Source organism: Culex quinquefasciatus, chromosome 3 (genome assembly GCF_015732765.1).
Source record: "Culex quinquefasciatus strain JHB chromosome 3, VPISU_Cqui_1.0_pri_paternal, whole genome shotgun sequence".
In the NCBI taxonomy this organism is placed as follows: domain Eukaryota; kingdom Metazoa; phylum Arthropoda; class Insecta; order Diptera; family Culicidae; genus Culex; species Culex quinquefasciatus.
This window is the reverse complement of record NC_051863.1, coordinates 18,612,062-18,900,419: the sequence shown is the minus strand read 5'-3', so window position 1 is coordinate 18,900,419 and position 288,358 is coordinate 18,612,062. Positions and strand designations below refer to the sequence as shown.

The following is a 288,358-nucleotide window of genomic DNA, read 5'->3' as shown; positions in this document are numbered from 1 at the left end:
TTTTCGTTAATTCAATTTCTAGTTATCAATCATTTTATAAAGAAAACTTGTTCATAATTTTACTTCTAAACTTGACATGAAAACCACTAAGTGGGCCGGATGCCATAGTAATTTTAAAAGTAGTTTGGTGACCACTGCAGAAGATTTTTATAGATGTTTGATTTGATTCTATAATTTGATGAAACAAAAAAATGATTCTAAAATTCCCAGCAGTACCTACAATTTACTGAAGCTACAGAATCGATTAGAAAAATATGTTTCAAGGTAACGAATTTTGAATTATGGAAAAATTGTTGTCAAATTCAATGATGTAAAATGGTTATTTGTTATGAATACAACAAAATTTCCAAATTTAAAATTTTCAAGGTCCAATTTTAAAATAAAATTGACTCTAATAGATTTAAAGTTGAACTTTTCAGCATCGATTCGAGTTGAACTTTTACAACATCCTTCTCTCAAATCCATCTCGCATTGGATGCTCTGTTCCGGCTCGTTATTGATCACTATTGCCACTAAAAATGCTCAATATAATCGCATTCCAAATCGATGGACACTGGCTCCATATGCTCGAAACAAAAACGAATTGGGCACAATCCAATGTTCCGGATGTCCACCGGCAATTGAATTGTCCTCTTTTTTTACTTTTCTGTGTGTGACTTTTCTCCATCGAACCCATCCCTGTCCGCGGGCACCGAAATCGATACCGACCAAACTCTCTCTCTCTCTCTCTCTGTGAGGTGTGGGAGGATGACGAGATGAGTCCCGCATGCTTCACCAAATCCGAAAAATCAACATGAAAACCCCAGACAGAAGGATAACACCCGAAACCGATAATGACGAGATTTGCCATGTTTACAGGTCACCGGTTTCGGGCTGAACTTTTGGTGTCCTGGTCTTCAAGCGGGTGGGATCTTTGGATTGAGTTAAGAGAGTTAGGGGATTCTCATATGTACACCCAAAGGAAATATATATCTCAAAATCTGCAACAGTGGATTTGCTGCAGAAAATGTCATATTTTATAACATTTTTTTGCAGCAAGCCCGTAGATCATTTTTGCCCGCGTGTAAAAATTTCAGCGATCTGCAGTTCTCACCAACACATATAAAGCTGGCCCGTCCCCGAGCAACACTCCAAAGAGAAGTATATGTTGGTGCTCTTTCACTCACTTTTCATCAAGCGTCCATGGCGCGGTGGTAGCGTGTCGGATCAATAACCAAGAAGTTGGTGGTTCAATCCTCGTTCTGCTAAGTGTTTTTTTTTGTGAAATACAACCAAAAAACCGTCGGTAATTGTCGGTAACGGGCAAAAATGTCATACTCCTATATCGCAAAAAATGCATGAGGACAGATTTCATGCAGATTCTGATATACTTTCATGCCGCCATGCATCACAATCATGCGACTGCCAGTTGGGTGTAAATATATCATGCTGGGTTATCGAATCGATTGGCAGGCGCTGGATAGGAAAAGCTTTTTTGTGTAATTTTTAAACAAATTCAAAGGTTTGGCACACCCATAAAGTCGCACAAAATCACAGAAAGTTACACAAAATCTCACAAAGTCACACAACGTTAAAGTTCTGTGAAAAAATGGAACCATTATGCAAATAATCCCTTTCCGGCATGGCGCACCAGTGTGTCATTGTCATTGTTTGCCCTTGTATCCCCTGGATGGCTGTCTCCTTCCGGGCGTTTGCAAGTTTTGCGCCTTTTCTCCTCTGGCACAGATGATTGACCCACACCACCCTTCTACTTCTAATTTTTCCCAACGGTTCCATTTTCACCCAAATCAGATGGGATTTCGAGAGTTTGACATGCTGGACCCCCCCACCCCTCCTCCCTCCCTTTTCCGGACTTCAAGATGGATGAAGCGATTACCAACGAGGTTATGGGGAGCACACATACGACTCCCTCTCTCACACATAAAAACCATGAAGGTTCAAGGGGGGAGGGACGTGTAGGTAGGGTGCGATGTAGATCATTGACAAGCTGGCGTGAAATGAGTGTGGCTGTGTGTGTTTGGATACGAGCACAGGAACACCATAAATTTTGATGACCCAGCATTATTGGGCTGTGGCCGTTTTGGCTTGGCTCGGGGCTCGATTCTGGTGTCCCGGGTTAGAATGTGACTTACCGGTCGGACGACGGGATCCTCGTCGATAAAGTGTGGATGTTTGTGCGCGCGAAACGGTGCTGGTAGTAAAATTTCCCATCATTTGCATAATTTTAGCGCTTTAGTTTGGGGAAAAGGTGCCGCCGCAGCGCAGGTGGCGCGTGTTTTTATTGTGATGGTTGATTAGTTTTTCATTCATCGATTGGATGTGCAAACCATGAATTTACACGTAAATTGACGCCAGGGTGATTGGCATAAATAAATTAAATGTATTGACATAAATATATATTAGATTGCTTAACATGTTCTATACTCTTACTGAAAAATGTTCAATATGGCGAAGGTTCCGGCTTCGAGTCTCGTTGTTGATAATTTTTTTTTTTTTGAATAGAGATTTTTTTGGAAAATGAACCCACGAGTAAAATACCCTCGGTAATTTCGGGATTTATCCTCTCCGTCCGTTCACAGTGCCATTTTACTCCCAAACCATGCTCTTTATCCTCTCATATACCGATGCCCAGTTCTGGGTGTACTTAAGTGCCCACAACAATAGACAGGGTAACCAGCCCATTACTTGTACAGGAGCAAGTCTCTACGAAATCGGCCGATTTCGACCATTTTTATTTTTTGTCTTTTTTGATTTGGCTCAAACTTTGTGGGGGCCTTCCCTATGACCAAAGAAGCTATTCTGTGTGATTGGTTTACCCATACAAGTCTCCATACAATTTTGGCTGCTGTCCATACAAAAATGGTACGTAAATATTCAAACAGTTGTAACTTTTGAGAGAATTTTCTGATCAATTTGGTGCCTTCGGCAAAGTTGTGGATATTGTTGAGGACTATTGAGAAAAAAATAGGTACACGGAAAAAAATTTGCCGATTTTTTAATTTACATTTTTTTACAAAAACTCAATTTCCCAAAATACGTATTTTTTTTATTTTCGACATTTTTTGATATGTTTTAGGGGACAAAAACCCGCGACTTTTGAGCCATGGAGAAACATGGTCAAAAAATCTGCCACCGAGTTATGAATTTTTGAAAAATAGTGATTTTTGGAAAAAAATCGAAATTTCATGCAAAAACGAATTTGACGTAATTTTTTAATGCAAAATTGAATTTCCAATCGAAAAGTACATCACACATTTTTTTATAAAAGGCTTTGTTTTCAAGATATAGCCACGCACCGAAAGTTTGATTTTAGCGAAATATTTGCAGTTTTTCGATTTTCAAAAAAAAGTGACCATAAGTGACCATTTCTAAAAAAAAAATTTAAAAGTTCAGAAAATCTACTATAAAATTGTCTAAGAGACATTGAAGATTGGACATCTGGTTGCTGAGAAACAGCGGCTTAAACAAAAAGAAACACGAAAATTTTAGTTCTCTAAGTCTCACCCAAACAGCCCACCATTTTATTATGTCGCTATCTCAGCAACTAATGGTCAAATTTTCAACACATAAAACATTCGCGAAATTTTCCGATCTTTTCGAAAAAAGTATTTTGAAAATTTTTAAATCAAGACTAACATTTTAAAAGGGCCAAACATTGAATATTACGCCCATTTAAAATGTTAGTCTTGATTCACTTATTTTTTAACATCGGTGGCTATATCTTGAAAACAGAACCTTTTATCAAAAAATGTGTAAAGTAATTTTCGATTGGAAATTCAATTTTACATTAAAAAATTACGTCAAATTTGTTTTTGCATGAAATTTCGATTTTTTCCAAAAATCACTATTTTTCAAAAATTTATAACTCGGCGGCAAATTTTTTTTGACCATGTTTCTCTATGGCTCAAAAGTTGCGGGTTTTTGTCCCCTAAAACATATCAAAAAATCTCGAAAATTGAAAAATACGTACTTTGGGAAATTGAGTTTTTGTGAAAAAAAATTAATTAAAAAATCGTCAATTTTTTTCCGTTTGCCTATTTTTTCAATAGTCCTCAACAATACCTACAACTTTGCCGAAGACATACCATTTTTGTATGGACAGCAGCCAAAATTGTATGGAGACTTGTATGGGTGAACCAATGACACAAAATAGCTTCTTTGGTCATGGGTAATTCTCCGCCAACTCACACAGCAGTTGCCCCGACCCCTCTTCGATTTGCGTGAAACTTTGTCCTAAGGGGTAACTTTTGTCCCTGATCACGAATCCGAGGTCCGTTTTTTTGATATCTCGTGACGGAGGGGCGGTACGACCCCTTCCATTTTTGAACATGCGAAAAAAGAGGTGTTTTTCAATAATTTGCAGCCTGAAACGGTGATGAGATAGAAATTTGGTGTCAAAGGGACTTTTATGTAAAATTAGACGCCCGATTTGATGGCGTACTCAGAATTCCGAAAACGTATTTTCATCGAAAAAACACTAAAAAGTTTTAAAATTCTCCCATTTTCCGTTACTCGACTGTAAAAATTTTGGAACATGTCATTTTATGGGAAATTTAATGTACTTTTCGAATCTACATTGTCCCAGAAGGGTCATTTTTCATTTAGAACAAAATTTTTCATTTTAAAATTTCGTGTTTTCTAACTTTGCAGGGTTATTTTTAGAGTGTAACAATGTTCTACAAAGTTGTAGAGCAGACAATTACAAAATTTTAATATATATACATAAGGGTTTTGCTTATAAACATCACAAGTTATCACGATTTTACGAAAAAAAGTTTTAAAAAAGTTGGTCGTCATCGATCATGGCCGTTCATGGTCACCCGCGACAGACACGGACGACGAAACAAAGAGAAACGCAAAAAGTAACTTTTTCAAAACTTTTTTCGTAAAATCGCGATAACTTGTGATGTTTATAAGCAAACCCTTATGTCTATATATCAAATTTTTGTAATTGTCTGCTCTACAACTTTGTAGAACATTGTTACACTCTAAAAATAACCCTGCAAAGTTAGAAAAACACGAAATTTTAAAATGAAAAATTTTGTTCTAAATGAAAAAATGACCCTTCTGGGACAATGTAGATTCGAAAAGTACATTAAATTTCCCATAAAATGACATGTTTCAAAAATTTTTACAGTCGAGTAACGGAAAATGGGAGAATTTTTAAAACTTTTTTAGTGTTTTTTTCGATGAAAAATACGTTTTTTCGGAATTCTGAGTACGCCATCAAATCGGGCGTCTAATTTTACATAAAAGTCCCTTTGACACCAAATTTCTATCTCATCACCGTTTCAGGCTGCAAATTATTGAAAAACACCTCTTTTTTCGCATGTTCAAAAATGGAAGGGGTCGTACCGCCCCTCCGTCACGAGATATCAAAAAACGGACCTCGGATTCGTGATCAGGGACAAAAGTTACCCCTTAGGACAAAGTTTCACGCAAATCGAAGAGGGGTCGGGGCAACTTTTCCCGATTTCGTGTGAGTTGGTAGAGAATTACCCTCATAGGGAAGGCCCCCACAAAGTTTGAGCCAAATAAAAAAATACAAATAAAATCCATTTCCGATTTTGGTAGAAAATTGCTCACAGGTACAAAAAACACTTTTTATACAAAAAAACGCTTTTTTCACTTAACTAGTGCATTTTACCAAAAAAAAAATCTTTTTTCCAAAATATATTTAACATCAAAAATTAAGGTTACTTTAATCGATTTCTTTTTTGACGTTTGGCAACACTGGCAGCATTTCAAAGTCCAGCGAATAGCGCAAGTTATATATTCCAAATAAAGGATTTAATTTGTCTTAAATTCAAGGAAAACAACGACAAAAATATCAGAATACCTAACACCGAATGTTTAACAAAATAATCATAATAATCAACACAAACATTTCAAAAGCGTCAAAATCTTCAAAATTTATTAAGAAAATATTTATTTTAATAACAATTGAAATCAGCTATTCAAATAAAAATCAGCACATAAGAATTGATTTAAAAAAGATCGTCCAAATTCCCGTCCTGGGAAATTGAGTCCCGTAAAAAAATATTTCTCGTTTCCCGGCAATTTTTAAAATTCATTAAAAAATTAAGACAAGGTGTAAATTTTAAAAACTAATCCGCATCATAGTTAAAGGGTTACAAACATGTAGAAAACCACAAAATTTTATATAATAGAAAATTGATTAAATCCACTTAAAAGATGAATTTCAATCACTCCTGAAAGTTTCATGAAGATATTTCATGGTTTGACTGAGTTAGAGACGATTTAAGCTCAGAATTTTGCCATACGCAAAGGAAACTGTAATGACACAACCAAATGTCTTCAAATTTGTTTTGTTAATAGATGAAAATGTATATTTTAATGCCCTGAAAACAGATTTTGAAAAAAGTTTAAGTGTGTGCTCAAACCAACCTCCGACATTTTTGCTGATTTACATGTATGTAACCCCTTAAACAATATATCGAAAAATTTCGTTTATTTAACTGTTCTCAGTGAACACAACCGATCCTCTGAAATTTTCTTCTCAACTATATCCTAATATTAAAATAAAACATTTAATTTAGTTCAAAGAGAGCAAAAATGCCATTTGCGCAAACACATTTTTTTCAACTTTATGTTTTATATGATTTAGGCCATAGCATATATTTTTCAAAGTTTATGTCGCCCAAAAATATCTGGGGGCAAAAATACATTCAAAAAAAACTTCAATGTTTCAAGGGAAACAGACGTGTAGTCAATTGAAAACCATTTGAAATGTCATTTCCGGCGTACCACAAAAAGTTTTTCTCACCAAAAAAAAATCCTCAAAACTTTAATTTTTTGAAAACTAATGATTGCAAAACATCTGGGCAGGTGTGAAATGCACTCTAAAATACTTTTTTTTTATTCCAATGTTAAAACCATGGCTCGCAATGAGCCATTCTCAACGAAATCGGTCGGTAAATAACATTTTATAATGGCTGTATTTCAAGAACTACATCAGCAAAACTTCTGAAACTTGGCCCAGAGATACTTGACAGTCATATGTAGCAAAAAACACCTTTATCTCGAAATGCATATTCTTTAAAGTGCTAAAATTGTATTGATATTATGGATTTTTTTAAATCGGAAATAACATTTAAAAATGGCTGTATCTATAGAAAAACATCAGCAAACCTTCTGAAACTTTGCCCAGAGATACTTGACAGTCATATGAAGCAAAAAACACCTTTATCTCGAAATGCATATTCTTTAAAGTGCTAAAATTGTATTGATTTTATGGATTTTCTTTTAAAAAAATCGGAAATAACATTTTAAAATGGCTGTATCTCGAGAACTACATCAGCAAACCTTCTGAAACTTGGCCCAGAGATAAGTGACAGTCATATGAAGCAAAAAACACCTTTATCTCGAAATGCATATTCTTTAAAGTGCTAAAATTGTATTGATATTATGGATTTTTTTTAAATCGGAAATAACATTTAAAAATGGCTGTATCTATAGAAAAACATCAGCAAACCTTCTGAAACTTTGCCCAGAGATACTTGACAGTCATATGAAGCAAAAAACACCTTTATCTCGAAATGCATATTCTTTAAAGTGCTGAAATTGTATTGATTTTATGGATTTTCTTTTAAAAAAATCGGAAATAACATTTTAAAATAGCTGTATCTCGAGAATTACATCAGCAAACCTTCTGAAATTTGGCCCAGAGATACTTGACAGTCATATGAAGCAAAAAACACCTTTATCTCGAAATGCATATTCTTTAAAGTGCTGAAATTGTATTGATTTTATGGATTTTCTTTAAAAAAAAGTCGGAAATAACATTTCAAAATGGCTGTATCTCGAGAACTACATCAGCAAACCTTCTGAAACTTGGCCCAGAGATACTTGACAGTCATATGAAGCAAAAAACACCTTTATCTCGAAATGTATATTCTTTAAAGTGCTAAAATTGTATTGATATTATGGATTTTTTTTTAAATCGGAAATAACATTTAAAAATGGCTGTATCTATAGAAAAACATCAGCAAACCTTCTGAAACTTTGCCCAGAGATACTTGACAGTCATATGAAGCAAAAAACATCATTATCTCGAAATGCATATTCTTTGAAATGCTAAAATTGTATTGATTGTTTTGGTTTTCTTATTGAAAATTGGATGTAACATCTTAAAAGGGCTGTATCTCGAAAACTACATCAGCGAATGTTTTTATTTTTTGCACAGAGATGCGCTATGGTGTAAGGAATCAAATAAAAAAAAAGTGTAAGGAATCGATAGACCCCAAAATCACGGATTGCATTTTTTTTTTCGTAATAACGGTATTTTGAGCACCGTGCATTTTGCATCATTAGTTTGTCCATAAAATTTTCCATACAAATTTGGCAGCTGTCCATACAAAAACGATGAGTGGAAATTAAAAAATCTCTATCTCTTGAACGAATTTTTTGATCGATTTGGTGTCTTTGGCAAAAATGTAGGTATGGATACGGACTACACTGAAAAAAATGATACACGGTAAATTTTTTTTGATGATTTTTTATTTAACTTTTTGTCACAAAAACATGATTTGCAAAAAAACACTGTTTTACTTTTTTTATATTTTAAAATATTTTCAAAATTTTCAAATCAAGACTAACATTTCAAATGGGCCAAATATTTACTATTACGCAAAGTCCGTAAACATTTTTTTGAAAAATTGAAAAAAACTTTAAAGCTGTTGAAAAAAACTTTTAAGTTGTAGGTTATGATCAGGACTATTCGAAAAAAAGATACTAAGAAATTTTTTATTTGATTTTTGAATAAAACTGTTATTCATTAATTTCCCAAATTTTTATATGTTTTAGGAAGCTACGAGACATCTTTTGAGCCATAGTGTGTGATGGTGCGAAATCTGGGTGAAGAGACATGATTTTTTTTAAATCGTGTATTTTGGAAACTATCAAAAAACCTGGACAAAAAATAGTTATGAATCATTTTTTAAAGGAAAAAATTAAACTTTGTGAAATTTTCTGATCTTTTTATTCAAAAGATCAAGGAGGAAAAACTCATCACTATTTTTAAAATCAAGCATTACTTATAAAAAGGTTGACAAACAGATAATTTTCTATATTTTATAGATTAGACCAAATCAAATTTTAACTGATTCCGGAAATTTTCAATTTGAATTAAAATTTGTTGTGCAAGTGCAACATTTAAATCACTGCATTGATGGAAAACTCCCCAGCCCAACTCCAACGAGCAGAAAAATAACTGCCCAACTTTTTGCCAACGACGTGGAACAACCTGCCCCAATGCAAAAACAAAAGAGAAGAAGGACCTTTGCTGGGAACCCCAACAGTTGCTATTTCTGGGGCTCATTCACCGCAGACTTTTCATTAACGAATGTTTTAAGTATAATTACACGCCAGGGTGGAAACAAATACAACGACGGTGGGTTTCCCCGAAAAAGTTACTCACTTCAAGTGATGGTAGAGGATGTTTGTGTTGGAAATTAACCCCAGCTGACGTTGGTCGTGAGACTGAATTTTGGGAAAGTTGTTTTCCTTCCGGGTTTTCTACCACTGGACTGTCAAGGGTTAATCCTTTTTTACTGCGAACTCGGTTCAAGTACACTCGAATGAATACGAACTTTAATTTAATAAATGTTTCTGTTGAGTGATGTGCAAAAAAACTCATTTGAAAAACATTATTTGAAAAAATACTTAAAAATAAAATAAATAAACAAAACAAATCTCACAAGAATTAAAACACACACATTCCCAACCACCAAAACGCTCACACAAAACCGCGTGCTACACCTAATAAAGGCATCCTTCGCTAATGCTATTGTTTGCTCCACACAGAACGAACGGCTACACGCAAAAGCCGAATCAAAGGATTTCGTTGAATAGGCAAAAGAGTAGCAAAAGATGGTGGCTTTCCGTTTTTTTTTTCTCTCTCTCTCTCTCTCTCTCTCTCTCTCTCTCTCTCTCTCTCTCTCTCTCTCTCTCTTTCTTTTGTTCCCGCCACGTTCACGTGTGTGCGTTCGTGTGTGCAATCCTTTGTTCTCTCTCTCTCTCTGGGAGTTACACAAAAGCGAATACAATTTGCTTTGGGTTTCATTTTTTTCTTCTTCTTGCATTTTTAGAGGAACAAGCACAATCTGGCTCGGCTGCCGAGTTTAAGTCCTTTGACAATGTAAATGTTTGCGAGATTGTTAAATCTTGTAAACGCCACTTTGTTTCTACATAATGGTTGGAGGGGGTGGGGGTGGGAGGGCATTGTTGTCGAGAGAGTATACTTCTTGGGAGATTATTTATTTACTTTTCGGTTTGTGGTAAAGTAAATTAAAACCAGTATTTTGGCAAGATTAAACTTTTCATAATTTGTGAGCTTATTGTTAAAAAAATGTTTCGAGTAGAATGTTGCAAGTATTTTCAGCACCTCAATTTACTTCATTTTTTATGATTAAATATAAGGCCATTATAATTTTTGTTTAAATGTGTGTGTTCTTTAACTACCCATAGGAACAGAAACCAAAATTTAAATGAATCAAATATTTTTTATGACGTTGATAAACTTTCCCAAAAATCGGTATTTTTTAAATTTATTTTTTATGTTTTTTTATTTGCTTTGATTTGAAAGGGCCTTCCCTAAAATCAAAGAAGCCATTTTGCGTCATTCGTTCTTATATAAGATTTTCAGCCTCAATATTGTAAGGACTATTCATTAAAAAAAAACACTTTTTATATTTCACATTTTGACTCTTAAAATTAATTTAAGCATGAAAATTAATTAAGTTTTTTTGAATGGTTAAAAGATTAAAAAAAGAAAACTTATAAGTTTTACTTGAAATGAGGAAAAAATTAGTATTGTTGTCAATTTTTAATTTTGTAAAACAATTTTTGAAACTTTAAAATCGCTTTATGATAGTTCCCTTCATTTTTTTTATCAAAATGGGATTTGAAATAAAACAGATACTTTTTGGAATGTTTGCGAAAAATCGAAAAGGTCATAAAATTTCCATTTCATTTGTCTAAGAAACCATTAAATTGGACCTCTTGTTGTTGAGGTACTGGTACAAATAGAAAAAAAAACAGAAATAAATTAGGTTTTTAAAGTTTTAAAATTTTTTTTTAAATCATAATATTTCAAAATTATGTGTTTTTTTTCAAAACTAGGCCGTTGCAAATATTTTTCGAAGTTTATGCCCACGTTCGACTCTAACCAAAGTCAAGGGAGAGGGTGCTACAAAAATATAAAAAAAAACTGAAATTACGAGTCATGGTTTCAACATTTCAATAAAAAAAAACAAACTGTTATAAAATGCATTATACACCTATCCAGTTGATTTGCAATCATTAGTTTCCAAAATATCTAATTACCAACAAAAAAAATGGGGAAAACGTATTTGCGGTGCTGAACATTGGAATTTCATTTAAAAAAATTCAAATAATTTTTAAAGGGGCCCAAACGTCGATGGTCAGTCGAGTTACTTCCATTAAAATTTTGAAATTCCTTGATAACTTTTTATGACCCCTTATTTTTTGGGCCATTTTTGAAGAGGCCACATAAACTTTGAAAAATATATGCAACGGTCTTAGGATTTTTTCTTGAAAATTGCCAACACTATTTATTTTTCAACCTATGCCTCAAAAGTTGTACCAAAAAATTAGATGAGATTCAGCTAATAAGCGATTATATTTGCTTCTAAAAGGGGGTTTTTACTAATATTTTAATTTTTCAACCAGGGCTGCGGAGTCGGGTCATATTTCAAGCAACTCCGACTCCGGCTTTCTGAGATTAGCCGACTCCAACTCCGACTCCGGCTCCGGCTTCAGATCCAACCGATTCCGACTCCAGCTTTCAAAAAATCTCCAACTCCACATATTTTAAAATATTTCAAAAGCTAGTTTACTATTATTTCGAAAACATTGATGAATAAAATTATTTAAAAACTCTTTAAGTGAAAAAACCGGGAAAAAGTTTCTAGTTTTACAAGTTTTAGACGTCATTGAAACAGAAATAAAAAACGCCAGTTTTACAGGCATTTTCAAAAGAACAGTTTGTTAAGTAAATTTAGATTTATTTACTTAACCTCAAATTTTCATTAAATTGATTAAAAGCTAAAATATTAAATTGTTATTTTTAAATGATCATTAAATGAAAGCTAACCTTAATGATTGATTTAACAAATAAATTCAATTTGCTCACTTTTAAGTTGACATTTATAAGAAGCACAGTGACTGTCATAGTCACCTTGTATTTTTAAAAAACAATTATAAACGAAACTATTTTTTAAAGCTCCATTGAAATTTTTAAGACGTACATGGACATCACGCCAAGGCTGAAGAAGTTTATTTTTACAAATCAATGTATCTAAAAAAATCTTCGTGGTAAGAACGCTTAAGGGGTCCCTTTCAAATATCCGTGACCTAGAAAGTATTTTACCTCGGAATTTTGGATTTATTTAATTTTTATTTTTTTTTATATATATTTAAAGGAGGCGCGCGATACTTCTTGCATCTTCACCTAAAACGAAGCTTTATGAATGGTCATGCGCCTATGAAAATATATGAACAAACCTAGAATTGGATAAAAAACAATTTATCCTGTGGATTTTCTAGGTCACGGATATTTTTTTATCTTGAAATCCTGTCCTATCCTGAAATCTTGAGATTTGTTCAACGATAAATTGCAACAATATCAAAATAGTTTTCCTAAGGATCAACATTCTCAGACACTTTTAATTTTTTGTACAAAGATATAAACAAAATGCGCATGTTGAGTTCCAAGTAATAGATTGTTATAATCATTGAATATTTGTTGGAAGAGTTATCCTGTCAGTAATTTTTTTGTTTTCGACCTCCACAAATTTATATTTTTTTATGAACCTCGAAACTTTTTTCCTGAACATTGATTTACTTAAAACCACCAAGACATTCGTTATCGGGGTATAAGATGACTGTGTGTGTACTTTTTTCAGAAAGAACTTGATTAAATTTGGTCAAATTTGAGTTTAAAGGGTACATAAATATTGGCAAAAGGATGCACAGGTTATCATTTAGTGACCTCTAAAAAAATAAAAATGGCAACGCAGCGCATGCAACTTGAAAAAAAAATCAAAATTTAAGAAGTTTTGTAAGTTAATCTGTTTTATAGCAAATACTCAAAAAGAAAAAAAAACAAAATTTTTGTTGAATTTAAGATATATCCGACTACGACTTAAACTCCGGGTAATCAGAATTTTTCGGCTCCGACTCCGACTCCGACTCCAGCTAATAAAATTGAGCCGACTCCGACTCCAGCTGTTCGAGTTTTTACGACTCCGACTCCGACTCCGACTCCAGGCTTTCCAAAAAGACCCGACTCTACCGACTCCGGCTCCGACTCCGACTCCACAGCCCCCCTTTCAACTAACTTGATTGGTAATAAACAAGCATGCGTCAAACAAAAGTTTGTGAAAAATGAACAGACTTTGAATCAGAAAAAAATGTACTTCAAAAGTATATATAAATTTACTTGTTGTTTTTGAGTAACTGCACTTTTTCACTCAAATAACATCAAAAACTAGCTTACACAAATAGTTTAAATCTATTTTAACGGTAAAAAAATCGATGGAAAGAAGATCAAATACTTTTAGTCTTCCACAATAAATAAAGTGTGATTCAGAAGACCAGTACAAATAACTTCTTCTTTGTAAATTTACCTCGATTTTTGTAGACCAAGAACTACACATAATAAGATGTAAATTTACACACAGTTTGAGGTACGCAAAGTAACATGCCATGATTTTTTGAGCATGTATGAATTCGTCCAAAACATTGTTCTTGAATTATTTTTTCTATTTCCATCCAGAGGTGCAGAATTGAAAATCTAAAAGTTATTGAACTTTTTTTTTCAATTTATGTGGTTAATTGGTCAATTGTCACCTTGTCACCTTTATAATCCGAGGTGGGTCAGTTATAACCGATGTTATTCCGGATTAAAATTTCTTTTTCCCGGGTGACCACATCCAGAAAATAAAATATATAAGGATAGCAAAATTCATTTGAAGTTACCAAAACAGACCTGGGACAATATGTGACCATCCCTGGGTGTTTGGCAATCGGTTCCAGATATGACCACGCCTCGGGACCGCTTCCGGTTAACCATTTTTACAATATTGATGCAAGCTAATGTTTTTTTTTTTTTTTTTTGTAAGGAAATTGTCCACGAAGGGGGGTAAGGTTGGAAATTCCAAAAAAATGTCCACGTGGTTTATGGACGGTCCCTATCGGTGAATATTGAATTAGCTACCCAAAAGTTACCCAAATAGCGGAATGTTTTATAAAAATAACAAGTAAAGGTTCAATAAAGTAACCCAAATGACGGTAAGGACTGATGTGGCCAATTTGGCATAACCCTGGAATATTGGGAACCCGGTTCCGATGGACCATCATTAAACAAATTAGTTTATTGAGATTATATCTTGATCAAAGCCCAGAGTAATCAAACAAAATTACAATAAAGTTTCTTGTTTGTTCTTGTCGGCCAATATGGCGGTGGTGGAGTATTGTAACATATAATCACCCAATCAAATTTGACCAATCTGAAGTCAACGAACTAAAATTTTATCTTAAAAATAAAAAAAATAGAAACTACGAAAAACCTCGGATAGTCAAGACTGGACTTCATTATTAGCTTGATGACATTTGATATTATAATTGATCTATTATTAAAGTTATACTTGATCCACAAAAGAACCCAATCAAAATTCTTTAAACTCGATTATATCGAAAAAAAATAAAGTTCCTAAATTAAACATCCCCTCAAATTAACCCGTCTACGCAAATACTCGTTTCCCCAACAACCTCCGAATGATGACAAACTGCCAAAAGCAGTCAGTGGTCGGGGAGAGCTACTTTTATCTGGCCTTTGCAAGTTCCAACAACTTTGTCCGGACCAGCCACTCAAAGTCAAGCGCTCGAAAACCAGTATTAATCCCTTTGCCTTCCTCTCGTGTAAAGTTTTCCACGCTGGAATTGGCGAAAAAGTTGGATGGAAAAAAAATGTCTTCTTACCTTTTTCGACTCAGTTCGTCTTCTTCTTCTTTTTCTACTTTGGTTGGCTTTTGTCTGTGTCTCCTCCCCCGCAAGCGAATGACACTCCTTAGCTATAATTTTCCATAATATAGTCTGTAATGATGACTTCAGAGCGGGCGGCAGCCCGAATAGGGTCCAAGTCAGTCTACAGCGCCCGTTTCACCCCACCACGTGGCCGGTCTACACCGTCTTCATAAATAAAGAAACTTTTTCGTTATAGCTACGAGCACACTCCGCTTCTGTTATTATCCTTCTGCCCCTTCTTCAAGCATCGGACCGGCGTCGTCGACGCTAACTACGATCCCCGACTTTTCCGGACAGATTTTCCTTGCGACTTGGCCTACTGGGTTTTTCTTCTTTTTTTTTCCTCCACTGACTTCGCACAGCTCAAAGAATCTCTATAAAGACGAAATTGTTATAAATCAACATTATTTTCGCCGGCTTTCCGCGGCCTCTCTGACCCAGAATACGGATTTTTTTTCCTGCGTCACCTCCGTTGGAGGTTTTCCTCTCGGCTTCCGCTTTGCCACATACACTATACTTTATTCACTTCCTCTGTAATTTTGCCTCTTTCGAAAATCATCTACCATAGCACCTCACACATCTACACTCAAATCAAAGCAGGCTCACCTCCTTCTTCAAGGGGTTTCACTTTCGGTACGAATTTCCACCAAGCCTACTACCACCACAAAACCACACACACACACACACTAACTCACAATCGTGGCAAACACTTTTACTTTTTTTCTTCCTTCAGAAAGCAAAATCTTTTTCTTCCTTACTCTCCCTCCCTTCAACCAACAAATTTTCCTCACATCCACACCCCACCCACACAGTTGATTGGTTGGTGTTAGTTGTTTGCCGAGGCGTATGAATTAATAACACCCGCACTTAACAAACTGCCCACCTCCGTGCCGGTTGATGGCCAAAAGATCCTGTGGAGAAAAAGAGAAGGGGGAAAAAAGAGAAAAGATTACTAATTGACCGGCAGAGTGCCTCGGCTTTAATGAGTTTCTTTTGAGAAATATCTAGAAAGGTCAAAGCGCCCATGGGCGCTCCCAGGGAGTTTACAGTCAATAACGGCGCCCGCCTTGTCAACATGTAGGTGCGTAAAAAGGCGCTCACAAGCTTAAAGTCTAATTCGCGACAGAGTTCCCTAACTTGAAGGTTTGGAGAAGGGAAACCGTTCTGGCAACAACGTCCGGTTTCCGGTCGTCACGAGGAAGGGGAGTGAAAATTACGGGGTGCTATTCGATTGCAGCCACCGTAGCGAGCGTATTTTTCCCGTCGCCTATAATTATGCACGGTCTGGAATTAAAATCTCCAGATGAAAGCACTCGGAGATGTGGAAGTGTTGCCAGCAAGCATTCTAGCACTTAATGAAACTTCTGTAGAAGGACTCTTCAAAAGGAGTTGAGGGAGGATGACGAAATGGGGTAAAGATATGGGCGAGTTTAAGTGAAATAAAAGAACCAAACCAGAAAAAACATACTTGCAAGAACATGCATTCGGCGTTATCGGGCCAAATCGAGTTAAGAACGCCATTTTGTGCAACTCGATTTCAATCCTGAGATATTCAACAAAAACCAAAAAAATGGTTGTTGCATGGTTTTCACTCTTCATATACAAAGTTTCAATCTTGTCGTGCTATCTTGACACATCCTGAAAATTGTTGCAAGTGTAACAACTGGTCAAAGGGATTTCAGGTCACTACGCGTTTGGCACACATGCATGCCCGACAATCGTAAACCTTGAAATTATAACTCGTGGTTCCGGCTATCAAACTTTGTGATAATGCACAAAATACGTTACGTGCTATGTTTTTTGTAAAAAAAACTTTTTTAACTATTTTTGCATTTTTTTTTTTTCGATGAAAAATATGTTTTTTGTCATTTTTACTTAAAAGTCCCTTTGTCACCACATTTCTATCTCATCGCCATTTCAGACTGCAAATTATTGAAAAACACGTATTTTTCGAATAGGTACCCAACAATGGAAGGGGTCGTACCGCCCCTCCGTCGCGTGATATCGAAAAAATGGAGCTTGAATTCGTGGTCAGGGGCAAAAGTCACCTTCTAGGACAAAGTTTCACGCCAATCGAAGAGGGGTCGGGCCAACTGCTGTGTGAGTTGGCGGAGGATTACCCATGTCAAAAATTAAGCTTTTTGTGAAACTATCTTATCTTTTCAATAAAAATAATATCAAAATATAAAAATTGATCTTAGATATTAAATCAGAAAAGACCTTTTCAAAATTCATGCTTGATTCATTTGGATGGAAAAATATGTAATAAATGCTCCAATTCATTTTATTTATTTATTTATTTTTTTGCTGTTCCAGAATATATTTTTTTATTAACGGTACACATCGATCAGGCATTTTGCATCGATATATCTGTTGCTCACACTTTATGAATTTTGAAAACTACGGGATGTAATTTTGGGTTCATCCTCAAAAGTACTGTATACAAAATTATTTACTTCAAATTTTGACTATTTTTTACAGCAATTTTGGAATAAGAAGACAACAACTTCCATGGGCGCTGTGTACCCTTAAGGAAAAGAAAACAACAATTCCGGCTCAAAGCTCATAATGTTCAGGTTCCTACTGATAACTCAATCTTCTCCGATATTAAAAAAAAACTTTTAGGAAGTCTCATCTTGAACTCAAATAAGCAATTTTTGTGAATATTGAGCCAGCTGCACTCAATTATAACATTTTAAAATTCTGAACTAAAACAAAATATATACACCCAACTGGCAGTCGCATGATTGTGATGCATGGCGGCATGAAAGTATATCAGAATCTGCATGAAATCTGTCCTCATGCATTTTTTGCGATATAGGGGTATGACATTTTTGCCCGTTACCGACAATTATCGACATTACCGACGGCTGATTGATTGTATTAGAGAAAAAAATCTAAATAGAACGAGGATTGAACCGTCAACTTCTTGGTTATAGGTCCGACACGCTACCACCGCGCCATGGACGTTCGATGAATTGAGAGGGACAGAGCACCAACATAATCTTCTCTCTGGAGTGTTGCTCGGGGACGCGCCAGCATTATATGTGTTGATGAGAGCTGCAGATCGCTGACATGTTTACACGAGGGCAAAAATGAGCTATGAGCTTGCTGCAAAAACTGTTAGAAAATGTAACATTTTCTGCAGCAAATCCACTGTTGCAGATTTTGATATATATTTTTCCTTTGGGTGTAGCTTAGATAAGGTAAGGCGGGTTTTTAAAGCTGTCAAAATAGTTAGCACGAAACCTGGATTTTATATGGAGATTTTCAGTATTTTTTTTTATTTATTTAATTATTTATTTATATTTCATTTTTTTATTATTTCATTTTTTTTACTTATTTCAATTGGAAGTGTTGGCTAACAAATATAAGCTAATGACATCCCGAGCAGACGGAAATAACTTGGAAATAACATTTTTTGATATTTGAAAATACTAAGCCAATAACATTTTATGTTATTTCTAACAAGATTTTTTATTCGACGTTATGATTTTTTTGGTATTGGATTGCTATTGTAATAACAGACTAATAACATTTTGAGTTATTCTTCGAACAAAACTTTGTTATTATTTTTTTGTTATTTTAACAACTAATCCTATCATCCCAATAACAGTTTCAGGTATTCTTCCATAACAAAAAATGTTATTCCAAACTTGTTGTGGCTTTCAACCAATATCAGACCAATAACAAATTTTGTTATGATAACATAAACTGTTATGAAACCCTTTGTTTGTAACCTTTGTTAATTTAACAATATTTGTTATTGAAATGGCATGAATTTTGTTATTACCGTCTGCCCGGGATTGCTCATAACTAAAAACATTTTTTTTTCAGTGTAGTTCAGTGGATGGTAATAACCTGGATAGTAAATTAGCTTGAATCATCAAAAAAACGATTTATTTTGAAAAATGGTCAAAATATTTACGAGACTAAAAATCAAGTCTGCCATATAAAAATTGCCAAAAAAAAAACAACAAAAAACTATTTTTTTCAACATTTTTATTTTTAAACCCGAGTAATTCCATGCAAAATAGGGAATCGGTTGTACCCGACCCTCTCCGATTTCAATGAAACTTTGTAGACATGTTATCCTACGCTTATATAAGCCATTTTTATCTATATGGAGCCAGTTCCACACGATAATGACATTTGAGAAGGGAGTAAGTGTTTTAAATATTTTTGTAATTCGGAATATAAATATTTCTGTATCTCGAAGCCGTTGCATCGTATAAAAAAGTGGTCAAAGACAAACTTGTAGGAAATTTGACGGGCTTTTCGAAAAAATACACTGAACGAAAAAAACACTCAACTTATATGAGATTTTTTGATTTTTAAGTTTAAAAGTCAAATTTGAGGGAGAGCCCACGATTTTTTTTCGTTCAAATTTTTTGTGAAGATAGCGTAAGATGTTACAAAAAGACTCACAAAAAATGCAGGATGGAGCATCTCACTTAAAAAAATACAAAAATCATTTACTGAAACTGTTTTTTTGAAAAGTGCTCTAAACGTCAAACTTTTCAAAAACCAAATACGGGAATCGATTCTCCAGACAATTTTACATAAAAGTCTCCATATTGACTACTGTCCTAAGTCCAATCCTTGTGAAGTTACAGCGGTTTTAAAAATTAAAATGTTGAAAAAATAGGTTTTTTGATGGTTTTTGACAATTTCTATGTGACAGACTTGATTTTTCAGTCTCGTAAATATTATTACCGGAGAGCTCGTCCAATTTCCCATATGTTTGTCTTTGACCATATTTCAATTGGATGTATGGGCTTACAGATATAAGCTAATTTACTATCCAGGTTACTATACTACACTGAAAAAATATGATGTTTTCAGTAGTGAGCAATGTAATTAGCTTATATCTGTAAGCTCATACAACCAATTGAAATGTGGTCAAACACAAACTTATGGGAAATTGGATGAGTTTTTCGGTAAAAATATTTACGAGACTGAAAAATCAAGTCTGTCATATAGAAATTGCCAAAAACTATCAAAAAACCTATTTTTTCAACATTTTTATTTTTTAAACCGCTGTAACTTCACAAGGATTGGGCTTAGGACAGTAGTCAACAATGAGACTTTTATGTAAAATTGTCTGGAGAATTGATTCCCGTATTTGGTTTTTGAAAATTATGACGTTTAGAGCACTTTTCAAAAAAACAGTTTCAGTAAATGATTTTTGTATTTTTTCAGGTGAGATGCGCCATCCTGCATTTTTCGTGAGCCTTTTTGCAACATCTTAGGCTATCTTCACAAAAATTTTGAACGAAAAAAAATCGTGGGCTCCCCCTCAAATTTGACTTTTAAACTTAAAAATCAAAAAATCTCATAAAAGTGGAGTGTTTTTTTCTTTCAGTGTATTTTTTTCGAAAAGCCCGTCAAATTTCCTACAAGTTTGTCTTTGACCACTTTTTGATACGATGCAACGGCTTCGAGATATAGCAATATTTAAATTACGAAATACAAAAATATTGAAAACACTTACGCCCTTCTCAAATGTCATTATCGTGTGGAACTGGCTCCATATACATAAAAATAGCTTATATAAGCGTAGGATAACATGTCTATAAAGTTTCATTGAAATCGGAGAGGGTCGAGAAAAAAGTACCTGAAAAATTCCTGTTTTGAGCTGGAATTGCTCACCCGCTGTAGATTTACAAGGATTCGGCTTAGGGCATTGGTCAATATGGAGACTTTTATGTAAAATTGTCTGAAGAATCGAATCCCGCGTTCGGTTTTGAACATTTTGACACATAGAGCACTTTAAAAAAAAACAGTTTCGGTAAATGATTTTTTTATTTTTTAAGGTCAGTAGTTCCATCCTGCATTTTTCATGAGCCTTTTTGTAACATCTTAGGCTATTTTCACAAAAACTTTGAACGAAAAAAAAAATCGTGGGCTCACCTTCAAATTTTACTTTTAAACTTAAAAATGAAAAAATCGCAAAAAGCAGCGTGTTTTTTTCTTTCAGTGTATTCAGTGTGACGATTGATACGATGCAACAGTTCGAGAAACAACGATATTTAAATTCCGTACAAATTTCATCGGATTTTTTTTCTGTAGGGTTGCCAATCTAATCCGAAAAACGCGTTTAGTAGATTTTTTAAACGTTCGATGAAATTTTCTCGAAAAATTGTCAAATTTTCACTTTTCTGATGATGGTAATATTGCATCTGGGAAGGGGTACTTCTTTTATGGCAGAAAAAATGTGTGTTATGTCACTTTTTCACTCTAAATTGAGGTAAAATTACATCATGAAATATTTGAACTTTCAAATTCAAATTTTCCAAATTTCCACATTTTATTACTGTGCATATAAATTGCGAACTTTGTACTAACTATTTATCAGCAGAAAACCCGCCTTACCTTATATAATGTATGTACATTATATACCAATGATCCTTATCTGAAATATTTTTATCGGACTCCTCGGGAAAGTTAGGTTTGAAACAAAACTTTCACAGCAAAAAATCCGATGGTAAAATCGCATGCAAAAGCATGCACATCACCTTCGTCAAAAGAAACACTTAATGTACATTTTTTTGCAAACACAAAAAAAGTTGCAACCGACGGGATTCAAACCCAGCACCAACGGTAAGGACCGGCGCCTTAGCCCACTTGGCCATCAGACCGATCAGACGCATAAATGAGCTTGACATTTCGGTCAAGTAAGTTTCCCATACTGATGGGCTACATATTTCAGGGTGTAAAATCATATAAAATTGCATAAAATAATGCAATATTTATTTTACAAACAGGCCTTTTACACGCAGCTGGATCACTACTATTTTAGCTGTGTTGTTTTTCGACGCATAGAATTTAATATAAAAAGACGAAGCGTTGTAAAAACAGCTTTCATTAGGAAGAATAATCTGTTGCAAAATATCGATACTGTGGTTCTTCAATTATCTGCAGCGATTCAGATCACTTATCACTTAAAATTAATCACTTAAAATCATTTTTGCCATTCCGTCATAAAACTACTTACTTTTCCTGTCATTCTTGAACGACGAAATAGTCTACTTTTCTGTACCAAAAAATCGGTGAACCTCGTTGGATAAATGTACGACTCGTGCTGAAAAAATCTTCTTTTTGCAACTTGTTGCATAAACTACTATTTCGTAAAGACCATTGCATAACCCTTCTTCACAAATGTTAGCAAAATGCCAACATTTTTATCAATTCTCAGCAAATACACCCAAGTTACGCACAACTTTTCCGAGGAAGTACGACAGCGCTTCCGCGCGAGCGAATAGTTTACTCAACAAAACTTCGACCATGTTCAAACAGCCAGTTTGAAAACACAGCAGTTTAGATATACTTGACAAAGAGTTTAGTTGCTCTCTCAAGTACCCTGGCCCGGTTGGCAGATAAGAAAGCTAGGCAAAATATTTTGCAATCGATTTTTTGTTTTTGCATTCGTCGAGCTTCTTGAAAAGTTTCCCCCAGGAGGACACTTACGTGTGCGCGCGATATTTGCTCGGGTTTGGCAAACAAATGTCCAACTTCCAGATGATGAATGTCCTCCTTCGTCACCAGTCGTCCTCAAGTATTGACCGCCCCACTTGATGCAATCAGATCAATCATTCACCTCCGACGGGTTGTGCTCCGTCCGTCCATTTGTGGCCACACTCCTCTTAATTCAATCAATTCTGACAACGCACTTCTTCGCGTCCCAATTGTGTGGTTCAACTGATTAAGCCTCAGCGCGGATTGCCGGGTTCGACCATTTCCGGAAAAACTCAATTAACATACACTGGACCACAATGTGTGTGTATTTTGTGTTTGGACTTCCCAAAATAAACAGAGCTCGTGATACCCCTTAATCCACTCAAACACCCGAATTAGGCCACACACAGCCGGAACTGCCCGTCTTCACCCAGAAATCCACCGTTCCGCAACGGAATCCATCCAAAGGACACACTTGTACCGATGTCCCTTTTCGATAAAATACACACCGAGGTCAATCCGGAAACCTCTCACAGTAGAACACACACACCAGCGCCGTGCCACTTGTTGTACCTCTTCCCTTCCCTCGCGGAGGGAGTTCACAACGGTCCAACGGTCCTGCCCCCCTGGTTCTTCCCTCAAAACGCGTCCCACGTGTCCCCCGCGCTCGCAACTTCCACCTCTCTCTCTCTCTTGTGGGCCTATCTTACAAACGGTGAACACCTCACATATTCCGCGGGTCGGCCGAGTTCCGGGCTGTGATCCTCGGCGGTCGAACGTTCGGTGGCAACTGAACCCCCTCGGTTGTCCAGAACGAAGAAACGGTCACCACGAACCCGCGCTTGAGACGCGCAAGCGCCTGCCCAAGGTCTTTTTCTGCTCTCTCAATCTAGTCAACCTTGCGTTTTGTCCAAGTCCATGTACAGGCGGGTAGAACTTTCGCGATGGTAGCGAACGAGAGAGAGGGAGTGAGAGAAAGCTTGGGACTTTCTCTCTGGCGCGCGCTGGAGGCGGGAGTTGGGAGAGAGAATGGGCGAATACGAGAGGGAGAGAGTGGGTTTCACTTTCCGGGGTGTTCCCAGCAACAGCTGAGACAGCAGCAGTGGAGACGCGGTTGATTAACAGCTGGAGCGCGCGCGAAACGCGTGTGAAGGATGGTGCGACTCCACTGAAAGGGTGTAGTTTGCAGGGAGAGAAAATAAACGTAAAAATTTAGTGAGCCAAATAAAAATCATTTGCGAAAAAAAGACCCGGAACATGATCCTGGGTATGATCCATTCTCGATTTCATTCGGTACTCAGAGCTCAAACTGCATGAATTTTCTTGAAGATTCCTTTCAGATACAATATTTGAAGAATTTTCTTATAATTTGATGAAATCTAAATTTTCTAGGCTTCCGAAAACGTCAAAAATTAGACAAAAAATGGCCGTATTGTTGGCTAAAACTTCATTAAATTGTTATTTTTTAAACCGAAACTTATTCTGTTAGTCTTCAAATGCTTAAAAACGCAATTTCTGATAGATTTATATGACTGCCAATACGAACTGTACATGATATTTCAGAAAATAATGCTTTATTTATTTTGCACAAAGGCCTTTTACAAGATGTTTTTTTTTTTTTTTTTGCTGATTAGGTCGTTGCAAATATTTTTTGACCAAGGTTTCAAAATTTGGATGAAGATGCTTTAAAGCAACCCGAGGTCCAATCTTCAATGTCTCTTAGACAATTTCATAGAAAATTTTCCGAACTTTTAAAAAAAAATATTTTTAGAGATGGTCACTATTTTAAAAATTGAAAAACTGCAAATATTTCGCTAAAATCAAACTTTCGGTGGCTATATCTCGAAAACAGAGCCCTTTATCAAAAAATCTGTACAGTACTTTTCGATTGGAAATTCAATTTTACATAAAAAAAATACGTCAAATTTATTTTTGCTGAAATTTCGATTTTTTTCCAAAAATCACTATTATTTTCAAAAATTCATAACTCGGCTGCAGATTTTTTGACCATGTTTCTCTATGGCTCAAAAGTTGCGGGTTTTTATCCTCTAAAACATATCAAAAAATCTCGAAAATAAAAAAATACGGATTTTTGAAATTGAGTTTTTGTTAAAAATATGATAAAAAAAATCCGCAATTTTTTATCCGTGTAGTCCTCAACAATACCTACAACTTTGCCGAAGACACCAAATTGATCAGAAAATTCATTCAAAAGTTACAGCTGTTTAAATTATGACGTACCATTTTTGTATGGACAGCAGACAAAATTGTATGGAGGCTTGTATGGGTGAACCAATGACACAAAATAGCTTCTTTGGTCATAGGGAAGGTCCGCACAAAGTTTGAGTCGAATCAAAAATTACAACAAAAAAATGGTCGAAATCAGCCAATTTTGTAGAGAGTTGTTCTCATATAAATTCAAAATGTTTTTAAAGGAGTTCAACGCAGGAAAATGTATTCTAACTGGTTTTCAGTTGATTTAACATTCATTTTGATTATTTAGTTTTTCGAAAAAATATTTTTTTTGCCCCCTAATTTTTCGGGCTATCTTTGAAGGGAGGGGGGCACATAAACTTTGAAAAATATTTGCAAGGGCTTTAGGCCGCCCCCCCCCCCCTTTAAAATCGGTCCAAAAAATCATACATTTTAATGTAATAACAACATTTTTTTAAAATACTCAACATTTGCACAAAATTACGTATTTTCAAAAAATACTCAAGATTTCAGTTTAATGCAATATGGGTATCAAAAAAACGGGGATTTTTCATACATTTGGAATGTAATAACAATATTTTCACAAAACTACGTATTTTCGAAAAGAATACTCAAAATTTAGTTTTTCACAATATGGGTATCAAATGATTGGAATTTTTTCAAACATTTCGAATGTAATTACAACCTTTTTTTAAAGTACTTTTAAAAAATTCACCAAACTATTTTTTTATGACTTTTTGTTCACTCAAAATTTCTGTTCAGTAACAAATGATCGGATTTTTTTCAAACATGTAATAAATTTTGAAACTTTGAAATTTTAAAGTATTTTCAAAAAAGGTTGTTATTACATTCGAAATGTATGAGCAGTTCTCTAGGATTTCGGTCATTCGATTTTTTTTGTATTTTTTAATCCGACTGAAACTTTTTTGGTGCCTTCGGTATGCCCAAAGAAGCCATTTTGCATCATTAGTTTGTCCATATAATTTTCCATACAATTGGCAGCTGTCCATAAAAATGATGTATGAAAATTCAAAATCTGTATCTTTGAAGGAATTTTTGATCGATTTGGTGTCTTCGGCAAAGTTGTAGGTATGGATACGGACTACACTGGAAAAATAATACGGTAAAAAAATTTGGTGATTTTTATTTAACTTTATCACTAAAACTTGATTTACAAAAACACTATTTTTAATTTTTTTATTTGATATGTTTTAGAAGGCATAAAATGCCAACTTTCAGAAATTTCAGGTTGTGCAAAATACGACCGAGTTATGAATTTTTAATCAATACTGATTTTTCAAAAATCGAAATTTTGGTCGTAAAATTTTCAACTTCATTTTCGATGTAAAATCAAATTTGCAATCAAAAGTACTTTACTGAAATTTTGATAAAGTGCACCGTTTTCGTTATAGCCATATTTAAGTGACTTTTTGAAAATAGTCGCAGTTTTCATTTTTAAATTAGTGCACATGTTTGCCCAGTTTTGAAAAATATTTTGAAAAGCTGAGAAAATTCACTATATTTTGCTTATTTGGACTTTGTTGATACGACCTTTAGTTGCTGAGATATTGCAATGCAAAGGTTTAAAAACAGGAAAATTGATGTTTTCTGTTTCACCCAAACAACCCACCATTTTCTATCGTCAATATCTCAGCAACTAATGGTCCAATTTTCAATGTTAATATATGAAACATTTGTGAAATTTTCCGATCTCTTCGAAAAATATTTTGGAATTTTCAAATCAAGACTAACATTTCACAAAGGCCAAACATTCAATATTACGCCCTTTTAAAATGTTTGTCTTGATTTGAAAATTCCAAAAATATTTTTTCGAAAAGATCGGAAAATTTCACAATTGTTTCATATATTAACATTGAAAATCGGACCATTAGTTGCTGAGATATTGACGATAGAAAATGGTGGGTTGTTTGGGTGAAACTTAGAAAACATCAATTTTCCTGTTTTAAAACCTTTGCATTGCAATATCTCAGCAACTAAAGGTCGTATCAACATAGTCCGAATAAGCAAAATATAGAGAATTTTCTCAGCTTTTCAAAAATATTTTTTTCAAAACTGGGCAAACATGTGCACTAATTTAAAAAAATGAAAAACTGCGATTATTTTCAAAAAAGTCACTTAAATATGGCTATAACTTGAAAACGGTGCACTTTATCAAAATTTTAGTAAAGTACTTTTGATTGCAAATTTGATTTTACATCGAAAAATGAAGTTGAAAATTTTTACGACCAAAATTTCGATTTTTGAAAAATCAGTATTGATTAAAAATTCATAACTCGGTCAGTGATTTTTGCACAACCTGGAAATTTCTGAAAAGTTGGCATTTTATGTCTTCTAAAACATATCAAAAATAAAAAATTAAAAATAGTGTTTTTTTGTAAATCAAGTTTTAGTGATAAAAAGTTAAATAAAAAAGTCACCAAATTTTTTTTTACCGTGTATTATTTTTTCAAGTGTAGTCCGTATCCATACCTACAACTTTGCCGAAGACACCAAATCGATCAAAAAATTCCTTCAAAAGATACAGATTTTTGAATTTTCATACATCATTTTTGTATGGACAGCTGCCGAATTTGTATGGAAAATTATATGGACAGACTAATGATGCAAAATGGCTTCTTTGGGCATACCGAAGGCACCAAAAAAGTTTCAGCCGGATTAAAAAATACAAAAATTAAAATTGAAGAAAAAAGACCGATTTCGTAGAGAATTGCTCGTATACAAAAATTCCAATCATTTGATACCCATATTGTGACAAACTGAAACATTGAGTATTTTTTCGAAAATAAGGCCGTTGCAAATATTTTTTGAACTTTATGTCCCTCGACTCTGACCAAAGCCGAGGGGGAGGCGAAAAAATAAAAAAGTATGAAAATTGAAATTACGAGCCGTGGTTTCAACATTTAAATGAAAAAAAGTGTTTTCAAATGCATTATACATCTGTCCAGTTGTTTTGCCATCATTAGTTTCCAAAATATCTAAGTTTTGACAAAAATTTCATTTTTTGAGAAAAATAATTTTTTTTGCGGTGCGGAATTTCATAAAAATGCAAAACATTTTTAAACAAGCCCAATCATGCCCAATATGATTATCAATGCAGAAAAGTGCATTTTAAATTGTTTTCAGTTAATTAGACATAAACTTTGAAAAATATTTGCAACGGCCTAAGTAGGTTTGTGATTTTTCATTTTGCATTTTCAAAAAATGTTGTTATTACATTCGAAATGTATAAAAAAACCAATCGATTGTTATCCATATTGTGAAAAATTAAAATTTTGTGTTTTTAAAAAATACGTAGTTTTGTGAAAAAATAGTATTTTTTTTTTAAATTGTTATAATTTACGAAATGTATGAAAAAAATCTCGATCGTTTGATACCCATATTGTAAAAAATTAAAATTTTGAGTATTTTTTTCAAAAATTCGTAGTTTTGTGATTTTTTCAGTATTTTCCCAAAAATTATTACATTTGAAATGTATGAAAAATCCCGATCATTTGATACCAATATTGCAGTAAGAATAATTTGGAGTATTTTTTCGAGAAACATTGCATTTTCAAAATACAGGAAATATACGTATTTTTGTGAATATTTACATAAGTGCAATCGATTGCTGTCATAATCTTGATTCCAAAAGACTATATGTTTTATGTTAGTATGATTTTTCATACGATTATAGCCAATGTCTCCCATATAGCCAAAATTCCATAAGCTCTTTGCTTCAGTTAAGCACTGGGCCGTGCTTAACCGAGGCAGCTGAACGAATCAAAACCGGGGCAGTGCAACACCAAGCGTGCAAAACCGGGGCTTGACTGTAGTTTGTTTATTCACTGTGATACATCTTTGATATCAGAAAAAATATGTAATTTCACCTCTAAAAATGTTTAATTTTACCACTTTTCTGGTGTAATGCCACTCTTTCAGTCTAAATTGAGGTAAAGAATTTCAAGTTATTTGTGATTATGTTAAAATAGAAAAATCATATCTTAAGAATGAAATAAAATGAAAAGTTATGAAATAAATTACTGTAAACAAATATTTCTGATTTTTTCTTCTAAAACGTTCCCCAGTGAACAAACAAACTGAGTACACGGAAGTTGTTGATTTGATTTGGACATTCAATCCTTCAAGTTTCAGTTTTTGGTCGATTTGGAGTGGAAACAGTCGGAAAGAACAAGATTACTTTAACAATATCGACAATTTTGTACCGAGAGCTTCTTAAGCAATTGCACAGAAAATATTGTCGAAACATGAAACAGAAATTTGTATTTTCAAAAAGAAGCAATGGGTGACTTTTTTTAAATAACAAAACACATTTATCTTACAAATTAGCCTTTTCAAGGCAAAAGTTGTCAAAAAACACTATTATTTTATTTTTATTCATTTGTATTCAACTTTTGTTTTATTTTGAGCTGAAACTACGCTCCCAACAATCAACTTTCATTACATTTATTTAATTTCATGTAAATATAAGATTATTTATTCCAAAGCACGTTTTCTGTATCACATAACAATGAAGCAAAACATAAACCAAACATTTGAAAATGTATGCAATAAACCTGGGAGCAACCCTCGAAAATAAATTACACAGCATCATAAATAACCTTCCTCCTGAACCCCTCCAAACATTCAAATTTAGAATTTCAAATAAACTGGCAAATACAAAATGCAAATTAGTGAAAACATTACAGCCAGTACTACGCTGTATTTTCATCATTTACATGTAAATCGCTGGATTTATAAAGTAAACAACTTTGATAACTGAAAAAAAACATTTACGGACATTTTTTAAAAAGAAACTATTTCTTCAAACTTCAATGCCTCACTCTCAACATTGTGGTCATACCACAAGCAGGCTCCAAATGTGCACCCTCATCATTCATTTTCGCCTACAAAACGAAGCCAATCTGCACAATCAGCTGAACTAGCCGATAGCAACGCGTTCTAAACTTTTCCACGAAAAGCCAAACATAAATGAGGCAAGATTAAGAGTGCACACACAGAACGCAACCGAGTAGGAAGAAGAACTCGAACACGCCTTCACAATGATCGAACTAATCCGACGAGCAAACAACACTCACACACGTATGCACCCTCAACAGCAAAGTGATTGGCGAAGCTACAAGAATGAAATTGTACACCCAAACGGAACAGCTGTGACGAGCAATGTTCTGAGCATTGCTGTCAAAATTAACCTTCCTTCAACCAGTAGGTGTTGACAATCTCAAACAACAACGTTTTAAGAGACTGTGATTGCTTCTTGCTTCTCTATCGATCGCTAGCATTGTTAGCATAGAGGTAGAAGGAGTGGTTTGGAAATCAAAAAGTCGCGGTTCAATTCTCGGTTAAGATCATCTTTTTTTAAAAGTTCAATTCAATTAATTGCAGTACACATGCAATTCACTTAAAACCCTAAACAAATAAATCATCCAAACGGCTTCCCGGGGGCCAACTTTGCTCCATATTGCTTATAGTTTCATAATTTTGAAATTAATTTCCGCCCATTTCCGGTGGATGCCCACCTCTTTAGCAGCCGGAGATCAGGTGCATAAATCATGCCGCAAAACTTTCCGGTAAGCGATAGAGCAAGGCGAGAGAGAGAGAGTGAGATAGAGATAGAGTGAGAGCGGTTGCACAAAACAATTTATGACATTCCGAAGCGGAAGGAGCTTATTGCGTTAGTCTGTCCGTCCTGTTCTGCTCAATGGACTCGTGATGGAAGTAATTTTAAACCAGTAATGTGACAGTTTGTAGCAAACAACAATGTGACCAGTTCCAAGGACCATTGCCATTGAAGCACAAAATAAAACATGTATTTTTATTTTATTTTTCGATGTAATTTTACATCAATCAACAGAACAAGCAAAAAGACAAAAAAGACAAAAAAGACAAAAAAGACAAAAAAGACAAAAAAGACAAAAAAGACAAAAAAGACAAAAAAGACAAAAAAGACAAAAAAGACAAAAAAGACAAAAAAGACAAAAAAGACAAAAAAGACAAAAAAGACAAAAAAGACAAAAAGACAAAAAGACAAAAAGACAAAAAGACAAAAAGACAAAAAGACAAAAAGACAAAAAGACAAAAAGACAAAAAGACAAAAAGACAAAAAGACAAAAAGACAAAAAGACAAAAAGACAAAAAGACAAAAAGACAAAAAGACAAAAAGACAAAAAGACAAAAAGACAAAAAGACAAAAAGACAAAAAGACAAAAAGACAAAAAGACAAAAAGACAAAAAGACAAAAAGACAAAAAGACAAAAAGACAAAAAGACAAAAAGACAAAAAGACAAAAAGACAAAAAGACAAAAAGACAAAAAGACAAAAAGACAAAAAGACAAAAAGACAAAAAGACAAAAAGACAAAAAGACAAAAAGACAAAAAGACAAAAAGACAAAAAGACAAAAAGACAAAAAGACAAAAAGACAAAAAGACAAAAAGACAAAAAGACAAAAAGACAAAAAGACAAAAAGACAAAAAGACAAAAATACAAAAAGACAAAAAGACAAAAAGACAAAAAGACAAAAACAAAAAGACAAAAAGACAAAAAGACAAAAAGACAAAAAGACAAAAAGACAAAAAGACAAAAAGACAAAAAGACAAAAAGACAAAAAGACAAAAAGACAAAAAGACAAAAAGACAAAAAGACAAAAAGACAAAAAGACAAAAAGACAAAAAGACAAAAAGACAAAAAGACAAAAAGACAAAAAGGACAAAAAGACAAAAAGACAAAAAGACAAAAAGACAAAAAGACAAAAAGACAAAAAGACAAAAAGACAAAAAAGACAAAAAAGACAAAAAAGACAAAAAAGACAAAAAAGACAAAAAAGACAAAAAAGACAAAAAAGACAAAAAAGACAAAAAAGACAAAAAAGACAAAAAACAAAATAGACAGGAAAGCAAAAAAAAAAAACAAAACATAAAAAACAGAAACTGAACAGAAATTTAAAAAAAAAACCTCCTAAAAGTTTATACCAAGCTGTTTTCTTCAACAAGAAAATAAAAACACAATTCCCTAACAATTGCACAAAAACTTGCACTTTCCAACATTAAGCAGATTTGCGGTACAGCAACAAAGAGAAAGCATCAACTTTTGAAACTTTTACTGAAAACTTGCGCAGACCAAAAAACACCCACTCCTATCAACAACCAAGGTCGCCCAGGTCCGCCTCAATGTGTCGTTCAAACTTTTCATCCCCTTTCCAGTTCATTCAGCACTAACTTTTTTCTTTTCTATTCACTGGCCACCTCTTGGCGTGCACGCTCCGAGTGGTGTAAAAATAGCACGTTGGAAATGTTATAAAACTGACACTATGCGAATTGCGGAAAACTTTAACGCCCGAGTGACTGGTGTGCCAAGAAAAATAGCGAAATAAACGAGATTGAAAAATGACTTCTCATTGAAGTTTCCACCTGGGGAATGCTACTTATAGTTGGTTCAGCATTGGAATCATGCTGTTGGAAGAAAAGAATGGAATTATTTTTAAGATTTAGTCTTACTTCAATCGGAAATGATTTACCATTCGATTAAGAATAACGATACGTTCGAGAAGGTGTTTAAATTGTGCGCCTTTAACAGCTGTTCCCACCGTCGTTCAAATAGCAATCAAATCAAATTTGTTATCGGGACACACATGTGTCACAGCAATGTGTGCCGCGCTACTGCCATGCCGATGCTCGAAAACAGAAATCGAGTGTGAGTTTTTAACATCAATCAAAACCGATTGGCCACGATTCTGTTACACCCAAAACGGAAATCGAATCGAAAAATCATTAAAAGAATCATTGAATCATTGAATCATTGAATGAGTGAGTGAGTGAGTGAGTGAGTGAGCGAGTGAGTGAGTGATTGTATGATTGAGTGAGTGAGTGATTGAGTGATTGAGTGATTGAGTGATTGAGTGATTGAGTGATTGAGTGATTGAGTGATTGAGCGATTGAGTGATTCAGTGATTCAGTGATTCAGTGATTCAGTGATTCAGTGATTCAGTGATTCAGTGATTCAGTGATTCAGTGATTCAGTGATTCAGTGATTCAGTGATTCAGTGATTCAGTGATTCAGTGATTCAGTGATTCAGTGATTCAGTGATTCAGTGATTCAGTGATTCAGTGATTCAGTGATTCAGTGATTCAGTGATTCAGTGATTCAGTGATTGAGTGATTGAGTGAACGAGTGATTTAGCGGAATTGAGGAATACTCATTGAATAACAACTGATAGAAGTCTCTTATTTGGGTGTGAAAAAGTGAAAAAATATTGTGAAAAATGCGTGAATCATTGATTTCTCAGAAACTCAACAGTTTAGTGCATGAACGTATCCGGAATGACAGCAGTACTTTTAGAGTGCGTTATCTTAAAATTGTTTTTTGAAATAAAAAACGATGGAGAAGAATTTAATTTTGACAATTCTTCGATTTAGATTTGGATTAGCTTAAAAAGATTGAGTTAAATCAAAGTTTTTAAACAAATTATCATTATTGATCGTTCTTTCTTACAATAACACGTAAATTTCCTACCCACTTACCCATGACGTACACGCCGGCATCCCGTGCCAAAATTTCAAGTTAAACACGTATAAAGCGACACTAATTAACGGTGTCTATTCAACCGAAGAGGTGCCAAATCGAACCCCTTAAATCTAGGGTAAGTCCTCCCGAGTTGGACAGCTAAAAAAAAACAGGTGAAATAATTTTCATTCAAATGAAACTTGCACTTAGTCTTTGAAAATATTCATTCGATTCAAACCAATAATAGGTGACATTACCCAGGAATCATCACACACGAGCGAGCATGAAATTGTATCATATCATTAGGTTCTCTCAAGCAAGTGTGGCGCGTAAAGTGATTCAGCCAATATTGAAAAGTTTCTTCTTGTGACAATTTCTTTAAGCTTCCGCTTAAATTTGGTGAAATCAAAACAAAATCACATTTTAATTTATTAAATATCAACCTGAAGCTAACAGTAAAAATCATTGCAAAATTAAAAGAAATCTTACGAGCAAAAAAATCCCTCAACTTTAATCCAATTTCCCGGCTGCAGTCGATTAAACGATGACCAGCGCGCCGCCGCCTCCGCCATTAAAATCGCCGCCATCTTTATTGGCAGTGTCGCCAGTATTGGAGAAATTTTTCCACTCTCACCCAGACTCTTTATGATTCTTTTTTTTTTCTTTCTATTTTTCCCCAGCCCGGTCGTTGGTCGTCCAGATCAATCAACCGTGCCACGCAGTCATTAACATAGATAATTGCAACTGCTGCTGGTGCTGTGATAATCTCTTCTTTTTTTTCATTTCCACGGCAACACGGACTTGACAGTGTTGTTGGTGTCACCCTGGGTGACGTTGTTTGTGAACTGTTTTGAATGAGTACAGCAGTGAGGAGGGAGCAAAAAGTCACTTTGTGTCTTTAGTTCGGCCTTATCATTTTGGGAAATATTTTAACACTTTGATGGACAGATTCTCTGATCGATTTGGTGTCTTCGAAAAAGATTTTTATCATCAAAACTGTTTAGGATAAAAAAGGCCGAAAAAACAATTTATAATTTTACTTACAAGCATAAGCTACAAAAATAGCTACATATTTAAACATTTGAATACATTATTAATTCAACCGCGATTCTCCAGAAATTCTTCGCCGGCGTGCCTTCCAATCAACTGTGATGTAAGAAAGGCTTCATCCATTAAAACGATTTGACATCATATGCCCTAAAATATATTCGTCGGCGTGCCTTCCGATCATCGATGATATAGAAAGGACTTAACCAAACAATACGACTTGCTTGTGTCAACAAAATTTGGACCGTTTTTATTAAAAACTACATAAAGAAAACAAAACAAAAAGAACTTACAGAACAAAAAGAAGTTACTTGTGACAATGAACGGCCATGATCAATGACGACCAACTTTTTCAAAACTTTTTTCCGTAAAATCGCGATAACTGGTGATGTGCATAAGCAAACCCCTTATGTCTATATATCAAAATTTTTGTAATTGTCTGCTCTACAACTTTGTAGAACATTGTTACACTCTAAAAAATAAACCTGCAAAGTTAAAAAAACACGAAATTTTAAAATGATTTTTTTTGTTCTAAATGAAAAAAATAACTCTTCGAGGTCAATAAAGATTCTAAAAGTACATAAAATTTCCCATAAAATGACAGGTTCCAAAAATTTTTACAGTCGAGTAACGGAAAATGGGAGAATTTTTAAAACTTTTTTAGCGTTTTTTTCGATGAAAAATACGTTTTTTTCGGAATTCTGAGTACGCCATCAAATCGGGCGTCTAATTTTACATAAAAGTCCCTTTGACACAAAATTTCTATCTCATCACAGGCTGCAAAATATTGCAAAACACCTCTTTTTTCGCATGTTCAAAAATGGAAGGGGTCGTACCGCCCCACCGTCACGAGATATCAAAAAACGGACCTAGGATTCGTGATCAGGGACAAAAGTTACCCCTTAGGACAAAGTTTCACGCAAATCGAAGAGAGGTTTGGGCAACTGCTGTGTGAGTTGGCGGAGAAATACCCACATGTAGGTAACCCCTTATCTTTTTTTAAAAAAAATGTAAGGAAAAAAACTATTTCTTCATAAAACTTTTTATCACCAAAACATAAATTCCGATACTTTTATTCAAAAATTTTGTAAAGATATACAGGAGCAATTCTCTGAGATTTGGGTCATTCGGTTTTTTTTTGTATTTTTCAATCCGGCTGAAACATTTTTGATGCCTTTGGTTAGTTGGTCCATATAATTTTCCATACAAATTTGGCAGCTGCACAGAAAAAAAAATGTGAATTTACTCGACACGGAAAAAATGAATCACATGTAAACTCATTTGATGAAAACTTGAGATTCGACGTAAACGGTTGAATCACACGTAAAATTATGGTTTAACGTATAATTTGTTGCAAATTTACATCAAATTGCATTTCAATTTAAAAGTTGAATGACGTGCAAAAGTGTTACATCATAAATGATGTAAATTTCGGAAATATTTTTTTGTGTGTGTCCATACAAAAATGATTTATGAAAATTCCAAAATCTGTAACGTTTGAAGGAATTTATTGATCGATTTGGTGTCTTCGGCAAAGTTGTAGGTTTGGATACGGACTAAACAGACAAAAAATGATACACGGCAAAAAAATTGAATTTTTAATTTAACTTTTTGTCACTAAAACTTGATTTGCAAAAAAAAACACCATTTTTATTTTTTTGATTTCTGATATGTTTTAGGGGACATCAAATGACGACATTTCAGAAATTTTCTGAATGTGCAAAACATTTTTGACCGAGTTATGATTTTTTTAATCAATTCTGATTTTTTTCAACAAATCAAAATATGAGTCGAAAACAATATTTTATATTTTTTATAAACAAGACTAACATTTCAAAAGGGCTTAATATTGAATAATTGACCCTTTTAAAATGTTAGCCCTGATTAAAAAAAGAAAATATTGTTTCCGGAAAGATCGGAAAATTTCACGAGTGTTTCATAATTTAACATAAGTCCCGACCGTGTGGATCAATCGGACCGCGCACTGGACTAACAATCCAGAGGTCGCCGGTTCGAATCCCGCGGCGGGCGCTCTAAAATTCTTTGTGTAAATATGGGTATTCGGCGCCGTCGCTCCGTGCCATACTTTCATACACTTAGGAGCCCAGGGCGGCGAAGTCCTTGTAGATTAAAAGGAAGACACTAGTGGTTGGTACTAGCAATGGTGGCCGACAGCTATAAAGTCAACTTCGTTTTTTCATAATTTAACATTGTAAATCGGACCATTAGTTGCTTAGATATCAACATTAGAAAATGGGGGTTTGTTTGGGTGAGACTTGGAAATCATCAATTTTCCTGTTTTTAAACCTTTGCATGGCAATATCTCAGCAACTGAGGGTCGTATCAACAAAGTTCAAAAAAGCAAAATATTGAGAATTTTCTCAGCTTTTCAAAAATATGTTTTCCAAAAGTGGGCAAACATGTGCACTAATTTTAAAAATGAAAACAGCGACTATTTTCAAAAAAAAATTAAAAAACTTGGAAACGGCGCACTTTATCAAAATTTCCCTAAAGTACTTTTTGATTGCAAATTTGATTTTAGATCGAAAAATAAAGATGAAAAATTTTGCGACCGATATTTCGATTTTTTGAAAAAAAACATTATTGATTAAACAATTCATAACTCGGTCAAAGATTTTTTACACATTCTGGAAAATTCTGAAAAGTGGGCCGAGGTCCGTTTTTTTTTTTTTGACGGAGGTGCGGTACGACCCCTTTTATTTTTGAGCATGCGAAAAAGAGGTGTTTTTAAATAATTAACAGCCTGAAACGGTTGATGGCGTACTGAAAATTCCGGAACAAACGTAGTTTTCATCGAAAAAACAATAAAAAAGTATTAAAAACTCTGTAATTTTTCGTTACTCAACTGTACTTTTTTTTAACGTGTCATTTTAAGGGAAATTTCATGTACTTTTCGAATCTACATTAACCCAGAAGGGTCATTTTTTCATTTAGAACAAAAAAAAATATTTCAAAATTTCGCGTTTTTTCTTACTTTGCAGGGTTATTTTTTAGAGTGTATTAATGTTCTACAATGTTGTAAAGCAGAAAATTACAAAAAAATGGGATATAAACTTTTTTTTCGTAAAATCGCGATAACTCGTAATGGTTACAGCAAACCCCTTATGTTTATACATCATTTCTATGTAATTGTCTGCTCTACAACTTTGTTGAACATTGTTACACTCTAAAAAATAACACTGCAATGTTAGAAAAAACACGAAAATTTATAATGAAAATTTATGTTCTACATGAAAAAATTACCCTTCTGGGTCAATGTAGATTCAAAAAGTACATTAAATTTCCCATAAAATTACATGTTTCAAAAATTTTCAAAGTTGAGTAACAGAAAATGGAAGAGTCTTAAAAACTTTTTTGGAGTTTTTTTCGATGAAAATTACGTTTTTTTCGGAATTTTCAGTACGCCATCAAATTGGGCGTACAATTTTACATAAAAGTCTTTTTGACACCAAATTTCTATCTCATCACCGTTTCTAACTGCAAATTATAAAAAAACACCTCTTTTTTCGCATGTTCAAAAATTTAAGGGGTGGTACCGCCCCTCCGTCACGAGATATTAAAAAAATCGGACCTCGAATTCGTGATCAGGGACAAAAGTTACCACTTAGGACAAAGTTTCACGCAAATCGAAGAGGGGTAGGGCAACTTTTCCAGATTTCGTGTGAGTTGGTAGAAAATTACCCAAATTTAATTAAACAAAAATAGCACAAATAAATTTATTCCGCTGAAAAGCAATGTCAAAAAAACAAAAAGTCCAACGCAATAATCCGAGTAGAGCTGACCAAAAAGCATTTTTTTTCGATTGAATTATCGGCAACTATTCGATGAGCTTTTTCTTTGAGCAACTAATTGAATTTTTAAAATAGCACAACCGAGTCTCTCTCGCTTGACAACGGAAAATGCCGAACCCATATAAAAAAGCACACACACTCACATCCTTTCTCACGATCGTGGGGGGAAAAAAGGCACCGGAAAAAATAAAATACGACATTTAATTACACGTAATTAAATACCCCAGCCTGGGTGGGAAGGCTATCACTTTGTGCCAGGATTTTTCATTATCCTGTGTGTGGATGTGTTTTTTTTTTCTGCTGCCCACTTGCCTTTTCCATGCATGTTTTTTTCTCCATTCACTAAAGTTGGAGAAAATCGAGTTTATGCGCTCTGCATCAGAACCCACAAAAACACTTGTTGCGCGAATCGGAAAGAGCAATAATGTAATTAAAATCGCTAAAATGGTTGCCACATTGTTTTAAACCAACAATGGGTAGGCAGATTCCATTTAAATAACGACATTTGTTTCACCAAAATCTAAAAATAAGAATAAAACAAATTGAGTCAAACGTTAAATTTACATCCTGCAATCAGCACCATGTAAATATAGTGCATCCCCTTAGGAAGGTTGCATCCTGCACCAAAACTCATTTCCAAATTCATTCTCAGTATGGCAACCAAAACCCAGGATTGGAATTGGTTGGAGTCGGTCAGGAGCAAACACCTGTCCCGGAATGCAATCCGACACTCTCTAGAGGAGTAGGCAAATTTGCCACTTCCATCTAGTAACTGGCAAAAAACAACCACAAACAATTTAAGGTCCGATCCGGGGGCACCGTGGAAAAAAGTGTAATATTACATGTATTTTGATGTAATTTTACCTCAGTTTGATGTAAAAAGTTTTTTTTTCTTCTTTACAAATTCCTGATGTAATTTTATCATGATTTTTAACTGTTTTTTTTCAGAACCAAACCCCGGATCGATGCGTTTTGTGATTGGGAATTTCGAACTTTCAGATAGAGAGTACAGCGCCTGCCGGATGGTCAAACTCAATTTGATAAAGCTGGCTCTATGGCACTCGAGCAACTCGATGCTGATACGTGCAATCCGTACGAATTTGCTGAACATCGTTAGAACGCACTGTTGGAAATATCTTCACCGAAAAGTTTAAAATCGAAATATATTTTTTCCAGTGTAACAAAAACACCAGAGTAGAGATTGGGTAGAATTGGATTTTCGCAAAACCAAACCCATCTAGAGCAGCTTGAGTTGTATGCCTCTGTGTGTCACTATTTGCTGTTGCTTTTCAGAACAGCACCAGCATACTAAATTTGCATAACAACGCCTACGCAATTGGTTGAACGTTTTGCGGTTGAGGCCGGAATTAGTTGTGACTACAGTGGAAATAGATTAATTGAGCAAATGGTGCAATTTCGTGAGCTTTATTGTGCTGTTATCAAATTCTTCAATATGATTCATTTTTTTTGCAGAATTATTTATGATTTAAAAAAATGACAAAAAAAAATCCTCTGTAAACTGTAAACTGAGCCTCACTTAACTTAACCATGCTAGATACTTTTGCGTAGGACCAATATTAATTGTCGTGCTCGGCAATGCATCGCAACATAATTCTCCTTGCACTAATCTCTGTTTCCCAACAGCGGCATGAAAAACTGAATCAATTTCTCACTCGGTAAACTTACACACAGATTCCCTGAGCTCTTGGTACAAGAAACCGGAGTAGTTTTGTAGAATTTCGTATTTTTTCGAGATTTTTAATTTATTAATTTTTATTTGAATGATACTTTTATCTTATAAAAAAATTTAAAAAAATAGATACACGGAAAAAAAACTCGAATTTTTCAGTTGACTCTATATTGCTAAAAGATGAATTCTCAAACAACGTTTATTTTTGAAAAATTTTGATGTGATTTAGGGGTGTAAAAGGGCATCTTTTGCACTAAAGTTAAGGATGGTGTCAAATCTGGCAATCGAAAATATTGTCAAACAAAATTTAAACAAATATTTGAAACGTAAACATTAGTTTGCATTTGCAAATGACTCTTTTTTGATAAATTGCACCGATTTCAACGGTCATTAGACGTTCTACCGAGATTCCGATCATCTCTCCCATGAGCGCATTCAAATGACTCCCGTCACCACGCAGCAAACACAAGGAAGAGAGCGAGACGAAAAACGAGAGAAAGAGCACGTTTGTCTCGTTCGGGCGGCTGCTTGAGTGGTGCTCATTTTCGTTCGTTTCGTCTTTGTGTTTGCGTTCACCGTTTTCACTGACAGAAAATTCTATCAAATATCGAGCCGTCCCATGCAGTGACAGATCTAGAGGTGGGAAAAACCGCTCTTTTTAAAGAGCCGCTCATTTTCGTTCGCTCTTTAAAAAGAGCCGCTCTTTTGAACGGCTCTTTCGCTCTTTTTCAAAATTTGGATCAAAAGGGTTTTTTCAAGAATCGTGTGATTTTATAAATTATTGCATATTGGACTTTTATAAAATAGGCCGCGTTTTCAAAATATCGAAGTATTGATGAACTTTTTTTTAAGCCGAAATTTTTTTTTGCATTACTGTGCAAGGGAATTTCACAAAAATTCATAATATTTTCGATCGATTCCAAAATGCTTTTTAATTTGTTTTCAGTTGATAAGACTTCTATTTCCATTAAAATTTTGAAGTTTTTTAAAAAAAATTAATTAGCCCCCTGATTGTTCGGACCGATTTTGAAGGGGAGGGGTGACATAAACATTGAAAAATTTTTGTAACGGTCATATTTGATAAAAAAAATAAAGCTGGAAACGAGAAGATGCCCTTGCAAACCATAGGTCTTGGTGGACCCTATATCAAGATTTCTACTCAAAACTAAACATTCGAGAAATTGAATTGCATACAAAATTGAATCTAGGATGCTGGAAAAATTGCTATTAATTTTGAAATTACGTTTATTTCTGCAAGAATTGAACTAATGCTGATATTTTATTTGGAGAAAATGTTTTTGAACTCTTCTCTACATTCTGATTATATAGATAAAGTCTATAATCGCTAAATTTTAATCAGACAAAATGATTATTTTTTTCCAAAATCTCTCAAATATTCAGTAGATTTTTGGTACTATTTGACAAATTATGATATTTGAAATGCTCATATTTGTATTCCGGTATAACTTCAATGTACACTCAGTTGTACAATGAAAAGTTTATTTAATTTTGCTTAGAAAATCATTTACTTTTGGGATTAATTTTTATAAGCATTGGAATTTTTGAATTTACATTTTAAATTCTCAAAAACAAATTTAATACTATTTTTTTTTTGGGAATTAGATAAAATATATTCTTAGCAAAAATCATGCCATATCGAAACGGTTCTTTCAAAAGACTGGAGTTTAAAAAAGAACCGCGTTTCTTTTTTTGTGAGCCACGGTTCGTTCGCTCTTTTCAGTGAACCGGCTCTTTGAGCGGTTCGCTCTTTTTTTGCCCACCTCTAGTTGAGATAAAGCTTTTTAATGTTAAAGCAACATGCTTTTACGAAATTTTCTGTTCTTTTTCATATTTTTTTAGAATTATAAAAATCTAGCCTAACCCTTTCAAAAATTCAAACTTGATTCTAAAATTATTAAAACAAAATATAGAAAACAGTAGAAAATTTCATAAGAGATTAAATTCTTAAGCTTAACCAGTAGATATCCGAGATATCGTCTATTCCACAAACTATAAAATCTATTCCACAAACCAAAGCCGTAAATGATGCAAAACTTCAAGGCATCATTCTAATATATCATCCTGCAAAAATAATTGACATGGTTAAGTCCTACGGGACACCGGAGCCGGTTCCAGTTGGACACCAATCGACATCAGCTCAGTGAACCGTTTCCAGTTGGAACCTGTTCCGGTGCCCGATGGTCTTGACCATGTCATGTATCTATACAGGATGATGTATTAGGATGATGCCTTGAAGTTTTGCATCATTTTCGGCTTTGTTTTGTGGAATAGATTTTGTTATATTGACCAAAAACCCAAATAGAAGGCCGAGGTACCCCAACGGAATCCGGAATATGTCCGTTAAAAGTGGACCATACACAGCAAATAAAGTAGTAATCCAGCTGCGTGTAAAAGGCCTGGGTGTAAAATAAATTTTGCATTATTCTATGAAATTCTGTGTAATATTACACCATGAAATATGTAGCCCATCAGTATGGGAAACCTACTTTATCGAAATGTCAAGCTCACATATACGTTTATCCTTTCCATTTTTTATCGGTCTGATGGCCGAGCGGGCTAATGCGCCAGTCCTTACTGTAGGTGCTTGGTTTGAGTCCCGTCTGTTGCAACTTTTTTTTGTGTTTACAAAAATTGTACATGCAGCGTGTAATATTAAGTGTCTTTTTTGACGAAGGTGATGTGCATGCTTTTGCATGCGATTTTACCATCGATTTTTTTGCTGTGTATTTGTCCCTCATCTGACAGTTTAAAATATAGATAAATCTGGATCTTTTGCAATAAGAAGCATCCAAATTGGTCAATTCTACCAAAAGTTATAAAATTTTTAAGACAAAAATAGGGGTCAAATGACTACCCGTGTGTTTGAGTGTTAGTAGGTTTTCCCATGAAAATTATCATACAAAATTGAAATGCTTTGCGGAAAGCCAAATTTTGAGGGGTTGTTTTGGGGCCTAATTATGATCAGAAAATAGCTATTGGATTTTTTTTTACATTTCTTGAAATTTTCCACACAAACGTCAAGCGCAACTAGTACGTCCATCCCGGGAATTCCCGGAACGAAAATCCCGGGATTTTTCCAAAACCGGGAATTTTCGATTCCCGGGATTTTTTATAATTTGTCCCGAGAATTCCCGAAATTGAAAAAAAATCAAATTTTGGGCCGGAAATATATTAAAATTTGTATTTGGCATATATCAGCAATAATTTGGCTTATTAGTGAAAATTGTTAAATTTGAGTTTACAGATTCACAAAATTCCTAGTGCTTTAAATATTTTTTATTTAAATATCTCTCTATATTTTTAAAAGACTGGTTATTACATTTATGAATATAAATAATTTTAAAAATTGGAAAAAAATATTTAAACTATTCAGACTTAAGTCCCGGTTTTCCCTAGTTGACCAAAGCAGAATAAAAAACAAAATGTATAAATTTTTAATATGTTTTTAAGTTATTACAAAAAAATTATTAAATCCACTTGAAAGATGATCACTCCTGAAAGTTTCATGAAGATATTTCATTATTAAACAGAGTAAGAGACGATTTAAGCACAAAATTTTGCCATGCGTTAAGCAAACTGTCAAACTTTGTGAACATTTTTTTTTTCTAGAGATAGGATGGACCAAATTGGCTGAAATTGGGGAGAAGACTCACAAGACCTCCCGTGTGTATGACTTTGCCCGATTTTTGAATTTTTCATTTTTGAAAAATGCAAGAATCAAAAGCCTTCTACTGCCCCTGTTCGCATAAATGTCCCATATGCATTTTCATCGTTTTTGAGTTATTTATGCAGTTTTGTTCAAAATCGTGTGCTCTTCCGAAAGAGCCTATAACATCCAGTACTTTGTTCTAGAAATCCGGAGGAAATCCAGTTTTTTCGCGAAAATTTAACACGTAGCCTTATATGTGGGACAAACTTCAAATGCGTTTTTCTCAGCTTGCTGTTTTTGCATATGGGACATTTATGCGAACATGGGCAGTCTAGCTTTTATATGAAAAACATAACAATATTTTTATCTTATTTAAAAATTAAATATTTTTAATATCGGCCTTCGTCAGGCACACGGAACCAGTTAAACGAGTGTTCACCAAAATTATGAGCCGATTTGGTCAAAGCAGTGTTGAGAAATCGTGGCACCTATTTTTTTTTAACTGCCAACTTCAAATTGTTTTATCTCGGCAATGGTACAACCAAAAGTTTTCAAATTTATTTTGTTGATAGATGAAAATAAATATTTTAATATCTTGAATTTTGATTTAAAATTGATTTAAAAAAGTTTAAATATGTTCTCGTACCAAACTCTGACATTTATGCCGATTTATATTTATTTAACCCCTTAAGCTATTTAAAAACTGTTGTCTAAGTTCAGATTGAAGTGTAGATTATCACCAATTAATATAATCAATAAATAAATAAAATGAAAATATAAATTTTATGACTGTTTATGGATCCTGGGAATTCCCGGGATTTCAAAAATATTTTTACCGTTTCCCGGGAAATTCAAAACCCGGGAAAATTGTACGCCCTAAGCGCAACCCACTCACCTGTAGATTCAGAACTGTATTGCTGTTTGAACATTCGTGTTCAAACTCAATCCAATTCAACGAATCATCTTTGCGGTTAACTTCACGCAGTAGGCCTGGCCGTTTTAACGTTTGTGATGTTTCAATGCAATCTATTTCAAGGGTTTTAGATTAGATTAGATTAGAAACGTCAAGCGCAAACCACCCCCAAAGGTATGTTTGGTCGAATTTTTTGTTGAATATTTACTGTTTGGCAAAGAGTATTATATTTTTTCAACTTTAATTCATGTGAGAAAAAAATTATAAAAACAATATTTTTTAATGAGAGTATAACAATATTAAATAGGTTTGAGAATACACAACCTCTTACATGATATACGTTCTTTTCAGAACAATTGATCATCAATTAAGTGAGTAAATCTAATTTTTCAGCTCGGGTGTCATTTGCAACCATTTGTTTCATTTCTAACGCCCAAGAAATGTTAATCCTCTGCCACTTAATCATCCCACACGGTCGGGGCGGCAAGTGTTTACCTAATCGCTCGTGTCCACTTGTTTCATCAGGGACCACTATTGTTGTCAATACAAGTGGGTGCGATTAGTCAGTTAAGTGCGTCACCATCCATTGCAACGGGTGGAGCTAATTTACTTTCTCATTTTTTTCTCAAACAACCCCCCTCGCTGGGAAAACCTGTTCAAACTCTGTACTCTGTATTCTGAGCTGTGTGAGGATATTTGTAATAAGATACAATGTATTCACAATGAAATTTGCAAAATGGTTAAAAACATTTTTTTCTCAATCATCTCTCCCGAGACAATTAACAAAAGTAATTTTTCAAAAATTGGCACTTTCTTGGCTCCCAAAGGTAAATAAAATAACTTTCCACAAAGTAGAAATCTGCTGAAGGGTTGCAACTGTCGAGGAAAATTTTGTCAGCCAGAGTTCACGTTTAGATTATTTCTGGACCATGGCGCGGGATTGTTTACTTTGGATCGGACGCAAGTCCCGGGTTTGCCGCCTTTAATCTCCACCAAGGTGGCGGTGGCCACCGCAGAAAAGACGGTTCCGCGCGAGGGTCGTAAATCGCGCGCTCGCGGAAATCGCCCAGAGCATGGCCAAAGGTGTGTTCGTGCATCGTGAGTTTTGTTTATTTTGGTGCAACCCCTAATGGGTACGGTTTGTGACGTGCGAAAGGTTGACACGATTTGGACCGTTAAATTCAGCGGGGAGGATTATTTTCTGCGATTTAATTCAATTGACAGAGATTTAACTCGATTGCGCACCTAAATCGTCGTGATCGTGATATCTTGTCGCACGTGCATTTTTGTAATAAATTGATTCTAGGACGCCATTTTGTGCAGCTTTTAATGCCTCCCGGGCAGACGGTAATAACAAAATTAATAATATTTCAATAACAAATCCTGTTAAAATAACAAAAAATGTTATTAATTTATCCTGAAGTTCAACTTCAAGAAGAAAAAATAATAACAGTTTCTGATAAAATAAAAAAATTTGGTATTGAAGCGATATTATATTGAAAATGTTTAATAACACGTTAATAAGAGGAAATGTTCCCGGGCAGACGGTAATAACAAAATTCATTCCATTTCAATAACAAATTCTGTTAAAATAACAGAAAGTCTTATGGAATCTTCCTGAAAAATCCATTTTTGCATAAGGGTTTAATAACAGTTTATGTTATCATAACAAAATTTGTTTTTGGTCTGATATTGGTTGAAAGCCAAAACAACTTTGGAATAACATTTTTTGTTATGGAGGAATATCGCCAACTGTTATTGGGATGATCTGATTAGTTGTTAAAATAACAAAAACTAATAACAAAGATTTGTTCAAAGAATAACTAAAAATGTTTTTAGTCTGTTATAACAATAACAATCCAATAACAAAAAAATCATAACGACGAATAACAAATCTAGTTATAAATAACATAACATGTTATTGGCCTAGTATTTTCAAATACCAAAAAATGTTATTCCCACGTTATTTCCGTCTGCTCGGGTTATACATTTCAAAAACTCTCCTAATAACAAAATTTGTTATTCGTTCGGTATACTGACTTAGAAATAAAATTACCATAAATCGCACAAATGGAAAAGTTTCTAAGTGTCCATAACACAATCTGTTATTATTTTTTCTTTTGTTAACTATGTTTAGATCTTTGGGATAATTTTGTCTGATTTCGTCGGGGTCATTATTTTGGCCTTGAAATGGGTTCCTTAAGCTAAAATTATTCTAAAAAGTTGAAATTTTGAAAGTTGATTTTTTTAATTATTTGATAGGGGGTATATCAAGGACTTTGTTTAAAATGGTTAGAACTATGGGATAATTTTGACCAATTTCGTCAGGGTCATTATTTTGGCCATGAAATGCGGTCCTTAAGCTAAAATTATTCTGAAAAGTTGAAATTTTGAAAGTTGATTTTTTTTAATTATTTGATATACCCCCTAAGGGACTTTGCTGAAATTGGCTAGAACTATGGGATAATTTTGAACAATTTCGTCAGGGTCATTATTTTGGCCATGAAATGGGGTCCTTAAGCTAAAATTATTCTAAAAAGTTGAAATTTTTAAAGTTGATTTTTTTAATTATTTGATATACCCCTTAAGGGACTTTGCTAAAATTGGCTAGAACTATGAAATAATTTTGACCAATTTCATCGGGGTCATTTATTTCACCATGAAATGGGGTTTCAAGCTTAAAGTTATCCGATAAAATTAACTTTTGAGAGTTCATTTTTTTTTTTAATTTTGTTATATTCCCTAACGGAATTGATTTATTTATTGAGAATTTTTGAAGTGTGAATAACAAAAACTGTTATTATTTTCACAGAGCCAGGAAGTCGGAGTTGACGTTGAAGTTCGAGCTGGAGTGAGACCTCGGAGACTGCATCGGATTCAGCAAATTTTCAGCAACTTTTACTTGGAGTCGGAATCTGTGAAGTCGGGTATTTTTGGAGAGCTGAAGTCGTCGTTGGCGTCATATCCTGCATCCAGAGTCGGAGTTGTCTTCAAAGTATGGATTCAAGGTCGCTTGGAGGTACCCGACTCTGCAGCCCTGACTAGTACAGAGGAGTTATGGCAACTGCAGGTTTATTTGCAAATTACAAATAAACCAAAACAATAACTTTTTTTGTTATGGAGACATACCAGTTCAATAACATTTTTTGTTATTATGCTGCTCCAGCTCTCCACACAAAATAACAAATCTTGTTATTCCTTCATGATTCCTTCTGTGTTATTGGTTTGTTATTGCAATAACAACATAATAACAGTTTAAGTTATTCTTCGAACAAATCTTTGTTATTAATTTTTGTTATTTTAACAACTAATCCGATCATCCCAATAACATATATCGATCTTCTCACAATATCAAAAATTGACCTTCCCGAGTTATTTCCGTCTGCTCGGGCTCACTTTTCGACCTCCAAAGATCCGTAAAACTCGATTTCAATCGATTCACTCTTCATATGAAATGCAGTTCCGATCAGACTGTGCTATCTTATGAGCGTGAGTGTGAGTGTGAGTGTGAGTGTGAGTGTGAGTGTGAGTGTGAGTGTGAGTGTGAGTGTGAGTGTGAGTGTGAGTGTGAGTGTGAGTGTGAGTGTGAGTGTGAGTGTGAGTGTGAGTGTGAGCGTGAGTGTGAGTGTGAGTGTGAGTGTGAGTGTGAGTGTGAGTGTGAGTGTGAGTGTGAGTGTGAGTGTGAGTGTTCAATCTAATACAGGCCGGCAGTGAAATTATCGAAAAGTATAATTTAAATCAGACATAAATTTCCCTCAAATAAATTGATGAAACATTAAATCTACAACCATTTCTTTCCAAAGCACTTGCCAAGTGTCTGCAAACCTTGGTGTTGGAAAATACCGGTTCTTTTTTCCCGGCCGCGCCCGGGTGCATTCCAGAGGAAATTTCTTGCGACGACGACGATCGCTTGGAGGATGTCATCTGTAGCCGCACCACATTAAGCAAACATGATTAACATTTTTCTTGGAGCGTAATGAATACCTTCTTTCTTTCTTTTCTTCACTTTTTTTTCTACCTTGCCTTGGGGTCTCTCTCTCTCTCTCTTTCGTTTTGCAAGCCAACTCGCGAACTGATTAACTGATAGTACGACGGTGCTTGGTGAGTGATTATAAATAGAAAGTCTCTTCTGCCCCTTGGTTGCCAGCTTCAACGTGTTGTTTTTCTCGTTTGCCCTTATAATACCCACTTTGGGTCAGGCTGTGTGTGCTGGCTCCGGGAAAACATTCCTTCTGGTCTGGGGACAAGGTTTGGTGTGCGCGAAGAAACTTCTTTGAGAAGAAAAAAATGTATCGCGCTGATAAAGATGAATCTTATGCTGAAGTTATCAGGATCTCCTGTTTTTAAAATGTTTTAGAAAAGATATTCAAAAAACGATCCATATTAAGAATCTGGCAACACTGTCAATAGCTATGAGTATTTAATAGATTTTTTTTTTTGCATTTATACAGGTAAACAGCAGAAGGTTAAAGGATCAAATCCGACCTGGATTCTCTCCTCAAATTTTAAACTTGATAAAATGCTTGAATTATTCCAATTATTCAAAGTATGATACAATTTATAATTTACCATAATTTCGCTGCCGTCCACACACCTTTCAAAAACTTCATAAATGATTAATATTATTATGAAACTGGCGTGAAATATCTTGACTTAAGTGGACTTTGGTCACGCTCATCACGATCACAACTAAATCATGCGAGATGATAATCATGAGGTTAAATCATCATCATCTCAAACATCACTTCTCCCGGTCCCGGCAGAGTCTTCCAAAGTCGGCCGCTAAATTGTAGCGATAGTGTGCGTGCAAAAATCCAGTCTTTCTGGTCCAAATCACAACACACCGGGAGAGAGAGAGCAAGGTCGACTTGCGAACGAAAGGATGCTGCAACGACAAGAAACACACACACACACTTGTATCGAGCAACCCGGAACGGGTCTTCGGGGCAGATGCAATTCAAGGCGCGTTTGGCTTCGCAAACCGGAGCAACAAGGTCGTTTACACGGCCTTCACACAACACTGGTGACTGGATCACAAGCCAATACTCTTGCAGCATTTGCTCCTCCAACTGATCGTGTGCTGTTTGGTGTGGTGTGTGATCACGGCGAAGGTGATGGAATGTTCCCGACTCTTTAGTACTGTTACATGGAAGCCATGTGACATTGACCGGAATCGAGAACTTTAATTTTAAAAGCTTCTTTTTGTATTACACAGAAAAAAGTTATGGAATGTTAAAAATGTGGTTAGTTGAAATTACCTCTTTCTGAGTTAAGTTATAATTTTTTAAGAATAAAATTACTCAAAAAAGATGTAATATTTAAAAATGTGAACCTGGTGAAAATCCATCATAAACTCACGAAAATTCACCCATTCCTGATGTAATATTACCATTTTTTACTTATGCTACATTCTTGAGAAAATGCAAAAAAATCTGTGTAAAATCACATGCAAAAGCATGCACATCACCTTTGTGAGCAAAAGCATGTAATATTGCATGAGAAAACGTGTACACAAAAATAACATCATTCTGGTGGGAGTCATATTCAGATTACCAAGTCTGCGCCCCAACCATCTGGATATGATTTTCACCAGATTGTTGTTATCTTTTGGGGTATGCAAAATCTATTTTTGTACATGCTTTTGGTGTACACGTTTTCTCATACAATATTACATGCTTTTGCTCACGAAGGTGATGTGCATGCTTTTGCATGCGATTTTACCATCGGATTTTTTGCTGTGTATTGAATTTTAACGTATTTTATCAGTAAAATTATGATTTTTCTACATTTTAAGTTTTTAGATTTTTAATTTAAAAAAATAAAGTTTAATGTAAAAAAATGGAAATTCAACAGAAGCGGATGAAAATTCCATCTTTTTGAACACAAATCGGTCAGTTTTCACAGATGAGCAATTCTCTACCAAAACCGGAAATGGATTTTATTTGTATTTTTTTATTTGGCTCAAACTTTGTGGGGGCCTTCCCTATGACCAAATAAGCTATTTTGCCTCATTGGTTCACCCATACAAGTCTCCATACAATTTTGGCTGCTGTCCACACAAGAATGGTATGTTAATATTCAAACAGCTGTAACTTTTGAGTGAATTTTCTGATCAATTCGGTGTCTTCGGCAAAGTTGTAGGTATTGTTGAGGACTATTGAGAAAAAATAGGTACACGGAAAAAATGCAGATTTTTTTATCAACTTTTTTTTCACAAAAACTCAATTTCCCAAATACGTATTTTTTTTGATTTTCGAGATTTTTTATATGTTTTAGGAGACAAAAAACCGCAACTTTTGAGCCATAGAGAAACATGGTCAAAAAATCTGCCGTCGAGTTATGAATTTTTGAAAAAAATAATGATTCTGGAAAAAAAAATCGGAATTTCATGCAAAAACAAATTTGACGTTATTTTGCCTTCCTCACTGAGGTAAGGCTATAATCCTGCTCTAAAAATGAACTTTTTATTAAAAGCTCAAAGACCCACCTTCATGTATACATATCGACTCAGAATCGAAAACTGAACAAATGTCTGTGTGTGTGTATGTGTGTGTGTATGTGTGTGTGTATGTGTGTGTGTATGTGTGTGTGTATGTGTGTGTGTATGTATGTATGTGACCAAAATTCTCACTGAGTTTTCTCAGCACTGGCTGAACCGATTTTGACCAAACCAGTTGCATTCGACTTGGTTTAGGGTCCCATACATCGCTATTGAATTGTTTGAAGTTTCGATAACTAGTTCAAAAGTTATGTATAAAAATGTGTTTTCAAATATATCCGGATCTCATTTATATGCATGTAAACGATGTTCGGATCCATCATCCTACCCATCGTTGGTTAGGTAATCGAGAGACCTTTCCAACGAGTCCACAACATTGAAGATCTGGCAACCCTGTCTCGAGTTATGACCACTTAAGTGATATTTATGTACTTTTTTGAAGCCGGATCTCACTTAAATGTATGTAAACGATGTCCGGATCCATCATCCGACCCATCGTTGGTTAGGTTATCGAGAGACCTTTCCAACGAATCCACAACATTGAAGATCTGGCAACCCTGTCTCGAGTTATGACCACTTAAGTGATATTTATGTACTTTTTTGAAGCCGGATCTCACTTAAATGTATGTAAACGATGTCCGGATCCATCATCCGACCCATCGTTGGTTAGGTTATCGAGAGACCTTTCCAACGAATCCACAACATTGAAGATCTGGCAACCATGTCTCGAGTTATGACCACTTGAGTTATATTTATATACTTTTTTGAAGCCGGATCTCATTTATACACATGTAAACGATGTCCGGATCCATCATCCGACCCATCGTTGGTTAGGTTATCGAGAGACCTTTCCAACGAGTCCACAACATTGAAGATCTGGCAACCCTGTCTCGAGTTATGACCACTTAAGTGATATTTATGTACTTTTTTGAAGCCGGATCTCACTTAAATGTATGTAAACGATGTCCGGATCCATCATCCGACCCATCGTTGGTTAGGTTATCGAGAGACTTTTCCAACGAATCCACAACATTGAAGATCTGGCAACCATGTCTCGAGTTATGACCACTTGAGTTATATTTATATACTTTTTTGAAGCCGGATCTCATTTATACACATGTAAACGATGTCCGGATCCATCATCCGACCCATCGTTGGTTAGATAATCGAGAGACCTTTCCAACGAGTCCACAACATTGAAGATCTGGCAACCCTGTCTCGAGTTATGACCACTTAAGTGATATTTATGTACTTTTTTGAAGCCGGATCTCACTTAAATGTATGTAAACGATGTCCGGATCCATCATCCGACCCATCGTTGGTTAGGTTATCGAGAGACCTTTCCAACGAGTCCACAACATTGAAGATCTGGCAACCCTGTCTCGAGTTATGACCACTTAAGTGATATTTATGTACTTTTTTGAAGCCGGATCTCACTTAAATGTATGTAAACGATGTCCGGATCCATCATCCGACCCATCGTTGGTTAGGTTATCGAGAGACCTTTCCAAAGAATCCACAACATTGAAGATCTGGCAACCCTGTCTCGAGTTATGACCACTTGAGTTATATTTATATACTTTTTTGAAGCCGGATCTCATTTATACACATGTAAACGATGTCCGGATCCATCATCCGACCCATCGTTGGTTAGTTAATCGAGAGACCTTTCCAACGAGTCCACAACATTGAAGATCTGGCAACCCTGTCTCGAGTTATGACCACTTAAGTGATATTTATGTACTTTTTTGAAGCCGGATCTCACTTAAATGTATGTAAACAATGTCCGGATCCATCATCCTACCCATTGTTGGTTAGGTTATCGAGAGACCTTTCCAACTAGTCCTCATCATTGAAGAGCTGGCAACCCTGTCTCGAGTTATGACCACTTGAGTTATATTTATATACTTTTTTGAAGCCGGATCTCATTTATACACATGTAAACGATGTCCGGATCCATCATCCGACCCATCGTTGGTTAGTTAATCGAGAGACTTTTCTAACGAGTCCACAACATTGAAGATCTGGCAACCCTGTCTCGAGTTATGACCACCTAAGTGATATTTATGTACTTTTTTGAAACCGGATCCCACTTAAATGTATGTAAACGATGTCCGGATCCATCATCCGACCCATCATTGGTTAGGTAATCGAGAGACCCTTCCAACTAGTCCACATCATTGAAGAGCTGGCAACCCTGTCTCGAGTTATAACCACTTAAGTGATATTTATGTACTTTTTTGAAGCCGGATCTCACTTAAATGTATGTAAACGATGTCTGGATCCATCATCTGACCCATCGTTGGTTAGTTAATCGAGAGACCTTTCCAACGAGTCCACATCATCGAAGATCTGGCAACCCTGTCTCGAGTTATGACCACTTAAGTGATATTTATGTACTTTTTTGAAGCCGGATCTCACTTAAATGTATGTAAACAATGTCCGGATCCATCATCCGACCCATCGTTGGTTAGGTAATCGAAAGACCTTTCCAACGAGTCCACAACATTGAAGATCTGGCAACCCTGTCTCGAGTTATGACCACTTAAGTGATATTTATGTACTTTTTTGTAGCCGGATCTCACTTAAATGTATGTAAACGATGTCCCGATCCATCATCCGACCCATCGTTGGTTAGATAATCGAGAGACCTTTCCAACGAGTCCACAACATTTAAGATCTGGCAACCCTGTCTCCAGTTATGACCACTTCAGTGATAACCTTGTCTCGAGTTATGACCACTTAAGTGATATTTATATACTTTTTTGAAGCCGGATGTCATTTATACGCATGTAAACGATGTCCGGATCCATTATCGAACCACTGTCTCGAGTTATGATCACTTAAGTTATATCTGTGTACTTATTTTTGTGGATCTAAAAAATATCTGAAATATGTGTCCAAACCGCTCATATTATCCATTGTTGGTGAAAAGTGAGGAAGGCATCAACCACATAGGTGGATTAAGTTAGTTTTTTAATGCAAAATTGAATTTGCAATCGAAAACTACTTTACAGATTTTTTGATAAAAAGCTCCGTTTTCAAGATATATAAGATATAAGATAGCCACCGAAAGTTTGATTTAAGCGAAAATTTTAGCGAAATATTTGCAGTTTTTCGATTTAAAAAAAAAGTGACCATAAGTGACCATTTCTAGAAATGTTTTTTTTTTGAAAAGTTCAGAAAATTTGCTATAAAATTATCTAACAGACATTGAAGATTGTACCTCTGGTTGCTGAGATACAGCGGCTTAAAGGAAAAGAAACACGAAAATTGAAATTTTCTAAGTCTCACCAAAACAACTCACCATGTTCTAATGTCGATATATCAGCAACCAATGGTTCGATTTTCAATGTTAATACATGAAACATTCGTGAAATTTTTGGATCTTTTCGAATTTTTTTTTGAAAATTTTAAAATCAAGGCTAACATTTTAAAAGGGCCACACATTGAATATTACGCCCATTTAAAATGTAAGTCTTGATTTAAAAAAAGTTGCGGAAACTCGAAAATCAAAAAATACGTATTTTGAGAAATTGAGTTTTTGTGAAAAAAAAGTTGATAAAAAAATCTGCAATTTTTTTTCCGTGTACCTATTTTTTTCTCAATAGTCCTCAACAATACCTACAACTTTGCCGAAGACACCAAATTGATCAGAAAATTCACTCAAAAGTTACAGCTGTTTGAATATTTACATACCATTTTTGTATGGACAGCAGCCAAAATTGTATGGAGACTTGTATGGGTGAACCAATGACGCAAAATAGCTTATTAGGTCATAGGGAAGGCCCCCACAAAGTTTGAGCCAAATCAAAAAATACAAAAAATAAAAATGGTCGAAATCGGCCGATTTCGTAGAGAGTTGCTCAGATGTAATATTACCATCATTTTTTAACTGTGTTACATTGAAGGTGGTGTGAACCTATCAGCTTTGTAGGAATAATTCGTACCTTTAATTTCACTTTAAGGATCCGGCGCTATTAATTTAGGAAAAAATGACGATTTTTGCAAATTGAATTAGGGTTTTGTCCCGAGACAAATTTTCGAAATGTTTATGCACCAAATTCCAAATTTATCTATCTGACCTGAGTACCTTATGAAAACGATTGTTTTTTTCCAATCGACCTTGTACCTTCGGCAAAATTGTAGGTATTGATGCGATGAATTCTAGAAATAATTAAACGGTCTTAAAACAGAATGATGACCTTTCAGGTGTTAATTTTAACATGAAAAATCAAATAAAAAACCAACTAGAGCTTAATTTCTAAGCGCTAAAAATGTCGTTTTATGAAAATATTACAAAATTTATGATGAATTGATAATTTTAATTTTAATTAAATCATATTTTTCTAGAAAAATAATACAATGCTACTAATAATTGATTGCAATTTCTTCTGAAGGATTTATTAACAATAAATAAATATTATTTTGAATGAAATTACAGGAATTTGAAAGCAAAATAAGCAGTTTTAAGATAATAAGAACAATATTTTTTATTCAGTTAAAATAATAAATATTAAATTGTATAACAATATTGAAAAGATTTTTAAATTTTTGAAATTTGATTGTAGCTTTTGATACGCAATGGGAAAATTGGCATTTAATCAAAAATATATGTTATAATTGAAAAAAAAAAATTAAAGAGGGATAAAAAGGTAAAAACAAAAACCATGGAATACTTAACACAAAATAGTCCAAAGACAAGTAACTAAAACACAACTCTACATTTTTGAAGTTGATGTCAGTAAACGCTTAAGACTTTGTTGATCGGTACAGAGTTATGTGATTTTTTCAGCTATTTAAAAAAAATATATTTTTGTAAACCAGCCTATCATAAAAAAGTCACCTATTTTAGTCATTTTAAAATGTTGGTCAAAAACATTAACTACTTTAACTACAGGGTGTTCTACTAAGTGTGACCCTCTTACATCGAACCCTGCGCGACTCAATCTACCATAATTCACCTTAATTCTTCGGACTCATACTATAGACGACGACACCACCAACTCGCACCAAAGAACCGGCCGAACCGGTCAAATATTCTCACTCTTTGTTATCTTCTTCCGTCTTGCTCTTCCCTCTCTTCAGAATGCAACCCCAACCACTGTCACTCTGACTCTGCAGCTCTTCTCGGCTGCGGTGTGGATGCTGCACCGAATTCTGTAAACAGCGCAATAAATATGCCGTCGATAGATCAATGATCTCGCATTGTGTCACACACTCACGCGCGATCATTCTCGCGCGAGAATGCTCGCTCACTGGTGATCATCGCTCTCTCTCTCTCTCAAATCTCTCACGCAAAGCGAACAAATGCGAGATGCGTTCCCTTCTCTCCTCTCTCTCTCTTCATTCTTATTTATTATTTCTTCTTCTCTTCTCATTCTTCAAATTTCTCTCTCTCTCTCTCTCGCAACCAAACCACCAGACAAGCTACCAATTATTGTTATTATGATTAAGGTATAGAGTGCGAGCGTTTCACCGATAACACTTGTTCTTCTTCTTCTTCTTCGTGCACTTCTTCTCCCTTCTCTCCGTCTCCTCCGTCTTTCTCACCCACCAAACCGGAGTGATAGTAGTCAGTCCCAACACAGCTGGTTGTGGGTTTTAACTTGAATGACTTTCTTCCACACGACGACGAATTCGACCGTTGAACGTCGACTTAAGTCACCTATCACTGATAGCAGCACTACGCACCAACACCACACAATTTGTCGAAGAAAGAAGAGACAGTGCAAGTGTGAAAAATTTCCTGCGGCTTCGAGAGGCGCGAAATTTTTGTTTATTTATTCGCGTTTCTTTTTTACACACAAATTTAATTTTTTGTTCCCCACATACTCGGGGTGCAGTTTGGTTGGTTTGTTATTGTTTTCCGCGGCAAACAAGTGGGAGATTCTCTGGAGTTGCGCGAGTCGACATTTAAAAATAATTTTTAAAAGTTTTCACATCATTAAAAACAACGGTTCAGAGAGTTCTTATCACTCACTCAGTGACGATCGAATCAGCTAAATTGTCGCATCAAAAAGAATCGTGAGTGAATACGATGCAAAACCACTCCAAGTTCTCTCTCATGATTTTTTTAATCTCTCATTTTGGTGAGTCTCTCAATCACTCACCATCCTAACAGAGAGAGAGAGATAGCGGAAAATCAACAGAGAGAAACTCTGACGTGATTGGTGAGCTAGTTAGTGACATTTGAAAACAATAGTTTATCCCTCTCACACCTTATGTAAACTGTCATTTGAGTGAAAGGGATACAATCATGTTTACAAAAGTCATGTGCCGTTTTAAAAAATTAGGCTCTAGTTGACTTATTTGAAATTGAAAATAAAATTACAGCTAATCAATAAAAACGAAACAAAAGTCATTTTTCTAGAGAGAATCGATCGCTGCGTGAGAATCGCGATCGATCTCTCCCCCCCAAAAGATCGGCCGCCAGGGTTCGGCCTGACTGGAGTCAGAATACAGCATGAAACCCAATACAGTCGCCGAGAATAATATGAGCAAACGCTACGCGACGCGATCGCACACGTATCGATTACTGTACCGAACAACCTCGCGGTGTTACGTAACACTTTAGCCGGTGCGACAAAGCGGTGACGTTGGTGAAGCGTTTTAGTTTTAGTGTGAACAGCGGGAAAAGGGTTTTCGGAAAAGTACTGCGAAATGTCATGGGATGATCATTTTTCAACCGCTGGAGAGCTTCATTTGTCAAATATGCCAAAGTGGCGAAGCGAAACTTTTACCGACTGTATGCAATCCGTCAAACGACATTATCGGTATAGGTCATCCCGAGTTGAGATGAGCCTTTCAAGTTTCGCGTTGAATGTGCTGCCGTTGTGCTAGGTTGGCGCAAACTGGCGTTTTCACTCATGTAGGTATCAACATTTTTTTATGGTCATAATTTACAAATCAAAAATCACAAATCACTCATTCACGATTCAATCGCTCACACACAGCGATTCAATACGTCGAGATGTTCTTGGCCTACTCCGTCTCCGTAGACGACAGCCACAAACGAATATGCTCAGAGAGGATCGAAGCAACCGATTCGAGTGAGAGTGAGAGATAGCGGAAGAGAGAGTTTTTTTAAGAGAGAGTTTTTGTAGGTTTTGCGTCGCGTCCGATTTCTGCTCGCAGGTGAGGGGGTCCATGACTCGTTTTTAAATTATTTACTTTTTCTTGAAAGCCTCAGTAAAACCAAAAGTGATCTAAAGGTGATTACGCCAAGCGAGTACACCATCGGCAAGCATTCAAACGTGACACATGGCCAAGGTCGTTTTTGCGTCGCAAAAATCATCTTTAGTCGCTGAGTAGTTTTGGTTCACAGGAATGATTAATGATTTTTTTCTGAAGATTCTATTTGCTCATTACTACATTGTTTGTTGATGCTAATGAAGGTTTTTGAGTTCTCCTCCACGTTGCATTTTATAGATAGGTACTTGTTTAAAAAATACTTATAACATATAAAACATTCAAAATGTAAAAAAAAAACTAATTTTCTTTTCTAGAAATTGCATATTTTGATTTTTTTATTTTCATGAATTTTGAAGTTGATTTTTTTGCAAATTGAAAACATTGTTTCATGAGTATGTTCCTGCAAGTTTTACTTCAGACTTTGTGAATCAACCAGATTACACTCAAAGAACAATGCAAAATTTGGAGAAATAAAATATCCACTGTGATTCGTTGAATCAACTGTGGCCCCGTCTGGCCCCTTAGAACGAGCCGTCAAACAAGATCTATCGCTTTTTTTCAAATTTTATAAAAAAATAAATTTCAAACTAATTGTGGTCGTTTATCATTGCGTGAATTAAAATCCAAAATCAAAATTCGATTTAAGGACCCAATTTTTGGTTCAATTTTAAATGTTGAAAAATAAATCTTTAGTGATTTTTTTACACTCTTCAACACCAATAGATAAAAAATTACAAATATTTCAAAAATGTTAAATAAAAAAATACAGACCGTAAACTTATTTTCTGAATTTTCTGGTTAAAATTTACTCATCAAAAACTAATATTCAGTGTTTCTAAATAAACGTTGTAAGTTGCAGTAAACGAAATATTCGCCCTTCGTGATTGGGTGAAAACAAAAGGGCGCAAACTTGATTTGGGGTTTTGTGATTGATTTTATTGTTAAGTTCTTTTGCTTGTAAAATTACGTACGTACTTCAGATGTTAAAGGGTGTTTTATGAACAGATTTATTCACTTTTCATGAATCCGATGAAAACTCAGTTTGTTTACATCTGAGGGTATCGCCCTTTTGAAAAGTTGTTACTAAGTTGTAGGAAATCTTCTCAGCTTTAAAAAAAATGCAAGAGTGGTTTTTTTCATTTTTTTTTAATTCGCAAAAATGCTTTTTTGCAATTCCGTCGTGAAACTACTCACTTTTCCTGTCATTCTTGAACGACGAAATAGCCTACTTTTCTGTACCAAAAATAACAGAATCGAATAGCAACACTTTTCAAAACAAATGCTGAAAAGTTCTACTTTTCAGCACTGCAATGGATGCTGAAAAGTTGAACTTTTCAGCACTTGTTAGGGAAAGTTATACTTTTCAACATTTTTTTTATTTGAACGATTCATTGACTCAATGCATGGACATTTGTCCTATAATTCTGTCCAAAGGGTGTTTTTCGGAATTGCAAAAAACGTTGTATGGAACTCGTTGCAAAACTTGATTTTTCATCACTCGTCGTATTTATCTAACTCGGTGAACCTCGTTAGATAAATGTACGACTCGTGCTGAAAAAATCCTCTTTTTGCAACTTGTTGCATAAACTACTATTTTATCGAAAATAGCCGTTTTAAAATGTAAAAACTGTGAAATGAGGGATGACTGTACCATATTTAGCAAAATCTTAAATTTTCTGTGTATTATTTGTGAATAGTCCTACAAGTTTGCCGGAGACTCCAAATCGATCAAAAAATTCTTCTGAAGATACAGATTTTCGAATTTTCACAAATCTATTTTGTATAACCAGCCCTCAAAATTGTATGGAGACTTGGGGGTCAACCATAAACCACGTAGACACCTTAACCCTTTAAGGCCTGAATTGTCAAAAAAATATTCTTTTAGATAATCATGGAAAAATGATCCTGAAGACCATACGAAAATTATAGGCTACTTTTTGAAAATTTTGATTTTTGGTTCATTAATGAGCCATTAGGTCTAAAAGGGTTAAGGGGCGAGGGTTTTTCGATTGTCCACGCTTCGTAGAATCTTTTCAAAAGGGCGAAACCAAGGATGTAAACCAACAGTCTGTCTCTCGTGACAGTTCACGTTGAGTAAGAGCGGGATAGGATGCTTGTTTGAATCCAAGGTTTCGCCCTGTTGAAGAAGAAAGGGAGAAGGGGGTCTAAAATTTTCAAAAAAATGTCCACGTGGTTTATGGATGGTCCCCTGAATGAAAAAAAAACTAATTATGCAAAATGGCTCTTTTTGCATATAAAAAGCAAATCAAAAAATGCAAAAAAGTCGAAATGCAAAAATGTAAAGAATTACGTAGCCAATTATTGTTTTCGGCAAAATTAAAAAAGGCACTCATATTTTTTAAAATATATTAAGACACATTAAAACATGTGACTGTCAATTACACTCAACCCCCGGTGGTTGGTCACTTTTTCGTTTGACACTTTTTTAGTTTGTACCCCGTTGGTTGGTCAAAGTCAAACTAAAAAGTGACGAACTGTCACTTTTTACACGGTGCTCACGCACACTATCAAAACAAACGTTTGATAGTGTGTGTAAACTCCGTGTAAAAGGGGTGTCAAACTAAAAAGTGACCCCGTTCGTTTGACAACAGTTGGTGTCAAACCATCGGGGTTTGAGTGTAATAAATTAAAACTTAAAATCTCAACACTCGTTCAGGCCCCCAGAATTGTGCAAACTGTCAGTCACTCGAAGCACGCAAATATGACTCGAATTCGCAAGGCCTGCTTTGATGTGTGTGCTGTTGCTGTTTTAAATACCCACGCAAAATTTCTTCCCACATACGCAACGCGACAACCCAATCTGGATGGCACTGGCCGGCACTGCCATGGCTGGTCGTGTATGTTGAGCGCGCAAAACATTTAAAAACCACTTCGAAGAAAGTTCCACACCATTTGAGAGAAGAGGGGTGACATTTGCAAAGGGCTCAACGTTAAGATGATTTATGATAATGACTTAATTATTGAAAGTGGCGAAATTATTATCGTTTTGAAAATTATATTATAATAACAGTCAACCTTACGTCGTTTTCATTGATTTATTCAGATCTAGGAAGAAAGCAAGCCAAATAAAACAACTCGTTTGCAGCGCGAAACGGCAAAACAAGGCAAAGAGCAATAGTTGAGCTTCGGAGAGCAGAAAAAAAAACGGTCACAGCTCAATAAAAGTTAACGATCGTTCAACGCGCAACCAAATGCTAAACAACGAAACGAACCAACCCCAGAGGGAGGAGAAGAAAACAAATCTGTGCGCACAGAAAAAAAAGAAAAACAATCAAGAGTAGACTAATAAGAAACGGAGCGACATTAAAAGCGCATCTTCGCTGCGAAAATAAGAACAGATTTAGGACAGCACTCTCGGTAAAAAAATATTTAAAAATAAGCTAAAAATCTAAACAAAACCTTCCACCTCCTGTCAAAATATGCGTCATTTAAATTCAGCGTGTACCTGCCTAGCTGGCAACACTGCCCCGGCTCGCGCAGTATGTTATGCATCATGCAACGGAGCGCGCGCGGTTTAATTCGCGAGCCGAGCTGCTGCTCTTCGAAATGTCGAACTAATCGGCGACCCAACGAGTAAGTGAATTCGGAGCGCGTTTTGATCTATATTGGCTCGCGTTGGATTGAGTTGAGTTGGGATGATGGCTATATGACGATGTCGAGGAGTCCAATTTGAAGCATCGAGTGGCGCTTCAAACAGCGGTGCGCGGATCACAGACAAACGGATGTGGACCTTAAAACAAATACACGAATAGCAAGGTAGCATTCTCTGAGAGGATAAATAGTTAAAAGGTATTGTGAATGGATAAAGAAGATAAATTCCAAGATTGTCGAGGTTCATTTTCACAAGATCACTTTCCAAAACAATTCATAAAAGAAAGTGTCGATATCGAGAATCGATCCCAAGACCTCCGACATGTTCGTAACTGTACTTTAACCGTATCGGCCACCACGATTCGATGGACTTGAATCGCCGTGAGCTAATCTTAAAATTTTCGATTAACTTCCTCTAGGCAGATTTGGGACAAAATTAGATCCATTACATTACATAACACTACAGGTCTAAAACTCGGCAGCAGAGCGATCCCCTACTTTTTTGCAACAAAAGTAACTTTTCTCTCAGGCTGAACTTCTGCGATGAGAGGAGTAGAAATAGTTACCTATCTTTTTTGCTGGTTTAGTGACAGCTGTCCATACAAAACTAGTATCTAAATAATTTATAATTTGTATCTTGAGAACTTATAAATAAACAGTTTTCAAAAAAAAAATTAGAGGGTCGTAAAAGACAACTTTTGAGGTGAGGTATCAAGAGCATTAATTTTTTTTAACATCATAGCTTTTGGAATATAAGCAAAACAAAAAGCTGACCCACCTTAAGTTTGGTTTTTTTTTTTGCGAAAATATAGTAATTTTTCGATGTTTACAATAGTGGCCATAGTTGCCTAAGCTTGAACATATTTTTTTCGACATGTTCTGAAAATGTAAAAAAACCTTAAACCTTTCTTTTGTAAGAAAGGCAAACCAAAGAAACATTGGAGACAGGTCCTCTCGTTGCTAAAATGTTGTAAAGTTATAAATTTGCTTCTTTTCAAAGAAACAAAATTTAAAAAGCATTCAAAAATAAATAGATAAAGTAGTAATTAGTAGGATTAGTCGTTTCCAAAAGATGAAAGCTGCCATTCTTTGGAACCATGACCTCAGTGTTTCTAAAGTAAATTTTCAAAACGCATTAAGAGTCATGAGTTGCCTATGCAGATAGGACCTTTTGAATATATAATCAAGATTCAAATTAAAAAAATGCTTTTTTGCAGGTTTTTTTATAACTTGTTAGGTACGTTTTCGATCTGTAAACCAAAAATTAAAAATCGGGTCATTTTAGGAATTTGCTCCAGATTCGCGGGCCGCATGTGAAAATATAATTCAAAATTTCTTAAAGTTGTAGAATTTGAGCAGTTTGAAAGTTCAAATTTGTCCTTTTATTTGATTAAATGTAATAAATTATTATCTTACTAAAAAATAAATCACATAATAAAAAATATACAGTACAAAAAATCATATTCTTTTTTTATGTAAACTAATCAAATTTCATTAGTTTTGTTTTTTACATATTACTAAAGTACTTTTTCAGTTTATGAATATTCCAGTTTTATTTTACCAAGCAAGCATTGAGTGATAACAACTGTTGCTTCTGAAAAAATATTGAAAATATTCTTGTGCGTTCAATTTTTGAACAACAAGATAAATTGGATAACTAAACGAATTTTGAATCAAAAAGTTCTACGCTTCGTAAACAGTTTTTTTCTTTTTATAATTTTTATTTAAGGATAAAATAGAACAATCATTAAATTTAAATAAAATAACATTTTATGATGAAATGAAATTTTCATTTAATTTAGTTTTTGTTCAATCTATATTTATTAGAACTATTATGTCATCCGTCATGTCACAAATCAAAAACATTTCGTATACGGAGATAATTAAAGGAAATAATAGAAAAAATGTCCTCCATCTGATTTAAAGGACCACTCCAGGGGAAAATGTCCAAATCATCCATATCCTAATTTATGTTTACTACACCCAAAGGAAAAATATATCTCAAAATCTGCAACATTGGATTTGCTGCAGAAAATGTCATATTTTATAACATTTTTTGCAACAAGCCCGTAGATCATTTTTGCCCGCGTGTAAAAATTTCAGCGATCTGCAGTTCTCACCAACACATATAAAGCTGGCCCGTCCCCGAGCAACACTCCAAAGAGAAGCATATGTTGGTGCTCTTTCACTCACTTTTCATCAAGCGTCCATGGCGCGGTGGTAGCGTGTCGGATAAATAACCAAGAAGTTGGTGGTTCAATCCTCGTTCTGCTAAGTGTATTTTTTTTTGTGAAATACAACCAAAAAGCCGTCGGTAATGTCGATAATTGTCGGTAACGGGCAAAAATGTCATACTCCAGGGTGGCCACCAGATTTGGATTTTCAATTTCCCGTTTTTTCCCGGTTTTCTCCCGAGGCCAGAAGGAATTTTTCCATATAGTTTTAAATCAAATTACAATGTTTTTTTTTATAGACTAACGTTAGTATCAAAATACTTTTTGAACGCATACATTTGGTTCAATAGTTTTATTTCTCAAGAGAGCTTTCAAATTGAGTACAAAAAGTAAGAATCCGTTTTTAACAGTTTTTAGTCCAAATCCTTAATTTCCATAATGCTTGTGATTTTTTATCTAAATGCTCCGCAATTTTTCTTAACTTAAAATCAATAAAAAAATCGTGTTGTATTAAATTTATGAATAACGTAAATTATTCCTGGAAAGCAGGAAATAGCATTTACAATGTTTAGTATGAGTATGGGTAGAAAAGATTTGCAAAAGAAAACAACATTAATGCAAATACTCTTCAGTTTTCTTTGAAAAAGCTTTAGTAAATTCAAGAAGAATGATTCTTCCAAAGAAACAGTGCCATATGTTTAAACAATCGATTACTTAAAACATTTTTTGTTGATCGATTTAGTATCTTCGGCAAGGATTTAGGTATCGATGAGATGATTTCTAGAAAAAATGTAACTGTTAAAAATCCTCTCCGAGTTGGCCTGTACTCTAGCCTGTACTTCAACCCCTCATCGCGACTCGCAGATCGCGCAAACATAAACATAATTCTCGATACATCCTTTGTTTGAGCCGTGCCAAATTTATTAATAAAAAGAAAAAATAAACATGTTTGGATGTTTTTAAATTTTTGAGTAACATAGAATGGTAAAAAATCAATTGCCGTGCTGCGATTTTCTGAACAACACAACAGTCAAAATTCAGTTAATCTTTTTTTTACGGAATTTTCAGATGAGAATTAAATAAAACCCAACAAAAACTCATTTTTTGTGTTTGAATAAAAGAAAAAGGGACTGTTTGTATTGAAATGACTACTATGCAGTTGAACTCTGAAAATATTGTAATTTTAAAACATCTGAAAAATTTATTTAAAATTTAAATTATAATTTTAAAATAATTTTTAAAATAAAGATATTTTTTCAATGGTTCTGAATTTGAAGATAATTTGATAGGCATTTAACTGTTGAAAGATTCCCAAATAACTATATAAAAATATCTTAAATACCAAATATTGCCGACATTTTTTAAATATATAAAAGTACTCAAATCTGATTTAAAAACACAAGCACAAAGTTTCATCGCAATTTGTCCTTAATAATTTGTTTACCTGAAAAAGCCAAAAATCATCTTATAAAATACTACTGAAAACAGATTTTTGAAATCCCCCAATGTTTTACAGTAAAAATTGTAAACAGTCCGTCTCGATTTTCCGAAGGTTTGAACAATAAAAAACAATTCGTATTTTTTTATTTTCTTACTTTTAACATCGAATTCAAGTTCAGCGACTTAATTTTAATCACTGTTGAGTGGTTGATTGCCTATTAAATTTAAAAATGCATTTTTTCAATATTTAATTTCAGCCATTTTGACCGCCATCTTGGATTTCATAATTCTAAATCGTTTTAAAATAGTTTAGGCTGGTACGAATTTTATTTAAAGTTTTTGTCTCCCCCCTTCAAAATTGACCCGAAAAATCAGGGGGCAAAACATTATTTTCAATAAACTTCAAAATTGTAATGAAAATTTAAGTGGAATCAACTGAAATCAATTTTAGATCCATTCACCTGCGTTCAGAATCATTTTTAGCATGTTTGGGTTGATTTAAAAATCATTTGAATTTTTGAAAATTTTCGATTTTCATTATTTTTTTTCGTTAAAATTTTTGTTTTCGCCAAATTTTACATTATTTGAAAACAACAACTGAACTAGTGTAAAATGCATTTTAAAACACATTCTCCATGCAAATGTTGAAACTGTGGCTTTTTATTTCAATATTTATATTTTTTATTTTTTTCCGAGGCCTTTGGAAAATCGGGTCTGAACTGTATTCTTATTTTTAACGGCGCACACAAGCTAAGCTTTTTGCACCACGATTTTCGGTGCGCAAATTTTAGTATCTTCTAAATTATGGGAACTATCGGTTATTTATTCATTGAATTCAAAGGATTTTGACTCTTTTTACAATGATATTGTTGAAGGGTTGAATCCGTAAGAATGAAAATTTTGGAATAAAAAGACAACAACTTCCTTGGCTGCTGTGCACCCTCAAGTTGATATTGAAATACATAATAAAATAAAAATAAATTGTTTATTGTGCTTATGAAATTCAATACTTATTGAAATAAGACTTCATAAATCATAGCGCCGAGTAAATTTTCTATTGAACCTCGAACTTGATCGGAAAAATTGCAGCTTATCAAACATTTGTTTTTTAAACCGGGTCCGGTGGTTGGTAATCGTAGTTGCTTCTCCCCTCTCGTCAAAGAAATATATCATGAAAAAAAAACCGCAGAAAAAAAGCAACCAAAGCCTAGTAGCTTGAGTCTATTACACAAATTCAAACATTATTTTCCCGAATTCTTCATTTAGAATAACTAGAATAATAATCTAATAGAGAAAAATATACGTTGAAGTCATTTAAGAGGAATTTGTCGAATTTTAACTAAACATAAAATATTTACCCGGTTTGTTAGTCGAATTCCCGAGTTTTTCCCGGTTTTCTCCCGGTGGAATAAATTCCCGGCTTTTTCCCGGTTTTCCCGGTTTTTTCCCGAGGTGGCCACCCTGCATACTCCTATATCGCAAAAAATGCATGAGGACAGATTTCATGCAGATTCTGATATACTTTCATGCCGCCATGCATCACAATCATGCGACTGCCAGTTGGGTGTAGGTATTTGTTAAAAAATTTTGAGTTGTTTTTGGTTGAATTTTATTACATCTGATTTTAAATTGGTTAATAAACGAAATATGCGTATGAAATTCATTTCAATTATTTTAAGCTTTTTTATTATTATTATTATTCGTTTATTTATTCATGTAATATAAGGCACGTGCCTTTCAATTCATGACATTGTGGCGGGACTTCACTTAGTGATGGAGTAAATTTATTTAAATATTTATTTAAAACCAAAACTGGAAATAATACAGTTGGCTGCATCTCTGAGTGGCAATAATATTTTTCAAACGAAAATTTGTCAAAAGAAATAATCTTGCTTTGGTCCGTTTTCGAGAAAATTTAATTATGGGGCTAAGATAATACTAAACATGAATATAATTTATATCTCCTGCCCGATAAAAGAAGAAAACTGGTTATAATATCAAATCTTTCATACGTCTGTTCAGTTTCAGTTGTATGTAGCTCGAACCGCTTATTGGTTGCTTATTTTTGTTTTAATGAAATTATTATTGTTTATATGAGAAAAAATGAGGTTTAAAAAATAATCCATATAAACAGCTTGGCCATGATTTGATGTATTTGATTTTGATTTCAATTGTTTTGGAAAGATCCACACAGAGCCCAACTTGATGTTTAGAGCTATGAAAGATTTTTTTTATTAGCGACATTTCCGGCAAAGTGGTTTCAAATACAAAAAGACTTTTTTGAAAAACAATCATATTCAGAATCTATGGTTGAAAATTAAATAATAGTTTTTTTCGATTTAATTCAATTAAATTCAGTTGTACTAGAAATCGTTTATAAAGAAAACTTGTAAATTTGACATGAAGACCACTAAGTGGGCCGGATGCCATAAAAATTTCAAAACCAGCTCGCGGGCCGCAGTTTGGTGACCGCTGCTCTATATAATTTAAACTGCAAAAATATATCTGGATTTTTTTTGAAAAGGACCAATAAACCAAATTTTCAATTTTTGCTTTTCGGGTGTTTTAATACCCCTGACTTAAGGCGGTTATAAAAACACCCAAAAAGCAAAAACTGAAAATTTGGTTTATTGGACCTTTTCAAAAAAACTCCAGAAATGTTAAACAAACTTTTCTAAATGCAATCCAGACTCGATTATCCGAAGGCCTTTGAAATTTACTTGAATAAAATTTTCATTGGTCCTAATTATTCGAAATATGCATAAGGTTTTCTAGTCGAAAGTTTACTAACATTTAAAGGTCGTTTCCAGTTAACTGCACGTCTTTATCTGCAATTTTGATGTTTTATCGCAAAACACATTTTTTACTACTCTTTTTATTTTGTCAATATTGAAGGTGGAAAGATTTAAACACGCCTTAAACACTTTTAATGAAGTTTCAAGCTTTTACGGTATGTCCAATGAGAATCGATTCACAGAAAGAACTTGGGGCGTAACCAAGAGTTATTTCAGTAAACTTTCTTCAGACTGACTGTGCTTGTGTTCGATGCGATTAGATTATAGATTTAGTTCAAAATGGATCAAAATATTCCAAATGCCTTGTTTTGTTCAATATCTTCACTTCTGTTTGTCTGTGCTGCGAGGGTGAAAATCGTAGATTTTTTTCGGAGTGAAACAGCTGTGCGAAAGCACTTTATAGCATCCTCCATTATGGCAACTGAGACAGTCTGTCAAACTGTTTATAGCGACTACCCTCGTGCATTTGAACTCCTCTACACACAACACTGAACACAAACGTTCGGGCTGTATAGGCGAAGGCAGACTCTTTTTCCCCCGTCGATAACCCCGCGCGCGAGTTGTACACACGCGCGCGCGCCGCCTTGCGCTAATCTCGTTTTGGCAAACTTACCCTCCTACAGCATCCGCTGCCGGCCGACTTTCAGTTCACGACGCACTCCGCAATTCTTCACGATCACTTCTGAACCCGACGGACTCGTTCTGAACACCTTTTTAGCAGGCCATGCGCCGGCCGTAAACAGGTGGATGATGCGTTTGCGCGCAACGCTACGACACTGCCTACTGCGATGCTCTCTGATGACGATCGTGATCGTGTTTTTTTCTTTCGAAACCTTTGCGATACGTCCGTGTGTCACGACGCGACGGCTTGCGATCTTCAGTGCGGCTTCAGCACTTTCGTCACATTCGTTCTTGTTGATTGAATTAATATTAATTTATAAACACATCTCCTCTTCTGTACTTGTTGTTGTTTTGCTTCGTATACCCCTCCTCTGCAACAAGTCTTCACTCTATCTCTCCTCTGCACAACAACGACGGCAAGTCTCGTTTTGGTCGTGCCGCGCTCGTCGCCGCTTCACGTACACACTCCGCTCCGGGTTCTCCAAAAAAGGTCCGGAATCTTCGTCGAACCCCACCGGGTTTCCCTCGACCTGCTACGATCGGAGACAATTTCGTTGCAAGCTTCGTTTATCTAATCAAAATCCAGGCTTCTCCCGCGCGAACAACCGCCACAATGAGAAAGTTCTGCGTTACGACCTTGCCCGAGCTCGTCCTCCTAGTTCTTCCGCACTACCGCAGGCTTGTTCTGATCTCTTTCGGACGACCTCTGTAATACCGACCCGTTCCCGTTGATCGCGAAGCTACCCAAAAGCACACACCACGTCCATTCGCGTCGGCGATTCCACTGCTACTCATCATCTTCCAACTTCCACTTGTCCTGCCTTTAGCCGGCGGCCTACTACGCTTGATTCTCTCTCGCCTTCTCTCTCTCTCTCTCCCCAAACTCAGCTCTTCTCTCAGCAGGCCACGCGAGAGTGTCAGTGGAACCTCTAACCAGTTGTTAGTCAGTCCATGCATGGATAGATCGAAACCGGTTCCCGTCTGCCAGCCAGCCAGCCGACCTGGCCGGCCTCCATCCGACACCCGCCCGTATTCCTGACGTCAAAGCGACTCGAAGCTCACACGCACACTCACATTCCACGTGTGTTGGATGACGGGCCGGACCGGGTTCGGATATTCGATCCTTGGTTGGTTGGTCGTCGGTTTCATGAAGATCTGCACATAGCGCGCGAGCGGTGACCTCCGCTTGAGACGGTCTAGTTCCAGCGGAATAGCTGTGCAAATTGTCCTCCAGGTTTCTGTGTTTTGCGTGAAGACATTCCAGCAGATCGTTTTAGCAAAAGGATACCCAAAAAAATCTGTGGGAATATTTTGTTTTAGAAATTACAAGTTACCAGATCATTAAACTCATCCCATCAAATACGTATTCAACGATACACATAAAGGTATTCAGAACGTGATTTTCACTCAAATTTACCATTTCTCTTAAGGTGAAACGGGACGGCGGTTCGTGGACACTCTCTGATCAACATAAATCAATTTCTATCTTTACATGTATCATCTGCAACAGCCAGATCTTGTTTATGTTACGACGTTTCCCTAAAAGGGGCTTCCAAAAAACCCGAGTCGTTTCAATATGGCGCTCAAGATGGCGCTGACTTTCCGTTTCACCTTAAGCAACACTTATTTAGGTTTTAGATTTTCGGAAATTTCCGCTTGATTCATAAGGTACGTTGCAGAATACAAACCTTTCTAAAGAAAAGCATAATATGTTATTCATTTCGAGAGGTATAACTGATCGATTTTCTTATCAAAATCAGCCTTTCTGTTTATTTTTCCTTTTATTTTGTTTTTTTTTTTTTATTGTTCCCTTTTCACTAATTCGAACGTCAAACGAGTTAAAAAAAAAGAAAAATGCAATAAACCATATATTGTTATTTTATTTTTATTTATTTTTTGCTTTTGTTGGTGTTGAAACTAATTGTTCTTCAGTATCAAGGGGTTTTAGGCTAGCTCAAGTCCTTTTCAGGGCTGAGACCGTTTCCCAAGTAGTCGTAGACCAAAGCTACTGACTACTCATCACTCAGGGTCGGCATTACTACTAGGCAGATTCAAGGGAGACTTTCATCACACAGAAAAAACACGATTTCTATTCCACTTCAGCACTTTATTGGGTGAATGTTTTGTGTGGGTGTGGGTTGTGTAAAGTGTAGGTGGTTTGGGGCACTCTTACCGCGCAGCTCAGCTGGTTCTCGTGCTGGATGGTCGCCGCCGGAGGAGCTCCTTCGCTCACACTCCGCGGCTGGAACTGTCCCGCTCGTGGGGGGGGGGGCTTGTTCTGCTGGCTGACGGTGGCTTGTTGTTCTGCGCTGCGGTTGTCCGGTCTTCGGTGCCGGATGCAGCGATTCTGCGGCCTTCACGGCCGGTACGGTGGTCTCCGGACTTCGTGCCGGGTCGGATGGACGCACAGCAGGCGTTGCTGGCTTCGTCGGGCAGGCTTCTTCCCTCGTTGGCGAATCGGCAGCCCCAGAGTCCACTGATTCGGGCTACCGAGAGGGGACTTTCCTTAACGATTAAGGCCAGCGGCCTGAGAGCTGTCGTCCTTGGCGTTGATGGCGCGGGGAGGCGCCAGACGACGGGGGTGGTCCTACTACGTTTAGACGTGGGAAGCTACCAACATGGGATTCACGCAACCCAGGCCGACCAATCCGAAACGGACTCGCACTCGCGGAACCCCCGGGTTCCGCCGTTGTGGGGGCGCTTGACTACCGCCACTTGGAGCGCGACCAGTCCGCTCGGAAGCCTGAATACAAGAGCCCGATCTTCCCCAGATCGAGCTTTCTTTTTGGTTTTCCCGAGTCCATTTTCCCACCAATTCCCAATGTGTCAACAGCTGCGCTGTCAGGACACCCCACCGGGAAATTGGTGGGCTTCAGCCTCGCATACACTGATAGATTTGCCCCATCCCACTGTTAAGTGTAGTGAGATGGTAATAAAAATACTGAAGTGAAACTTTCCTTCGTCAAGAATTGTGACCAACGGTTACAGTGTTTATGAAACCGCTTTAAGTAAAGTAAATTTTATTTATTGGATCTTTCTGAAATAAGCTGTAGATGTTGTCAAATAATTTATGTGATTTGACTCCTTATAAATAAATAAATAAATAAATAGTAAAGCTTAATGTTGGTTTTTATTTTGTTTTTATCACTTATTTTTTTAAATTTCTTTATTTTGAATTTAAGCAACTCTTATTCTTAATATTTTTTTATTTTTTTGTTCAAAGTAGGCTTACACATACATTTTTAAGAAGTTTTGCATTAAATCTAATTTTATTTCACCTGTTTATTGGTTGTTTGAAATTTGCGTGCATTTTATTTCAATTAAATTAGACTGATACCAATTTTATTAAAAGTTTTTGTCCCTTTGCTCTGGTCAAGATCAAGGGGGGGGGGGTGAGGCGTTGTCTTGATTTTCAAAAATCTAAAGGGAATAAATAAAATTAAGTTCCGTTTGCTTTGATTGTTCAATTTTGTGTTTAGCTTTTTTGCGAGATTTTGAACGTTTATTATTTTTACTGATTATTATGTTGCTTTAATTTCAATTTGATGTTACCTTTAATTATGTTTCTAACTCTTTTATTTCAAAGGATTATATTGAACTCTAACTTTGTCTTTATGTATAAGAAAATACATTTTAATTAAATTTAGCTCTGATTTGGCATAATTTGCCTTTATTTTACTCTTGATTTGATTTTATCTGGTTTTCTAGGACAACTTTTCCTTCATATTGATTTGTTCTTGATTTTCTTTAATATAGTTATTGTTTGACTTTGTAGCATTTTAGTTTGTTTTTAATGCTTTTACTTTAGTTTTTCACATTAGTTTTCAGCAGATAATATGCTTGTTTTGCCTCGTTTTTGCATTAATTTTTCTATGTTAGTGTTTATTTTACCATATTTCTGTTTTTATTTAATAAGGAACTAGTTCTAATTTTAATTTATTTTGCTGTAATTTATTTGTTTTGTTTTTCTCTTCAAAATGTATAATTTTTAACATTAAAAGAATAAATTAGTTTTTAAATTCAAAAATACACATTTTTGCAATTCCGTCGTGAGACTACTTACTTTTCCTGTCATTCTTGAACGACGAAATAGCCTACTTTTCTGTACCAAAAATAACAGAATCGAATAGCAACACTTTTCAAAATAAATGCTGAAAAGTTCTACTTTTTAGCACTCAAATGGGTGCTGAAAAGTTGAACTTTTCAGCACTTGTTTTGAAAAGTGACACTTTAAAAAAAAATGATTTAAACGATTTATTGACAAAATACATGAATATTTGACATAAAATTTTGCTCAATGTGTGTTTTTTGGAATTGCAAAAAATGTTGTATGGAACTCGTTGCAAAACTTGATTTTTTCAGCACTCTTCGTATTTATCCAACTCGGTGAACCTCGTTGGATAAATGTATAACTCGTGCTGAAAAAATCCTCTTTTTGCAACTTGTTGCATAAACTACTATTATTTTGGTTGATTTAAATTCACCATAATTTTATCCTAATTTGTTTTGTCTTGGTTTTACTTACGTAGATTTTATTTCTTTTTTTATTTTGCTTCCATTTTGCTTTTTTTTTATTTTTTTTACTGATGCATTGCCTTTTGATTACAGTCCAGGCTCGATTATCCGAAGGCCTTGGCGAAATTTCTCTTAGGATAATCGAGCTTAAGTATGACCCCTAAACTGCTCTTAGGTGATTTAGAATTTTTGAATCCAAGAATAGCGGTTATGAAATATTGAAAAATTGCTGGCCATACAAAAATGATGCATGAAAATTCAAAAATCTGTATCTTTTGAAGGAAATTTTTGATCGATTTGGTGTCTTCGCCAAAGTTGTAGGTATGGATATGGACTACATTGAAAAAAAAATGATAAACGGTAAAAAAAATTTTGGTGATTTTTAATTTAACTTTTTGTCACTAAAACTTGATTTGCAAAAAAACACTATTTTGATTTTTTGTATTTTTTTGATATGTTTTAGAGGACATCAAATGCCAACTTTTCAGAAATTTCCAGAATGGGCAAAAAACTTTGAGCGAGTTATGAATTTTTGAATCAATACTGATTTTTCCAAAAAATCGAAATATTGGTCGCAAAAATTTTTTAACTTCATTTTTCGATGTAAAATCAAATTTGCAATCAAAAAGTACTCTAGTGAAATTTTGATAAAGTGCACCGTTTTCAAGTTAAATCCATTTTTTTGTGACTTTTTTGAAAATAGTCGTAGTTTTTCGTTTTTTCAAATTAGTGCACTTTTGAAAAAAATATTTTTGAAAAGCTGAGAAAACCTTCTATATTTTGCACTTTTGAACTTTGTTGATACTACCCTTAATTGCTGAGATATTGCCATGCAAAGGTTTAAAAACAGGAAAATTGATGTTTTCTAAGTCCCACCCAAACAACACACCATTTTATAATGTCGATATCTCAGCAACTAATGGTCCGATTTTCAATGTTAAAATATGAAACATTTGTGAAATTTTCCGATCTTTTAAAAAAAATATTTTCAAAATTTTTAAACCAAGACTAACATTTTAAAAGGGCGTAATATTGAATGTTTGGCTTTTATTTGCATACATTTAGATTCGATTTTCATTCAAAAATTACATTAAAATGGCTTAAATTTGTTGGTTTACCTTAATTTTGCAAAATTCTATGTTTTCTGAACTAAATTTTGCTTAGAATATTTTTTTAGTATTTTTTGTTTGCTTTACTGCCCCTGATCGCATAAATGTCCCATATGCATTTTCATCGTTTTTGAGTTATTGATGCAGTTTTGTTCAAAATCGTGAGATCTTTCAGAAAAGCATATAACATCCAATACTTTGTTCTAAAAATCAGGAGAAAATCCAGTTTTTTCGCGAAAACTTAACACGTAGCCTTATGTGTGGGACAAACTTCAAATGCGTTTTTCTCAGCTTGCTGTTTTTGCATATGGGACATTTATGCGAACATGGGCAGTTTATTGATTTATAAATGTTAAAATCTTAAAAATATGGTGTCTTTGGGAAAGTTGTTCTAAATTTAATGAAGGTCCTACATCTGAGAATTTATAAAGGTTGGTTGCTTTTCGCCATTCGTTTTGAAGATTTTTTCCATACAAACTTCAAGCGATAAGAGGGAGGGGTTCCAGTGGTCAGAATGAGCACAAATTTGGAAGTTAACCTGGTGATGGGTAAATCTTTGATTGCAGGGGGTAGCTCCAAGAAAGCTCAGATTTGGACCACTCTAATAAATATGTTTTGCCATTTGTAAGATAGTTTGTCCCTTTACCTCCGATGGTTGGTCACTTTTTCGTTTGACACTTTTTTATTTTATAACCCGTTGGTTGGTCAAATTCAAACTAAAAAGTGACGAACTGTCACTTTTTACACGGCGCTCACGCACACTATCAAAACAAATGTTTGGTAGTGCGTGTGAACTCAATGTAAAAGGGGTATCCAACTAAAACGTGACCCCGTTCGTTTGACAACAGTTGTTGTCAAACCATCGGGGTTTGAGTGTGTTTGCCATGATGTTTTGCTTGATTTTAAATGATGGTTTGTTAATTCGTAAATAATTTAAAACGACAAAATTTAGGTTGAAGATAAATATAGGAATATTATGGAAAATTAAATTAAGACCAAAATGCCTCATCGGTGGTCGGAGTTCCAACCGGTTCTTATCAACGCCATGCCACGAGATTATCTTCCCGCGCGCCACGTCATAATATGGGACTTGTGAATGAAAACACAAACAAACAGTCAGCAATAGAGTCATGCTGCAGCCACTGATATAGCACTGGAAGCAGTGACAAGACCGAATTGAGCCAGCGCGAGATTAGTCAAATGGTAATCCGGCGATTAGCGTTCGATGATTAACGATCAAAGCGAGACACGTGCGCCACCGCTGGAATGTGATCGGTTCAGGAATATCAGGGGGGAAGGCTTCTTTGAATTCGAAATTAGTTTTTTTTAATTTGACGACATTGAAGTTTATCACATCGTGTAGATATTTGCGGTAAGCCCGAATTACCCGCCAATTGAGGTCACGCCAAAAGCAATTGTGGCAAGTTGCATTCTCGAAATCGTCATAAGCTGTGTTATCAGACCATGCGAGTAGATTATTATTATGTGTGTGCAAACCCAACCGCAACGCACTGTGCTGGGCCGGCTGTGGCAGGGTCGTAAAACTACTTCCGATCCAAATAGCAATGATAGACAGAACATATTCAATTCCCATGGAATGAACCACTTCTATAGGTGGGGCAGTTTGCGAATTGTTGGAAAGTTAGTTTGGTTTTATGTCTTTTTTTTCTTCTTCTTTGTTTTCATTTCTCGATTAAATTTTCAGAAGACTTCAAATTGTTTGGGATTTCCTCGTAAAAAATGGCATTGTAATTGACATTGTTTGTGTATACTCAAACCCCGATGGTTTGACACCAACTGTTGCCAAACGAACGGGGTCACTTTTTAGTTTGACACCCCTTTTTACACGGAATTCACACTCTCTTCCAAACGTTTGTTTTGATAGTGTGCGTGAGCGTCGTGTAAAAAGTGACAGTTCGTCACTTTTTAGTTTGACTAACTAAAAAAATGTCTAACAAAAAAGTGACCACTCGTTGGCATTCGGTGCGGCTCAACAAAAGGAAGCAATGTTACTCTAATACAGAGAGGATTCGTTAACTCGGATGGAACTGCATTCAACTTTTAGTGCTCGAAAATCGACAAACATCGAAATGTAAACAATAGTTTGACAACTCAATTTTGAAGGTAAGTTAGAATTTAGCGAGCATTCGAATTAGCGGACATTCCAAGTAACAATATAAGAATTAACTAATCCGCTCTGTACTTGAATGTGCAGATACATTTGATACAGAGTTTTTCTTGTTTTTAATGTTTATTTAATTTTTTAAGTCGATGCAAAGATTTTTCAAAGTTTTTGTCATTTGACTCTTACTCAGTGCTATAATTTTTTTAAGAAATCTAATTTCAAATAAAAAAAAAATCTTCATTTCAACGAGTTAGCAATCAAAAAGTACTTTACAGAAATTATGATAAAGAATCTGCTCCTATCGAGAAATTATGGAAGGAAGGATTTCTGAACACTACTTTAATATGAACGAAAAAATCATTAGCTCGCGGCGGGATTCGATCCCCCGTCCTTTGGGTCAGCAGACAAAAATGCTAACCACCAGACCATTGAGGCTTAGTAAACTAGAAGAATTAAGAATGGTATAAGAATCAAAGAAACTTAATTGGAATCTGTGAACCTGTGAACCTGTGAATGCAAAGTTGAATTCAAGAAAAACTTACTAGTTGCATACTCGTTAGGCGAATATTGAACTTTCAACACGACCAGAATTCACCAAAAAAAAAAGCTTGGTGAACCGAATTGGAAAGCTTTCTTCAAGATGGAATCTAAGAACATACGAAGAATTAAGAGCTATAAATAACTTTGACCGGCCACATCACATCACCATAGAATAATCCTGGCTTCACACCCATCTTACTAACCCCCTCAAATCTCACGTGATACTTTGTCGAAGGCGCAACTGATTTAGCGATATTCATCACTCAAGTATCGGACTAACATTTCCATCAACTTCCTTGTTTCTTACCACTGGTCGTGGCCGGCGCTGTGATTGACTAGCATGATAGGGGCATTTGAAAGTTGCGAAGTGGTGATGATTGGTTCCTTCTCTTTAGCTGGTCAATAACAGAGTAGCAACTACGGGTAGACACCAATGCTATGCTATGCTATGCATTGGAAGTTTGACTCGTTTTAGACTTAACCAATGATTTAAAAAATATTTCAATAGGGGTCAACTTTGGCTTCATTTTTTACTAACATTTTCTATATTTTATAAGAAAATAAGTATGTATTGATTGGGTCCTAAAGCCCTAAGTATTTTTTTTATGTACAACGATTAAAAACACGCTTAAAAACCATTTCTGATCACTTTATGTAATTTTAATGCAAAAAAAAAAGTTGACAAGGCAACATTTTTTCGATGGATCAACTATGGTACCCATGGAAAAAGCTGTCAAGTAGGACCTTTTCTGTCAAAAAGGACCGCGAGGTTAATTTTTCAAAATTGATTTAAAAATCCATTTTTAACTCTTTGTGGTCGTACAAAGGGTCATTGTACTCAGAAAAATATTCTTTATCGCAGTAAACAACAACAAAAAATCAATCTAAGCTTCATTTTAGAACCCAATTATTGTAATATCCCAGACTCTGCCAAACAAGAGAAGTAAAATGTTTGTGGCCAGTCAAATATCATTTCAAATTCCCGACTTGTCCAGAACCTCAAGTAATAACCATTTTTCATTTCAAAAATTACATAAACCATCTGAAAAAAAATAAAAAAAAACAATTCAATTAATTTTACTTCAAAATGGAAGCATTTTACCCATAACAGTCCAGACTCGATTATCCGAAGGCCTTGGCAAAATTTCACTTCGGATAATCAAATCTTCGGATAATCGAATCAAGAAAAAAAAATTTTTTTTTTGTTGTCTTATTTTTGATTGTTGAGCTTAAGAATGAAATGGGCCCGAACTACTCTAAAGTAATTCAGGATTTTTTAATCCATGATGGCGGCCAAAATGGCGGTTTGAAATATTGGAAAAAATGCACAATAGGCAATAAACCATTCCAATTTGAGTGAACTGGGGTCGCAGAACTCGAAATTAACAACAAGTTTTTAACAAGTAAGAAAATAAAAAATTACGAAAAAAAAAGTTTGTTCGTGATTTGATTATCCGAAGTCAAATGCTCGAATGATCGAACTTCGGATAATCGAGTTTGGACTGTATACCCATTTTAAGCCTAATAAGCGGTCGTTTTTGAAATTTACTAAAACCAAGTACACAAAACCAGTAGAGCAACTTTTTGTGAACATTAAATTTGACTTTTTCTTAAATTTATTCTACTCCTTTTACAAGCATTTAATAAAAATCTTAAGTGTACCCAAGTGACATTCAAGCAATTCTCCACGGAATCGGTTTTTTTTTTGGAATTTTAATTTTTGTATTTTTTAATCCGACTGAAACTTTTTTGGTGCCTTCGGTATGCCCAAAAAAGCCATTTTGCATAATTAGATTCTCCAAATAATTTTCCATACAAATTCGGCAGCTGTCCATACAAAAATGATGTATGAAAATTCAAAAATCTGTATCATTTTGAGGAATTTTTTGATCGATTTGGTGTTTTCGGCAAAGTTGTAGGTATGGATATGGATTACACTGGAAAAAAATGATACAGGGTAAAAAAAATTTTGGTTATTTTTTATTTAACTTTTAGTCACTAAAACTTGATTTGCAAAAAAACACTATTTTATTTATTTTTTATTTTTTGATATGTTTAAGAGGACATCAAATGCCAACTTTTCAGAAATTTCCAAGTTGTGCAAAAAATCTTTGACCGAATTATATATTTTTTAATCAATACTGATTTTTTTAAAAAATCGAAATATTGGTCGTAAAAAATTTGCTCATGTTTGCTCACTTTTGAAAAAAATATTTTTGGAAGGCTGAGAAAATTCTTTATATTTTGCTTTTTTGAACTTTGTTGATACGACCCTTAGTTGCTGAGATATTGCCATGCAAAGGTTAAAAAACAGGAAAATTGATGCTTTCTAAGTCTCCCCCAAACAACCCACCATTTTCTAATGTCGATATCTCAGCAACTAATAGTTCGATTTACAATGTTAAAATATGAAACATTCGTGATATTTTCCAATCTTTTCGAAAAAAATACATTTTAAAATTTTAAATCAAGACTAACATTTAAAAAGGGCAAAAAATTCAATATTACGCCCTTTTGAAATGTTTGTCTTGGTTTAAATTATTTTAAAATATTTTTTTCGAAGAGATCGGAAAATTTCTCGAATGTTTCATATTTTAACATTGTAAATCGGACCATTAGTTGCTGAGATATCGGCATTAGAAAATAGTGGGCTGTTAGTCACTAGCGTGCCCAGGTCCTCAAGGAAGGTGGGGCAAAAACATTAGAGTTTTGAAAATTTCGTCGTTTATGGACACCCCCTGCCCAATTTTAGAACAAATTTCCGAGGATGGTGGGGCAACTGCCCCATGTTGCCCCACCCTGGGCACGCTAGTGCTGTTAGTGTAAGACTTAGAAAACATCAATTTTCCTGTTTTTAAACACTTGCATGGCAATATCTCAGCAACTAAGGGTCGTATCAACAAAGTTCAAAAAAGCAAAATATAGAGAATTTTCTCAGCTTTCAATTTTTTTTTAAAGTGGGCAAACATGTGCACTAATTTTAAATTTATCAAAATTTCATTAAAGTACTTCATAAATCATTTTTGTATGGACAGCTGCCAAATTTGTATGGAAAATTATATGGAGAATTTAATGATGCAAAATGGCTTTTTTGGGCATACCGAAGGCACCAAAAAAGTTTCAGTCGAATTAAAAAAAACAAAAAAAATGGAATGACCGAAATCTGAGAGAACTGCTCATTTTTAAACCAACTAGCCACCACCTTGTTTTATTAAGGTTTTATTGTAGCATCTTGATTGCTTAGTAGTTTTATTTGGGCATTCACCGCAACCAATAAGCACGAGCTAATTAAAAGGTTCTAATAGGTGCCAATAAAAGCTAGATGGCTTTCAATAAGGTTTTATGGAAGTTTTAAGAGAGTCTTGAAAACCCAATGGCAATGTCATGCCAAATGGTTTGATCGCATGCCTCTTTAAAACCAAGGGTGTTTCAGCTATCAAGTGTCATTAGGCATGCAAATAGCTTAATTAAAACCACAAGCTCCTGTAAAAGGCTTTTAACGCGACCAATTAGCAGTGCATAAATATGGCGCTTAACTCGTGTTCTGATTGAAATTTAACGAAAACACTGAATTTCTGATTAACCCGGGTTAATATACCGACTGATGTTTTTAAATAAAGTGCATTAAATTTGATCTGTTTGGCCAGTCAATGACATAAATGAGTGTTCTAACTCGAGACGGTTCTGTTGCTGGTAAGTTTATGGCCTAAATATTTTTTTTTTTTTGGTGCTCGATCAACAAACTCTCCAAATGGCGAAGATAGGTGATTGATTTTTAAAGATACAAGAAATTTATAAAAGAGCTTGTGTTTTTTTTTACATTATCATAATATCACTGCTCGGATGGCACGTTGACTGGTTTTGGTTCAGCATATTAAACTTTTTTTTCTACGCTGTGTGCAACAACTGGCAAACTTCCCCCTTTACCACACCAATGTCGAAAGTAATTTGTTTGCACAGATAAGCCGAAGGGAAAAAGAAACAAAAAAACAGCATTGATAATACTCACACGGTTAACCACAACACAATGTCAACCAAAAGCTGGAACGAGGTAAAGTGGGCGGTAAATGAGGCTCTAATACGCTTCCGGAAGCTCAACCACTATGCGGAACTTACTTATACGGAGGAGATAAGTCAATTGGGTGGCGAAGAAATGGTTCGAATATGTTTGGTTGGGTAAGAAAACATGTTGTTATTGTAGCACGGTTCGTTTTTATTTATCTTACATATCTAAAAAAAGGGAAAATAAAATTTTCAATATATATGCAAACATGAGTTCATTGAATATAAATTGTAAATTGAATTAATTTATCGTTCAACTTTTTTTTTCTTTTCGATTTATTCATCGATCAAAACAACTTTAAACTTTTCTCTCCAACCCAGATGTTTCAAAAAATATTTGAATAAAATTTATTATAAACAATTTCCAGTATCCAAATGCAATCAACATCTATTGAAGAAATCCAAAAGGTTACGCTGGCTTCGGTCCTGAAAAGATTCAAAATTTTAAACAAAATTAACATTTCGTAAAAATAACCCCTTAATCAAAAACCCTTACCAATTCCACCAGCTTTTTCCTCGCCCCTCCGGCGCTGTGCTTCGTCGTGCGCGCACTTTTACTCTCCCCGGCAGAGGTCGGAATTGCACTGGCCAGCGAGCTTCCACTTCCATCGCTCGATTCTTCCGGCGATTTTTTGAAGAAGCTGTTCAGCGTCGTTTGGTTCTTCTTGGCCGTGCTGCCCGGCTTTGGGTCGCCACTTTTGGGCTCAACTGGAGCGGGAGGAGATGCGATGGCGGCCATGGCCACAGAGGGGTCACTTTCGGTTGCCGTGGGAACAACGGAAGTCTGCTTGCGCGGACTGTTGGGGCACGTGTTTTCCGAATCGTCCGGCGGGAACAGGGAGATGCGGCTCTTGGATTTGTTGTGCGACGGTGCGGACGCGGGGCAGGCTGAAACGTTGAGGAAATTCGGTTAATTATCATTTTTTTAAATTCTTGTTTTATTGCTCAATTTTATAATTAAATATTAAAATATATTACAATTATTTTTTTAAAAAATGTGTACATATATATTTCAAATTTTTTTTCACTATTTTTAGATTGTTTTTATTTTTTTAGAATTTTAAAAGAAAAGAATATTTTAGATTATTAGAATAAAAAAAGAATTTTTAAGCTTTAACAAAAATCAAAAGACATAAAAACTATTGTTATTTTTGGAATTTTCTCTTTTTTCGAATTTATCGTTTGTTTGTTTTATTAGAATTTTACAAATTAATTTCAAATCCGCTGAAATCACCGTCTCCTAGCGAAACGAAGCAAAGGAATTTTGAAAATAAATTTCATAAATTTTAATAAGAATAAGTAATTTTAGAATTTTTAAAGTTTTTTAAAATTTCAACAATTTTTGAAATTAAAAAAAATCTAGATTTTTTGAATTTCTAAATTTTCAAAAAAAAATGCATGTGTTTTAGAATTTATTCGAATTTTTAAGAATTTGTTGTTTCACTTTAATTTTAAAAAATTTAAGATTTTTCAGAATTTAAACATGTTTTAGAATTTTTACAATTTTAACAATTTTTAGAATTTTTTAAAATTTTAAATTTTAAAAAATGAGAAATTTAAAAAAAATCATTTTTTTTTTAATTTGCAAATCTTCAGAAATTTTCAAGATTTTGTAGAATTTAAGGATTTTTGAGAGTTTTTCGAATTTTTAGAACTTTTCCAATTTTTAGATTTTTTAGAATTTTTAGGATTTTTAGAACTCATACAATTTTTAGAATTTTTCAAAATTTTAGTTTTTTTCAATTTTTTTAGAATTTTTAGATTTTTAGATTTTTTAGAATTTAATTTTTTTAGAATTTTTAAAATTTTTAGAATTTTCAGAATTTTTAGAATTTTCAGAATGTTTAAAATTTTGAGATTTTGAAATTTTTTAGAATTTTGAAAATTTTTAGAATTTTTTTCAATTTTTAGAATTTGAGAATTTTTAAAGTATTTAAAACTTTTAGAATATTTGGAATTTTTGAAATTTTTAGAATCTTTAAAAATTTTAGAATTTTTAGAATTTTTAAAATCATTAGAAATTTTAGAATTTTTAGAGAATTTTTAGAATTTTTAGAAATTTTAGAATTTTTAGATTTTTATAGAACTTTTAGAAATTTGAGAATTTTATAGAAATTTATAGAATTTTTAGAATATTTAGAATTTTTAGAATTTTTAGAATTTTTAGAATTTTTAGAATTTTTAGAATTTTTAGAATTTTTAGAATTTTTAGAATTTTTAGAATTTTTAGAATTTTTAGAATTTTTAGAATTTTTAGAATTTTTAGAATTTTAGAATTTTTAGAATTTTAAATTTTTAGAATTTTAGTTTTAGAATTTTAGAATTTTTAAATTTTAGAATTTTAGAATTTTTAGAATTTTAGAATTTTTAATTTTAGAATTTTAGAATTTTAGAATTTTTAGAATTTTAGAATTTTAGAATTTTTAGAATTTTTAGAATTTTTAGAATTTTTAGAATTTTTAGAATTTTTAGAATTTTTAAAATTTTTAGAATTTTAAATTTTTGGAATTTTTGAATTTTTGAATTTTTAAATTTTTAGAATTTTAGAATTTTTAGAATTTTAGAATTTTAGAATTTTAAATTTTTAAATTTTAATTTTTAGAATTTTAGAATTTTTAGAATTTTTAGAATTTTTAGAATTTTTAGAATTTTAAAATTTTTAAAATTTTAAATTTTAAATTTTTAGAATTTTTAGAATTTTTAGAATTTTTAGAATTTTTAGAATTTTTAGAATTTTTAGAATTTTTAGAATTTTTAGAATTTTTAGAATTTTTAGAATTTTTAGAATTTTTAGAATTTTTAGAATTTTTAGAATTTTTAGAATTTTTAGAATTTTTAGAATTTTTAGAATTTTTAGAATTTTTAGAATTTTTAGAATTTTTAAAATTTTTAGAATTTTTAGAATTTTTAGAATTTTTAGAATTTTTAGAATTTTTAGAATTTTTAGAATTTTTAAAATTTTTAGAATTTTTAAATTTTTTTGGAATTTTTTTGAATTTTTTGAATTTTTTAAATTTTTAGAAATTTTAGATTTTTTAGAATTTTTAGAATTTTTAGAATTTTTAGAATTTTTAGAATTTTTAGACTTTTTAGAATTTTTAGAATTTTTAGAATTTTTAGAATTTTTAGAATTTTTAGAATTTTAAGAATTTTTAGAATTTTTAGAATTTTTAGAATTTTTAGAATTTTTAGAATTTTTAGAATTTTTAGAATTTTTAGAATTTTTAGAATTTTTAGAATTTTTAGAATTTTTAGAATTTTTAGAATTTTAGAATTTTTAGATTTTTAAATTTTAGAATTTTAGAATTTTTAGAATTTTAGAATTTTTAGAATTTTTAGAATTTTTAGATTTTTAAATTTTTAGAATTTTTAGAATTTTTAGAATTTTTAGAATTTTTAGAATTTTTAGAATTTTTAGAATTTTTAGAATTTTTAGAATTTTTAGAATTTTTAGAATTTCTAGAATTTTTAGAATTTTTAGAATTTTTAGAATTTTAGAATTTTTAAATTTTTAGAATTTTAGAATTTTTAGAATTTTTAGAATTTTTAGAATTTTTAGAATTTTAGAATTTTTAGAATTTTAGTTTTTAGAATTTTAGAATTTTAAATTTTTAGAATTTTAGAATTTTAGTATTTTGAATTTTAGAATTTTAGAATTTTAGAATTTTTAGAATTTTAGAATTTTAGAATTTTTAGAATTTTAGAATTTTAGAATTTTTAGAATTTTAGAATTTTAGAATTTTAAATTTTAGAATTTTAGAATTTTAGAATTTTAGAATTTTAGAATTTTTAGAATTTTTAGAATTTTTAGAATTTTTAGAATTTTTAGAATTTTTAGAATTTTTAGAATTTTTAGAATTTTTAGAATTTTTAGAATTTTTAGAATTTTTAGAACTTTTAGAACTTTTATAATTTTTAGAATTTTTAAAATTTTTGAAATTTTTAGAATTTTTAGAATTTTTAAAATTTTTAGAATTTTTAGAATTTTTAGAATTTTTAGAATTTTTAGAATTTTTAGAATTTTTAGAATTTTTAGAATTTTTAAAATTTTCAGAATTTTTAAAAATTTTAGAATTTTTAGAATTTTTAAAATTTTTAAATTTTTTGAATTTTTTGAATTTTTTGAATTTTTTGAATTTTTTGAATTTTTTGAATTTTTTGAATTTTTGAATTTTTGAATTTTAGAATTTTAGAATTTTAGAATTTTAGAATTTTAGAATTTTAGAATTTTAGAATTTTTATAATTTTTAGAATTTTTAGAATTTTTAGAATTTTTGGAATTTTTAGAATTTTTAGAATTTTTAGAATTTTTAAAATTTTTAGAATTTTTAGAATTTTTAGAATTTTTAGAATTTTTAGAATTTTTAGAATTTTTAGAATTTTTGGAATTTTTAGAATTTTTAGAATTTTTAGAATTTTTGGAATTTTTAGAATTTTTAAAATTTTCAGAATTTTTAAAAATTTTAGAATTTTTAGAATTTTTAAAATTTTTAGAATTTTTTGAATTTTTTGAATTTTTTGAATTTTTTGAATTTTTTGAATGGAATACCCGATTCGAGTGGTAGTTTGACAGTTCGCTCCATAAGAAATACATTGCTCACTACCAAACGCGTCGGGTACTCCATTTTTTGAATTTTTTGAATTTTTTGAATTTTTTGAATTTTTTGAATTTTTTGAATTTTTTGAATTTTTTGAATTTTTTGAATTTTTAGAATTTTTAGAATTTTTAGAATTTTTAGATTTTTAAAATTTTTAGAAATTTTAGAATTTTTAGAATTTTTAGAATTTTTAGAATTTTTAGAATTTTTAGAATTTTTAAAATTTTTAGAATTTTTAGAATTTTTAGAATATTTAGAATTTTTAGAATTTTAGAATTTTTAGAATTTTCAGAATTTTCAGAATTTTTAGAATTTTTTGAATTTTTTGAATTTTTAGAATTTTTAGAATTTTTAGAATTTTTAGATTTTTAAAATTTTTAGAAATTTTAGAATTTTTAGAATTTTTAGAATTTTTAGAATTTTTAGAATTTTTAGAATTTTTAAAATTTTTAGAATTTTTAGAATTTTTAGAATTTTTAGAATTTTTAGAATTTTTAGAATTTTAGAATTTTTAGAATTTTCAGAATTTTCAGAATTTTTAGAATTTTTAGAATTTTTAGAATTTTTAGAATTTTTAGAATTTTTAGAATTTTTAGAATTTTTAGAATTTTTAGAATTTTTAACATTTTTAGAATTTTTAGAATTTTTAGAATTTTTAGAATTTTTAGAATTTTTAGAATTTTTAGAATTTTTAGAATTTTTAGAATTTTTAGAATTTTTAGAATTTTTAGAATTTTTAGAACTTTTATAATTTTTAGAATTTTAGAATTTTAAAATTTTGAAATTTTAAATTTTAGAATTTTTAAAATTTTTAGAATTTTTAGAATTTTTAGAATTTTTAGAATTTTTAGAATTTTTAGAATTTTTAGAATTTTTAAAATTTTCAGAATTTTTAAAATTTTAGAATTTTAGAATTTTTAAAATTTTAGAATTTTTGAATTTTTGAATTTTTGAATTTTTGAATTTTTGAATTTTTGAATTTTTGAATTTTTGAATTTTTGAATTTTTGAATTTTAGAATTTTTAGAATTTTAGAATTTTTAGAATTTTAGAATTTTAGAAATTTTAGAATTTTAGAATTTTAGAATTTTAGAATTTTAGAATTTTAGAATTTTAGAATTTTTGGAATTTTAGAATTTTAGAATTTTTGGAATTTTAGAATTTTAGAATTTTAGAATTTTAGAATTTTTAGAATTTTAGAATTTTAGAATTTTTGGAATTTTAGAATTTTAGAATTTTTAAAATTTTTAGAATTTTTTGAATTTTTTGAATTTTTTGAATTTTTTGAATGGAATACCCGATTCGAGTGGTAGTTTGACAGTTCGCTCCATAAGAAATACATTGCTCACTACCAAACGCGTCGGGTACTCCATTTTTTGAATTTTTTGAATTTTTTGAATTTTTAGAATTTTTAGAATTTTTAACATTTTTAGAATTTTTAGAATTTTTAGAATTTTTAGAATTTTTAGAATTTTTAGAATTTTTAGAATTTTTAGAATTTTTAGAATTTTTAGAATTTTTAGAATTTTTAGAATTTTTAGAACTTTTATAATTTTTAGAATTTTTAGAATTTTTAAAATTTTTGAAATTTTTAGAATTTTTAGAATTTTTAAAATTTTTAGAATTTTTAGAATTTTTAGAATTTTTAGAATTTTTAGAATTTTTAGAATTTTTAGAATTTTTAGAATTTTTAAAATTTTCAGAATTTTTAAAAATTTTAGAATTTTAGAATTTTTAAAATTTTAGAATTTTTGAATTTTTGAATTTTTGAATTTTTGAATTTTTGAATTTTTGAATTTTTGAATTTTTGAATTTTTGAATTTTAGAATTTTAGAATTTTAGAATTTTAGAATTTTTAGAATTTTAAAATTTTAGAAATTTTAGAATTTTTAGAATTTTTAAAATTTTTAGAATTTTTAGAATTTTTAGAATTTTTAGAATTTTTAGAATTTTTAGAATTTTTAGAATTTTTAGAATTTTTAGAATTTTTAGAATTTTTAGAATTTTTAGAATTTTTAGAATTTTAAAATTTTAGAATTTTTAAATTTTTAAAAATTTTAGAATTTTAAATTTTTAGAATTTTTAGAATTTTTAGAATTTTAGAATTTTAGAATTTTAGAATTTTAGAATTTTAAATTTTAGAATTTTTAGAATTTTAGAATTTTAGAATTTTAGAATTTTTAGAATTTTAGAATTTTAAAATTTTAGAATTTTAATTTTTAGAATTTTTAGAATTTTTAGAATTTTTAGAATTTTTAGAATTTTTAGAATTTTTAGAATTTTTAGAATTTTTAGATTTTTTAGAATTTTTAGAATTTTTAACATTGAGCAGTTCTCTAGGATTTCGGTCATTCGATTTTTTTTTGTATTTTTTAATCCGACTGAAACTTTTTTGGTGCCTTCGGTATGCCCAAAGAAGCCATTTTGCATCATTAGTTTGTCCATATAATTTTCCATACAAATTCGGCAGCTGTCCATACAAAAATGATGTATGAAAATTCAAAAATCTGTATCTTTTGAAGGAATTTTTTGATCGATTTGGTGTCTTCGGCAAAGTTGTAGGTATGGATACGGACTACACTGGAAAAAAATAATACACGGTAAAAAAAATTTGGTGATTTTTTTATTTAACTTTTTATCACTAAAACTTGATTTACAAAAAAACACTATTTTTAATTTTTTTTATTTTTTGATATGTTTTAGAAGGCATAAAATGCCAACTTTTCAGAAATTTCCAGGTTGTGCAAAAAATCACTGACCGAGTTATGAATTTTTAATCAATACTGATTTTTCAAAAATCGAAATTTTGGTCGTAAAATTTTCAACTTCATTTTTCGATGTAAAATCAAATTTGCAATCAAAAGTACTTTACTGAAATTTTGATAAAGTGCACCGTTTTCAAGTTATAGCCATATTTAAGTGACTTTTTGAAAATAGTCGCAGTTTTTCATTTTTAAATTAGTGCACATGTTTGCCCAGTTTTGAAAAATATTTTTGAAAAGCTGAGAAAATTCTCTATATTTTGCTTATTCGGACTATGTTGATACGACCTTTAGTTGCTGAGATATTGCAATGCAAAGGTTTAAAAACAGGAAAATTGATGTTTTCTAAGTTTCACCCAAACAACCCACCATTTTCTATCGTCAATATCTCAGCAACTAATGGTCCGATTTTCAATGTTAATATATGAAACATTTGTGAAATTTTCCGATCTCTTCGAAAAAATATTTTGGAATTTTCAAATCAAGACTAACATTTCACAAAGGCCAAACATTCAATATTACGCCCTTTTAAAATGTTTGTCTTGATTTGAAAATTCCAAAATATTTTTTTCGAAAAGATCGGAAAATTTCACAATTGTTTCATATATTAACATTGAAAATCGGACCATTAGTTGCTGAGATATTGACGATAGAAAATGGTGGGTTGTTTGGGTGAAACTTAGAAAACATCAATTTTCCTGTTTTTAAACCTTTGCATTGCAATATCTCAGCAACTAAAGGTCGTATCAACAAAGTCCGAATAAGCAAAATATAGAGAATTTTCTCAGCTTTTCAAAATATTTTTTCAAAACTGGGCAAACATGTGCACTATTTTAAAAATGAAAACTGCGACTATTTTCAAAAGTCACTTAAATATGGCTATAACTTGAAAACGGTGCACTTTATCAAAATTTGACTAAAGTACTTTTGATTGCAAATTTGATTTTACATCGAAAATGAAGTTGAAAATTTTACGACCAAAATTTCGATTTTTGAAAAATCAGTATTGATTAAAAAATTCATAACTCGGTCAGTGATTTTTTGCACAACCTGAAAATTTCTGAAAAGTTGGCATTTTATGTCTTCTAAAACATATCAAAAAATAAAAAAAATTAAAAATAGTGTTTTTTTGTAAATCAAGTTTTAGTGATAAAAAGTTAAATAAAAAAATCACCGAATTTTTTTTTAAGGTGTATTATTTTTTCCAGTGTAGTCCGTATCGGGTGTACCCCATTTGGCATAATGGACATTTGGCATAACGGGTTTTCAAGATGGACGTTTGGCATAATGGACGTTTGGCATAATTGGTCCAAGACATCAGGGACGTTTGGCATAATGGACATTTGGCATAATGGACGTTTGGCATAATTCGTTCAAAACCCATCAAGGACGTTTGGCATAATGGACGTTTGGCATAATTTTTGCTAGCTTTTTTTTTGTTCAATAAGTATTTATTTTTTGTAAAGAATAATAATTTATAGGTTTTTTTTCTTTTTTCTAAGCAGATAACTTTACTTTAAAAATGATTTTTGTTTTCAAGAAATCTAGTATCTTTGTCATTTTCTCCCAATAGATGTAATTTTTTTTTCCTTTTTTTCTTAATAAATCTTTAAAATGCAATTTTTCATAAATATAAAATGCATTTTTTTTTCATAAATATATAATATTGAGATTTGTCTTCATTTGAAATATTTTGCAGCTATTTTATGTATTCAATTATTCTTTCTTTTATTTTAAATTCAACCTAACAAAGTGATGTAAGTTTTGCCAGTCTTTGAAATTTAGCAATAAAAAATTTATACTGTTTACCCTTTCCCTCCTTTTTCAAATTCAACCTAAAGAATGTATGTACATTTTGCTCTTATTTAACGAAATGCATTTAAATTTTTAAAGCAATTTGCTCTTCTTTTATTTTAAAGCTCAAATAAGGTAAAATCTCTCAAAAATGTGCAGTTTGTTTTTTTCAAAATTTTGCAATCATTGTTTTTATGCAATTTTTTCTTCTTTAATATTCATCCTTAATAAGGGATGTACATGTTTTCTTTCTTTAAATATTTGACAAATGAGTTTTGAAATTTTCCTTCTTTTATTTTAAATTCAACTTTTAGAAGGAAAATCTCTAAAAACAATACTTTTCGAATATTTGACAATAAACTTCGATTATGAATTTTTATAAAATTTATATTTATTTATATAAAATTCAACTTATGGAAGGAAAAGTAAATTTAAAGATTCACATTTTGACACTCTTTAAATGTTTGACTATCGCAATATTTTTATGTTTTTCACCTACCTCTTTAAAAATAACATTTAATCAGCATTTTTTAGGCAGTTGTCCCTTCTTTAAGATTAGTATTGAATAAATAAAAGAAGGGAAAATTCCATAAACAACTTTATTGCAAAAATTAAACCAACAGAGAAAAAATGTGCAGAAATTATATAAATGTTTAAAGACAACATCTAACGTCATGATTCGAAATCCGGACACTTAGTAGCATATCATTTTTGTTATAGCTGGCAAAAAACCATGTAATAAGTTGGAAATGTAGAAATATCATAAGGATGTAGTATAAAAAGTCATTTTCAAGAAAATTCAAGCAAAATATGTCTTTTCTAACAATTTTTCATCAGAATTTTAAAATTAAAATGACTTGTTGTGCTTCGAATTCCGGACACTGATAAAAGTTGATTCGAAATCCGGACACTTTTGCTTCGAATTCCGGACACTCGATTTTACTTATAAATCGCACAAATTTGGACTGAAATGTTAGTGAATGGCATTCTTTAGGTCTCAAATAAGCTGTTAACATCAAAACAATCGGTAGTTTAGATGAAAATTAACTAGAATTTAAGGAAATCAAAACCATAAATTTCTGCTTTGCCTTCCCGGTGCTTCGAACGCCTATGAAATATTTCAAGTGAAATGTTTCGCATTTTTGGTAAACTTATAATTTTATTGTATTTAATTGTTTTGGCATTAACTACAGCGTTCAAACAAACTTTAAATGAAAGTTGATGTTGGAGTTCATCAAATAACACAGTTTTGACATTCATAATGCGAACGTATATCCAAATAATTGATAAAACAAGATGAAGTGTCCGGGTTTCGAAGCGTCCGGGAATTCGAATCATGACGTTATAAGAGAGTTTCCCTTCTTCAAGTTAAATATAAAAAATGATGGGAAAATTGAATTAAAAAACTTAATTGCAAAATATTTAAAGAAAAGCAACATCGACATCCATTCACCCAAAATACAGGATCGAGAGTATAATTCCATCAAAATTTATAGAGAGCTCAATGCTAAACTCGATAGAATAATGGTACCAACTCATACCTGTAAAACAATTAATTTAATTAATTAATTGAAACAGTAAATCTGCAACAAGAGTCATAAATCGAAATCTGACTAATCTTGTGTCACCAAGCTGCTGTGGCCAAGGCAGTTTAGTCATTGAGTTAGTCTATTATTAGTCTCTGGTTCAGTTCCCATAGAGAACACTTTTTGTTTTGAACGATGAACTTTTTCTTGAAAATGGACTCGAGGGCATAATTCTCTCGGTCATGTAGAACTGTGTTCTCTGTGTCAGTGAATCTTTCCGCTAGTCTCGTGTCGGATGAGTGCTGCCCAGTTCTAGGGTTTCTTTAGATTATATTCGAAAAAGAAGGGAAAAATGTGAATTTATTTAGAAATTTCCTTCTTCAAGTAAAATTTTGATCACAAGAAGGGAAAATTGCATTATAAAAGCTCAATTGTCGAAGATTTGAAGAGGTTTTTCTCATCATGAATTTCATATAAAAGAAGGGAAAATTTCATTTAAAAAATTACTCCTAATTATATTGAAAGGGGAAAAATCTTAAGCTTACAAGAGATATGTTAATTATTTAATAAAAATATCAAAATTTCATTGAAAAGATTTATTGTGAATTATTCAAAATGGAAAGAATTTACTATTGGGAAAAAATATAGAGATACCTAATTTTTTATAGAAAAAAATGTTAATCTCTTAAAGTAATATAAAAAAGGTAAAAAATATACATTTTCATTCGTGAAAATGACAAATAATTAACAAAAAAACAAGCTAGTAATAATCATGTCCATTATGCCAAACATCCATTATGCCAAACGTCCATTATGCCAAACGTCCATTATGCCAAACGTCCATTATGCCAAACGTCCTTGATGGTTTTTGAACGAATTATGCCAAACGTCCATTATGCCAAATGTCCATTATGCCAAACGTCCCTGATGTCTTGGACCAATTATGCCAAACGTCCATTATGCCAAACGTCCATCTTGAAAACCCGTTATGCCAAATGTCCATTATGCCAAATGGGGTACACCCGTCCGTATCCATACCTACAACTTTGCCGAAGACACCAAATCGATCAAAAAATTCCTTCAAAAGATACAGATTTTTGAATTTTCATACATCATTTTTGTATGGACAGCTGCCGAATTTGTATGGAAAATTATATGGACAAACTAATGATGCAAAATGGCTTCTTTGGGCATACCGAAGGCACCAAAAAAGTTTCAGCCGGATTAAAAAATACAAAAATTAAAATTGAAGAAAAAAGACCGATTTCGTAGAGAATTGCTCCATTTTTAGAATTTTTAGAATTTTTAGAATTTTTAGAATTTTTAGAATTTTTAGAATTTTTAGAATTTTTAGAATTTTTAGAATTTTTAGAATTTTTAGAACTTTTATAATTTTTAGAATTTTTAGAATTTTTAAAATTTTTGGAATTTTTAGAATTTTTAGAATTTTTAGAATTTTTAAAATTTTTAGAATTTTTAGAATTTTTAGAATTTTTAGAATTTTTAGAATTTTTAGAATTTTTAGAATTTTTGGAATTTTTAGAATTTTTAGAATTTTTAGAATTTTTGGAATTTTTAGAATTTTTAAAATTTTCAGAATTTTTAAAAATTTTAGAATTTTTAGAATTTTTAAAATTTTTAGAATTTTTTGAATTTTTTGAATTTTTTGAATTTTTTGAATTTTTTGAATTTTTTGAATGGAATACCCGATTCGAGTGGTAGTTTGACAGTTCGCTCCATAAGAAATACATTGCTCACTACCAAACGCGTCGGGTACTCCATTTTTTGAATTTTTTGAATTTTTTGAATTTTTTGAATTTTTTGAATTTTTTTAATTTTTTGAATTTTTTGAATTTTTAGAATTTTTAGAATTTTTAGAATTTTTAGAATTTTTAGATTTTTAAAATTTTTAGAAATTTTAGAATTTTTAGAATTTTTAGAATTTTTAGAATTTTTAGAATTTTTAGAATTTTTAGAATTTTTAGAATTTTTAGAATTTTTAGAATTTTTAGAATTTTTAGAATTTTTAGAATTTTTAGAATTTTAGAATTTTTAGAATTTTCAGAATTTTCAGAATTTTTAGAATTTTTAGAATTTTTAGAATCTTTAGAATTTTTAAAATGTTTAGTTAATTTTAGAACTTTAAGAATTTTTTAAAAATTTTAGAATTTTTAAGAATGTTTAGAATTTTAGGATTTTTTTTTAATTTTTTTTTTGTTTTCTTTTTTTTCTTTTTTTTTTGGCTTTATAAATTTTTTGAACATTTTGAATTTCTTGATTTTTTTAAGATTCTTGAATTTCTTAACTTTTTTTGAATATCTTGAGTTTCTTGATTTTTTTGGAGTGCGCTGACCACGCGGACGCGCTGTCTTGTTTTTGCATGCTCATTTTCATTTCTTTTATGTCGCTGTTTGTGTGCTTGGGTGAGTGGTTGTTATAATTAAATAATGGCATCATTAGTGCGCTGACCACGCGGACGCGCTGTCTTGTTTTTGCATGCTCATTTTCATTTCTTTTATGTCGCTGTTTGTGTGCTTGGGTGAGTGGTTGTTATAATTAAATAATGGCATCATTAGTGCGCTGACCACGCGGACGCGCTGTCTTGTTTTTGCATGCTCATTTTCATTTCTTTTATGTCGCTGTTTGTGTGCTTGGGTGAGTTGTTATAATTAAATAATGGCATCATTAGTGCGCTGACCACGCGGACGCGCTGTCTTGTTTTTGCATGCTCATTTTCATTTCTTTTATGTCGCTGTTTGTGTGCTTGGGTGAGTGGTTATCATAATTAAATAATGGCATCATTAGTGCGCTGACCACGCGGACGCGCTGTCTTGTTTTTGCATGCTCATTTTCATTTCTTTTATGTCGCTGTTTGTGTGCTTGGGTGAGTGGTTATCATAATTAAATAATGGCATCATTAGTGCGCTGACCACGCGGACGCGCTGTCTTGTTTTTGCATGCTCATTTTCATTTTTTATGTCGCTGTTTGTGTGCTTGGGTGAGTGGTTGTTATAATTAAATAATGGCATCATTAGTGCGCTGACCACGCGGACGCGCTGTCTTGTTTTTGCATGCTCATTTTCATTTCTTTTATGTCGCTGTTTGTGTGCTTGGGTGAGTGGTTGTTATAATTAAATAATGGCATCATTAGTGCGCTGACCACGCGGACGCGCTGTCTTGTTTTTGCATGCTCATTTTCATTTCTTTTATGTCGCTGTTTGTGTGCTTGGGTGAGTGGTTATCATAATTAAATAATGGCATCATTAGTGCGCTGACCACGCGGACGCGCTGTCTTGTTTTTGCATGCTTAATTTCATTTCTTTTATGTCGCTGTTTGTGTGCTTGGGTGAGTGGTTGTTATAATTAAATAATGGCATCATTAGTGCGCTGACCACGCGGACGCGCTGTCTTGTTTTTGCATGCTCATTTTCATTTCTTTTATGTCGCTGTTTGTGTGCTTGGGTGAGTGGTTATCATAATTAAATAATGGCATCATTAGTGCGCTGACCACGCGGACGCGCTGTCTTGTTTTTGCATGCTCATTTTCATTTCTTTTATGTCGCTGTTTGTGTGCTTGGGTGAGTGGTTATCATAATTAAATAATGGCATCATTAGTGCGCTGACCACGCGGACGCGCTGTCTTGTTTTTGCATGCTCATTTTCATTTCTTTTATGTCGCTGTTTGTGTGCTTGGGTGAGTGGTTATCATAATTAAATAATGGCATCATTAGTGCGCTGACCACGCGGACGCGCTGTCTTGTTTTTGCATGCTCATTTTCATTTCTTTTATGTCGCTGTTTGTGTGCTTGGGTGAGTGGTTGTTATAATTAAATAATGGCATCATTAGTGCGCTGACCACGCGGACGCGCTGTCTTGTTTTTGCATGCTCATTTTCATTTCTTTTATGTCGCTGTTTGTGTGCTTGGGTGAGTGGTTATCATAATTAAATAATGGCATCATTAGTGCGCTGACCACGCGAACGCGCTGTCTTGTTTTTGCATGCTCATTTTCACTTTTATGTCGCTGTTTGTGTGCTTGGGTGAGTGGTTATCATAATTAAATAATGGCATCATTAGTGCGCTGACCACGCGGACGCGCTGTCTTGTTTTTGCATGCTCATTTTCATTTCTTTTATGTCTTTGTTTGTGTGCATGGGGTGATTGGTTATTATAACTTATTGGACATCATAAGTGCAGTGCTTCAGGGGACGCGCAGTCCTGTTCTTTTCGCGATAATTTTCATCGTAAATGATCGTAAAAATTTATTCCAACTCGCATCGATCGATTTTATGAAGAGTAAAGCGTCATTTATTTACTATTTTTGAAATTTGCTCGCGTTATCTAAATTGTAAAAATATACTGATAAGTCCAGCCCATAGCACTACTGCTCGGCTGGCACGCGTTCGATAAAAAAAAACTTTTTAAATGATCAATGATCTATCTTTCCGCAGCCGGCTGCCTAAGATTTAAAATTTTCAACCGATAAACAAAATGCTCATGGTCACATCACTGCCACTGTGAATCCTGACCTCATACCCATCTACTAACCCCTCAAAACTCATGTGATACTTTGTCGGAGATGCAGTCGATTGGGCGGTCTCTATCACTCAAGTATCGGACTAACATTCCCATCCACTTCCCCGTGACCCTACCACTGGTCGTGGCCGGCGCCGGTATTGATCAGCATGATAGGGGCCTTTGAGAAGTTGCGAAGCGAGGAAAGATAGCACCCACTTATCTTCCACGGCTCGTGGATGTAACTTCTGGAGGTCCTGGTCAATAACGGAGTAGCAACTGCGGGTGGGCACCTATGCTATGCTTATGCTTATCTTGAGTTTCTTGATTTTTTTGATAGTTTCTAGAATTTCTTGAATTTCTTGAATTTCTTGAATTTCTTGAATTTCTTGAATTTCTTGAATTTCTTGAATTTCTTGAATTTCTTGAATTTCTTGAATTTCTTGAATTTCTTGAATTTCTTAAATTTCTTGAATTTCTTGAATTTCTTGAATTTTTTGAATTTCTTGATTTTTTTTTCAATTTCTTGTTTTTCTTGAATTTCTTGTATTTCTTGAATTTCTTGTATTTCTTGAATTTCTTAAATTTCCTGAATTTCTTGAATTTCTGGAATTTCTTAAATTTCTTGAATTTCTTAAATTTTTTAAATTTCTTGAATTTCTCGTTAATTTTTTTATTACTGATTGTCTTTTTGATTTTTATGATTTTTTTTTTGAATTTCTTAAATTTTTAAAATTTCGAGATTTTTTTATTTCTTGAATTTCTTGAATTTCATGAATTCCTAGAAGGTTTTGAATATATCAAATTTATTGATTTTTTTTTATTTCTTTGTCATTCTAATATTTTTGAATTTCTCAAGCTTCCTTGATTTCGTAAATTTGTTGAAATTATTGTTTTTTTTTTTTTGTTTTTTTATCGCTTTAATTTAAAAAAAAAAAAGATTATTATTTTTCAATTTTTTTTTTTTTGAATTTTCAAAATGCTAGAACTTTGTTCATTTATCTTTTTTGAATTTTAGAAGCCATGGATTATTTTTTTTGTTTGAAGAATTCAGCATTTCTTTTTTTAATTCATTGTTTTTTTAATCTAAACTCTAGATTTTTTGGTATTTAAACAAATTTGTAATTTTCCAAATTTTTTGTGTTTCAATTTATGAACCTTTATTATTATTTTTTCATTTTTTGTGTTTTGAATATTTTGGAGTTTTTAAATTATTTTTTTTCTGAATTTTCGATTTTAAAATTTTTACAACTCTTGAAATTGTATTATTCTTTGTTTTTTTAATTATTTTGTAATTTTTTTGGTTTTGTTAAGTTTTTTGAATTTTTTAATTTTTTAACCTTATTTTTTATCTCTGATTTTTTTTTAAACTTCTGGTGACAATTCGAAATTTGCGTCATTAGCTAAAAGAAAATGATTGCCATCTTTCAAAGATTTGTTTGATTTCTGAAATTTTTAAACTACTTTCAAAAGTTTCAAAAAAGCGTTTGAAATAAGGTTTAATTTGTTCAGCATCTCCTGCGAAATTTAGGCCAGCTTTCACCATCAACTCGATCGTTGAATGCTGACTGAGCGCGCCTGTCATGGTCGTCATTGCGAGGCGACCGTCAGTGAACACACACGAAGTTGCAACGAACGAATGCCGAGCTCGACACTCAATCAGGGAATGGTGACTGTCAACGAACGACCGAAAAAGAGGAATGTCAAAGTCAAGTTGATGAAGTGAAGGTAAACGAAGCCAAAAATGTTGCATGTTCTGAACCCTTGGTTGGCAGTTTTTGACATATTTTTAGTTTATTTCGGTTTTCCAAACTATCTGAACATAGAATAAAATCGATTTCCAATTACATCAATGAATTTGATTAATGCGATTTATTGTTTAATAAAAATTTTCTGGTGGATAAAAATAAACTTCCGAAAAATATCCATAACCCAACGCACAAAATCCAACGAACACCCCCAACAAAACAATCCCCCCAAACAACGACTTACCCTTCTTGACGGGCACCCCCTCCGGATCCGACTCGCTGCTTGAAATGATCCGCTTCCGCGAAGCGGAACTCACCGTCTTGGCCCCGCCAATGGCCCCCAACCGCTGCTTGAACTGCTTGGCAAAGCTGCCGCCGGTCTTGCGCGAGGGCGTCCGGGCGTCCTTCTTCGCCGCCCCCTCCACCTGCTGGTTGTCGTCGGTCGTGGTCAGCGTGTCCGTGTCCGAGCGGATGACCTGCCGCAGGAAGCCCAGATCGGCGACCGACTTGCGGCGCTTCTCCTTGTTCATCTTGGCGCGGTAGTTGAAGTCGAACTTGGCGTCTTCGCTGCTTTGGGAAGAGGGGAGGTGGGTTTGGGTCTTTGGGGGTGGTTTGGACAGCTGGCGGATCTGGTCGGCGGTGAGTTTTTCCAGGGCGATGACGACCCGGTCGTTGAGGAGCTTGTCGCGAGCTTCGCGGCGGAGCGGGAGTTTGCGGATGAGGTCGTGCAGGTCGCAGTCCGAGTCGGAGTCGGATGAGAGTGGTCGTTTTTTTGATTTCTTCCGGGCGACGATATCGGAGGAGGAGGAGCAGGACGTTGAGGTGCTGCAGCGTGAGCTGGTGCTGAGTGAGCGAAGTCGTTGGGCGTGACGGCCGCGAGCTCGGGGGCGAATCGTGGAAGAACTCGACGTGCTGCTGCTGATATCGGAGGAGGTTGAGGCCCTGCGACGGGCTGCTTCCGCCCGGCGGGATTCCTCGACCAGGGCGAGAACAGCGGCAGGCGGTTCGTCACCTACGATCGGTCGGCAAAACGTGCAGACGTAATTCTTCGTTGGAACCTCCATGCAAAGGTCATGGCGACAGGTTGACCCGCAAGTCTCGCACAGTCGCAGGTCCCACTTGCCGTTCAAGGTGTCGAAGTCGCGCCCTTTCGGACACTGACAAACCTCGGCGTCGCATTCCGATGGCCGCTCCAGTTGCTCGTCAAACGCGTTCGGTTCCAACTCCCAGGCGGCGTCCTTCTCCGGAATATAGACCCCACGGCGCTGAATCGCTTGCTTGAACTGGTCCGTATTATTGTTGCACAACGGACACTTGAAAAAGTACCCCGCCGACTGGGCAAACTGAGCCACACACCGCCGATGGAACCAGCCATTCTGACAGCACGGAGCCCGGATCGATTCCACCTTGTTCCAGCCGCCCAGCTCCTCGTAGCAGATTCCACACGCATCCTCCTCGCCATGCCGCGCTCCATCGTCAATCTCAACGTGCTTGTCGCACCACGACTGATAAGTGTCCACGTAGTGATTCAAACATCCGGCCTGCCGCCCACAAACCGTATGGAACGTCCGGAAGCACTTCTTGGCGCAGCACGAAATGTTCGCGTACGGTGCTTTGCACACGTAGCACTTCTGCGACTTGATACGCGCCACCTCCGCCCGAATATCCTCCTGCAGAAACCCAAACATCCCCACATCATCCGTCTCCCCATTCTGGACCAGATTCGACGTCAAGAGCTGCAACGAGAAACCCAACAAAAATTAACCCAAATTTCCCTCAGAAATCAACTAGTCAAACTCACCAAGCAGTAATAATGCACCTGGATGCGCCACTTGCCGATAAACTTCCCGTAATAAAGTTCGTCATCCTCCGGACTCTTGCAGATGAAGCAACAGCCGGAACCGGTCCTGGCAGTAGATTTCGACAGACTCATCCTCACCACAAACGCACCCTCTTCTAGCACATCACAATTTTGTAAACTTCACTCGATTGGAACCAGTTTATCGCACACTACGATGGACGGATCTTTGGAATCGAACTCTTTCGTTTTTTACTTCTAGAAACAGCAGAAGCTCGAAAATGCGCGGCGAACCGTCCGTTGGCGGCAAAACTGACGATACGAGCAAATGTGACAGCTCGCAATCAAAACAAGCTCAGGGCAGGGTTGCCATATCGAGGTGGGTTATTTTTGGTGCTTGACAGGTTTGGATGAAGTACTAGATTGGCATAGAAAAACTCGCGGTGTGCACATTCCGATTTTTTTTTTTAATTACAAATATTTTCATGATTCTCAAAAATTAAACTGTTGATTTTTAATTACGACATCCCAACCAAAACTGGTGAGGCTATCTGAAAATTTATTTTTACTTCCGAGCAATTCTCTACGAAATCGGTCTGTTTTCTTAAATTTTAATTTTTGTATTTTTTAATCAGACTGAAACTTTTTTGGTGCCTTCGGTATGTCCAAAGAAGCCATTTTGCATCATTAGTTTGTCAATACAAATTCTATACAAATTGGCAGCTGTCCATACAAAAATGATGTATGAAAATTCAAAAATCTGTATCTTTTGAAGGAATTTTTTGATCGATTTGGTGTCTTCGGCAAAGTTGTAGGTATGGATACGGACTACACTGGAAAAAATTATACACGGTAAAAAAATTTTGGTGATTTTTTTATTTAACTTTTTATCACTAAAACTTGATTTGCGAAAAAACACCATTTTTTATGTTTTAGAGGACATCAAATGCCAACTTTTCAGAAATTTACAGGTTGTGCAAAAAATCATTGAGCGAATTATGAATTTTTGAATCAATACTGATTTTTTCAAAAAATCAAAACATTGGTCGCAAAAATTTTTCAACTTCATTTTTCGATGTAAAATCAATTTGCAATCAAAAAGTACTTAAGTGAAATTTTGATAAATGGAACCGTTTTCAAGTTAAATCCATATTCAGGTGACATTTTTGGAAATAGTCACAGTTTTTCATTTTTTTTAAATTAGTGCACATGTTTGCCCACCTTTGAAAAAAATATTTTTGGAAAGCTGAGAAAATTCTCTATACTTTGCTTCTTCGGATTTTGTTGATACGACCTTTAGTTGCTGAGATATTGCAGTGCAAAGGTTTAAAAACAGGAAAATTGATGTTTTCTATGTCTCACCCAAACAGCCCACCATTTTTCAATGTCGATGTCTCAGCAACTAATGTTTCGATTTTCAATGTTAAAGATAAAATATTTGTGAAATTTTCCGATCTTTTCGAAAACAATATTTACAAAATTTTCAAATCAAGACTAACATTTTAAAAGGGCCAAACATTGGATATTACGAAAAAAAATAGAACTCCAAAAATTCTGTTATTTAATTTCCTTTAATTCAAGATGGCGGAATTCAAGAGTTTAAAAAAAATCAAATCTTTAAATGTATAATTTATGATTTGAATTTTTATTTTTTTTAATGCAAGAATTTCAAATTTATTAATTTTTAGTAGTGAGTTTTTTTTAATTAAAGAATATAAGAAGTTATGAAGTGAAAAATTGTGACACATTGCACGACCATAAAGAGTTAAACTCTTGGATGAATTTCCTTTCTTGACATATAGTCTTTTCCTTGTCAGCTCGTAGGTCTAGTTGACGCTCTACAACCCAACCCCGCCGGACGGACTTCGATTTTAAAAAAAATGCCAAAAATTCATTTTCAACCAATTTTTGATCACTAAAAAGCATTGGAAAGAAGAACTCGTAAAATTAAAAAAATAGGATTGGAAGTTTAACTTGTTTTATGTGACTATGCCAATGTTTTTATTTTAAATGACATTTTTTTAGGGGTCAACTTTGACTGTGTTTTCTATTAACATTTCCTATATTTTGAGTAAAAAGACGTATGCAGTAATTTTTCTAGTGTCCCAGACTATGCCTCTACGCATTTTTTTTTACAATTTAAATGATAATGGTGCCATTTTATAGCAGAAAATGTAAAAACAAGCAAAAAATTGAAAAAGTGACTAAAAAACATGAAAAAATTTGATAGGCAAAATGAAATGAAAGGAGGTAGAATAGGGCAAATACTACAAAAAAAAAACATAAACTAAACAAGATTAAAGCAAATTAAAATACTTAAAATGAAACAAGAAAAACATAAAACAAGAGAAGCGGAGTTTTTCGTAGAACAAAAGTTACTCAAAAATTTGGGCAGTAGAGGGTTAAACTACGGTAAAATGCTGTCTCGTCAATTTAAATTTTTATGTTAAATTAAAAACTAACTTAATCCACCTATGTGGTTGGAGCCTTCCTCACTTATTACCCACAATGGCTGATATGATGGAATTGTAAAAAAAATCATCTATTTTTTAGATCTGGAATAAAAAAGTACATAAATATCAGTTAAGTGGCCATACCTCGAGACAGGGTTGCCAGATCTTCAATGTTTTGAACTCGTTTTTTTTCTGTTTGAGTATTAAGACACGGAATCCTGATTACAAGGACTAATGTATCGTGTTACCCATTTTTACTGTTATTAAGCATTTCCAGATCTATAACACAGTTCCTATTGAGAGGAAAAGTGCTGTTCCATCCAGATGCTGTAAACTCCATTCCTTGTGCCTTGTGCGCTATGTATCGCTAGAACCGCGGTGACAATTTTTTCGTGTCATTTTTCAAGCTCTTCCCAGCAGCTATAGGGGGATGGCGTCGCTATTTTTAGACCACATTTTCCACTTTTTCTCATCGAAACCGACTACTTTATCGACATCATTTTGCTGGGCGAGATAGGACGCCGTCTATTTTAAGACGATGACTCAGCACTTTTCCACTCTTGCACTTAAAAAAACCAGATGGCAGCACGATGTAACGCCACGTCCCTATTATTTGCCGCGCGGGGTCTTGTAAAGACAATTGTCTTATTGCGGCGCTACTCTTGCGGTGTTCCCTTTGCTCTGATCTGGACAATGCGACTGGACTGCAGTGCAATACCGATCGGCTGGGCATTATTTACATGCGAAGACACGAGGAAAGTATTTTGGGAAGAGGCGCAAAGGAATATCCCAAGATCGATCACATGCTTGAAGAGCACGTGAAGCAACCGTTTTATACTCATACGGTTGCTGCTACCTCTGAACTTGAACCTAAGGCTGCCACCCTGAGAAGAACCCGTGACTTTCCGCTTATGAGGCGAAACCCGTAACCATTCGGCCACAGGAGGTTGGCTTTGAACTCGTTGGAAAGGTCTTTTAATAATTTAACCAACGATGGATCGGATGATGGACCCGAACTTAGTTTACATACATTTCGACGGTAACATTTCAAAAGGCATCATGTACATTTTGACCCTTTCTGGGTTATTGCATATTCTGAAAGTACTCCTAATAAGCTACCTCTCCACCAAAAATGAGCAAAAGTTACTTCAGTAAAGTCTGTTTAATCCAGACTGGTGGCAAGCTTGTCAAAAAGTGAACATCGCTTTTGACAGTCCATATAGGGTGAACGCTCCATAAACTGGTTGCACAAAATAGGGTATACAGGCCATTTATGAGTAAATTCGAAAATAAGTTTATTTAATTTTAAGATTTGTAATGTGAAATTGTTATTTATTGTCTAGTTAATTTTTTGTTAAGACCGAGCCATGCGGCAACGCTTCCGACTCGTAAATGGGAGTTCAGAACCCGGTGCGGACCAACATAGCAGGTTATCGTTTCCCTTCTGGATTCGATTTCTAAGTAAAGGAAAAGTAGTTTATCGTCACAAGCTGGACATTATCTTCTTGGAATATTGACATTTAACACTAAAATATGTGTATAAGCTAACATTAAAAAATGTGAACGATTGACTTCGTCCTCAAAAGGCTGGATAATATTTTATTTTTTCTAGTTATTTATTTTTTGACAAAAAATATTCAAAACTATTCATCAAAAACAAAATTTAAAATAATTTTCCAAAAATTTTGTTTTCAATTGCACATTTGCTGGCTCTTTTACCCTATATTTAGCGTCAGAGGGGTAAAGCGACCAAATAGCGGGGTCCACGGTCCAACAAATGTGAGTATCGCGGCCCATACATACAATTTGACAATCTTGCCATCAGGCTGGTTTAATCATGATTTTAAATAAAGTAACATAAACAAAATCTCTGCCATCAGCAGTCCCAGTTTATATAGCCCTGTCAACCTGTCAAATTAAAGACTACATGCATCATGAAAAAAGCGCCATGTACATTCGGCGAAGAAAAACGAATCATAACAAAGCGTCCCCCTCAATGACAGCAGGGTGATATAGACCTTGGTGATTTCAAAAGAAGTTATGTTTGTTTTTCTCAAATAAAATTACGGAAATAATGTTTTATTGAATTTGGATAATCAAGTATCAATAAAAGCAACGTTTTTCATCGTTTGTTATCATTAGAACATCTTATTTTGCTTTTATATAATAGTAGGAATTGAAAATGGATGCACAACATTCAAATGCGTTTTTCTCAAAAAGGATGGTGTGTACATGATGCTTTTTGAAATGTTGGAATCGATTTAAGTGAGATCGGCCATATCTCGAGACAGGGTTGCCAGATCTTCAATGTTTTAGACTCGTTGGAAAGATCTTTTGATCAACGATGGGTTGGATGATGGACCCGGACATAGTTTACATACATTTAGGAGAGATATGAATATATGTGAAAACACATTTTTAAACATAACTTTTGAACTACTTATCGAAACTTCAATCTGTATAAAACTCGATCTATGGGACCCTAAACCAAGTCGAATTCAACAGGTTCGGGTCAAATCGGTTCAGCCAGTGCCGAGAAAAATGAGCTTTTTTTTTGGTCACATACATACATACACACACACATACACACAGACATTTGTTCAGTTTTCGATTCTGAGTCGATATGTATACATGAAGGTGGGTCTACGACGTGTTTATACAAAGTTCATTTTTAGAGCAGTATTATAGCCTTACCTCAGTGAGGAAGGCAAAATGTGTTCAGTTCTAGGCTCAGAAATTGATATAGAGTTATCTACGTGCGCATGTATTGCGTGTTTGTACACGAAGGGTTTTTAGGTTAAAATTTGTACCCGCCAGCAAAAACCAATAGTAAGCTAGTGTTCGTGAGATCGGGCTTAGATAGCTCTAGTGGACTTTAGGACCCTGGGCTGGTCACGAAAAAAAGGAGTAGTTCTAGAGTTTTTTTTAATGGTCCAATAAACCAAAATTTCTGTTTTTGCATTTTGGGTTTCCCTAACAGAAAAAAAACAATTTGAAAAAGCCAAAATTAAAAAAATCAAATTCCGAAAATTGTATTTTAGAAATATATAATTTTTTTGACATTTCTAAATTTTAACATTTCATAATTTTAGAGTTTTAGAATTTCGGAATTAAAGAATCTTAGAAATTATGAAAAGAATTTGGTGGAAATAGTTTATTTGAGAATTGAATATTTTTATTGAAGGAAATAAGTAGTTCTAGAAGTAACATTGGACAACGCTTTACTTGGGATTATTTTTGTCCTTCGGTTGCACGTGGATCATAACCTTGATGGCCCCACCCAGCCCATGCCGCGACGTATTGAACGCTTCCGCCGTCTCTTCAATATTAAAGTGGTGCGTAATGAGACGCTTCACGTTGATCTTGCCGCTGGCCACCAGACTCAACGCTCCCGGATAGCTAAAAAAGTGGTAAGAATTTTGGTTTTTTTTTTTTTTTAGAAGAAATATGAAACTCACTCATTGCAGTAGCGAAAAACGCCCCGAATGTCGACCTCGCGCGAGAGGGCGTTCACCAGCGGCAGCTTGATCTCGGCCGGTCCCATGCCCACCAGTACGGCACAGCCGCCGGAACGCGTGGCCAGCACGGACAGCCTCGAGGTGGCTTCCGCTCCGCTGCAGTCGATGGTTTTGTCCGGCGCGTGACCTCCAAACAGGGCGTGGACCTTCTTGACGACGTCCTGCTCGTCGGCGCCACGTTCAACTACAAGTGTTCCGTCCGCGCCCAGTTCTTTGGCGACATCCAGTCGGTTCTGGAGCAGGTCCGTGACTATGATGCGCCCGGCCCCCATTGAGCGGGCGGTGATGAGCGTGACCAGCCCGATCGGACCGGCCCCGAGGATGAGGACTTCGGAGCCTAGGCCGACGCACGCCCTCCGGCAGGCGTGAACTCCCACGGCCAGCGGTTCCAGCAGGGCACCTTCCTCCATCGTGACGTGGTCGGGCAGTTTGTAGCAAAAGTCGGCCGGATGGGTGTAGTACCGGGTCAGATTGCCGTCGTACGGCGGAGTCGCGCAGAAGATCATCTCCGAGCAGAGGTTGTAGCGGCCACCCTTGCAGTAGTCGCAAACCCGGCAGCCGTACCCGGGTTCGATCGCAACCCGGTCGCCGACACGGACGTTGTGCACTCGGGAACCCACTTTGGCGACGATGCCGGACGCCTCGTGGCCAATTACCATCGGTTTGCGCACCACAAAGTCCCCGATGCGGCCATTTACCAGGTAGTGGACGTCCGAGCCACAGATCCCAACGCTGTCCATCTCCAGCAGGACCTCTGGAAAAGGTTTTGGGTTTATTGGTAGCAGTAAATCAGCTCTAAAACAGCTGTTTTATGACTGATTAGCTGTTGAATGCTGAGTTATGATTTCTTTTAGTGCTGGATGGTTACTGGAGATGTACTTAAAATAATGATCACAATTTTAAAAATTACCATCATCCTTCGGTGTCGGGATCGGTCGTTGTTCCTAAAATCAGAGAAAGAGTCGTAATTTCAATCGGATTTTAATCTTGAAGACCAAACATACCAATCGCAAGTCCTCGATTCCGTAGAGAACCGCCGTTAGATTATCCTTTCCAGACATGGCTACAAATCAAAAAATAGATAGAACTATCAACCAACTATTGCGAAAAATTCCACCAAGATTTCCAGAAAAATTCCAGCGACCCAATATGCCCACAACCGAACCGGTCACTGGCAAAGTCAAAGTGATAATAGAACTCGCTGCCAAGACCAACTTGGCACAACCATCTGATCCGCGGGAGGTGTCGATTTGTGTATTTGTCTTATCTCTCGCGGACCCGTTGTTTTACAACAGAAATATGCAATTCCGCCAGATTACGCCGAACGACGTCCTAGTGCGAGATTTGTTTGGCAACTTTACGACCCCTCCTCCTTCTAATCAGAATGAAGAGTATTATTGTGCAGATAGGTTGTTTTTGTTTGTAATTAGCTCAGTTTACTCGTAGATCAGGATGCAAATTGAAGGCGCAATTGAGTATTCTTGTAACTTCACAAAAACATACCTTCTTCGATCCAATAACAAGCCTAAACTAGTTCTGATGTTTTTCTGACTCCGTAAATGAAACCGGACGGTAGTAACACATACTGTGGTAGTAATCTGGAGTTTAAAACAGCAATATCATCAATAAGCCGGTTTTATTTTGAGAAAACGAAGAGAACAGAGTAGGCAATAGTGTATACGAAACGAGTGGAGACAACCGGCTAGCAAAGTATTTTCGGAAACAGGCCCATTAAATAGGAGCACTGTATGGGAATGATAACAAGCTTAAAAAAAGGAAAAAACTAAAATCAAAACACAAAAAAAAACAACTAAAAACTAAAAACTAAATACTAAAAACTAAAAACTAAAAACTAAAAACTAAAAACTAAAAACTAAAAACTAAAAACTAAAAACTAAAAACTAAAAACTAAAAACTAAATACTAAAAACTAAAAACTAAAAACTAAAAACTAAAAACTAAAAACTAAAAACTAAAAACTAAAAACTAAAAACTAAAAACTAAAAACTAAAAACTAAAAACTAAAAACTAAAAACTAAAAACTAAAAACTAAAAACTAAAAACTAAAAACTAAAAACTAAAAACTAAAACTAAAACTAAAACTAAAAACTAAAACTAAAAACTAAAAACTAAAAACTAAAACTAAAAACTAAAACTAAAAACTAAAAACTAAAAACTAAAAACTAAAAACTAAAAACTAAAAACTAAAAACTAAAAACTAAAAACTAAAAACTAAAAACTAAAAACTAAAAACTAAAACTAAAAACTAAAAACTAAAAACTAAAAACTAAAAACTAAAAACTAAAACTAAAACTAAAAACTAAAAACTAAAAACTAAAACTAAAACTAAAACTAAAACTAAAAACTAAAACTAAAACTAAAAACTAAAAACTAAAAACTAAAACTAAAAACTAAAACTAAAACTAAAAACTAAAAACTAAAACTAAAACTAAAAACTAAAAACTAAAAACTAAAAACTAAAAACTAAAACTAAAAACTAAAAACTAAAAACTAAAAACTAAAACTAAAAACTAAAACTTAAAACTTAAAACTTAAAACTTAAAACTTAAAACTTAAAACTTAAAACTTAAAACTTAAAACTTAAAACTTAAAACTTAAAACTTAAAACTTAAAACTTAAAACTTAAAACTTAAAACTTAAAACTTAAAACTTAAAACTTAAAACTTAAAACTTAAAACTTAAAACTTAAAACTTAAAACTTAAAACTTAAAACTTAAAACTTAAAACTTAAAACTTAAAACTTAAAACTTAAAACTTAAAACTTAAAACTTAAAACTTAAAACTTAAAACTTAAAACTTAAAACTTAAAACTTAAAACTTAAAACTTAAAACTTAAAACTTAAAACTTAAAACTTAAAACTTAAAACTTAAAACTTAAAACTTAAAACTTAAAACTTAAAACTTAAAACTTAAAACTTAAAACTTAAAACTTAAAACTTAAAACTTAAAACTTAAAACTTAAAACATAAAACTTAAAACTTAAAACTTAAAACTTAAAACTTAAAACTTAAAACTTAAAACTTAAAACTTAAAACTTAAAACTTAAAACTTAAAACTTAAAACTTAAAACTTAAAACTTAAAACTTAAAACTTAAAACTTAAAACTTAAAACTTAAAACTTAAAACATAAAACTTAAAACTTAAAACTTAAAACTTAAAACTTAAAACTTAAAACTTAAAACTTAAAACTTAAAACTTAAAACTTAAAACTTAAAACTTAAAACTTAAAACTTAAAACTTAAAACTTAAAACTTAAAACTTAAAACTTAAAACTTAAAACTTAAAACTTAAAACTTAAAACTTAAAACTTAAAACTTAAAACTTAAAACTTTAAACTTTAAACTTTAAACTTTAAACTTTAAACTTTAAACTTAAAACTTAAAACTTAAAACTTAAAACTTAAAACTTAAAACTTAAAACTTAAAACTTAAAACTTAAAACTTAAAACTTAAAACTTAAAACTTAAAACTTAAAACTTAAAACTTAAAACTTAAAACTTAAAACTTAAAACTTAAAACTTAAAACTTAAAACTTAAAACTTAAAACTTAAAACTTAAAACTTAAAACTTAAAACTTAAAACTTAAAACTTAAAACTTAAAACTTAAAACTTAAAACTTAAAACTTAAAACTTAAAACTTAAAACATAAAACTTAAAACTTAAAACTTAAAACTTAAAACTTAAAACTTAAAACTTAAAACTTAAAACTTAAAACTTTAAACTTTAAACTTTAAACTTTAAACTTTAAACTTTAAACTTTAAACTTAAAACTTAAAACTTAAAACTTAAAACTTAAAACTTAAAACTTAAAACTTAAAACTTAAAACTTAAAACTTAAAACTTAAAACTTAAAACTTAAAACTTAAAACTTAAAACTTAAAACTTAAAACTTAAAACTTAAAACTTAAAACTTAAAACTTAAAACTTAAAACTTAAAACTTAAAACTTAAAACTTAAAACTTAAAACTTAAAACTTAAAACTTGAAGACAAAAAAGACACAAAAAGACAATAAAACAAGAAAATAAAACATTAAAACATTAAAACATTAAAACATAAAAACATAAAAACATTAAAACATTAAAACAGTAAAACATTAAAACATTAAAACATTAAAACATTCAAACATTAAAACATTAAAACATTAAAACATTAAAACATTAAAACATTAAAACATTGAAACATTAAAACATTAAAACATTAAAACATTAAAACATTAAAACATTAAAACATTATAACATTAAAACATTAAAAAATTAAAACATTAAAACATTAAAACTTGGAAAATAGAAACTTAAAAAAAATAAAACATAAAAAACATTAAAACTTAAAACGTTTAAGTTTAAGAAATAACATTAAACCAAAAAACAACAAATAAAGACAAACACAGAAAAGAACTTAAAAAAAAAAAAACAAAAAAAAAACACACAAAAGACAAAAAACATTTCAACGAAAGCACAAACACTTGATAAGTATACTCTAGAGACCAAAAAAAAACTAATTTGAAATCAAAACAAAGCTCAAAAGTAAAAAAATAGTGCATGAGAGCAACTCTCTACGAAATCGACCGATTTCGACCATTTTTATTTTTTGTATTTTTTATTTGACCTAAACTTTGTGGGAGCCTTCCCTATGACCAAATAAGCTATTTTGCGTCATTGGTTCACCCATACAAGTCTCCACACAATTTTAGCTGCTGTCCATACAAAAATGGTATGTAAATATTCAAACAGCTGTAACTTTTGAGTGAATTTTCTGATCAATTTGGTGTCTTGAGCAAAGTTGTTGGTATTGTTGAAGACTTTTGAGAAAAAAATAGGTACACGGAAAAAAAATGCAGATTTTTTAATCAACTTTTTTTTCACTAAAACTAAATTTCCCAAAATACGTATTTTTTGATTTTCGAAATTTTTTGATATGTTTTAGGGGACAAAAATCCGCAACTTTTGAGCCATTGAGAATCATGGTCAAAAAAATCTGCCGCCGAGTTATGAATTTTTGAAAAAACAGTGATTTTTGGAAAAAATCGAAGTTTCATGCAAAAACAAGTTAGACATTATTTTTTAATGCAAAATTGAATTTGCAATCGAAAAGTACTTCACAGATTTTTTGATAAAGGGCTCCGTTTCCAAGATATAGCCACCGAAAGTTTGATTTTAGCGAAATATTTGCAGTTTTTCAATTTTTAAAAATGTGACCATGAGTGACCATTTCTAAAAATATTTTTTTTTTTGAAAAGTTCAGAAAATTTGCTATAAAATTGTCTAAGAGACTTTGAAGATTGGATCTCGGTTTGCTGAGATAGGGCCGCTTTAAGAAAAAGAAACACGAAAATTGAAGTTTTCTTAATCTCACCAAAATAACCCATCATTTTCTATTGACGATATCTCAGCAACTAATGGTCCGACTATCAATGTTAATACATGAAACATTCGTGAAATTTTCCGATCTTTTCGAAAAAAAATATTTTGAAATTTTTTTAATCGAGACTAACATTTTAAAAGGCCCAAACATTGAATATTACGCCCATTTAAAATGCTATAGTCAACAGGGTAATGTGCCGTTTCTAAATCACGTAGACACTTGGAGACCCATGTTTTCAAAATTACAAATCAATTTTGTTTTATAAATGACATGGATTTTTTTTCGAAATTTCAAAAAACTTCAAATTAGAAAAATTCGAACTAACGACTGTTAGAATGGTAACAGGATTTCTTTTCATGCAAAATAAAAAAAACAATTAATTTATTGTTTCATTAATATTTATCTACTTCATCCATTAATTTACAGAGCTTGAAGTATACTGCCCCTGATCGCATAAATGTCCCATATGCATTTTCACACTTTTGAGTTATTGATGCAGTTTGGTTCAAAATCGTGTGCTCTTTGCAAAGAGCCTATAACATCCAGTACTTTGTTCTAGAAATCAGGAGGAAATCCAGTTTTTTTCGCGAAAGCTTAACACGTAGCCTTATGTATGGGACAAACTTCAAATACGTTTTTCTCAGCTTGCTGTTTTTGCATATGGGACAATTATGCGAACATGGGCAGATTAGCTCTTAGTTAAAACCACACTTCTCATCACAAAAGCAAAGAAAAAGAAAAGCTTTACGAAAATACAATTCTGACGGAGAGAGAATTTCAAGAGAGTGACAGAGTTCAAATCTTCCGCAACGGATTGTTCTTGTTCCTCGGCTGACAGTGGATCATAACCTTGATCGCGCCCTCCAACCCGTAGCGGGCCGTCTTGAACGCGTCCAGCGATTCGCTCAGCTCAAAGTGATGCGTAATCAGCTTCGTCGCATCGATCGTCCCGTTGGCAACCATGGCCACGGCCGCCGGGTAGGCGTTCGCATACCGGAAACCCGACCGGATCTCCACCTCGCGAACCAGCGCGATCGTGATCGGGAGGTTCATGTTGGTGGGGCCGATGCCGACCATCGTGACCACTCCACCAAGTTCGGTGGCCAGGATGGCCAGTCGGACACAGGACTCGGCTCCGGTGCACTCGATCGAGATGTCCGGGGCGGTGCCGAGGAGTTGGTGGATTTTACGGACCGTGTCTTCCTCTTTGTCACCCTTTTTGACGAGGTAGGTTACGTCCGCGCCGAGTTGCTTGGCCAGGTCCAGCTTACTTTGGACGAGATCGACCACGCAGATCTTGTCGGCGCCCATGGCTTTCGCCACCAGGACGGTGACCATTCCGATTGGACCCGCTCCCAGCACCAGGACGGTCGATCCCAACTGGACTCCGGCAATACGACAGCTGTGGACGCCCACGGCCAGCGGTTCTATGAGGGCACCTTCCTCCATGGTCACGTTCGGGGGGATTTTGAAGCAGCAGTCCTCCACGTGAATGTAGTAGTTCTGGAGCGATCCGTGAACCGGCGGAGTTGCGCTGTAGATTCCGTCCGGACAGAGGTTGTACCGCCCGGCCTTGCACAGCTTGCAGACCTTGCATCCGATCGCTGGTTCTACCGCTACGCGATCGCCGACTTTCAGGCGCTTAACGTCCGGACCGATCGCGATCACCACTCCCGACGCTTCGTGCCCAATGACCATGGGTTTGCGGAGCTTGTACTCGCCGAATCCGCCGTGGGATAGGATGTGCACGTCCGATCCGCAAATGCCAACGCAGTCTATCTCCAGCAGGACTTCGTTCTCCTTTGGAGACGGTGGGAAGGGAAGTTGATCCTGTAAAGGGCGCAAAGATCAGTAAATGATCAAGTGTACGAATACCTCCAAATTACCATCCGCATATCGTCCACACCGTGAATCACCGCTCCCAGATTTGCCTTCTTCGCCATTTTTTGGTGGAAATTTCCTATGCACTTCCTATCGCTGCAACGAGCCGGCACAGAATGATCGCGAAACGATCGTCCAGTAAATATATACAACTCGGGCCAGAGGTTGCCGGCGATCATCATCCAATCGGCGCAACACGTGACCCAAGCGATACAAAGTGAATGAGCGCATGAGAGCACGCGATCGCGCCCAGCCGGTTTCAATTTCTCCAAATGGCGCCATAATGATCTCGTCAATTAGGTCTGTTAAGTCGCTGAAATTATCGCACTTGTGATTGCGAGTAAACGATCTGCGGTCGTAGGAGGACCAATAAACTGAACCTGATAAGAGGAACAGTGCTGTTCTGTCAGGATCAAGAAGGTCAAGTAAACCGAGAGGATCATCGCTGTATAAAACAAGTCATCCTGATGGACGTGACAATCAGTCACTGGGAAGGATGGCACCGAAGCAGAATTACGCAGCAGTCGTCCATGGTCCGAACGATCTTCGGCTGGAGGAGCGCTCAATACCGGAACCGGCCTTTAACGAGGTGGTCTTGGAAATCGATTGCTGTGGGATCTGCGGCACGGATATTCACTTCCTGAAGGAGGGAGGTTTTGGCACTCAAATGTTGGTCAAGCCGATCGTTCTGGGTCACGAGTCTTCCGGGATCGTCAGGAAGGTCGGCAGTTCGGTGACCCACCTGAAAGTCGGTGATCGCGTCGCGATCGAGCCCGCTGCCGGGTGTAGAACTTGCGATCTTTGCAAGGTTGGCAAGTACAACGTGTGCCTGGACGGGAGGCACTGCACTACGCAGAAGACCGACGGCAATTGTTCCAACTACTTTGCGCAGTACGCGGACTGTTGCTACAAACTGCCCGATCACATGACCATGGAGGAGGGCGCCCTGTTGGAACCGCTGGCAGTTGCAGTCTACGCTACGCGTCGTGCCGATATTCGCCTGGGTAGTAGGGTGATCATCTTTGGAGCCGGCCCCATCGGTATAATGTGCCTGATCGCGGCCAAAGCCATGGGGGCCACCCGTACGGTGATCCTCGATCTGGATCGGGTCAAACATCGCCTTGACCTGGCCAAGAAGCTGGGCGTAACGGGCGCGATCGCGATCAAGAAGGACGAAACAGAGGACGATCTCATCCGGAAGATCGACGAAGTGCTGGGAGGTCCGGCTGATCGCGTCCTCGAGTGTACCGGATCGCAACCGGGCATCCGGACTGCGATCAAGGCCACTCGGAATGCGGGCCGGATTTGCCTGGTCGGACTGGGGAACGACGACGTCCAGCTGCCGATGGTGGACGCCATTTCGAGGGAGATTGAAATTACCACCGCGATGAGATTCAACCACGAGTAAGCTTCCGATCGTCCTGAAATCGAACGAAAACTTAAACTCGATCATAATTTCAGCTTTCCAGCGGCACTGGAGATCGTGGCCAGCGGGTACGTGGACGTGAAGCCGCTCGTCTCGCACCACTTTGACCTGAAGCACGTGAAGGAGGCGTTCCGCATGGCCAGCCAGGGTGAAGGGAACAAGGTGTTGATTCACCTAGTGCCGCGCGATACCAACAACAAGAAGAAGTTTGTGAATTAAATAAAGACAGAATTATGCAAAAACTGCTCGTTTCTAGCTTGGAAGTTGCGGCTAAAATGCGCAAATTGCAAGGGGAATCATGGCGCGAATTTCTGCGATGTATATCACATCACATGTCGCGCATTAGGTGCGCAAATTGCTAGGATAATCGTATCGCTAACATTCGCAAATAACTGTTTAACTAGGATGCAACTTGACGTAATTATAGATTTCTGGTCAACATTGATAAGGAAGTGCAACTAAATTCTTTCCAAGCTTCCGTTATCTTTATGAAATGTTGACAATCTACTCAATTTTGCTAATTCTCGTTATATAAAATAGAAAAGAATAAACAATGGCATCTGTAAACCTTATCAGGACTGTATGAAAGTGCTCTTCTTCCATTTCGCACACCCATTTCCAAGTCGCACTTTGCAAAGGTCATCCAAGCGCCACTCTGATGTGCATCTGTAAACATGACAGGCACTTATCTAATCAAACAATACACGAAAGCCGGCCCCAAGCAAATAAAACCGGCGCCCATCATCAACCACCGTTATCACCTCTCACTAAGCCCGGTCGTAATCTAGACCGCTCGCAAAACTACCTTTCTACCGGTTGTCGACGGTGTCAATTCAGTCAGTTGGTAGCAATCAATCGAGACGGAAGCATGGCCCCCAAGAACGAGAACCTCGCGGCGCTGGTCTACGGACCGAACGACCTCCGGCTGGAACCGCGCCCAATCCCGGAGCCGGCCTTCAACGAAGTCGTGGTCGAGGTCGACACCTGCGGAATCTGCGGCACGGACATTCACTTCCTCAAGGACGGAGGCTTCGGAGCTCAACGGTTGGTCAAGCCGATCGTGCTGGGTCATGAGTCGGCGGGGGTTGTCCGGAAGGTCGGCAGTCAGGTGACCCACCTGAAGATCGGTGATCGCGTTGCGATCGAGCCCGCTGCTGGATGTAGAACTTGCGATCTCTGCAAGGTAGGCAAGTACAACATCTGCCTGGACGGGAAGCATTGTACGACGCAGAAGCACGACGGGAATTGCTCCAACTATTACGCCCAGTACGCGGACTGCTGCTTCAAGATGCCGGACCACATGACCATGGAGGAGGGTGCCTTGCTGGAACCGTTGGCAGTGGGCGTGTACGCCGGAAGACGTGCCGACGTCAGGCTTGGTAACAAAGTGATCATCTTTGGAGCCGGTCCGATCGGATTGGTTTGCTTGATCGCGGCCAAGGCCATGGGCGCCACACGGACCGTAATCCTGGACCTGGAGCACGCCAAACATCGTCTAGAAGTGGCCAAGAAGCTGGGCGTGACCGACGTTATTGCAATCGGGAAGAACGACTCCGAAGATGATCTTGTCCGGAAGATCCACCAAGTGCTGGGAGGTCCGGCAGATCGCGTCCTCGAGTGCACCGGATCACAGCCGGGAATGCGCGTCTCGATCAAGGCTACCCGGAACGCGGGTCGAATCTGTCTGGTCGGACTCGGCAACAAGGACGTCCAGCTGCCGATGGTGGACGCCATTTCGCGGGAGATCGACATCACCACTTGTATGCGGTACAACCACGAGTGAGTACTTCATCACCAGCTCCCCGAGAGCCAAAGTGTTCACCTGAACTCTCTTTTATTCTTTCCAGCTACCCGGCCGCCATGGAGATCGTAGCGAGCGGATTAGTAGACGTGAAGCCGCTCGTCTCGCACCACTTTGATCTGGCGAACGTGCACGAAGCGTTCCGCGTGGCCAGCCAGGGCGAGGGCATCAAGATTATGATTCATCTCGTGCCCCGGGACACCAACAATCCGGTCAAGTTTTCCAACTAGGGAGTTTTTCTTTCTTGGTTTGGTTAAAGAATTATTAAAAAGATTGTGAATAAAATAAAATAGTTTTGTGTATAATACATGTATTTTATTTCCATTAAAAAGAAACCCAAAAAAAAAGAAAATCGTGAAAAAATCGAAAATGTCGCATTCCTGTTAGGCTTTAAAACAGATCCTTTAAAATATTTCATTGATTTTAGTACAGCGATCGTCAACAAAAGTTGCTCATTATTTTCTTTCGGATTTTTTTTTGTTGTCAAAAATGGAGCATGGAAATATTTGCCGGACCACAAAACTAACCCTTTACGTGAATATCTGTATATTATATCAAAAAATACGCAAAAAATCAATATTTTAAAATTCTTCTAAATTTTTTTTTTTTTACTTGATTTAAGAATTTAAGATTTTTAAATCCAAAATTGTAGAATTTAGAATTTAAAACGTTGGAATTTATTTTTTTTAATTTTGAAGAATTTAAAAATTCTTTAGATAGAGAAAATCTTTAATTATGTTATTATTAAAGTTTGTGTTTTTCTGAATTCTTAATTTGAGAAATAAAAAATTGCATGATTTTATTATTTTAGAGTTATCAATTTTGATGAAGTTTTAGAATTTTATATTTTTTTTAAATTTTAGATTTTTTAAATTATAAAATTTTAAGATTTGTGAATTTTAAAGATTTAAGAATTTTAAAATCTAAGAAATTTTAATGTTAAGAATTTTAGCTTTTTAGAATTATAGAATCTCGGAATTTCAAAATATTAAAATTTCAGAACTTAAGGACTTAAGAATTTTAGAATTTTGAAATTTTAGTATGTTAATATTTTAGAATCTTAGAATCATAGAATCTTAGAATCTTACAATTTTAGAATTTTAGAATTTTAGAATTTCAGAATTTTAGAATTTTAGAATTTTAGAATTTAAGAATTTTAGAATTTCAGAAATTTAGAATTTTAGAATTTTAGAATTTTAGAATTTTAGAATTTTAGAATTTTAGAATTTTAGAGTTTTAGAATTTTAGAATTTTAGAATTTTAGAATTTTGGAATTTTAGAATTTTAGAATTTTAGAATATTAGAATTTTAGAATTTTAGAATTTTAGAATTTTAGAGTTTTAGAATTTTAGAATTTTAGAATTTTAGAATTTTAGAATTTTAGAATTTTAGAATTTTAGAATTTTAGAGTTTTAGAATTTTAGAATTATAGAATTTTAGAATTTTAGAATTTTAGAATTTTAGAATTTTAGAATTTTAGAATTTTAGAATTTTAGAATTTTAGAATTTTAGAATTTTAGAATTTTAGAATTTTAGAATTTTAGAATTTTGGAATTTTAGAATTTTAGAATTTTAGAATTTTAGAATTTTAGAATTTTAGAATTTTAGAATTTTAGAATTTTAGAATTTTAGAATTTTGGAATTTTAGAATTTTAGAATTTTAGAATTTTAGAATTTTAGAATTTTAGAATTTTAGAATTTCAGAATTTTAGAATTTTAGAATTTTAGAATTTTAGAATTTTAGAATTTTAGAATTTTAGAATATTAGAATTTTAGAATTTTAGAATTTTAGAATTTTAGAATTTTAGAATTTTAGAATTTTAGAATTTTAGAATTTTAGAATTTTAGAATTTTAGAATTTCAGAGTTTTAGAATTTTAGAATTTTAGAATTTTAGAATTTCAGAATTTTACAATTTTAGAATTTTAGAATTTTAGAATTTTAGAATTTTAGAATTTTAGAATTTAAGAATTTTAGAATTTTAGAATTTTAGAATTTTAGAATTTTAGAATTTTAGAAAAAAAATCTTAAAACTCTAAAACTCTTAAATTCTAAAATCCTATAAGTTTAAAATTCAGAATTAAAAATTTAAGATTTTTTTTACCATTGAATTTTTGAATTTGTAATTTTTAAACTTTAAAATTTTTGGAAATTTGTAGTTTTACAATATAAGAATTTTCAAATAATAAAATTCTAGAAAAAAAAAAGTATTTAAAAATTTTATAAGTTTTTAATTCTAGAAATGTAGAACTTTTGAAATTTTATTGTTATATACTTTTGGAATTTTATTATTTCAAAATTTTAAATTTTCAAAATTCTAGAATATTAAAATTTAAGGATTTTAGGATCTTTGAATTTTAGTATTTTAGAACCTTAAAATTTTAGAATGTTGTTCTTAATTTAGAATTTTTTTAAAGTGAATAATTTAAAAACTTTAAAAAGTTTTAAAAAATAGATTTTTAAAATTTTAGAATTTTTACAATTTTATTATTTAAGCAATAAAGAATTTTAGAATTTCAAAATTTAAGTATATTTAAGCATTTATGGATTAATTTTTTTTAAGGTCCAATCAACCAAATTAACAGTTTTTGCTTTTTGGGTGTTTATTTATTATTTATTTATTTATTCGCCTTTAGTCAGAAAACAACTCCAGATTAAAGAATTTTAGAATCATAAAATTTTGGAATTTTTGTATTTCGAAATATTAGAATCTTATTTTTTAAATTTTTATACATTAGAATCACAGAATTTTTTAACAATTTAATAATTTAAGCATTCAAGAATTTTAGAATTTTAATTTTTTTGAATTTCGTGATTTTGAAATTTTAGAATTTCAAAATTTATAAATTTTTAAATTTTAATTTTAGAATTCAAGTTAGAAACATTTTCAAACGAAATCTCACAAATCAAAACATCACCACAGTCAGACGCATTGGGAACTCCTGATATAAACCATGACGTAAGATGAACTACGATGCGACGTGGCCCTTATCACTCGAAACGGCTTCTATTGATAACAAGGATGCATCTTGTTCTTAGCCTATTATATAATATTTCTAATCAAGATTGATAAGCCCGGAAAGAGCACAGACAGGGTAAGATCTCCCAGTTTTGATTAAGCTCAATCAAGGTCATCAATTTCTGGTACTATTTTAAATATTTTTTTTTTTTGATTTTTTTCAGAAACACGGCAAAATCAAACTTTTTCTTATGTCTTTTATGACATATACTCAAAGAAGGCAATCGGCAATTCAACGAATCATCTTTACGGTAAACTTTATGCAGTGTGCCTGGCAAGAAGCAAATCGCGAGTTATAACATCGGCGTTTTTCATCAAGCTTCAGAACAACTACAGTACACTGTTTGAGGCTTTGTACCGGCTGTTGGATTGCAGTAAAATGATGACAATCTACTCAATTTAGTTAATGTGGAAATCTGATAATAGACAATATGTGCAACGCCATCTGTAACGTACACCAAAGCAAACAGCGTTATCAGGACAGCTCCAAGGTGCCTTTTTCCAAGGTCACACTCGAAGGTGCATCTAGAAGCATATTATGGTAATCCCCAACTGCCCTACCTCAATCGAATAAAAGCAGCCCTCGTGGTTAATATCAGCACCATTCGTCAAGTACCCTTTAGTCAGTTGAGAGCAAAGCTCAAGCGGAGTTAGAATCATGGCCCCCAAGAACGAGAACCTCGCGGCGCGGGTCCATGGTCCGAACGATCTCCGGCTGGAACCGCTCCCGATCCCGGAACCGGCCTTCAACGAGGTGGTCCTCGAGGTCGACACCTGCGGAATCTGCGGCACGGACATCCACTTCCTGAAGGACGGTGGCTTCGGAGCTGAACGGTTGATCAGACCGATCGTGCTGGGTCACGAGTCGTCTGGGATCGTCCGGAAGGTCGGCAGTTCGGTGACCCACCTGAAAGTGGGTGATCGCGTCGCGATCGAGCCCGCTGCCGGGTGTAGAATCTGCGATCTTTGCAAGGTCGGCAAGTACAACGTGTGCATGAATGGGCGCCACTCGCCGACGCAGAACACCGACGGAAATTGTTCGAATTATTTTGCCCAGCTGGCGGATTGTTGCTTCAAGATGCCTGATCACATGACCATGGAGGAGGGTGCTTTGTTGGAACCGATGGCGGTGGGTGTGTACGCCGGCAGGCAAGTCGACGTCAGGCTTGGCAATAAGGTGCTGATTTTTGGAGCCGGTCCGATTGGGCTGATTTGCTTGATCGCGGCCAAGGCCATGGGCGCCACGCGGACCGTAATTCTGGACCTGGAACATGCCAAACATCGGCTGGAGGTGGCCAAGAAGTTGGGCGCGACCGGGGTGATCGCGATCGGAAAGAACGACTCGGAAGATGATCTTGTGCGGAAGATCAAGGAGATTCTCGGAGGTCCGGCTGATCGCGTCCTCGAGTGCACCGGATCGCAGCCGGGAATGCGCGTGTCGATCAAGTCTACGCGGAACGCGGGTCGAATCTGCCTGGTCGGACTCGGCAACAAGGACGTCCAGCTGCCGATGGTGGACGCCATTTCGCGGGAGATTGAAATCACCACCGCCATGCGGTACAACCACGAGTGAGTACTTCATCACCAGCTCACCGAGAGCCAAAGCATTCAAATTTCCTCTTTTCGCAGCTACCCGGCCGCCATGGAGATCGTAGCGAGCGGATTAGTCGACGTGAAGCCGCTCGTCTCGCACCACTTTGACCTGGCCAACGTGCACGAGGCGTTCCGCGTGGCCGGCCAGGGCGAGGGCGTCAAGATCATGATCCATCTCATCCCCCGAGACACCAACAACAAGACCAAGTTCAAGAATTAGGGACTTTTTTTTCTTTCGAATTTGCGACACTTGTTCGTTTCAGCTTTTCCAACATATATATATTACACAGAATGATTAATAAAGTAGAACAAACTTACCGACCCAGCGTTTTCAAAAGTCCCACCCGCGGTACTCCTTGACGACGCTGTTGTTGTCCTTGCGCATTCGCCGCACGGCACTAGCTTCGCCCTTCGGCACGGCACGCTTCTTCTGGTCCTTTTTCTGCTGGTCGCGCATGTCGCTGCGGATGCGGCCGGAAACCAGGGACGGAGCGATCGTGCTGGCCGTGGTCGAGTAGGACCGGGCACTGCGCGCATCGTCCAGCAGTTTGCGCACCATAACCATGCGGTACTCGCGCGAGTTCGGGTCCAGATCGGCCACGGTGTCCGCCTGCTCGAGGTCGTTGGAGCTGACCGAGCAGGCGTCATCCCCTTGGGGTGCTTCCGGCTGGGTTGTTTGGGTTGGTTCGACGTACGCTGGTTCTACGGAGATGTCCAGGGCGTCTTTGAAGAGTTCTTCGTCCTCGGCGTCGCAGGGCTTGTCCATTTCTTCGGCGGACATTGACGCGATGTATTTGAGGATGCTGGAGTTTTTGTCTTCTTTTTTGGGCTTCTCCTCGGCGAATTTGACCTCCTGCTCGAGCTTCTTGCGACACTCTTCGAGCTCGTCCTCGTCCAGATCTCCCGTGACGCTGTCCTGGTACTCATCGTCGTCGTCGTCTTCGTCGCTGCCTTCCTCGGAACCTTCTTTCTGGTGATACTCCTTGTGCAGATCCTCTTCCATCTCCTGCGTAAATCCGTACCCAGAGCAGAGAACCTCCCGGTCCAGCTCATCCTCCCGCTCCAGATCGCTAAACTTGGGATATTCTTCACTTTCGTAGCCAAACTTCTTCCGAAACAAATCCCGAACGCCCTGCACGTCCCGATCAAAATACATCTCCGCGTTCGGATGCGACGTCGACACCATCTGGGGAAAATCGATCAAGATCGGCCGCTGGTCCTCCTCCGTGATCATAACGTTGAACTCGTTGAAATCTCCGTGAATCACTCCGCAATTTCCCAACCGCACAATCAAGTTCATCAAATCGTCGTACAACTGCTCCACATTGCCCACCTCGGACACGTTCGTCAACGGGTACCCGTCAACCAGCTCCATAATTACGCAATGCCGGTTAAAATCCACCGGACGCGGCACCGGAAACCCGCGATCGTACAACGCCTTCATGTACGCATACTCCCGCGTCGCCGAAATCCGCGACAAATACAGCCAACTCATCTTGTGCCGCTTCCCGTGGTAGTCCCGCTTCTCCTTCACGTTCCGGAAGCAAACCCGCCCCAACCGGTGCAACTTCAAGCACAACGGATTGCCCTCCTCATCCCCAACCGTATAAATATTACTCTCCTTCCCCACCCCAATCTGGTTCCCAAACCCGGCCACCGACCCGCGCAACGTCAGCGACTTCAGCGCCAGGTAGTCGTAACCCATGTTGGTCAACCGATATCCGTCATCTGCCGAAAAAAAAAACAAATCAAACTCAAATTAAACACAACTCCAACAACCTTCGGTTGTGCGGAACCTACACCGCTTCCCGCGCTCGTACGTCAGCAGCTTGTGCTTGCACAGCTCCCGCAGCAACTTGTGGACTCCGCCTGCCTTGAGGCTGGCGATGGCCGCCACCAGCGCGCCCGGCACCAGCTCGTGGTTCTTCATGCCCATCTCGATCTGCACGGAATCAAAACATCGTAAATAAACCCAACTTGAAATCGAGACATTTCGTGGGGGAGGGGGGAACACTCACCGCGGTCAGAATTCGGAAGTCCTCCTTGCTGAGGTACCGGAGCACCGTTACGTTGAGCTTGCCCATGGTTGCGGAAATCTGTCGGAAGCGATGGATTTCACGGACTTCACACAGAAAATGTTGGAAAAACTGCGCACTGAATGGACGGGGTTGACGAAAAGAACACGGACCTCGTGCGTTTTGTTGATGTTGAGTGCTCTGGAGAACTGTCAAAAGGAAAAGAGGAAAGAGGACGAGCAAGAAGAGGTTCGGACAAATAGGTCAACTGGCATGGTTGAGCCAACAAGAAAAGTACTCAAAATTTAGGGAGTTTTGTTGATCAATCTTAAGGTTATTTTGGTCTGTTTTTGTTTTTTTGTCTTGTTTGACTTTTTTGTCTTTTCTGTCTTTTCTGTCTTTTCTGTCTTTTTTGTCTTTTTTGTCTTTTTTGTCTTTTTTGTTTTTTTGTTTTTTTTTGTCTTTTTTGTCTTTTTTGTCTTTTCTGTCTTTTTTGTCTTTTTTGTCTTTTTTGTCTTTTTTGTCTTTTTTGTCTTTTTTGTCTTTTTTGTCTTTTTTGTCGTTTTGTCGTTTTGTATTGTTTTATTTTTGTATTTGAAATTTTCAGAAGTTTGATTATCCAAAGGTTTGTATGGGGCTTCGAAATCATTTTCGAATCATGAAAAAGATGTTTTTTCGTATTATCTATTTTCTTATTTTAGGGGGCCGGTATGCTCTCCAAAAGAAAGGGGGTCAAGAAACAGCTTTGCGAACGGCAGAACAAAAGAGAGGGAACGTTTTCTTGGGGCTTTTCTTCGCCCTCTCTGGCTTGCTTTCGCTACCGCTGCTCTGTGACTCCTTTTAGCCAAATTTTACTGGTTGATTGCCTATTAAATTTAAAGAATGCATTATTTGAATGTTTCATCACCGCCATTTTGTTTGTCAAAAAGACAGCAAAAATTTTTTTTTTCGATTATCCGTGTGAATAGTGTGAAAGTGAATTTTCGTCAAAGTCTCCGGAAGCAAGCCAGAAAGGGTGAAGCAAAGCCCCAAGAAAACGTTCCCTCTCTTTTGTTCTGCCGTTCGTAAAGCTGTTTCTGTTGATTTAGGATGACTACTGTCAACATCTACGCGCCCCCTGTCAGCGAGAGAAAAAGTGTATATCTTTGTTACACCTTCTTGGAGTAATTTTTTGTTTTTGTTATTTTAGCGCACTCATCGTCACCGTCATTCGCGAACAAGCTTTACAGCGGTAAACACGAAGAATTAAAGTTTCCTTTTGCGTTCTTTTTGAAAAACCACGTTTATTTCTTTCTCCGATTGATTCTATGTTTTCCGCGCGCTGTGCAAAGCGTTAATTCCCACAGTTTCTTGACCCCCTTTCTTTTGAACAGCATACCGGCGTGATACCGGCCCTAATGCAAAAAATAAATTGACGAATATAAATAAATAAATTTTTCGATGAATCAGGGTCATTGTACTCAGAAAAATAAGCTTTATCGTTGTGAACAATAATATCACAAATTTAAGCTTAATTTTAGGACTTATTTCTTATACTTTTGATGATGAATTTTTTTTTTAGTTTTTGAATTTTGTTTTTTTTTCGTTTTAAATTTTATAGTTTTCTCTAGAGTTTTCTAATGTTTGAAGAATTATTTTCAAACAAATAATTTAGAATTTGTAAATATGGGAATTCTAGAATTTTTATATTTTTTGATTTATACATTTTTGAATTTTTAAGGCTTCATCCATGAAGAATGTCACGCTAAAATCAGCCAACAAAGTATGTTGACTGACATATCGTGCGATCAGTAAAAAAATAGCTAGAAATCGCCTTACAAAAAAAATCAATTTTGAACTGTCAAAGTGGAATCAATTTACTGTTTTCCAAAAATAAAGAGTATTGCTATCGATATTTTTTTTTCTGCAAGACTAAAAAATGTGTGACTTTTGGGACCTGGAGCTGAAATCAAAAAATCTTAAGAAAGTTGAAGGCGAGATCGTCATTTTTTTATAATTATGAATGGAAGTTGTTTATGGAATCAATGTGGTTGTATCCATCTAGAAACTGTCTTTATTGTTCCGTTTGAAAACCTACTGGTTTAGTGATAATCGCCTCTGTTTGTTGGATCAGCTTCGCTAGAATTAGCGATGTTTATTTGCTGGACCAAAAAGAGCTGCAGAATTTCAAAATAAGCCAGGGAATTTATCTGCGACATCGCATATTGACATTTTCACCTTGGTTCTTCGTCAACCGTAAAAAAAAACTCTTCTAACTGATCGAAACTTGAAAACACACACAATTTTCCAGCAAAAAATGTCAAAACAAGACATAATAAAACACATACTACTGATTTTTAAACAGCTCATTACCAGTAAGAAAAAAGTCATGCTTGTGCTTGAACAGCCTCCAACTTTGTAGATGTAAACAATAAGTGGGATCATTCGAATATCATATTACGCATTCTCTCTATTCATCACCCAGGTTATTTATAATAACCTTGAAAATCTCATGTTGAAATTACAGAAAGTTCCCAGTGAGAATTTTGGCTCAAGCCTTAAGTCGATTCCCAGTCACGAAATATTCTAGCAGAATCCTGCTAGATCGGTAGAACATTTCTGCTAGAATACTGTAAGGGCATCTCCAGCGCTGGGGTGCAAATCAAATTTGCACCCGGCTCATGAATACCGAGATCAAATTTGCCACCTTGAAAAAACTCCGTCATCCCCACCGCTAGGGTAGCAAATTTGCCACCGAAACAAGCCCACCGCGGGGGGCAAAAATGGGTTTTTATCATTTTTTGCTCTCGTTTACCTTCAAAATCAATAATTATGTGTTGATTCATGCCTAGAAATGCAAAAAGTTTATTTAACTTTTTAATCCTATTAAAAATTTCAAAGAATTTCATTTTTCGAAAATGTCGAAAGTTAAACCATTTGCTACCCGATTTGATTCCCTGTCAGTTTGCTCTCGAGTTTGCCCCCGAGTCTCCCACCGCGCGTAGCAAAGCAGGTATCAAATTTGATCTCAAGTTCATCTGTAGAAGAAAAATATGTGTCGGTACCTGTCGGGTACTCATTTTCTGATACCCGACAAGTACCGGCAAGCCGGGGGGCAAAGTTTTGAATGCGTGTTTCGGAGATTTTTATATGTCTGCTCTATGTATGATATGTATGATTAAGGCTACCAACTGTACGGATTTTTTCCTTACCGTACGGATTTTCGACCTTCTCCGCGGATTTTTAACAGGCCGGAATTTTTGTACGGAATTTTTCGCATAATACGGATTTGTACGGAATTTTAACAACTTTTTAAAAATTTCATTGCTTTTTTAATTGGGACAAAGCTTTCTCTAATTAGATATTTTTATTTAACTGTCAGTTTGATTTTAAAGGGATAACTTGCATAATCGTCTGCCTATGTGGATGAATCGGACCGCGCACTGGACTTACAATCCAGAGGTCGCCGTTCGAATCCCGAGACGAGCGCGTTCTAAGTGTAAGTGTATTAGGAGACCGGGGAGGCGGAGTCTTGTCGCAAAAAGAACGATACACGCCTGTGGATCCGTTGACGAAACCGTAAGGTTTAAGAGGGCCACATTATAAGGTGTTTCGTCGATTCCGTTTGCATAATTTTCCTGATTTTCCTCAGTTCAAAATTGATTGTCAATGATTGTTCTTTTCAAATACCTTACAAAACATTTTTATTAAATAAAAGATCAAATGTTGGCTTGTGAAAACCTTGTGTTGTGCTTGTATTTATAGGACCTTTCCAATAAAAACTCTAGAAATGTTTTCGTGAAAACACGAACAACGATATTATTCGTAAAAGCAAACATGACAATAATTCCTTGATAGTTTTTGTTATACCATGGTGTCATATCGGTAAAGAATACGGATTTTGTCTCAGCAAGAGTTGGTAGCCTTATGTATGATGTATGATTCAAAAATTCAAAATTCAAAAATTAAAAAAAAATTATAAATTCAAAAATTCAAAAATTTAAAAATTCAAAAATTCGAAAATTCAAAAATTTAAAAATTTAAAAATTTAAAAATTCAAAAATTCAAAAATTCAAAAATTCAAAAATTCAAAAATTCAAAAATTCAAAAATTTAAAAATTTAAAAATTTAAAAATTCAAAAATTCAAAAATTTAAAAATTCAAAAATTCAAAAATTCAAAAATTCAAAAATTTAAAAATTTAAAAATTCAAAAAAATTAAAAATTCAAAAATTAAAAATTCAAAAATTTTAAAATTTAAAAATTCATTTTTTTTAAATTGTTAAAATTTTTGAAATTTTTAAAATTTTTGAAATTTTTAAAATTTTTAAATTTTTTGAAATTTATGAAATTTATGAAATTTTTGAAATTTTTGAAATTTTTGAAATTTTTAAAATTTTTGAATTTTTTCAAATTTTAGAAATTTTAGAAATTTTTGAAATTTTTGAAATTTTTGAAATTTTTGAAATTTTTGAAATTTTTGAAATTTTTGAAATTTTTGAAATTTTTAAATTTTTTGAAATTTATGAAATTTTTGAAATTTTTGAAATTTTTGAAATTTTTGAAATTTTTAAAATTTTTTGAAAATTTTGAAGTTTTTAAAATTTTTAAAATTTAAAATTTTTAAAATTTAAAATTTTTAAAATTTTTAAAATTTTTAAAATTTTTAAAATTTTTAAAATTTTAAAATTTTAAAATTTTAAAATTTTTAAAATTTTAAAATTTTAAAATTTTATAATTTTAAAATTTTAAAATTTTAAAATTTTAAAATTTTTAAAATTTTTAAAATTTTTAAAATTTTAAAATTTTAAAATTTTAAAATTTTTAAAATTTTTAAAATTTTTAAAATTTTTAAAATTTTTAAAATTTTTAAAATTTTTAAAATTTTTAAAATTTTTAAAATTTTTAAAATTTTTAAAATTTTTAAAATTTTTAAAATTTTTGAAATTTTTGATATTTTTTTTTGATATTTTTGATAATTTTGATATTTTTGATATTTTTTAAATTTTAGAAATTTTAGAAATTTTTGAAATTTCTTGAAATTTTTTGTTTTTTTTTGAATTTTTTTGAAATTTTTTGAATTTTTTTGAATTTTTTTGGAATTTTTTGAATTTTTTTGAAATTTTTTGAAATTTTTTAAATTTTTTAGAAAATTTTGAATTTTTTTGAAATTTTTTTAAATTTTTTGAATTTTTTGAATTTTTTTGAAATTTTTTAAAATTTTGGAGTGTTTTTATTTTTTTAATTTTTTTAATTTTTTTCCGTGCTTGATTCGATTTTTCCGTGCATAATTCCATTTGAAGCGGTAGCAAACAGACTGAATACCGGGTAGCAAAGTGAAATCCCGAAGAACTGAGAGCAAATTTGCTACTGCGACAGGTACCGCGATGGGGTTGACGTCGGGTGCAAATTAGCTTTGCTTCGATGTTTGCACCCAGCGCTGGAGATGCACTAAGAATATCCAGTTCTGTGAGAACTCTGTTAGAATCTTGCTAGAACGTCGTGGATGGGTTTAAGCTCGATCTCGAGCCAAAATTCTCACTGGGTACCGAGGTTTGACCATTTTTTGGAAGGGCTAGTTTGAACAAAAACCAACGAGTATTTTTCCTTAAGGCTAGTCTGCAGATCGGAAGGAAAGGGGTCAAGAAACAGCTTTACGAACGGCAGGACAAAAGAGAGGGAAAGTTTTATTGGGGCTTTTCTTCACCCTCTCTGGCTTGCTTTCGCTACCGCTGCTGGCCATTTGAATTTTTTCTTGATCGGTTTCTTCCGAAGTGCATACCTTACATTATACCCAAAATTGAGTTACTTCATCCACTGCTCACCAGTTGACCTCTTTGCCCAACTCACCTCTCATGAAGAGCTGTCATGTTCTTGTCTGTTTTCCTTCGTCCTCCCCTTTCGCATGCGGTTCCAAACTTCAAAGCGCGTCGTCGTCGCCCATCAGAGTCCCGTTTGTCACAACACTGTCGAATTTTTCCAGCTTTTTTCGGCAATTTTGGTGCATTTTCCATCTGCATTCGCGTGTTTTTTTCTTCCTTTCCTTCCTTGTAGTTGCGTGTGATTGTGTGAGAAATCAATTGTGTTGTGTAACTGCGCGCCGGGTTTCTGGTCCGCAAGAGGAAGGTGTGCCTTCGAGCCTTTGAGGTTTTTCCCGATGGAGTTCGGCCGTGGGATATTACACGACGTTACTTTGCTAGCTGCGAGGGCCGGTGCTGTTGCGGTTCCGGTGGAGGATTGTTTCGGTGCCCTGGCTCACCCGAACCAGCAGCTGAATGATCTTTGAAGCGATCGAATTTCAGCCGCCAACCAGCAATCATCATTCGCATTTGCAGCAGCAGCTTCATCAGCAGCATCACCAGCAGCTTCCGCTATCGCCAGAGCTTAACTCGTTGGACTTTAGTTTGACCAAGCGCCTGCTCGCGGCCGTTTTCTTCCTGCTTGTCATCTACGCCTGGAAACAGTACATCGAGGAGGGGGAGCAATCGGACACGATCTACATTTAGAACCGAGGGGCCATGGGAACGAAAAAAGTGTCGTACTTTTTCAACCCGGACGTGGGCAACTTCCACTACGGGCCGGGCCATCCGATGAAGCCGCACCGGCTGTCGGTCATCCACCATCTGGTGATGAACTACGGCCTGCACAAAAAGATGCAAATCTACCGGCCGTACAAGTGAGTGAATCTCACTTGGATTCGTTGTGATCTTACTGACCTTCAAATTCTTCTTCCTAGGGCCAGCGCACACGACATGTGCCGCTTCCACAGCGACGAGTACATCGACTTCCTGCAGCGGGTCACGCCGCAAAACATTCAGGGCTACACCAAGTGCCTGTAAGAGTAAAATCCATCAATATCTGTAGGCTGATCAGACTGACACTTTCTTCTTTCTTCTCGGTAGATCTACGTTCAACGTCGGCGACGATTGTCCGGTGTTCGACGGGTTGTTCGAGTTCTGCGCCATGTACACCGGAGCGTCCCTCGAGGGCGCTCAGAAGCTGAACCACAACCACAGCGACATCTGCATCAACTGGTCGGGCGGGTTGCATCACGCGAAAAAGTTCGAAGCTTCCGGCTTTTGCTACGTCAACGACATCGTCATCGGGATCCTCGAGCTGCTCAAGTACCACCCGCGCGTCCTGTACATCGACATTGACGTGCACCACGGGGACGGCGTCCAGGAGGCGTTCTACCTGACCGATCGCGTCATGACGGTGAGCTTTCACAAGTACGGCAACTACTTCTTCCCCGGCACCGGCGACATGTACGAGATCGGTGCCGAGTCCGGCCGGTACTACTCGGTCAACGTCCCACTCAAAGAAGGCATCGACGACCAGAGTTACGTGGCCACGTTCAAGCCGGTCATCACGTACGTCATGGACTTTTACAAACCAACCGCGATCGTCCTACAGTGCGGCGCCGACTCCCTGGCCGGTGACCGGCTCGGCTGCTTCTCCCTCAGCACCAAAGGCCACGGCGAGTGCGTTAAATTTGTCAAAGATCTGAACGTCCCAACCCTGGTCGTCGGAGGCGGCGGCTACACCCTGCGCAACGTGGCGCGCTGTTGGACCTACGAAACGTCCCTCCTCATCGACGAAACCATCTCCAACGAGCTGCCCATGAACGACTACCTGGAGTTCTTCGCCCCGGACTTCACCCTCCATCCAGACATTCCCAGCCGGCAGGACAACGCCAACAGCAAACAGTACCTGGAAGCGATCACCAAGCACGTGTACGACAACCTCAAGATGTGCCAGCACGCGCCCAGCGTCCAAATGTTCCACATCCCCGAGGACGCCCTGCCGGAGGAGGTCAAGGTCAAGGAGGAACCCAACCCGGAAGCCCGCATGACCCAGGAGGAAGAGGACAAGCACGTCGAGCCGAAGAACGAGTTTTTCGACGGGGAAAACGATAACGACAAAAGTGAGAACGATCCGTGAATTGCACGCTTAGCTTAGGCGCTTAACTTTAAGATTCTTAACAGCAGCAGCAAGTAGTAGTTTTAAGCTCAATCGCAAATAGGATTTTAACCAATTAAAAAAAAAGAATTTAAACTTAAGTAGGGGCTTCAGGACCGATCGTAATGCTGGGTACGATTTAAATTTTTATAACGCTAGAGATTAATAAATTCAATTACCGCATAGAAAGTATTATCGCATCAATTTGGAAAGAGTTTTTATTGTCTTCGAATGTCATTTTATCTTGAATGAAATATTTTAAAAATAGTTTTATTTGAAAATGAACACTACATTTTACACTACTTTCATAATAAAATCCAATCAAACCAATACACTCAAACCCCGATGGTTTGACACCAATTGTTGTCAAACGAACGGGGTCACTTTTTAGTTTGACACCCCTTTTACGCGGTGTTCACACACACTAACAAACGTTTGTTTTGATTGTGTGCGTGAGCGCCGTGTAAAAAGTGACAGTTCGACAGTGACAGTTGGTGTCAAACCATCGGGGTGTGAGTGTAGTTGCCAATACTTTCCGCTCCCATTAACGTGAAGACTTCCATCATTGCCGTGTTTTTTCGTTCAAAGTTATAAATTTTGCGTCGCTATCAATATTTTGACAAAATTCCTTCTACAAGTTGTTTAGAATAGTGTCCTACACATGCTGATTCTTTTTGGAATGGTCCTTGCGAAGTTATGGAAATCGTCATTAATCAATGATTGCCAACTAGGTCGTCAATGATTGTACCACAAAATTATATAAATTTTGAAGCACAATTGATTTGGATCAAAATTTCTTTCAGTGGCTTCAAGAAGGCAACAACCGGCACATGCTGATTCATTTTGGTGCAGAAATTCGTTAAACTGAATTCAATACAAAGCTTTTTAGAATGATGATAATTTTTGAAGAAAATTGATCATCACTCTAAAATTCTCTGTTTTAAATTCAATTTAACGAATTCCTGCACCAAAATGTATTACCAAAGAATTTTTGGTCTAAATCAAATGTGTTTCAAAATTTATATAATTTTGTGGAACAATCATTGACGTCCTTGTTGGCAATCATTGACTAATGACGATTTCCATAACTTTACAAGGAATGGGATAATCGTTACCAAAAGGAATCAGCATGTGTAGGGCACTATTCTAAACAACTTTTTGAAGGAATTTTGTCAAAATATTGATAGCGACGCAAAATTTATATCTTTGAACGAAAAATTATGGCAATGATGGAAGTCTTCACGTTAAGAGAAAATTGCTAATAAGGTGACAATTCGATGAATATAAACTTTCAAAAATTTCAAAATAAAATTCCGAAATTCATAAAATCAAAAATTTAAAAATCTTTAAAAAATTTAAATTATGAAAATCTAAAATTTCTAAATTTTTATATTCTATGGTTTAGAAATTCACGAATCCTCAAAACACAGAAATGAAAAAATAAAAAATAAATAAAAACAAAAATATAAATATTTATTTTAAAATTTTAAAACGCTCAAATTCTGAATATTTAAAACTTTCCAATTTAAAAAAAATAATAATACGTTATTTTGTACAAACATAAAATTAAAGCTAAAAACTCAAAAATGAAAATAATAAAAAAATAAGATAAAAAAAATCGAAAAATGAGAATCTAAAAAACTGTCATTTATAAGATGCAGATAAAATATGCAAATCCTACTTCAAAAGCCTGAATTTACTTAATTTAAGAAAATAGGTCCAAAATAGGAAAGGCTTTCTGGGCCCAGTGAAAAAAAAAAAATAAGTTAACACAAAAATGAAGAACTTCTCGTCACAGTGTCCTGATGCAAAAAATGATCGAGCTCGAGCTGTCACAGACCTGCGAAGTATGTTGGCTAACATATCGGGCGGTCAGTCAAAACATTCCAGCTAGAAGTCGCCTGACAAAAAACTTTTGCTAGAAAGAAATAGGAAATCTGATACAAACAAACTTCCAGCTGCCATGTAAATATACTTTGAATGTGTTGGTAAATTTCTGACTAGAAAGCCTTATACCCTTTACAAAACACGAAAACAATATTAAGGAATAAATCGGAAATTAAAAAAAATAAATCTGAAATTAAAAAAAATATAAATCGGAAAATTCAAAAAATCTCTAAATTTGTACACTTAAAAATAAACAATAATTACACTCAACCTCCGGTGGTTAGTCACTTCTTGGTTTGACACTTTTTTTAACATAAACATAAACTTTGAAAAATATTTGCAACGGCCTAATTCATTATTCACATTTATAGAAAATAAATAAATAAATGATTAATAATTATTTTAGGCAAAAAATCCTAAATTCATAAATAATAAAACTCTAAAATTAAAATATTTGAGATAAAAAAAAACAAAAATCGAAGATTTAAAACAATTGAAATTTATAAAAAGAAAATGTAAAATTATAAAGAAATAGAGAAAAAAAACTGTGATTCGCAAATTTCGATCTCTAAAAATTCTTTAGAATTTTGAATCAATTATTTTTTTTTGTGCTAAAATAAAAGTAAATCAGAAATTTTAAAAATTAATAATTCAAAACTGTAGACATATCTATCAAGTTGAAAAATTCTGAAATTCAAAAATCAAATTCTGCAAATCAATTTTTAAAAAATCAATCAAATGCAAAACTACTTACAAAAAATTTAAAAAAATATAAAATACTCGTTATAAAATATCGTTATAAACCTAGATACTCTAAAATTCATAAAATCTAGGTAAAATCATAGACTAATTAGTCTATGGGTAAAATTGTCAAAAAGTTCTATTTGCATTGGAAACCCATCACTCATAGGTTGTTTTGAAAACATAGTTAAGAAATGAAAAAAAAAATCAAGACTAATATATTCAAAAATTAGATAATTCAAAAGTTTTAAAATTATGAAATTCAAAAGTCATTCAAAAAAATCAAAAGGACAAGAAAACAAAAAAACAATAGCTTCAAAATTTTTAAACACTGGAACGCCCGACGCATGTCCAACTTACACGGACGCCCAAGCCTCCTAAAAAAGGTGGAACGGTAACTTCAACTCGCTGGTTTTCGGGCATTACTCAACCAATCGGGACGATTCTTGTTTCCAGTAATTTGTAAGAATGTCTAGATGATCCTAAAATTTTGCAGAACTTGATTTGAACAAATCTGAAATTTCTGCGACCGAAAACATCGTTCCACCTTTTTTTATAAAACGCCTGCCTCCGTGGAATTTTTGGCGATTTTTTTTTGCACGCGAAAAAAAAAGTTGGAACGATGTTTTTGATCGCAAAAATTACAGATTTGATCAAATTAAATTCTGCAAAGTTCTAGAATCATCTAGACATCCTAACAAATCACTAGAAAGAAGAATTATCTTGATTGGTTGAGTTATGCCCGAGAACCATTGAGTTGAAGTTACCGTTCCAACTTTTTTGGAGCCTTGGGCGTTGGAATGTTAAAGTTGAAATTTTAAAAATCAGACATGTCATAAAAACATATTAATTGATAAAAAATAGAGCAAAATAAATTTAAAAATTCAAAAATACGAATATTTTAAGCATTTAAAATGTTATATTAAAAATGCAAAAGTTAAGAAATTGAAAAAATAAGAAATCTTTAAATTTTTGAAATGATAATACTCAAAAATGAATAAATCAAAAATTCAAGAAATTCTAAATGCATAATTTTCAAAACCCAAAATTTTTAAATTCAAAAATGAAAAAAAAGAAATTGAAAATTTTTCAATAAAAATCTTCAGAACTTGAAAAGTTCAAGGATAAAAACAAGGTGCAGAAATTGAAAAACTAAAAAATGTAAAAAAAATCAAAATCTTCAAAAAAAAGTGGTTTTAGTTAAGAAAAGCCGTCATGTTACACATCTTTAGAAAGTAATTTCAAAGACCTTTCCAACGAGTCCAAAACATTGAAGATCTGATAACCCCGAGGATAACCCTATCCAAAGTTATTAGCACTTAAGTGTTATCGATACGGTTTACGGAGACCGGACTCAGATACTTCGGCGAAATTATATCTGGGTCCATCATGCGTCCCGTCGTTAGTGAGATAATTGAAAGAGCTTTCAATGAGTCTAAAACATTGAAGATCTGATAACGTTACTAAAAGTTATGAGCACTTGTGTATTATTTCTACGTTTTTTTGGAGGTCAAATCTCAGATATTTTGATGAAAATAATTTTCGGATGCCTCGGATGCACAATGCGACCCACCATTGGCTGAGTAATCGGAAGACCAACCACAAAATAAGCTAGGACTCAAACACTCATGAGCCCAGACCGGTGAAGTTCTTGTAGTTAAAAAGGAAGACACTAGTGGTTGATAGAGACCCTAAACCTCTAGTGGTTGATACTAGCAATGGTGGCCAACAGCTATAAAGTCAACTTCTATAAACAAATCTGGAGTTTTTTTTTTTTTTTTTGAGAAGGTCCAAAAACCAAATTTCCAGTTTTTGCTTTCTGTGTGTTTTTGAAACCGCCTTGAGTCAGGGTCAGGGGTATTAAAAAACATCCATAAAGCAAAAATTGAAAATTCGGTTTATTGGACCTTTTAAAAAACAAACTCCAGAAATGAAAGACAATAGTTTATAGGATCTTTTCAAAAAAAAAGGTGCAGGTGGTTATGTTACACATGACCAGTATGACAAAGAACTTTGCAAGATGATTGTTGAAATGTTCGATTAGAATGTCCGGTCCAAATTTCCCCCTTATAATAACCGTCCTATCGAACTAAGGGGACGAAAATTGCAAGTGGAGCTGAAATAGAAATCGAAGTGAAATCAATTTACTTTCCTTCACCACTCGAAAGTTACCAAGATGCGGGAATGTTTTTGCAAGGCTGTTGCAAGCAATCGGCGGCAGTAAAGGAAATTTGAACAGCAGACATTAAAAACTACCCTTTACAGGGCTCTTAATGATTACGAGATAGTTATTCTAAATTTCCAGAAACAAATTTTCACAGTGGCACAAAAAAATGCATTGCAGTAGTCTATTTATTACTTCCTGCCTAATAAGCAATATATTTTAACTGCTTAGCATTAGCATATTTTAACTGCTTAATTTCAGATAATGGCCAAATGCAACTTTTTATGTCCAGTATCAAAAATCATTAAGTTTGATACCCATATTGCCCCAACTCTTACGGTCCGGCAAATGTCCCCTCATCGGAACATCCCCGGGGCCTCCGGCCACTTCGGATTGTGGCCACTACTGCCGAAATGTCAAATTTCATGTCCAGTATCAAAATCCTTAAAGTTCCCATATTCCCCCAACTCTTATACCCCGTTCGCACGGGCGAGTTATAGCCGGTTATAACGAAAAGGTTTTAAGTTAAAACCAAGTTATATCCAAACCGTTCGCACGGGCCCGAGAGGTTTTAACGGTTTTAACTATTTTGACAGACTACAGCAGGCTGTGATCATTTAGTGTTTTCAAATATTTTCGATTTTTTATGGTGATGCGGAATTTGACCATTGTTGGCACTCTGTCCGGTAAGGGCCGGGTTTTTTGGCCTTTTTTCGCTTCTGGAATTGGGCAGGATGGCAGGTATTTTAAAATCAAATTTTCATAAGTTCGATTTGTTTTGACTAACTTCATTTACAGAATTTATTTTTGATTGTTGGCCAGATGGAGCTAGTTTGCTGTTTCTATAAAGATGATTCCGGAAAACATCTGAGACGATCTCCACGACCCAACTGACGCCTCGAAAGGTCGCGCCTTTATGCTGAGGGTTTTGCCTCGACGACTTTCTGGAAGGTCGCCTGAAGATCCAAGTATTCAGGCTGGAAAAGGTCAAGTTCAGGAAGGATTACGATGAGGAATTTGAAAAGGTGTTGCTTCTGGTGATGAAAATTGAGACTCAGTTGAAGCAGGTCCCCGATGGAGCTTAAAAAGTTGTTGAAATGCTGATCAAACTCCGATGTTTTTTGGACGAATCTACCTCGACAAGCATTACATCCAGATACATAGACCGGCTGAAAATCTGCACCTGACCATGATGGGACTCGAAAAAACCAGCCGAACAAATTTATACGGGTCGCATGATAAAGTTTAATAAAGTCTGCGAGTAAGTTGAGGGGGTGGGGTGGGGTGGTGTGGAGGGGGGGGGGGTGTCTGAGGGATATTTACTCTTCATACAAAAAGATAGGGGAAAAGGGCCATAGGTACGCCGGAAGCATCTTCGGAAGCCGGCTGGTCAGCTTATGCAGAACGCACTGAACCAAGTGCGTTTGTTTTCGCGGAATTGCGCAAAGGCGTCATTTTCATTAGTTGTAAATTTCCACGAGGTAAATTTATTTAGTACCCGGTGCCGTCAAGGATTTAACTCAAGACGTTTGGTCTGCTAGAGCCAGATTCCAAGTCCTTCGCAAGACATCCTTGAGAGCAACTTCATAGAAGAAGTGAGGCGAGTTAGACAACAACGAACACGTATTCTACGTCGACCCTACCGGCTGAATATGGCCAAGAATGAATGGAACAAACTGTGTGCTTATAGTAAATTAGAATTGCTTTTCTAATTTGTTAGGATTACCGGAAGACCGCTACATTCCCTAACCCCGATCGGGGTGTCCGTCGAAGTACTGCGCCTAACCAAAAAATCCTTGAGTATGATGCGAATGGACGTTTGCGAGTTCTTGGCAAAATAATGCACCTCACCCACCAGCAGTACCACCGTAATCAACAATCGCCAGGAGGAGACGACCGCGCTCCTGCAATGTGTGGGTCAAGGGGAGGTTTTCGAGTCACCCTAAACAGTGTTGCGAAATTGTTCATCTTAGAATCCCCCCTAGACCCCCCCCCCAAGCATTATCTTTTATTATAGAATTTTAAAAGAACTTCAACGAAACTGGAACGTACTGAACAAATCAAATAAAAGCTGGCCGCCACTTTGGCTAGCGGAAGACAAGGACGCCCCACCATCCTCTCCAAGCTATAGGACGCGAACGTCGACGAGAAACCTGCCTCGCTGCTCCGCTAAGCCGTCCCCACGGTCACGTGGTATCGTCCGTAGAATTCTTTGTTTTCGATCTTGAGCCACTGGAACACCATCGACGTTCGTCAGCATCCAACCCATCCAGCGATCGACTCGCGACACGTGACCTGCAACTGGACCACGTGAGCCATTGGACCCCACCGTTTCCAACCAGCATCGCTGGCGAGCACTCCGACAGTGATCGGCAGGTGTTGTTTGTAGGAGACGCATAAAATCTCCTAGCTAGTGGACCTCACCGGCGTCTGGAAGTACCAAGCTTGAGTGCCACGTGTCCCAGCGAAGTACCACCAGCGTAGGAGTTCTGCACACAGGCAGAGTTTGTGTCAGGTGGCCCGAGAGTCCGACCAAAAGCAGCACACTTGATCGCGAGAATCGGCCAGGAGCGTAGTCTGCGTCAGCCTCTATTCGCCGTGGAACAGCAGCAACAGCGCGAGTCACCAGCAACAGCAGCAGAGCATTGAGTCCGTAGCATGCCCCGTTAAAGCACGTGAGCCTGCCGTTCCCGCCAGGACGCGCCAAATCCTCGGATCATTGGACCGCGCTGGTGACCGATCTGCATCCGATGGATTTAAACGGTAAGGCCGATCCGTAGTGCTTGTGAATCCGGGGTTTGGCAAGTGTTCCGAGATCTAGGCCACCTTCCCGCAAGACTCTGAAAAAATATCGATAGGGAACTTGTTGGTGCAAACGTTCTGATAGGCGAAACGAAGATCTACTTGGAAAACCAGTTCAGTTCTACAACATGCACCGAGTGAAGTGCGAAATCGGATTTCTACTGGAACACATCTTGCACACGTCCATGTGTGTGTATGTCCATTCAGGTTTTTGGGCATTAAGCGGCACTGGATCCGGGGGCAATGGCGATGAATTCCAGGGCAAAATCTGCAAGAGCGTATCGGATCAATAAAATGCTTCCAAACTGCTAATCTCGCAACTTAAAAAAAGATTTCAAACCAATTTCTTTCGATAGTTCCTTGCCACGGTGCACTGTCCACTGTGGAACTTGCTCTGGAACTGGGACGCGCCGATAAGCTGGTGTATTTCAGTAAAGAAACAGAGAAAAAACGTTGTTTTGTTCCTGTCAATGTTGGACGTTTTCAAATGTTTCCAAAGGCTACTATGAGTTTTCAAGTAGTCGAGTTCCCTTTTCGAGCAGTTTTAACTTGGTTATAACTCTTAAAACCGGTTTTAATTTGACAGCTCGTTGTATGGGCAAAACCAGAGTTATAGCCGGTTTTAAGAGTTATAACCACTTTTGGTCTTATAACCGGCTATAACTCGCCCGTGCGAACGGGGTATTACGGTCCAGAAAATGTCCCCCCATCGGAACATCTGCGGGGCCTCCGGACACTCCGGATTGTGGCCACTACTGCCGAAATGTCAAATTTCATGTTCAGTATCAAATACCATAAAGTTTGATACCCATATTGCCCCAACTCTTACGGTTCGGCAAATGTCCCCCCATCGGAACATCCGCGGGGCCTCCGGCCACTCCGGATTGTGGCCACTACTGCCAAAATGTCAATTTTCATGTAAAAAACCATAAAGTTTGATACCCATATTGCCCCAACTCTTACGGTCCGGCAAATGTCCCCCCATCGGAACATCCCCGGGGCCTCCGGACACTCCAGGTGGCGGCCACTACTGCCAAAATGTCAAATTTCATGTCCAGTATCAAAATCCCTAAAGTTTGATACCCATATTGCCCCAACTCTTATGGTTCCGCAAATGTCCCCTTATCGGAACATCCCCGGGGCCTCCGGCCACTCCGGATTGTGGTCACTACTGCCGAAATGTCAAATTTCATGTCCGGTATCAAAAACCATTAAGTTTGATACCCATATTGCCCCAACTCTTACAGTCCGGCAAATGTCCCCCCATCGGAACATCCGCGGGGCCTCCGGCCACTCCGGATTGTGGCCACTATTGCCGAAATGTAAAATTTCATGCCCAGTATCAAAAACCATAAAGTTTGATACCCATATTGCCCCAACTCTTACGGTCCGGCCAATGTCCCCCCATCGGAACATCCGCGGGGCCTCCGGCCACTCCGGATTGTGGCCACTACTGCCGAAATGTCAAATTTCATGTCCGGTATCAAAAACCATAAAGTTTGATACCCATATTGCCCCAACTCTTACGGTCCGGCAAATGTCCCCCCATCGGAACATCCCCGGGGCCTCCGGACACTCCAGGTGGTGGCCACTACTGCCAAAATGTCAAATTTCATGTCCAGTATCAAAATCCTTAAAGTTTGATACCCATAATGCCCCAACTCTTACGGTTCGGCAAATGTCCCCCCATCGGAACATCCCCGGGGCCTCCGGCCACTCCGGATTGTGGTCACTACTGCCGAAACATCAAATTTCATGTCCAGTATCAAAATCCCTAAAGTTTGATACCCATATTGCCCCAACTCTTACGGTCCGGCAAATGTCCCCCCATCGGAACATCCGCGGGGCCTCCGGACACTCCAGGTGGTGGCCACTACTGCCAAAATGTCAAATTTCATGTCCAGTATCAAAATCCTTAAAGTTTGATACCCATAATGCCCCAACTCTTACGGTTCGGCAAATGTCCCCCCATCGGAACATCCCCGGGGCCTCCGGCCACTCCGGATTGTGGTCACTACTGCCGAAACATCAAATTTCATGTCCAGTATCAAAATCCCTAAAGTTTGATACCCATATTGCCCCAACTCTTACGGTCCGGCAAATGTCCCCCCATCGGAACATCCGCGGGGCCTCCAGCCACTCCGGATTGTGGCCACTACTGCCGAAATGTCAAATTTCATGTCCGGTATCAAAAACCATAAAGTTTGATACCCATATTGCCCCAACTCTTACGGTCCGGCAAATGTCCCCCCATCGGAACATCCGCGGGGCCTCCGGACACTCCAGGTGGTGGCCACTACTGCCAAAATGTCAAATTTCATGTCCAGTATCAAAATCCTTAAAGTTTGATACCCATAATGCCCCAACTCTTACGGTTCGGCAAATGTCCCCCCATCGGAACATCCCCGGGGCCTCCGGCCACTCCGGATTGTGGTCACTACTGCCGAAACATCAAATTTCATGTCCAGTATCAAAATCCCTAAAGTTTGATACCCATATTGCCCCAACTCTTACGGTCCGGCAAATGTCCCCCCATCGGAACATCCGCGGGGCCTCCGGACACTCCAGGTGGTGGCCACTACTGCCAAAATGTCAAATTTCATGTCCAGTATCAAAATCCTTAAAGTTTGATACCCATAATGCCCCAACTCTTACGGTTCGGCAAATGTCCCCCCATCGGAACATCCCCGGGGCCTCCGGCCACTCCGGATTGTGGTCACTACTGCCGAAACATCAAATTTCATGTCCAGTATCAAAATCCCTAAAGTTTGATACCCATATTGCCCCAACTCTTACGGTCCGGCAAATGTCCCCCCATCGGAACATTCGCGGGGCCTCCGGACACTCCAGGTGGTGGCCACTACTGCCAAAATGTCAAATTTCATGTCCAGTATCAAAATCCTTAAAGTTTGATACCCATAATGCCCCAACTCTTACGGTTCGGCAAATGTCCCCCCATCGGAACATCCCCGGGGCCTCCGGCCACTCCGGATTGTGGTCACTACTGCCGAAACATCAAATTTCATGTCCAGTATCAAAATCCCTAAAGTTTGATACCCATATTGCCCCAACTCTTACGGTCCGGCAAATGTCCCCCCATCGGAACATCCGCGGGGCCTCCGGCCACTCCAGGTGGTGGCCAGTTCCAATGATTGACTCACGCGACCGGCATGTCTTAGCTGGTCCTTGCCTCCAAGCCATCTGCTCCCGGACCTCCAGGCCGTCTGCTACCGGGCCACCAGGCCATCTGCTTCTGATGTGTCCTCCACTCAAAAAAATATTCACGTTGAAGTTACGTGAAAAGCTATGCGGTATTTTTCCACTAGGGTTTTCACGTAACTTCTACGAGGTGACCCTAGTAGAAACGGAATTTGTTTGGCCAGATCCCTTCACGTTGATTCTACGTGTTTCACACGTAAAAGCTAAATGAATCAATCGATGATTTCTACATGTATGTTGTAGTAAGCGCTATATAAATTTTATAGTAGTAGTTTCTGATTTTAGTTTCTTTTTTTTTCGGATGGAAATAAGAAGAATTAATTTTAATTAGAAGATATTTTTTTTATTTATACTTTTTTAAACTTTATTGAAACGATTTCACTGTACACAACTTTGTAATGCCGTGCCTCTTGCCGGAAATAAACTGATGACTGCACTGTATGATGTGTATGATATGTGGTCAAAGTTTGCCGATTCTGCTGACCGCGGAGAAACCCTTTTCGGCGTACTCGGCGTAGATGATTGGACCAGATACCAACTCCATGACCTGGAACGAGTTGTGTAATCCGTACTCGTACTTCTCCGGGGCACAATCGGCATAGATCCACGACCCGTTGGCCAAGTCCGAAACATTTCCGATGGCGTCATTCACCACAGTAATATCGGCCACAATTGCCGTTCCGACGGACGAAATCGACGTCAGGATGATGACCGAGATTGCGCCTGGGATCGCCTTCGAGGGGTTCTTCAGGTCACCGCTGGTGATATCACCGGCCAGAATGCCAATGGCCATCGAGAAAGAAGATGCTTCTTCTAGACATCTGAAACAAAAAACATTAATTCTTTTAAAAAACTGTTTAAACTAAATTTAACTTACCATCTGTTACATTTTCGATAAAATTTTGCGACCACAAGTCTGGCAGCAGTTCTTCACCGAACGCCATCAATTTTCATACTAAAATATTCACGTAGAAATTTCGCCGAATGGCGCACTCGAGTGCCGTTGAAGTTACATTTCAAAATACATAAAAACTACATGGAAAACCCTAGTGGAAAAATACCATAAGGCTTTTCACGTAACATCAACGTGAAAACATTTTTTTGCCAGTACACTTTCACATTATTTTTACGTGTGTCACGTAAAACGAGCCTAGCGAGGGGAAAATCAGGATTACGTGATTTTTCAGGTAGCATCAACGTGTGGATTATTTTGAGTGTCGTCGTCGTCCAGCAATAGAATGAATTTTCGGGACCGACCGAGCAGGGTTGCCACATTTGATTCTGTATTTTTGATGGTCAAAAATCTGTATATCTGTATCAGGGGGACGAAAATCTGTATTTGGAATCTGTATTGACATTTTTAAACAATTTTTCAAAAAACAAAATATTTTTAATTGTTTTTTAATGCATAGAAATGTTATACAATCTAAAATGTAATGTTTGGGCTCATCCAGCAATTGAAAAAATATTTAAAGAATTAAAATTATTTAATTTTAATAAAAAACCGGGACCGTGGTGTAGAGGTAAGCGTGATTGCCTCTCATCCAGTCGGCCTGGGTTCGATCCCAGACGGTCCTGGTGGCATTTTTCGAGACGAGATTTGTCTGATCACGCCTTCCGTCGGACAGGGAAGTAAATGTTGGCCCCGGACTAACCAATAACAGGTTAGGTCGATAGCTCAGTCCAGGTGTATGAGTCGTCTCCCTGGGTCCTGTCTCGGTGGAGTCGCTGGTAGGTAGTTGGACTAACAATCCAAAGGTAGTCAGTTCGAATCCCGGGATGGATGGAAGCTAAGGTGTAAAAAGAGGTTTGCAATTGCCTCAACAATCAAGCCTTCGAACACCTAGTTTCGAGTAGGAATCTCGCAATCGAGAACGCCAAGGCAATGCTGTAGACTGTAGCGCGAATAATTAGATTATATTAAAAAATCGGGAAAATCTGTAAATCTGTATGTTTTTCATAAAATCTGTATTTCTTTATATACAGATTCTGTATGACCTCATCACCTCAAAAATCTGTAAAATACAGATAAATCTGTATTTGTGGCAACCCTGCGACCGAGCCGAGTTTTGTTGGCTCGTCGACGATCCGAAAATTATGAGGTGGAGTGGGGGAGATTTTAGATACATCAATCTCACGTCTCTCGATTGACTGATTGGGAAACGTTCCAAAAAGAGGGGAAATTTGCCGAGAGGGGAATTCGTCACGTAACGTTTTCGCTTCGCGAAAATTTTGGATTGACACCACGTATAGAAACCTTAGGACAAAGTTCTTTGTCAAAAAAACTCTAGACTGAAAGTATTTACTAAATGAATGTGAGGAAGGCATCAACCACCTAAAGGTGGATATTCTTTATTTAATTTTTTTGCGCTTGGATCATTATCAGGTCAGATTCTTTTCAATTTTCAAGTGTTGCCACCTTCACGATTTTGTTTGACAGTTTGGCACTCCCAGAACTCACACCAGCACTCGTCGGCGTTTTTCTCTTTCCTTCTCGGCACTCACGCGACTGAGGGGTCGCCCCTAAAGCACGAGGCTCGTAAAAAGATGAGAGAAATTCAGCGACCCATACAAAATTGAACGAAATCGATGCTCGGCAGCGAGCGAATCCACGTCGTTTCCGGACGACTCCCTTAAAATCGCTTTCTCGCCAGCGCCAGGCTTTGGAGCTTTTCGCGTCGAACGGGCGCGGCCATATTGATTCAAGCAGTCGAACAAGTCGGAAGTCTTCTCTCGAAGTTCTCGTCCAGTCCAGTCTTTTCCCCCCCGTTAGTGGCCAGCCAGCGGTTTTTTGCCGGAAGTGTCGAATCGATCCGTAGCCGGAAGCCAGTAGTGCGTGCGCGGATTATCGCGGGAGTTCCCGGATCTTGGGATTTGTTTGATCGGGACGTTTTCGAGCTTTTCGTTGGCCGGAAGTTGCCGCTAGTAGCAGGCCCCGGGTGTGCGAGTCGGAAGTGCCGTTTTCTCGGATACGGTGTGTGCGGATTCTCCTCGGAGGAAATTTTTTTTTCTGGAAAAGAAGAAAAACTGCCGCAGCAAACGGTGCCTGTGGGTGTGTGCGTGTGAGGAGTGTGTTTGGAGCATCTCGCCGGAGTACCGTAAATCTCTCACGTTCTCTCTTTTCCCCTCTCCCGGTTGTGTAGAGAGTGGTTGCGGTGGTGTGCGTTACAACCTCTGCGCGCCTACTTCTCACTACTACCAAGTGTGTCGTAGAAGAACCGAGAGTGCCCTGCTAGTAGGAGTGCCCCCGCGAGTGCTGCTTCGGCCCACAGTGTGCGGTGTGTAAAGTGAGAGTGAGGACCTAGACCGGAAACAGTCGCGCAGAAAAAGTCCAACCAGCCGAACCCAAAATGTCGGAACGCGAAAACAACATCTACAAGGCAAAGCTGGCCGAACAGGCCGAGCGATACGACGGTAAGTGCGCCCACAAATGTCACTCCAACGCGGAGGAAAATCGATCCATAAGTTCGAGGACCTCGTCTTCTTCTTCTTGCTGCTTCTGCGCTGGAACCTTCTTTTTTTTCGGTGCCCATGAGAAAAAAAAACCCCCCAGTGAAAAGTGGCCCTTTTCCAGCCATCATTCAAAGCTCTTGCGCAAATTCAAGCTGTCAAACGTCATCGCGAAAAAAAAGTTAACCTCAAAGATTGATTTCGGCCACAAAAATGCTAATTACTTTTGGGGTCGCGCCGCGCCGCTCAATCTAGTCGTCATCGCCGTCGTCTTCGAACTTTGCAACTTGATCGTACGTGTGTGGGTGTGTGTGTGCGTACGCGAGAGAGGTTATGTGCATAGTAACACACAAACACACAGAGGGAGCGCGCGCGCTCCTGGAAACGGTGTGTGGGTTGAGAGGTGTGATTGTGGTTGTGTGAGTTGCTCGGTTGAGGGACGTCGCAGTGATGCCAGCGAGAGGATTTTTTTTTAGAGATTTGCGAAAATTTTGTTGGGATTTGCCAATTTTGTCCGTTATGTTAGAAGTTCCAGTAAACGTTAAAAAATAATTCAAATTTTGTTTGTTTATGAAACGACTTAGTTTTCGTGTCATTCCTGAATAACGAAACGGCCTGCCTGGCTAAAAATAACAGGACTGATAAGTACTTCATCATCCATTTGAAGGCTGAAAAGTTCAACTTTTTAGCACTTGACTTGAAAAAGATATACTTTTCTATACTGTTTTGGAGTTTGACTCTTCCAAAAAAAAAAAAACCTTTCCTTAAAAATAACAAAGAATATAAAAAATTTGATATTATGTCAGATATTTTAGTGAAAATTATGCCCAGATCTTTAGTAAGGATTTATAATCTCTGTTTAAAAAGAGACTAGTATAGTAAGGAGCTCACAAAGAAAAAAAAATTAAGTTCTAAAAGTTCTAAATTAGAAATTTTTTTCAAAATGTTCCAACATGCAATAAAAAATCTTAAATAACTAATTTAAAAAAATAACTTAGGTTTCTAAATGTGAAGTCCAAAAATTAGAGATTTAATCAATTTTAATACAGTTCTAATCTTTTTTGATCCCTAGCGCAGCTTACTTTCAACATCCTTCTTTTTTAAACGGCCAGGCCAACTGCGTAAAGTTAACCGCAGCGATGATTCGTTGTTTTTGGATTGAGTTTGAGCACGAATGTTCAAACAACAATACATTTCGAAATCTACAGGGGAGGAAGCAACGTGAGAATCCCCCGGCCACATTCCGGTTTGTATAGGGGCAATCAATCGTTGATTCCACAAATGCCCTGGACACTGTTTTTGTTTGCAGAAACGTCAGCCTGCATTCATTTGGATTTGTTTGCAAGTTTGGCAAACTGTCAAAAAACAAAAAAAAAATCGAGTTTGTTTGCCATAGTCTAATATCTCGTTAAGCCAGCAGATCAGCCTACACGCGTAGCGTCGATCGCGCAACTGTGAAAGCGGTGGAAGAATCTTTATAGAAAAAAAAAAGTGTTGACGCTGGGAACACGGCTCTCCTCTCTCGCTCACAAAAGATCGGTACATCTCGCAGGTCACGCTGAGTCCTCTGGAGCCTCGTATTTTCCGGCTATTAGATCTTCAGCAAACCGAGGGACCTCATCAAATTCCACAAAATGAACATGGAATGTTTGTGCTAGCTTGTATGTGGCACAAGAATCGGTGAATCCTGGTTTTATACACATTTTACCAACCCTTGAGGATACTAACTTTGTCGGAGATTCAGCCGATTTTGCGGTCTTCACCGCTCAAGTATCGGACTAACCACTGATCTTACCACCGGTCGTAGCCGGCGCCGGTGTTGATTAGCATGATAGAGGGACCTTATCACAGTGCTCAAAACAGACATGCATCGGCACTAAGAGCTCTTCTTAACGGCACTCAACTTGTTCTGGTTGGCATTTAAGTTTAAAGTAATGTTATGCTTGTTGCCAGTTAAATACGTCTTGTTTTTAGCATGAATAATGTGTAGAAAACATTGGTTAATTGGGAAAACCGACTTCAGGTATATTTTCATGTGACTGCTCTTAAGAAGAACGTCTTAAAAGCTCTTTGAGTGCACTTAACGGTTCTTAACCTATATCTCACTTGGTTTATTATATAGACTCTCAGGGTCTTCGGGAGCCTTAAAGATTAGCGTAATAAGTGTGCTCTAAACACTGGCACAACATGCTGGGAATCATCTACGCCAAATGCCAAACAAGTTCTTCTAAAAGAGGAGTTAGAGCGGATGCACGTCTGGCTCAAAATACCGTTATTATAAAAAAAAAATGCAATCCGAGATTTTGGGGTCTATCGATTCCAAACACCATAGCGCACCTCTGTGCAAAAAATGAAAACATTCGCTGATGTAGTTTTCGTGATACAGCCCGTTTAAGATGTTACATCCGATTTTCAATAAGAAAACCAAAACAATCTATTCAATTTTAGCATTTCAAAGAATATGCAATTAGAGATATTAATGTTTTTTGCTTCAAATGACTGTCAAGTATCTTTGAGCCAAGTTTCAGAAGGTTTGCTAATGAAGTTATCGAGATACAGCCATTTTAAAATGTTATTTCCGACTTTTTCTAAGAAAATCTGTAAAATCAATATAATTTCAGCATTTTAACCAACATGCAATTCGAGATAATGATGAATTTCGTTTCATAAGACTTCCAAGTATCTCTGGGCCAAGTTTTAGAAGGTTTGCTGACGTAGTTCTCGAGATACAGCCATTTTAAAATGTTATTTCCAACTTTTTCTATGAAAATCTATAAAATCAATACAATTTCAGCATTTTAAAGAATATGCAATTCGAGATAATGATGAATTTCGCTTCATAAGACTGCCAAGTATCTCTGGGCCAAGTTTCAGAAGGTTTGCTGATGTACTTCTCGAGATACAGTCATTTTAAAATGTGATTACCGACTTTTTCTAAGAAAATCTGTAAAATCAATACAATTTCAGCATTTTAAAGAATATGCAATTCAAAATAATAATGAATTTCGCTTCATAAGACTGCCAAGTATCTCTGGGCCAAGTTTCAGAAGGTTTGCTGACGTAGTTCTCGAGATACAGCCATTTTAAAATGTTATTTCCGACATTTTCTAAGAGTTTCTAAGAAAAAGTCGAAAATAACATTTTAAAACGGCTGTATCTCGATAAATTCATCAGCAAACCGTCTGAAGCTTGGCCCAGAGATACTTGGCAGTCATTTGAAGCAAAAAACATCATTATCTCGAATTGCATATTCTTTGAAATGCTAAAATTGTATAGGGGAAAAATGCCCATTATAATCACTCTAAGCCGTTCGACCAATTCTCATCACTTTTGCCGTTTTCGGCTATTAAATCAACATTTTCAGATGTATCAACAATGGAGAGTTGCTTGCTCACTTTTGTTTGAGCTATTTATTACTTTGGAACAGTCAAAAACACTTTATGAAAGCTGTAATTCATGATCAAAGTGCTGATAGGCCGATAATAGAAATAGGCTGAGAAAGGGTATAGTTCCCCTAGATTGTTTTGGTTTTCTTATTGAAAATCGGATGTAACATCTAAAAAGGGCTGTATCTCGAAAACTACATCAGCGAATGTTCTAATTTTTTGCACAGAGGTGCGTTATGGTGTTAGGAATCGATAGACCCCAAAATCTCGGATTGCATATATATATATTTTTTTTTTTTCATAATAACGGTATTCTGAGCACCGTGCCTATGCTGTGGGGGCCTCGTGGCGCGGTGGTTAACGGCTTCGGCTGCCGATCCCTAAGTTGCTATGGGGCGCGGGTTCGATTCCCGCCTTATCCTCCTGGCCTTCTATCGGATGGGGAAGTAAAACGTCGGTCCATTTGCGAAAAAGAGGTTTTGGGTGATTCACCACACATAACCTTCGGAAGCCTAGAAATGAGCAGAAACTTGCAGCAGAGCCCACAAAAGACCCGGGGGTCGTTAAAGTGGATTGCTTTGCTTTTAGGTCTAGGATACGCTCTAAGCAAGCGTTACGACCAAGTGGCATAGATTGTTAAGCCCTCTACAACGCATTCTCGCCTCTAGGTGAGCTGCGATCTCAATCTAAAAAAATGCAAAAAAAAAATCACAATAAAAAAACAATATAAAAATTTAAATTACAAGCCGATGTTTCAACACTTAGCCTTAGCCAAGTTGCTCAACATGATTTCGTGAAACAGAAAAATCAAAATTTCAAAAGGTCCTGATCAACAACGGAGTAGCAACTACTGGATTCCGCGTATGCTTTATTTAATCAGCAATAGCTAAAATATTCCACAAAATCTCAAAATCAGTACCTCCGAGAACACCCGAAAATATAAAACAAAAATTAAAGCGGCCAGCCCTACTGCGTTGTGTTTACCGCAGACATGATTCCGTGAAAGAATCATATTTCACAGAATCTACAGGGAAGAGCGGATACGTGGACATACCGTACCAAACGCTCCAGTTGTTTGAACACTCGTGAGAAAAATTTCAACGCAATCTCCGAGCATGGAAGCAAAATTAAAACAATCCTTATTATTTTCGTAGGAAAACCTGAAGAAAAAAATAAATAGAACAACTTTGACGTCTTTTTCTCCTAATTGGCCAGGCCTCCTGCGTAATGTTAACTGCAAAGATAAATCTTGAAAACGGTTAGGTCGTTAGGTCATTCCTGGTGTAGGAGTACCATGAAGTTGGAACAGACGCTCTCGGACGCATCCATGCTATCAAATGGTGTTCAAAAAGTTCAAAAATCGCAAACAAGACCAACGAGCAAGAACTTCAACCCGAGCGCGCGAGGAGTCAAGTTGGGGTTAGCTGCTACAGCTAGAAAATAAACTCGATTTGTAGCACCATCATCGCTCGTTTGATCTCAGAAGAAGAGGGGGCGGTTACTTATTCAGAGTCTTGTGCAATCTTGTTTGGATAACCTCTCGGAGCTGAAAGACACCGAAATCAATCAATACTAGAGCAAATATTGGGCAAACCATAAATCAGCAAAGGTCCCAAATCCAATCAGACCTTTTCCACGAGTGAGTGTGTGAACCCATGTGGAACTTGGATCGATTGCAAGCTTTTCACAGCATTTTAAGGATAAATTTAAATTTAGAACTCGGAACAATCAACCAACTCATCAGCAAGCTCTCCCTCTGGTTGCTCATTATTACGAATTGTTAAGTCGACGACGACGTCGCGTCCCCCTGAGGGGGAGCTTCTGGTTGAGGCCTGCCATTCCGCCCCAGTTGGTAAGGCCGTCCTTTTATGCCTCATTTTGGCGATTACCTGGCAGTGGCCGCTCCACGCCATGTGGTTCGTTCGGTTTTTCTTTTTTACCTTTTCTCGTTTCTTCTTTACCTCTGCCTTCAGCGTGTGCTCCAGTTATCCAGTTGAAATTTTCGCCAATCTGCTCTGGTCCAACACCAGTACAGCCAAACGAAGAAGCGATCCCACAAACACATGTGCGACCGGAGAACGTGTCCCGATGGGGAGTAATTATCGCATCGAATCTGCACGTTTGAAGTTCGCCAGCTCGTGGATTCTACTGAAATAATCTGCAACTGCTGTCAGGACAAAGGAGCGCGACGACGAGCAAGCTGAATCATCATCTCTTGTGGGGCTTCGTCGATACCTGATTGCAACTCTTGGATTGATCATTTATCAGCAAACAGCGCCAAACAAGCTTCCGGTGCGCCAAGGCCAGCAGTGTCGTCCTGACACATGACGCCCCCATCACCGTTCGCCACCACGTCGTGTCCTCGTGCTAGTTGCTATGCCAGGAGGAGCAGGGTCGTCGCCGCACAATGTTGCATGTCCCCGCCGCTCTGCGACTTGGCGACTCCTGACTTTTCGATTCTGCGCACTGGTGAGGCCCGCTGAAACGTCATCCTGTTGGAATCCATCACGAAGGAGCCGTCGCCTTTCGATCCTTCTGGAACGGTTGGACTCGCTGCTGGAAGGGAAGAAAATGATGGTAGTTTCTCACGTCAAGAGGAGGCACGTTTTCCTGTAAGAATGGTTGCAGATCTTGCAGTGGTCATGTTGAAATTGATAACGATGGTGAGAAATTCCTTTTGAAAACTCACTTCTTGTGACTCATAAGCTTCAAATCCCGTTGCATTCGAGGGGATTACACCTGTCTGTACCGTACCTGGAAGTCCAAACGTCTCCCAAGCTCCACTTCATGAATAAGCAAATATGTATGAGGAATGGGTTGTGTCATATGAAATAAAGAACAAGAAATCATGTGAGTGTGTGACCAGTCTCGGTTGCAAAACGTGTGTTCTGTTCCGTTCTGTTACGTTGAGGGAAAGTCGAGAATATCGACCTTTTTTTGTCCCTGGACCTGTCCTACTCGGGGGGCGATGGGAAACTTTTGCCTACATTTGAAATCAAAGTTGGGCAAAATGGAATTTATGTCAAATCTCGTCGCAGAGGGTAGCAAGACAAGCCTGACAAGAGGATGTTTTTCCTCTAGAGTGGTGATGGGAATGCTTTGAGTGGGGTGGGGGAACGAATTACGTAACTTTATTAAAACTTTTCCCCGTATCACTTCTGTGGGAGTCGGGGGAGATTGTCACACTTTTTTTCTCTCTCCAATGGACTTGCTGATTTGATGTAAATGAGGCAAAGTTTTTGATTTGATGTAATGAATCTAGGGGGAAATTAGCATAACTTTGTTTTTGGCATTAATTGGAATGGATTCGCGCTAGACTTTTGTCAAATCGCAGTCCAAATATCACAAATATTCGAAAAATTTTGTTGCAACTTACAAGGCTGTGTGTATCTCAGCTGCCACACAAAAATCCAATATCGGGGCGCAAAACAAACCAGTCTGACCTGTCTGTGTCGATAATGTTGTTGTTTGAAGTTCGGAACATTTTCCGACTGTTTGCTTTTGCTCTATACTCTGGTTGGGTAGTTATCGCGGCGGCAACGCACACCCTTTTTTTCTTCTTCAATTTTCTGATTTTTCCCCGAGTTTGGATGTGTTGCACTGTGTAAAAAAAATATCGAAATTTGTTTTTTGAACATCTTTTTTTCTCAACTCAACGATTCATCTCGTTGGTAAACTTCATACAAAGTAGGTCTGGCCGCTCAAGGAAAGGGCCCAGGAAAGATTTTTTTTAGTTTAGTTCATAAGAGTTTTTTTTAAGATTGGTTTATAAGACCATCCGTAAACCACGTGAACTATTTTTTTTAATTTCGGAAAAAATAATGTTGAAGCGTACGAATACAAAAATTTCAAACTTCTGGAAATTTTAGAAAAGTTAAATATATTCTATTATTCTTAAATTTTAAACTTCCAGAATTATCAAACAATCTAAAATATTCAAAATATACAATTTTCTACAATCTTAAAATTCTGACGTCACAATTCTGATATGGCAATCCCTACTGGATACAAAAAAAATATATTTTTCGTATTGCATCATTTCATTTTTTATTTTTTTCAGATGTGGCTTTTGAGTGTTAAACTTTTAAAATTATTGATTTTTATTTTCAATTTTGTTTTTTTTTCTTAAAATTTTTAAATTTCTGTAATTAAATTTATGCACTCAAGACAAACATTATTTTTAAATGAAACAAATCAAATTAATAAAATTAAATTTTAAAATAAAAAAAATCATAAGCTCAAAAAAAAATTAAAAATCAGAATTTTTTAAAACTTTGAATTCTCATATTGAGCAATTCTCTACGAAATCGGTCTTTTTTTTTAGAATTTTAATTTTTGTATTTTTTAATCCGACTGAAACTTTTTTGGTGCCTTCGGTATGCCCAAAGGAGACATTTTGCATCATTGGTTTGTCCATATAATTTTCCATACAAATTTGGCAGCTGGCCATACAAAAATGATGTATGAAAATCCAAAAATTTGTATCTTTTGAAGCAAAGTTGTAGGTATGGATACGGACTACACTGGAAAAAAATGATACACGGTAAAAAAAATTTGGTGTTTTTTTATTTAACTTCTTGTCACTAAAACTTGATTTGCAAAAAACACTAATTTATTGTTTTTTTTTTGATGTTTTAGAGGACATCAAATGTCAACTTTTCAGAAATTTCCAGGTTGTGCAAAAAACTTTGACCAAGTTACGGGACCATCCATAAACCACGTGGACACTTTTTTTGAAAATCTCGTACCTACAACTTTGCCGAAGACACCAAATCGATCAAAAAATTCCTTCAAAAGATACAGATTTTTGAATTTTCATACATCATTTTTGTATGGACAGCTGCCAAATTTGTATGAAAAATTATATGGACAAAGCAATGACGCAAAATGGATTCTTTGGGCATACCGAAGGCACCAAAAAAGTTTCAGTTAAATTAAAAAATACAAAAAAAAATCGAATGACCTAAATCTGAGAGAACTGCTCTATTCTGAAATTTTGGAGTTAAAAAAATTAATTGTAAGATTCATAAATTTATTCAAGAATGAAAAAAATAACTAATTATTAAATTCTAGAATAAACTAAATCTAAAACCCAAAATCCAAAAGCAAAAAAAAAATAAATTGAAAAACTAAAGAAGTTAAAAGTTTTCAAATTAGAATGTTCCAAAAAATTTCATTTCTACAGTTTTCGAAAAATACAAAAAAGATCAAAATTTTCAAATATCTTTTAAATTTGGAAATTTTAACATTTTATAACTCAAGCAAAACAATGTAAATGAACCAATACGGATTTGTAAACAAGCAGGCTGTCCTGCTCATGTCAGTGGGTGTTTACATTTGACATGAGCAGGACAGCCTGCTTGTGTACAAATCCACATTGGCCCATTTGCATTATTTTGTTTGAACTGGTCTCATGCTCATGCTCCAAACTTTCAACATTTTTTAACTTAACACTTCAAAAATTCCAATACATTCCAGACTCGACTAAGGCCTCGGAAAAATTTCACTTCGGATAATCGAATCACGAAAAAAATTTGTCTAATTTTTGATTGTCGAGCTTAGGTATGACCCCTAAACTACGCTAAAATGTTTTAGAATTTTTAAATCCAAGATGGTGGCCAAAAAGTGGCGGTGATGCAATATTGAAAAAATGCATTTTATTTTTAAATAGGAAATCAACTCAAATTTAATGATAAACAAGAAAATTAAAAAATACGAAAACATTTTTTTTGGTTCGTGATTTGATTATCCGAAGGCCCATACAAACTTTCGGATAATCGAGTCTGGATTGTATCTTAAAATTTGTAAATTCGAAAAGAATACACTCAAAAATTAAAAAAAAAAATCTGGAGCAAACAAAATCTGAAACTCTAAAATCCAAAACAAAAAAAAAATCGGAATTTTAAAAATTGAAAAACTAAAGAATTTAAAAGTTCTAAAATTAGAACGTTCTAAAATCCTTAATTTCAACAATATTCTAAACATTTAAAAAAATATTTGAAATTTATTTAAAATTCTAAAATTATAGCATTTTAAAACCCTACAATGCAAAAATTATAATATCCAAAAAATTTAAAATTTGAAAATCCTTAAACCTAACATCATGAAATTTGATCCCTGAATTTATTAAATGTTTCCGACGCGTTTGGTACGGTATATCCACGCGTCCTTCTTCCCCGGTAGATTTTGAGAATTGTGATCCGTTCTTAGACTCTTCTCTGCGGTAAACACAACGCAGTAGGGCTGACCTGCATTCATCCGACTGGCTGCGTGAATTTTTGAATCTTAGATTTGAGACTTTGAAAATTCTAAAACCATATTTCAGATCTCCAAATTAGAAAAAAAAATATTTTAAAATTAGGATTTTAGATTTGAACTTAATACAACACACTTATTGAAGTGGCCAGACCTACTTCGTATAAAGTTTACCGCAGAGATGGTTCGTTGATTGGACTGAGTTTGAACAGGAATGTTCAAACATCACAGCCTGTTTGATTTTGTTTAGATAAGATTAAGTTAGGAACGCCCTTTTGTGTTGCTTACTCCATAATTCACTGTTTTCAAATTGCTTACTGTGCCAACAAAAATGGAAACCCCAGATAACATCGATTCGAATTAAAACAAAAATCCAATTGTAAAAAAAACGACAATCGATTTTCACCCTCCCCCACCACCCTCTTTCGCTTTCCCCTTCTTTTTGAGCTGTATCAAATTTTGGGTCGAAGGCTAAAAATAAAGGGCATATTATTCGAGTGTCTGACGACGCGGACACATCGAAGGCCAGCAGATCGATACACAAATAAATAGTGAGAAGCAAATAAAATGCTGTCGAACGCTTGACATTTGCGCGAAATTTTCAAACAACCGCGTGTCAGCGAAAAAGTTTAATTTGTTCACACACCTCCTTCCGTGACAGGAAAAACAAGGTCACGAGCAATTTTTGTTGTTTCGTTACAAAAAAGGGGAAATTTGTCACACTCTTCCTTGACCGTTGTCACACATGAAATATTCCAGTTTCGGAGGGTGGCGAAAAACAGTTTTTATCAACTCCTCAAACAAAAAAAAAAAAAGGAAAGCAATAAAACGAGACTGTTTACACCTGTTTTATTTTTACCTTACCGTGTGGTTTGTTTGTCTCCCCCTCGCAATGATGTGGTCTCTGTGCGGCTGACGTCAGACCCCTTGTGCGTATGGTACGGAGAATATCTAGGTCTAGTCTGAGTTTACTCAACGCAAAATTTGGTATCAGCGATACGGGCGCGAGGACAAATCCACCAACGGTTTTATTCGAAAGACGAATATGAGTCATAAATTTTGATTTGCCACGTTGGATGAGGGACGGGAACGTGCGAGGAATCTACTTCAGAAATGTCCAATCTAGACGCTCGTTAAAAGTCTCGAGTCGCACTCAATTTGATCACAATTAAACTGTGTATCATCAAGTTCGATTCTGCGGTCTATTTTGCGCTGTCAATTGTTTTCGAAGCTCTTTTTGCGTGTCTCCCAAAGTTATCCTTGAACAAAATTACTTTTTCATTGGGGAAATGACATCGAAGATTTGGAAACCCTGTTATCAGTGCATTAGTGAATCAGCTTTTGAAGACCGATGTCAATAATTTAAAATAAAAAAAAAAACTTACGATGGTTCCTAAACATCGATGATCTGGCAACCCTGGTTTGGGTTATCATCACTTAAGAGCATTTAATCAAACCATTTCACTCCAGGAGTTTGGTACGATATGTCCTCGCACCCTTCCTCGCCTGTAAATTCTGTGAAATGTCATTCGTTCTCAGAATCCTCTCTGCGGTAAACACAACACAGTAGGGCTGGCCTTTTCAAATATTCTTGTATATTTTCGTCAGTTTCAGTTTAGATTCGATTAGGTTTTATCAAATATTTCCATTTGAAACAAAAAATAAACATTGGAAATCTGGCAACCCTGGCATAATATGTTGCTACTTTAGTAGGTTTAATGTCTTTTTTTCTTTTTAGACAGAATATTAAATGCAGGGTTGTTACGGACAGCGCGGATTTGCTGGCTAATTTTGCTTAGGCGCGGATTTCGCGCGGATGTGAAATTTGGTTTATATTTAAAATAATTGAGAGATAAAATTGCTTTCAGGGAATTTATTTTATTTTATTTATTTTATTTTAATTTGCTTCGATTTCTGTTACTGAAACAAAATTGAGTTTTCTTCCGAAAATGTTTGTTTGTATTTTCTTAATAAAAAACGTCAAAAAAATCTTCATGAAGAGATTATCTTTTAAATGTATTGATTTGGATTTCTTAAACAAATTTATTAATACACTCAACTAATTTTTACCGGCTTTGAATATTTTTAATATCTTTTGAGTTTTGAGTATCGTTCTTTTTAACCTTATTTATTGTTTATTTTATAAAAGATTTCAATGATATGAATCATTTTTCAAACTTTTTTCGAAGTTATATACAAAGATGTAAGAAAAATGATTATTGGGGCTTGTTTCCGTGGCCGTACTGTGCTTAAATGCGGATGCTGGCTCTTTGCCGTTGAATTGTAGTTAAACCCACCCCACAGAAAGATTTTTTTCTAGATTTCTTGGGGAAAAAATAAAAGATCAAAACATTCAAAAATGAAAGCTACAATATTCAAAACTCAAAGATTCATAAATTAAAATATTTTTGATTTTTATTGTTTTTTTTACTGAAAATTTAAAAATTAGAATACAAATATTCAAATATACGAAATTTTTTAAATTTAAAATTTAAGAAAAAATAAATTCAAAACTAGAAAAATTTTGGAATTCAAATCCAAATAAATTAATTCAAATTTATTTAAGAATTTAAAAATTTAAAAAGTCATAAATGATAAATTCTAAAAATTAAAAATTAAAAACGACCAAGAGAACAAAAAATAATACGTGCTCAAATTCTTAAATTCTTAAATTCTTTAAATTCTTAATAAAATAATACAAATTTGGTGGTTCGATTTTTTTGAGTGACTCTTTGGGGTCACTCAAAAAAGTGAGAATCATCAAGTACGAACTGTGTTTAAATTTTCAAATACTTAGATTTATGAATTTTTAAGATTTTCAAATTCATAAATTTTATGATCATTTTCATTCCATAAATTTTAGATTTTTTTTTAATATTTGTATTTCAAAATGTTTTAATTCATGTTTAGAATTTCTCTTTTTGTCAAAAATATTGTTATGGCTTTTCCCTCTGGTTTACTTCATCCTTGCAAAAACAAAATTTGTCCATAAAATTTTCGGCGTTTCAAGATTCTGCGTTCTGAGATTCGGCCCCATGCGGCTATTCTTGATATAAAATTGCATTTATTGGATACAAATTTATTTGATCGTTTGTGATTGTTGTGTTCCTTCTGATGGATCTCATGATTTTTGTTCCAAAATATTTTTTTTTAATTCATAAAAAATAAACTCTCTTGTATGTTTGTCGCGAAATTATTTTTGTTAATATGGCGCGGATTGGGTTTTGGGACGGCCCGGATTTGGCGCGGATTTTTTTCGACTTCTCCGTAACAACCCTGTAAATGTATTGATGTCTTTTTTTATTTAATAAGACACGAAAGTTGTGTTTTGTGAAATTTTCCGATCTTTTCGAAAACATTTTTTTTTTTTAATTTCAAATCATGACTAGACTTTAAAAAAATCAGTATTGACTCGGTCAGAGATTTTTTGCACAACCTGGAAATTTCTGAAAAGTTGGCATTTGATGTCCCCTAATACATATCAGAAAAAAGCGTTTTTTTGCAAATCAAGTTTTAGTGACAAAAAGTTAAATTAAAAATCAGCAAAAAAAATTTACCGTGTATCTTTTTTTTTTAAGTAATCCTTATTCATACCTACAACTTTGCCCAAGACACCAAATCGATCAAAAAATTCCTTCAAAAGGTACAGATTTTTTAATTTTCATGCATCATTTGTGTGTGGACAGTCGCCAAATTTGTATGGGCAAGATTAAAAAATACAAAAAAAAAATCGAATGACCGAAATCTCAGAGAATTGCTCAGCAGACAAAAACTGCCGAACTGTCAAAAAGCGCGAGTTTATTTGTTGGTTTGCCGTAGTCTATTACCTCCTTTAGATTGTTTTTTACATTCGGATTCAAATCAGGGTGGCCACTCAAGTCGGGAAAAAGTCGGGAATTCGCCAAAAATCGGGAAAAAGTAAGGAATTTGGTATTTTTTGACAAAAAGTCAGGAAAAGTCTGGAATTCCAGGCATGCTTGTTTGAAAATCAACTTTTAACCCTTGCTTAATTTTTTAATATTTTGTACAATTTTTAAAATAAATGCTTCCTATTCTTCTTTAGTAGCATACTTTAAATTTATGGTTCCTTGAATTATTTCAATTTATTTTAGAATATAAAGGCTATTAGACATTAAAAATCTTAACAAACATTGGATGCATTTGACACAAATCTTCATGATTTTTTAATGAATGAAGAGGTAATTATTATTTTTTGTTTACCAAACTTTATTTTAAAACAACAACAAATGTCATAAAAAGTGATATAAAAATAAAGCCTATTTTTGGGATTATGGCTGTTTCGTTTTGTCCCATTTGAATATATGTAAAAAGATTCCAAGTTGAGTTTGGTAATGGTTTTCTAAGGGTAAATATTTTAAATTGTTTAACTAAATTTATTAATTCATTTAATTTTTTTCCTAAATATTTCCCTTTAACTTTTTTTGTTAGCAAACTTGAACCGAATGAAATTTGGAACAACTTGTTACGATTCGAGAATATGAAAACAATATTCAAATTACAAAAGAATATTTCAAGAAATTTTTGTTACTGAAATATGTTTAAATAATTTGTCTCTTCAAAGTTATTAAAAAATTAATCTAATCAAACTGAATTTAAAATAATAAAAATAGAACGGTTAAATACTCTTATCCAGATGACTCAACATAAATTCAAAAATTCTATATCAAAATTAACAAAAGTAAAAAGGGATACCAAGTTCCATTTCAACATTTGTTTATTTATAATTATATTATATTTATTTATTTTTAAACGAATTCCAAGACATTTTTTGAATTCTTTGAAAAAATAATAAAAGCAACAATGTTTGAAGCGTTCTTTAATTTAAAGTAAAATAAAATTAAGAATAAAATTTTAAATTCAGATATCTTAAACTTTTTGCCGTTTCCAGGTGAAACCAAGTATAAAAAACTATACGTTTTTTTTATTTTTATTTATGTTTCTACTCTGAATCAAAAGTGATGAGTGCTTCCATTTTTGAACTAGTTTTGTTTAGATATTTGTTGTAAATTTTTAGTTTTTATTTAAAATCATTCTTTTGATAAGATTATTTCTAGATTAAATTTTCAAAAGGTCCTATCTGCATAGGAAACCCATGACGGATAGGTTGTTTTGAAAATTTAATCTAGATTTGAGTTTCTGCAAAAGTCGGGAATTTGAAAATGGGATTTGATTGGTCACCCTGATTTTAAATGCTTGGATATATATTTATTTGAGAACTTTTGTGATTATTATTAGTCGCAAAGTTTGTTTGGCAACACTGCCATGCGATAGTGTGATTTAGTTAAATTTATGCAACTTTTTAATATCGAGTGTTTTAAATTTTGATGCCTTTCATAACCACCTCATCGTTTGATAGGCAATAAGTCACACAGATGGTCCAGCTGGCAACACTGTTTCGTTACCCATCTTTTCAAGGGTGGAATGTAAAGGTTTTGTTTTTTTTTTGGAACCAAATGTGTTGAACATGTTTTTATAGAAATATTCCGACAAGAGAAGTCATAGTTTCAACAGTCTGGCAACACTGCCCAGAGTATTGCGTAAGTAGAATCAATAGAATATTTCAAGATCAGCTGAAGTGATTTTCGAAACCATACATCGCTGGAAAGGTATTTTAAGAACCTTTCTGTTAACTCACAAAGTTAGTACTTTTGGCAACACTGCCAAGCGAAATTCAACTCATTTCGGAAAGCTGAATCTCCCAGTACATCAAGAATGCGGAGGAAGTGGCAAATTAATGATTCCTCAAATCTGTCCTTCCCAATCTCCGCCGAATTAGGACTCCCATTTCGCTGATCATCGTCCACAAACTTGACAGGACGAAAAAGGATCCCTCAAACCTGTGATTGATACAATCGCGCGCCTCCTCTGCTGTTCCGCAACAAGTGCGGTGTCCTTTTCGTGCTAATTAAAGTGCCTTTTTTGCGGAGGACTCCTTCTCTTCTCCCATGATTCTTTCATTATCCCCGCGTTCCGTTACAACAGCGCAAACAAAGAGACGAAGTCGTCCCGCTGGTGCTGACCTGGTTTCTCCCGGGGACGACGGCAAAGCCGCTTTGATTGCGCTTGCATAATGCGGTGCTTTCGCGAAGATTACACCGAACCTTCTTCCTTCTGTCCTGATGTTGCTTCTCAAAACAAGAGGGATCCGTCCGGGAAGGCCCTGCGAAAGCTGCCTCGCCCGACCAATTGCTCGTTTATTTCAATTCCGGCGGCGACGTTCGATGCAGTGTCCGGATTTGGGACCGGGAACCAATAAGGCTGCTCGCTCGTAACGAGACTTAATGCCTGGTAGATGCGCCTTTTTTATGGTGCGACATATCTCGTGAACGGTTTTATCGAGAAATGCTGGAGCCCGATCCGAGGTCTAAAAATAGCTCAGCGCTAAGCTCTCGCTGTCCTTAGATTGTGCGTATTAGCATGAGCAAAGAAAGACCGAAATCGACGACGGGCACGCTTGGAGTCGGAGTCGGGGATATCGCCTGTCAGGCCCGGTGTCAAAGTTCGAGGCTGCTCTGTAAGCTCGCTGTGTGGATGCGTATTCCCCAGATGGCGAAGCGCAGAGGCCGACGAAGGTAATGAACGATGAAATATTAGATTTCACTTTGTGTGTGCCACCCCTAATTTGTCAGGATTGCGTCCCGTCCTTGGACCGGTTGAAGAGGAGCAGGATTAGCTGTGACAGCTTTTTTAAAGGTCCTGCGTGCGTAAAAGCTTTGAAAGTCCGGCGATTCGCCGGAAGTCGTCGTCCTCAACAAATTGGACCGTTATTCAACTTGACAAGCTTCTTCCAGAATACTAAAAATAACCGTTTCTGCTTAGCACGGAAAAAAAGAAAAAGAGTCCTGCGACAGCGATTCCGCAAATAACGCAGAATGACACGTGCCCAAGTGACTTCCACTTGAGTCCACTTCCCAGAGGGCTTACACCACGCAACCATCCCTGCGCGAACCATATCTTGGAGACGGAATCACAAATAAATTGTGTCCTTCCTCCCACACACAAACAATACCCAATTACAGTCCAGAGTTGACCAGGGTTCAAGGTTTTTCTGTGGCCTCCCCCCCTCCATCCCACAATATTCACAAGACCGATTCTACGAAGTCTCGAGAACGACGACCACCACCGAGTTCGAGTCCGAGTCCGTACGTGATTGATTCGTTTTTAATTAAAATTTGCTCGAAACAAACAAATTGGTTTCCCGTTGCTACTGCTGAACCCGGGTGTATTTGTGGCTATCGACGTGTATACTCTTTCTCCACGGTGGCGTAAATTATGGGAGACGTGTACCGATTGCGGGGCACACGAACCACGTGAGCAGACGATAAACAAGACTTGGGCGAGATAGAGAGAGCAGCGCATCTTCGAGTTGGGAGATATTGGCGAAATTGTCAATACTCGATAGGGTTCGACGCGATTGATTTGAGGTTCGTGACCGAATCGCCGCTTGGAGCTAGATGAAATCTGCGATTCAAAAAAAAAACTGTCAATAGAAGGTAGCAGATCTGTTCAAGTCTACACCCTAACAAAATGTCACTGACATTCAATGCGTCTATCAAGCTATAACACTGAATGACATCTAATCTGTCAATAAATGAGATTTTCAGGGTTGTTACGGATGGCGCATTTCGCGCAAATTCCGCGCGGATGGCAATTTTAATAAGTAAAATAATTATTTTAAGTTATGAAGAAAAATATTATCTGGAATTACGATAGTTGTTTTTTGTGCAAAAACTTCGATTTCTGAGGAGTTACTGAAACATAATTGAATTTTCTTCCGAAAATGTTTGTAATTTGGGTCATTCCAGGTCAACTGAGTACACTTTTGGACTCGACCTTTACCGATTTGGACCAAACTTGGAGAGAACGTTCATCTATCGATAGTTAACAGAAATCCCAAGTTTGGGGCTGATTGGACCATCGCTCTATTTTTGGCACCTCCCTTATTTTATACGACTTCCGATTTTTTTTCTATTAATCATAACTTTGCAACTATTTGAGCAAAAGACTTTTACAAAAAAAAATGTTAACCCTTAAATGCCCCCTGATATTATATTTTAACGTTTTAAGTATTAAAATTCAGTTTTGACCAATTCCTTATATTTTAATTTGTTTTATTTTATCACCATCGTGTTCCCCAGACAATTTTACATAATAATCAATGTAGACCTCAAACTAAAATGAACCATTGTCGAGAAACAGCGATTTTACTAAAAAAAAGTTTGATTTTGCGCATCACTCGGAAGTACATGGTGTACTCTCAACAAAAAGGGTTGAATCCCGCAAAGTTCGGTTTTTATATGTGAGAAACTTATTTCGGATTTGATTTGATAGGACAGAGTGCTGCGCAAAATCAAACTTTTTTCAGTAAAATCACTGTTTCTCGCCAATAGTTCATGTTAGTTTGAGGTTTACATTGATTATTATGTAAAATTGACCGGGGAACACGATGGTGATAAAATAAAACAAATAAAAATATAAGGAATTGGTCAAAACTGAATTTTAATACTTTAAGCGGCATTTAAGGGTTAAAAATTTATTTTTATCGAATTCCCTGGACAATTTTCTATAAAATGCAACTTGAAGAAAGTCTTTTGCTCAAATAGTTGCAAAGTTATGATTAAAAGATTTTTTTTTTCGAATCGTCCTAAAAGAGGGCGGTGCCAAAAATAGAGGGATGGTCCAATCAGCACCAAATTTGGGATTTCTATTAACTATCGGTAGATGAACGTTCCCTCCAATTTTGGTCCAAATCGGTGAAGGTCGAGTCGACGTGTACCCAGTTGACCTGGAATGACCCATTTCTTACTGATAAACGTCGAAATGATATTCAAGAAGAGATTATTTTTGTTTAAGATAAGGTTAATAAAATATCACATAAAACTCAAAAGAAATTAAATCTGGAGTTTTTTTAGGCCCAATAAACCAAATTTCCAGTTTTGGCTTTTGGGTGTTTTTGAAACCGCCTTGAGCCAGGGTTATTAAAAAACACCCAAAAAGCAAAAACTGAAAATTTGTTTTTCGGACCTTTTAAAAAAAAACTCCAGATTATATGATATTTTATTACCCTTATTTATTGTTTATTTTAAACTGGATATGTTCAATTTTGATTCTTATGAACCATATTTCAAACTTTTCTTGAAGATATAGACATTCGAATAAAAAAAGATTAGTGGTGTTCTGGTGGGCGTACTGTGGTCAAATCCCAAATATGAGCTTGATTGGACGTAACAGAAGCTGGCTTCCCGCCTTTGACTTTAGATCAAAATATCTGGAGTTTTTTTTAAAGGTCCAATAATATCCTAATATCCAGTTTTTGCGTTTTGGGTGTTTTTGAAACCGCCTTGAGCCAGGGGTATTAAAAAACACCCAAAAAGCAAATACTGAAAATTTGGTTTATTGGACCTTTTCAAAAAAAAAGCTCCAGGTTTCAGGAATTCACGAATTTAAAACATTTTTGTTATTTATAGTGGTTGCATACAAAAATTTAAAATTCTGATTTTTAAATATCCAAAAATTAAAAAAAAAACTAAATTTCCTAATTAAAAAACTCAAAAAATTCAGGAAATGAGAAAATTCAAGAATAAATTATCGAATACAAAAAAAATAAAAATCTTAAATAAAAACAATCAATTCAACAAAAATTAATAAATTCTTAAATCCTAAAATTTTTGATTTTTTTTTCAATTTTTTTAAATTTTTCAGTTCTTAAATTCTCAAACTGATTTTCTGATAACTTTGGAGCATTTCAGAAGTCATATTTTAGGTTAGAGAAATTTGGAGAAGAAAATAATACAAATTTTGTGTTTCAATTTTTCTGAACGACACTTTAGCGAGGATCATCGAGTACGCACTGCATGTCCTTAGATTTATGAATTTTTAAATCTTTTAGTTTTAGCAATTTATTGATGTTTTAAATTTTTTTTTTTTGAATTTATTTGTATATTTAAATTTTAAAATATTTTAATTTATTTTATTGTCAAATTTATTGTTATGGCTTTTCCCTCTGGTTTAATTGATCGCAGCATAAATAAATTTGCCCATATAATTTTCGGCGTTTCAACATTCTGCATTCTAAGATTCGGTCTAATGAGGTTATTCTGGATTTAAAATTGTTTTAACGTTTGTGATTTTTTCCTTGCTTCCATCGTAACTCTTAACCCTCTGAAACCCAACCCCGCCTTTAGACGGGCTTCGATTTAAAAAAAATCGCCGAAAATCCATTTTTCAACCAATTTTTGATCTTTAAAAAGCATCGGAAAGCAGAACTCTTGAAATTTAAGAAAATGTTTGGGTTGGAAGTTTGCTTTGTTTTATGTGATTTTGCCAATGTTTTTAGAAATGTAATTTTTTAGGGGTCAACTTTGGCTGTGTTTTTATTAACATTTCGTATATTTTAAGTAAACAGAAGTATGCAGTAATTTTTCTAGTGTCCCAGACTATGGCCCTACGAATTTTTGAACAATTTAAGTGATAATGGTGCAATTTTTTTAGCAGAAAATGTGAAATCAAGCGAAAAAATGAAAAAGTGATTGTAAAAACATGAAAAAATTAGATAGGCAAAATATAATGATAGGAGGAGGTAGAATAGGCAAAATACTACCGATAACAAAAAAGAACTAAACAAAACAAGCAAATTGAAATACAAAAAATGAAACAAGAAAAACATGAACACGGGATTTTCGAAAAAAAAAAATTCGGCAGTAGAGGGTTAAACATAACACGAGTATAATTTTTGTTCTCAAAAACATTTTTGTTGGATCATAAAAAATTAAATTGTTTTAAAACTGTGTTGTATATTTGTCGCGCAAAATAATGTTTTCCTAATACGGCGCGGATTTTTTTTCGGCTTCTCCGTAACAACCCTGGACTTTCACCACCTCATCCTGTAGAACCTCAAAAGAATCTCATAGGCTTCTCATACAGTCATCTATGGCCAGGCCTACTGCGTTAAGTTAACTGCAAAGACATTTCTTTGAAATTTAAAAAAAAAACAGTTTTACTCCAGGTTCTACAACATCTGGACAACTTTTGATGCTTTCAACCGCCCTAACTAACAGTTCCAAATAGAGTTCCCAGAGTTGGGTATCACTCGAAAGTGGTGGCATCGCTGAACCAGCTGTATTGCGATTTCAAAGCATTGCTCGTATTACCTGGAGCAAGGCGGCGTACCTGTCGAAGCTGCCACATCGAAAAGCAACAGTAGCACCAATGTCACACAATGGACATGTGATACGGGGCGCGCAAGTTTCGGTCACGTTACAGTGGTTTCGTTCGTCGCCATAGCAGGGCAGAGAGAATGGCAGACCAATCAACAGAGACGACGAGCCACTTCTTGGCGAACGGTGGTGAAATTGGTTTCAATTGGTTCGGCGCGCGTAGCTAAACGATTCGCGTTGACAAACTTTGTGACGGCGCCTAGGTGTGCTCTGGGGTCGTAAATCGGTGACCTGTTTCTGTCCGACGACGCCAATCGATAAAGCGCTCATTAAACCAAATTGTTGAATTTTTGACGAGCGGCGTAACCAGAGCAAGAACCCGCCGACTAACCTTGCGCGGAATTGTGACCATTGTTGGGGGTTCTGGTCGCGGCGGCCTTCACGGACATTCCGTTCGGGGGGCGTCATCAACAATTCATTAATCGCCCGTCATAAACGAACTGCGATGGTCGTCGGACCGACGATTGCTTTCATTACCCACGACACCTGTGTGTCCACAATGGGAGTTGGAAGAGATGTGTTTACCCCGAGCAAACGCTTTTTCGCGATTCGGGGCTCCAAAAAAGGCTTGCCGTTTAACGCAACCCAGGAGTTACCATTTCTAGGAGAGGGGAGTACTTGGAGAACCAAAGTAGTCATGCAAAGCCTCTCCAGTCGTATTAGGCGCGTTCTACACAGTAGAAAAAAATCATGGTAATAATTACATCTGAATTTGAAAGATAATTTTGGGGGTTAAATATTACATCTTTTATGATGTAATTTTACCTCAATTTAGACTAAAATAGTGACAATGTGACCTCTGAAACCCCGTAATTTTCCGACTTTTCTGGTGTAATGTCACTTTTTTAGTCTGAATTGAGGTAAAATTACATCATAAACGAAGTAATATTTAACCTTCCAAATTTACATAATTTTCGTACTGTGTATGAGCTGAAAGGCAAATGAACAGCTACTAGGCAGCTAGGACAAATGGGAAGTTCTCGTTTTTTTTTTTCGTTCTCCCCATTACAAACGAGCGAATTGTTGCGCAGCAATCCTTTTTTGTCCTCTGTGAGTAACGAAAGCTAAATAGTGAATAATAAACCTTGGAACAGAGTGAGATAGAGAGAGCGGGGTTTGGGGACAGGCTTAACGGCCGTGTCAAACGATCCGGATGGTTTAGAGTTGATAATAGCCCACTGGAACGCCACCGCTGCTACCACCATTTCAGTATAAATGTGTTGGTTTTCCGGTGGAACTCACGGAACGGGAGTTGGAATGAAGGGGGGGGGGGGTGGTAGTAAGAGGACCTTTTTCTCCATGTCGATCGATAAATGGCTCCGGGGAGCGACGGGGGGTGGGCAACCTTGTCGGCGGGAATCGTTTGAACATCTACCAGTCACTTTGGTTCAATATACTGTCCTTGGACGATAGGGAGATATCGCTGTTTGCTTCAGTCGTTCACGAAAACGTGTGAAAACTACGATGTGACCACCGTAGTTAGGTCACATGGCTCAGAAAAAGTGTGTTGAAAGCTGGATTTAAAGTTGAGAATTGATTCTGAACACATGAGTTGATTCTTCTATATTTAGCAAGTTATACAAAATTCCGTTTCATTTTTCTCATGGCACAAGAGCTCCAACACTAGAAATGATATATTGATCTCTGCGGTTAACTTAACGCAGTAGGTCTGGCCAGGTTAAATCACAAATCAGATTATTGTAACAAAACCCTTATGAAACGGAAGCGTTTGAAACGGTATGTCCACGCATCCTTCCTCCCCTGTAGATTCTGTGAAATGTGTTCCGTTCACAGAATTCTATTGGTGGCAAGCACAATGCAGTAGGGCTGGCCACTTTAATTTTGATAATACATTGCGGGTGTTCTTCGATGTACTGTGACAAGAAAAGGGCTTGGGGTGTCATCAAGCTCTATGACTAATCAGCATGTTTTCGCAACCTTTTGAAAAGTAACCTGTAAATTGTGGTGGATTTAATTTAACCATCTCTCATTAAATATAGGTTGAAATCATGAATAGACATAAAACCATAATCTTATAATCGCTTCCACCACTCAGAATGGGAAAGGGATGTCTCTCTATTGGACCTAATACCGATGTGGGATGTCCCTTTATTGGACCTATTTTCGACAACGACTGGCGTCTCACATAGACGCCCTTGTTTCAATCATGTTAAAATGGTCATCAAGCATGCCCTATCAGCCGAGTATTCTGTAAAGAAGTGAGCTGAATGTCATAGTAGCTTCACTCGGTAGGCCCAAAATAGGGACATCCAACCTAGCTGAGTTCGCCAAACACAGAGCTCGCTCTTCTCCCATTCCTACTTTCACAGAAAATAAAGCTTGCACTTGCTTCTCCCCTTAATGAGATATCTACCGCATCGTGAGAGATCATTCCAACTTGTGCTGCTGAATCATTCATTTTTTGTCGGTCGATTCCGAGAAACGAGATTCGGTTTCGCTACAAAAAGGTGCACCCGCCGGATTCTGACACTTGATTGCAAACCATGCCAGACGACTGATTCCTACTTTCTCCGCACATGTGCAAGGAAGGGTTGGGGGCGCCCTTTCGTCAAGTGCTCTGCCTGTCCCAACGAATCATAATTATCTCACATATCCACCGCTGAACTCCTCAATGCGTCCGGTGAGGCGTGACAATCGCCCGGGGAGGGCGCGCTGCTGCATATTGGAATTTTTATGGCTTTCGAGCGTGTCATGGCCAACGACGACGAGTCATTCAAACTCGGTTGGCGAGTGTCAAGCCGCGAGGGGTCGCCCGATGCGCCCCAGATGTGCAGTAATGAGACCCGTGTACGTTGTATTATTCATCGCGCGTCATGTGCCGGCGCGTGGTTACGTAACCCGTCTTCTTGTCCCGAACGCAGCATCATCATCCCGAGAGCGCGCGGACGAGGGGTCCACTTGGCGACACACCGAACTCGGGTGTGGGGAAGAAGAAAAGATGAGCACGTTCTGTCAGCATGGACACACACACACACACACGCACACAGGTTGCGGTGAAAATTCCATTCAAACCTCGAAGAAAAAAGAAGCTTCCACAACGGCATCCTCAACTGTGTGTCGAGAGTAGCCGGTATGGGTGAGAAAGCGAATCTACCACACAAAAAAATTAATACGGAAGAGAGAAAAGATTAAATTCTTAAAACGCTGCTAAAATTTGCATAAAATCTCCTGTTGTACCGCGCCTCGTTGGTATTGGTGAAAGCGACGCGGGACCGGTTCGTGTACGGACGATCTGGAATTCCCTATACTATACACACACTGTGTGCTGTGCTGCCAGCGAAAGAGGGCCCACACACGACTTGGGGGGGAGCGCGAATGACCGCGGATGTATCGGTGACGGATTTCGATTTCTCGCATGTATTGGTATGTTGGGGTACCGGTTGCCGCTAATTCTACAGAAGCAGCGCCGCGCGCGTTTTACTGGTTCACAGACGGACAGTGTGGCCAGTTTGGGGTTCGTGTAATTCTTGACCACCTATAAAATTCAGTGAAGGGGCTTTGTATTGGGAAATGCTCTGATTTCTGTCCATTTCAGATTACCTGACATAAGACTAAAGACGAAGCGGGAAGAAGACAGCAATCGAAGCAACCCAGCACTCTCATCAAGAATATTCTTAATCTGTCACTTGCAAGAATCAGATCAATAAACACAACCCTATCGGCGACGAGGATTTCCGGAAGCATACAGGATCTTGAAGAACTTAGTGGTACCGATTCTCATAACAATTCTCATCATGAACTCGATCCAACTGTCACTTGCACGAATCAGATCAACACACACCACCCTATTGACGGCGAGGATTTCCAGAAGCATACAAGATCTAACGGTACCGATTCTCAAAACAATCCTCACCATGGACTCAACAACCGCCATTAGATCGCAACCTGAGCACCCTAGAAGAAGAATCAGATCAACAAACGCCACCCTAATGACGGCTAAGATTTCCGGAAGCATACAAGATCAAGCAATACCGATTCTCAAAACAATTCTCACCGTAGACTCGAGTCACAAATCACCATTAGATCGTATCCGGAGCACCCTAGAAAGAGAATTAGATCAACAAACACAACCCTAAAGGTGACGAGGATTTCCGGAAGCATACAGGATCTTGAAGAACTTAGTGGTACTGATTCTCAAAACAATTCTCACTATGGACTCGATCCAACTGTCACTTGCACGAATCAGATCAACACACACAACCCTATTGACGGCGAGGATTTCCAGAAGCATACAAGATCTAACGGTATCGATTCTCAAAACAATTCTCACCATGGACTAGAGTACCCTAGTACTTGATTGTTACGTCGGTGTTTGGGAAACGCAAAACTCAACTATCGCCATCAAGAATCTTGCACCAATTTCAATCTGTCCCAAGCACGAATCAGATCAATACACACCATGACCATGCCAGATCTTGAAAAACCAATCGATACCGATTCTCAAAACAATTCTCACTATGGCCTGGAGCACCTGCCGTAATCTGTCACTTGCACGAAACAGATCAATAAAGTTAGGCATGCTGAGGAAACGACTGAAATAACCGGAAGCCTACTACTATTTGATTGTTACGTCGGTGTTTGGGAAACGCAACCGAAACGATAGGCGTTGAATCATTCACCATTTCGACACAATGAACGTATAGTTTACAATTGAGCAAACAAGACTCTTTCTCAAATGAAGTCAGACGGTTGAAATCTAGTTTCCAAGAAAGAGACAAAAAAAGGAGCCCGTGCCACCGTTCCAGCAAAAGAAGAAAGAACTTCCCCGAAAGGCGGCTCACCTGAAGTGGTGAAGCAAAAACGTCATCGCGCGCCCAGTCACACACCACTACAAAGCCAAGTCGATGCCGCGTCGCCCGTTCCAGTGCGAAGCCGCACGCGATTTGATCGATTCTTTTCCCCCCAGAGAAAAGCGCGAGTAAAAACGAGTCATCCGCCCCTCTTAGTGGTGGTGGTGCCGGAATCGTCTCTCCCGCGACAGTGAGTAGCTACGACGGACTCGGGTAATTAGTGTTGGTAGCTTCCGTCGGATCTCACCAACACCGCGGGATCCGAACGTACCAACACACCAACCCGAGCTCTCGAAGGGTAGCGATACCGTTGTTTGGACCATTGAAGAAACGCCTGCTGGCACTACTACCAACTACCGCATGTTAGTAGTAGGCGGTTATCTCACCTGAACCGCGTTCCATTGTGTGTGTGTGTGCCGCGGCGCTGTGCAGACATTACCACCAAGACCTGTGCACACATTTTTCTGCTGGAACTTGCCAACGCGAACCGGTTGTAGATGGTGCCACGGTTCAGCGGGTGTTGCGAAAAAAAAAGAAGACAAGTCCGATGCGTTCGCACAAGACCTGGCACGGATGTCGAAGACAACGCGCCTATCCGGGCCTTGGACACAGTTAGACACGGTGCATTAACAGATGGTGCACACAAGTTCAAGGTCGTCGACAAGGTTATCTGCACCGCGGCATGTGTCCAGCCTGGCATCACTGGCTCAAGCAGCACCTGTTGTTGGCAATTACACCCATAGCGCTTCCCGTAGGCGGCGAGAGTGCTTGATTGGGGATTAATTGGCCTTTCGTTCGCGGAATAATTGAACCCGCGCGGAAATGGTCTCAAGAGGTCGCCGTGTCGACGGTTGGTTGCATTTTTTGAATTCCACGTTCCGTCTCTCTAACGTGGTGTGTGCTGCGGTGCGCGAACGCCCATTTTCCGGCTCAATGATCACCGAGTTAATTGTTCCCGTGGCCGGGCTGCCGATTGCAGTTTTGTGCAGAACTGGGACCGTTCAACTCGGAATTCAGCGCACACTTCCAGCGAACCCAAATTTGCTTAAAGCTTGAAATCGCTTGGTGGTGGGCGCGCGCGCGGTTAATCATTAAACATTGATATTCCCACTCGGCGCGTGGTCGTTACGACATGTGGGCAGATCCACTCTGCACCTTTGCACGCAGATGTCACACTGGTGGGATTTGAAGAAGAAAAATAAACGAAAAAAAAGGCACGCGTTGGTTGTCATCGGGCTGTGGAGACGGTATTCAAAGCAGGCTGGTACTCTTCCGGTGAACGGTGGTTAACCCTCGCGGGAAATTAAATAAAATTATATTTAGCACATGTCCTGTAACTTGAAGTTGCTGGATTGGGCAGTGTTGCCAGATCTTCAAACTTTATAACTTATAACGTAAATCAGCCAGTCTTTCGAAGGTGTTTTTGAATTAAAATGCATGCGAACATCACAAATATAAAGGCGGCCAGGCCTACTGAGTCAAGTTAACCGCCAAGATGATTCGTTGAAACGAATTGCGGTTGAGTGTGAATGTTCAAACAACACAATTTTTGAATCTACAGGAGAGGAAAAAACGTGGAGATCCCCCGCTCACGTTTTAGTATGCTTTTTTCAGGTTTTCGAATATTTTACCAAGACATTTAAAAATTCCATAAAATCCATGAAATAATCGAAAATATTTTATTCGAATTCAAATATTTTAATCGAATTTCTTATTCTTTAAAAAAAAATCAGTGTTCAAAAATGGCCCATATTTATTTTAATTTTAAATATAAGCGCTATAAAATGCTATTGAATCAATTTACCTGCTACCGATTAAAATTCTTATCTCAATAAAAAAATGTTTTTGCCACCTTATATTCGAAAAATTGTTAATACCGAGAAGGAAGACACAAACTTTGAAAAATATTTCAAATAAAACAATGAAAATCAACCTATACAATCTAATAGGACAAAAGCTGAAATGCCAATAATATGACTAAAATCTATTTAATAATTCAGTATTATACCATTTTACTGGAATAAATAAGCTGGGAAAAATATCCCCTGAAATTCCAATCATATTTGAAATTAAATTCCGGAAATAAAAAGTCTAAATCCCTGTTTTTTTCGAAAATGTGTTTAAAAAGATCTTAATAATTCCAAAGTGCCATCATGCAGGGTGGTCACTCAAGTCGAGAAAAAATCTGAAATTTCAGAAAAAAGGAAAAAAGCGGAAATGTGTGATTTTTGTCAAAATGTCGGGAAAAATCTGCAATCCAAAGCATATTATTCAATTAATTTCTAAAATAAATTTTCAAAACCCATGAGGCATGGGCTTCCTATGCAGATAGGACCTTCTGAAAATTTAATCTCGAACATATTTTGTTTTGAGCACTAAACTACCAATTTAAAGTTCCTTTCACTGTTCTAATTTATTTATTTGATTTTAAATTCTAAATCAATTGATTGGAAGCTTTTTAAAACAAAATTGGTGAGACACGTTTTTTTACATTTGGTTTGACACTTGGTAACATTTTGTTTTGCACGAAATTTTTGTTTTTTTTTATAAGATAAAGCTGTCATGCGCTTCTAATCTAATCTAATCTAATCTAACACAAACGCAGCCAGTCCGATGAAAGCATGCTGGAAAGTCTTGTGATTAGATTACGCCCCAAGCACTTTTCTTGTCAATATTAATAATTGCAATACATCCGAGATCACCCGAAAATGTAATACAAAAATTAAAGCGGCCAGCCCTACTGCGTTGTGTTTACCGCAGAGAGGATTCTGTGAATGGATCACATTCCATAGAATCTACAGGGGAGGAAGGATGCGTGGACATACCGTACCAAACGCTCCGGATCAATTAGGTGTGGTGTGTTTGTGTAAATTTGGCAGATAATTGGGCAAAATGGGATTAAGGAATGGGAAAGTGAGGAAGGGGTAGGAGGGCTATTGAATTTATAGTATAATAATATAAGGGTATATAATCATTTAGCAAATAATGATGGAAAGCTCTCACCAAGAATCAGAAAATCTTAAAATCTTCGAAAGACACAGCCAGATTGTGTCCCAACCTGCAGCTCCTAAGTTCTTAGGAGCCGCCAATCCGGCCGCATCAAATCAGCCAAGATTTCCTCGTCATCTGCGCGATTGAGGCTCTATCCCAGGTCATCGACGTCTTCCCGGACATGCAGAAACGCAACGCGAATCCCGGATATCTCCACAATCTCCACCTTGTCCACTGCCACTCACAAGTTTGTCTAGAACTAGCCGATAAGAATTTGACGGAAATCCTCAGAAGACGAAAAAAACGCGGAGCAAAAATCAAACAAACCGGACGCGACCATAGCTTACTGCCGATAAAGCTGTCATGCGCTTCTTGAAAAAATTAAAAATATGGTTTAATTTTAAATTTAGTAATTTTTAAATTTCTCTTTTCTTTTTCTATCGAAACCTAGAAACATAAACATAAATGATGACACAGAAAATATTTCATTGCAATATTACATCTGGGAAGTTTCTTTTATGTCAGAAAAATGTAATTTTACCACTTTTCTGGTGTAATGTCACTTTTTCAGTTAAAATCGAGGTAAAATTACATCATAAAAGAGGTAATATTCAACCTTCCAAAATTACATTCAATATTTACACAATTTTTTACTGTCTAAAATGAAACATAATATATGATATATTTTTGAGTTATAATTTTTATAGTTTTCTTTTTTAACTGTAACTTTGAGTGCTTCCATGCCTCAAGTACTTAATAGTTTATTTTTCTAAATTTATTTAAAAATTATGTTCGGGTGCAGATGTTGTCTTTTTCATAGACTGTTTTCGGAATCATTTTTTGGGTTTTTTTTTTAAATTTAATATGTCTTTATTGAACTTTCTTATAATAATTACATTTCTTTTACATGCTAAGTGGTATGGCCTAATGCTCTTCATCTTTGTTGTATTTTTCGTTTTATTATTAACTGATCACATTTATTTTATTAACTTCAAATTGTTTTACATTATTGCATTGAATCGAATACATTTGGGTAAAAAGAAAAAAAAAATCACTTTAACAACTAATCCTAACTAAAAAACTAAATTTATTGAAATATTCAAAATCATTAGAAATCATTAGAACGAGTAAACTATTTTTTGGGTGAGAAATTCCTGTTCTTGGAGGTTCTGGAAAATCGGTAACAAGTTGGGAATTTGAAAATGGCATTTGAGTGGTCAATCGGGATACATTTATAAAAATTCTTTGCGTGTAAATGGCATGAGTTTTGCATAAAAATGAATGCAATATTACATACAGAAGGATGCAGCCCATCATTTTGAAAAACATTATTGACCTATATGTCAAGCTCATGTTGGTAAATCCTACCAACGGTTTGACAGCCGTGCGAGCTGAGGCGCAGTCCGTTCCGTGAGCGCTAGATTTGAAACCCGCATGTTTAAAATATTTCAATTTCTTTTCTCACCATGTTACATGTTTTTGCATGCGATTTTACCATCGCATTTTTTCCTGTGTAAAAGAATGAAAGGAAAGTACGTTTATCAGAAATTAAGAGCTTAAGGTTTAGTGTAAGACTTTTAAATAAAGTACGCTTGGATATATTGTGTGAGAGTTAATATTGGTGGGTGGACTCGCGGACAAGTGTTGACCATTTGTTGCGCCTTTTTAGGGGGTCCCAAATGAATTGTGTGTTATTCGGTAAGGGAATCACATGCTAGTTAGTAGCTTCTGCAGTCAAGATATGGTCATCACCGGAGGGAAAACAACCCATTACCATTAAATTTGGCGGAAAGATGGGGGGCATTGTCCTCCTCCCCTCGATTTTGCCGGTCACTCTCGCAACGGGAAAGTTTACAGTCATCACCAGCGCCCACCTCCAAGTAAGGCACATCGTCCCAGCCCAGGTGTGGCATATGTTGTTTGCTCAACTTGCTTTGTGCTTACATCATCATTAGTCTTATACCTGCGCCACCAGAAAATGTGGACAATGAGTAGCGGAGTTTTCACTACGTCGTGCAATTATTCAAGAGATTTTTTGAATTAACAAATTTCTACGTTGTTGAAATAAAGTTTTGCATTTTCATATCGTAATATCCAAACCCATCTGTTTCCTGAATTATTCACGGCGAATTTTCGCTGCCACAATCCCGGTTTTCGTTCGCTCCTGTTGCCAGGCGGCCAGCCGACGAAACGAAAATCGATTTTTTCCTCTCCAACCTTTGTCGTCGTCGTCCTTCGTTCTACTTTGGCTCTTGAAGTTTTCCTGCTCGCCAAAGGGGCAAACTTAAAACAACCCTTTCGAAACAATGAGGCGTTTGGTTGGGGGGGTGGCGAGGGAGTTTTTCCTCTCGAGCAACTCTCGACACATTCCGTCGCTCCGGGGCAAACAGAAAAAATGAGGTTCCTTTGCAGAAGGAGGAAGAAGCGAGCAAAAAAAAATGTCCCAGCTCCCATCTAAGAGATTCCCGTTACTAAAATTGTGTTCCCGTTTCGGCTTTCTTTCTTGCAGAAATGGTTGAGGCCATGAAGAAGGTCGCCTCCATGGACGTCGAGCTCACAGTCGAGGAGCGGAACCTGCTGTCGGTCGCGTACAAGAACGTCATCGGTGCACGACGTGCCTCGTGGCGGATAATCTCGTCGATTGAGCAAAAGGAAGAGAACAAGGTAAGGGATTCATTGGTAGCAATTTTCCGCAGGTTGATAAACTCTTCAAAACCATTCAATCGCAGGGCGTCGAGGAGAAGCTGGAGATGATCAAAAACTACCGGTCCCAGGTGGAGAAGGAACTGCGCGACATCTGCTCAGACATCCTGGAGGTGCTGGACAAGCATCTGATCCCGTGCGCGACGACCGGCGAAAGCAAGGTGTTCTACTACAAAATGAAGGGCGACTACCACCGCTACCTGGCCGAGTTCGCCACCGGTGGGGACCGCAAGGACGCCGCCGAGAACTCGCTCGTCGCGTACAAGGCCGCCAGCGACATCGCGATGACGGACCTTCCGCCGACGCACCCGATCCGGTTGGGACTCGCACTCAACTTCTCAGTGAGTACAACCAGCAAACACTCCTCCCAAACCAACCACTAATCAATCTTTCAACTCTAGGTATTCTACTACGAAATCCTGAACTCGCCGGATCGTGCCTGCCGCCTAGCGAAAGCCGCATTCGACGACGCAATCGCCGAGCTCGACACCCTGAGCGAGGAAAGCTACAAAGATTCCACGCTCATCATGCAGCTGCTGCGGGACAACCTTACGCTCTGGACATCCGATATGCAGGGTGACGGTAAGTGTCGAGAAGAACGCTTATTTGAATAGTGTGCTAAAGGTTTCCGGATTAGATTACGATTGCGTCAGTCGACCTGGTGCTCTCTCTCTTTTTGGCCATGTTGGGATTGTATCATGAGCGATTTTCCTAACATCTAGCCCCGGTGATAGAGCAAAAGTCCCGATATTGGACCGAGTACCCATGCACCTCAATAACCGGCTTTGTAGCTGGTTGCGGCATTGTTGATTGCTGTTTAATTGCCATATGCCAGTCTACGGATATAAGATTGATTGAACACAAATACACACACACACACACATACACACACACACCAAAAGACTATTTTTTAAAGCGAGGTTTAATTTTTTTAATGGTTCCAAAAAGGTAAACAAATGAATTTAAATTTCTAAAATATTAGGAATTCTATATATTTAAAAAAAAATACTGTTAACAAGTATCTTAGAAATTTGAGATTTATTTGAATTTTTTTTTTTTTTAACTTTTAGAATTTATTATTTGAGTCTCGGAACATTACAAATTAAAAAAATGGTCTAAACAATTCTGAAACCAGGAACTATATTAAAAAAAAACAATTTACAAATTAAAGCTTGGAAATTTTGAAAAAGTAGACAAATAAAAACTGGGCCTGTTCACAAAAATGGCCCATTTGAATTTTCATCACTCTTGAGTTATTGATGCAGTTTGGCTCAAAATCGTGTGCTCTTTCCGGAAAACCAAAAATGCCTTTTTTAACTTTTTGAACTTTTAGACATTATTATTTGAATCTCGTAATTTTACTGATTTAAAAAAAAATTGTTTAAAAATTCTATATCCTGGAATAAAAAAAAATAGAATTTACAAATTAAAGATTGGAAATTTTAAAAGAATTAAACAAAAAAAAACTGGCCCTGTTCGCATAAATGTCCCATTTGCATTTTCATCACTCTTGAGTTATTGATGCAGTTTGGCTCAAAATCGTGTGCTCTTTCCGGAAAACCAAAAAAGACAGTGATTCTAGAAATCTGGAAAAAACCAGTTACGCAGCGATTGAAGAAACTTCATCATAAGCAGGGTTGGAATAATCGCGAAAAAATCAATTTCGCTTACAAACTTTCTTCACCCGCGAAAGAGAGAGGAGGCAAATCACTCAAAAAAAAAAATCGCTCCCGAAATTCTCCAAGAAAATCAATCTGCTGATGATTTTTTTGAATTCCCTTGTCAGCACTACTAAATAATATTTATTTCACGTTGTTTACACACATTGCCCATCTGCAAAATGTGACAAGCCATTTTTCGACGTGTGGCGTTACACTTGCAAGTGTAGTAGTAAGAAAGATCTTCCGCAGAATAATCAAAATGATGATTTTTCTAGATTCTCACGTGCGCGAGAGAGATTTTTTTTTCTCTTGATGAACATCCCAAGATTTTCTTTTGACGATGATTATTCCATCACTGATCATAAGAAAATCATTTGTCGCTCATCTAGAGAAAAAAGTCTAGTTCTTTCACACACGAAAGATCTTTAAAATGAAACCCAAAAAATCTTTTTTTTTTCTCGAGAACTTTGGAAGCGACTTTCTTCCCTGGGCCTTGTAAAGTCAAGGGGCATGATTTGATCCTAGTGCATTAGTTAAAATTTGGGTAAACATTCTTTTTTATAAGCACTATGGACACCACTTCATGCTACGAGAACTCGCTTTGTCGCAGCCCCAGGGCTTAAGCGTTGACCGATAAGCTGTCTTCGTGAACTAGGTAGTTCTCCGATAGTGAAAATATCACAATTGCACAAGACACCGCTGCTTCTGTGACTTTTTCACTATCACAATGTGGGATTTAGGTGGGACTTCAGGATAGTACAATTGATTTGTTGCTTAGCACTAGCATTTAAAATAAATCTGTAAATATCTTTTCCAAATCTATTTGATAATTAATTTAGTTGCAATTGTTAAGTTAGAGTAATGCTGTCAATGAACTTTGATTGATGTAGAATACTAGGGATTCTTTTATGTCAAATTGTCCATAGAGTCTCGATCAATCAATAATGTAATGATATCGGACAAAATTCGTTGATCTGTTGAACTAACGGTTTTCGGATTATGGTTGTATTGACCATTGTTGCGAATCGAGGAACTACGGATCTTTTGACGTAAATGATCATTTCTTTTTTAAATCGCGATTTCTATCCTATTTGTACATTAGTTCACAAATTTTTATTGTTTTTTTTTATAGAAGTAGTACTGCAACAGTTAAAAGAACGTTTAGTTTTGAACATTATTGATCCTTGCACTGTAACTTGGATTTGGTCCGCACTTTTCTCTCGCACTTTTGACAACAAAATTTTCTAAAAACTAGGCAACCAGCAGTTGTTTATTTACATTTCTAGTCGCAGTTTCCACCAAACTGGACATTCGCACTTTAAAATTGCGATTGACAGGTGAGCAACATCGGCTCGCTTAGATCATTTTTTGAGAAAATTAAAATTTCCCAAGCCAGTTTGACAAGTCGCAATAGTGCGATCGATAGCAATAATTTAGTGCGAAGTCCATATTAGTGAGAATTGCGCAATAATTTTAGAGGATTTTAGATTAAAATTTAGATTTTCAATCCAAAGTAGTTAGCAAATGAATATTTGGACTTATATGAATAATTGAACATTTTGGACTTATGAATAACACACAACTGTGCATTTATTCTAGAGTCAGATCCATACAGCGTCAGTGTTTATTTGGTCGAAGTGTACTAATTCATTGGCAGATCTGATTCTAGTTGTAATGTACGACAAGACTACTGACGGACGTGACAGGACGAGGGCCCAGTTTAGAGGTTTCAACATCAACGATGTGCGGCTGGACCACCCTCCCAAAAAAAAAAAAAAAAAAAAAAAAGAACTTTGGAAGCGACTTTCTTTTGCGTGTTTTGCAAATAAAAAACGCTTTTTTTCTCAGCTTGCTGTTTTGCATATGGGACAGTTATGCGAACAGGGGCAGTATAACAATCATTCAAAAAATAATTAAATTCTTTTTTTTAATTTGCTAAAATTCCATGAACAAAAAAAAACTAAATCTGAAAAAGCTAAAGATTTTCTATTTTTTGTAATACAGTCGACTCTCTGGCTGTCGATCTTCTCGATATCAATAATTCTCCATCCATCGATGAATTCTTCAGTCCCTTCAATCTGCATACTTCAATTATCTTCATTCCTCGATATTTTCCCTTGCTTGAAGGATCTCTTCCTCGACGGTCCCTTGGAATCTGTTTGCTTTAAAAATCTCTTCCGGTTGTCAATAATTTCACTTTGTCATGGCTTGCATAGACATTTTTATTGGCGAAACGAAGCTTTGAAGGGTGTTTGACATTAGGTTGTCTTTGTTTGATGGACGTTGCCATGATTCTCTTCCATAGCTGGGTATCAAGAAAAAAATATTTTCAATCGAATCTTCATTTTGCATCGTTCTGTAAACTGATGATTCTCTTCCAGAGAGTCGACTGTAATAAAATATAATAAAACATTATAAACAATACAGCTCAGACTCGATTATCCGAATACCTTGTCAAAATTTCACTTCGGATAATCGAAGCACGAAAAAACACTCCTTAACTACGTTTAACTGAAATAGAATTTTTAATCCAAGATGGCGGCCAAAATGTCGGCGATCAACTATTGAAAACATACATTTCGCAATTTAATAGGCAACCAATTATTCAAATTTGACTAAAATAGGGTAGTAGAACTCGATTTTTATTCTTGATATAAGAAAATAAAAAAAAAAAACGAAAAAAAAACTATTTTTTTGTTCCATACAAATCTTCGTATAATTGAACTTAGGATAATCGAATCTGGACTGTAATCAAAAAAATTAAGAAATAAAATAGTTCTTTTTTAAATTCAGAAATTTAAATTCAAAAAGTTTTAAAAATAAAAAAATCTGTACAATCAAACAAACTTAAAAGTTATAAAAAAATAGATCTTAAAAACATGAAAAAAAAAATATTTTGTAAATAAAAAATCCTTTTTTAAATTTCGAATTCTAGAATTTTAAAGTATCTTTTATTTTATTTTTGTTTTCGGTTTTATTTTTTTTATTTTAAAATTAAATTTTTATTATTTTTTATTAACTTTTTAAAATATTTTTTGAAATTTTTTGTTTTTGAGTTTTTAGATTTTTAAATGATGATATCTCAGAATATAGGATATTTTAATTTTTGAAATCATGCTATGAACACATATCTAGATTTTATAATCGAATCTCAATCTGCAATCGACTAATTGTGGCTTAGCGTTTGTCAAATTAAGTCTGGACGATTTGAACGATATTTAAATGCTGACACATAGCGCCTATCATGATTTTCTTTCCGAAGCCACCGTCAGTGAACGCACACGAAGCTGCAACGAACAAAATCGAGTCGACATTCAGCAGCCGCCACGAAGGCTCATGCCCTCTCTAACTCGTCCCATTTGCCATTCATTTGAATGCAGCCGTGGCGAAGGTACTCAAAATTTCGATAAAATATCAATCAAGCACGCGAATGTATGTCTGCTGAGCGTCAAATGACTGTGATAGTGATTTTGCGTTGCGGTCATTCGTTTTTGTGAGAACGGACAAAAGCGGAATACCAAAGTCAGGATGAACGATTAACTGAAAATGTGGAATAGTCATACGCTCTGGTTTCTGGAGAATATGGAAAAGGGGAAACAAATCACGTAAACTGTCAAAATGATATTTGACAAGATTGAAGAACATTTTTTCCGCAATGGAATAACACTTTGATACAAAATAAAACAGTTAGGAATGGTAAGTATATTAAACTTTTTTTATAAAAGAGCAGAATAAAATTCTATGAAATTTGTCCAAAATAGAAACATCTACCATGACATTAAATCGCGTGTTTTTGGGTACACATTATAAAAGGCATTCGATGCCAACTGCAAACGATAGCTAAATGTCGAGCGCGTGAGAGAATTTAATCCGGATAAACAGCACACTTTTACGACGCTTTGCTCTAAACAAGCCTCTCGTATTGATCTAGCGTAATTAAACGACGCCTGTTACTTAATTGCGAATTCTTCTTTTTACCTTCTTTCCCATTGCAGGTGACGGCGAACAGAAAGAACAAATCCAGGACGTTGAAGACCAGGACGTGTCGTAATCTGTTACGCGACTCGTTTTATGTGTGAATTTATTTTATTAATTAAAGAAAAATAAGATTAAGCATTATTAAATAAGCTATACATAAGAAAACAACAAAGAAAAAAAAGGAAAAGAAAAAAACTACATTACACAGCAAAAAAAAAAACAACCATCAGGAAGACAACAAACAACACACACAAACAAACACGGAAACTTACACACACAGTCAGAAATTGGAAGCGAAAAACAAAGGAGAAACCGCAACAGCAGCAGCAAACGACTTAACTCACTCGAAAGAAGGATGAACCAATGAACTTGCGTGGGGAATTAAGGGAAAGAAAGACGTTTTCGAATATCAGCGCGCTACATCTGGCCCAGGACACAGGAATGAGACACACTTACACACACGTACAGACAGACACACACGCATACATGAACACATGAATACTTACTACTACTACATCAAAAAACAGCGTATTAGAGCATATTGATTACTACAACTACTACTAGTAAAAAAGCTAACAAAAAAAAAAGATTCAGCTGAGTGGTGTAAAAAGAGAAAAAAAAATCATCATCCATTAAATGTGTATTGTTTTTGTCAATATATATTAATAAAAAATAAAGAAGTAATAAAAAGAAGGTACGAAGAAAATCTAAAAAAGAGGAAATTAAATTAACGCGGTATAAAGAAAAAGCAACAAACAAAAGCAGAGAGCGAAACAACACTTTCAAAAGGCACACCCACACACAAACACACATTGAGTGTATCAATTTGAACCCTTTTATTGCAAATCCTAACCACCTTAACTTGCTTTTGTGACGAGAGGGCGAGCGCGCGCGCGCGCGCAACTCGCGGTCCTCTCCCGGTGCGGCGCGGTGTAATCTCTTCAAATCTCTTCCATCCATTCCAAGCCACGTGTCCAAGTCTGGATTTTGAAGGGTTTGTTGTTTTGTGTTTTTCTTCTGTCCGTTGTAAGGATATCAGTATTCTGCGAGAGAGAGAGAGAGAACGAGAGCGAGTGTGGTGTGTGCGCAACATTTTCCCCCCGAGTATTCTACCAATAATTGCTGCTACTAGCGAAACAAGTGTGTCCGTTCGATCTCGGCGAAAACGCCCCCGGAAGTTTCCGCGAGTTGCGCGCCATCGCCACGCAAAAAAAAACGACAGTTTTTCTTATTTATTCGCACTTGAGTGTGAGGATTATCCTCCCGGTTTTCCGCTCATTCCACCGATTGGTTAAGGTTTTTTCCCGATCAGAGGAGGCGTGTTGCGCTTTGTCCACCCCCTTTTGTGGTACACCCTAACATTCTCACCCGAACGCCTACTTCGATCACGATTTGTTGCGGCCTTCTTTCCGAGCGCCGACAGTGAAGCCGAGAGAACAATAGAAAACTCGCAAAAGCAGGGAAAAGCAGACTGTCCGAAGGGAGAATTTTCGCACTTTCTCAGTCGTCCTGAACCCGAAAAAAATGCGGTAAAAAGGAGCACAAACAAAAATAGTAAACTCCGAACAGCTTGGAGAAACGAACATCAAACTGGACGACTGCGTCTGTGTGCAGACTTCTCGACGCGATCTTTCGCGAACAAAAATAAGGAACAAGTGCGAACGAATTTTCTACACACCCAACACATTGAATGAAATCAACGGTTTTTTGAGAACGAGGAATAGTACAGAATCTACTAAACAAAACTCTACATGAATAGTCTAGTAAATAATGAAAAACAAAGTCATTGCATTTATCACCTCACACACAACACACACACATCAAAGGAAAGAAGAAAAAATACATTCAAAACACAGACAAAAAAAACACTCTCACTCTCGTTGCAAATGTGTGTGTAAAACAAGAAGCAAAACAACAACAAAACAAAATAGGCAGCCTGAATTACACCAACTAACGACGAAGCAAACAAAAATATTATCCAACAGAAAAGAAAAACAAACTCTTAAAAATGGAAAAAAGCAACAACGTCTAAGCAAGCTATGTTTTAATCAGCAAAAACAAAAATCGTAAATAAAGTAAAAACGTTTCTAGTAGTAGCCATTGGAAAAAAACGCAGCTTTTTACTTGCAGCAGCAGCGCACTCTAATCCTGTATTTATGTGTGTTTTTCTCATAGCCTACTCTCTTAGTGTACCACACATTCACACCCCCCAAACAATTGTCCTCCCCCCTTCTTGTGGGTGGGAAAAAAAACTCTTTAGTTCGTTCTTTAAAACTATTGGTTTCCACCTGACCTACTTCGATCGCGATTGATACCAGAAAACCGAGGAAGTCGCAAAATGATGACGTATCAATTTCCGAGAATTAAGTGTAAGGCGCGGTAAGGTAACAACAGAATTAAATAATTACTGAAGAAAAAAAAAAACACAGAAGAAAAAAACCTATTGATTATTATGAGTAGAGGTATAAATTAAAAACGGTAAATAAATTGAATAAAAAGAGAACCATGCAAAACTACTTAAACAAACACTAATTATCAACGCAAGCAAACAACAACCGAACCCTAGAAGAAATCAAAACAGCAACAAGACAAACGAAAAAAATAAGGCACTTCCAACGCAAGCAAACGCGGCAAATCTCGACATTTTCTTAGTTCGTCTCGTTTTTCGTTCATTTTTTTCGACGCTCCAAATTTGTCGGTTTCACAACGCCATCCTTTGTTTCCTCGTTCACAATTTTTAAACCAGAAAAAAATGTGGTCGTTTTCGCCGGATGAAATTCTGTTTTGGCCCCCCTCAATAACCAAAAAAGTACGAACCCAAAAAAACAAACGATTTAAAAAGAATGGTTTTATTTCGATTTTAAAAACAAGTATTTTACGTTTTACGTGTAAAGCAGCAGAAAACAAACACTTATTGGACAAAAAAAGCTAATTAAAAATGCTATAATCGGAAGGAGAGAAAGAAAGTTGAGAGAAAAAAAGAAAGAATAATTCACACACAGAAACACGTTACATCAACAGAAAAATAAAAGGAAAACAGCATTCTCATTCTACGCGTAGGTTAAAATTTGCAGATCACACAAGTGACTACTAATTACACACAGTAACCTACAAAAAAAAAACAAACAATAGTACATATAACAAGCAAACAAACATTAAAACGTGAGAAGAATCCATCAAAACAACAGCAGACACAGACAAACAGGAAAATAAAAAAAGAAGAAAAATAAAGCTCTAAGAAAAAAAAAACAACACAAGTAGAGGGATGTTTTCATTACAGATTGTCGAGGGAGACAGATTGGCCGATGCAAAATAAATCGGCACTGGCAACGTATGTTTTGCGCTTGCAACACTGCCAGTTTTGCTGGGGGTAAAGGGCGGTTGGTGTCCAGCACGTTTGGTGTCCAGAAACATTGGCCAATCTGTTTGCCTTGACAATCTGTAGTTTTCATTGGTTCCGAACGGTCCCCTCACGTGTGGTTCTCATCGTCGAGTCGAAGTAGGTCATGGTTTTGTTCACATTTTCTGTCTAGACTTCCTCTTTTTTTTGTCTTGTTTTTGTCAACTACAATCGGAAAGTGTCACCTGTCAATTAGCGGGGGTGATTTAGACTAACACAATGGACCGTCATTTGACGTGAATCGGTGGGTAACCGGAGACAGGTGGGGCACGTTTACAGCGTGTGTAGTGTTTTCGCGTAATGACCTGTCGTCGAACAACAAGCATTAAATTAGATGAACCCTGTGAAGGCGTGGTGCTCGGTAAGTTTATGAAAAACATTGGTTGCCCCTTTGCTGAAGGCTGCAACATTAGGGTGGAATCGAAAATTGATTTCGTCAGCAACACATTTTTTGGGTCCCAAACAACCCCCCAAAATTTGGTAGCGATTGGTTGAGCCCACGATTGGCGCAAAGCGAATGAATTTTGTATAGAAATTACTATGGGGAAACTTGCATTTTCACATTTATGAACCTACAAAATTCATGTTTTATTATTTTGTAAAACTAACACCGTAGAAGTATAGCCCTGGATGTCCTTAACATCGTTCTCGAAGACAGTATGGTGCTAAATGGCTTCTAACAAACGTTACAGAGCGTTCAAGAGAGACATGTCCAAGTAGGGGAAGGTGGGGCAAGACGACCATATGGGGCAAGAGGAACAATCGCTCGAAAGGCCGTAATTTTTGCAATTTTGATTATTTCCAGTATGAGGAATTGTTGCTAGCAATGCAATTAACTACTACTACTACCACATATCCGCCAAAAAGACGTACACGCCACGGGGCGTAAGATTTAATTAAGTTTTTCTCTAAACCTTTGTTTTCTTATAATATTTGGAAAGTACAAAATAAGGCTTAGGGTTCGTTTTAAGGCTCATTTTATCAAAATGCTATTTTTCCTAGATCAGTAGTGTCCCTACCAATGACTTGCACCTTTTATAAAGTATGATTTAACTTTTAGTTATTTTTGTTGAGAGTGTTTAAAAAATCTTGTTCAGGTGGGGCAAGTGTACCATATGGATTTTTAGTATGGAAAAAATTACGAATTGCTGCAACAACATATTTTATTGGGGAAAAAATACATAAAAATACTTAAACACTGATAAACAATTGTTAAAAAAATTGTCCATGCAAAATATAGTGATATTTTTAAAATTTCCTTTTTTTCATCTGAGTAATATTTTTTTTTGTAAAAAACGATCATTTTTTTAGTAAAATATTATCTTTTAATCTAAAAATGAAAGAAACTTTTCAAATACATTCTAATCTGATGTATCTAAGTGATAACAGTTCACTTGTTAGCAAATTGACATGTTGTTACATGAATTGTTCCCCTTGCCCCAACGGGTTGTTCGTCTTGCCCCACTAGTTGAGAAGAACGTACGGAAAATCAAAATTTTCAAAATCAATTTTTTACATTAAAAAACAGGATTTTCTTTTAACTTTTTCTATCAAAGTCTTAGTCAAGACCTGGAATAAGATGATTATGAAAAATCCGACAGAATTTTTAACGTTTTTGATGGGTTATAACGAGCATTTCCTTAGCTTGTTACACTTGCCCCACTTTCCCCTACTCGGAAAAAATCATACTTTTTGCCAACTTTCGAAAATTATAACTTATTTGAAGAATTTGGTTGCAACTTAAGGGGTTACATACATGTAAATCAGCAAAAATTTCAGAGGTTGGTTTGAGCACACACTTAAACTTTTTTAAAATCTGTTTTAAGGGCATTAAAATAAATATTTTCAACTATTATCAAAATAAATTTGAAGACATTTGGTTGTATAATTGCCGAGATAAAGATATTTGAAGTTAGCAGTTTCAAAAAACGGGTGCCACGATATCTCAACACTGCTTTGACCAAATCGGCTCAAAATTTTGGTGAAGCCTCGTTAAACCGGTCCTGTGTGCATGACGAAGCCCGATTTTCAAAAAAAAATATTTGAAAAAAAGATAAAAATATTTCTGTGTTTTTCATATAAAAAATCGTCAGTTTTTGATTTTTGTATTTTTTAAAAATGCAAAATTTCTAAATCGGGCTTCGTTATGCACACGAAATATGTCTTACAAGTCTTCACCTCAAATTTCAGCCAATTTGGTCCATCCCATCTCGAGATATCATGGCACCCGTAAATCAACTCGGCGTTTAGAGAAAAATGCTCACAAAGTTTGACAGTTGGCTTTGCGCATGGCAAAATTTTGAGCGTTGATCATCTCTTACTCAGTTTAATCATGGAATATCTTCATGAAACTTTCAGGAGTGATTGAAAATCATATTTTAAATGGATTGAATAAATTTTCTGAAACATGAAATTTTGTGATTTTCTACATGTATCATGGTGTCGATTTCTGGAAAAGTCAGGGAAAACCTGGAATTGTCAGGGAATTTTATTTGACCTGGAAAAGTCAGGGAAAGTCAGGGAATTTTAAGCCGAGTCAGGGAATTTCGATGATCTTAAAAATATTACTACAAAATTTCATTTCTTTTTGAAAATTCGCCCTTGATGATGTATTTGAATGTCTTCCAGGCCAAACTTAGCAACATTGATAATATTTAATTTTTATATAGGTCAGTCCGGAAGGAACGCAAAACTCCATATAAAATGCTTAAGAAAAGGGTCATGAAGAAAAGGAACAGCAACGAAAAGTTGCATTTGGCATTTCTTCGCGCGTTGCTTGTCAAAGTCAAATAATCTGGATTTGCTTTGGATTTGCGTTCAACTGAAAATTACAAATTACTAGCGCACTCAGGGTGGGACAATATGAGGCAGTTGTCCCACCATCATCATGTTCTAAAATTGGTCGTTTGCTCAACATATAGGGACCATAGAGAAAATCATACATTTTGTCAGAAAAATTGAATGATTAAAAAATTCAAATTCAATTCTGATATTTTGGATTTGCTGGTACTAATTTTTTTTTTTAATTCTTATTCTAAAATTCTAAAAAAATTGTAAGGTTAGAAAATTTTCCAAAATTTCACTTTAGTATTCGTTATTTGAATTTTTATGTTTCTCAAAATTAAACTGAACTATGATTTCAAAATGATCCAAAGTAATTTAATTTTGTGTAATCTAAAATGTAAGCAAAATAGTGATGGTGACATGGAATTAAAAATTAAAGAATTAAATTCAAGAATTGAAGAAATAAAACAAAAATTTATGGATTTAACAGGGTTGTTATGGACGGCGCGCGGTAGCAATTTTGATTAAAAAAATTATTGAGAGAGATAAAATTACTTTCAACTTATACACAAAAACAAAAATATTATCAAGAATCAGGATAATTTGTTTTTTTCGTTGAGTGCAAAAACTTCGATTTCTTATTAATTTAATTTTCTTCCGAAAATTTTTGTTTGTATTTTCTTAGTAAGAAACGTCGAAAGATGAAGATGAAGATTATGTAGAGATATTTTTTTTAAATGTGTTGTTGAGGATTTCCTAAATAAACACTCACTCAACTCAACTCATTTTTAAACATACTGACTCTGAATATTTAATTTTTTTAAGTTTTGAGTAATGTTTTTTACCCTTTATTTAGTGTTCTTTTATACTGGATACTTTCAATTTTAATCTTGTGAATCTTAATCATATTTTAAACTTTTCCTGAAGATACAAACATTAGGATGTAACAAAAATTATTATTGGGGCATGTTCCAGTGGGCGTACTGTGCTTATATCCCAAATATGAGCTTGATTGGACGTAACAGAAGCTGGCCAATGCCTTTGGATTTTAGATGGGATTCAACCAGTAGAAATATTTTTTTTAAATTTAAATATTCTTGAAGAAAATTATAAAAAAATCAAAGCATTAAAAATTACAGCTTCAGCATTTAAAATTGAATTATTCTGAAATTAGGAAATAAAATTAGGAAAAAAAAGTATTTTAAAACAAAAAAAAATCATATAAATATCAAAATATCAACATTCAAAAATAAAAAAAATTAAAAAACAATCAAGTAAACAAAAAAAATCTTAAATTGCTAAAAGTCTTAAATTCTTAAATTCTTAAATTCTTAAATTCTTAAATTCTTAAATTCTTAAATTCTTAAATTCTTAAATTCTTAAATTCTTCAATTCTTCAATTCTTCAATTCTTAAATTCTTAAATTTTTAAATTCTAAAATACTTAAATTTCTAAATTCCCAGGTTTTTGAATGCTGCCATTTTTGTTACCATCTTAGATTACAGAAAACCTGGTAAATTTTTTTGAGTTATTTTGTTCGGCTAAAGAAATTTTGAGAAGAAGATATAGGAAAACTTGCTTCGATTCTTCTGAGTGACGCTCTGGTTAGATCATCGAGTATGAACTGTATCTTAAATTTAAATTCTCAAGATCGAGGATTTATTTCAATTTTAAATATTTTTTTCTTTATTTTAGATTTGATTCAGTTTTTAGATCTAAATTTCTAAATGTTAAAATTTTTGTTTTTTTTTTTTGCCGAAATTTTTGTTTTGACTTTTCTCTCTAGTTTACCTAATCCTAGCAAAAATACATTTTCAGCGTTTCAGATTCTACGTTCTGAGATTAACAAAAATGAATTTATTATGAAACTCTTTTGTATGTTTGTCGCAAAATTATTTTTTCTTAAAATGACGCGGATTTTGCGTGAATTGGGTTTTGGGATGGAACTAATTTTTTTCGATTTCTCCGTAGATAGTCAAGGTAGTTTTTTTTTAATTTTATAGCAAATTTTTTTTTGTGATATTATTTAAGAAGATTTTTTCTTCAAATATCCAGAAAACCGTTTACTTTAAATACAAACATTGTTGAAAAGACCTAGATTTTTTTTAAAACCGTAAACATGTACTTGAAAAAATCACATTTAATTGTATATTTTCTTAGTTTTTCAGTTTTTTAAATCTTTCTCAAGGTTCTGCAAAATTACATAGTTTTCAAGTTTTTGACTCCAAAACCTTTAGTTTTTTTTTATAAAAACACAATCAAAAATGGCATCGGCTTAATTCGTTTGAAAATTCGACAAAAGGCAACAATTTTAAAATTAAACATGACTTCTTACTTTAATTCAAATTTTCAATTGATTTTTTTTTCGAAAACTTTTAACTTAAAATTTTCTTTAGGAAATGAAGTGAAATTAACTAATTGCAATTTAAAATTTGCAGCAATTTTAATTATTAATTATTTCTAGAGCTTTTTTTTTTGAAACGGTCCTATAAGCTATTGTGTTTCATATGTTTATAGGACCTATTCAAAAAAAACTCTAGATTTTTTGGTAAAGGGCAACATTAAAAATGACCAGATAAAAAAAAACATAGAACATTTTTATGGTTGCTCATTTTGGATGTTCGATAAGAAAAAAAAAGATTGACAAAATAAAAAAGAAGTTTTTAAGTTTTTGCAGAATCCATCGTTAAAAAAATAAAATAAAACGGTCATTGAGGTTTTTCAATATCTTAAATTTCCAATATTCAAAAATGAAAATGCATGAAACCATAAAAACGCTCCAAACAATATGTTAGTAAAAAATAGAAAATAAAGAAAAAATGGTGGTCTAAAGAGGTCAGGGAAAAGTCAGGGAATTTTATTTTGGGATTTGGATCGACACCATGAATGTATGTAACCCCTTTACTAGACAATGGCTTTTCAACATTTCTTCAACATTTATTTTCACTTTCACAAAAAGTTATTCTATTCCTTGTACAAGCATTTGAAAAAAATATTTCCAAAATGTATTCTAATCAAACGAGTACATTGGGCCACGCCCATTTTCCTATTTTCAGCTTAGTTCTTTTTTCATCCAGCGCTCTGCTTAGTGCTGCCAAAATTGATGAAATTTTAAGCGAACACTCACGAAAAGTAGCATTTATAGAGAAATTTTCCTGGCGTCTCTGGCTCACTGCTGCTGGTGGTGTTGGTGGCCACCCTTTGTTCTTTAGGTATTTGCCTTCGCTTCTCGCTTGGTTTTCTTTAGCCTTCGATTGAAATGGGTAGTCAAAATTGAAATGGATGTGTGTGCCAACTAAATGAAGAGAAATGGTCTCGCAAAATAGAAATTATGATCAAAAGTGCATTAAATTCGATCTTTTTGGCCAGTAAGTGGCATACATTTGCGTGCTTACTCGAGGCGGTGCTGTTGCCGGTAAGTTATAAGCCTAAATTGTATTTTTTGTATGTAGAGCATTTTTAATGGTTTTGGTAAAGATTCTAAGATGAGCAGTTCTCTACGGAATCGATCTTTTTTCTTTAATTTTAATTTTTGTATTTTTTAATCCGGCTGAAACTTTTTTGGTGCCTTCGGTAAGCCCAAAGAAGCCATTTTGCATCATAAGTTTGTCCATATAATTTTCCATACAAATTTGGCAGCTATCCATACAAAAATGATATGTAAAAATTCAAAAATCTGTATCTTTTGAAGGAATTTTTTGATCGACTTGGTGTCTTCGGCAAAGTTGTAGGTATAGATATGGACTACACTAAAAAAAATATATATACAAGCTAAAAAAATTTTGGTGATTTTCAACCCTCTACTGCCCAATTTTTTTTTTCGAAAATATTTTTTTTCCTTGTTTAGGAGGTCATTTTGAGCAACTTTTGTTCTACGAAAAACTTTACTTCTCTTGTTTTATGTTTTTCTTGTTTCATTTTTAGTGTTTTAATTTGCATTTATCTTGTTTTGTTTATGTTTGTTTTTGGTAGTATTTGGCCTACTCTACCACCTTATATAATTACATTTCGCCTATCTAATTTTTTCATGTTTTTAAGTCACTTTTTCAATTTTTTGCATGTTTTTCACATTTTCTGCTATAGAGTCGCACCATCATCATTTAAATTGCAAAAAAAAAAATGCGTAGAGGCATAGTCTGGGTCACTACAAAAATTACTGCATACTTCTTTTTACTGAAAATATAGGAAATGTTAGTGAAAAACACAGCCAAAGTTGACCCCTAAAAAATTATATTTTTAAAAACATTGGCAAAGTCACATAAAACAAGTTAGACTTCCAATCCTGAAATTTTCTAAAATTTTATGAGTTCTTCTTTCCAATGCTTTTTAAAGATCAAAAATCGGTTGGAAAATTGTTTTTTTTTTTTTGTCGATTTTTTAGATCGAAGCCCGTCTAAAGGCAGGGTTAGGTTGTAGAGGGTTAATTTTTTGTTTCTAAAACTTGATTTGCAAAAAAACACTATTTTTAATTTTTTTAATTTTTTGATATGTTTTAGAGGACATCAAATGCCAACTTTTCAGAAATTTCCAGAACGGGCAAACAATCTTTGACCGAGTTATAATTTTTTGAATCAATACAATTTTTTTCAAAAAATCGAAATATTGGTCGCAAAAATTTTTCAATTTATTTTTTTATGTAAAATTGAATTTGCAATCAAAAAGTACTTAAGTAAAATTTTGGTAAAAGGCACCGTTTTCAAGCCAATGGCCATTTTTATGTAACTTTTTTCAAAATAGTCGCAGTTATTGATTTTTTAAAAATAGTGCCCATGTTTGCCCACTGTTGAAAAAAATATTTTTGAGAAGCTGAGAAAATTCTCTATATTCTGCTTTTTCGGACTTTGTTGATAAGACCCTTAGTTGCTGAGATATTGCCATGCAAAGGTTTAAAAACAAGAAAATTGATGTTTTCTAAGTCTCACCCAAACAATCCACCATTTTCTAATGTCGATATCTCAGCAACTAATGGTCCGATTTACCTACAATGTGAAAATATGAAACATTCGTGAAATTTTACGATCTTTTCGAAAAAAATATTTTCAAAATTTTTAAATCAAGACTAACATATCTGTGGTGCATTGGCACCAAGATCAACAAACACACCTATACCATATAATCTTGGTAAGCCAACGTAGCGGGGGGAGATAAACCATTGTAGCGGTGGATAGGCAGACGTGTACGGAAAGCGAGAGAAGGCAGACGCGCGGCGGAGAACCGTCGTGGATTAAAGTTGGAATAAAGAGTTTAGCTATCACAAATTGGCGACTGTGGATGGGTTGCGGAATACATCACGCGATTGGTAAGATTTTGTTCTTTATCGTTGAATGTTTTTTCTTCCAGCGTCAAATTATGCGGGGCGGAGCCCCTCCGTATGCTTTGACCTGTTACACACACACACACAGTGATGCCAAACGGGTCCGGCACCGGAAGGAGTGGTCGAAGAGAGTGAAAACTCACACGCCGTGGCTTCGAGCCAGGAAAATTGGTCAAAGGCCTTGGGCCGGCGACGAGACTTCGAGTCAGAAACGAAAAGACTGGACTCGGAATCGAGTAGAGGCTTCGAGCCAGGTTACAACAAAGGCCCTGAGCCAGATGTTGGAAAGGCCTAGAGCCAGGGAAAGTTGGTTAAATCCACAAAAAAAAAAGAAGAAGAAAGAAATTGAGCTGAGTTGTCAAAACAACAGGCCACCCAGGCTGACAGACATTTCTCTGTGACAGCATTCGGAAAAGTCTGCGATTAAAAGTTCTATCGACAACTTGGCAACCCAGCCAACTGTCAAGCTGAAAACAGACAACGAAACGAGAACCAGATGTAAACATTGTGTAATCGAAACAATTTTGTGTTGTTACAGATAATACGTGATTTCGAGTTACCAGATGGCTTACTGAAACAAGGGTTTCGGGTAAAATCAGACTGACCGGTAAGAAAAACAACATTTGAGTTGTGTAAACTGTAAATACATGAGTAAATGACATTGTAGGACGAAAGCAGAAAAAGCGAAGTCAACTGAGTGCGCTGTCAACTAGTGGAGCGATATCGATTAGCCCAGGTAATTTTTACAGTCTGACGAATGCATGAGAAAAAGCTGAGAAAGTTGTGATTTCAGCAAGCACCATGGACAAGTTTGACATCCCGCCGTTTAAGTTCAAACAAATGCCGCCAAATGAAGTGCGCGAGGAGTGGACTCGCTACAAACGAAACTTCGAGTACATGGCTCTGGCGAACGCAGTGACGAATAAGACCAGGCTGAAGCATATCTTCCTCGCCCGAGCTGGAGTCGACGTCCAAGACGTGTTCAGCAGCATTCCAGACGCTGACGTCGAAGAGCGCCTGGGCGTCGACCCGTTCAGAATCGCTATCAACAAGCTGGACGAGTACTTCGCACCTAAGCAACACGAAGCCTACCAGAGATTCTTGTTCTGGTCACAGAAAATGAAGGACGGAGAATCACTGGACAAGTTTATGCTGCGCGCTATGGACTTGGCTTCGAAGTGTAACTTCGGGAATACCCAACAGGAAGCACGAGACATAAGCGTAATCGACAAAGTTATCCAAATGGCCCCTGACGACCTGCGCGAAAAGCTTCTGCAGAAGGAGCACCTGAGCGTTGATTCGGTGACCAAGACCGTTAACGCTTATCAGTCCGTCAAATTCCAAGCGGGACAGATGGCAGGTCACTCGAACCAGCCCAAACCATTTCAAGAGGTGAACGTGGTGAACAATGACGCGGCCGGCGCGGTCGGCGAATGCTCGCGGTGCGGCTATCCAGGTCATTTTCACTACGATGAAAGATGTCCGGCGCGGGACCGGACCTGCAAGGTCTGCGGAAATGTTGGCCATTTCGGAATCAAATGCCGTTCGAGAAAAGCTCGAAAGCGCAAGTTCAATGGACCAACTGGACAACGGAAGCGAGTAAAAATCGAGCGGGTGCGAGCGGTGGACACCGAGGAAGAAGGTAAAAGCACTGATTTTATTTTCACGATCGGTGATGGTGATGAGCTCATCTGGGTGACACTTGGAGGCATCGTTGTACAAATGCTGATCGACTCGGGCTGCGAGAAAAACATTGTTGACAGCGGAACGTGGGACAAGTTGAAAAACCAAGGAGTTTCAGTATCGGACATGCGCACGGACTCCCGAGTAAACTTCCGGGCATACGGACACACGGATCCCCTCAAGGTCAGCCGGGTATTCGAGGCATCCATCGCGGTGGGGGACAACGGTGAACGTGCCAAGACGATGGCAACTTTCTACGTGGTGGAGGGCGGTCAACAACCTTTATTGGGCCGCGCCACAGCGAAAGTGTTGGGTGTGCTGGTGTTGGGATTACCTAGCACTCGTCCCCCGGAGCTGTACCAGATGAGCTGCGAGCAAAAGCGGCCGTTTCCAAAAATAAAAGGCGTCAAGGTAGTCATACCAATTGACCCGACGGTATCACCCGTCGCGCAACATGTCCGACGCCCACCCCTGGCGTTGCTTGATAAAATTGAATGTAAGATTGATTCTTTGCTGGCCTCGGACATTATTGAACCTGTTGAAGAGTACAGTCCGTGGGTGTCGCCGCTGGTTGCCGTGCTGAAGGACAACGGAGAGATTCGACTCTGCGTAGACATGCGAAGAGCTAATCTCGCAATCAAGCGCGAGTCGCATCTGATGCCCACATTCGAAGATTTTCTTCCAAGGCTGAAGGAAGCACGCGTGTTCAGCCGTTTGGACATCAAAGATGCCTTCCATCAGCTGGAGCTGGACGAGTCATGCCGTCAAATTACGACGTTCATCTCTCACAAGGGGATGTTCCGATACAAACGGTTGATGTTCGGACTTTCGAATGCATCTGAGGTTTTCCAAAAGATCGTGGAACAGATGTTGGCAGGATGTCCGAATGCCTTGAACTACATTGACGACATTTTGGTCTACGGCAAGAATGAGGAGGAACACGACGCGGCGTTGGCGAAGGTGATGGACAAACTGAAGGCGAAAAATGTGCTGCTCAACCACAAGAAGTGCGTTTTCAGGGTATCCGAGGTTGTGTTCTTGGGTCACCACATTTCAGGAACGGGTATTCGGCCAGCAGAGGAGAAATTAAGCGCGTTGAAATCGTTTCGAGCCCCGCAGACCGTCGAAGAGCTCCGGAGTTTTCTGGGCCTCGTTACGTACGTTGGCCGTTTCCTTCCGGATCTGGCCACAGCTACGGTTGCTTTAAGAAAGCTCACGCACGCCGGGGAGAAGTTCCGCTGGGAGCAGGAACACGAAAATGCCTTCCAGAAGGTGAAGCGGTTGATTTGTGATCTGAAGACGCTGCGATACTTTGACAACAAGCTACGAACCCGTGTGATCGCTGACGCATCTCCCGTGGGACTGGGAGCAGTACTTGTTCAATTCACGGACTACAGAAATGACTCGGAGGTGCGGGTGATCGGTTACGCTAGTAAAAGCCTCAGTCCAACCGAAAAGAGGTACTGCCAAACGGAGAAAGAAGCCCTCGCATTAGTGTGGGCAGTTGAGCGTTTTTCGGTGTACTTGCTTGGACGTCATTTCGAACTAGAAACGGATCACAAGCCGCTGGAGATTATTTTCTCTCCCAGTTCGAGTCCGTGCCCTAGAATCGAGCGTTGGGTCCTGAGACTGCAAGCATACCGGTTTGCAGTTAAGTATCGGAAGGGCAGCAGTAACATCGCAGATCCGTTCTCGAGGCTGTGCACGCTGGATGAAGGCGTGGACTTCGACAGCGACAGTAAGTTTCTGGTGTTGGCAATCGCTGAGTCAGCAGCTATCGATACGAACGAACTGGAGAAAGCCTCACAGGGAGATGGAGAGCTGGCAGCAGTCCGCGAGTGCGTCCGTAGCGGCGTATGGAACCAACCTGATGCTAAGCCGTACGAGAGATTCCAGGGGGAGCTCGGCGTGCTGGGAGAATCACTGCTGGTTCGAGGGTCAAAGCTAGTTGTTCCGCGGGCGTTGCGACCGAGGATGCTCGACCTCGGACATGAAGGTCATCCGGGAGAGACAGTCATGAAGCGTCGGCTAAGAGATAGGGTGTGGTGGCCTAACATGGACGGTGACATCGTTAAACACGTAACAGGTTGCGAGGGATGCAGACTGATCGGCCTGCCGAGTAAGCCCGAACCGATGTGCCGCAGGGAGCTTCCGACGAAACCATGGGTGGACGTCGCAATCGACTTCCTGGGTCCGTTGCCGTCTGGAGAATACCTGCTAGTGATCGTGGATTATTACAGCCGGTATAAGGAGATCGAGGTAATGAAGCACATAACCGCTGAGGAAACTACGAAACGGCTGCACAGGATATTCACTCGTCTGGGTTTTCCGGTCACTATCACTCTGGACAATGGCAGACAATTTGTGAGCACACATTTCGATCATTACTGCAAGCAACATGGAATATCACTGAACTACTCAACTCCTTACTGGCCACAAGAGAACGGCCTCGTCGAGCGCCAGAATCGATCCCTGATCAAGCGACTGCAGATCAGCCACGCGTTGGGACGCGACTGGAAAGAGGATTTGGCGGGCTATTTGTTGATGTACTACACGACTCCACACTCAACAACGGGGAAGACGCCGACTGAGCTGTGCTACGGCAGAACCATCAGATCGAAAATTCCCAGCTTGATCGACGTGGAGTCGACTCCTAATGACGAGGACTTCCGGGAAAGGGACCGTTTGCTGAAACAAAAAGGGAAAGAATTGGAGGACAAGAAACGCCACGCCAGACCATCTGATCTACAACCGGGAGACACAGTCCTAATGAAAAATGTACTTCCGGGCAACAAGCTGACAACGGCCTACAGTCCAAAGGAACATGTCGTTTTGAGCAAGGAGGGCGGTCGCGTCACCGTGCAAGACAAGGAGTCACGGAAGGTATACAAACGGAACGTCACACATTTGAAGCGAGTGCCAGTCGAGGCACCGAGCGAATCTTCGGTGGCGGGAAGTGTGGAAGCGCCCCAGGAAGATCCAGTGCCCCCAGTCGAACTCAGACCATCACCGGTAGCGGAGGAAGCTCAAGCAGATAATCATTTCAGGAACCGACGCGAAGTGAAACGACCAACTAGATTCAGGGACTACATTGTTTCTCACCTAGTTGACGATTAGAGTCTAGAAAGAAAAGGAGATGTGGTGCATTGGCACCAAGATCAACAAACACACCTATACCATATAATCTTGGTAAGCCAACGTAGCGGGGGGAGATAAACCATTGTAGCGGTGGATAGGCAGACGTGTACGGAAAGCGAGAGAAGGCAGACGCGCGGCGGAGAACCGTCGTGGATTAAAGTTGGAATAAAGAGTTTAGCTATCACAATATCAAAAGGGCGTAATATTGAATTTTTGATCTTTTTGGAATGTCTTATTTCTATTTTCAAAAATGTTTGTTTTGGTAAGTGACTATATTCATAAAAGTGGTCTAACTTCATGGAAACTATGTTAGAAAGGTCCCTTAAATCATTTATTATCTCCCTTCAACGTTTTATTAGACAAAATGGCTTGTTTTCTAAGGTGGCCCATTCTGCCCCGCACCCTGGAAACGTAGTCGATTTTTTTTAAGTGGCTCAAAAATAGTTTTAAGCTAAAGTTTTTCATCAACCAAGTATACAACATTGAAGGGAACATCCCAAAGCATACCCCTACTTCAATGAATTCATAAATTTGTAAGTTTTTCTATGATTTTTGGCGCATTTTACTTAGGCGGGCCATTCTGCCCCCATGCCCCTATTCACGCTAAACACAAACCAATACATTTTTGTTTGGCGCAACAGAAGTGATGCGCACTTGGGTTTGGTGCAACGCGTATAAAAAAACAGTAGAAAAAAGTAAAAAAATGTATTAGAAAAGTGCTTAACAGAAATTTTGATGTTGTGCCCTTTTGTCATACAGTTGTTCCGTATGAAAGGTAAAGGAAGAAAATAAAAGTGCTTCGATTTGGCTCGAAATTTTACGCAACGTATCAAAAAATGGCCCGTTAAAAATATTTCAGACATAGGCTCTTATGTCCTACAACCGTCAAAACGGCATTTTAGGTTTTTATATGACTTTTTCAAAGGTTTGGCTAGATTTTTCAGTTCGGTTAAAATTGAGCGAAGTTATGATTTTTTGAAAAAATGGTTTATGTGAAAATCGACGAAATCGGGCTTTTTTCCACCCTAACACGGCGTAGGTCACTGTAATGGCTAAACAAAAAAAAACGGGTCAAAATATTTTGGACATAAAAAAAAATGAGCCGAATCGAAGCACTTTTTTTCTTTAACTTTCATATGGAACTGCTGTATAGCTCTTTCGAATAAATAAAAAAAATCTCAAGATGTATTTTCAATAATGTTTGCGGGGATGTTCAAGCTTGGTCATGACTTATACAGGTAAGAAAGTCTCGTTATCTACAGAGAATAAATTTTCGTTGCCTATAACTGGAAAACGTTGCACAATGTCGAAATTAACTTTTAGATTGCAAATTTGATTTTACACTTGATTTTACATCATTGAAAAAAAAAAAACAAAATAGGAGAACAGCATCTAATTCCAGCGTACCTCTAATGTTGCCATAACACCAGTTTGTCGTGCAAATACTGCTCATAAAAAGCTTTTTAAACTGAAATCAAGTTTTATTTATTTGATTAACTTAACTCAATAGTAATTCGGGTTCGAATGAAATCAAGTGATAAATAGTTCAATAGGAAGTGAGCAAGCAAGTTTCTATAAACAGTTTTACAAAATAAGTTGTTTAAATAGTGCAAATCAGTGCTTAACCTGCCAAACATACGAGAATTTCCCCTGATCGACTGTTTTGGACGTTTTTAAAAAATCTATTTTTTTCAAGATTTTAGAAAATTTTAATGGTATTTTTGGTATGGACAGTTGCCAAAATTGTATGGATACTTGTATGAACGAGCTAATGATGCAACTGATTCTTTGGTCATAGAAAAGTACACACACAGTTCCATTCAAATAGAAAAACCAAAAAATTTGCTGGTTCTTGAGAAAACTGATCAATTCTGTTTTGAAATTACTTACTTTTCCTGTCATTCTATAGTGACGAAATTGCCTAATTTTCAGCACCAAATATAGAAGTGCACGTATTTGATTGCTGAGAAGTTCAACCGTGGACATTAGAGGGTTAATTCAAATGTCGCTTACCGTTCCGCTCGATAAAAAAAATAATCTGTTCGCTTCCGAACGGTAAGCATTTCGGTAATTTGAGCCGTTTGATAAATGTTGTACAAAATACCCACCGACGCACATTTTGCGCCCAGTTGTTATCGAAAAAAGCTCACTCATAAATTAGCATATGTTTTACGCGCACCGTACAAATAGGCCAGGTTGCACGCGTCGTCGTCTTTCAAGAAGCCATGTTCCGCGCGTTGGTCCTCACAACATTTGCCGTAGTTCACTGCGATTCTTCCTTTTACGAGTCCTACTTCAACGAACCAGTTGCACCGAATTCCCAAACCAGAAACGCCCTCCGCTTGGCCGCCTACAAATGGCCCAACGGAATCGTTCCGTACACGTTCGATCCGGGCTGTGACCAACGCTACCGTACGGCCGTCCTGAACGCCATCAGCGTGCTCGAGCAGGCCGCCAGCTGCGTTCATTTTATCCCCAAAACCGACGACCAAAGGGAGCACATTCGATTCGTGCGCTCGACTTCCGGCTGCGGGTCCTCGATAGGATATCGCTCCGGGCAGCGCGAACCGTTGGACGTTCTGCTGGACGATTTCTGCCTGGGCTTAGCCGGAGCCGTTCAGCACGAACTGTTGCACGTGCTAGGACTGTTTCACGAGCACACGCGTCCCGACCGTGACGAGTACGTCGAAGTGCTGTGGGATAACATCGAGCCGGAGTTTCGACGGAACTTTGCACGGGGTACGGAGGACTACATGGAGACGTTTGGGCTGCCGTACGATTACGGCAGTGTGATGCACTATCCGACGTTTGCGTTTGCGCGACCGGGAACGAGCGTGACGATGGTTTCGCGGCAAAATCGGAGTGCTGAGTTGGGCCAAACGGACGGCGCCAGTGAGTTGGATTTGGAGAAGGTGCGGCGGATGTATGATTGTCCGCGGGGGAAGTGATATCTTGGTTAAGGGCAAAGAGCAAACACGGTTATTTTACAATACTTTTAGAAGGAATGTTGTAGTAACAATAAATTATATATTGAGTAATGCTACTTTTGATTAAACATGAAAATATATGAATAACATGAGAAAAAAATAATCGATTCACTTTTTAAAAAGACCATAAACTAATACGCATCGCAAGTGAAAATTCTAGTACGGTTCAACGCGTCAACCGGAAAAATGGCATTCCTACAGTCTTGATTTCATCTTTTCCAGCAGCAGCTGGAGACAGTGTTTTTGAGACTTGAGCTGTGTTACCTCGGCCAGGTGTTCCGTGTAGGACAGGATGTTTTGCTGAAACAAAAAAGATTAATACAGTTATTTTGTGTGGTATGATTGCATTTTCCGAAAGTTATTCGTTTTGATATGGCGTGGCGGCTGTTCAAGTGAATTCAAACTTGAAAACTGTTATTCGAAGTGATTTGTTAAGTTAATTAAAATATATAAAATATCAAATTATTGAACAATACAAAATATTTGAAAAAATTATTCTGAGCTATTGCTTATAGTTGCTCTATCCAGATTATTAATCGAAGATGGCGTTACGAATGCTGCACGCCCGAAATGTCAAAACCGCGCAGTGGCACCAACATTAGAAAAAAAAATGTATGGCTGGCATGCAATGGCGAACTTGTGCCTTCATCACTGAGGAAAGGCTATCAAATCACTCTAAAATTGAACTTTCTAAATATCCCTCGTAGATATACCTTCACGTATACATATCAACTCAGAATCATTTTCTGAGCAAATGTCTAACCATAAAATGCCGGGTCTTTCTGTTTACGTGCGAGAGTCGCGCAAGATGCGAAACGCCCGGTTGCCATATTGTTTCAAATGAGAGTCTGCAGGTTTTCTGGAAAAGTCTGTACAAGATATATTTTTTTATTCATGATTTTATTTTTATCGGTGCAAAAACAAACAAGCTTTAGAAAATTTAGCTTTCATTTTTTATATTTTGCATTTTTTTTTTCAATTTTTAACTGTATTTATTTTGTAACTTTTTGCTGATTTTTTTTTAAAGTAATTTGTTTTTTTTTTCTAAAATTGTAAAAAAATAATTCAAAAATTCTTAAATTTTAAGATTCAAAAATATAAAAATGTTAAAATTCTAAAATGCTAAAATTCCAAAACTAAAAAAGTCCAAAATTCGGCAATTAAAAAATTCTAAAATTCAATAGTTCAATATTTCGAAAATTCTGAAATTCCAGAATTCTAAAGTTCTAAAATTCTAAAATTTTAAACTTAAAAATTCTAAAATTCTTGATTTCTAAAATTTTAAAATTCTTAAATTCTTAAATTTTAAAATTCTAAAATTTTTAAATTCTAAAATTCTCAAATTCTCAAATTCTTAAATTCTAAAATTCTAAAAATCCAAAATTCTAAAATTCTAAAATTCTGAAATTCTTAATTTCTAAAATTCTAAAACTTCTACAGTCAACAATTTCAAAAACATCGCAAATAATAAAAATAAAATTTTAAAAATAGTAAAAGCACTAAAAATTAAAAAAACTACTTTAAAAGTTAAAAGCAGTTAAACTATCAAACATTTCAAAGATTTTTGCAAGTTTCAAAAAATAAAATGGATTTTTTTAAAGATTTTTGAAAGTTTTAAAAACATTAAAAAATTCTAAAACATAAACAAAATCATTATAAAAATTTCAAAAAATTAATTAAAAAAAGATTAAACTAAGTTATATTCTATTTTGAAATATAGTTTTGAAACGATTTTTTAAATTTGCATTTTTTTTAAATTAAAATCATTTTTTTTTATTTAAAGTTATTAAATTTTTGGGTTTTTTGAATTTTTGAACTATCGAGTTTTTAGGTTTTCAGATTCTTAAATTCCTAAATTTTATAATTTTGGATTTTTCGAATATTAGAATTGTACAATTTTAGAATTGTAGAATTTAAGAATTTTGAAACCTTCAAATTTCAAGATTTTAGAATTTTTGGAATTTTGATATTTTAGAATTTAAATATTCTAGAATGTTTGAGTTTTTGGACCATTGAATTACTTGGGATGGATTAAGGTACTTTTTTTGTAATGTTGGTACCATTGCATGATTTTGACATTTCGGGCGTGCACCTGCTTGACCTGCCAAACATATGAGAATTTCCCCTACTCAATGTATCATTCTAACACTACTCAATGTAACATTCTAACAATTGATAACATTATGAAAAGACCATTTTTACTCATTTCAATCCATTTCTCAGTAAGTAAAGATTGGATCAATAATGTTAAAAAATTAGAAAAAATAACACCTGCTCCAAAACGGTACAATTTATCAAAACTTTAAAAAAGATCTTTAAGATGAAACGAAAATGAGTAAATGAAATTACAAACCACAATTTAAATATTTGAAAGGGGGAGGGGGGAAGCATTTTGCACCAGTTTCAGTTGTTAGTTTTAAAAATATGTATCTATTGACAAAATTGATTTTTATCGCTAAAAAACAACTTTTTGAATTTTATAAATTATTAAATAATAAAAAAAAAGTGATTCGATTCTCCGGATTGAAGTTTTTTCGAAAACTTTGGATAATCGAGTATGATTTGTAATATTTTTTTAAAATAAAGTTTTCAAATAAATATTTGATGTCTAGATTTTTTGAATTTTGGAATTTCTGTTCTTTTTAATTTTTAAGGTGGTCACTCAAGTTGGGAAATCGGAAAAGTCGGCAATTTGTAAAAAAATATAGGCATATTTACTTTTTTTACTCTTTAAGCAAAATGCAATATATTTTGTATAGTTTAACATATGGTTATAGCTTAACGTTTTATATAATCGCCTTGAGTTGGATTTTTCAGTGAAATAAAAATTAAAACAATACCAACAACAATTATGAATATTCTTCAAATTTTAAAATATTCAGCTATTTCCCACGAAAGTAGCATGAAAAAAAACAAAAGTGATCGAATCGGGCTCAATTTTTTTTTTCGGGTTCCCTGGCCATAATAATTAGACCCTTTTTTGCCATTAGGGCAATCTATACCGTGTTAGGGTGGTCCAAAAAATTGATTTTTTTTTTCAAAATATCATAATTTCTCAGTCCTCACCATTTCAACCGATTTTAGTTGTTTTGTGGCGATTGAATGAATGAATGGCGATTAGTTGGCATTTAAAAAAATAATTGAAGGTTTCAAAAATCTAGCCTGACATTTGAAATTTTGAAGGTGTCTGGACCAAAGAGCCTATTTCTGGAAATTTGTTTATCGTATTCATCGGACAATTTTACGTAACATACTCAAAAATGGGCGGAATTCATTAACAGGATTCCATGAAATCATTTTTTGAAAAATAAAATCCGGGTTTTCGGCGCACCGCACACAGAAACGAAAAAATGACGAAATCGGCAAAAAAAAACTTTAAAATTTCAGCGATTTTTTTTTGCGATCATTGTTTTCAACAATATTTTGAAATTTTGTTGTTTACGCAACACCAAAGACAATTTCCACCATGCCAAAGTTCTAATTGACGGCAAAATGTGGTAGTGCAGGTCAAAAGAGCGCCGCGCTAGTATTTTGCAACGTTCTCTCTTTGCTGAGCATATTCATTTGTGACTCGGATCGACGGACGGAGTATTTATGTATAAAGCGATTAACCAAGACGCTGGCAGCTAGCAAGTTCTGCTCGTTCACGAATGGTTCCAGTCTTTGAACCGAACATCAGCCCCTTGGTTTGATATTTTTTTTATGAATTTATTGAGAAGTTTTGTCCAATGACTTGAAAAAAAAGTTTTGACTTTGCGATAATAAATGAGTGCTTATTATTTGAAGTTTGAGAAAAGTGAGGAATTCAAAATCGTAAATTGAGTAGCCATACAGAATTTTTTAATTTATAGATTTTAAAATTATGTATCATTTTAACTTTGAAATTTTTTAAATCTTTAAATTTATCGTTTTTGGATTTTTCAAATTATTTTATTTGAGTGTTTAAAATCTTGAAGTTCTGAATTTCAAGTTTTTGAAATTTTGGTGCTACATAAACTGAGCAGTTCTCTACGAAATTGTTTTTTGAAATTATTTTTTCTGATTTTTTTATCTAATATAATCTAATCGAACACAAGCGCAGCCAGTCCGAAGAAAGCATCCTGGAAGAACTTGGGGTTAGATTACGCCCCAAGTTCTTTCTTGTCAATATTAATTATTGCAGTACACTTGAGTAACCCCGAAGATGTATTGCATAAATTAAAGCGGCCAGGCCTACTGCGTTGCATTAACCGCAGAGACAGATTCTGTGAACGGAGCACATTTCACAGAATCTACAGGGGAGGAAGGATGCGTGGACATACCGTACCAAACGCTCCTGTTTACAGTTTCATATGTATTTTGTATAATGTGTTATATAATCAATTAAATATAATAATACAATATAATGAATATTTAATAAAATCCCTTCACCTATATATAATAACCACGCACCCAAGCACACAAACAGCGACACAAAAGAAATGATAATAAGCATGCAAAAAAAAAAACAGCGCGTCCCCGTGGTCAGCGCTCTAATGATGCCATTATTTAATTATCTAATTTTTTATTTATTTTTTTTTAATTTTATGTTTTTGGTATTTTTTGTATTTTTTTTTGTATTTTTTTTATCCATCTAAAACTTCTGAAACTTTTTTGGTGCCTTCAGTATGCCAAAAGAAGCCATTTTGCATCATTAGTTTGTCCATATAATTTTCCATACTAATTTTTCTGAAATTTCCAGAACGGGCAAAAAATCTTTGATGATAATGATTTTTTGAATCCATACTTTTTTCGCAATTCGCAATTTTCAGTGTAAGAACGGGCCTTGACCGATCTTATGCACTAGGTTCCCGACGAACACGCACTGCCCTTACACCTACATCTCACCCTTGCTCTGAGTCAGTACGAGCAGCACGCTAGAACACGCTTTGAGTGTTCGTGCCAGGCATGCACACCTTCTTTTCCGGTTACGCATTTTAACTCGGCCGGGAGTGGTACATTACGTAGGGTTTGATGTAAGTATAAGGGCCTAACCATTTATAGTGTGCCTATCAACTTTCATTAAAGCAAAAACTGTTTTATTTTTAGTTTGAATTCAAAAACTTATTGTTATTTACTGTGTATTGTTTTCTCCTGAAATCTTCCCTATTGTTGAGTCTGTTTATCTGTTGCTATTTCTTTTGTCGCGGTGTTTTGTTACAATTTTTGGTCCTAAGCATGTTATAAAAGTTTATCAAAAATACAATAGTAATATTTGTGCTAATCCTTTAACCATTCCATAAATTGAGTAAGAGCTCAAACCTCACTTGTTTGAAAAAAGGGTGAAGATTGAAAACAATAGACAGTAAAAGAGAATTTATTTTATAAAAATCAAGTATCAATAGTAAGAGAATGATGAGCGTATTTTGAAAAATAAAAACGAGAAGCTAGATGTATTAGATGTAAAATTAGACAATAGTTAATAGATAGAGATACAACACAAGCTTAGATTATAGTAATGATAATTTATAGGACAAATAAAGAATTATTCAAATAAATAAATTCGCAATAAAATCAAAAAAGATTAGGCGAATATAAATAGACTTGATAAGGAAAAGTATATTTTTAAGGAAAAAAAAAACAAAACAAAGTTTATTACAGCAGTATCAATTGATAGAAAAGAGTTGAAAAGCTTTGAGAGATATGAGAATCAAAAGTTAGTAAAATTAAAATCAAATGTTGGATATTAAATAGAAGAATCAGTGAAGAATTGGGAATCAGAAGAGCAAAATAAAAATAGGAGATAAGTGGTAGCTGAGAATGAAGAGAAGAGAAACCCCGTTGTGCGATGTTTCAGGTACATCCACAGCAGTTGACTCAACATACTGCGAATCAAAACAATACCGTCTACAATCACAAATTACTTCCCTTTCCCACATTGTCGCGCCCCTTTCTTTTAGCCGTCTCGACTCTGACCCGCGGTGGTCAAAGGTTTACGATCCGTTTCCACAGGCCACCAGCTAGGTCATCGTGAAAACCAAGCCAACGTGGAGGTAAGAAAATAGGACACTCGCAAGGAACCAGAGCTATACTGTTCTGATCAAGATAATTCGGATGATCTAACAGAACTACGGATGTAGTTAGTTACGATCCTTCCAGGATGTTCCTTACGTGGACGTCAACCGAAGAGCACCCAAAAAGGTCAGTGCCATTGCATGCTCTTAGGTATCAATCCTTGGCCTGCCTTTTTTTTTTGAATCCATACTTTTTTTTCAAAAAATCAAAATATTGGTAGCACTTCCAAGAATTACATTGCGCCTACCAAAATACAGCAATACGCAGAGCATAATTCAAACCCAGCATCCGGATTCAGCAACCAAAAACCGGGTCACCTATTTGCGACGCCAAAAGATGCATTTTACGTGTTTTACGCGCACAATTTGAACTTTGACCACTCCGCCAACTCGCTAAAAATGGCCCAGAACGTCTCGCACTGATAAGCCAAGCCATTCACGAAAAATTCTCGAAGCATCTAAACACACGCTTCCTTATCAGCTCTCCAAAACAAAAATAAACACGCCAAATTAGCACTCACCAACTGTTTTGGGTCCAACGCGCTGCGATTCTTCACGGCCAAGTTCCACAAGTTGTAGGTGAGCGTGTACATCCGCTCGACGGTGAGATCGGCGCCGGTTACGATTTTTAGGAAGAGCTCCAGCGCAAGCTGCGACTGCGCCCGGATGGCGTTCGACTCGAGCAGTTGCTTTAGGATTTGAAGAACCTGGTCGCACACTTCGCAGCTAAGGCCGTTGACTTCGGCGAGGAACTTTGGGTCCGAGCCGTACAGTTCGTCGTTGGAGATGACGTTGACGATGTGGTACGGGTAGATTTCCTGGGAGGCGACCGAGAGATAGTCCAGGATGTGGAGGTAGAGGGAAGCGAGGGTTTGGGGGGAGTGCGGGTCGAACGGGTACTTTTTGATGACTTCGAGGAGGAGTCGCAGGAGGTAGAGGACGCCCTGGGTTGGGTTGTCCGGGACGATGACGAGGGTGGAGAGGAAGTTGACGAGGAAGGATTTGAGGAAGGGTTCGGTAGATGTGGGTTTGCCGTCTTGCTCGTAGGTTTTTGGGAGTTCCGGGATGAGATTGAGGGCGGCTTCGAAGCAGGAGTCGGCTTGCTGGAGGCAAACGTTTAGGAGTGCGACTTGGCCGGACTGGAGGTAGAGCTCCATCCGGGTGGTGACGTCGATGATGGAGGGGATGGTGATGAAGCAGTACGCGGCGCAGGCCTTGACGAAGGCGGCCGTTTTGTTGGTGTGCTGGCCTTTGACGATGCGCCTGGTGCTGGTGGAGAGGCGGTTGACGCTTTGGATTAGGGTGGAGTAGACGGCGTCCAGGTTGGAGAAGGCGGCCCGTGCCTCAACGTAGAAGGACAGTTGCTGTTCGAAGTCTCGGCCAAAGTCAACCTTGCGGATGAAGTGGCTGATGATGTTGCTGATTTGACGACGTTCATCTTCACTTGTAAGGGCGCTGAAAGAAATAACTTTCGTTTGATTGAGTCCTTCTACTTTATTCAGAAGAAGACCCACTTGACGGAATCGTTCAGCACCTTGCTGATGTACATGAGCGCGTTCGTGACGACCGGATCGCTGATGCACCAATCGCCAGAGGTGGCCCGATAGCTCGTGAGGATGCTCTTGCAAACGGTTAGTTTGACCGAGTCCTTCTGGAAGAGGTCCAGCATCGGCAGAAAGTTGTCCAAAGCCAGCACGCCGTGAATGTCCTGCGTGTTGGACACGATCTTATCGACGATGACCTGCAGCTCGTGGTAGTGCCGCTCGTAGGACCGGTTCGGCGTCATGTGGTACAGGATGTCTCCCATCAGGGCGTTGACTTCGCGGAGCTAGTTCAAGATGAGATTACTTTGAGTATGTATTATTTCGATCGTAATTTCTCGATCAAAATATAGCGGTCGTAATTTTTCAATGATAAGTCGTAATTGGACGATAGTAGATTAAGATCTTTCGATCGTAATTTCTCGTTCTACCATCTACCATCTGCGACTGAAGATCGAGAAAATATCAATATAGATTCAAAGCTAAAAATTAAAAAAAACCAATGACTCAAAATTTTAAAATTCTTAAAAATTAAAAAAAATGAATAAAATTTAACATGAAACATTTAAAAAAATAAAATTTCAAAATATCAAAATTAAAATTTTAATATTTTTAAAACAGATAAAAACCAAAAATTTCAAGAATACAAAAAACTAAAATTTAACATATCTAAATCTAATCTAATCTAATCTAATCTAACACATAAAATTTAACATATCTAAATGTTTAAAACAAAATAAAATTTTAATAGTTTCGACTGCTTGAAATAAAGTTTTAATAAAAAAATAACTGTTTTTATTTTGAAAGTAATTATTCGTTTTCGTTTTTCGTTTTCGTTTTACGGAGCAAGGTGGGGGACGCGGCCTCAAGTCAGTCCAAGTCCGGTTTCTTGTGGAAAAAAGGGTAGTGGCCGAACTAGTATTGCATACAAAATGAACACCACCGGAAGATATAGGGGATCGGGAGGGGGAAGGTGAAAGAAAATTAGTGTAGGTGTGAGTAGTAAGAACTTGGAGGACTTGAGCAGTTACGTTAATCTTACTTTAAAACTGAACAAAGGAAATCTGAAATTATGATTTAATCAAAAACTATTTTGAAATTTATACAAAGGGAACCTATGATATATTTAAAATTTTAAGGAAATCAAATAAATTTACTGGAAAATTAAAGATGAAAACTAACTTGTCAAGGGCATTTTTTCTGGGCTTCGTCCTGTCGCGTCCGTCAGTAGTCTTGTCGTACATCGCAACTAACTTTAATTTAACAAATCATTTATGTCCAATTATTCACTTCAGAAAACTAACTAACTTGAATCAACCTCAACTAAACTGTCTGAAAGTAACTTGAATCTCAAATCCCCGAAATTTTAATTACAAAGCCTAACATTTTTTTAACTAGTTTTAAAACCTGTCTTGCTGCTTCCAAAAACAATATACAATAATGAAATGTTCATATTTTACAAGTTGAACACTCGTGGTTAATACGACTATTTCGTGCCTTCCATTTCATTAGGGCACACAAGCTTTGCAAACAAGAGTGTATCCCTATCATACCTTATGTAAACTATCATTTAAGTGAAAGAGACGCAATCCTGTTCACACCTGTATGTTCTATTGAAATGTTAGGCTCTATTTAGAGCCTAACATTTCAAAAGGGCACATAACCCTTGTAAACAATAGTGTACCCCTTTCACTAAAATGACAGTCCACACAAGGCGTGAAAGGGACACACTCCTGTTTAAAAAAGTTATGTGCCCCAATGAAATGGCAAGCACGATTTGATTGTCAAAACTCCAGTAGATCCTCGATTCGCAACAATGGTCGATACAACCATAATCCGAAAACCGTTAGTTCAACAGATTAACGAATTTTGTCCGATATCATATATTATTGATTGATCGAGACTCTATGGATTTTTTGACAATTCAGAATGGTTAGTATACCACATATCAAATGAAATCAGAGATTCTGATAGCATTACTAAACTGGCTTACACATAACTGGACTCTGGAATAATAATTATTAGTATTAAACAATCTAGAAAAAGTTACAAAAAAACTAACTATTCTTCCCCATTATCAAACAGATTTAAACCTGTTCCTAACAGACTTTACGAACAAGAATATTGATATTGAAATAAAAATAATCAATATCTTGCAATTTTACATATTATAAAAGTTGTGATTTCTATCAACACAAGTATATAAATATAAAATAAATGTGTGATATATATCAACATCGGAAACCATCTTTGCAAGTAGCCCTGAAACGACGGCAACGTGTGGCTCCATCTCCAGGGAACTGTTTTTATTTTGAAAGTAATTATTAATAAAAAAAAACTAAATAAAAAGTTTTAAAATTTAAATATTCAAAACTTTATAAGTTCAAAAACTAAAAGCATCAAAAATACAAAGCTCAAAACTTTGATCATTTAAAAAAAATTAATTCCAAAATTCTAAAATTTTAAAAATTCTAAAATTGCGAAATTTTAAGACTCTATCATTCAAAAGTTTAAAGTTTCAAAATTCAAAACTTCTCGAATAATAAAATTCCAAAATTCTAAAAAAAACTTAATGTCTTTAAATTCTAAAATTCTAAACTTCTTAAGTTCTAAAATTCTAAAATTTGAAATTCTAAAACATAAAATTTTAAAATTCTAAATTTCTAAAACTTCTAAAACTAAATCATCCACCAATTTCAAAAATTTCAGAAACATCACAAATTTGAAAAAAATCTAAATTGTAAAAGCACTTAAACCTTTCAAAGATTTTTGTAAGTTTCAAAAAATGGAAATTTCCAAAACGTAAAAAAAATGAAATTGATTTTTAAAGATTTTTGAAAATTTTAAAAACATTAAAAAATTCTAAAACATGTACAAAATAATTTTGAAAATTTCAAAAAATTCTAAAAAAAGCTTAAGGTTTTAACAAAGTGATATTCTATTTTTAAATATAATTTTTGAACGATTTTTTAAAAATCTTTCTCAAATTTTTAAATTCTATTTTTTTTAAATTTATAAATTTCGGAATTTTCTAAATTTCATTTTTTTTAATTTAAAATTATTGAATTTTTGGGTTTTTAGAATTTTTGAATCATCGAGTTTTTAGGTTTTCAGATTCTTAAATTCCTAAATTTTATAATTTTAGAACATTAGAATGGTACAATTGCAGAATTTAAGAATTCAAAAATTTTAGAATTTTAATATTCCAATTTTTAAACTTTAGCATTTCAGAATTTCAGAAAATTTGGAATTTTGAAATTTAAGAATTTTAATATTCTAGAATTTTTGAATTTTTGAACCATTGAATTTCAGAATTTTAGAATTAAAAAAAAATGTATTTTAAAATTTTAGGACTTATTTTTTTTTTGATGTTTTAAAGCTTTTAATTTTTGATTTGTTATAGTTTTGAATATCTAAATTATTAAAGTTTTTATTTTGAGTTTTGAAATTTGATTTTTTTTTATTTTCAATTTTTTATTTTATTAGTATTTAATTTAAATTAAAGCTTTTGAAATTGTCGAAATGCAAAAAAATAAAATTTTTTTGAAAATATTACCTAGTATAAAAAAGTTTTTTTAAATCATGATTTTTTCATATTTTTATCTGTTTTAATGCATATTAAAAAGGTTATAATTTCCTAAAATTTTATATTTTTCAGATTATTTTGAAAATTCAGGCACTTTGGAATTTTAGAACTTTGGAATTCTGAAATTTTTAATTTTTTGATATTCAAGGCCTCAATAAATTCCAAAATTTAAAATTATAAAATTTCAATAAAATAAATATAAAATGTGAATAAATCAAACCAAAAAAATCAAACCATCCACATTAACGACCCCCGGGTCTTTTGTGGTCTCTATTACAAGTTTCTGCTCGAACCTAGGAGTCCGAAGGCTTGAATGGGGAAAACACCCAAACCTCTTTTTACTCCAAGGAACCTTCCACCCCAGTGTTTGAACTGACGACCTTTGGATTGCGAGTCCAACCGCCGCCAGCGATTCCACCGGAGTAGGCTTGGTTTGGTGTGTTGTTTGTACTTATGGCATGGAGACTACTCCTACACCTGGAATGACTTAACGGCCTAACAACCAAGGCCGGGACCGACATTTTACTTCCTCATCCGATGGAAGGTTGCAGCAGATGGGAATCGAACCCAGAATCATCCGCTTACAAAGCGGACAGCGTAACCATTCGGCCACGCACTGCCACTAAAATGTGAATAATAATTATTATTTTTTTTTAATATTTATTTTTAAAATGTGAATAAAATAAATATTAAAAAAAAATCAAATTTTAAAAATGTATTACAGACAAAGATTTCAAAAATTTCAAGATTAAAAAGTAAAATATAAAAAAAACAAAATTTAAACATTTTGAGTAATTTGAATTAAAATGTAAATAAAATAAAAATTTGAAAAAAAATTAAAATTAAAATCCAAAACCCTTCCGTTATTAAGTTTTTTTTAAATATTCAAAACTTTAAAAATTCAAAAATTAAAAACTTCAAAATTCCAAAAATTTCAAAATTTTAAATTCTAAAGTCCTAAAATTCTTAAATTCAAGAATTCACAAAAACACACTAAAATCCTTAAAGTTTAAAAATCTTAAATTCTACAATTCTAAAATTTTACAATAGGAATTTAAGAAAACAAAAATTTAGAAACTCAATAATAAAAAAAAAAATTCAAAATTTCCAAAATTTCAAATTTTTTTTAAATTTAGGAATTAATTTTTTAAGAAAGATAAAAAAAATAATCGTGAAAAAAATATTTTTTTTCAATATTACATAAAAATAGTTGAAAATAGAAAATAACTTATTTAATCTTTAAGCTTTTGAGATTTTTTTTTTAAATTTTCAAAATTATTTTTTATAGGTTTAGACATTTTATGTTTGTAAAATTTTCAATAATCTTTAAAAAGAATCAATTTTTAAAAAATTGGAAATTTTTATTTTTTGAAACTTACAAAATTCTTTGAAATTTTGGATATTACAAAAGGTTTGAACTTTAATTTTAGTTTTTGTAATTTTAAAGGCTCTTACAATTTTTATAATTTTGATTTTGATTTTTTTTTTAATTGCTAAGAGATGGTTCGATAACAAAATTTCTATCATAATTTCTCGATGTTAAGTCGTAATTTGTCGATGGTAGATCGAAATCTTACTAACGAGAAATCTCGATAATCATCACATATAACAAATCTACCATTGGAACCTACCCCAAAGTGCTGACTGGTGTACTGGGCCCACATCTCGGCGCACTGGATGTACTCCTCGACGTTGCCCATCGAGCTGATGACGCGCCAGGCGGCGTTCAGCACGGCGCCTCGCTGCTCCGACGGCGGAGCCGTGTGCGTGAGGATACTTCCCAGCATTCGCAGCAGCTGTCCACGCGAGAATCCTTCCACCGAAATGGTGGACAGAACCTCCACAAAGTGAACTGCTCGCAGCGCGATAAAGTCCGACCGGAAGGATTGCATAATGGACTGCATGAGCAGCGCAGGGTGCTTCTTCTCGCGACACCGCTTCAGGATGTCGTCCAGCTGGGCGTCCGTGCTCAGAATTGTGACGCCCTGCATGATCCAGTCTAAACCGGGGAGGAATAGTGACACGTACCCGTTCGGGGTGATCCGATGTTTGGCGATTTCGGCGCGAATTCCTCCGTTTAAGATTGTGTGGTAAATGTCCAGAATGTCGTTCAGGTTCTCCTTGATGTACTCGCGATCAGTCGTGATGGCCATTCCCACCCGACATAGGTAGCATCGAGCGTAAACGGCTACAAGAGGGTCACCAATTCCGCGAATCATGCGCGTCAAGCGCATCAAGATCGTTGAAAACTCGTTGGCCGTCAAAAAACGATAACTCTTCAGGATGGCCATTTCTACGTACAGTCTTGGCAGCAGCTCGCGAATCGACGCAATTTTGTAGAACCAATTCTGGCACGTTTCCCGAGCCGACTCCGGAACCATGTCCGGCGTAAAGTTGTCCGGTAGAGGCCCAGGGTGCTTGCTACCCGGTCGAACGTACTCTCCCTTCACGAGCAACCGCTCGTAAACGAGCTTTCCAAAGTTTTCCAAGATGTCCGTAATCAGCACAAACTTTGAAGGATAAAACTGAATAACCGAGGTGTCCGCCAGCAGCTTCGAGCACTGAATCGCTATTTTTAGCGCCTTCACTCGTTGATCCGTGTTCCAGGCCTGTCCAAGCTCATGATTCAACTGTTCAATCTTCACCACGTACTCCTGCTGCGAAAGGTCCAACATCTGCCGCACGGTGCCTTCCTCAAACTCGTCCAACTGCTCCAGTCTGTACTTCACCTTCTCCGACATCGTCGTCTGCGACTTAATCGTCTCTCCCCCATTCAAGAAGCTCGTCACAATCGACAACTTTTCGTTCGTCGTGTACTTGTTCAATATCGCCCCTCGGCGAGCCCCCCACGGCTCAATCAACTCCATATCCAGCAGGCAGCTCACCTCCCGTGATTTCTTCTGCGACGCAGCCGCCCCCAATTTCGCAACCGGCGACCCCCCATCAAATTCCGCTGCCATCTGCGACAACGGAACCGAACCCTGCCGGGCGGCGAACGCACTCAGCGGGTCCGACCCATCCAGCGCCAAGCTGAGCGGATCCAGCGATATCGTCGACGATGCCCCACTCGTACTTTCGCTAAGGCTGGCCAGCGCCTTCGCGCGGGTTCCCTTGCTCTCCAGCACCTATTTCGTAACGTTACACATTAAAACCCCAAAAATTACGCCAAACTCAAGAAACGCTCACCGTTATCGAAGACTGCTTCAGCGGGTGGTCAAACACCTTAAACTGGTCCAGATAGCGCCGGCACTCGTCCTGGTTCCGGCGGACACATCTCCTTTGGGGTTGAAAATTAAATTTAGTTTGAGGAATCCTTACAATAACGATTCGGCAGACTGCTTACCATTCTGCGGACATCCTTTCGCGTTCGCGGCTCGATTTGTTCTAGATGGTTTTCTCCGAGCGATGGGTCGATTAATTAAGCGATTAAACGCTAATCTAGAAATATTTTTGGCAATTTTTTTGCCACTAAACTTTTTTTTGTTCCGGGCGGTCTCTGATAGTGGCGAGGAAGAAGACTGTCATTCAAAATAAAAACAAACTCAGGCAAAGGAAGTACTAGATTACTGCAGATTTTGGTGCGGAAAGCAAAAGTCTGCAGAAAAGCACATTTTAAGCAAAGCGACGCAAATGGGCCAAATTCAGCTAGTTCCAAACAAAATTAATGCCAAATGAAATTCTAGAGTTTTTTTTAACAGGTCCTACAAGCTATTGTCTTTCATATGTTTATAGGACCTTTTCAATAACAACTCTGAAAGTGTAGAAGAATCAGTAAAACAGTTTTGGTCTGCAGTGATTCTCAACTTTCTTCTAGGCTGGTACTCCTTGCCATGTGAATCAAGTATGGTCCGGTACCCCCGTTGAAAATCGCTGTCCCAGATCATGAGGTAAGTTAAACAAAATGTTGCAACAAACAAAAATTCTAAATTGTTTTTTATCCTGAAAATCCTGAAAAATCCTGGAAATTAAACAAATTTAAAATTCTTAAAACTAAAAAACTCAAGAATTAAAAACCAAAATTCAAGAACTCAAAAATTAAACATTGAAAAATCTGAAATTTTAAAAGTTTGAAACTTCAAAATAAAAAGGGAATTATTTTAGAACACTCAAAAATTATAAGAATGTCTGCATGGCGAAGTTTTATAATTGTTTCAAATTGCGAGCAGTTTTAAATTTTTAGAACTGGCGGAAATGAAACTAGAATACGATGCTCGCAACGCGCTGATCTAAATGTTGTTTCAAAAAATGCTTTTAATTGTGTGCGTATGATTATCAACACAGCATCATAGGGTGTGTGTCAGAAAACGTGGTCTTCTCTATATAACTGATTTTTTTTTTGAAACTGAGTTCTATTCCAGTTCCAAATCGTCTCACGTTTGAAACAAACTCGTCGAGCAGTTTCATTTCGGTTTCAAAATACTGCTAGAAAAATAAAACAGTAACTCCGCGTTGCGGGTGGTCTATTTCAGTTCTATTTGAAAAATGAAACAGCTAGAACAAAGTAGAGCCGCGTTGCAAGTAGTCTAATCAAAGTACAAAAATTCAGAATAATTAATTTTTATTTATCCCGGGTTCAGGAGGTCATTTTGAGCATCTTTTGTTCTACGAAAAACTTTACTTTTCTTTTTTGTGTTTTTCCTGTCTATTTTTTTTTTGTATTTTTATTTCCTTTTATCATGTCTAGTTTATGTTTGTTTTTGATAAAATTTGGTGTATCCTTTCACCTCCTCTCATTATCTTTTGTCTTTTAGTTTTTTAATGTTTTACCTCGGTTTTTACAGCAACTTTTAATTTATTTTGCTGGTTTTTCACAATTCGGCTATGGAACGATACCTTTGTCATTTAAATTGCAGGAAAATGCGTAGAGGCATAGTCTGGAACAAAAAAAATGCATGCTCATTTTTACAGAACATATAAGTAATGTTGGTGAAAACTACACCCAACGTTGACCCCTAGAAAAACCGACACTTTTCAAAACATTGGCATATAGTGCGACTATAGCCACATAAAACTAGGGACCCTAAATAGGGAGACTGGTCGAAGTGAATTTGACTTACCCAAACAGACACGAGTTTGACGTATTCAAACGAGCCTTTAGGCCCAGCAAAACTTGGCAGTGTTGGCAAGCTCAAAACATACGTTTCCAGATCGATTTAGCAATGTTCGACCAGTCTTCCTATTTAGGGTCTCTACATAAAACAAATCAAACCTCCAACCCAAACTTTTTCTAAAATTGCAAGAAGCCTTCCTTCCAATGTTTTTTAAAGATCAAAAATTGGTTGAAAAATGTTTTTTGGCTAATTTTTAGATCGAACCCAGTCAACTCAATCGGAATTCTGGACAAATCGCCCCCGAGTATCGCAAAGAAAATCAATCTGTTGATGCTTTTTTGTGAATTTCCTTGTCAGCACCACTTAAAATTCGACGCCAACATTTCAAAAAACATCATGTACAAACCATGCGTTTTGAGAAAAACGCATTTGAATGTTGAGCATCCATTTTCAATTCCCATTTTAATATAAAAGCAAAATAAGATGTTCTAATAATAACAAACGATGAAAAACGTTGCTTTCATTGATACTTGATCATCCAAATTCAATAAAACATTATTTCCGTCGTTTTATTTTATAAAAACAAACATAACTTCTTTTGAAATCACCAACGTCTATATCACCCTGCTGTCATTGAGGGGGACGCTTTGTTATGATTCGTTTTTCTTCGCCGAATGTACATGGCGCTTTGTTCATGATGCTTTTTTTCGTGACGAGGTTTATGTAGTTTTTTGTTTGACAGGTTGACAGGGCTATATAAACAGGGACTGCTGATGGCAGAGATTTTGTTTATGGTACATTATTGAAAATCATGATTAAACAGACTTTACTGAAGTAACTTTTGCTCATTTTTGGTGGAGAGGTAGCTTATTAAGAGTACTTTTAGAATATGCAATAACCCAGAAAGTGTCAAAATGTACATGATGCCTTTTGAAATGCTACCGTCGAATTATTTATTTCGCTTTGATGTTCATCTACAAACAGTGACAGGTCATTTTTCGACGTGTCCCAGTCACGAAATATTCTAGCAGAACTGGTTCTGCCAGAATCTTGCTAGAACGGTGGAACATTTCTGCTAGAATGCTGTAAGAATATCCAGCTCTGTGAGAACTCTGCTAGAATCCTGCTAGAACGTCGTGACTGGGGTGTTGTTATACTTGTCGTTATAGTTTAGTAGTGAAAAAGATGTTCCGCCGAATAAGCAAGATGATGATTTTTTCCGATCTTTCGTGTGCGTGAGAGGAGAGCTATGCTCCCTCCGCATTTTTTCTCTTGATGAACGTCCAAAGATTTTCTTTTGATGAAGATTTTTCCATCGTTGTCTTTAGGTAAACTTCTGACTAGAAAGCCTTATTGGCGTGAGCAGGATCCCAGTCAATTCAATTCAAATTTTAAAACGGAATTCAATTCGAAATGTATTCGAATTTCGTTTCATACGAAACAATCTACGTTTCAAAATTTAAATTAAACTGACTGGGATTGACCGTCTGTTTACCTTTCATTCTTGGCCCATTTGTATTGCGCTGCTTGAACTTCCATTACAGATTTCTGCATTTGAGCCGACAACGCTGCTGTCAAACCGTCTGGCTCTCAAACCTTTCAGTTGAGTTTCATTGTTCGTCAGAAAATGGTGTGCGGGTCGTCGTTGCGGTCGTAAGAGTTTTTCGTCGGAATATCTCCAGGATTTTCTACGACGTGCCTGCTCCCGTGCCCGTTTTGGGGGTGGTGTTCCGTGGTGTCTCGTGCTGGGCAGTGACGGTGAATGTGAAAAGGCAAGAATCATAATTTCAACAGAAGGAAAATTCCAGAGCCAGTGTGTTTGTTGAGTGTTCAAAGTGGTGAAGGGGAGCAGTAGATTTGGAATTTTTGGATAAACTTCGTCCAAGTCTCTGTGTGGAGAGCAACAGCCTGCCAGTGTTCAGTATTCCCGTGGAGCGAAACAGGAAGCAGCCTTTTGCCGTTCGGTCCCCGTGTGCCAGAGCGGGACGGCACACCACCCAGAGTTGCTGCGCTGCATGAGTGTGTTGGATTTCCTTCATCATCAACCGTCATCGTCATCATCGCAGTAGTCTGTTTGCCATATGAGTAGGTAAGTGTGTTTGTTTGTGTGTGCGCGCTCTGTTGGACGAGAGATTCAACGGAACGTTCTTGAGCGCGTAGAGTCATCGTCGTCACGGCTTGCTTTGTCCACTCAACGGTGGTGCGGCGGCAAGACCCTGACAGTCAGTCAGTATTTCGTGTGCCCCAAGCAACGGGCGCATCTTGGGGAGTGAGTTGGGTGGATTGCTTGGATCTATACGTCAGCCTCAGAACAATGGGCGCCGATGTATTTATCTCAGCGCGAGTGGCCGTTGATGGGTTCTAACACTAGATCAGGGTCGCATCTCGTCAAGTCAGTCACTCCCTCAAAGTTAAGTGCGAACACGGGGCAATCAACTTCAACGGGATTCCTAGAAATTGGTCTGACCTTCGGGCTTTCAGTTATCATTTCGAATGGGATAGAACTACACTTTGAATGTGAGTTTCAACCCATGTTACGAGATTTGAACGAAATGTTTGTGTACAAATCAATTCTTTTAATTTTGAGAATACGTCTTCTGCATAATATTATTGAAGGTATCCCATTTAAAAAGGACAAAAATTGAACATAGAACAATGATCAATATCTAAAGTTTTTGGATGTAAAATTACAAAAAAGGCCCGTTCTTACACTGAAAATTGCGAAATTGCGAAAAACAAAAATATTAGATTGTCTTACTCTCTTCTTAAATGTCAGTGCAATTGGCTCCACCTACACACAAATGGCTTATATCTGGAGCAACATTTGAAAAGGGGGCATAAGCATTTTGACAGCCAGAACGAATTTGCAAATTCCAAGCCAACAAAAAATTTTTTTTTAAACAAAATTCGAAATGTAAATCAGTAGCTGGACTTCCCAGCTTACCTTTTTGATTTGAAACTATGTATTGAATTACAGTACTTCTCGAGTGAGTTTTCAGAAAGCCGTTAGAGCCACCCTGTCCTCCGATACTAACATTCGTATTTCTCCAAATTGTAACAAAATTTAATTTGTTTTTAGTTTGGGGCACCAGAAAAACGTGTAGATGAACAATCTTAAGCATTTTTGATTTTGGTTTTTCGTAAGCAATTCAAACACCGAGGGTCTTACGGCTTTTTGAAAACTAATCCGGGATTTTTACAAAAGATGATTCCTCGCTAACTTCTTTAAAAGGACATAGAAAACGTATGGCTCATTGGTAGGAACAGAATTACTAAACATTTTAGTAACTTTCATAATTTACTTGGTATATCAGGGGGGTTGCCTATTTTAGCCTCTATACTATTAGATACAGGGTGGCTACTCAAGTCGGGAAATTGGAAAAGTCAAGAATTCGCCAAAATCCGGCAAAAATCGGGAATAGTCGGGAATTTTTTATTTTTGTCAAAAAGTCGGGAAAAGGCGCAAATCCCAAGCATACCTATTTGAAAAAGTCAAAGTAGTTATGTCACAGACATAACCGGAATGGCGTAGACTACATAAAGTTTTGATATGTGAACCATTTCTTAATTTTGATGAATTAGCTAGACACTTGAAATACATTAACGGAATAAGATCGTGAATGCGATCGGTAAATTCAGTCGGACCGTGTACGTACCGGTTGTTGAAACAGAATTTATATACGATTCGAATTGACTTTTACTAGAAAGAGATGGCAAATCTAATGCGAACAAAACCGCAGCTACCATGTAAACATACTTTGAATGTGTTGATAAATCTTTGACTAGACAACATCGAATGCACAGTGGTCCAGATCGCAAAATTAAGTGGAAAATGGATTTTCCGAAAAATGGTTAAGTTTTGGAGCTTTGGTGTCTTCAGAAGAGTTGTTGCATATGGAAAGGCGCAACTTTTGGTTTGGTTGAAAATTAGGGTGGTTCACGATTAGGGTGATTTTGGAAATCTAACTTTACAGAAATATTTTTGGGAATTTTTTCGTCTTCTAGAAAGTTGACGGGCTTGCCAATCCAAGCAACTTTGTCGAAGACACCAAAATTATCTCGTAATCTACGCCTTCTACGACCAAATTTATAGAAAGCATCTGAGCAAACCTTCAAAAACAGTTTTTAACGTGGCAATTCAGGGTTAAGTTTTAGAGAAAGTGGTATTCGGGGCACTTTTAGAGCTCTAAAAACAAACATTTTATTATCTAACAAGTCAATTTGGACTTAAGGGTCAAAAGTTACAGCGATTTTAAGGTAAAAAAGATGCAAATTTAAAACTTAAATATCTCGAAATGGCGCAAGCCAAATTTTAAGCACTAGGTTGCATTTGAAAGAGGAGATCCAGCACTACAAACGCTGAAAAAATCTCAGGGGTGTTTTTCTTTAAACTCGAGATATCTTCATTTGAAAAAGTCTAATTTTCAAGGGTAAACCATATGGGACCACCCTAACGAATTTCGAAAATTGTCCAAATATATGTTTTTCCATGTAATTTTGCCCGCTGAATCTGAATCTGCCCTCAGAATTGACCCAAAGTGTCGAAAAATCGATTTTTGGTCATATTTTGGGTTTAAATGTAAAATTATCATTTAAATCAAAAATATGACCAAAAATCGATTTTTCGACACTTTAGCTCAATTCTTAGGGTAGATTCAGACTCAGCAGGCAAAATTACATGGAAAAACATATATTTGGAAAATTTTTGAATTTCGTTAGGGTGGTCCCATATGGTTTCCCTTGAAAATAAGACTTTTTCAAATGAAGATATCTCGAGTTTAAAGAAAAACACCCCTGAGATTTTTTCAGCGTTTGTAGTGCTGGATCTCCTCTTTCAAATGCAACCTAGTGCTTAAAATTTGGCTTGCGCCATTTCGAGATATTTAAGTTTTAAATTTGCATCTTTTTACCTTAAAATCGCTGTAACTTTGACCCTTAAGTCCAAATTGACTTGTTAGATAATAAAATGTTTGTTTTTAGAGCTAGCTCTAAAACTTAACCCTGAATTGCCACGTTAAAAACTGATTTTGAAGGTTTGCTCAGATGCTTTTATAAATTTGGTCGTAGAAGGCGTAGATTACGATCGACAAAGTTGCTTGATTGGCAAGCCCGTCAACTTTCTAGAAGACGAAAAAATCCCCAAAAATATTTCTGTAAAGTTAGATTTCCAAAATCACCCTAATCGTGAACCACCCTAATTTTCAACCAAACCAAAAGTTGCGCCTTTCCATATGCAACAACTCTTCTGAAGACACCAAAGCTCCAAAACATAACCATTTTTCGGAAAATCCATTTTCCACTTAATTTTGCGATCTGGACCACTGTGGAATGGAGGAAGGAAAGAGAAGAACGAAAAACGATTTTTTCGCGAACCGAGTGAATGTTTGGTAGCAGAATGAGGGGGAGGGCAGCCTCAGAAAGCTGTGCAACCCGTACCCCCGAAGTAAATCGTGTCAATTTAATTAGAGGGAAGGAAGATATAAGCGTTTGACGGATGACGCAGTATTCCAGGGCCTTCGGTCCGGGTTTTTAGGAGTTGAAGGCGAGAGCAGCCTCAGAAAGCTGTGCAAACCGTCGCCCCCGAAAACCAAAATTTGTTCCTGAAATTTAAACTGTAATTATTCATTGCGCTGCCTCGCCCCGGATGGGACGAGGGATGGGAACTGAGGGAACTCCGAAGAGTTGGAAAGTTTAACAACTAGAATTTGGAAGTTTCACAACCACGGCTTGACCCACGAGAGGCAACTTTTCGGCTAGAAGGAGCAAGCGCGCGCCCCATCTTGTTGCTGCCTCGTCCCGGGTGGGACGATCCAAACGGTCCGGCCATCGAGAGGCAACTGGCTGACGGTGACGACGAGAAGGCGATGCGCACTTGTTTTGCAGTTCTGGTCCCTCTCTCTCCTGCTGCTGTTGCTCTGGTCTCTCTCCTGCTGCTGCTGCTCTGGGCTGAGCTTTCCAGCTGCTGCTGCCGGTCCGACGTCTGAGACGTGAATGATAGAATGGGCTGAGCGCGCGTTCTTATATATGATTCCGGTCTGCTACTTCCCCTCCTTTTTCGCGACCGACACTCGGTCGTGTTGCTCGGATGATTTTCCCCTCAAAATAGGTACTTGACATTCCCGTCCGTGAGTGGGAAGCGCTCATTTTGCTTGCAAAATCTCTGCTTTTTGAAAACATTTTAAAACATTCAATTGTTTCAATAGTAAAACTATTTTGCCAACAATGAAAGTTTTATAGCAAATTGCTGAATAATTTTCGAATCGAATGGAACCAAAATCGTGCCGATTCGATTTGAGGGAAGGAAGATATAAGCGATTGACGGATGACGCAATATTCCAGGGCCTTCGGCCCGGGTTTTTTGGAATGACACCCCAGTACCTTCGACAAAGACGTAAGTCTACGTCAAAAATTTTTCTGACTCTTGAATAATTTTGTAATATTTTGTACAATAATTGCAGGCCAAGGATTGATACCTAAGAGCATGCAATGGCACTGACCTTGTTGCGTGCTCTTCGGTTGACGTCCACGTAAGGAACATCCTGGAAGGAGCGTAACTAACTACATCCGTAGTTCTGTTAGATCATCCGAATTATCTTGATCAGAACAGTATAGCTCTGGTTCCTTGCGAGTGTCCTATTTTCTTACCTCCACGTTGGCTTGGTTTTCATGATGACCTAGCTGGTGGCCTGTGGAAACGGATCGTAAACCTTTGACCACCGCGGGTCAGAGTCGAGACGGCTAAAAGAAAGGGGCGCAACAATGTGGGAAAGGGAAGTAATTTGTGATTGTAGACGGTATTGTTTTGATTCGCAGTATGTTGAGTCAACTGCTGTGGATGTACCTGAAACATCGCACAACGGGGTTTCTCCTCTCTTCATTCACAGCTACCACCTATCTCCTATTTTTATTTTGCTCTTCTGATTCCCAATTCTTCACTGATTCTTCTATTTAATATCCAACATTTGATTTTAATTTTACTAACTTTTGATTCTCTTATCTCTCAAAGCTTTTCCACTCTTTTCTATCAATTGATACTGTTGTAACAAACTTTGTTTTGTTTTTTTTTTTTTTCTTTAAAAATATACTTTTCCTTAATGTACTAGTAATATCAAGTCTATTTATCATTCGCCTAATCTTTTTTGATTTTATTGCGAATTTATTTATTTGAATAATTCTTTATCTGTCCTATAAATTATCATTACTATAATCTAAGCTTGTTTTGTATCTCTATTTATTCACTATTGTCTAATTTTACATCTAATACATCTAGCTTCTCATTTTTATTCTTCAAAATACGCTCATCATTCTCTTACTATTGATTCTTGATTTTTATAAAATAAATTCTCTTTTACTGTCAATTGATTACAATCTCCACCCTTTTTTCAAACAAGTGAGGTTTGAGCCCTTACTCAATTTATGGAATGGTTAAAGGATTAACACAAATATTACTATTGTAATTTTGGTAAACTTTTATAACATGCTTAGGACCAAAAATTGTAACAAAACACCGCGACAAAAGAAATAGCAACAGATAAACAGACTCAACAATAGGGAAGATTTCAGGAGAATACAAAACACAGTAAATAACAACTAGTTTTTGAATTCAAACTAAAAATAAAACAGTTTTTGCTATAATGAAAGTTGATAGGCACACTATAAATGGTTAGGCGCTTATACTTACATCAAACCCTACGTAATGTACCACCCCCGGCCGAGTTAAAATGCGTAACCGGAAAAGAAGGTGTGCATGCCTGGCACGAACACTCAAAGCGTGTTCTAGTGTGCTGCTCGTACTAACTCAGAGCAAGGGTGAGATGTAGGTGTAAGGGCAGTGCGTGTTCGTCGGGAACCTGGTGCATAAGATCGGTCAAGGCCCGTTCTTACACTGAAAATTGCGAATTGCGAGTTTTTTGTTTAAAATCATTCTTTGAATAAGAAATGGCTATTGTATGATTTTCTGCAAAAAAAAAGTCGGGAATTTGGTAATGGGATTTTAGTGGTCACCCTGATATTAATATCGATCTGGATCATTAGGAGAGAAATTATTACACTCCTTTCATTCAGAACAGAACAGAAAACATTCGTTTCAAAGTTTCTTAAGAGATAAAACATAAGTGTCTTCTGATAAACATTCAAACCAAATTGTTTTACAAACAGGGGATATTCATTGAGGTCAAATTTTGAGCAGTATTTACATCGAAAACTTCAAAACATATTGTTGTATAAGATAAAAGCAATGAATAACACATCATCAAATGCTCATTCTAGAGATCGAGCAAAAGCCTCTGCTGTGCTTATCTATCTTCTTCTCTACTTCTACTTCGTGTGCGGTTGATTGTGTTGGCCCAACACCGAGCGGAGAGAGGTCATCAGTGCACTTGGCCAGGTGGAACCAATGTGTGAAGAAACCACGAGCGAGTCAATAGCCTTGAGAAACCACCGCTGCCTATTACACACACACATAGATGCAGAGACCAAGCTGGGGGGGCAGAATAAAACATGCTACCGACTGATCGACCTGCTAACGATGTTTTGTCCGGACTATTTGACGAATATGTCCAAGAGTATTCATGAGTTCATAGAGTATCTGGAGCAGCGAATGATGCCGCCACGGAAAATGAGGTTACAGACGTATGCAAACAACGGAACTCGGACAAACGAGCCAGTGCAGCATCAATCTGCAATGCTAATGGTTCTCTTTTGTAGGTTTCATCAGTTGTATTTATATGGTGGAAGTTGGTATAGAAATCCGGACGTCGCTTATACCAGCTACGGAATCGTTCTGAGACATTTTGCTACTGAAGGCTAGATATAGCTCAAGCACGCAACTGTAAAAACCGCTGAACGCTCCGACAGCTTCGTCCACCTATATCCATAACCAGCCATCATAAGAAGGTAGTCGACAGCTACGTAATCGCGCTAGAAGCACGCAGAATCTATCGAATGACTGATGATGATGATGCGATAACGCCACGGTCCCTCCTAAAGACTTCCCCCCGTTTTTACGGTTTTGGGATCGGAGCCCCAGATCAAACTGCTCCACATATATCTACACAGCAAACTGGTTCTTGCCCATGTTGAATAATTCAGCAATCCTTCAGCCATCGACCTCTCTCTGAGCCAACTAATCGGCAGTCCCACGTTCCGCGGCGCGGTTCACTTCATTACAACAATTTCTGCACAAACCCGGCGTACACTTTCTCAACACGTGCCCGATCCGAGGCGAGGTATTACATCAATTACCTGGCAGCGTTTGGCAGAGATCGATCAAACGGCCCTTCTCGTGTGCGAAGAAGGGGAGGGGTAGTCTAATCAACAACAGCTAGTACAAAATAGCAACACCACGCCACCGAGGATCCATCGTTGCGTTTGCGTTTGTTGTTGGGGGTGGTTCGGACGAGTAGTTGAAGGAAGGTATGACGGTGTTACCTACTTTTGCTTTCGACGAAGACAACGAAGACGCGCGCGCGCGCCGGCGGTAATTCAATTATGGCCAACGGCCGTAATGATGATTTCGATAGTGCAAGTTTTACCCGGATTTGCATCAGTTTGCTGATTGGTAAAGCGTTTTGTAGGCACTCGGTTTTTGGGAACCTAATAGCTCGACGAAATCGAAAGATTCTGTTGCAACCCGGTTAAAAATGTCCAAGTTCGATTGAGGACTCATCGCAAATTTCGCGCAAACTCACTCCTCGTGATGTCATCCGCGGACGTTGTCGTCGCGGAGATACCGTTTCGGAGCCTTAGCCTAATGGCTTCGTTCGTGTCTGTCTAGGACTGACAGAGGTAGAGCGTGCTGGCGGGCGTTTGTTTTGATATTATATGACGTGTGTGTTATACGTAATCCCCGACACTTGAGACAATACAGGTGTGATGAATAGTGGGGCGGAATAACCGGTTTTGTTGAGGGGGGATGCGAGTCATTTTGTTTTGTGTTCAGGTTATGTTTTAAAACAATCTTAATTTTATGAAAATATTTTATCTGATTCACCTCATGTAAGTTACAATTCCTGCAAGAATAATTTCTGGGGACTTCAATTGGTCAAAATAACTAAAACTCCAGCTTTTTACAATACTTTCTTATTGTAACTGTATGAAAATCAGACAGCATAAATATTCAAAAAAATCGTAGCAAACTTTACTACTGTCCAGACTCGATTACCCGAAGACCTCGGAAAAATTTCACTTGGGATAATATTTATCTTTTTTGAACATTGTTGATACGACCCTTAGTTGCTGAGATATTGCCATGCAAAGGTTTAAAAACAGGGAAATTGATGTTTTCTAAGTGCATCTCCAGCGCGGGTAGCAAACATCGAAGCAAATCAAATTTGAACCCGACGTCAATCCCGCCGCGGTACCTGTCGCGGTAGCAAATTTGCTCTCAGTTCTTCGGGATTTCACTTTGCTACCCGCTATTCTGCTGGTTTGCTACCGTGGAAAATGGAATGATGCACGGGAAATCGAATCAAAATCGAAAAAAAAAAATTTTTTTAAATTGTTTTTTTTTTATGTAAAAAAATAAAAAAAATCTAAATTTAAAAAATTAAACATTTTTTTGTATTTCTGTCATAAAAAAAAAACAAAAATAATTTCAAATTTTTAAAAATAATAAAAAGGAAAATTTAAAAAAATTATACAAGGCCGTATTTATGCAAATATTTTTCAAAGTTTATGCCCCCCCCCCCTTCCCTTCAAAATTGGCCTGAATAATCAGGGGGCAAAAAAAATATTCTTTTTTTTTTCGAAAAACTTCAACATGTTCATGAAATTTTAAGTTTAATCAACTGAAAAGCAGTTAAAATGCATTTTCCCGCGTTTATAAGCATGTTCAGCTTGTTTTAACTCCTTTGAAAACATTTTAAATTTTCATGAAATACCAATGTACCAAGAAAAGTTTTTTTTTGCAAAAATTATTTGCAACGGCCAAAATAAAAAAAAAATAAAAAAAATTATAAGATTTTTTAAAAACAATAAAAAAAAATAATAAAAAAATTAAAAATAATTAAAAAAAATTAGAAAAACTAAAAAAAAAATTAAATTAATTGAGAAATTCTCTACAAAACCGGTCTTTTTTCTTAAATTTTATTTGTTTTGTATTTTTTTATCCGACTGAAACTTTGTTGGTGCCTTTGGTATGCCCAAAGAAGCCATTTTGCATCATTAGTTTGTCCATATAATTTTCCGTACAAATTTGGCAGCTGTCCATACAAAAATGATGCATGAAAATTCAAAAATCTGTATATTTTGAAGGAATTTTTTGATCGATTTGGTGTCTTCGGCAAAGTTGTAGATATGGATATGGACTACACTGAAAAAATGATACCCGGTAAAAAAAATGGCTATTTTTATTTGATTTTTGTCACAAAAACTGAATTAGCAAAAAAACATTATTTTTATTTTTTTTAATTTTTTGATATGTTTTAGAGGACATCAAATGCCAACTTTTCAGAAATTTCCAGGTTGTGCAAAAAATCTTTGAGCGAGTTATGAATTTTTGAATCAATACTGTTTTTTTTTCAAAAAATCGGAAAATTGGTCGCTAATTTTTTTAAATTTTTAAACCAAGTCTAACATTTTAAAAGGGCGTATTATTGAATTTTTGGCCCTTTTGAAATGTTAGTCGTGGTTTAAAAAATTGAAAATATTTTTTTCGAAAAGATCGGAAAATTTCACTAATGTTTCATATTTTATTTGAAAATCGGACCATTAGTTGCTGAGATATCGACATTAGAAAACATCAATTTTTCTGTTTTTAAACCTTTGCATGGCAATATCTCAGCAACTAAGGGTCGTATCAACAAAGTTCAAAAGTGCAAAATATAGAGAATTTTCTCAGCTTTTCAAAAAGTGGGCAAACATGTGCACTAATTTTAAAAAATTAAAAAGTCGACTATTTTCAAAAAAGTCACCTAGAAAAGTATTTAACATGAAAACGGTGCACTTTATCAAAATTTCACTAGAGTACTTTTTGATTGCAAATTTGATTTTACATCGAAAAATTAAGTTGAAAAATTTTTGCGACCAATTTTTCGATTTAAAAAAAAAATCAATATTGATTCAAAAAATCATAACTCACTCAAATATTTTTTGCACAACCTGGAAATTTCTGAAAAGTTGGCATTTGATGTCCTCTAAAACATATCAAAAAATAGAATAAATTAAAAATAGTGTTTTTTTTGCAAATCAAGTTTTAGTGACAAAAAGTTAATTAAAAATCATCAAATGTTTTTTTACCGTGTATCATTTTTTTCCAGTGCAGGCCATATCCATACCTACAACTTTGCCGAAGACACCAAATCGATCAAAAAATTCCTTCAAAATATACAGATTTTTGAATTTTCATACATCATTTTTGTATGGCCAGCTGCCAAATTTGTATGGAAAATTATATGGACAAACTTATGATGCAAAATGGCTTCTTTGGGCATACCGAAGGCACCAAAAAAGGTTCAGTCGGATTAAAAAATACAAAAATTAAAATTTAAGAAAAAAGACCGATTGTGTAGAGAAATGCTCATTGTTGTATTTTTTTAAGAAGCAAAATTAAAAAAATCGGGCTTCGTCATGCACACGGGATATGTATTGAGAGTCTTTTATCTCAAATTTCAGCAAATTTGATCTAGGGGAAATATACCCTTTCTAATCAAACACCTATTTTCGTTATATAAAGAGTTTGATGCTCGATTAAAGCTCCAAAAATATTTTTTAGGCTATAACTTGCCAGCAACAGCACCGCTTCGAGTAAGCACGCAAATGTATGCCACTTACTGGCCAAAAAGATCAAATTTAATGCACTTTTGATCATAATTTCTATTTTGCGAGACCATTTCTCATCATTTTGGTGGCACACACATCCACACGCAAGATCCTAGGTTAACTGCTTAACGAATGTCGTCATATCTTATATCTTTTCACTTGCGCTAGCGTTTTCAAAGCGCTTGAGATATAAAATTGCTTCCAACTACCGGCAACATGTTCTTTTGCCCATTAGTTAGTCACTCACTTGAAAAATAATCCCGAAAAATGTAAATAGGGGAAAGTGGGGCAAGTGTAACAAGCTAAGGAAATGCTCGTTATAACCCATTTAAAAGTTAAAAAATCTGTCGGATTTTATTATAATCATCTTATTCTAGGTCTTGACTAAGACTTTGTTTAAACAAGTTTTTAAAAAATCCTGTTTTTTAATATGAAAAATTGATTTTAAAATTTTTGATTTTGCGTACGTTCTACTCAACTATTGGGGCAAGACGAGCAACCCGTTGGGGCAAGAAGAACAATGCATGAAAAAATATGGTAATTTGCTAACAATTGAACTGTTATCACTTAGATACATCAGATTAGAATGTATTTGAATGGTTTCTTCCATTTTTAGATTAAATAATAATATTTTACTAAAAATTTTATCGTTTTTACGAAAAAAAATACTACTTCGATGATAAATAGTAAATTTTCATAATATCACTATACTTTGTATGTACAATTTTTTAACGATTGTTTATCAGTTTTTAAGTACTTTCATGTATTTATTTCCCAATAAAATATGTTGTTGCAGCAATTCGTATTTTTTCCATACTAAAAATCCATATGGTACACTTGCCCCACCTGAACAAGATTTTTAAAAGCTCTCAACAAAAATAACCAAAAGTTAAATCATACTTTGTAATAGGTGCATGTCATTTGTAGGGACACTACTGATCTAGGAAAAATAGCATTTTGATAAAATGAGCCTTAAAACGAACCCTAAGCCTTATTTTGTACTTTCCAAATATTATAAGAAAACAAAGGTTTCGAAAAAAAATTCATTAAATCTTATGCCCCGTGGCGTTTACGTCATTTTGGCGGTTATGTGGTAGTAGAATCAGCTAATTGCATTGCTAGCAACAATTCCTCATACTGGAAATAATCAAAATTGTAAAAATTACGGCCGTAGGAGCGATTGTTCCTCTTGCCCCATATGGTCGTCTTGCCCCACCTTCCCCTAATTAGCAAGCACCATCAAAAAACAAACGCGCCAAGTCGTTTGACGTTTCAATTTTGAATACCCATTCCAATCGAAGGCTGAAGAAAACCGAGCGAGAAGTGAAGGCAAATAAAGAACAAAGGGTGGCCACCAACACTACCAACATGCTGGTGCAGCGCCTGTTGGAGTGAGCAAGTGCTGCCAGGAAACTTTCGCTATTAATGCTACTTTTGTGAGTGTTCGCTTAAAATTTCATCAATTTTGGCAACACTAAGCAGACCCAAAAGAGCGCTGGAAGAAAAAAAGAACTAAGCTGAACATAGAAAAATGGGCGTGGCCCAATGCACTCGACTGATTAGAATGCATTTTTGAAATATTTTTTTTAAATGCTTGTAAAAGGAATAGCAAAACTTTTCATAAAAATGAAAATGAACAGAAATGTTCACAAAAAGTTGCTCTACTCGTTGGTGTACTTGGTTTTAGTGAATTTCAAGGAACAATCCAGATTATCCAGCATCATTCAAACACGACCGCTTATTAGGCTTAACCCTCTAACGCCCAGAGCTGTTTGCTTATCGTAAAAATAGTAAATGGCTTAATTTTGGTACAATAATGCAGGAAATACTTTACTTTGATGCACAAACATCGAATTGGGGCAAAAAAGTAGAATTTGAAGTGGTGCACCAGAGCACCATCAGGAAGATGAGCAACTTTTTTTTAAACCACAACATCTCGTTTTCTACAAATCTATTGGTTCATTTGTTTGAAAACGCTTCGAAATGTGTTAAAAACTACTTATTCTTTGCTGTAAGACCATATTTCTGAAGTATTAACTACAAATTCATAAATCTCTGCATTTTCAGGTTTCTTTGATTGGCTCATTCAAAACTCACAAACAACCATTTTCATAAAAAATGTAGAAAATAATAAAACTATCGATCTAATAACAATGTTTCGTCTTGTTTATGAATAGTCAAAACGTTTAAAAACTTTTGTTTTGATAAAAATAAGCTTTTTCTGTAATTTAGAAAAAAGTGCTCCTGAATATTTTAGTTGCTCATATGCCTAGGTGGTGCTCTGGTGCACCAAATGAAAAAGGTTGAAAAACACTTAAAACCGGTCCAAACTCACAATGTTATTCACAGGGGTTCTTGTCCAAGGTTCAAATGATAGCAAAACATTTTCTGTTTCATAAAATTTTGTGTTTGGTAATTTTTACGGGCTTTCGAAAACAGGTCTTATTTATTTCCCTAAAATTTGCCCATTTTTGTTTACATTTCACACTGTAACTTTGCTTATGCTTAACCAAATTTGATGAAATTTGGGGAGATGTTAGTATACATTCTACATGAACATCTGCAACTTAAAGCAACATTAAAAGTTGTGTCAGTTCCGAGATATTTGAGTTCAAAGTTTTGGTGCTCTGGAGTAACCATGGGCGGGAGAGGGTTAAAATGGGCATATTTCCCCTATCCCATCTATCGGTAATTCGGGAAAACGCTCACAGAGTTTGACAGTTCGCTTCAAGCATAGCAATTTTGATATTAAATCGTCTCTTTTCTCAGTGTAGTAATGAACTATCTTGTATGTAACTCCTTAATATAAACCCGTCACCGGGCTATCCGAGCTACGATGCTATGGGAAGGGCTTTCTGGTAAACACACAAAAACACTAACGCACAGTTATTTCACCACTTAATATACTTTCACCACGTTTGCCTCGATTACCAAAACCGTCAGCGTGCCTTCTGATCAACGATGATATCGGAAGGACTTCTTTGAATACACACAATTTCGGTCATTGACCGTGCGACACCACGTCACTTCTTAAAAGAGCAGGCACGCAATGCGATTTTTTTTATTTTACATGAAAATTTTGTTGTAAGAGGATGATTCATGTGTTTGTGTAACTTATTAAAATAATGCATTTTTGCCTAAAACGCGCTCAAACTAAAGAACGCATCAACATCTCTAAACACGTGACCTAGCCGGTTATTTACTTAGTTCGAGGCCCCTTCCTCCAGAGTCTCCGTTCAGGAAACGGCTGACCAATGTATAGAGGTGTTGTATCGCTTTCAGAACCCATTCAAGAGACTCTTTTAAATTGACAAAACACATGTGCAGCGTGCAAAGTGTGGGGTATTAGGTACATACAAACCAGATATCCACCCAATAGTGAACCCAGAACGGCACGTGCGTCAACAACGCCCCATTTGTTGATATAACTTATTTACTGTTTGGCTTGAAAAAACAACCAAGGCGCTGTACTACTTTCCAAAAATCAAACTCTAAATTGCAATCAAATGAAACCTTGAATCAAGTTCATCACCGGCCCAATTGAATGCCAACTCAAAGTCAAAGTTCAAACCAGTTAGCCGAAACTCAATTAATTAATATCCAATAAAGGCGGAACCCGCCCGACGAACCTTCAAACGACGACAACACCGACTGCACTCTCTACTAAGATGTGATGAGCTCGGCCAGTTCGCCCGCGATGATCTGGGTCAATTTAATTCAGATCGACGATCAGACGGTCGTCCGTCAGCAACGCGGGCTCTTCGTCTAACACTATTACAGAGCGCAGTATGGAAATCATGGTGATGAGACTGACCGGTTCGCGGCTTTATAGTGCGTTGATGGTATTGGTAGTAGGTAGTTTGAGCTAAATATAAAAACCTTGTTTGTTTGTTGTGGTTGTTGCCGTTGTAAATCAGCGCATTGTTGTCGATCTAGCGCGTGTGTGCTAATTCAATTGTGACCAAAATGCCAATCAGTTGGTGTTTGATGTTGAGGCTGGCTCTAGCAGCGAGTTTCAGGCGTAAAGGTCAACGAAGCTGGTGGTATGCTTAACCAGTTGAGTGTAACAGGTTTTCAGTTTAAAAAAAAGTTAAGTTTTATCGTCAGATTAAGATACTGTTCCGTCCAAATTTATGTATGATGATTAAAAGTTTGTACTTTGGGTAGTAAGAAGAGTTGATACTTTAAAATGGTATTCCATTGAAGCTGTTTTAAAGCTAAACTGAACTGAAGAAGGGACAGGAAACGCTCTCATGCATATCCGCAACGAGACGGATGGCCGGCGACGACAAAGCAGACAGACAGTCAGACGGAAAGACAACCATCAAGAATCCGTTGCGGTGTCAGTCGTTCGTTCCCCTGGACTGCACACACGACGCACCTGACCGTGAACGTTGACGTTGGTTGAAATGGTTTCCTTTTTTTGTTGGTATCTTTTGAAAATGCAAATTTTCGACAGAACGAAACTCGTTCAAAGAGAAAGAATGTTTAAATTAGAGAGAACCACACTCTGCCGCAGCAAACAAATCGGAAGTCCCAGCTGTAATTATTTGCATCTACCTTGTCGTCGTACAACAATCTCGTTCTGAACTGAACGTGTTGTTGTCAAACAAGATCTCCAGCAACGACAACAACAGCCAGAATCAGGTGTTTGGCACCGCCACCGACTCAAGGACTCTTCAATCAGCAGGTCGTGAATGAGTTGTTGCGAAAACAGGTTTCCTCCACTCTGGTTCATGCACGACAACAGGGAGAGATACCAAAATACAATTGACTACCGACAACATCGGTAGGCCGATGTGTGATAGTGGCTATCGCCAAGACGTAAACAGATTGTTTTGTACGGCCTCTTCGAGAAGACTGTCAACGAAGCGAAAGATATTTACAGTTTTGACGAGTGGTTGAGCTTGAAAACTTTCAACTGAAGGCAGGCATTTAGATTGTGGTAGAAACTCCCAATCTCATTTTTCAAAAGAAAACACATTTAGATAATATTTGGAGGCATTTCTACCTGTTCAGCTGGATCCTTTTAGAAGTTTCACCTTATCAGTTCTAGGAATAAATAAACAATAAGCAAACATGTTTGTTTTACCGTCAAAAGTCTAGATAATGTTCACGCATTTATCGCTATGAATCACGCTTCAGTTTACGGTGCAAAGATAACCGGATAAAAAACACCTTCAAATGATAATTTGACTATTTTATACAGTCGACTCTTCATTTCGCGATATTGAAGGGACTACCGAAGCAGGGGTAAAAACAAATGCGTGTCAAGGATTAAGCTTAGTATGCAGATCGGAGGGAACGCGGTCAAGAAATGTTGCGTGTTTTTTTTTTTTATTCATAACTTATTTTTATTAGGTCCTTTTAGGTGCTGTGACCAGGTTGGAACCGAGGATCGTTAAATAACAAATATATATAACAAAAAAAAACAACTCCTTAAACTCCATACTTGGAGAAAATGTTGCGTGTTCTTATATCTGTAAGCCCATGTATCCAATTGAAATGTGGTCAAAGACAAACTTGTGGGAAATTGGACGAGCTTTCCGGTAAAAATATTTACGAGACTGAAAAATCAAGTCTGTCATATAGAAATTGCCAAAAACCATCAAAAAACCTATTTGTTCAACATTTTTATTGTTAAAACCGCTGTAACTTCACAAGGATTGGACTTAGGACAATGCTCAATATGGAGACTATTATGTAAAATTGTCTGGAAAATCGACTCTCGTGTTCGGTTTTTGAAAATTTTGACGTTTAGAGCCCTTTTCAAAAAAACAGTTTCAGTAAATGATTTTTTGTATTTTTTTGAGGTGAGTTGCTCCATCCTGCATTTTTCGTGAGTCTTTTTGTAACATCTTAGGCTATCTTCACAAAAATTTTGAACAAAAAAATCTCGGGTTCACCTTTAAATTTGACTTTTAAACTTAAAAATAAAAAAATCTCATAAAAGTGGAGTGTTTTTTTCTTTCAGTGTATTTTTTTCGGAAAGCCAGTCAAATTTCCTACAAGTTTTTCTTTGACAACTTTTTGATACGATTCAACGGCTTCGAGATACAGGAATATTTAAATTACAAAATACAAAAATATTTAAAACACAAACGCCCTTCTCAAATGCAGGGTTGTTACGGACGGCGCGTTTCGCGCGGATAGCGCGGATCTGGCGCGGATTTGCTGGCTAACTTTGCTCAGGCGCGGATTTCGCGCGGATGGCAATTTTGATAAATATATTAAAGAGATATAGAATAAATTTCAAGTTATTAAGAAAATATTATCAGGAATTACGATAATTTGTAAGAATTACATATTTTTATTAATTGAATTTTCTTCAGAAAATGTATGTTTGTATTTTCTTAGTACGAACCGTCGAAAAATGAAGATGAAGATTATGTTGAAATTATTTTTTATATGTTTCTTGTCATTTCTTAACATCTCCGGCACTGAATATTTAATTTGTTTTGAGTTTTGAGTAATGATTTTTAACCTTATTTATTTTTAATTGTATACTGGATTTAGTAAATTTTTAATGTTGTAAATCAAATATTGCAAACTTTTCCCGAAGATATAGACATTGGAATGTGTAACAAAAACGATTATTGGTGCTTGTTCTGGTGGGCGCCAAATACACGCAGAAAAATAAGGCATATTTGAATCAACAAAACATTTTGTTGATTTGAAAATTAAGATTTTTGTTGAATCAACGCTAAACGTCAAAGCAACTTTTTCAAAACAACAAAAGATTTTTGTGGTTTGTTTCAACGAAAAATCTGCGTTGATTATATTCAACAATTTTTTTGTTGAAACAAACCTCGTACAGGCTGATTCTACCAAACATTTTTCTGCGTGTATGAGCTTGATTGGACGTAAGAGAAGCTGGCATCAACTTTCGAATTTTAGATGGAATTTAATCGGTAGAAATATTTTTTTTCTAAATTTAAACATTCTTGGCGAAAATAAAATGATCAAAACATTTCAAAATCAATGCTTCAGAAATTCAAAGAATTGAAACTTTTTTTTATTTTAATAGTTTTTAAACAAAAAATATCAAAATACACAATAGTTTTTTTTTCGAAATTTTTAAAATTGTAATTTAAAAAATCTGAAATTTCTAAATTAAAAATTTAAGAAATCTAAAATTCAAAATAACAAAAAAACTTTGGGTAGTCAAAAAATTAAGGATTGAATAAAAACAAAATTTAAAAAGTAAAAATTTCAAAACTAAAAAATATCAAATTCAAAAAAATACAGAAAACTTAAAAAATATTTCTCAAATCTCAAATAATTTTAGTATTCTTAAATTCTTAAATTCTTAAATTCATAAATTCTTAAAATCTTAAATTCTTAAATTCTTAAATTCTTAAATTCTTAAATTCTTAAATTCTTAAATTCTTAAATTCTTAAATTCTTAAATTCTTAAATTCTTAAATTCTTAAATTCTTAAATTCTTAAATTCTTAAATTCTTAAATTCTTAAATTCTTAAATTCTTAAATTCTTAAATTCTTAAATTCTTAAATTCTTAAATTCTTAAATTCTTAAATTCTTAAATTCTTAAATTCTTAAATTCTTGAATTTTTGAATTCTTAAATTCTTAAATTCTTAAATTCTTAAATTCTTAAATTCTTAAATTCTTAAATTCTTAAATTCTTAAATTCTTAAATTCTTAAATTCTTAATTTCTTAAATTCTTAAATTCTTAAATTCTTAAATTCTTAAATTCTTAAATTCTTAAATTCTTAAATTCTTAAATTCTTAAATTCTTAAATTCTTAAATTCTTAAATTCTTAAATTCTTAAATTCTTAAATTCTTAAATTCTTAAATTCTTAAATTCTTAAATTCTTAAATTCTTAAATTCTTAAATTCTTAAATTCTTAAATTCTTAAATTCTTAATTTCTTAAATTCTTAAATTCTTAAATTCTTAAATTCTTAAATTCTTAAATTCTTAAATTCTTAAATTCTTAAATTCTTAAATTCTTAAATTCTTAAATTCTTAAATTCTTAAATTCTTAAATTCTTAAATTCTTAAATTCTTAAATTCTTAAATTCTTAAATTCTTAAATTCTTAAATTCTTAAATTCTTAAATTCTTAAATTCTTAAATTCTTAAATTCTTAAATCCTTAAATTCTTAAATTCTTAAATTCTTAAATTCTTTCAATTCAATTCAATTCGGTTTTATTTGTGAATAATCAAATTACAATTTGTACATATTATGAACCTAACAGAGTTTTTGTGTTCATTTCAGCTGTGTGTTACGTCTTAATTCGGTTTAGAGCAATTATTACTGTTAATTAAATGCACAAACAAGAGTAAGAAAAAGTTTTCAAAAAACTTACGCAATTGCTAATGATAGGGGATAGGAATAGAAAAAGCTTACAACTAGATCACAGCAAAATTTAATCAATTATAGATGTGCTTGATCATCAGCTCCCCAAGGGCCAGGAATTGCTCCGCTTTGTTACGGCAGGTCCGGAACCGCGTCATCATCTCCCCCGCGAGAGCAAAGAACTCCGGCAGGGTAAAGAGATCTTCCCCGGTGACTTCTTGCTGGGCCGCATTGCCGCTACCGGCAGCGACCACGCTGGCGAACGATCGACCCCATCCAGGAGGGAACGCTGGGTTGTCCGCTGGAACTGTACGATGACCAGCAGCCGGCACGGTTACGCTCGTACTTCGCTGAGGAGGGTGGGACGCTGCTGCTTGCTTTTCCTCTTTACCTGCTCCTCGATGTAGGTTTTCCGTGCGCTGCATCCACGGTAGTTGCTGGTATGGTTACCTCCACAGTTGGCGCACTTGATGCGCGCCTTGGTTTGCTCTGCCTTGTCCCCCAAGTCCGCCTTGCACGGCAGTGCGCACGCCTCCGAGAGGTGTGTTTCACCGCACTTCACGTAGCGGGGCGGGAGGTTGCAGTTCCGCGAGCCGTGGCCAAATTTCTGGCAACGGTGGCATTGCGCTGCGTCCGTCGGGTTCTTTGAGTAAAACCGCCAGTTTACCCAAAAACCGTCCAACGCCTTAGTTTTCCGCAGGTCTTGAATTTTGACGGTGCCGCGGTCGAAGTACAACAGGTACAGTGTGTGTGTACCTGTGACCGTTGTCTTCCGCGAGAGGACTTTTATGTCACGCGGCGTAATTCCAGCACCCGAGAGGTCCTTCTTTAGGTCGGAGATCGGGCGGTCTTGGTACCCTGCAAGACGACCTTCACGGCAGTCTTCTGCACGGGATCGAATGTGTAGAACTTGAAGTTTTTATTCTTCAATTTCTCCACAACCAGGTCGAAGTTCTTGCTGTCAAATGTGTAGACTTGCACTGACGACTTACCGATTTTCAGACAATATCCGAGGCCTTCCAGCAACTCGTCAATATCGTCCGTCAACGTGTCCAAAACATAGATTGGAGGTGGTCTACGTTCCTTTGGAGAATTATTCGTTTTTGACGTCAACACTTTCTTCCGTGCACGTTCATCGTATTCGTCGTCGTCGGTAGTGCTGCTACCGTCGGTGTTGTTGTTGTTTTCTTCGTCGTCGCTCAGCATCTGGAACTCGTTCCTGATGGGAATGTTGGCGGATGTCGACGTGTTGGTCGTGGCACCGGAAGTACCGGAACGGGTTCGCACTGGTGATCTTGGGACATATCCGGGATGTAGTAACTTTTTGTCGATGCCTTCTGCGCTCACGCTCCCTGCGCGATGGCGGTCGACACGGCGTTGGCTTGTTTACCTTTTTGCACACGGCCGGTAGACGAACTTCGCGGGTTTTCGAGGCCGCACTCGAACTGCCACGGCCACGGCCGGCCTTCGGCATGCTGCAGGAGCAAACTCGCGGGTAATCACGGTAGACTACGGCGGAAAATTTCGAAAAAACTATAGAGCACTGAGCACTTGACTGCTGCTTGCTCTCGTGCGTACACGGAGGTGATTCTTAAATTCTTAAATTCTTAAATTCTTAAATTCTTAAATTCTTAAATTCTTAAATTCTTAAATTCTTAAATTCTTAAATTCTTAAATTCTTAAATTCTTAAATTCTTAAATTCTTAAATTCTTAAATTCTTAAATTCTTAAATTCTTAAATTCTTAAATTCTTAAATTCTTAAATTCTTAAATTCTTAAATTCTTAAATTCTTAAATTCTTAAATTCTTAAATTCTTAAATTCTTAAATTCTTAAATTCTTAATTTCTTAAATTCTTAAATTCTTAAATTCTTAAATTCTTAAATTCTTAAATTCTTAAATTCTTAAATTCTTAAATTCTTAAATTCTTAAATTCTTAAATTCTTAAATTCTTAAATTCTTAAATTCTTAAATTCTTAAATTCTTAAATTCTTAAATTCTTAAATTCTTAAATTCTTAAATTCTTAAATTCTTAAATTCTTAAATTCTTAAATTCTTAAATTCTTAAATTCTTAAATTCTTAAATTCTTAAATTCTTAAATTCTTAAATTCTTAAATTCTTAAATTCTTAAATTCTTAAATTCTTAAATTCTTAAATTCTTAAATTCTTAAATTCTTAAATTCTTAAATTCTTAAATTCTTAAATTCTTAAATTCTTAAATTCTTAAATTCTTAAATTCTTAAATTCTTAAATTCTTGAATTCTTAAATTCTTAAATTCTTAAATTCTTAAATTCTTAAATTCTTAAATTCTTAAATTCTTAAATTCTTAAATTCTTAAATTCTTAAATTCTTAAATTCTTAAATTCTTAAATTCTTAAATTCTTAAATTCTTAAATTCTTAAATTCTTAAATTCTTAAATTCTTAAATTCTTAAATTCTTAAATTCTTAAATTCTTAAATTCTTAAATTCTTAAATTCTTAAATTCTTAAATTCTTAAATTCTTAAATTCTTAAATTCTTAAATTCTTAAATTCCTAAATTCTTAAATTCTTTAATTCTTAAGAATCTTTTTTTTCATGACCCTTTCTTGGACCGTCTCTTGAGGTATTTTTTTAAAACGGGTTTATTGCTTTCATTCTGTTAAGCATAAAACGAAAATTTTTTTTTAATCAAATACTTTCTGATTTAGTTTTTCTTAATTAAAAATAAAATGTCGGTCGCGATATTTTTATATCGCGCGGATTTCGCGCGGTTTTGGTGCGGATTTTTAACAACCCTGCAAATGTTATTATCGAGTGTAACTGGCTCCATGTACACAAAAATGGCTTATATATGCCTAGGATAACATGTCTACAAAGTTTCATTGAAATCGTAGGTCGGGTATAACCGATTCCCTATTTGACATGTAATGGCTCTGTTTATTCAAAAACTTTTAACAACAATTATTATTGATAAACAAAATTAAAAAGGAATATTTAGAAATTCTTAAATTCAAAACTAGAAAAACTTAATTAACAAAATTATAAAATTATGAAATTATGAAATTATTGATCTATGAAATTATGAAATAAAAAATAAGGAAATTAGAATATAAAGAAATTAAGAAATAAAAAATAGGAAATTAGGAAGTAAGAATATTAGGAAATTAGGATATTAAGAAATTAAGAACCTAGGAAATTAGGAAACTAGGAAATTACGAAGTTAGGAAGTTGGGCAAATAGGAAATTATGAAGCTAGGAAATTAGTAAACTAGGAAATTAGGAAGTTAGTAATTTAGAAAATTAGGAAATTGGGAAACTAGGAAATTAGGAAGTTAGGAAACTAGGAAATTAGGAAGTTAGGAAATTAGGAAGTTAGGAAGTTAGAAAATCAGGAAATTATTTAAATTTTAAATTCTAAAATTTTTATATTTTTAAATTCCTAAATTTTATAGTTTTTTTTTTATTTTTGAATTTATTAATTTGTGAATTCCTGAATTCCACATTTTTAATTCTGGAATTTCGAGTTTTTTAATTTTTGAAACATTAGAGTTTTAGATTGCTAGAATTTCGGGTTTTTCCTAAATATGTATTTTCGGATTTCTATAGAGTGCATAATTGACAAAGGGAGCGCGTGGTCGTAAAAAATATTCGGATGAAAAGTGATTTTTTTGTTGTGTGTGCATTTTGTTTCGCATTATTGTCGTGTATTGTGTGCTGCGAGGAAAAAATTACCCTCTGAAAATGCAGCGTCATCAGTGCATAATTGACAAAGGGACCGCGTGGTCGTAAAAAATATTCGGAGTGAAAAGTGATTTCTTTTGTGATTTTCAAAGCCCTTCCTGTATCATCGTTGACCGGAAGGCACGGCGTCGGGTGGATTGTGTTTAAATTTTTCGAAAAAGGTTTTATTTTTTTTGCGGTGAAAAAGCCATTTTATATAATGAACGAAAGACGCACTGACAATTTGGATCGTTGAGATATTAGTGAGCAAAATAACTGTGTGTGAGTGATTTTGTGTGTTAACCAGAAAGACCTTCCCATAGCATCGTTGCTCGGAAGGCTCGCCGACGGGTCTGTTATGAAAGTCCTCCCCCATAGCGTCGTAGCTCGGAAGGCATCGAAAAGCCAATACCTTATCCTACTAACCCAAAAAAAATTAATCACGTGATGCTTGAAGGAGATGCTGTGGATTCACCGGTCTCAAGCGGTATCAACAAGTATATAGCGAAAAACTATGTGTTTGATGAGTCTGCAACTTCAACTGTCGGACTAACATTCCTCCCTTTTGTTGAACTGCAGGCTTCTTGGGAGGGCGCCGGTATTGACTAATAAAGTAGGGATCTTCAGAGGTTAAACAGTGAACGGATGGTTGGCTCCCACTGATCATTTTTGATTCATTGTTTAACTTCAGCTGATCTGTCAATAACGGAGTAGCAGCTCATTGGCAGTCAACCATGCTCAAGCTCATGCTCATGCTCAATATGTATTTTCGGATTTCTATATTTCAGATTTTTGAAACTTTTGAAATTTTGACTTGGAATTTCTGAATTTTTTCAGGTTTCGAATTTTTATTTGTTGAGCTATTGAATTTATAAATTCTTTTAATGTAAGTCTAAATTATTATTCAATTCTGCATAATTTTTATTTTGAATTTCCAAATAACAAATATGAAGCACTGGGGAAATTTCTTTCATAATTTTTTAAAATCACTGAAATGTTTGTTTTTCCATATTTTCGAATTTTGAATCATTTCAAGAATCAACAAGAATATCAGATTATTATTGATTTTTTCAGTAAGAAATTAGCTATTTGTATGATTATTGTCAAGTTTATTCTAACTCTGGTTTATTTCATTTCGGTACCGCCATGGTGGATTCATCGGACAGCGCAGTGGACTCACAATCCAAAAGTTGCTGCACAGCAAATAAAGTAGTAATCCAGCTGCGTATAAAAGGCCTTGGTGTAAAATAATGTTTGCATAATTTTAGGCGCCAGTCCGTTCTGTTGGTGCTGGGTTTGAATCCCGTCGGTTGCAGTTTTTTTTGTGTTTGCAAAAATCGTACATGCAGTGTGTAATATTAAGTGTCTTTTTTGACGAAAGTAATGTGCATGCTTTTGCATGCGATTTTACCATCGAATAAAAATGCTGTGTGGTTGGTACTAGCAATAGTTGGCGACATGTGGGCCGACAGCAATAAATACAACTTCCTTTTTTTACTCCATTTCGAGCATTTTGAGACTCGCCGGGATATTTTCAATATTGTTCTATCGAATACAAATCATACAAATCAAACGTTTGTAACTTTCAATCGCATTCAAAAAGTGAAATTGTTTTTTTTGTTTTTTTTTTTTTTTTCATAGAAACATATTCCAAAAACCACTTTTCGTTTCTGTCATGGCTTTCTACCTAAGGTACTCGCGATCGAGTGTGTAGTGGTGCGGTTGTCAAAATCGCTATCTCAGACTCTGTCACTCCGATGGAAGCTGACATTGTTTATGTTTTGGTTTTTGTGGCACGGAGTGATTCACTCACACTAATGTAAACCAAGATCGCGAGTACCTATGATATACAGCGTTGCGTTTCTGCTACTTTTTAGCTGCGTATCGCTTAAGAAAAAAAAAACATTTCGTGACCCTTTCCTTGACCGTTTCTTGGGCGTTTTTTGTATGGATTTTTGTGTTCCTTCCGATCTGCGTATCAGCTTTTAAGAAGCGATTTTTTCGTGTCATACTTATCTTTGGGTAGGTTTTTTTAAACTGAAAAAATAACAATTTTTTTTTTATTACTTATCCAACCCCTAGGGAAATTAAAATCGTTGTAAAAATTCTTGTTTGGGATAAAAAATTTTGGTGCAGTGCTTGTACTGCTTGTATTTGATTTGTTTTCAAATTAAAAATGTATCAAATAACATTGATTTAGCTAAACGCATTACTGCGGGTAAAAATATTGAATTGAAATAAAAACTAGTCTTCATATACGTCAAATGTTTCTACAAATAAATCTAGACATTTCTTTTTTATAGCACATAACAGCACGTATGAGCAGGCAAAACATGTGTCTTTGAATTAGGTCTTCTACGAGGTTTGGATCGATATCTAAGCTAATTATGGCGAGGCACGAGATTCCCCAATGAGTTCTTGCGTGTCTATGTTTAGTCGTAAACTGGATGTATGAAAAACGCAAAGTTGGGTTGAAAAATGTAGAATATTCCATATTTTTCAATTAAAAAAAAAAAGTTTTTTTTTTAAATATACTCATAATTACTTATGAGGAGAAAAAAAAACTATCGGAAGCTATTTGCATTTAATTGCCCTGTGAATTACTTTATGGCGATGTGTTGCAACCGGCTTCAATACAACAGTTGTAGATATGCCATTCACATTGTTATTCATCTCAGGGATGTTCTATACGCGGAGGTATTCTACCGGTCATAATAATTGCGGTATGACGTTTGCTGAAGCAATGATGCTATTAAAATTTGAATCTGAGAAATATCCCTATTCATCAATCTTTTTTTATTTTCTTTTCGTGATTTCTTTGCTTATTTGATGATATTTTTTGCGATTCAAACAGAAGATACATTATTGAATCAAAAGCCAGTAACAAAATTACCAGAGGCGACTCGTGCCCGAATGAAGTACCTGTTCAATGTTAAAACATTTTTTACAAGCTTTTTTTCTTTCCAATGGCTTTTATTTTTACGTTTTATTATTTTTATACTATTATAATTTTCTGTTTATGCAAAAAAATAATAAATATTATGATTAAGACTTTTTTATCTCGTTAAAATTTATTTTTAAGACTTAATCATTAGCGTGGGGAATGAGGAAAAATAGAGCAATCGCTCTGCCATCCTTATCGAAATTCAAGGGAAGTTATTGAATATTATACTGAATTTTAAAAGTATTCATCAGGATGTTCAGAAAAAAAACATATCCTTAACAAAAGAAAACTGTTTGTTGGGCTTTTTAAGCTAACTTGGTTACTATTTAAAAATTAAATTGACATTTTACTTTATACTTTTTAGAACCAGGTCGTATCGCTTTTGATCCTTTGTCAAATTTTTAGAGAATCGAATTTACTCACTTTTATGTCCTCATGGTTTTGGAATTCAATTTCCGAATAAAAAGAAGGGCTTTTGATGTTAAAAACAAAACTATATTGACATGAATCCGAGATAATTAAAATATTTGTTTTTAGCATCAGTGAAAAAATGTTTTCAGAACAAATTCATGCTACAATATATGATAATAATATATACAACTAGAGTGAACCGGGACTACAGTCTCAATAAACACAGTCGTGTTTGGAGCATTTAATGATATCAAATCTTAAACTTTTTAGGACTGCATCCGCTTTAAATAGAACCATCCGAAAAATAAAATAACGATCATGGTTGAATCTACTCAGTAGCACAGCACCTTTGATATTATGCAAAACAAGGTGCTTAAATCCCTTCCCTGATCTACTGTCATAATTCTTCTAATGTGTCCCGATTCTGGAAAAAGCACAGTACTTTTTTCTTTCAATTGTTTCAATTCAATTTATCAATCACACGATCTTAACTTAACATTACATCACTTTCCAGTAGAGCAAGAATCCACTTGTAACCAAGAAGATCGAAGAGGTTCAACGCGCGCAGTTGAACATTCCAGTTCTAAAACAAGCCATCACCAGTCTGCGCAAAACAGCTTGATGCCTAAAAGTGCGCCAAATATAGAGCAATATCTGTCGTGCTCTCGCGCTCTCTCATTTATTCATGCTCTCAACGTGCTGTCAACGCGCTGGCTTGTTTACCTTTTGCATGCAGCTCCCTGGAGAGCTGAGCGAGCTAAGTCGGCTGGGGGCTGGGGGTGGCATTTCGCTCTCTCCCAAAAATGCTGTCAGTTCACGCTCTCAGATTGAACCTGATTTACCAACACATCGATACTGCCGCTGCGTATGAATAGGAAGCTCTTTACATGTGTTGATTTTTTCTGTATGGAGATTTTTTCCCCAACGTTCAAAGGGTCGGTGTTGAACGCGACGAGCATTTGCGCGTGGCCCGCTAGGCTGGCTCGCTTTGGTATTGGTGGGTTGTAAAGAGAGGTAACGAGTAAAGGGTGGCGGGCCAAAGCTTTTTCGGTGCATGCAGCGCTGCTGAACATAGGGCGTTGATTTTATTAACGTATATTTAAACAAAAATTGTAATTGTATGTTTCTGGTTTAAAAAGCACCACGGCACATAAATAAAAAAATATCCACTTGAAATCGGCTACCTGTTCAATGAACAGGTTGAACAGGTGGACGAGTCGCCTCTGAAAATTACATTTTCTCCTGTGCACATACACACGTAATCAGATGTAATCGTGCCCACAAGTCAATTTTCCGCGCACTTTCATCGTTTGCCAGCTACATTTTTGATGGCCTTTTGCTTTTTACCTTACCTTTTTACAACATTCATTGTCTGATGAGCTACACTGTTAATATTGTTGTTGCCTTTAAATTTTCCAAATCAAACCAAAGTTCACTCCTGATGTTTCGAAATGAAGCATTTTTTTTTCAGCGTGCAAGCCATGCTCGCGCGTGTGTAACTTTTTCGCGAAATGGTCTTTTTTGGTTTCCCCCCGTCGGCGTGTTTTACAACTCGGTCGGAAAATTTCGCCGGTTTTATTTTTGTTGATGTTGTTCGGAGTGCACTTGTGTGAGTATCTGTGTGTTTACGGTGTTTCGCTTTTCACCTACCTACCTGGCATTTCCCAACTACAACCCAACAATATACCTTAACCCAAGTCTCTCCGTCACACTTGACTCCGTGAGTCGTGAAATTTGTACATTTAAATTACCTACAACACACACAATCGGCAAAACTCGTCAGTAAAAGCGGCGCAAAATTTTGAGGCCCCACGTGCTTTGTGTATTTAACACAGAAAAAAAATAATTTAAAATTGTAGAATGAATTAACAAAGTATTTTTAAGCATTAATTTTACAAGAAATTAAAAAAAAATATATTTCTAAGATTGTCAAAAATTTTTTTTACTGTGCCCACTGTCGAAATGCTTTTGTTGTATTTGTCGATTTGGCCTAAATTCTGCTTTCTTCTGCGAAAATATGCCCGTTTGTTGTGGATTTAGGCATTTTCTTTTCGTTCCTCACTTTATTTATTGCTTCCTTCTGGTTTTGACTTTTGCTGTTCGGCCTTGACACACGGTTAGAAAGTGTTTATCGCACACAGTCGGTGTTTTGCCGGCTTGTTGTTATTGTTGTTTGCGAATTTCCCAAACCAAAGTGATTTATCGGATTAGAGGCCTTCTTCACAAAGAAAACAATACATACTTGATGCAGTCGTTCGTGGCGCGGTGAACCAGGAAGTTTGCGTATTGGCTTTTTTGGGCGATGAATCAATAACGCAAATGTACATAGTTGAAATTTAATTCAATAAATGTTTAATTGTTGTACTCGCCATATAGTCTGAATACTCACGACACTTACAACAACTACACACACAAAACACACCACATCAAAACTGATCCGGGTTGTTTGGTATGTCCACGCATCCTTCCTCCCCTTTAGATTCTGTAAAATGTGATTCGTTCATAGAATCTTCTCTGCGGTAAACACAACGCTTTCATGGGACTGGCTGCGTTTGTGTTAGATTAGAGAGATTAGAGAATTCAATAAATGTTTAATTGTTGTACTCATCATAATCATAATACAATTTGCTTGATTTTATCAAGATGCAGAGTTCAAAAAAAAGTTTCAAAATTTAGGCATCTTCTAAATAGTAAAAAAGTTGTATTTTATTAGAGATTAAAAAGTTAAGGCGGGCTACTGATTCACCCACATTAAACCTGATACGGAAAAGATTTTTTAATCATGTCATTCTATTATTTGCAGTATTTCTTTCAAGATTCCTTCAACAAAATATTTAAAAATCCTGATAATTATTTAGGGGTCATCCACAAACCGGACACCTAAAAACGCAAACTGGAAGGAAACGCTATAAAATCACTCGGAAAATAAACGTATATATATATCGACTCAGAAAATGTTTATTCGCTCATTTTCAGAGTGAAATTGGTTCATATTTTTTTTAAAAGAACCTATAAGCTATTGTCATTCATATCCCAAGTAACATTTTTTCCAGGAGTTTTACAAGAGCTCTTCAAGATAGCTACAGCACAGCAGTTTGGACCGCGGTAGGATAAAACTCTCTTCAAGTACTCTTCCAAACTCCTGAAGAAGTTTTGAAGAGAATTTGATCCTACCGCGGTCCAAACTGCTATGCTGTAGCTATCTTTAAGAGCTCTTGTAGAACTCCTGGAAAAAAATGTTACTTGGGATAGGACCTTATATATAAAAAAAACTCTGGATATGTTTTAAAGTTGTTTTGAAATTATTTTTCGATTTCTTTCAAAATGCAGTACTGGCCAACATTTCAGGACATTCGACGTTTTCTTTCACCTCACTCAAAATTCAAAAAAAAATTCTTGGGGGTTCCTTGGCCAAAATAATTAAATCCTTTTTTTTGCCATTAGGGTGACCTACGCCGTGTTAGGGTGGTCCGTAAAATGGCAATTTTCGTCACTTTGCGCAAAGAACACATTTTTTTCAAAAAATAATATCTCCGCGCCATTCAATCCGATTTAAGCTGTCTTAGACGCAAAAGAAAGGTGATTAGTTTGGCTATTTGGGTAAAATAGTAAGAAGTTTCAAAAGGTCGTATGTAAACTTAAAATGCTGTTTTGAAGGTCTCGGTACCAAAGAGCCTATGTCTGAAAATATTTTTACCTGATTCCTCGGAAAATTTTACATAACATATCAATAAATGGTGAAGTTATGTTTTCAATTTTCTTAGATACTATTTAAAAAAATAAAAACGGGGGTTTTCAACGCACAACGCGGAAAAATGGGAAAAAGAGGAAAACGGAAAAAAAAATATTTTTTTTCACTAAAAATGTGAAAACTTTAAAATATCAGCGATACCCTATCAATTAGGCTTAGTGATTTTTCACGCTCGAAAATTGCAAATTTCACGGGGACCTCAATTTCAAAACACCAAATTTCACGCAAATTTCGCGGAACGTGAAAAATGTTCAAATAACTCTGAAAATCTTATGTTTAAATCACAGAAACTGCTTTTTATACTTCATTATAGGGGAAATATACCCATTTTAATCACACTAAGCCGTTCGACCAATTCTCATCACTTTTGCCGTTTTCCGCTATTAAATCAACATTTTCAGATGTATCAACAATGGAGAGTTGCTTGCTCACTTTTGTTTAAGCTATTTATTGCTTTCGAACAATCAAAAACACTTCATGAAAGCTGTAATTCATGATCAAAGTGCTGATAGGCCGATAATAGAAATAGGCTGAGAAAGGGTATAGTTCCCCTATATTATTTAAATTAACTAAAAACAATTACAATAATTTTGAACCCGACACAAAAAAAAACATCTCCTAATTTTCCAAAAAGATTCCACCTGGTTCATGGGTGGGCTCTATATAATATATATTTTGAAACAAAGTGTAGGGCATGCGTATTCTCATTTATTGAACTGTTTTTTTTAACATTCGACTAATATACCTAAAAAGTTTTCGCTGAATTGCTTCATTTTATTGAATTTTAAATCAAAGCAAAATTTAACAATCTTGTCCAGCCAAAATGGGTTGAATAATTTGTATTTAAAAAACAAAATAAAAGGTTTTCATCACTCTATTCCAAATTTAAATTTAAAAAAATTAAGCAAAATTTATACATCTGTAACGAAATCGAAATTTTTATTCAAAATGAAAACAAAAAAAAAGTAGTATTGTTTAACTTTCACGGGAATCATCCCCTAAATAATCAAATATCGTTAAAATAAAACAGGTCTCAGATAAATCTTATTTTTTTAAGTTGATTTCAAAGATAAAAAAAATACCCTTCATTTTAATTTGAATAAAACAAAGCCTGATTCTTTTATTTTCTTATGAAACTATGCCTTTAAAATAAAACAGCAGTTAAATTTTTATTACAGCAAATGAAAATATTACTTAACTTAGTTAGGTTCTAAAAAAAACTGAAAAATTTGAGGTATTCTTCAAATGGTTCATATCAAGCTTTTCAATTGTAAACTAAAAAAATTACTTAAGTAGTCTGTATGGATGAAATATTTATTATGTCGTTATTTTGAAAAAAAAAATATTTGCGAAAATTGATAAATTTCACGAATTCACGCCGTCCACAAAATCGTCAAAAATCACTAACCCTACACCCAAAGTTAAAGAACGAGAGGATAGTCCTCACGAAAAAAAAACGTGTGGAAAGCGCTATTTTGCGTGAGTATAGTCCTCTCGCGTGTTCATTCGTTCATTGGAACAGTTCATCCTATTGAGTGGCTTATATGGACAAATGACCGCCACTTAGTCACCGAACCATGGTGGCCTATACGGCAAAGGCACGGTTCAATATGCCGAAGGTCTTGGGCTCGAGTCTCGGTACCGGTACTTTTTTTTGATAGATGAACTTTTTTTGAAGATGAACCCATGAGTAAAGTACTCTCGGTATTTTCGGGATTTATCCTCTCAGTCCGCACACAGTACCATTTTACTACCGAATCGTGCTCTTTATCCTCTCGTATGCCGATGTCCAGTTCTGGGTGTATGTTTGTAATTAAACAAGGGTATTCACTCGCTTAATTCGACAGCATTTCATAAGATTAATTTTACTCTTATTTGAGTTTGATAAATCATTTTGAGAAAAATCGTTACAGTTTCACAGAAACATAAAATTTCACGGGATTTCACGCTGTCCGCGAAATCGTGAAATTTCACTAACCCTACCTACCATGTATAGGTCATCGCTGAGATTTTGAAGTTATCGCAGTTTTATTGAAAAAAGTCGATTTTTCCCCGTTTTCGTCATTTCCCCAGTTTTGCGCGTGACGCGTCGAAAAACCCAGTTTTTATTTTCAAAAAATCGTATCTCAGAGTATTGAAAACATAACTTCACCATTTTTTGATATGTTAAGTAAATTTTTTCGATTAATCTGATAAAAATATTTTCAAACATAGGCTCTTTGGTACCTTCAAATCAGCATTTTAAGTTTGCATACAACCTTTTCAAATGTTAAGCTAGATTTTTGGAACTTCTTACTTTTTTTTTCACAAATAGCCAAACTAATCACCTTTTTTGCGCCTAAGACAGCTAAATTCGGATTGAATGGCGCGGAGATATGATTTTTTGAAAAAAAAGTGTTCTTTGCGAAATGTGACGAAAATGGCCATTTTTCGGACCACCCTAACACGGCGTAGGTCACCCTAATGGCCAAACAAAAAAATACGGGTCTAATTATTTCGGCCAAGGAACCCCCAGAAAAAATTGAGCTCGATCGGAGAACTTTTTTTTCGAATCATACTGTTTTCGTGGGGAATTGCTGATATAACATAAATAATAAATTTTCTGTTGAAGCAAATTACCAAACCTTACCCCGTTCCCAAAATAAGAGTTCATTGTTTTGGGGCTATCCATAAGCCACGTGGACATTTAAGCAGGAGGGTTTTAAATGAGTGATAGAAAAAACTATCATTTAATGATTCGAAGGATATAGTGACCGTCACTATATTTCTTGAGAAAAAGAGAATGTCACTCAGGATTTTGTTATAACGAGATAGAGACCGGCGGTTCTCGGTTCTGAGAATCTCGCGCTGGAAAGAATGGCAGTGAAAATTTGGAGATGAGATCTCGGGTTCTGATAATTGTAGTCGCTGCTGAAAGTATGATTTTTTTACAACCTGGGGAGTTGGGTTGGACGATTGAAAAATTATCCACAAAGGAAGAGAAGAGGAGGGGGTCTCAGATTATAAAAAAAGTCTCCACGTGATTTATGGCTGGCCCCTTTGGCGTTGACCTAGTGTAATCACAAAATCTTTCAGGGGTACATTGACACCATTGCCAACGAACAAAGTTCATTATTTTTCTCCTAAAAAACGTACCTCGCGAAGAAAGAATCGCGCATTTTCTCGCGAAATCCCGCTTGGATCAAAACAACCCGACCCGTTGTGTTCTTTGGTTAAAGGTCGAGCCGCGCACGCGCCACCCAACTTAAATATCGTTCCCTGTGGGAGGTAAACAACAACATTCGCGAATTTCTCGATTTCTGGTTTCGGATCGCGGCGCGGCGTGGCAGTTTATATTTATAAGTGCGACATCATCGTCGTCAGCCGGCCCGACGCCAATTGCGAATCAGGGAAGAAAAACCTATATAAGACGGTGGAAAATTAGCGGAAAAATCGTATTTTCACGAGAGCAGTTCTAGTGCCAAGATCGGTTTGAAACAAGGAAAATCGTGTGCTCGAGCGCGCGTTCGGTCTCTAATTAAATGCTTATTAGCATCCCCCGAGCTGAAACTGATCTGATAGTCTCTCGACGATTTCCAGTGAAAAAATAAACTGAAAAATTCCCAAGTGTTCGCGATTCGCGGGAAACAACAGCTTGAAAACAAGCTCGGTTGAGTACAAAAGTGTAACTTCCTCTCGCATGGAATACAAACAATAGCGAAAAAAAAAGCAGAGCAAAAATGTGTGACATCTTATCGGCCATATCGTATGGTCTGTACCCGCAGCATCACCAGCACATTCAGACGCAGCATCATCATAATTATCATCCGGAACTGCTGCGACCGTTTAAAAAGTTGAAAAAGTACGTTTCAATGCAGCACAAGGTTGGTGAAGAGCTTAACTGGATAGAGTAAATTTGCACGAAGCACAATGTCTGTGTAACAAGAAATGTGGTTCCAGTCTTTAAAATTATAATTTGTTTCTTAGTTGCAACAATACAAACATACGTGGTGATTATTGCATTCGATCGTGATTTCTTGATCGCAATATTACGATCGTAATTTGTCGATAGTAGATTGAGATCATTCGATCGTAATTTCTCGATCTACTATTGACAAATTACGACTGACGATCGAGAAAATCTCGATATGTTTTTTTTTTTAAATTAATACATTCAAAAATTTAAAAAATAAAAAAAAATAAAAATTTTTCAAAATTTCAAAAATTTTTAAAAATTCAAAAATAAAAAAAAGCAAAAAAATTTAAAAAAAACTAAAAAAAACAAAAAAAAATAAAAATTTCAAAAAATTCAATTTTTTTATAAAATTCAAAAAATAAAAAAAAATAAAAATAATAAAAAAAAATAAAAATTCTCTAAAAACTAAAAAAAAAATCAATAAAATCATTTTTTTAATTTTTTTGAAATATTTAATTTTTTTTTATTTTTGAATTTTATAAAAGTTTTGAATTTTTTGAAATTTTTAATTTTTTTTTGTTTTTTTAGTTTTTTTTTAATTTTTATGTTTTTTTTTTTAATTTTTGAATTTTTTAAATTTTTTGAAATTTCTAAAAATTTTGAATTTTTTTAATCTTTTTTAATTTTTGATATTTTTAAATTTTTTGAAATTTTCGAAATTTTTGAAATTTTTAAAAATTTTAAACTTCTGGAAATTTTTAAAATTTTCAAAACATTTAAAACTTCTTAATTTAGGTATTTAAAAACGTGGGTTTTGTAGAAAACCTGGATGTATGGGTATCAAAAGATCGGAAATTTATGCCCTTTCTGATGCCACATAGGTTGACTTATGAATTGTGGACCGGTTCAGATGACGGCAGATTTTCCGACGACGTAATTCCCGGTTGGTACGAAATTCCAACGAAAAATCTATTCTATCGATACAAATACCCCCAAAACGGTGTTATACCCACTCCAAAATGTTCATTTAGCAATTCTATGGTAATATTTTGACATTTATTTGAATTAAAAGTTTGCAAAATTAAGTTTAGATAAGTTTTATATAGAATTTCCAGAGTTAGATAAACTTTTATACTAAGTAGTTAGTAAACTTTATATTCAATCCAAATTATTTTTTTAATCAGTCAAGGATGCCTATTTGGAGTTAGGAGACTGGATTTATGGTGATTTGTCAACAAATAACATTATTTATGTTAATTTTTCGAATGGTGTACACACTTTTTTTGCACCTTTTTTTATTTTCGTAATAGTATTTATAGAAATCATTTTTTCATGAGCTTATTGTAGCAAAATGTTTGGCATGAGTTTCTGAACAAAACGTAGTACTAGGTTCCTGTCAAACTTTATTTTTTTTACATGTTTCACCACGAAATGTGCATTGTGCCCAAGGGGTGTTAATACTTTTTTTACATACTGTAAGAACAATCTCAAGCATTTTTCAAATTGGTGTTTTGTAAGAAGATCGAATACCGAAGGGCTTTGTTTACCACTGGTTTGTTCATCCTTTTGAAAACTAATCCGAGATATTTGTAATGACCAAGGTAACTTGGCTAGTTACCTAAAGAAGGTTTTAGACTATGACAAACAAACAAACAAACTCGCACTTTTTCACAGTTTGCCTGCTTTTTTTTGTTTTCGTGCATTTGTTAGCGGAAACCAGAGGCGACGCGTGGCCAAAATGTTTACCTGTTCAAACAATCTTTTCAGTAATTTTCAAGTTTTTTTAGCTCAATTATATTTAAAAAATATCTTTTATACATGATAAAGAGAAATTAGATGATGTTAGCAATATTGTTGTGAGAATTATTGATCACATGATTTTTATTGAAATAGTAACTTTTTCAAATTACAGCAATGATCATCCTTTAAGAAGTGTAAAATTGAAATGTTTTTTACATTGTAGTTTTCTATAATTAGCTTGTTTTGTAAATGAATAAAAAACTAAATCAAAACTCAAAAATGAGGCGTAATCCAACCACAAGTTTTTCCCTGGAGTTTTCTTTAGAATGACTTCTCTTATGTTCCATTGGATTAGATTAGAGCAAAAATTGTTAATTATTTTCAAATCTCACTAAGCAAACCTTCCGGATGTTGACCATTCTAATCCTGAAATCACGTGCTCTAGTTTCCTGACCAAAACAATTAGGCCATAAAAAATTTATTTTACGTTTCTCTTCAAAATTTCCCTAAAAAACTAGAAGAGAAAAAATTAATATCGATGATAATAAAAATTTTCATTTAACAAAAACTCGTGCAATCGATTGGACGTTTAACCTTATTTTTTGCATTGATTTTCAAAATCTGCTTTTTAAGCATATAACAAATTTTGAATTGATAGCCACAAATATAAAATAATTGCCATAATTAAGTATAAAAAGTCTGAGATTTTTTGTTTTTTTTACTGCGTCTCATATCTCAATATAAATCCATAAAATAAAATAAAAAACATCACTTTATAAGCTTTGTTTTTATTTTTGTTTTTTTTACAAATAACTTTTGAAGTAAATTATCGTATGCTTGGTAGGTTAAAGATTTCGTTCTATTTTCTTCCAAATTATTTTGCAAATCTGTCGATATGAACATGCTTGCTCACTTTTGACAGAGCTATTTATTACTTTATTTCAGTTAAAAACGCTTTTTTGAAGCAACATTTTTAAAAAGTTTTACTAAAATATTTGAGCAAGCACGCCAAATCGTCTTGGAATCATGGAACAGCCAAGCGCATTCGTGTCCATAGAGCTCTCAATGAAAATCTAACGCGCACTGAAAATCCTCCCAAGCAGCCACCAACCTGTTCGGATTTCTCCATGCACGAGTTCCCATACAACGCATCCAAAAATACACAGAAAGCCGCCCCAATATGTACACGCTGGACGGTATGAATGTGGTAGTTCAGGGTGTGCATGAAAGCTTTTGCACAGTCGACATAAAAGCGCGCGAGCCGAGACGCGAGCAGGGAGAGAGCAAAGTTCAAAGAGAGAGAGAAAAACTCCAGATTTTGCTCTCTCCCTGCTCGCGTCTCGGCTCGCGCGCTTTTATGTCGACTGTGCAAAAGCTTTCATGCACACCCTGAACTACCACATTCATACCGTCCAGCGTGTACATATAGGGGCGGCTTTCTGTGTATTTTTGGATGCGTTGTATGGGAACTCGTGCATGGAGAAATCCGAACAGGTTGGTGGCTGCTTGGGAGGATTTTCAGTGCGCGTTAGATTTTCATTGAGAGCTCTATGGATTCGAATGCGCTTGACTGTTTCATGATTCTAAGAAGAGTTGGCATGTTCGTTCAATTATTTTGATGAACATATTTTAATTCTTTCTTCATAAAGAAATCAAAATGATCCACCTGTCCTATGAACAGGTTGAACAGGTGGACGCGACGCCTCTGGCGGAAACGTCAGCCTGCAAAAATTATGCTTTGAGAGTTTGCCGCAAACAAGCGCGAGTTTGTTCGTTTGTTTGCCATAGTCTAATACCTCCTAAACACTTTTTCTTATCAACCAATCTAATCAGTCTTTCGAAATATTCTGAAGAATGCTTTGTTGCATGGAGAGGTTCTGCCATTGCACAAATTAATCCATTGGTGATGGTCTGATCCACCGGAGACTCCGGGAGAGAATCCGTTTGGATTTGACCATTTCTAAATCACTCGAAAAAATAAGTTTTTAATTCGACCTCCTAACTAAGAATCCAAATCTGAGCAAATGTCTGTGCGCGTGTGGGGATGTTGATCAAAACTATACACCCGATTTTCTTGACGTTGGCTGAACGAATTTTGTCCGGATGTGGTCTACTCGGTCCAGTTTCGGGCTCTACAGCATGGTATTGAAAATTGTAAAGTTTTATTTAGTTGTTCAAAAGTTATGATCAAAAAACTTTTTGGATTTGCAACATAACCTCAAACTGGCAATTTTTTTTTTGAAACCAGAAATTTTGTATATTTTAAGCGAAGTTTCTATATAAAGGAGAAAAAGGCACCAACCGTCTAAAGAGGGATTAATGAACGTGTTTGAATTTAGACCACTTTTTAAATGATAAGTTTCATGGGGTTGAAAGCGGGTTGAACCTATTATGCGACATAAATACCGAGCTTCTCAAATAAGAAAAAAATGTAACGCTCAAAATGTTGTGCGACGTATCACACTTCTTAATTTAGGATGGAGAGTATTTTTAAGATGTAGTTTTGCCTCGTTGACCGGTTCCCAGGTTCTCCGGTGGCCACATCCGAAGATCATATTTGGCAAATTTCTAAAAACCACTCTTGCGTCATATCAAACTTCATGTTTTTAAAAGAGGAGTGTATAACTCATGTCCCCATCCAAAATCAAGAAGTTTGATACGTCGCACGACTAGTTTTTGCTGTTTCCCACCGCTGTTCCGGATGTGGCCACCGGAGATCAGTGGAACCGGTTCCGATGGGTATTTAATATTAGTCTATGATTGTTTTGCATGACTATTTATGATCGAAGAAAGCGTATCAGTTCACAATTGGATTAATCAGATACTTGTTCCAGAAATCCGGATCTTCCGGTGGCCTGTACTCCGACCACCGGTCTGTGCAGTGCGATTTTTCACCGGATTATTATTCCTGGCGCAAAAACGAAGCTTTTAGTGTATAGCAGTCGATGGTTTGCGCGAAATCATGTTGCGGTAATTTTTAGGCCCTTTTTCCCACTGTGCAGCGCGGCCAGGCCTACTACATAAAGTTTACAGCTGAGACGATTTGTGAATTTGAATGGGAGTTAAAATGTTAAAATGATTATTTTGCAATTTTATGTTTTGAAACGGTGTTTTCCGAAATTACCGAATTACCAAATTTTATATTTTTAAATTGAAAATATTCATTGAAACTTTAAAACTATTTGACACATTAACCGTTATCAGTTTTTCAGCCGGTTTGACTAGACGACGACGACGCCGACACCATCTGTGAGTGTGCTCCTGCTCCAGAACATTAGAATGGGGCGGCAATTTTGACGCCGCACAGAACGTCGTCGTCGTCGTCGTCGCCGTTGTTGTTATCAAGAATTGAATTTCCTCCCCCGCTCGCTCGCCTTTCCCCCTCTGGGACTCCCTTGTTTCGCACAGATAAACTGCGACTTTCATTCAACCAACCAGCTAGTAGCAGCGTGTCATCGTGCAATCAGTTTAGAGTTTGCATTTGAAGTGGAAAGAGTTCTCCCCTTAATGGGCTCCGTTTAATTGAACAAAGCGTTTCTTGGCTGCTTATTACCACCGCAAGGTTTGTAACGCGAAGAACGAGCTCCGCTTGTCGAAATCACACAAATTATGTAAAGAAAAAAAAAATGCTGTGTACCGTTGGTTCGTTCGCTCAACCCAAAGTGCGTACCGAATTATGACACCAACACGCGGTGACTCACGCTTCTCAACGGTTTCTCTCTACCCGGTCGAGCTGTTTCTTTTTTTGTTGTCTGCGTCGCTCACACTCTCTCTAATTTTTTGATTGGATTTCCTTGAACTTGTGGTTAATTGTTGTCGTTTTTTTTTTTAATTTGCAGAAATATGACGATTCCGTCACGGCCAGCACCGCCACCGCCGCAGGCATCGTCCAACAGGGCCGCCAACCGGTACAGTCCGGCCACCAACTGGGATGACACGCCGTTTGGCAGCTCGGCGGTGGCTCCCCAGGCAAAGAAGGCACCTCCGCCAAGGCCACCCCCGCCCAAGGTCGTCCCCGCGCTGAAAAAGCCCGGCCAGGCCCAGTCCATCAACATCCTGTCGAATCTGTTCGGCCAGAAGCGCGGAGGCTCGGCCAACAAACCGCCCGTGTCCCAGAAGCCGGTCCTGATGAAGCTTCCGCCGCCACCCAAGTTGCCACCACCAAACGGCTACGGCTCACTTGCGACCACGACCACGTCGACGGCCAACTCCGAGCTGATCAGCTTCGACTCGCCGCCCAGTTCGCCCACGTTCACGCAAAAATCCTGCAGCGACTGCATCAGCGTGGACAGCTTCAGCTCCGACTCCAACTACTCGTCCCCGAACAACGGCAACATGTCCCAGGCCGAAAGTGGCTTCGAGGATGACTTTGTCGTCACGGAGCACGGCCGTCGCTCGAAAGTCACAACCCCATCGTCGACCACCATCTCAACCTCGTCATCCTCCCGAGACCTGTGGGACCTTTCCGACCCGTTCGGAATGCCTGGAACCACCAACAGCAACGCGCACTACGCACCGGTCGGCTCCGCCACGATACGAGTCCCCACGGTGAACAGCAAGCTGTACGAAACCGAGTTTGTCGATCCGCTGTGCAACGGCAAAACGGTCGCACCCAAAGTACAAACCATCGCCAAGCCCACCATCATCAAGACCGTGGCCACCAGCAGCCAAAAGTCCACCCCGGTCCACCACCATCTGGAGCTGAAGCCCAAACCGGTGCTAACGCCGCCCGTTTGGTCGATCAAACCAGCGGCACCACCACCCACCAACCCACCACCTTCGACCTTCGACGACGAGGAATCGTCCTCGCTGGACTCGCTGCCGTCGCTGCCGATGCCAAACATTCCGCCCCCGCCGCCACCGGTCGTCGTCGAGGAAGATGTGGCTGTGGTTGGATCGGTGCCAGAACCGGTGGTGGTGGAGGAGCACCAGGAAGCGTACGGTGTGGCGATGTACGACTTTAACGGCGAGACGGACGAGGATCTCAGCTTTAGGGTGAGTATTTACGAAATGGAAAGTTTATTTTGTGGCGCCATATTTTGCCATGAAGGGGAGCATTGTACGATAGTTTACTTTTGTTCGAGGCGTGTGCCAGAGCGGATCTTAGAGACCAGCTGTCAGCGAACGTTGTAAAATAAAAATAAAACGATTTAGAAATAATATTAAAACAAAAAATAAGCACATTAAAAAATCGAGTACGAAATTCAAGTCATCAAAATCTACAGACAAACTGTTATAATTTATATATACACTGTAATTTTTTATAATTTAAATTCGAGGCATTTTGGAGGCATTTTTTTCCTTTTCTCAATTGGCTAAAACTATGTGTATTTTATTCAAATCCAATAACAGGTGACCGGCTGCGAAATTATGGAAAGTTTAGTTTCAATCGCTAAGCTGAAATAGCTTGTCTTAGTCCCGAGTAGTAAGTGGTGTTAGTCATCAGCCTGAAAAAAAAGAAATATAGAGATTCAGCCCTCTGCTAAGTTGATTCGATTTTTATCAATGGAATACATCAAAATAGTTATAATTCATTTGAATGTGCTGTAAATTTTTGGAAGAAGTTATGTTTTGTGATGGCGATTGGCCAAATTTCTGGACTGTATTTGTAATTTTTTCCACAGCTAAGTTCGGAGCTTAGAAAGGGGAAAAAATAAAAAAAATGATTTGAATATAAAAAACGTTACTTAATCCACCTTTAGGTGGTTGGTGCCTTCCTCGCATATTTTTATCAGAATATCTGAGTTCCGGCCTCAAGAAAAGTTCATTAAAAACACTAAAGTACTTATAACTTTTGATAGGGTTGTCAGATCTTCAATCTTTTGGGCTTGTTGGAAGGGTCTTTTGATTACCTTTCCAACGATGGATCGCATGAAAGATCCGGACAATTTTTTCATCAAAATATTTGAGATCCTTCTCAAAAAAGTGTATGAATAACACTTAAGGGGGTTGTCAGATCTCCAATCTTTTGAACGCGTTGGAAAGGTCTTTCAAATACCTTTCTAACAATATATAGCATATTGGGTTTTCTTACAAAAACTAACTTAATCCACCTATGTGGTTGTTGCCTTCCTCACTTTTTACCAACATTTGGTGATATGATGGGTTTGGACACAAATTCTATCTTTTTCTATATATATACAAAATTTCAACGGTTTTGTTCGAACGCGAATCAATTCAACACGGAACGTCCGATCGAGGTGCTCTTTGTTGCGTTGGGTTCGTATGGTAAGTTCGTGAGTCCAAGGAAGGTTGCGCCAAAAAGTTACATCTTTGGCCACTCTGGCACTGATTCCGGAAAATTTGCAGATTGTATGGGAGAGATTAAAATCAAGTTTTGATCACAGGAGGCTGAATAAGCAAAAAAATCAAAAACGTCAACAAACGAAAAAAGGCAGAACGAAGTTTGTCAGATATGCCTTGTTTCTCAATAAAGAAATACACAAATGTCACTTAAGCGGTCATAACTTGAGACTGAGCGTTGTCAGATCTTCAACTCATTGGAAAGGTCTTTTGATGACCTATCCAACGATGGGTTGGATAATGGATCCGGATATAGTTTACATACATTTAAGTGAGATCCGACATAAAAAAAGTACATAAATATCACTTAAGTGGTCATAACTTGAGACAGGGTTGCCAGATCTTCAATGTTTTGGACTCATTGGAAAGGTTTTTCGATTACCTATCCACTGATGGGTTGGATAATGGATCCGGATATAGTTTACATACATTTAAGTGAGATCCGGCTTCAAAAAAAGAACATAAATATCACTTAAATGGTCATAACTTGAGACAGGGGCCAGATCTTCAATGTTATGGACTCAGTGGAAAGGTCTTTTGATAACCTATCCAACGATGGGTCGGGTGATGGGTCTGGACATAGTTTACATGCATTTATGTGAGATCCGATTCGAAACTCTGACACTTTTTTATACGTAACTTTTGAACTACTCATCGGATCTTCAAACAATTCAATAGTGCAGTATGGGGCACCAAACCGGATCGAATGCAACTTATTTGACTCAAATCGGATTAGCCAGTGCCGAGAAAACTTGGCAAGAATTTTGAGCACCAAGGGGAATACGCACACACATACACACACACACACACACAGACATTTGTTCAGTTTTCGATTCTGAGTCGATAGGTATACATGAATATAGGTCTACGAGCTGTTTTTCAAAAGTTCATTTTTCGAGCAGGATTATAGCCTTACCTCAGTGAGGAAGGCAAAACCACCCTTTTTTACAATATTTCAAACTCTAGCCAAGTCGTTTTTTTAGCATAACTTTGGGAGTACTTTTCTAAACTTCATAATATTAACTAGGGTCTTGTGGGACCTCAAGACGAATCGAATGTGACTAAAACGGTCCAAATCGGTTCAGCCAGTCCGGAGATAATCGTGTGCATATTTTTCGGTGCACGGACTCACATCCAGACACACGCGCAGACATTTGTTCAGAATTTGATTCTGAGTCGATAGGTATACGTGAAGGTGGGTCTACGAGGTCAAATAAAGAAGTTCATTTTTCGAGTGATTTTATAGCCTTTCCTTATTGAGGTTAGGAAGGCAAAAACAAAAGTCCTAAACTTAAAAAAAATAAAACTCAATAATACAAAAATCTTACTTAAGGATGTATTAGACTACGGCAAACAAAAAAAAAAAACTCGCACATTTTGACAGTTTGTCAGTTTGGCTGCGTTGTTTGTTCGCCAACAATTGTTTGCAGAAACGTCAGCTTGCATACATTTTGTCTTGTTTGCGAGTTTGGTACACTGCCAAACGCGAAAAAGTGCGAGTTTGTTTGTTTTTTTTATCGTAGTCTAATACCTAATACCTTTACTTAATCCGTAAATACTTTAATTAAAAATTGTGTAGATTGTGAAATTATTAAATTATTAAATTATTAAATTATTAAATTATTATATTGAATTATTAAATTATTAAATTATTAAATTATTAAATTATTAAATTATTAAATTATTAAATTATTAAATTATTAAATTATTAAATTGTTAAATTATTAAATTATTAAATTATTAAATTATTAAATTATTAAATTATTAAATTATTAAATTATTAAATTATTAAATTATTAAATTATTAAATTATTAAATTATTAAATCCCGATTAAATTTTCAAAAGGTCCTATCTGCATAGGAAACCCATGAGGGATAGGTTGTTTTGAAAATTTAATCTAGAAATTATTAAATTATTTCATTATTAAATTATTAAATTATTAAATTATTAAATTATTAAATTATTAAATCATTAAATTATTTCATTATTAAATTATTAAATTATTAAATTATTAAATTATTAAATTATTAAATTATTAAATTATTAAATTATTAAATTATTAAATTATTAAATTATTAAATTATTAAATTATTAAATTATCAAATTATTAAATTATTAAATTATTAAATTATTAAATTATTAAATTATTAAATTATTAAATCATTAAATTATTAAATTATTAAATTATTAAATTATTAAATTATTAAATTATTAAATTATTAAATTATTAAATTATTAAATTATTAAATTATTAAATCATTAAATTATTTCATTATTAAATTATTAAATTATTAAATTATTAAATTATTAAATTATTAAATTATTAAATTATTAAATTATTAAATTATTAAATTATTAAATTATTAAATTATTAAATTATTAAATTATTAAATTATTAAATTATTAAATTATTTAATTATTAAATTATCAAATTATTAAATTATTAAATTATTAAATTATTAAATTATTAAATTATTAAATTATTAAATAATTAAATTATTAAATTATTAAATTATTAAATTATTAAATTATTAAATTATTAAATTATTAAATTATTAAATTATTAAATAATTAAATTATTAAATAATTAAATTATTAAATTATTGAATTATTAAATTATTAAATTATTAAATTATACAATTATTAAATTATTGAATTATTAAATTATTAAATTATTAAATTATTAAATTATCAAATTATTAAATTATTAAATTATTATATTGAATTATTAAATTATTAAATTATTAAATTATTAAATTATTAAATTATTAAATTATTAAATTATTAAATTATTAAATTATTAAATTATTAAATTATTAAATTATTAAATTATTAAATTATTAAATTATTAAATTATTAAATTATTAAATTATTAAATTATACAATTATTAAATTATTGAATTATTAAATTATTAAATTATTAAATTATTAAATTATCAAATTATTAAATTATTAAATTATTATGTTATTAAATTATTAAATTGTTAAATTATTAAATTATTACATTATTACATTATTAAATTATTAAATTATTGAATTATTAAATTAATACATTTTTAAATTTTTAAATTTTTAAATTATTAAATTATTTAATTTTTAAATTATTTAATTATTCAATTATTAAATTATTAAATTATTAAATTATTAAATTATTAAATTATTAAATCATTAAATTATTAAATTATTAAATTATTAAATTATTAAATTATTAAATTATTAAATTATTAAAGTATTAAATCATTAAATTATTAATTTTTTAAATTTTTAGATTATTAAATAATTAAATTATTAAATTATCAAATAATTAAATTATTAAATTATTAAATTAATAAATTATTCAATTATTTAACTATTTAATAATTTAATTATTAAATTATTAAATAATTCAATTATTAATCATTTTCGTTCAGCCCAGTTAACGAGCAACATTCGGTAACTGGGTTGCGTTCTCAGCCCAGTTACCTAACCTGTACTTTAATTGGAAAATGGATTTGGCTTGGTTTAAAATTAGGGTGGTTCACGATTAGGGTTTTTAGAACAACCTATTTTTTCAGAAATATTTTTGGTATTTTTTATATCTTCTAGAAAGTTTTTGGGTTTATCGAAGCAACTCTGTCGACGTAACCATCTTTTATATGTATCTACGCCTTCTACGACCAAACTTAAGTTTTAGAAGAGATAGAAAACATTTTCGTTTTTTTTTATCTAGAAAGTCAAATGTAACTGCCAATTTCAGGTTTAAAAAATACAACTTAAATATCTCTAGAAGGCGAAGTGTATGGGACCACCCTAACGAAATTCAAAAATTTAGCCCGCCGATTCTGAGTCTGTACTCAGAATTGTGTTAAAGTTTCAAAATATTGATGTTTGGTCATATTTTGGGTTTATATGATAAATTGTGTGTTTGCCGTAGTCTAATATCTCCTTAAATATAATAATTTAATAATTTAAAAGCATATATTTGAGATTTTTCGATCTATATACAAATATTTTTACTAAGCTTGGTCATTATTTTAAAACAGGGTAAAACTATCGTTACATCCTAGTAGAACACGCTCTTCGTAAAGACTGGCCACGGTTAAAAATAATAAAAAAAAAAGTTGTTTTCCACATTTTCTTTTTATTCAAGGGATATTCTCATAATGGATTATTGTGGTGTTCTTTCTTTTTTCTTTTGAAAGCGAGCGATGCAGAATGATACAGAAATGCATTTGAATGATCCTTCTGATGGCTGCAAAAGATGGTGGATCTGGCAACCATTTTAAAAAATATGAGTACTAAAATGTTTATTATACATTCTTTTGTAACCGTTTCTCACATATTTTGATGATCACCATCTGACTTATCGTTAGATGGGTAATCGAAAAGAAAATCCAATGAGCCAGTTTTTTTTTAGGTTTTGGCAGTCTTGTTTAAAAAAAATGTAGGGGGCACCTACCACTTTAAGCTGGATTAAGTAACGTTGTTATTTATTTTTAATTATGGAAAACTGTGTCTAGTCACACATCTGAGAGACATCGGAATAAAAAAAATACTTTCCGCTTTCCTTCCAGACCAACGACAAGATCTACCTGCTGAAGCGGCTCAACGAAGAGTGGCTGCTCGGGCGGGACCGGCGAGGCTGCGAGGGCATGTTCCCGGCCAACTACATCGAGGTGAGGATAGCCCTGCCGGGAGACAACCAGCAACATCACCAGCCCAAAAGTAGCACCAGCAAATCCGTCAGTCCCGTCGCGAGTAGCTTCAACCCGCCAAAGGTGCGCGCCCTGTACACGTTCAACGCCGAAACGGCCGAGGATCTGACGATTGTGGTGAGTTTTTTTTTTGGTGACGCTAAATTGAAGCAGTAGTAACACCCTAATGATGGTTGTCTTCCCAACAGGAGAACGACTTCATCACAGTCCTTCATCAAATCAACGCGGAGTGGCTGTTTGGCGAAAGCCACGGCCAGCGGGGTCAGTTCCCGGCCAACTTTATCGAGTATGTTCCATCGAATCTACCTCTGGTGCCGCCGCCGTCTGGACACTAGGATCAAGCTTTTTTTGTGGGCAATTGTAAAATAGCCAGAGAGAGAGTAGTAGAAGTTAGGGCCAGATAGTCCTCCGCAAGCAAGCCATTTGAATGAATGAAGTGCAGAGTGTTATCCCCTTAAAATAGTGAGCATTTTGAGTTGTTTTCCCTCTTTTCTTATGAAAATTTTGTGTATATATTTCGTTACCTACAGATGATAAAGAGAAAAGAATACACATCCATGTGCAAAGTAATCCCCCTGTCCCCTCCATTTATGTCATAAATAAAACAACAATTAGTTTAGGAATGTGTCATGTCCGAGCTTGACTCGTTCGAAGACGCTTTTTTTTAAATGAGAATCCGCGCGGAAGCATTTGGGTGAGTCAGCGAGAGGAAGAGAGAGTCCATACGTGAAGCTTATACAGATTTAGGATAAGACCAAGCAACACACAACACTTTGTGATTGAAGTAAAAAGCGAAAGATAATTTATACGGTTGAATAGTGATAACGAAATGAGGAACTGCGTGCGGTGTCGCACCAGAATGTGATCAAAACTGTCCTATTTACTCGTTTTTTTTTATGATGGAATAGAAAGCTTAAACGATCTGAATCGGAGAAAAAACACTTGTTGATAAAAGATAAACTAGGAGAAACAAATAAAGAAAAGTCTTGTATTCGGCTGAAACTAATTCGTATTGGAAATATTTGGTAAGCTTAGCTCTAATTTATTTGAAACACTAAGATAGACCACACTGACTAATCGTAAGTACACACTTTTTGTAAGATTTTCTATGGAGCCTTACATAATAAAGAAATAAAAATATGTGCAACAGAAAAAAAAGAAGAAACTTATTCCCAGAGTTATGCAAAAACTTAATTTCCAACTAACTTTAATAACCAACTCATTATTTATACCCCTTCACATTCACAGGGCAAAATTGAAATTTTGCATTTATTTTCCAGGTCCGTTAGTTAGGCAATGCTCTATTTGCTCGCGAATCGGCTTTACTTTATTTTTTATTTGTTTGAAACTTTGTCTATCTGTCAAAAAAGCCTTTTTAAGCAGGCTAATAATACAAATAAGTGCATCTCCAGCGCGGGTAGCAAACATCGAAGCAAATCAAATTTGCACCCGACGTCAACCCCACCGCGGTACCTGTCACGGTAGCAAATTTACTCTCAGTTCTTCGGGATTACACTTTGCTACCCGCTATTCTGCTGGTTTGCTACTGCGGCAAATGGAATGATGCACAGAAAACTGAATCATGCACGGAAAAAAATTAAATTGTTTTTTTTATGTATAAAAAAAATGACAAAATAAAAAAAAAAAACAATAAAAAAATGAAATTAAAACAAAAATAAAAATTTAACAAAAATTAAAAAAAAAATTAACAAGATCAAAAAAAATTAAAAAATTGAAAAAAATTCAAAAAATTAAAAACAAATATGTAAAATTTAAAAAAAAAATAAAAAATAGAAAAAAAAATAAAAAAAGAATTAAAAAACCTAAAAATTAAAAAAAAATCAAAAAAATCTAAATTTAAAGAAAATTATAAACAATTTAAAAAAAAAAAACAAAAAAAATAAAAAAATTGAAAAAAATATTTTTTGCAATTCCGTCGTGAAACTACTTACTTTTCCTGTCATTCTTGAACGACGAAATAGCCTACTTTTCTGTACCAAAAATAACAGAATCAAATAGTAACCCTTTTCAAAACAAATGCTGAAAAGTTCCACTTTTTTAGCACTGAAATGGATGCTGAAAAGTTGAACTTTTCAGCACTTGTTTCGAAAAGTAACACTTTTCAATATTTTTTTTTGATTTAAACGATTTGTTGACAAAATACATGATGAAAATTTGACTTAAAATTTCAGTCAATGGGTGTTTTTTGGAGTTGCAAAAAATGTTGTATGGAACTCGTTGCAAAACTTGATTTTTTCAGCACTTTCCGTATTTATCCGACTCGGTGAACCTCGTTGGATAAATGTACGACTCGTGCTGAAAAAATCCTCTTTTTGCAACTTGTTGCATAAACTACTATAAAGCAAATCTGGAGTTTTTTTTAAAAGGTCCAATGAACCAAATTTTCAGTTTTTGCTTTTTGGGTGTTTTTTTATACCCCTGACTCAAGGCGGTTTCAAAAACACCCAAAAAGCAAAATCTGAAAATTTGGTTTATTGGACCTTTTAAAAAAAACTCCAGAAATAAAAAAAAATAAAAATAAATTGAAATAAAAAAAAAATATTTAAAAATATTTAAAAACAATTAAAAAAAATTAAAAAACAATATTTAAAATTTAAAATTCAAAAAAATTAAAAAAAATCAAAATTAAAAAAAGGAAAAAAAATAAAAAAAATCAATAAAAATAAAAATTGGAAAAATTAAAAAAAAATTAACGTTTTTATTAAAATATCTGAGATCCGGCCTTTTTTGTATTTTAGAATTTTAGAATTTTTAAATTTTTGAATATTTGAAAAAAATAAGCTATTTAAACTGATTTTGAATTTTTGTATTTTAGAATTTTTAAATTTTAAAATTTTCGAATTTTTGACTTTTTTATTTTCTAAAATTTCATTTTTTTTAATTTTTGAATTTTTAAATTTTTGTATTTTAGTATTTTAGTATTTTAGTATTTGTGTATTTTTGAATTTTGGATTTTTTGAATTTTTGAATCATCACAAGTGCAGACATATAAAAATCTCTGTATTGTTGAATTTTTGTATTTTTGTATTTTTGCAGTTGTGTATTTATGAATTTTTAAATTTTGGAATTTTAAAATTTTTTAATTTTAGAATATTAGAAATTAAAAAAAAATGAAATTTACATTTTTTTAAATTTTTGGAATTCCTGAAATTTTTTAATTTTTTGATACTTTTGAAATTTTGGTTGTATTATGATCGAATGGTCTCAATCTACTATGGACAAATTACGACTCGATCGTGAGTCGAGAAATTACGATCGAAATATTACGATTGAATGCAATAATCATCACGACTATCAAACCAAACGTTTGGTAGTAAGCACATCCGTGGAACTCTGAACAAATTTCTGCTCAAAAAGTGTGACGAGAAATCACTTCATTAGTGTTCTACGATAAATTTGTCCTGGATGATTTCTCAGCACACTACGATCTCATAAAAGAAAATGTATACCAGTTAGACTGACATTTGTGGCAACGAATCAAAACAAACAAGCTCATCTTGATTTGCACCTTTTTATCAACTAAAAATTGAGTGAAAATGTGTTTCCGTTAAACTGGCCATCACACGCAATGTTAAGCGTTTTGCGTCTTCCATAAACAACCATCCTAACAAGAGTACAGATTGAAAGTTAAAAAAAACTTGGCCTGGTGACATCAACTAAGACAACAGAAGTGATCAATTGGAGGCACATTTAAAATTGCTTCATTGAACTACTTGTTTTCAAATAACTACCGTACCTTTCAAGCGTAATGTTTATTTCAGTTCAACTTATGTCTTCTTTGTACAAGATTCATAAAAATAATGCTCGTAACAAATCCAACTATCCCCAACCACCGGAAAATAATCCATTCAGATGGCACTTCTCTGGTTCTCGATCAAGTGATGTTCACACTAAACATTTTTCATCAGATTTTTTTTTATGGAAATCCGTTTCTTTTCGGACGCAATGGAATATGAACGAAAATGGTTCCTGAAGATGGACGGAAATTTGTAAACATTAGAAAATTGTTTTTTTTTTTGCATGGCCAGCTACGATGTTGTTTTCTTTTATGTGTATAACAGTTTATGCCAGTTTCTATCAGTCAAGGGGTTCTAAAGTTGTGTTTCGAGTTATTTGCCCAGGCTGGAGAAAAAATCGTGCTGTTGATCAACCCCTCGGTTAAATCTATTATAAAATCTGTTATAAAAGTTGGAGCTCTCCACCGTTAGAGGCAGCACTGTATAAATCCCTCTTTTTGAATCTCAAGTTCTACCGATGTCCCACTTTAACTTTTGGGGGGGGAGCGGGCGATTATCGTGGGTTGCCAGTGCCAGTTCAGACCCTTCATCCAAGACGCAATCCCTAAATCCAAGACGCAATCCCTAAAAAAAAAAAAAAATTTGTGTTGCACACGCACACCACTGAACTTCTTTTTTGCCCACACGCATACACCCTCTTACGAAGCGTTACGATACCACGAACTGTCATTTTTTTTAATTTTGTCGGAACCCTCTTAGGTCGGAACGTAGGCTTCATCGTAATCTGTTCGGTTCGTACCTTTTTTTTTGCCATTTGCCAAGGATTGGACAATCCGTTGCTGTGTCCACCTGTTGCGGTGGCGCAATTGGTGGAGCGGGAAGAAACGTCCAGGAAGCGGCGGGATCACCCGCGGAGCATGATCGGAGGAATCATTCCGGAGGAAGAGGACCACACGTGGCAAACAAACCTAAGTGTCGCCCCAGATGGCGAGAACCGGCCAGTGTGACCACGATCGGATGTTTTCACGAGCAGGAGTTGGAAACTAAAAGAATATCCTCGGGGACCTTCTGGCGATGGAAGGTTCCGGCAGTTAGTGCACCAGGTTGGTTGAATGTATTATGTTTGAAATGTAAATTCTGTACGGGATTCCTTTTTAGTTGTCCACCTAGCACGGGAAAAACGGCATCGGCATCTGACAAACAACACGGTCCAAAACAAAACCATCGATATTATCAACGAGGAGGGCGGCCTCCATCGGGTCACTGGAAAAGGGGTGACGTCATCTTCCGGCAGTGCACGGCGCTGCCTTTTTCTCGCAAAAAGTCATGCCGAGGAAGCCTCGTCGTAGTGGTCGTCCTGTAGCAGAGTTGAACGTCAAGATTGCGACAAGTGCTCGGAGTTTGCTGCCCAAAACGACTTCACTGAAGAAATTCAGTTTTTCGGGACGTTCCTGGATCCAGCTATCAGAAGCGGATGTAGCATCGACCGGGGCGAACCATTTGCAGTACCTGATGTAGCTGCTCACCATCAGAGCGAAATCTGGCGCCGCAAGCTCATGAAGAAAGTCATGAAAAACGTCGTAGCCGACACAAACCAACAGCAACAGCAGCCGGCAAGTCAACAGCCGCGCATTCCGGCCCCACAAGAGCTCCAGTTCCACATCCAGAGATGAACAGTTTGTCCAGTTCGTCTGCCCCAACATCCAGCGCATTATGTCGCTGCTGAGCCAAACGGTCGCCGGAGCGAAACAATTCTATGCGCCGCCACCGCAGCAGTCTGTGGCCAACTCATTGTTCCCCGGCAGTCCAACTCGCTGCAGCAGATTCAACATCTTGCAACTTCAGGGACGCCACGCCGCCGGGGCCGGCCAAGGTCGCTTCGGCAAGAGTTTCGTCAGCGTTGATTAGCTAAAGTGCTGCACATTTGTTCCTATTTTTTCTATTTTCGAGAGAGAATTGACTTCTCGCACCCTTTTTGTTCCGCTTCATCTGCAGGAAAGTAGCTTTTCTTTAACTATTCAAAGTTCATTTTTTTTTAATTTAATTTGAATTTCACCTCAAAACAATAATTTTCGATCCATTCTTAACTCTGTTTCGTTCCCTCGCTATTTTTTACGACTTAAAGTTGCCATCATTACTAAATATTAAAAAATGCAAAAGTTCTTAGTTACAAAAAAAACTAAAATACAAAATCACAAATTACAAAATTTTAAAATAACACAATTACAAAAAAAACAAAATTATTCAAAATTGCCTAAATGCAATTTTACCTAAATTTCACTATATTCATCAAAATTTTGCTTATTTTACCAAAAATGATTTGATGTTCACAAATATTAACTATATTAATCAAAATTGAATAAAATTGAACTCAAAAAAATGTCATCCAATAATAATAAACTTACCTCGTTTTTATTTAATTTACCATAATTAATTTAATTGTGTAACTAAATTCAGCTAGTATTAATTTTTTTCTAATTTTATACTGAATTTTAACGAAAAATTACTAATTTTTAACTTGTAGTTACTAAGTTTTACAAACTTAAACTAATTTGTACTTATCTGTTAAAATTTTACAATTTTAGACTAGTTTTATTCTATTTAAACTGAATTAAACTTATTTTAAGTAAATTGAACCAAATTTTAATCAATTTTCCTAAATTTTACTTCATTTAACTAAATAAAACAAATTTTGCCATGATTAAGTAATTTAAATCAAAATTTGCTTATTTTTAAGTTCTATTCTCTTATTTTGACTTACTTTGAACTACCGTCATTAGGGGTAACATTGAGTCTGTGGGGTGAGATTGGGTCATACAAAAATGCTGAAATTTGTATGACCCAATCTCTCATCAGGGGTGACATTGGGTCTGGGGGTGAGATTGGGTCATACAAATTTCAGCATTTTGTATGACCCAATTTCACTCCCCAGACCCAATGTCACCCCTGATGACGGTAACTAATTTGAAATTTAGAAACTAATTAATACCTAATTTAAGCTTATTTAAACTAATGTTTACTTTATTTTGACTTATTGAAACTAAATTTGATTAAAGTTAACTAAATTTAACTTAATTCAACGTAATTTAACTTAATTCAACTTAATTATACTAAATTTTACTAAATTAAACTTGATACTCAATTAACGTAAATCATGTTCAATCAATTTAAATTAAGATAAATTAATTTAAATTCAGTTAAATTTTGTTAAATTTTGTTGAATTTATGTATTTTTTTAAATAGAATTATATTTAGTTAAATTAAGTTGAAATACGTTGAACAAGGTTAAATAAAGTTGAATTATGTTAAATTTAGCTAAAAATAAAGAAACATAGATAGACTTAGTTAATTGAACATTATTTAATTTCAAATAACTTTATTTAACTTGGGTTATTTAAATTAAGCTTTATTTATCTTAATTTAGCTTTATTAAACTTAAATTACCTTAATTTAGCTTAATTTATCTTTATTTAAATTAAGTTATTTCAATATTTAGCTAGAAAAGAAACTAAGATAAACGTAGTTAATTGAACATAATATAAATTCAAATAACCAAATTTAACTTAGATTTTTAAAATATAGCTTTATTTGACCTAATTTATTTTTATTTAACCTAAATTTCCCTTATTTAGCTTAATTTAGCTTTATTAAAATTAATTTAACTCAATTCTACTAAATTTAACAAAATTTAACTTAATTAATCTATTCTGAACTAAATTTTGCTTAATTTATCTTTATTCAACTTAATTTAAATAAACTTACCTAAATTAAATTTAATTTAGTTTAACTTAATTTTACTTGATTTAACTTAATTTAACTTGATTTAACTTATTTATTTTAATGTAACTTAATTTAATTTAATTCAACTTAGTTTAATTTAATTCAACTTAGTTTAACATAATTTAACTATATTTAACTTAATTTATCTCAATTGAACTGTATTTAACTAAATTTAACTTAACTGAATTTATTTTTATCGAATTTTATTTTACCTGATTCATCTTTATTGAACTTAATTTACCTTAATTTTACTTAGATTATTTGAATTTATCTTTTATATCTTAATTAAAATTAATAGTACCTAATTAACGTAATTCAACTTAATTTTACTAAATTTAACAAAATTTAGCTCTATTTCTCAAAAAATAACTAAATTCATCTAAATTCAATCAAACTTAATTTAATTTAACGTAATTCAACTTATTTTAACTTAATTTAACATAATTTTACTAAATTTAACTCAATATAACGTTAATTATATTCAATCAATTTGAATTAAGATAAATTTTGTTAAATTAAGTGAAATTTTAACTAAGTTTGATTAAATTTAGTTAACATTTAACAACATTTAACACAACATTTAACATAATTTTACAAAATTTAACCTAATTAAACATTAATTATGTTCAATCAATTTAAATTAAAATAAATTATCTTAATTTTAGTGAAATTAAGTTAAATTTAGTTAAGTTTGATTGAATTTAGTTGAATTCAGTAAAAAAAATTAAATATAATTATATTTAGTTAAATGAAGTAAAATTAAGTTGAATTACGTAGAATGAAGTTAAATAAAAATGAACTATGTAAAATTTAGCCAAAAAAAAACTTAGTTAATTGAACACAATTTAACTTCAAATAACTTAATTTAACTCAAGTTATTTAAATGAAGCTTTTTTTAACCTAACAAAAATTTTCCTTATTTAGCTAAATTTAGCTTTATTCGTCTTTATTTAAATTAATTTAACTAAATTTACTAAATTGAACAAAATGGAACTTAATAAATCTATTGTGAACTTAACTTTGCTTAATTCATCTTTAGTTTACTTAATTTAACTTAATTTAACTCAATTTATGTTTTTTTAACGTAATTTAAATAAATTTATCTTAATTTAATTTAACTTCATTTAATTTTATTTTATTTGATTTAGCTTGATTTAACTTAATTTAACTAAATTTTACTTAATTTAACTTAATTTAACTCAATTTAACTTAATTTAACTTAATTTATCTCATTTAACTAAATTCAACATAACTTTTTTTTTTCACGAATTTTTTTTTACCTGGTATATCTTTATTGAACCTAAATTACCTTAATTGAACTTAGTTTATATGAATTGATCTTTATTTATATTAATTTAAATTAATTTAACTTAATTAACGTAATTCAATTTAATTTTACTTAATTTTATTCTATTTAACAATTCAACTGAATTCAACTCAATTCAGTCAAACTTAACTGAGTTTCACTAAATTTAACTTAATTCAATTTAATTTATCTTAATTTAAATTGATTGAACATAATTTACGTTAAATTGAGTTAAATTTAGTAAAATTATGTTAAATTAAGTATAATTTAGTTGAATAACATTAAATTTAGTTATGTTTGATTAAATTTAGTTGAATATAGTTTTTCTTATTAAATAAAATTTAATTTTTGTTAAATTTAGTAAAATAAAGTTGAATTACTTTAAATTTAGCTTCAAAAAACATAGATACACTTAGTGAATTGAACAAAATTCAACTTCGAATAACTTAATTTCACTAAGATTATTTAAATTAACTAGCATTTAACATTATTTAACCTTATTTAACTTTAATTACCTAATTAATCTAAATTTATCTTTTCAACTTAATTTACCTTAATTTTACTTAATTTATATCAATTTAACTTTATTTAATTTATGTTATCTCAATTTAAATAAATTTAACTTTATTATCGTGATCTACTTTATTTTTTACTAAATTGAACTCTAATTAACAAAAAAATAACTAAATTCAATCAAACCTAACTAAATAAAACTTATTTTGACCTAATTTTATTTAAATGTATTTTAATTGAATTTAATTTTACCAAAAAACACTAAATTAAGTTAAATTCTATTAAACTTTATTAAATTTAACGTATTTCATTTAAATTTAACATAATTTATCTTAAGTTAACTTAATTTATATTATTTTTTCTTTATTAAACTTAATTTACTATAATGTAGCTTAATTTAACATAATTGAACTTTATTTAATTTAACTTAATTGATCTTAATTAATCCTAATTTATCTTTATTTAAATTTATATGACTCAATTTATCATAATTGAATTTAATTTAACTGAATTTATCTATATTTAACCGTATTTAACTTAATTAACAAACATTAAACTATTTGTTACTAAATTTGTATTAATTTAGCTGATTTTTACTAAATATTTCATAATTAAATCAAATTGACAAAATTTAACATAATTTTACTTAATTTTACTAAATTTTACTCCAATAATAATAAGTTTAGCCTAATTTAACTTTATTCAACTTTATTTAACTAAATTTAGCTAAATTCAACTGAAATTTACTCAATTTAACTTAATTTCACTAAATTCAACTGGATTTCACTACATTTAACTTAATTTACCTTAATTTTAATTAATATAATTGAATTAAATTGAATGTAACATAATTTTACAGATTTTATTAAATTTAACTAAATTCATCTACATGTCGCTAAATTTAACCATTTTCAGTTAAATTTAACTAAATTAAGTAGAATTCAGCTTTTTATTTTTCTAAATTTAAGTAAATTTTACCTAGCTAACTAACTTTAACTAAATTGAAACTAGCTGGAATTAATTTTGTTAAATTTTCACTTATTTTTACTTAATTAAACTAAATTTGCTTGTTTTAGCCTATTTTTTTTATTAATTTATTTAAATTTAACTCAATTAAACAAATTAATACTAAATTAAACTTAATTTAACGTTATTTAACTTAGTTTACTTAAATATTACTAAATTTAGCAATATTTAACATAATTTAACTTTATTATACTTTATTTAACTTGATATATCTTTATTTAACTTTACTTAACTTTATTTAACATTATTTAACTTTATTTAAGTTTATTAAAGTATATTAAACTTTATTTCACTTTATTAACCTTTATTTAACTTTATTTAACTTTATTTAACTTTATTTAACTTTATTTAACTTTATTTAACTTTAATAAACACAATTTTACCTGAATTTAACTTAGTTTATCTAAATATATCTTAATTTAACTTAACTTAACTAAATTCACTATATTAAACAATACTTAGCAAACCCAATTTAACTATAGTTTAATTTAGTTTGAAAATTAACTTAATTTATCTAAATTAAACTTAGTTTAACTAAATTTAACTAAATTTAAGAACAACTGATTCTAACTAAATTTAAAGTCAAATGATTCTAACTAAATTCAACTGAATCAAACTAAATTTAACTGAAATAAACTAAATTTAAATAAATTAAACTAATTTTACAAGGTTTAACTTGATTTAACTAAATTTTGCTGAATTTAACATGTTGTAACTAAATTTAACTTAATTTTGTTTTATTTCACTAAATTTTACCGACTTTAACTTAATTGAACTAAATTTAACAACATTTAACTAAATTCAGCCAAACTTTACTAAATTTAACTAAATTCAACTAAATTTGACTAAATTTAACTAAATTTAAATACATTTAACTAAATTTTACTATTTTTAATTATATTTAACTAAATTTTACCAAATTTAACTTTATCGAACTATATTTAGACAAATTTAACATTTTTTTTCTATATCTGTCATAGTTTAACTGAATTCAACTTAAATTAGTTTACTATAGCTGAACTTATTTAAAATTAACTAAATTTAACCAAAATTAACAAAACTTTACTAAAATCAACTAAATTGAACTAAATTTTACTAAATTTAACTTATTTAAACTTTATTTTACTGAAATTAAGTGAATTCATCTGAATTTATTTAACTTAATTTAACTTTATTTAGCTTTATTTGACTTAATTTAACTTAATTTAACATTATTTAACTTTATTTAACTTAACTTAATTTAACTTAATTTAACTTATTTTAACTTATTTTAACTTAATTTAACTTGATTTAACTTAACTTAATTTAACTTGATTTAACTTAATTTAATTTAACTTAATTTAACTTGAGTTAACTTAATTAATCTGGACTTACATTTGACTGAATTCAAATAAAATTAAGTTAATTAATATATTTTTTTATGAAATAAGTTTAATTATATTCAAATTAATTCAGTTAACTACATTTAACTTAATTTGTTTAAATTTTATTAAATTTAACTAAGTTTTATCAAATTTAACTAGATTTATCGAAATCTATTTCAATTTTACTTAATTTATTTAAATTGAACTGAAAAATACAATAAATTCCTTTCAATTCAACTAAATTTATCTAAATTTATCAAAATTAATCTTAATGTAACTAAATTTAACTATATTCAAATAAGTTCGACTAAATTTAATCAAATTTGACTTGATTTTACTTAATTCACATCAATTTAACTTAACTAAGCTAAATTTGACTGTAATATACTACATTAAACTGTTTTTAACTAAATTAAACTAAACTACCTAATTTCAACTAAATTTTAATAATTTCTACTAATTTTAAGTTATTAAAACTATTTTATCAATAGTTTTATCAATTTCAGTTATTTAAACCAATAGGACCAGTTTAAATTTATTTAAACTTATTAATTCAACTTTTATTTATATAAGCTAGTTTTAAATAGGTTTAGTGGCTTTTATTGTGATTTTAAGAATTCTTTGAATAAACATTTTAATCTGTTTTGTTTTTGTCACCCTATTTGTATTGATCACCTAACCGCTTTAAACTGAATCCGGAAATACTAAAGAAGAAGAAGCACCCCAAAATGCGCCCGTTCCGCCATCGCTTTTGCCCGTTATCGTGGTCAAAACGGGCCCAAAAGCGTGCCACAGACGGGCGTAACACAGCGGCCAAAATGCGTAACGCCCGCCTAAATGTTGCATTCTGGCACGCAATGGGCCACAACGAGGGGAAAAAGCGTGCTGAAAATCGGGCCCGCTTTCAGGCAAAACGTCCCCGCTTTTTGGCCGTTTTCCGCCCATTTTTCTATGTGGGCGCATTTTGGGGGTGCTTCTTCTTCTTTAGTATTTCCGGATTCAGTTTAAAGCGGTTAGGGTGATCAATACAAATAGGGTGACAAAAAAACAAAACAGATTAAAATGTTTATTCAAAGAATTCTTAAAATCACAATAAAAGCCACTAAACCTATTTAAAACTAGCTTATATAAATAAAAGTTGAATTAATAAGTTTAAATAAATTTAAACTGGTCCTATTGGTTTAAATAACTGAAATTGATAAAACTATTGATAAAATAGTTTTAATAACTTAAAATTAGTAGAAATTATTAAAATTTAGTTGAAATTAGGTAGTTTAGTTTAATTTAGTTAAAAACAGTTTAATGTAGTATATTACAGTCAAATTTAGCTTAGTTAAGTTAAATTGATGTGAATTAAGTAAAATCAAGTCAAATTTGATTAAATTTAGTCGAACTTATTTGAATATAGTTAAATTTAGTTACATTAAGATTAATTTTGATAAATTTAGATAAATTTAGTTGAATTGAAAGGAATTTATTGTATTTTTCAGTTCAATTTAAATAAATTAAGTAAAATTGAAATAGATTTCGATAAATCTAGTTAAATTTGATAAAACTTAGTTAAATTTAATAAAATTTAAACAAATTAAGTTAAATGTAGTTAACTGAATTAATTTGAATATAATTAAACTTATTTCATAAAAAAATATATTAATTAACTTAATTTTATTTGAATTCAGTCAAATGTAAGTCCAGATTAATTAAGTTAACTCAAGTTAAATTAAGTTAAATTAAATTAAGTTAAATCAAGTTAAGTTAAATCAAAGTTAAATTAAGTTAAAATAAGTTAAAATAAGTTAAATTAAGTTAAGTTAAGTTAAATAAAGTTAAATAATGTTAAATTAAGTTAAATTAAGTCAAATAAAGCTAAATAAAGTTAAATTAAGTTAAATAAATTCAGATGAATTCACTTAATTTCAGTAAAATAAAGTTTAAATAAGTTAAATTTAGTAAAATTTAGTTCAATTTAGTTGATTTTAGTAAAGTTTTGTTAATTTTGGTTAAATTTAGTTAATTTTAAATAAGTTCAGCTATAGTAAACTAATTTAAGTTGAATTCAGTTAAACTATGACAGATATAGAAAAAAAATGTTAAATTTGTCTAAATATAGTTCGATAAAGTTAAATTTGGTAAAATTTAGTTAAATATAATTAAAAATAGTAAAATTTAGTTAAATGTATTTAAATTTAGTTAAATTTAGTCAAATTTAGTTGAATTTAGTTAAATTTAGTAAAGTTTGGCTGAATTTAGTTAAATGTTGTTAAATTTAGTTCAATTAAGTTAAAGTCGGTAAAATTTAGTGAAATAAAACAAAATTAAGTTAAATTTAGTTACAACATGTTAAATTCAGCAAAATTTAGTTAAATCAAGTTAAACCTTGTAAAATTAGTTTAATTTATTTAAATTTAGTTTATTTCAGTTAAATTTAGTTTGATTCAGTTGAATTTAGTTAGAATCATTTGACTTTAAATTTAGTTAGAATCAGTTGTTCTTAAATTTAGTTAAATTTAGTTAAACTAAGTTTAATTTAGATAAATTAAGTTAATTTTCAAACTAAATTAAACTATAGTTAAATTGGGTTTGCTAAGTATTGTTTAATATAGTGAATTTAGTTAAGTTAAGTTAAATTAAGATATATTTAGATAAACTAAGTTAAATTCAGGTAAAATTGTGTTTATTAAAGTTAAATAAAGTTAAATAAAGTTAAATAAAGTTAAATAAAGTTAAATAAAGTTAAATAAAGGTTAATAAAGTGAAATAAAGTTTAATATACTTTAATAAACTTAAATAAAGTTAAATAATGTTAAATAAAGTTAAGTAAAGTTAAATAAAGATATATCAAGTTAAATAAAGTATAATAAAGTTAAATTATGTTAAATATTGCTAAATTTAGTAATATTTAAGTAAACTAAGTTAAATAACGTTAAATTAAGTTTAATTTAGTATTAATTTGTTTAATTGAGTTAAATTTAAATAAATTAATAAAAAAAATAGGCTAAAACAAGCAAATTTAGTTTAATTAAGTAAAAATAAGTGAAAATTTAACAAAATTAATTCCAGCTAGTTTCAATTTAGTTAAAGTTAGTTAGCTAGGTAAAATTTACTTAAATTTAGAAAAAATAAAAAAGCTGAATTCTACTTAATTTAGTTAAATTTAACTGAAAATGGTTAAATTTAGCGACATGTAGATGAATTTAGTTAAATTTAATAAAATCTGTAAAATTATGTTACATTCAATTTAATTCAATTATATTAATTAAAATTAAGGTAAATTAAGTTAAATGTAGTGAAATCCAGTTGAATTTAGTGAAATTAAGTTAAATTGAGTAAATTTCAGTTGAATTTAGCTAAATTTAGTTAAATAAAGTTGAATAAAGTTAAATTAGGCTAAACTTATTATTATTGGTAAAATTTAGTAAAATTAAGTAAAATTATGTTAAATTTTGTCAATTTGATTTAATTATGAAATATTTAGTAAAAATCAGCTAAATTAATACAAATTTAGTAACAAATAGTTTAATGTTTGTTAATTAAGTTAAATACGGTTAAATATAGATAAATTCAGTTAAATTAAATTCAATTATGATAAATTGAGTCATATAAATTTAAATAAAGATAAATTAGGATTAATTAAGATCAATTAAGTTAAATTAAATAAAGTTCAATTATGTTAAATTAAGCTACATTATAGTAAATTAAGTTTAATAAAGAAAAAATAATATAAATTAAGTTAACTTAAGATAAATTATGTTAAATTTAAATGAAATACGTTAAATTTAATAAAGTTTAATAGAATTTAACTTAATTTAGTGTTTTTTTGGTAAAATTAAATTCAATTAAAATACATTTAAATAAAATTAGGTCAAAATAAGTTTTATTTAGTTAGGTTTGATTGAATTTAGTTATTTTTGTTAATTAGAGTTCAATTTAGTAAAAATAAAGTAGATCACGATAATAAAGTTAAATTTATTTAAATTGAGATAACATAAATTAAATAAAGTTAAATTGATATAAATTAAGTAAAATTAAGGTAAATTAAGTTGAAAAGATAAATTTAGATTAATTAGGTAATTAAAGTTAAATAAGGTTAAATAATGTTAAATGCTAGTTAATTTAAATAATCTTAGTGAAATTAAGTTATTCGAAGTTGAATTTTGTTCAATTCACTAAGTGTATCTATGTTTTTTGAAGCTAAATTTAAAGTAATTCAACTTTATTTTACTAAATTTAACAAAAATTAAATTTTATTTAATAAGAAAAACTATATTCAACTAAATTTAATCAAACATAACTAAATTTAATGTTATTCAACTAAATTATACTTAATTTAACATAATTTTACTAAATTTAACTCAATTTAACGTAAATTATGTTCAATCAATTTAAATTAAGATAAATTAAATTGAATTAAGTTAAATTTAGTGAAACTCAGTTAAGTTTGACTGAATTGAGTTGAATTCAGTTGAATTGTTAAATAGAATAAAATTAAGTAAAATTAAATTGAATTACGTTAATTAAGTTAAATTAATTTAAATTAATATAAATAAAGATCAATTCATATAAACTAAGTTCAATTAAGGTAATTTAGGTTCAATAAAGATATACCAGGTAAAAAAATTCGTGAAAAAAAGTTATGTTGAATTTAGTTAAATGAGATAAATTAAGTTAAATTAAGTTAAATTGAGTTAAATTAAGTTAAATTAAGTAAAATTTAGTTAAATTAAGTTAAATCAAGCTAAATCAAATAAAATAAAATTAAATGAAGTTAAATTAAATTAAGATAAATTTATTTAAATTACGTTAAAAAAACATAAATTGAGTTAAATTAAGTTAAATTAAGTAAACTAAAGATGAATTAAGCAAAGTTAAGTTCACAATAGATTTATTAAGTTCCATTTTGTTCAATTTAGTAAATTTAGTTAAATTAATTTAAATAAAGACGAATAAAGCTAAATTTAGCTAAATAAGGAAAATTTTTGTTAGGTTAAAAAAAGCTTCATTTAAATAACTTGAGTTAAATTAAGTTATTTGAAGTTAAATTGTGTTCAATTAACTAAGTTTTTTTTTGGCTAAATTTTACATAGTTCATTTTTATTTAACTTCATTCTACGTAATTCAACTTAATTTTACTTCATTTAACTAAATATAATTATATTTAATTTTTTTTACTGAATTCAACTAAATTCAATCAAACTTAACTAAATTTAACTTAATTTCACTAAAATTAAGATAATTTATTTTAATTTAAATTGATTGAACATAATTAATGTTTAATTAGGTTAAATTTTGTAAAATTATGTTAAATGTTGTGTTAAATGTTGTTAAATGTTAACTAAATTTAATCAAACTTAGTTAAAATTTCACTTAATTTAACAAAATTTATCTTAATTCAAATTGATTGAATATAATTAACGTTATATTGAGTTAAATTTAGTAAAATTATGTTAAATTAAGTTAAAATAAGTTGAATTACGTTAAATTAAATTAAGTTTGATTGAATTTAGATGAATTTAGTTATTTTTTGAGAAATAGAGCTAAATTTTGTTAAATTTAGTAAAATTAAGTTGAATTACGTTAATTAGGTACTATTAATTTTAATTAAGATATAAAAGATAAATTCAAATAATCTAAGTAAAATTAAGGTAAATTAAGTTCAATAAAGATGAATCAGGTAAAATAAAATTCGATAAAAATAAATTCAGTTAAGTTAAATTTAGTTAAATACAGTTCAATTGAGATAAATTAAGTTAAATATAGTTAAATTATGTTAAACTAAGTTGAATTAAATTAAACTAAGTTGAATTAAATTAAATTAAGTTACATTAAAATAAATAAGTTAAATCAAGTTAAATTAAGTTAAATCAAGTAAAATTAAGTTAAACTAAATTAAATTTAATTTAGGTAAGTTTATTTAAATTAAGTTGAATAAAGATAAATTAAGCAAAATTTAGTTCAGAATAGATTAATTAAGTTAAATTTTGTTAAATTTAGTAGAATTGAGTTAAATTAATTTTAATAAAGCTAAATTAAGCTAAATAAGGAAATTTAGGTTAAATAAAAATAAATTAGGTCAAATAAAGCTATATTTTAAAAATCTAAGTTAAATTTGGTTATTTGAATTTATATTATGTTCAATTAACTACGTTTATCTTAGTTTCTTTTCTAGCTAAATATTGAAATAACTTAATTTAAATAAAGATAAATTAAGCTAAATTAAGGTAATTTAAGTTTAATAAAGCTAAATTAAGATAAATAAAGCTTAATTTAAATAACCCAAGTTAAATAAAGTTATTTGAAATTAAATAATGTTCAATTAACTAAGTCTATCTATGTTTCTTTATTTTTAGCTAAATTTAACATAATTCAACTTTATTTAACCTTGTTCAACGTATTTCAACTTAATTTAACTAAATATAATTCTATTTAAAAAAATACATAAATTCAACAAAATTTAACAAAATTTAACTGAATTTAAATTAATTTATCTTAATTTAAATTGATTGAACATGATTTACGTTAATTGAGTATCAAGTTTAATTTAGTAAAATTTAGTATAATTAAGTTGAATTAAGTTAAATTACGTTGAATTAAGTTAAATTTAGTTAACTTTAATCAAATTTAGTTTCAATAAGTCAAAATAAAGTAAACATTAGTTTAAATAAGCTTAAATTAGGTATTAATTAGTTTCTAAATTTCAAATTAGTTACCGTCATCAGGGGGTGACATTGGGTCTGGGGAGTGAAATTGGGTCATACAAAAATGCTGAAATTTGTATGACCCAATCTCACCCCCAGACACAATGTCACCCCCCTGATGAGAGATTGGGTCATACAAATTTCAGCATTTTTGTATGACCCAATCTCACCCCACAGACTCAATGTTACCCCTAATGACGGTAGTTCAAAGTAAGTCAAAATAAGAGAATAGAACTTAAAAATAAGCAAATTTTGATTTAAATTACTTAATCATGGCAAAATTTGTTTTATTTAGTTAAATGAAGTAAAATTTAGGAAAATTGATTAAAATTTGGTTCAATTTACTTAAAATAAGTTTAATTCAGTTTAAATAGAATAAAACTAGTCTAAAATTGTAAAATTTTAACAGATAAGTACAAATTAGTTTAAGTTTGTAAAACTTAGTAACTACAAGTTAAAAATTAGTAATTTTTCGTTAAAATTCAGTATAAAATTAGAAAAAAATTAATACTAGCTGAATTTAGTTACACAATTAAATTAATTATGGTAAATTAAATAAAAACGAGGTAAGTTTATTATTATTGGATGACATTTTTTTGAGTTCAATTTTATTCAATTTTGATTAATATAGTTAATATTTGTGAACATCAAATCATTTTTGGTAAAATAAGCAAAATTTTGATGAATATAGTGAAATTTAGGTAAAATTGCATTTAGGCAATTTTGAATAATTTTGTTTTTTTTGTAATTGTGTTATTTTAAAATTTTGTAATTTGTGATTTTGTATTTTAGTTTTTTTTGTAACTAAGAACTTTTGCATTTTTTAATATTTAGTAATGATGGCAACTTTAAGTCGTAAAAAATAGCGAGGGAACGAAACAGAGTTAAGAATGGATCGAAAAATTATTGTTTTGAGGTGAAATTCAAATTAAATTAAAAAAAAATGAACTTTGAATAGTTAAAGAAAAGCTACTTTCCTGCAGATGAAGCGGAACAAAAAGGGTGCGAGAAGTCAATTCTCTCTCGAAAATAGAAAAAATAGGAACAAATGTGCAGCACTTTAGCTAATCAACGCTGACGAAACTCTTGCCGAAGCGACCTTGGCCGGCCCCGGCGGCGTGGCGTCCCTGAAGTTGCAAGATGTTGAATCTGCTGCAGCGAGTTGGACTGCCGGGGAACAATGAGTTGGCCACAGACTGCTGCGGTGGCGGCGCATAGAATTGTTTCGCTCCGGCGACCGTTTGGCTCAGCAGCGACATAATGCGCTGGATGTTGGGGCAGACGAACTGGACAAACTGTTCATCTCTGGATGTGGAACTGGAGCTCTTGTGGGGCCGGAATGCGCGGCTGTTGACTTGCCGGCTGCTGTTGCTGTTGGTTTGTGTCGGCTACGACGTTTTCATGACTTTCTTCATGAGCTTGCGGCGCCAGATTTCGCTCTGATGGTGAGCAGCTACATCAGGTACTGCAAATGGTTCGCCCCGGTCGATGCTACATCCGCTTCTGATAGCTGGATCCAGGAACGTCCCGAAAAACTGAATTTCTTCAGTGAAGTCGTTTTGGGCAGCAAACTCCGAGCACTTGTCGCAATCTTGACGTTCAACTCTGCTACAGGACGACCACTACGACGAGGCTTCCTCGGCATGACTTTTGCGAGAAAAAGGCAGCGCCGTGCACTGCCGGAAGATGACGTCACCCCTTTTCCAGTGACCCGATGGAGGCCGCCCTCCTCGTTGATAATATCGATGGTTTTGTTTTGGACCGTGTTGTTTGTCAGATGCCGATGCCGTTTTTCCCGTGCTAGGTGGACAACTAAAAAGGAATCCCGTACAGAATTTACATTTCAAACATAATACATTCAACCAACCTGGTGCACTAACTGCCGGAACCTTCCATCGCCAGAAGGTCCCCGAGGATATTCTTTTAGTTTCCAACTCCTGCTCGTGAAAACATCCGATCGTGGTCACACTGGCCGGTTCTCGCCATCTGGGGCGACACTTAGGTTTGTTTGCCACGTGTGGTCCTCTTCCTCCGGAATGATTCCTCCGATCATGCTCCGCGGGTGATCCCGCCGCTTCCTGGACGTTTCTTCCCGCTCCACCAATTGCGCCACCGCAACAGGTGGACACAGCAACGGATTGTCCAATCCTTGGCAAATGGCAAAAAAAAAGGTACGAACCGAACAGATTACGATGAAGCCTACGTTCCGACCTAAGAGGGTTCCGACAAAATTAAAAAAAATGACAGTTCGTGGTATCGTAACGCTTCGTAAGAGGGTGTATGCGTGTGGGCAAAAAAGAAGTTCAGTGGTGTGCGTGTGCAACACAAATTTTTTTTTTTTTTTAGGGATTGCGTCTTGGATTTAGGGATTGCGTCTTGGATGAAGGGTCTGAACTGGCACTGGCAACCCACGATAATCGCCCGCTCCCCCCCCAAAAGTTAAAGTGGGTAAGTGTAAGCCAAGGCTTTATATAGATAGAAAGCCATGAATATACCCAGATCGGAAGCCCGTAAACCCACGATGTTTTGTAAGGCAACGATGTTTTTCGAAAATTTCGATGAACGGTATCCCTGACTGAAAAGGCCGTCAGACGTCTGTCGTTTGTCGTCCGTGCAATTGTACGACGTCGCTCGACAATGTCGTGCGACTTTCGCGCGAATGTCATACGTTTTTGCACCAAAATGTCGTATTTGTCGTGCGATCGATGATCGAAATTGTACGACATTGTCGTACGACATTCGACCGACGTCGCACGGTTTTGTTATTTAGAATGTCGTGCTATTGTCGTGTGCTGTCATTTCGGATTTTTAGGTTATGTTGCAGTTGAAAAAAACGGTTGTTTTGTTTTTATTGTTTTTTTTTTATTTCAAATGTCAAAATTTCACAAAAATATTTACTTGTTCACTTATTTCACTTGCGGATCGCCGATTCTTCTCCAACTTTGCTTCCTTCGGGATTTGCCTTGACCGCAGCTTCCGGCATGGATGTTGGAGGCGGCCGTGGCAGCATCTTGGCCGTGTTGGACTTTTGCTCCTCGACGCGCTGACCAAAACCCGGATGCGACACCTTGGCGACGATCTTGAACCTCCGATGGATTGATGTTTACCGGAGTACGAGAGGCTGCTTCCTTGGGTTCTACGGAAGCCACGCGGGACCACACGGGGACGCATGGTTTCCGGCAGGATCAGATCAGAATATGTTTGTTGCCTGAAAAATATAACATCAATCAACAATTAGCAAGAATTTTCTAATTTAAATTCAGAATTCAATAATAATAATAATAAAATTTCAAAACAATACAATTTCAAATATGTAATATTCAAATATTTTGTAACTATAAAAGAAAAACTAAATTTATTTATTCTCGCTTACTTTTACAAAATGTCCTATGTACATAGAAAACCCATGGCGCATTGGTTTTTTAAAAGAATTCTAATTGAAGACATCTTAAAAATTTAAATTTAAAAACGTATAAAACTCAAATTACTGCAAATAATAAAAAATTCCGACAATATTATTATTATTTAAAAATTTTACCAAATTTGAGAATTCTAAAAATATTTAATGATCAAACGTTTACAAATTTCAGCATCATCATCTCATCATCAAATTCTAAAATTCTAAAATTCTTAAATTCTAAAATTCTAAAAGTCTAATTTTCTGAATATTAAAATTGGAGAGTACCTCAATACCAAAATCATTTACTTCAATTCGTGATATTTTTAACTCCTATTTTTCATTAGACCAAAAAA

The 288,358-nt window shown here is 35.0% G+C and overlaps 15 protein-coding genes across 24 annotated transcripts in view; 8 read left to right on the top strand and 7 right to left on the bottom strand.

The window, feature by feature from the left end:
* LOC6047519 (high affinity cGMP-specific 3',5'-cyclic phosphodiesterase 9A) overlaps positions 1–69,530 on the bottom strand; it is a 431,410-nt gene extending 361,880 nt beyond the window's left edge. For 3 of the 4 annotated variants that reach the window (XM_038265185.1, XM_038265182.1, XM_038265183.1), the window contains exons 1-2: positions 22,540–23,307; positions 15,025–15,980 (exon numbers count right to left, since the gene is read on the bottom strand). The gene's annotated coding sequence lies outside the window, so the exon portion shown is untranslated. Of the gene's footprint in view, positions 1–15,024; positions 15,981–22,539; positions 23,308–68,718 lie in introns of those variants that run through there. The other variant, XM_038265184.1, reaches the window with a different exon arrangement.
* An 11,815-nt stretch (positions 69,531–81,345) lies between these two features.
* On the bottom strand, positions 81,346–100,154 carry LOC6046361. The gene is made up of 4 exons (XM_038265186.1): positions 99,820–100,154; positions 98,263–99,754; positions 81,574–81,965; positions 81,346–81,503 (listed from the first exon to the last, which is right to left on the bottom strand). The coding sequence occupies exons 1-4, from the start codon at positions 99,949–99,951 to the stop codon at positions 81,459–81,461; spliced, it is 2,061 nt and encodes a 686-aa protein (XP_038121114.1). The 5' UTR covers positions 99,952–100,154; the 3' UTR covers positions 81,346–81,458.
* A 5,254-nt stretch (positions 100,155–105,408) lies between these two features.
* Positions 105,409–107,516, bottom strand: LOC6046346 (sorbitol dehydrogenase). 2 transcript variants are annotated; one of them, XM_038265189.1, is made up of 5 exons: positions 107,291–107,516; positions 106,792–106,850; positions 106,698–106,731; positions 105,728–106,541; positions 105,409–105,668 (listed from the first exon to the last, which is right to left on the bottom strand). In XM_038265189.1, the coding sequence occupies exons 2-5, from the start codon at positions 106,846–106,848 to the stop codon at positions 105,491–105,493; spliced, it is 1,083 nt and encodes a 360-aa protein (XP_038121117.1). In that variant the 5' UTR covers positions 106,849–106,850; positions 107,291–107,516; the 3' UTR covers positions 105,409–105,490. The 2 variants fall into 2 exon arrangements, with proteins under 2 accessions (XP_038121117.1, XP_038121118.1); XM_038265190.1 differs by lacking the exon at positions 107,291–107,516 and having other exon boundaries at positions 106,792–107,200.
* Positions 107,517–111,802: 4,286 nt separating this feature from the next.
* LOC6046347 (sorbitol dehydrogenase) lies at positions 111,803–113,207 on the bottom strand. The gene is made up of 2 exons (XM_001863525.2): positions 113,055–113,207; positions 111,803–112,998 (listed from the first exon to the last, which is right to left on the bottom strand). Exons 1-2 carry the CDS (start codon positions 113,109–113,111, stop codon positions 111,964–111,966), a joined length of 1,092 nt encoding a protein of 363 aa, XP_001863560.1. The 5' UTR covers positions 113,112–113,207; the 3' UTR covers positions 111,803–111,963.
* A 255-nt stretch (positions 113,208–113,462) lies between these two features.
* LOC6046348 (sorbitol dehydrogenase) lies at positions 113,463–114,717 on the top strand. Its single transcript, XM_001863526.2, has 2 exons — positions 113,463–114,453; positions 114,511–114,717. The coding sequence occupies exons 1-2, from the start codon at positions 113,546–113,548 to the stop codon at positions 114,692–114,694; spliced, it is 1,092 nt and encodes a 363-aa protein (XP_001863561.2). The 5' UTR covers positions 113,463–113,545; the 3' UTR covers positions 114,695–114,717.
* A 506-nt stretch (positions 114,718–115,223) lies between these two features.
* Positions 115,224–116,583, top strand: LOC6046345 (sorbitol dehydrogenase). The gene is made up of 2 exons (XM_001863527.2): positions 115,224–116,254; positions 116,323–116,583. The coding sequence occupies exons 1-2, from the start codon at positions 115,344–115,346 to the stop codon at positions 116,504–116,506; spliced, it is 1,095 nt and encodes a 364-aa protein (XP_001863562.2). The 5' UTR covers positions 115,224–115,343; the 3' UTR covers positions 116,507–116,583.
* Positions 116,584–119,881: 3,298 nt separating this feature from the next.
* Positions 119,882–121,208, top strand: LOC6046342 (sorbitol dehydrogenase). The gene is made up of 2 exons (XM_001863528.2): positions 119,882–120,863; positions 120,924–121,208. The coding sequence occupies exons 1-2, from the start codon at positions 119,953–119,955 to the stop codon at positions 121,105–121,107; spliced, it is 1,095 nt and encodes a 364-aa protein (XP_001863563.1). The 5' UTR covers positions 119,882–119,952; the 3' UTR covers positions 121,108–121,208.
* LOC6046343 (serine/threonine-protein kinase rio2) lies at positions 121,145–123,108 on the bottom strand. The gene is made up of 3 exons (XM_038265187.1): positions 122,906–123,108; positions 122,688–122,829; positions 121,145–122,615 (listed from the first exon to the last, which is right to left on the bottom strand). The coding sequence occupies exons 1-3, from the start codon at positions 122,969–122,971 to the stop codon at positions 121,219–121,221; spliced, it is 1,605 nt and encodes a 534-aa protein (XP_038121115.1). The 5' UTR covers positions 122,972–123,108; the 3' UTR covers positions 121,145–121,218.
* A 6,256-nt stretch (positions 123,109–129,364) lies between these two features.
* Positions 129,365–131,043, top strand: LOC6046349 (histone deacetylase 3). The gene is made up of 3 exons (XM_001863531.2): positions 129,365–129,556; positions 129,617–129,715; positions 129,783–131,043. The coding sequence occupies exons 1-3, from the start codon at positions 129,399–129,401 to the stop codon at positions 130,819–130,821; spliced, it is 1,296 nt and encodes a 431-aa protein (XP_001863566.1). The 5' UTR covers positions 129,365–129,398; the 3' UTR covers positions 130,822–131,043.
* A 10,985-nt stretch (positions 131,044–142,028) lies between these two features.
* Positions 142,029–142,744, bottom strand: LOC119770253 (solute carrier family 12 member 1-like). Its single transcript, XM_038264774.1, has 2 exons — positions 142,530–142,744; positions 142,029–142,473 (listed from the first exon to the last, which is right to left on the bottom strand). Exon 2 carries the CDS (start codon positions 142,443–142,445, stop codon positions 142,113–142,115), a length of 333 nt encoding a protein of 110 aa, XP_038120702.1. The 5' UTR covers positions 142,446–142,473; positions 142,530–142,744; the 3' UTR covers positions 142,029–142,112.
* Positions 142,745–144,332: 1,588 nt separating this feature from the next.
* LOC6046350 (14-3-3 protein epsilon) lies at positions 144,333–185,086 on the top strand. The gene is made up of 5 exons (XM_038258645.1): positions 144,333–145,066; positions 176,292–176,446; positions 176,512–176,826; positions 176,887–177,067; positions 182,142–185,086. Exons 1-5 carry the CDS (start codon positions 145,003–145,005, stop codon positions 182,195–182,197), a joined length of 771 nt encoding a protein of 256 aa, XP_038114573.1. The 5' UTR covers positions 144,333–145,002; the 3' UTR covers positions 182,198–185,086.
* An 8,305-nt stretch (positions 185,087–193,391) lies between these two features.
* On the top strand, positions 193,392–198,607 carry LOC119770734 (uncharacterized protein K02A2.6-like). Of its 2 annotated transcripts, XM_038266140.1 has the most exons (4): positions 193,392–193,607; positions 194,161–194,229; positions 194,290–194,358; positions 194,416–198,607. In XM_038266140.1, exon 4 carries the CDS (start codon positions 194,424–194,426, stop codon positions 198,420–198,422), a length of 3,999 nt encoding a protein of 1,332 aa, XP_038122068.1. In that variant the 5' UTR covers positions 193,392–193,607; positions 194,161–194,229; positions 194,290–194,358; positions 194,416–194,423; the 3' UTR covers positions 198,423–198,607. The 2 variants fall into 2 exon arrangements, with proteins under 2 accessions (XP_038122068.1, XP_038122069.1); XM_038266141.1 differs by lacking the exon at positions 193,392–193,607 and having other exon boundaries at positions 194,126–194,358.
* Positions 198,608–200,373: 1,766 nt separating this feature from the next.
* Positions 200,374–201,432, top strand: LOC6046351 (zinc metalloproteinase nas-14). The gene has a single exon (XM_001863533.2). The coding sequence runs from the start codon at positions 200,669–200,671 to the stop codon at positions 201,389–201,391; it is 723 nt and encodes a 240-aa protein (XP_001863568.2). The 5' UTR covers positions 200,374–200,668; the 3' UTR covers positions 201,392–201,432.
* On the bottom strand, positions 201,422–216,104 carry LOC6046352 (VPS35 endosomal protein sorting factor-like). Its single transcript, XM_001863534.2, has 6 exons — positions 215,933–216,104; positions 215,776–215,866; positions 214,221–215,714; positions 208,977–209,290; positions 207,984–208,917; positions 201,422–201,730 (listed from the first exon to the last, which is right to left on the bottom strand). The coding sequence occupies exons 1-6, from the start codon at positions 215,944–215,946 to the stop codon at positions 201,626–201,628; spliced, it is 2,952 nt and encodes a 983-aa protein (XP_001863569.2). The 5' UTR covers positions 215,947–216,104; the 3' UTR covers positions 201,422–201,625.
* Positions 216,105–219,229: 3,125 nt separating this feature from the next.
* Positions 219,230–267,169, top strand: LOC6046353 (formin-like protein 7). 5 transcript variants are annotated; one of them, XM_038261791.1, is made up of 4 exons: positions 219,230–219,725; positions 259,005–260,160; positions 266,023–266,280; positions 266,352–267,169. In XM_038261791.1, the coding sequence occupies exons 2-4, from the start codon at positions 259,009–259,011 to the stop codon at positions 266,496–266,498; spliced, it is 1,557 nt and encodes a 518-aa protein (XP_038117719.1). In that variant the 5' UTR covers positions 219,230–219,725; positions 259,005–259,008; the 3' UTR covers positions 266,499–267,169. The 5 variants fall into 5 exon arrangements, with proteins under 5 accessions (XP_038117719.1, XP_038117717.1, XP_038117716.1 ...); XM_038261789.1 differs by having other exon boundaries at positions 219,230–219,729; XM_038261788.1 differs by lacking the exon at positions 219,230–219,725 and adding an exon at positions 252,956–253,371.
* The last annotated feature ends 21,189 nt before the right edge of the window (positions 267,170–288,358 follow it).

Coding starts and splice junctions, on each gene's coding strand:
- LOC6046361 (XM_038265186.1), bottom strand. CDS start 99,951: ATGAGTCTGTCGAAATCTACTGCCAGGACCGGTTCCGGCTGTTGCTTC. Junction 81,966..98,262: donor GGGGGTGCCCGTCAAGAAGG/GTAAGTCGTTGT, acceptor TCAACGTTTCAG/CCTGCCCCGCGTCCGCACCG. Junction 81,504..81,573: donor GGAAAAAGCTGGTGGAATTG/GTAAGGGTTTTT, acceptor GAATCTTTTCAG/GACCGAAGCCAGCGTAACCT.
- LOC6046346 (XM_038265189.1), bottom strand. CDS start 106,848: ATGTCTGGAAAGGATAATCTAACGGCGGTTCTCTACGGAATCGAGGAC. Junction 106,542..106,697: donor CCCGACACCGAAGGATGATG/GTAATTTTTAAA, acceptor AACCTTTTCCAG/AGGTCCTGCTGGAGATGGAC. Junction 105,669..105,727: donor GTTTTTCGCTACTGCAATGA/GTGAGTTTCATA, acceptor CCACTTTTTTAG/CTATCCGGGAGCGTTGAGTC.
- LOC6046347 (XM_001863525.2), bottom strand. CDS start 113,111: ATGGCGAAGAAGGCAAATCTGGGAGCGGTGATTCACGGTGTGGACGAT. Junction 112,999..113,054: donor GTGTGGACGATATGCGGATG/GTAATTTGGAGG, acceptor CGCCCTTTACAG/GATCAACTTCCCTTCCCACC.
- LOC6046348 (XM_001863526.2), top strand. CDS start 113,546: ATGGCACCGAAGCAGAATTACGCAGCAGTCGTCCATGGTCCGAACGAT. Junction 114,454..114,510: donor GCGATGAGATTCAACCACGA/GTAAGCTTCCGA, acceptor TCATAATTTCAG/CTTTCCAGCGGCACTGGAGA.
- LOC6046345 (XM_001863527.2), top strand. CDS start 115,344: ATGGCCCCCAAGAACGAGAACCTCGCGGCGCTGGTCTACGGACCGAAC. Junction 116,255..116,322: donor TGTATGCGGTACAACCACGA/GTGAGTACTTCA, acceptor TATTCTTTCCAG/CTACCCGGCCGCCATGGAGA.
- LOC6046342 (XM_001863528.2), top strand. CDS start 119,953: ATGGCCCCCAAGAACGAGAACCTCGCGGCGCGGGTCCATGGTCCGAAC. Junction 120,864..120,923: donor GCCATGCGGTACAACCACGA/GTGAGTACTTCA, acceptor CTCTTTTCGCAG/CTACCCGGCCGCCATGGAGA.
- LOC6046343 (XM_038265187.1), bottom strand. CDS start 122,971: ATGGGCAAGCTCAACGTAACGGTGCTCCGGTACCTCAGCAAGGAGGAC. Junction 122,830..122,905: donor ACTTCCGAATTCTGACCGCG/GTGAGTGTTCCC, acceptor GATTCCGTGCAG/ATCGAGATGGGCATGAAGAA. Junction 122,616..122,687: donor GTACGAGCGCGGGAAGCGGT/GTAGGTTCCGCA, acceptor TTTTTTCGGCAG/ATGACGGATATCGGTTGACC.
- LOC6046349 (XM_001863531.2), top strand. CDS start 129,399: ATGGGAACGAAAAAAGTGTCGTACTTTTTCAACCCGGACGTGGGCAAC. Junction 129,557..129,616: donor CAAATCTACCGGCCGTACAA/GTGAGTGAATCT, acceptor TCTTCTTCCTAG/GGCCAGCGCACACGACATGT. Junction 129,716..129,782: donor CAGGGCTACACCAAGTGCCT/GTAAGAGTAAAA, acceptor TCTTCTCGGTAG/ATCTACGTTCAACGTCGGCG.
- LOC119770253 (XM_038264774.1), bottom strand. CDS start 142,445: ATGGCCATTGGCATTCTGGCCGGTGATATCACCAGCGGTGACCTGAAG.
- LOC6046350 (XM_038258645.1), top strand. CDS start 145,003: ATGTCGGAACGCGAAAACAACATCTACAAGGCAAAGCTGGCCGAACAG. Junction 176,447..176,511: donor AGCAAAAGGAAGAGAACAAG/GTAAGGGATTCA, acceptor ATTCAATCGCAG/GGCGTCGAGGAGAAGCTGGA. Junction 177,068..182,141: donor ATCCGATATGCAGGGTGACG/GTAAGTGTCGAG, acceptor TTCCCATTGCAG/GTGACGGCGAACAGAAAGAA.
- LOC119770734 (XM_038266140.1), top strand. CDS start 194,424: ATGGACAAGTTTGACATCCCGCCGTTTAAGTTCAAACAAATGCCGCCA.
- LOC6046351 (XM_001863533.2), top strand. CDS start 200,669: ATGTTCCGCGCGTTGGTCCTCACAACATTTGCCGTAGTTCACTGCGAT.
- LOC6046352 (XM_001863534.2), bottom strand. Junction 215,715..215,775: donor TGAAGCAGTCTTCGATAACG/GTGAGCGTTTCT, acceptor GTTACGAAATAG/GTGCTGGAGAGCAAGGGAAC. Junction 209,291..214,220: donor ACACCAGTCAGCACTTTGGG/GTAGGTTCCAAT, acceptor ATCTTGAACTAG/CTCCGCGAAGTCAACGCCCT.
- LOC6046353 (XM_038261788.1), top strand. CDS start 253,250: ATGTGTGACATCTTATCGGCCATATCGTATGGTCTGTACCCGCAGCAT. Junction 260,161..266,022: donor ACGAGGATCTCAGCTTTAGG/GTGAGTATTTAC, acceptor CTTTCCTTCCAG/ACCAACGACAAGATCTACCT. Junction 266,281..266,351: donor CCGAGGATCTGACGATTGTG/GTGAGTTTTTTT, acceptor TCTTCCCAACAG/GAGAACGACTTCATCACAGT.